Consider the following 288,358-nt stretch of genomic DNA (forward strand, 5'->3'; position numbering starts at 1 on the left):
CCGTGTTTAATTGCTATCTCGTAATTACCTCGCCACTATGGCCTTATATATATATATATATATACACTTATTTTTTTCAACTGTATTATTGACTGTATGTTTGTTTATTCCATTTATAACTCTGTGTTGTTGTATGTGTCGAACTACTTTGCTTTATCTTGGCCAGGTCGCAGTTGTAAATGAGAACTTGTTCTCAACTAGCCTACCTGGTTAAATAGGTGATATAAAATAAAAATGGGACATAAAAAAATGTAATATCTTATGTTTCACCGAGTCGTGGCTGAATGACGACACGGATAATATATAGCTGGCGGGATTTTACATGTATACTATATGCATTTTAGTGACAGTCTATTTTACAAAAGTTATATTTTGTTTGTTTTTACTCCTGTCCTTCCTCTACCCTCAACCTATCCCATCTATTTCTGATGTCCATCCACTTTGATGACTATTTTCCATATCTGTGAAACTGTGCTCTTTCACAAAAGTTCTTAACCTATATAAGTTTAATGGTTAATGGTATGTTTTACATTAGTTGTCTTGTTGTTTTTGTCTCAACCTTCAGCTCCATTCAACCCCTCCCATCTATCTCATAACACCATCCATATTGAATTTCTATTTGCCATGTATTTTTCAAATGTGCTGTGCTTTTCACAAAAGTTCTGAACCTTTCTGTTCTCATTGCTTTTCAGATTGTAAATTGAAAATGTATTTTTTTGTTAAAAGTATTATCATACTATTGATCAATTGACTATGACTTTTCAGATCACCCAGTATTGCTATCTGCAGGGTTAGCTCCAGGTAAATATGGCAATTCTACAGCCTTTCCTGGAACTGTGACCAACAACACACTACATATGGACAGTACCAAAACAAATGATCTTGTGATTCTGTCTCTTTGCAGCAAAATCTGCAGAACTGGGACAGTTGTATCCCCATATAAAAAACATTCTATTGGCTGCAAGAATTTTGTAAAATCATTTAAATTGAACAATTCTATGTTTTGAATCCTGCACAGTTTTGTGTATCAGTTCATAAACCATGTGCCATGGAATCGGTACATCAAGAATCTCTTCCCAATTATTCAGGCATACTGTCTTGTGTGTTTCAATATGTAGACACATAGGATTGGTGTTGAAGATGGAAATTATTTCATGATAGTCCAAAGGCACTGAGTTCCCTTTCAAGTTTAAAGTTTTATTAGTATGCTTGGCATACAGTGCATTCGGAAAGTATTCAGACCCCTTGCCTTTTTCCACATTTTGTTACGTTACAGCCTTATTCTAAAATTGATTAAATATTTTTTGTTTATTAAATATGGATCGCAATCTACACGCTGCATTTTGGTCCGACTCTCCTTCACACCTAGAAAACCGTTACAGAATCACCCACCAACCAAGGACCAAGCGGCGTGGTAAACAGAGGAGGCAGCAACAGCAGCAGCAGGAGAAGCGACAGGTGCAGCAGGAGCAACAGCAGCAGCAGCAAAGGCAGCAGCAGGAGAAGCAACAGAGGCAGCAGCAGCAGCAGCAGTGGGAGAGGCTGCACTATTTGGATAAATGGTCTTGGGAGGAGATCCTTGACAGGAAAGGACCCTGGGCAGAGCCAGGGGAATATTGCCGCCCCAAAGCCGAGCTGGAGGCAGCGAAAGCAGAGAGGCGACATTATGAGGAGCTAGCACGGCAGAGCGGCTGGAAGCCCGAGAGGCACCCCAAAAAAATTATTGGGGGGGGGGGCACAGGGAGAGTGTGGCAGAGTCAGGAGTCAGACCTGACCCAACTCCCCCTGTTTACCGTAAGGAGCCATGGATGGAATTGGAGCTGTCGGCGAAGCTGAGTGCTGAGTCTGAGAGTGTTGAGGATGTATTGGACAGAGTAGAGAGAAAGCTGTTGGTTTGGCATAGTATGCACGGCATTCGCCCTGAGGAGCGTGTTAGCTGTCCGATGTCACCCGTGTCAGTTCCTCGTACTCAGCCTGAAACGTGTGTTGGAGTTCCGGGGGATTTGATGCCGGCTATACACACCAGGTCTCCAGTACACCTTCACAACCCGGTGTGTCCTGTTCCTTGCACTCACCCGGAGGTGCGTGGCCCGGTACCACTAGTGCCAGCTCTCCGCACCAGGCTTCCTGTGCGTGTCCTCGGCCCAGTACCACCAGTGCCAGCACCACGCATCAGGCCTACAGTGCGTCCCGCCTGTTCAGCGCTGCCAGAGCCTTCCTCTTCAGCGTTGCCGGAGCTTCCCGTCTGCCCAGCGCCGTCAGTCTGCCCAGCGCCATCAGAGTCGCCAGTCTGCCCAGCGCAGCAAATGCTGCCAGTCTGCCCAGCGCCGCCAGTCTGCCCAGCGCCGCCAGTCTGCCCAGCGCAGCCAGTCTGCCCAGCGCCGCCAGTGCCGCCAGTCTGCCCAGCGCCGCCAGTCTGCCCAGCGCCGCAAATGCAGCCAGTCTGCCCAGCGCCGCCAGTGCCGCCAGTCGGCCCAGCGCCGCCAGTCTGCCCAGTGCCGCAAATGCCGCCAGTCTGCCCAGCGCCGCCAGTGCCGCCAGTCTGCCCAGCGCAGCCAGTGCCGCCAGTCTGCCCAGCGCCGCCAGTCTGCCCAGCGCCGCCAGTCTGCCCAGCGCCGCAAGTGCCGCCAGTCTGCCCAGCGCCGCCAGTCTGCCCAGCGCCGCCAGTGCCACCAGTCTGCCCAGCGCAGCCAGTCTGCCCAGCCCTGCCAGAGCCTTTCGCCTCTCCAGCGCTGCCGGAGTCTCCCGCCTATCTAGCACTGCCAGAGCCTTCCTCATCTCCAGCGCTGTCGGAGTCTCCTGCTTGTTCAGCGCTGCAGGAGCCTTTCTCCTCTCCTGCGCTGCTGGAGTCTCCCGCCTGTTCAGCGCTGCCAGAGCCTTCCTCCTCTACAGCGCTGCTGGAGTCTCCTGCCTGCCTATATGAAGCAGCCAGAGCTGCCAGCCTGCATGGAGCAGCCAGAGCTCTCAGTCTGCATGGAGCAGCCAGAGCTGTCAGTCTGCATGGAGCAGCCAGAGCTGTCAGTCTGCATGAAGCAGCCAGAGCTGTCAGTCTGCATGGAGCAGCCAGAGCTGTCAGTCTACAAGGAGCTGCCAGTCTGCAAGGAGCTGCCAGTCTGCAAGGAGCTGCCAGTCTGCAAGGAGCTGCCAGTCTGTAAGAAGCCGCCAGAGCTGTCAGCCTATATGGAGCAGCCAGAGCTGTCAGTCTGCATGAAGCAGCCAGAGCTGTCAGTCTGCATGGAGCAGCCAGAGCTGTCAGTCTACAAGGAGCTGCCAGTCTGCAAGGAGCTGCCAGTCTGCAAGGAGCTGCCAGTCTGCAAGGAGCTGCCAGTCTGTAAGAAGCCGCCAGAGCTGTCAGCCTATATGGAGCAGCCAGAGCCGCCAGTCAGCGTGGAGCAGCCAGAGCCGCCAGTCAGCATGGAGCAGCCAGATCCGTCAGGCTGCCAGGATCCGCCAGTCAGCCAGACTCTTCCAGATCTGCCAGTCAGCCAGACTCTTCCAGATCGGCCAGTCAACCAGACTCTTCCAGATCTGCTAGTCAACCAGACTCTTCCAGATCTGCCAGTCAACCAGACTCTTCCAGATCTGCCAGTCAACCAGACTCTTCCAGATCCGCCAGTCAACCAGACTCTTCCAGATCCGCCAGTCAACCAGACTCTTCCAGATCCGCCAGTCAACCAGACTCTTCCAGATCCGCCAGTCAACCAGACTCTTCCAGATCCGCCAGTCGGCCAGGATCTGCCAGTCGGCCAGGATCTGCCAGTCGGCCAGGATCCGCCAGTCAGCCAGGATCTGCCAGATCCGCCAGTCAGCCAGGATCCGCCAGTCAGCCAGGATCCGCCAGTCAGCCAGGATCTGCCAGTCAGCCGGGATCTGCCAGAACTGCCAGTCGGCCAGGATCCGCCAGTCAACCAGGATCCGCCAGTCAGCCAGGATCCGCCAGTCTGCCAGGATCTGCCAGTCAGCCAGGATCTGCCGAAACCACCAGCCAGCCAGGATCTGGTAGATCCATCAACCTGCCTGAGCTTCCTCTCACTCCTGAGCTTCCTCTCACTCCTGAGCTTCCTCTCACTCCTGAGCTTCCCCTCAGTCCCGAGCTGCCTCAGTCCCGAGCTGCCCCTCAGTCCCGATCTGCTCCTCAGTCCAGTGGGGTTCTGGGTGAGGACTACTAGGCCATGGTCGGCGGCGAGGGTGGACTATCCAGGGACGCGAGGAGAGGGGACAAAGACATTGACTGAGTGGGGTCCACGTCCCGCGCCGGAGCCGCCACCATGGACAGACGCCCACCCGGACCCTCCCTGTTGTTTTGAGGTGTGTTCGGGAGTCCGCACCTTAGGGGGGGGTTCTGTCACGCCCTGGTCGAAGTATTTTGTGTTTATCTTCATGTTTGGGTCAGGCCAGGGTGTGGCATGGGGTTTTTGTATTGTGGTGTGTTTTGTCTTGGGGTTTTGGTATGTATTGGGATTGTAGCTAGTGGGGTGATCTAGCAAAGTCTATGGCTGTCTGGAGTGGTTCTCAATCAGAGGCAGGTGTTTATTGTTGTCTCTGATTGGGAACCATATTTAGGCAGCCATATTCTTTGAGTGTTTTGTGGTTGATTGTCCTTAGTGTCCTTGTTCCTGTCTATGTGTTAGTTTACACAAGTATAGGCTGTTTCGGTTTTCGTTACGTTTATTGTTTTGTAGTGTTTGTATTTAGATTCGTGTTACGTTTGTTTATTAAATATGGATCGCAATCTACACGCTGCATTTAGGTCCCACTCTCCTTCACACCTAGAAAACCGTTACAGTCAGGGACAAATTTGTGGAGAAGTACAGCTCAGGGTTGGGTTTTTAAAAAAGATCAGAAACTTTGAACACTCCACGGAGCAACATTAAATCCATTATTAAAAAATTTAAAGAATATGGCACCACAACAAACCTGCCAAGAGAGGGCCAGCTACCAAAACTCACGGACCAGGCAAGGAGGGCATTAATCAGAGAAGCAACAAAGAGACCAAAGATAACCCTGAAGGTGCTGCAAAGCTCCACAGCGGAGATTGGAGTATCTGTCCATTGGACCACTTTAAGCCGTACACTCCACAGAGCTGGGCTTTACGGAAGAGGGGCCAGAAAAAAGCCATTGCTTGAAGAAAAAAATAAGCAAACATGTTTGATGTTCGACAAAACGCATGTGAGAGACTCCTCATACATATGGAAGAAGGTACTCCGATCAAATGAGACTAAAATGTAGCTTTTTGGCCATCAAGGAAATGTCTGGCACAAACTATGTCTGGCACAAACCCAACACCTCTCATCACCCCGAGAAAATCATCCCCATAGTGAAACATGGTGGTGGCAGCATCATGCTGTGGGGATATTTTCCATTGGCAGGGACTGGGAAACTGGTCAGAATTGAAGGAATGATGGATGGAGCTAATTACAGGGAAATTCTTGAGGGAAACCTGTTTCAGTCTTCCAGAGATTTGAGACTGGGATGGAGGTTCAACTTCCAGCAGGACAATGATCCTAAGCATACTGCTAAAGCATCACTCGAGTGGTTTAAGGGGAAACATTTAAATGTCTTGGATTGCCCTAGTCAAAGCCCATACCTCAATCCAATTGAGAATTTGTGGTATGACTTAAAGATTGCTGTACACAAGCAGGAACCCATCCAACTTGAAGGAGCAGGAGCGGTGTTGCCTTGAAGAATGGGCAAAAATATCACTGGCTATATGTGCCAAGCTTATAGAGACATATCCCAAGAGACTTGCAGCTGTAATTACTGCAAAAGGTGGCCCTATAAAGTGTTAACTTTGGGGGGTTGAATAGTTATGCACACTTTTTTTGTATTATTTCTTGTTTGTTTCACAAGAAAAAATATTTTTCATTTTCAAAGTGGTAGGCATGTTGTGAAAATCAAATGATACAAACCCATCAAAACTCTATTTTAATTCCAGATTAGGAAAAGGAAAAATGCCAAGTGGGGTGAATACCTTCGCAAGGCACTGCACATAGGGCTATATATCAATCTAGAACAGGATTATCTGTTTTGGGTGCAATTTTTTAATGGAGTTGATGGAGAGAGAAAAAGACTGAAAGAGAGTTCTTGCTCGTGCATTGATTTAAAGGAACGATATTCGAGTTATAGGCTGTTTTAAAACTCTGCAGCTGCAATTTAAAAAAGTATTACCTTTACAATTAAAAAACAAGATGACTCCCCAAAAACTGTTTTAACCTAGCTTGGAGTCCCTCTTTCCTTCCTCTCTTTCATTGCAGGCGTAGCCTTAGGTCATCAAAGGACAACAGGGCTAAATTGTTGAGACGTGCGGTCAGCATGCAAGATCTGATCGATTTTATTTTATGGCCTGTACTGGAGAAGAGTGTCTGAACAGTACATGAAGTCATAGGAAGGGTGACAATGGCCGTTAGTAGTCTATTGTTGTTAGGGAAAATGTCAGGGCTGCAGCTGTCCAAATCATCAATAAGGGATGGGAATTCTTTATTTTGCACTGTTGGTTACGGGCTTGGAAGTAAGCATTTCATGGTAATGTCCTCACTTGTTGTATTCGGCGCATGTGACAAATACAATATGATTTGATTTGATTTCAATTAACAGGTGTGCCCTTTTAAAAGATAATTTGTTGAATTTCTTTCCTTCTTAATGCGTTTGAGCCAATCAGCTGTGTTGTGTCAAGGTAGGGGTAGTATACAGAAGATAGACCTATTTAGTAAAAGACCTTGTCCATATTATGGCAAGAACAGCTCAAATAAACAAAGAGAAACGACGGTCCATCATTACTTTAAGAAATGAAGGTCAGTCAATACGGAAAATTTCAAGAACTTTGAAAGTTTCTTCAAGTGCAGTAGCAAAATCCATCAAGCGCTATGATGAAACTGTCTCTCATGAGGACTGCCACAGGAATGAAAGACCCAGAGTTACCTCTGCGACTATCCTCAGAAATTGCAGCCCAAATAAATGCTTCACAGAGTTCAAATAACAGACACATCTAAAAATGAACTGTTCAGAGGAGACTGTGTGAATCATGCCTTCATGGTCGAATTGCTGCAAAGAAACCACTACTAAAGGACACAAATAATAATAAGAGGACAAGAAGAAGAGACTTGCTTGGGCCAAGAAACATGAGCAATGGACATTAGACTGGTGTAAATCTGTCCTTTGGTCTCATGAGTCCAAATGTGAGGTTTCTGGTTCCAACCGCCATCTCTTGGTGAGACGCAGAGTAGGTGAACGGATCTCTGCATGTGTGGTTCCCACCATGAAGCATGGAGGAGTAGGTGTGATCATGTGTGGGTGCTCTCCTGGTGACACTGTCAGTGATTTATTTATAATTCAAGGCACACTTAACCATCATGGCTACCACAGCAGTCTGCAGCGATATGCCATCCCATATGGTTTGTGCTTAGTGGGACTATCATTTGTTTTTCAACAAGACAATGACACAACACACCTCCAGGCTGTGTAAGGGCTATTTGACCAAGACGGAGAGTGATGAAGTGCTGCATCAGATGACCTGGCCTCCACAATCACCCGACCTCGAACCAATTGAGATGGTTTGGGATGAGTTGGACTCCAGAGTGAAGGAAAAGTGCTCAGCATATGTGGGAAATCCTTCAAGACTGTTGGAAAAGCATTCCAGGTGAAGGTGGTTGAGAGAATGCCAAGAGTGTGCAAAGCTGTACTCAAGGCAAAGGGTGATTATTTGAAGAATCTGTTTAAAACACTTTTTTGGTTACAACATGATTCCACATGTGTTATTTAATAGTTTGATGTCTTCACTATTATTCTACAATGTAGAACAGAGTAAAAATGAAGAAAAATCCTTAGATGTGTGTCCAAATGTCTGACTGGTAGTGTATATGTATACAGTATATATATATATATATATATATATAGTTAAAGTTGGAAAAGGGATGTCCTCCTCTTCTTCCGAAGAGGAGAGGCGAAAAGGATCAGAGGACCAATATGCGGCGTGGTAAGTGTCCATGGTTCTTTTAATATGTAAATGTACACATGAACACTACAACACAATAAACATGGAAAACCTAAACAGTCCTATCTGGTGCAAAGACAGAGACAGGAACAATCACCCACAAACACAGTGAAACCCAGGCTACCTAAGTATGATTCTCAATCAGAGACAACTAATGACACCTGCCTCTGATTGAGAACCATACTAGGCCGAAACATAGAAATACCCCAAAACATAGAAAAACAAACATAGACTGCCCACCCAACTCACGCCCTGACCATACTGAATAATGACAAAACAAAGGAAATAAAGGTCAGAACGTGACACTCTCCACAAATTTCTTGTTAACAAACTATAGTTTTGGTAAGTCGGTTAGGACATCGACATTGTGCATGACACAAGTAATTTTTCCAACAATTGTTTACAGACAGATGATTTCACTTGTAATTCACTGTATCACAATTCCAGTGGGTCAGAAGTTTACATACACTAAGTTGACAGTCATGGCATTAGAAGCTTCTTATTGGCTAATTGACATCGTTTGGGTCAATCCGAGAACAACAACAAAGGACCTTGTGAAGATGCTGGAGGAAACAGGTACAAAAGTATCTATATTCACAGTAAAAAGAGTCCCATTAACATAACCTGAAAGGCAGCTCAGCAAAGAAGACGCCACTGCTCCAAAATCACCATAAAAAGCCAGACTACAGTTTGCAGCTGCACATGGGGACAAAGATCATACTTTTTGGAGAAATGTCCTCTCGTCTGATGAAACAAAAATATAACTGTTTGGCCATAATGACCATTGTTATGTTTGGAGGAAAAGCGGGAGTCTTGCAAGCTGAAGAACGTCATCCCCAACGTGGAGCATCATGTTGTGGAGGTTCTTTGATACAGGAGGGACTGGTGCACTTCACAAAATAGATGTTATCATGAGGGAGGAAAATGATGTGGATATATTGAAGCAACATCTCAAGACATCAGTCAGGAAGTTAAAGCTTAGTCACAAATGGTCTTCCAAATGGACAATGACCCCAAGCATACTTCCAAAGTTGTAGCAAAATGGCTTAAGGACAACAATGTCAAGGTATTGAAGTGTCCATCACAAAGACCTGAACACAATCCTATAGAAAATCTGTGGGCAGACCTGAAAAAGCGAGTGCAAGCAAGGAGGCCTGCAATCCTGACTTAGTTACAACAGCTCTGTCAGGAGGAATAGGCCATAATTCACCCAATTTATTGTGGGAAGCTTGTGGAAGGCTACCTGAAACGTTTGACCCAAGTTAAACAATTGAAAGGTTAATGCTACCAAATACTAATTGAGTGTATGTAAACTTCTGACCCACTGGGAATGTGATGAAATAAATAAAAGCTGAAACAAATCACTCTCTCCTATTATTCTGACATTTCACATTCTTAAAATAAAGTGGTGATCCTAATCCTAACTGATCTAAAACAGGGAATTTTTACAAGGATTAAATGTCAGGTATTGTGAAAAACTGAGTTTAAATGTATTTGGTTATGGTGTATGTCAAATCAAATCAAATTTATTTATATAGCCCTTCGTACATCAGCTGATATCTCAAAGTGCTGTACAGAAACCCAGCCTAAAACCCCAAACAGCAAGCAATGCAGGTGGAGAAGCACGGTGGCTAGGAAAAACTCCCTAGAAAGGCCAATACCTAGGAAGAAACCTAGAGAGGAACCAGGCTATGTGGGGTGGCCAGTCCTCTTCTGGCTGTGCCGGGTGGAGATTATAACAGAACATGGTCAAGATGTTCAATGTTCATAAATGACCAGCATGGTCGAATAATAATAAGGCAGAACAGTTGAAACTAGAGCAGCAGCACAGTCAGGTGGAAGTTGAAACTGGAGCAGCAGCATGGCCAGGTAGACTGGGGACAGCAAGGAGTCATCATGTCAGGTAGTCCTGGGGCATGGTCCTAGGGCTCAGGTCAGTTGAAACTGGAACAGCAGCATGGCCAGGTGGACTGGGGACAGCAAGGAGTCATCATGTCAGGTAGTCCTGGGGCATGGTCCTAGGGCTCAGGTCCTCCGAGAGAGAGAAAGAAAGAGAGAAGGAGAGAATTAGAGAACGCACACTTAGATTCACACAGGACACCGAATAGGACAGGAGAAGTACTCCAGATATAACAAACTGACCCCAGCCCCCCGACACATAAACTACTGCAGCATAAATACTGGAGGCTGAGACAGGAGGGGTCAGGAGACACTGTGGCCCCATCCGAGGACACCCCCGGACAGGGCCAAACAGGAAGGATATAACCCCACCCACTTTGCCAAAGCACAGCCCCCACACCACTAGAGGGATATCTTCAATCTATGTAAACTTCCAACTTCAACTGTGTGTGTATATATATATATATATGCCATCTTGATTGGGTGGGCCCTGCCATGGCTTCGCATCTGCAACTGTGTAAATCAACTGCAAAAATGACTGTATTCTGATTTTAAGCCATATTCTCAATTTCTAGCTCTCAGCAGTTAGCAACCCATTTCACATAGAGCAAGTACACTCTTACAATATGTTATCCCTTTGTTCGAAGAGACATTACACAAAGCGTGTAATCATGAAAATCACCATTATTTAGTGAAGTTTACACTTTACCCCCTTCCTTTGGCTATATAAAACAGACTTCACACGAACATGAGAGATTTTGCTGGCTTATGATTATGAATGAGGTTTTGAATGTTCAATAATGTTGTTCCTAGGGGATAAATGTATTCCAATAAAGCAATCTCCACTAATCGTTTTAATAATCACCTTGGCTGAAGCACACTTCAGGAGCGCTAGCTACTCCTACGTATTGTACTCAGGCTTCATGTTGAGAGGAGCACTTGTACAAACACCACAGGGACTCAGTATAGTTGAGAAAAGACAGCAGTCACTAGATTCTATGATAGGTATTTCTCTCTTATATACCAACCTGAGTCATTACACAATAGCTTGAAGAGTCATTTTCTCTGGCAATATCTTACCAGTAAATTTGGATATTTTCCATTCTGTTTGGATTCAAATCATGCACTTTTAAGAGTCTACTAGGAATTTTAGAACAGTTTGCCTTATTATGACAATTTAATATAGTCAGCTCACCCCAACATGATTGGTTAGTTGATTGATTGACCCATTGGAAGGTCTCATCTACTGTCTACGGTCCTTTCCCTCTATCCTGGGTAGGAACTGTTATGTTAGCTGATGAATGACTGCAAGGACGCTTGCGATTCCATTAGAGTATTGACTATAGCTACTGGATCAATATAATCCACAAGTGGACATTAGATGCAATTGCATGTTGATTGGGTTGATCCGCATTGATGGACACCCATTCACCCAACCATGGTTCATCCACCCTGACCACATGACCAATCCCTCTGTTTATCAATCAATTAGTGACCAGTTGAAACTAGTATTTCTCACATATACATTACCAGGTGTACAACCCTTCTAATTTATGTGAAGTTAACATGCTTGGATATTTCAGTTACCTATGTAGCTACAGTGCCTTCAGAAAGTATTCACATCCCTTGGCTTTTTCTACATTCTGTTGTGTTACAAAGTGGGATTCAAACCACTATTCAAATCAAATCTAAGTTTATTTGTCACATGCGCAGAATACAAAGGTGTAGACCTTACAGTGAAAGGCTTACATACAGGCTCTAACCAATAGTGCAAAAAAGGTATTAGGTGAACAATAAGTAGGTAAAGAAATTAAACAACAGTTAAAAGACAGGCTATATACAGTAGCGAGGCTATAAAAGTAGCGAGGCTACATACAGACACCGGTTAGTCAGGCTGGTTAATGTAGTATGTACATGTAGTATGTATATGCCTATGCATATATGAACAGAGAGTAGCAGTAGCGGCAAAGAGGGGTTGGCGGGTGGTGGGTGGGACACAATGCAGATAGCCCGGGTAGCCAATGTGTGGTTGGTCAGGCCAATTGAGGTAGTATGTGCATGAATGTATAGTTAAAGTGACTATGCATATATGATAAACAGAGAGTAGCAGCAGCGTAAAATGATTGGATTGTGGGGACACACACACACACACACAATGCAAACAGTCCAGGTAGCCATTTGATTACCTGTTCAGGAGTCTTATGGCTTGGGGGTAAAAACTGTTGAGAAGCCTTTTTGTCCTTGACTTGGCACTCCGGTACCGCTTGCCATGCGGTAGTGGAGAGAACAGTCTATGACTGGGGTGGCTGGAGTCTTTGACAATTTTTAGGGCCTTCCTCTGACACCACCTGGCGTAGAGTTCCTGGATGGCAGGCAGCTTAGCCCCCGTGATGTACTGGGCCGTATGCACTACCCTCTGAAGTGCCTTGCGGTCAGAGGCTGAGCAATTTCCTTACCAGGCAGTGATGCAACCAGTCAGAATGCTCTCGATGTTGCAGCTGTAGAAGCTTTTGAGGATCTCAGGCCAAATCTTTTTGCCAAATCTTTTTAGTTTCCTGAGGGGGAATAGGCTTTGTCGTGTCCTCTTCACGACTGTCTTGGTGTGTTTGGACCATTCTAGTTTGTTGTTGATGTGGATACCAAGGAACTTGAAGCTCTCAACCTGCTCCACTACAGCCCTGTCGATGAGAATGGGGGCATGCTCGGTCCTCCTTTTCCTGTAGTCCACAATAATCTCCTTAGTCTTGGTTACGTTGAGGGATAGGGTGTTATTCTGACACCCCATGGCCAGGTCTCTGACTTCCTCCCTATAGGCTGTCTCGTCGCTGTCGGTGTTGTGCCGTCTGCAAACTTAATGATGGTGTTGGAGTCATGCCTGGCCATGCAGTCGTGGGAGAACAGGGAGTACAGGAGGGGACTGGGCACGCACCCCTGGGGAACGCCAGTGTTGAGGATTAGCGTGGCAGATGTGTTGCTACCTACCCTCACCACCTTGGGCCGGCCCGTCAGGAAGTCCAGGATCAAGTTGCAGAGGGAGGTGTTTAGTCCCAGGATCCCTAGCTTATTGAGTGAGCTTTGAGGGTACTATGGTGTTGAACGCTGAGCTGTAGTCAATGAATAACATTCTCACATAAGTGTTCCTTTTGTCCAGGTGGGCAAGGGCAGTGTTGAGTGCAATAGAGATTGCATCATCTGTGGATCTGTTTGGGTGGTATGCAAATTGGAGTGGGTCTTTGGTCCATGCAATTTATTATGTGACTTGTTAAGCAAATGTTTACTCATAAACTCATTTAGTCTTGCCATAACAAAGGGCTTGAATACTTATTGACTCAAGATCTTTTCATTTTTTATGAATTTGAAAAATAATTGAAAAACATCATGGGGTATTGTGTGACAAAAAAATCTAAAAGTAATTCATTTTAAATTCAGGCTGTAACACAACAAACTGTGTTAAAAGACAAGGGCTGTGAAGACTTTCTGAAGGCACTTGATAAAACAACATGTTTGGAGAAATCGCCATTAAATCGGGACATTATCACCAGCATTTGATCTGCGGCCAATTTGTGAATCAGCAAAAAAAAGTGTTGGGTGTGGGGAGGGAAAAACCAATCGGCCCCCTGCCCGCCATGATATTCACTCGTTTATGAATCCTCGGAGGTTGTAAAGGTTAAGAACTGTCATCAGATTAGCCATTGATTTCAATTAGTGCTGCCTGCTACTGAACAACCTTTGTCTGTCTGCGATCACTGCTCAGGTATTGATTCGCCAGGCTTGTTCCATTACGTTTGATTGCTGCCGGGGCACTGTCAGTTCTGAGAACCTGATTACCGTCTTTTCTCGCTCCCCCACATTTCAAACCACCCCTTTTTAGATAGATCCATGAATAAAGGTTTATAAAGGTTGCTAATAAGGTTAGCCCACGCACTGCTTTCATATAGGTATTCCGAAAGGTCAAACAGAGATATTATGGCTGTGGTAAAGGGAACAAAAAGGCTAGGAATGGCTCATTATGGACCGGGTACAGAGAGGCCTGGGTAACTGCCAACAGCACAGTCAGGTCAGTCAATACACTATATACACTGGCTGAATAAGAATAAGGACACAATACAAATAGTCTTACAGCAGTGTTATAATAGGACAGTAGCTTGTTGAAATACATAGTTGTAAAAGTGATAACCCAGTCTCTGGTTTCAATTTTCTTTCTCTGATAATTCTGATTTCATATAAAGATTTTGTTATATTATTGAAGAGCAAGGGTAAAACATTTTATCATTTCTCCAACGAGAGAAAATATACTGATTTCTTTTCCCACACAAACTGAAGTTAATTAATTGCCCCCCCCCCCCCCCCCCCCCCCCCACACACACACACTGATCTACAGTACGTCAATATTTTAGCCTATTCCACCATAGCCTATACTCAGTGGCAGCCATGCTAGTACAGGGCATTCCAATTGGAACTGAGCTTTGTCTCAAAATAGCTGCATCTCTACAAATGTCATCACCCCTCTGCTTGGTTAAATTAAACGCATTTCAGGCAATTAATGTCGTATAAATTCTGAGGCTTGGAAGTTATGGAGTTTCTTGAAACTTTGAAATGAGTGTATTGATCCTCTTTGTTCGACCTATAAACCCTTTCTCTCGTCGAAATGAGTGTTTTCTTGAAAATGTTGTGTGTGTTTTTCCACTTTGTTTTGCAGCAGAAATTGGTTAATTGAATAACAATGTAATTATTATTTACTTGTCTAAGTCAACGATCGTTTTAATACATCTGTATAAGTGTACATTAAATCATTCGTTTTTACTCTGTGATCTGTACCACGGTGTTACATACACCAAGTGAATCACTAATTAAGGCTTTAAAACTTCCAGAATTTTTTTACATTGTCAGAACACTTTAGCTGAAGAGGAATGCTTTTGTCAGACCACACCCCCACAAACTCCCCCAAAATGGAAGCATGACTGTCACTTACAAGTGTTCAAGCCTTCACCCACTTTCCAGCTGCCCAAAATCAATACTCGAACGTCGCTAATTGGCCAGTCATTTTTTGAAATTCCAGGTGGATTTTCAGAGGAGAAAATGCATGTTTGTAACTGTACAGAATCAATCCAAAAATAATATTCTATAAAAATATACCAATTTTCCTTTATTCGTCATTATTAAGGACCCATGAGTTCCAAATAAAAAGGAATACTTCATACAAAATATTCCATCTGCCTACCAGGCTGTTCACTGGGCTCTCATTTGAACTAATTATTAGCTCAAGAGAAGTCGGGGTAAGGCATGAAGAATACGAATCAATGGCGATATTTTTTTCAGCTTTCGCTCTTGTTAAAGAACAAGAAACGACTAATGAGCTAGTCTGGAATCCCTGGAATCCCTGGGAATCCATGGTGGGTCAGTATCTTTTCTCTTCTGAGGTCTGGCATAACACAAAGATACAGTTCAAAGCTCCTCCATAGCTCAAAACCATTTAGTAGCCACCAGTCCCTTGCACAGATAAAGAGGACGGTAAATCGAGAGGGATAATCAGGGATAATCAGGGATAATCAGGGATAATCAGGATTTTTGACATGTATCTTTTTCATTTGATTCTCTACAGGCCATAGAGGACAGAGGACATTCCAGTACAGCTATACACAGGAGGAATTATGTAACCCTAGAAATGTCATCATCTTAATCACCCTTACCCAAGCCCCAAAAATGGAAAACAGCATTGTTACACAGTACAGCAGTAGCCTACAATCCAGATATAGTCCAAGTCTTACACATCCAATGAATAAGGTTCTGCTTTGAAAAGCCTCCATGACAGAGGAGGACGCCACAGACTTGTTACACCAGAGGACTGTCTCTCTCAGTGTGAACGTCCATTCAGGTCACCCGCTGGGGAAAAAAATATGACTGTTTTTCTCATCCATATTAAAAGTCCTCTCTGTAACTCTCTTTGGGGGAGTGCTTCACCCCTTCAACTCTGCGGCGGGAGAGTGGTTAGTATTCCGATTGATAGATTACAAGGCTATAATCTCGCCTCTTGAAAGGCACACAGTGTTGTTGGGATGGGATGCCACAGTGGGAGATAAAAGGATCTAGAGCATTGGGCTGATTTAAATATAAGCAATGCTAAAACACAAAGTAGAATAGAGACGAGTTGAAGAATATATACATTTTCAAATATGGGCAAAGTATAGCCTATCCCATTGTGACCAGTTTCGGCCCAGTTTGGGAAACACGTTTTTTAAATATCTGAATAAGTCTAGGTTGGCTCTGTCTTGTTGTTAGGTAATGCATTAATACTAAGTATAGTTAATTACAATAAATTGAGTCCAATAAATTGAGTCAATAAATTGAGTCCATGTTTTTTTAAGGGTAAACAGAAGAGCAGATTATACAGTATATTAAAAATAAATCTAAGTATAGTAGTTTTTTTTAATCAAAATCTTATTGTTAGATCTTGTAAATCATATTAATATGATTGAAGATTAAACTAACATTATTAATGATTTTAAAATGAAAACAGCTCTCTATATTGTCTTAACTGTTGAATGAACAATAGCAGTATCAAAGGCAGTGAAGATAGCTTCATAAATCATATTTCAGGGCTGAAATATTTGAGTCCAAATTTGATACATCCCATTGAATTGTTTGTTTCATAGGTACCTACCTACCTACCTATAGGCCAATATGAAGTCATGAGTTTTAACCAGAAATCCATTTGAGTTCTCTCCTTTCGATCCCACCCCCGTTTACTGACAAGGGAAGTCTAGGACATGTGTCCGTGTCTATAATAAGCTTGTGATTTTACAAATTGCACAAGTAAGGATGTTTGATTTGCAACTCCAAAGTCTATCAAGAGACATTTACGCCTAGTTGATTTAATACATCTGTAGTGCTGTAGCAGCTATAGAGTTGCTTCCCAAATGGCATCCTATTCCCTATATAGTGCAAGGGCCTAATGGGCCCTGGTCAAAACTAGTGTACTAAATAGGGGAAATGATGCCATTTGGGATGCAGGTGAGGATTTCTAGGAGTAGGAGATAAAAGAGGCCAGATTTAATGGCATAAATTTGCCAGTTCCAATGTTCAGCCCTTTTCAGTAGATCTGAAGGATTAGCCGACAGCTAACGCATCTGCTCAGACATAACTACATCTATGACTACATCTGTATGGAATCAATATCTCATACTTTTGTGAAATTGACTTTGGGAGCGAGTATGGAAGAGATGCTGAGATGGCCAGTTATTGGAGAACTTAGAGAATGTGATTTCACCCACAAAGGGGTTGGAAGAATTAAGATTCTTGTTTCTTGTCATTGTTTCTGTCTCCTTTTTATGAAAACATGCTTAGCATTTTTTAACTCGATAATCGCCTTCATAAGAGTCAAGCATGCTAAACAGGTATTTATTGTTGATACACGATTCCATATATTCCCATGCTGTTCTTGACTAGGTATAGGTACAGTATAGGCACTACATTTTGGGGGGATTATTCAAATACAATTCATGCAACAGTACAATACAATAACACCAACATGTCTCAACCCTCCTACTTACTGTACACCTTACCGTTATCTGTTCAAGTTTCATCATAACAAACTTCATACTGAATACTGATAGACCCGTTTACCAACACACATACTGTAACATCCATTCCATTTCATGTCTGAAACAAAGTATGAAAACACATGCATTCGTTACTGCAAGTCGCTCTGGATAAGAGCGTCTACTAAATTACAAAACAAAATGGGGGCACTGCAGATAAACCGGCTCTGAATGATCTGCACTTTCTTTTCCCAGTAGGACAAAAATGACACGAGAATCCTCTCAGACTTCTAATCAGCGCCGTGGTTTTGGTCTCTGCATGGAAAACACATGGGGCAGAGAGATCTACACTTAAGAAGGATGGATTGTTAGATCATAGTTACACATACAGTATGCTGTCTAAAATGGATCACTCTCTCTGTTGTCGCAGAGAATTCTAAAAGCAAACGTGTAATGTATTCCATGTTTAAAAAAAGGCTTCTAGAGTTTGTCATTTAAAATTCCAGATTTGCCCTAAAGAAAAAATTTATCAACACCTTCAAACATTATAATTCACCACACAATGAAAATGTCCTGTTCTTGCAGTTATTTTCCTGCTGTGAGAAACTGATGAAATTAAGACATACTACGTCTGTGATATAGTCCTAAGCAATACAATTATCAGCAAACTCGGAAGCATTGTCGCTATACAGTCTGTTATTGTTGATCCAGGTAAAGCCCCCTCCCATATGTTACAAAACCAGCCAGCCAGCCTGTGAATACATCTACTCTTGCCATGTCTTAGGGTCCTAGGCCTGCCTAGCTATGCCTTAAAGCAGTGTTTCCCAAACCTGGTCCCCGAGTACCCCCCCAACAGTACACATTTTTATTGTAACACTGGACAAGCACACCTGATTCAACTAGTCAGCTAATCATCAAGCCCTCAATGAGTTGAATGAAGTGTGTTTGTCAAGGGCTACAACAAAACTATACACTGCTGGGGGTACTCAAGGACCACGGTTGGGAAACATTGCCTTAACCTGTCTGTATGTGTGCATTTGTATTTATTTAATCATACATAATTTCCTTATCCATTCAACTCTTTTAGGATTTTCTGAATACCGGTATGCATTAGGGCAACAGGGCTAAACATTTTGTTCAACAAGTGACTTAGTTTGACAACATTTGCCCTTGTAAATACATCTATAATGTATTCACATTGCACAGAAAATGTCATTGCACAACCCTCCCCTCCCTCTAAGTGCTCGCCAACTGCTGATTTGTAATTCTAATACAAGGCGGAAAAAAGCGGTGTGGTTTTCCTGTGCGATGTCTAGCTGGAGCAACTGTGATTTAGTCTCCTCCGATACCCATCTCATTATAATGGCAGCAGCTCTTGCAAAACAACAGGGAATAACTGTCACCTAACTATTAACTCCAATTAGTCATTTCATGCAGACTTCTCACGCCTCTAACAGCCATGTTCATATCAGAGCGTCTGGATCCGTCAACATACGATTACAGTATGTTACACATGTAAGACATGATAACACAATGCTCTTGCCTTGCTGCTTCGGTCCCCGCTTGTCACAGGAACGATTATCTCTCACACTAACAGCATAAACAGTAGGGTTTCCCGTTTCATTTGCTCAATGACAGAGGACAGTAGAGCCTTATTCAATTTTCCAGCATGTTGTACAGTACATTAAGGCTGCGGGAAGAGCTTCAGCCCCTTTATCAATGTTCTTGGATGTTAAGAAGGTCCACATGTGTAGTGTTAATGTCTTTATGATAAACTCTACCACCCTGTAAACCTTCAGCCTTGTAAAATAAATCCAACATGTATCTGCATTCATCAATTCGATCTAGTTCTTCTGATGAACAATTTTTGATTGCTGGATTACTATGTAACAACATATTACTGGAGTGGTCACACAGTTATTGCACAGGTATATGATCAACTTCATGTAAAATATCAAATCAACTTCATGTAAAGGTAGAAGAAAAGGTAGAATAGAAACTTAATGTAAAGGTACGAGAGAAACGTAAAGTATAAGAGAAACTTAATGTAAAATGTTCCCCAATAGCATCATAGTTTTGACATGTTTTCATATGCTAATTAGGAACCATGGCCTTCTCCACTTACAATCTTACTGGCAAGAAGCCTACATAGCTCTCAAGGCTTTTCACACGGATGAATAAATGACAACAATTCTGCCGTTCCTTTCAAAATCCCCTGCAATATCTTAATTCACCCCCTTCTCCTGGGATTTGTGTGAGCAGCAAAGGGCTCATGACTGGCTTCCTTCTTGTCTTATTAAAGGGGAACGCGCCAGGTAGGCTCCCCGAAGCCTTTCACCTGGCCTTTATTAGAATCTTGTGCAAACACAAGCCACACAGAGATGGATAAATGGTTGTATTCACAGCCCTTACCTGCAATCAAATGACCTAGTGGCCTCATGGGTGGAAGGTTATTCCTATTTTTCATAACTTCGTAATTAATAAACATAAAAAAAGACATGAAATAAACACCAACATTTCTGGTGTTTCTATGTCAAACAGTTCAGCATTCTGTACAGTATGTAGAAAGTGTAATGTTGGGAGGCAAACCCAAAACTGAATGCATTTCAACTCTATATCTCACATGGTACAGGTGTCTTCTTTTTTTGTAAACCATGTGTGTGAGGTGTATACTTTAGTTTCAAAGTTGATTTGTTTAGGACTACCAAGAAACACTCTTGTGTGACCATGATTTAGCCCACTGCAGTAAAAGGTTAGGTGTTTTTAACTCTCTCTGTTGTTCATTAAGGGTATATACTACTGATGCATTATACGACAAGCCTTAGAAGATGTTAATAGGACTCGTTATGTGAAATGTTTAATGAATTATCACAGTAAATTGACTGAAATAACAACAAACGTACAAACACGGTATTCCTTTCAGTTATATTATGCACATTGTCATTGATTCAATCATCAACTTGATTTTTGGGATGATAAATGCAATTACAATTTGTAATTTGTTTCAGCCACATGATCTGTCAATGTTAACTCAAACGCCATATCATGTCTTGGGCTAGTTGCTCCATCTATCCTTCACATTAACATCTTGGGCCCCAACATGAAATCTAACTGTCATCCAAAATACTCAGCTCACGTTTCATATCAAGATTCGGAACTGGGAACTCGTTCCTATCCAAAAGCATTTTCCTTCCACTTTCTCCTTCTGTTCTCTTGATCTGTCTTGAGGCTTCTTAATGCAGCAGTGATTTGTGAGGTCCACAGACGAAGACAGGGTTGATGGACTCACAGCAGCCACCCTTCTATAACACCCTTCTGGTTCAGTAAAGCGTGTTGGTTTAACAAGTTCAGGACAGCCAATGTTCACGAATTCAATCCCTCCGGGGAGGCAACAGAAATATCAAAACTTTTCCCTGTAGCCTCGGTTGTGTGTATCTTACCTCACACGCACTCATGCACGCACACAGAGACGAGCGCATGCACGCACACAGAGACGAGCGCATGCACGCACGCACGCACACCCACACACCACGGCACTTCTAGGATAACAGTAGAGAGGCAGTACATACAGTAAGCAATCTTAACTGACGCCCCCCCCCCCCCATTAACGCTCTTGGCTGCGCTGGCAGATTTCTTCTTCATGGGCCCTATTTAAAATAACGCTGACGTGCTAACAAATCTAACAATTAGCTATTTTTCTGTTTTAGTAACTCCACTGCAGTTCATATTTCCTTCTACTCCACCACACGCCGAGGAGGAGGGTGGGGACCTGAAGGAGAAGACGGCCCCGGAGAAGAGTTAATATAGACGTCTCGTGCGCAGTCATCTCGGCTCCGCCCTGCGACAGGCGTTTTTTTTAAACGGTGGTTATTCAAAACTACCAGTGTGAAAAATCACTATCCATAGCACGTGCCTCCGACCACACTATTAGCAGTGCAAAGCAAGACCTTTCTACAGTGTCAGTGTGTATCATCAGTGGGCGTCGTTAACAATGTTTATTTGACACTTTTGTAATTGAGCAGACAATCTTATCCAGAGCGACGTACAGTAGTAGTAAGTGCAAACTTTTTCATACAGGTCCCCCATGGGAATCGAACCCACAATCCTTGCATAGCAAGCGCCATGCTTCACCAACTGAAAGAGCAAGGGATGTTGTGTTAACATGCCCTCAGCCTGGCCTACTGTGGAGGTATATTCTGTTGATGTACTGGCTAGAGCCTACTCATCCTTCCTTACATTCATTTTGACTCCCTGTGCTATAGTAAATGTGTGTTTGCATTATCGTCTGGGATCTGGACGTCCGCGAGGGATGGCAGACAAAGGCATTCAATTATCTTGACGAGTGAATATTTAGTGTTCATTGCAGGCCCAGCTGAATGGACCGGGTCCTTTTGAAGAGAAATCCTTCACAAACGGTGCTACTGTCTCTATGCCTCCGTTTGGTATTTCTTTTCACCAAAATGATGTTTCTGACACTCCGAATATAAGCAATAATTGAAAACCATCTTTGAGGAGGTTTCTTGCAACGTTGTGCAAAAAAAATGACAATGATGTATAGGCCTACAGTGTCACTCTAACAAAAGGGCATTGTGCTAATGCATCTAAGCTACAAAAGGCACATTATAATATTTATGATTTTATCTAATTAGTTGGGCAGAGGCATGCCATTGGCTCTTGGTAACGGTTGCTGTGCTTCTGTCTTACTGGAACATGCTAATTTCTGTAATTGTGTGAGCGGAACAAGACCATTAATGGGCGTTCATTTTTAAAAACAAATTAAAATAGTTGTTACGTGGTACCTTCTCAACGAGATACATTCATTTGTTAAGGGTCAAACGTTCATTTCAGTTTATGTGACTGGGACAAGCCTTAGCCTAGCATATTCCACGTTGTATTAAGGTGTCCCACGCCTGTGTAGTTACACTGTAATTAGTCTAGTAATAACATGTTAATAGCTGTGACTTTGACATGAGGTTCCGCTCACATCATGTGCATAACGTGGTAAACTATTGGTGAATATTTGATTTGCCACACCACCTCCACATCTACAAAGGCAACTCTCCCATATGTAGTCAGGATGGTAACCATTCACAAGATACCAAGATACCGAAGAGTATTAAATTAATACAATATAAGAGCTCTGATGATACATCCGGGAGAGTACTTTTTCCAAGGACGACATAAAACACATTTCATTTATGTGGTTTTTAAAGATAGTGGATATTAAAAAGGTATTAACTAATCCAATCAGAACAGGCTGACAAAGAGCTTGATGTTTCACTAAACGTCAAAGCCTCAAAGAGCCTGCGTTCGGTTTTGATGCTGAAAATAAACGTTTTTTCAAGATACTGACTATGTAATTTCTGAATAATATGCCAGTGGAACCTTGATGTGTTGGCCACATAGATTGTTTCAAAGAGGGCTTTGAGCTAAAGCTCTGTTTTTTCTTCCTGAAGGCAATTTCGTTGTTAAGAATCTCCTCGTCGACAAGATAATAGTCAACAGTGTCAGGGTAGTTGTCGGGCTTGAGATACAAGGAAGAGGACATGTAACTTGTCACTGGTGATGACCAGAATAACTTGGTCTCTGATAACCATACTAGGTCATGTAAGGGTCTTAAAGGGAAGTTCAGTGTTTTATAACATAATGTTTGGATGGTTCCTCACATTAACAGCAATCTATTGGCCTGGAGAAACATTCAACCATGGTTTGGTTTTCTTCAAACAGCCACTGCCATGTCAACCACCAGGTCATGTAAGGTGCTTAATTCAGTTGTATGCCAGCATTGCCTGCAATGTGTTACCCAAAAGTGGGTTACCCAAAAGCCTATACAAAACAAGTGTGACCAAAATGTGTTTTTCATCAATGGATTCTCAACTTATGTCACTTAAAACCATTTAAATGCCTTCAATCTTAATCAGCAAAGTGGTCCGTCAAGGAGCAGGAAATACGTGCCAAATTCTATCTTTCACACACGAGCAGTAAAGCATGTCGACTAGTCTAGTGGCTGTCTTAATATTGGCAGACGAAGGTGAAAGCGCTTTTGAGACTAAAGAAAAAAAAACGTCTCTCGAGAGTGTTATTGTCTGTGACAACTAATCTCCATGCATCTCTATGCATTATTAAGAGACTAAACCAGAGAGTGATTGAGAGGAAAGAGAGAGAGAGGAAGGAGAGAGAGAGAAAGAGGAAGGAGAGAGAGAGAGAGGAAGGAGAGGAGAGAGAGAGAGAGAGAGAGGAGAGAGAGGAAGGAGGGAGAGAGAGGAATGAGAGAGAGAGGAATGAGAGAGAGAGAGACAGACTGGAGAGAGAGAGGAAGGAGAGAGAAAGAGAGAGAGAGAGAGAGAGAGAGAGAGAGAAAGGAGAGGGAGAGAGAAAGGAGAGAGAGCGGAAGGAGAGAGAGAGCGGAAGGAGGGAGAGAGAGCAGAAGGAGAAAGAGGAAGGAGAGAGAGAGGAGAGAGAGGAAGGAGAGAGAAAGGAGAGAGAGAGGAATGAGAGAGAGGGAGAGACAGACTGGAGAGATAGAGAGGAAGGAGAGAGAGAGAGAGAAAGGAGAGAGCGTGGAAGGAGAGAGAGAGGAGAGAGAAAGGAGAGAGAGAGGAGAGAGAGGAGGGAGAGAGAGATAGGAGAGAGAGAGAGAGAGAGAGAGAGAGAGAGAGAGAGGGAGAGAGAGGAAGGAGAGAGAGAGAAGGAGAGAGAGGGAGAGAAAGGAGAGAGAGGGGGGAGAGAAAGGAGAGAGGGAGAGAGAAAGGAGAGAGAGGGAGAGAGAGGAAGGAGAGAAAGGAGAGAGAGAGAAGGGAGCGAGAGGAAAGAGAGAGGGGGAGAGAGGGAGGGAGGAGAGAGAGGGAGATAGAGAGGGAGCGAGGAAGGAGAGAGAGGAAGGGAGAGGGAGAGAGTGAGGAAGGAGAGAGGAAGGAGAGAGAAAGGGGAGAGAGAGGGAGAGAGAGAGAGAGAGAGAGAGAGAGAGAGGAAGGAGAGAAAGAGAAAGAGAGAGAGAGAGAGCGCGAGAGAGCGAGAGAGAGAGAGACAGGAAGGAAGGAAGATATGCAAGCCATGGCCCCAGATTTTGATCTGGAGGACTTGTGTCAAAAACGGTGACATAAACGATGTATCTCGCAGGGCCCATCAATAACTCCCAAAGAGCTCCTAATGGAGGTATAAAACTGGACAGATAAGAAGTTTGGCCAGGAGCATCCATAAATCACCACCTCAGAATGACCTATATAAAAGTGAATGGCCGTGACAGGCGCACATAAATTACAAATGGATACTGTATTATAAGAAGTATTACTATTATTATAATTATCAAGGAGCCATGGACACCTTAAGTACATATAATATATTAAATATTCGGGGTAAGTGCTGCAGGTTACAGCACATTGAGGCCTATGCTATAGTGATTGATTGATTTGTCCTATTAATATCAACACTACAATTGTCATTTTTGGTGTTAGATATCTGTTTTTGCATGACCATTATCTCTGGGCAATTTCCTCGAACAACTATATGTCTGGTTTACCAAATACCAAATATCCTTTGTACAAGGATTTATAACTAACCAACTAACTAACTAACTAACTAACTAACTAATCCCTGTTGTTTACATGTGGCTGTATTTGTTTGATTAATCAGCCAATAAGGTTTGATGCGTGAGGATCAGGAACATTTCGATCATGACCTTGAAAAGATAATGACTTTGCGGTTTAGAGTTGAATCCCTGGGGGATACTCCATTTTGAGGCTCCAACCTATTTGACATATGAGGTATATTATCACCTACCTCTTCAATCTAACAAGAACATGACCTTTCAACATAACATAGAGTTGGAGATGAGAATGAGAACCATGTACACTGCCTTCGCACATCAAACTTCACATCTTGCCTCAAGCCACCACTCCAAACCCCAGACAAAATGATGTCTGAATCTTCACTGTGGAGCCAAACATGGAACGAATGCCATTTGTGATGAAATTCTACATGATCGGTTTGATCTCACAGTGCATTACTTCCCTGTTCTTTGAATCTTTCATCAGCATCAACCCCTTGAAAAGCTCCAACTGTACTGTCCCAATCACTATTAACGTAATGAAGAATGCTCCAGCCGGCCTATTTATGACTAGAGCCTACATCAGCAGTATGGAACTGAGTCAGACAGTAGTTGTAGTGAAGCCTAGGCTTTAATGCTTCCTACTCCAGAGCCTACATCAGCAGTATGGAACTGAGTCAGACAGTAGTTGTAGTGAAGCCTAGGCTTTAATGCTTCCTACTCCAGAGCCTACATCAGCAGTATGGAACTGAGTCAGACAGTAGTTGTAGTGAAGCCTAGGCTTTAATGCTTCCTACTCCAGAGCCTACATCAGCAGTATGGAACTGAGTCAGACAGTAGTTGTAGTGAAGCCTAGGCTTTAATGCTTCCTACTCCAGAGCCTACATCAGCAGTATGGAACTGAGTCAGACAGTAGTTGTAGTGAAGCCTAGGCTTTAATGCTTCCTACTCCAGAGCCTACATCAGCAGTATGGAACTGAGTCAGACAGTAGTTGTAGTGAAGCCTAGGCTTTAATGCTTCCTACTCCAGAGCCTACATCAGCAGTATGGAACTGAGTCAGACAGTAGTTGTAGTGAAGCCTAGGCTTTAATGCTTCCTACTCCAGAGCCTACATCAGCAGTATGGAACTGAGTCAGACAGTAGTTGTAGTGAAGCCTAGGCTTTAATGCTTCCTACTCCAGAGCCTACATCAGCAGTATGGAACTGAGTCAGACAGTAGTTGCAGTGAAGCCTAGGCTTTAATGCTTCCTACTCCAGAGCCTACATCAGCAGTATGGAACTGAGTCAGACAGTAGTTGTAGTGAAGCCTAGGCTTTAATGCTTCCTACTCCAGAGCCTACATCAGCAGTATGGAACTGAGTCAGACAGTAGTTGTAGTGAAGCCTAGGCTTTAATGCTTCCTACTCCAGAGCCTACATCAGCAGTATGGAACTGAGTCAGACAGTAGTTGCAGTGAAGCCTAGGCTTTAATGCTTCCTACTCCAGAGCCTACATCAGCAGTATGGAACTGAGTCAGACAGTAGTTGTAGTGAAGCCTAGGCTTTAATGCTTCCTACTCCAGAGCCTACATCAGCAGTATGGAACTGAGTCAGACAGTAGTTGTAGTGAAGCCTAGGCTTTAATGCTTCCTACTCCAGAGCCTACATCAGCAGTATGGAACTGAGTCAGACAGTAGTTGCAGTGAAGCCTAGGCTTTAATGCTTCCTACTCCAGAGCCTACATCTGCAGTATGGAACGGAGTCAGACAGTAGTTGTAGTGAAGCCTAGGCTTTAATGCTTTATACTCCAGAGCCTACATCAGCAGTATGGAACTGAGTCAGACAGTAGTTGCAGTGAAGCCTTGGCTTTAATGCTTCCTACTCCAGAATAAATGTCTGTTTTTTAGTCAGAAAGGCTCATTTCCCAAAGACGACAGGTTAAAACCTTTTGGATGTGCCAAAACTCCTATCAAACCCTTCTTCCCCATTCAACCCATGATAAGATGTCTGGGATTTGCAGGAAATTCAGCTGAACTGCAAACTTGCATCATTTTCCCCATCCTCTAGCATAGGCCCGGCAATCACGTGGAACTGGTTGAGACAGCTTTTCCACCTTGCATTGCTAACAGAGCTGAATGAAAGAGTTCTGGCTGCTGACTGGTGGGTGAAGTAGTTTGTCCCGTTCTGTAACAAGTTCTGTCCAATGCTTGAGCAATGGGAAAGGCAGCTGCCTTTCGCCACAGAGAACGAGAAAGGGAGTGAGAGATGGAGAGACCGAATGAGTGAGAGAGCAAGAATGAGGAGAGAAGGAATGACAAAGAGAGAGAACAAGACAGAACACCAGAGAGCGAGAGAGTTAAAGAGAGAACAAGAAAAATGGAGAGAGAGAGAGAGAGAGAGAGAGAGAGAGAGCTGAAAATCATTTAAAGCTAAATGGCAACTAAGAATAGACTTTGAATCAATCAAGCACAGCTGTCTGGTGGCAGAATTAATATGTCCCTTAGAAAGCAACGCCTTCCCCCAAAGTCTGCAGCCTATGCCAGACATGCATTTTCTCAGCACATCGTTGAAATATTAGCACGGTCAAAAGACCAACATTTTTCTACTTCTAGAGCTTCACTTTTGTGAACCATGTAAAATGAAATAACAAATAAGACATTTCTGAGGAAGATGATTACTTTCGAAACTATGAAATGGTCGATAAACAGATCATCTCTAAAATATTAGCAGTCAAAGCACTTAAAAAACAACAACTTATTCTGCTTCACTTCTGTGTCTAGTATCAAACATGTAAAACACAATATCCTACACAAATTGTGATTAAGTATCATTAAAGAAGAGTATGACTTGGTCGATAAAAGACGAGAACATTGTGTTTTGTTGATTCCTGTTGCCTTTTAGCATGCCTTCAAGCACATTTTCACCAGATACAAATACCTTGATGAAAATAACTTTCTAACACATTCTATTTTTGACCACTTATAAAGAACATGAAATCCATCATACTGCAACTGCATTGAAAATGTCCCTCCAAACAGCTCCCCTGCCTTTGTACCAGTATGTCAGTTACTGGTCTTGTGTTCTTGCTTTGACTTAACAACCCAGAGCTGCCAGCTACCTATCTCCTGAGAGTTAGAGTGACCTGTCTTGAAGGACCACTGTGATTCCAAGCCTGTGTGATGGACTCACTGTATCCCTTCTCTCCAGCAAAAAAAGGTCCCTTTAAACCTTACAAGCTAGTTGGAGCCCTGCAGCTTTGCACATTTCTCAGATGTATGTTGTGGAATACGGGTCTAGTTTCTCAGCACTTACAGCTATTGAGAAAGAAGCCACAAGAAGTCCTGGAGTCTAGACACAGTGATCTGGTGTGACATCTCTGTTACGTGTCAAATAATGAGAAATTCACATGTGCAGAGGTTAACGCCATTAGTTCATTGCATGCATAAAGCCATGAACATTAAAGACAACACAGTCTGGTCCTTAACTTGTAGAAAGACACTTTTTGCATGTAGCTCTTAGAGAGCTACATTGAGTTTTTCAAAGAATACCTAAGCCTCCTCCCACTTGTGCTTGTGTAAAGCTCATCACTGCCAACAATGATGTAATGGATGTCAGGTGAAACTTGCCACGTCCCCATTTATCACTCTAAATCATTTCCTGCAGATTTCTCAAGACTACATTTATTGAGTGCATCTATCTTTCTCTTGCTGGAGCTGCAGACAGAAATGGATGGTCAAGGAGCCTGGGGATTAAAGGACTACCCTAGCCCTACAGAGCAAGGTTGACCGTTCCTAATTATTCTAAATGCTAACCACTGTTTATATCAGGCACACATTTTGCCAGCACACTCACACACAGACACATATGACTTGAGAGATAAAAGTGAAATGGCTGTATATTCAACTCTGTTGACTGGAGTGCTTGAGATCAACAATGCTTGTTTTTAGTGTTGTGAAGTGCTTCGAACAAATCAAAGGCATGTCCTGTAGCCTACTGTAGTAGCACAGCTGCAAATTGCAGCTCATCAAACATGGACTACATTCTGCTAACTTTAGGTTACCATGAATAGCTGTGACAGGTTGACACCAGTACAGAAACAACATGTGTGATGCTATGCTTTGTAATTTAAAGTCAGCTTTAAGATAGTGCTTAACACAGCACTGTGCCTGGAGTCTCAAGCTCAACCACTAAATGGGTTAAAGAGTTTTTGCACAATTGAAGATATTGACCGCAAGCGTTAACTGTTCTGTTCCCCCCCCCCACGTAGAAATCGTTTCCTGCTTTTGCATGTGACCAGCCAAGAGGTCGCAACCCTCATTAAAAGATGGAGCCGGAGAAGCGGTGAGGGACCTTTTTTTTTTTAGATTGCTGAATAGACTGCAGCCGAATTAGAATAAAGCTTTGAAAAAGGTTTGTATGTTGAGCTGGCTGCTGAGAAAATGTTTCCTGTTTCGCCCGCAGTACCATTTCTATACGTAATCACCTAGCTCATGAAAATTGCAAAGGGAGCGGTGAATTATTTAAAATGCCTAGCGTTGAAAATTATGTGATGCACAGAGTCATAACTATCTATGGTGGTCCAGAGTAGACGTGGGAGTCAAAGAAGCGAGGGGAGTAGATAAAAAGAAATCTTCGTAACTGATTTTTCTTTCTCATTCATTTATGGTGCTTACATTTGGTATTCCTCTGTTCTCAATATTTCTTTATCGGTACTCAAGGGGCTTTCTTAAACCGAGCAAGGATACTGTAGGACTCGAGAAGAGATGGGACAAGGAGAGGGAATGGAATAAGAAGCCGGAATAAAAACATATATGCATATTCAACATTGCTAGAAAGGGGTATTATATACTTATATGTTTCCTAAAGGTTTTTCGTGTCCAAGATTGTTTACCATCGATAAAAAACAACATATTTGTAGTGTATCTCATTATAACATATTCATTAACAGTCTAAGTTTCTTGTTTTCTTTCCGCTGACCAAAGAGGAGGCACAGTCATTAGGAGAGAAAATATTGAAAATGGTTTGGTGTTTTACACCAGGGGAGTTCTGGGCTGATATGAGATGATTAACTGCAATCTTAATGTAATCCTTCAGGTTTCTGACCTCTTCCTTGTTATACAACCTTTTGCAGTAAGAATATAAATAGGTAGGAGTCAAGCTAGGAGTAAATTAAAACTATGTTTCATATTGTGTTAGTGCAGATATATAGGTTATTAACTATGAGAGTAATGATGCAATGTTTTATGATATAAGGTCATGGCTATATTGTGTAATCGCAACAGCTATCAAACCAAGCCAGGCGTGCATTAACTATGGGTTGATTCAAACAATATTTATTTGTAATGAGCTCATAAAGCATTATTGGTCATAAAACTGTGCATATCTGACCCAGTGGTTCTTGTGCTTGTTGAGTCATGCTTAGGTCCTCATAATTCTGGTGGCTTATGAGGTTGGTCCCTTATAATGCTGGTGGTTGATGAGGTACTTATAAATACATATTCATCACTGAAATATGAATCACTTTCTGTCTGCGACGACAGGGCAGAGGATGGAATGGGAATCTGGCATTTTAATGAAGGTACACTACAGGCTAAAATTCATGACCACTGCAGCAGAGGGGAAGTACCTTAGGTCTTGGATTTGGTTCCCCTAGCAACCTTTTCCTGTTTTTTCAATGCAACTAACGACTCACAACCAAACAAGTCAATTAAGACCTAGTTCATTCACAATGATGTCTTTAAATACAGTTATGTGGTTTGGCCAGGAGAATAAGTGTGATGACATTATATTTCAACACAGATATGTAATTAGGAAATGACCTTTTTATGCTGTCTGGTGATTTTATCTGTTGTTTTCTTCCGGCGAAAAGATATTCTAGTCAACTCACTGCAGCTACGGTGATTTGCTTTCCCCTCAGATCTAGTCACTCAGCCCAGGGTAGCAACTGGCCTCGCATAATCACTGACTCATGGGCATAGCCTTCACAGCATTTATATGCAGATTGCTTGTTAAACATTTGAAGACCGAACACTACCAGTGCCTTGGCAATTTCACAACCCCCCTAATGTCAAATGCAGTGCGCGTTTTAAACGGAGCCTTCACCAATTCCAGAGTATCTATTTTTTCTTACAGAAATATTTAATGAACTTTCCATAATTACCTAATAAAATGGACAAACTTTGTCAACTTCTGCCACCTTTTCCCCTGCTTCATTAGTGAAAAAAAAAGTGTCACTTTTTTTCTCCACTGCCCAAATGCACATTTGCATGCTTTAATTAATTAGGCTTTTTATGATAATAAGACACCTGAAATATTATCGGTGACATAATCCATTTAAACAATGACCCTATGGTGACGCATGTCTCATTCCGAAGTCTTTGTGATGAGCCATTTTCCATGCAATATACGATCTGAGAGTGTGTGTGTTTGTGCGTTATGAATAACCATCCATCTCACTCCCATTTAAAAAGCCAGTTCCCCAGCTGTATTCTCAAATATATTTTAATACTGCAATGGATGAATAAGAGGTATAAATTGTGCATAATGGCTCATATTTCATGGCAACCCTGCAAAATATTAATGGCTGTATACTGAGGTGTTGCCATGCCATGCACATCAATAGTGGAATCAACAAGCAAGCAATCATTTTTCTTGAAGATGTATAAACAGTAGTTTCTGTGACAGGCCTACTGGAATGCCTGTTTTGCATTGTTTTCCCTAAGGTTTAATTTTGGCTACTACATGACGGTTAAGTTTTGCAGAATGATGATTGTTCAAAACAAATATTTTGTTTCCCCATTTGCTTTTAAATGTAGGTCGTGCCTCCCGAGTGGAGCAGCGGTCTAAGACACTGCATCGTAGTGCTCGAGGCATCCCTACAGACCCAGGTTCGATCCCGGGCTGTGTCACAACCGGCTGTGATCGGGAGTCCCATAGGGCGGCGCACAATTGGCCCAGTGTCATCCGGGTTAGTGGGGGCTTTACTTGGCTCATCACGCTCTAGTGACTCCTTGTGGTGGGCTGGGCGCCTGCAGGCTGATGTCGTCTTCAGTTGAACGGTGTTTCCTCAAACAAATTGGTGCAGCTGGCATCCGGGTTGAAGTGAATGGTTTGGTGGGTCATGTTTCGGAAAACGCATGAATCGACCTTGACTGTTAGGGAGTTGCAGCAATGAAACAAGATCGAAATTGGGATTTTAAAAAAGGGAGCAAAATACAAAAATGAAATGAAAATTACAAAATTGAAATTTAGGTCGTAAACCATTATCCTCTGAATGTCTAAAAGTAGGATGTTTTAGGTACTCAATGGCATATAGTGAATGACTTGGAAACACTAAGTCATAACGGACTTTTCTGTGATGCAGATCCTTCTGGTCTTAAACAGTTGATCAACTCAAACCTCTACTAGTTGTTGCAACATGTTGGCAGCAGCACCATGTAGCACACTGCAGATTCTAAGAATACTAAAATAACGGAATAGATCTTTTGCTCCATTCCAAGTTCTCTCAAATTCAAGTCTGTCGACACCTGTGTTTAGTCAAGGTGTCAAACCCACAGAACGCTGCATTTTCTACCTCCTCATTACCCATCATCCTTTGCTCCCTTAGCTCCTTCTCAACCCACACATTACAAAACAAAACAACAACCAAAACAACAACCTCGATCTGACAAAACCCTATTTAGGCTGCCACAGTGAAATACGCACTGACACAGATTTGGCACCTTGCCCTTCCAACCAATTTGATTAAATATAATCTCATTGTCCAGGCCGGGCTAATGAATGAGTCACCTTTGTCCAATAAACAGTACAGCCGGCTAGAGGAACATGATCTCTTGAAAATGCATCCAATCTGATGATATATCAGCCAAACAGAATGATTGATTAACTGTTTTGCTCACCAAAGCCCTTTTATAAAGCCATAGATTGCCAAGCCGCCGTTTTAGCAGCCTTACCCAAAACAACGATCCCCGCTGATAAATCGTCCAATGCCGACCGACAGGGCGACTATTTAGTCATAAATATGCATAGTGGACTTAATCACTCAGCATGTCATATATACACCACAGCCCTGGCCAACAATCTAAGCCTCTACGTTAACAAATGTGTTATTTATTTAGGTTCATGTGTGGGTGTGAAGACGTTTGTAGTGTGAAATGTTATGATCAGCTGTTTTCAGGTGATTTGTTTTTCTACTGTGTGTATTTTGGGCCATGTTAATATGGCAAGTGTGTACAAGCTATTTCCAGGATTGAAACTGTTCTAGTTATGGCCCTACTGGAAATAGAACACTTAGTTGTTTCTCTTTAAGGAACTAGATTCCTTCCACCATGTACACACAGCAGTATGTGTATCTAGCGTGTTGGGTTTTCAGACGATTTGGTAGTAAAACTAAAACCAAAATGCATTTAATATGTACAGAGCTCCGTCTGCTTTAGGGAATAAACACATTATCAACACATTGAAAATTCCGAACCACAAACTCTCTGAGTGAATTCATTAGGAGGAGCATGGCCATGAAGATGCCCAGGAGACCCAGTACTACTGCCCCTTGATGAAACCAAAGGAAACCCCAAGTGAGTGGATCTATGTGTATTGGTAACAGCCTGACTCTGGGTCTGAGCTAGATAGCTTACGGTCACAGAGCTGTGGAGCCGGGTGCTGCGATGCAAAACAAATCATGAGATCTCTCTACAGGCTACTAGCATTTTCACCTCTTAATTACAAGACGCATTAAACCTAAATGTTACATGTTGACAATCTTGCATAGTAAACAGGTGGGGTAGTTGGCATCATTAACACTCTGGAAATTCCTCCCTTAGACATTAATATTGATACATCCACTTGTTCTATTAATTGAGTTAATGTGAAATTACACAGTCCAAAACATTGAGGGATAATATTGTGATAGTTTCTCACATTGGTGGTCAAAGAGGGACTAAAGGTGAGAATGCTGTGACGGCAACAATAATATTCGACTCGCTTCTCTGTGCAATTATTCACCAACGCACCACAACAAGGGATCACTGCTAACAGTTTGTGAGAAGTAAGACACATCTCTTATTAAATGTTTTTCTCAGACTGGCACAACAAGAACACCAACCGTGTTGCAATTAAATTCTGGCCCATGCCTCATATTAGTGCTTAATTAAACTTTTCACAATTATATCATTTGCAAACTCTTCCCCGGGTCAAAGTTGTCAGGGTGGCAAGGGGGTAGAAAGTTAAAGACATCATTATCTCGGTTCCACTAATAATTATTCTCTCAGGCTGGTGACTCTGTTCAGATGTGAGGTCAATCACAAATATACTGCATAGAGGTGCGTGCAGTAGAGGATGCATATTCAACCTGACGAATGACGACATTGCTACCCTGCTGCATAAATTCCTTCATTGAACACGTTTGGTACATGGTAATAGGAGGTGGTGTGTGTATGGACCAACTTGGCATATTAGCTCAGTTTTGTTTTTAGTCAATACATTTAACATTTCTGTTTAAAAGGCTTTTTTGAAAACGAGTTTTCAATCGCCTCGCTGTAAATATGGACTCCTGCACAATCGTCACTTGCTGTAAATAAACTTCCAGGCCCTGGTATTTCAAGGATCTGTCGCGTGCAGGGTCTTCCTATCAGATTACCTACCAGCGTTGGATATCCTCACTCCATTCACATGCAGGTTGACGCTCTTGGATCGTGATCCATCGATCTGCTGGTTTAAGAACAGCCAGTGGTCGTGAAAAATAAAGACATCACTCTTTCAGCTCCAACAGGGCACTGAAACACTGTCACAGTGTGTAGGATTAGCAGACCCAGAGTAGCCCGATGGAGGTGATAGGCGGGAATGAGGAGGACCCGTGGTTGCAGAAAAAAATTGATATATACGATATATTGCACATTTGGGATTTTCAGGAAGCATGGCTTGGCTTGAAAAACGGTTGGCCATAGCAACTTTCAGGATACAAGAAACTCACAAGAATGACAGATGATGGCGAGTCTAAAGCTCAGCCTCTCAATTAGCTATAAAAAATATTGCCTAGTCAGACCATCATTAATCTGTTCAAAACAAATCAAATTGTATTTGTCACATGCACCGAATACAACAGGTAGACCTTACTGTGAAATGCTTACTTACAAGCCCTTAACCAACAATGCAGTTCAAGAAATAGAGTTAAGAAAATATATACTAAATAAACTAAAGTAAAAAAATAACACAATAAAATAATGAGGCTATATCCAGGGACTACCGATATCGAGTCAATGTGCAGGATTACAGGTTAGTCGAGGTAATCTGTACATGTAGGTAGGGGTAAGGTGACTATGCATAGACAATAAACAGGTGTCCTGGCTGATAGGCCTTATTATGGACATACTGTTAAGAGTAGCACAGAGAATTTTCGACCAACCTTTAAATTGGCAATACTTCCTTAATTCCCAACTTCGAATACATGTCATTCTAAACTTCCATGGCTAGTTAAGGAGTTTGTTTGAATTTACAAAATAATATGTTATTTATTTTTGCTCCATGAAGTACAATGCATTTGAAAAGTATTCAGACCCCTTCACTTGTTTCACATTTTGTTACGTTAACAGCCTTATTCTAAAATGAATTAAATATATAGTTTTTCCCCATCAATCTACACACATTGCCCCATACTTACAAAGCAAAAACTGTTTTTTAGAAATGTTTGCAAATTTAAAAAATTGAAATATCTAATTTACATAAGTATTCAGACTCATTCAGTACTTCGGTGAAGCACCGTTGGCAGTGATTACAGCCTTGAGTGTTCTTGGGTATGATGCTACAAGCTTGGCACAAGTATTTGGGGAGTTTCTCCCATTCTTCTCTGCAGATCCTCTCAAGTGCTGTCAGATTGGATGGGGAGCGTTGCTGCACAGCTACAGTATTTTCAAGTCTCTCCAGAGATGTTTGATCAGATTCAAGTCCGGGCTCTGGCTGGGACACTCGAGGACATTCAGAGACTTGTTGTCCTGTTGGAAGGTGAACCGTCGCCCCAGTCTGAGGACCTGAGCACTCTGGAGCAGGTTTTCATCAAGGATCAATCTGTACTTTGTTACGTTCATCTTTCCCTCAATACTTATTAGCCTCCCAGTCCCTGCCGCTGAAAAACATCCCCACAGCATGGTGCTGCTACCACCATGCTTCACCGTTGGGATGGTGCCAGGATTCCTGCAATGTGTCACTTGGCATTCAGGCTAAAGAGTTCAATCTCGGTTTCATCAGACTGGAGAATCTTGTTTCTCATGGTCCGAGAGTCTTTAGGTGGCTTTTGGCAAACTCCAAGCGGGTTGTCATGTGCCTTTTACAGATTAGTGGCTTCCGTCTGACCACTCTATCATAAAGGCTTGATTGGGGGAGTGCTGCAGAGATGATTGTCCTTCTGGAAGGTTCTCCCATCTCCACAGAGGAACTCTGGAGCTCTGTCAGAGTGACCATCGGGTTCTTGGTCACCTACCTGACCAAGGCCATTCTCTCCTGATTGCTCAGTTTGGCCAGGCGGCCAGCTCTAGGAAGTCTTGGTGGTTCCAAACTTCTTCCATTTAAGAATGATGGGGGCTACTATGTTCTTGGGGAACGTCAATGCTTCAGACAATTGTTGGTACACTTCCCTAGATCAGTGCCTTGACACAATCCTGTCTCAGAGGTCTACGGACAATTCCTTCAACCTGACTTGGTTTTGATCTGACGTGCATTGTCAACTGTGGGACCTTATATAGACAGGTGTGTGCTTTTCCAAGTCGTGTCCAATCAATTGAATTTACCACAGGTGGATTCCAATCAAGTTGTAGAAACATCTCAAGGATGATCAATGGAAACTGGATGCACCTGAGCTCAATTTCAAGTGTCATGCGAAAGGGTCTGAATACTTACGTCAATACGTTTTTTCTGTTTTTGATTTTTAATAAATTTGCAAACATTTCTTAAAACCTGTTTTTGCTTTGTCATTATGGGGTATTGTGTGTAGATTGATAAGGATTTTTTTTATTTAATATATTTTAGAATAAGGCTGTAACGTAACAACATTTGGTAAAAGTCTGAATACTTATACGAATGCACTGTAATCCAACAATGTGTATGCCACCATCTTATCTATTTCAAATCTTCTCGTATTGATCAACAGAGGCGAGTGTCATGACATGCAATGCTTTCAGGCACCCCCCCCCCACTGCAATCAATGAGAGAAGATTGGACATAGACAAGATGGTGTCGTACACATTGTTGGACTATATCATGGAGCCAAACATTTATTTTATTTAATAACGGGGCAATTTCTCAATTCTACTTCCCTGCAATTTGACAACATCACCTACCTAATAATGCCTTCCAACTAGCTGAAACAGTAATAATCGTCTGACTAGGCAATATTTAATAGCTCCCACTCAATAGGGTTCCTACTGCAGTGAAGACTAGGCCTAAACACTAAACAGCATAACTAGGAATTACCACTTTTCCAGCTCTAAAAAGAGCCTACTGTAACTCTGACCTTTACTCGGACTAAAGAGTCAATCAGGACAGCTAAGGTCAACATGGAGACAACCCTGAGCTGAGAGAAAAGGACAGCATTTCTATCTTTGCTCCTAAAGCTCAACACAACGATTAACAAATGAGAATGTACATTTAATTAGCTGAACTTTACATTGTTAATTAGACAAGGCAATACTGTAAAAAACTTGATTTAAGTTTATTGCATTCATTACTTTAAATTACCATACTTAGTCAAGTACACTTTGTACATAGACATAGAGCTGCATAAAATAGAACGATTAGAGCTACTACTTAGGTACACTGAAAGCAAGGCTGAGCAGCACACTAATTATCTAAATCACCACACCTGTGAAATCAACTTGGTAGCAAACAATAATGTAAATAAACCCTGGATTACAGATGGAAAGTATTGGCCAATGAGAGGCTTAGAAGCCACCAGTCGACCATATTGGCACTCCCAAGAAGAAACAGTCCTCCATAGGAATTTCATGTGTTTAAGTCGTTTTTTGTTGTAGTGGGGACAGTAACATTAGAACTTTCAAAAAACGACACTAAGGAAAAATCTTGTTTTATATTTATATGTTTAGCTCACATAATATGATTTAAAAGTATGCATTAAGGTGTCTGTAACAAAACAAACGTGGCAAAAACAAATGCATACAGGAATATATGCATTTCTTAAGCTTCCAAAATATTTTTAATTATGGTGAGCAAGTGCCAAGATGGAGGCACATTGCCTTCAAAACAGAGCCACCAGTTAGCAATCTAGTGTAAATATAAATCATTGGTAGCAAACAATAAAAAAAAAAGGTCTATAGCCAGCAATCTGTATATAATGATGAGGTGCTCATGTCTCCACTCTAACAAGGGGAGTCGTTGTCCCAAATGTACGAAGGCAGAACGTCACTAGTTACCACAGCCACAAAGTCATAAACCCTGCCCAGTTCTACAATCTTTGAAAGGACATCCCAGCATCAGTGCAACAGAGCGAGAGACTGATGCGCCTATTGAAATAAAAGCCAGGCATCTGTCCTATCATTTTTAAAAGACACTTGATTCGTGAAAAAGTCATCAGAGGAGCAGGGTTGAGGTAAACAATTCCAAAAAAGTCACAACTGCAAGATCTGAAACTGTGATCCCATAACAGATTGTTCTGTTCTAGTCTGGTGAGTCCAAATTTGAGGCTATGCTTTCCGCTTTCAGTACAGTGGGCTTCTGAAGTAAGAGTCATTAATAATTATCATTGCTTCACTCCGAAGACTCCCGGTAATGTTCAGTCTGCAGCAAAATATTAATATTTCAGCCCCGGTAGTGAAAGCTTTTAAAGTAGTCGCTCATCTAATCCCTCAAATGGATTAAGAGTGATATTTTTCCCTCTCTTACCTGGGCTCCTCCAAAAAAACTTTTCAGTAGCAGATGATGTTGATGAGTGCTAGGAAGTTTAGTCTAGAGCTGTGTTGACAGACTGCTTTTTTTTCTGATGGTGGATGGCTCATCTTCAGTCCCTTTGTTCTTTCTTGTTAGCAGGGCACTTCGGAACTGAATTAAGTTGAACTAAATCAAACTGAAATGTAATAAGTTGAACTAAATGAACAACCCTTTACAATGGCAGCTCTATAGTCCAATTAAGCACCCTGAAAGAAAACATACATTTGGAAGCTTAAGTTGATTAAGGAGAGTACAATAAGGGCTTGATCATGTACAGGTGGGTTGCTCCTGAACTGCACAGTGTGGCAAAACGAACCTTCTTCAAGATCACCCAAATGTGAAAAATGTCATAAAAAAAAAAAGTATCTTTCCACAAGGTAATACTTTTTTTATTTTTTAGATCTGCTATTCTAACACCATTCAGTGTGTTGAACAAGAAAGTCTCTCTGATATATTCTATTGGCTGGCTTCAGTGGGTCCTTGTTGTAAAAGCTACGGTACATATATAATTTTTATGACTGAGGCTTTGGGTTTTAGCTGGATGACATCATTGCTAAGCTCTGGCTTGGTTCATTAGGGGAGATCTCTCATTGCCATAAAACCTGGGTCTCTCAGTTCTGTTTAAATGGATAATCCAATTATCCATGTCCCAATGTCTCACTGTATTCACCAGACATTGGGGTCGATTCAATTCAAACTGAGCCAATTTAGAAGAAAGGAATTGAAATTTGAATCATGAATTGGAACGGGGGGTGTTAACTTAACCACCCACGGTCAAGCCTACTTTCGTGACTTTTCATTCATAGCAATTGGGCTTCTGATTCTCCCAAAGTCTGACTTTGGGTTTGAAACCTCATATTGTTATGGATGGACGGTCGGGCAATTAATCTTTCCAAGAAACAAACATCCCAAAACAGTGGAAATTGAAAGTGTTGAACTCTGCTGTTGAACTCTTCTCAATGAGTCACTGCCAACTGATTGCTCCTGACCTGATTATTGAACCCGGCAGAGCCCCACAGAGGGTGAATACCAAATAAAGGCTATAATACGGGAAACATCTCCATTCAATAGAACTCTCTGTTTGAGACTCCACAAAGTGGAAAGAAAAGAACCATTCACTTGATCTCCTGTCTTTTCTAGCTTTTCCTGGAGCTGGAGACTTTAGATTTTTTTCCCAAGACTTCAGTTCTTCCTTTTCCCTTAATTCTAGTCACCACTCCCCTTACCCCTTTAGAAAGAGATCCATCTGGCTGTGTTTAGACAGGCAGCCCAATTCTGATCTTTAAAAAATGTTTTTTTAACTAATTGTTTTTTTAACCAAAATATCTATTGTGTAAGGATCTCATGTGATTGGTCAAAAGACCAATAAGTGGAAAGAATATCGAAATTAGGCTGCCTGTCTAAACACAGCCTATATGTAAATCATGTATTGGACAACTTCCTTTTTCAAGAGCTACTTTTATGAAGGGAATGTTTTGGCAGATACTGTAACTATATAAAAAGCCATGGCTTTTCTAGATTGTGTCTGGCGATTTCAATTACTTGTTTGTGTTGGTGTTGCAGGCCTGTTTAATAGAGCCTAGGGTTTTTATGATAGGCTATCTGTGGCTGTGGTGTTGAAATGTGGCCCTGGGAGCTTCACTAGGGAAATGCAGGGATGCAGTAAAACGAATTGAATCCCTAATGTATGAGTAAAAGTTGTATCTATGTAGCATGGAGGCCCAGTTGATCATCTGTCACAGAAACTTCTAACCAGAAATAACAATTATAGCCTAAAAATGGGGTTCTGTGACTAAGTTACATTTCAAGGAACAATTTGGATTAGACATACATTTGCTTGTTTTTGAAAGAGTCCTTCAGTGAAGTTTCTATGTCCTTCATAAATCTTACTCAACATATTCAAAGGGTAGTCTGAATCACCCACACTTGACACACCTCTACAGTCACCTTCAGTCAGATGGCATCTTATCCTTAACCACCCTCCTTATGCGTCATGATACTGTACCTCCTCTCTCCCAGTCCCTCTTTCTGCGTGACTCAATGACCTTGTCGTGCATTCATAGTCCAAGTGCATACTAGTACACTACAACTGGGTACAAATCAGACAAGGTAGGGTCTGAATATCATATTCCGCAACATCCTCCAAATCAATTTCTGCTATTGACAGGGCATTGATTCTATGTGAATGGATGGCGTGTCCAGACTTGGATGTGAGATGATGGGGTGTGAGATTATACCACACACACGCACGAAACACATATCTACGCACTTGCACGCATGAAACACATGCCCACGCACGCATGTACGCACACACACACTCTCAGCCAGGCAGCAATCTCCTCAATCACTCCCAACATCATGTCTATTGCTGTCTGCCTCAGTGTGTGTGTGTGTGTATGTGTGTGTGTGTATTTGTGCCTGTGTGCACACTGGGGGAAGAATGGTGTGATAAGTGTCTTCCAGCCACGTGGGGCCTGCCCATCGCAAGACCATTAATCCAATCCAAAATGTCTGCTTAATGCAGTGTTCCACAGAGAGAGGCAATACTTAATATATTTTAGGTCTATGGTAGGACGTCAGGGGATTTAACCCTTTAGGCCATCAAGAGAGGAGAAACATCCCAGTACAATGGGAATTCTATACCAATGACGAGAATGAAAAGTTAAAAATACACACTGGGAATTGGATAGCCTACCACTGATCTAAAACCTTAACAAATACCATTAGATCTGTTTTTAATCTGAGGCCAATGTTATAGGCTATTTGGATGAAAGCCAAGAAAATCCATATTTTTATATCTCTATTTATTGTATCAACAATTCCATGTTCTGAATATTAAGAAAAAAACAACTATCAAAGTGATTTGTGTTAATTTGTATTTCCCTCTATGCATTTAAATGCTCATCAGCGCAACAATTGTCGCATACATAATACATAGCGTATCACGTCATTAAAAGGCAGAGAAAAACAAACAGCTACATTTCTGGAGTGTTTGTGTTCCCCCCCCAAGTTACTGACATTGTATCATGTAGGCTAGTGAACGACCTCACATTGTTTATGATGTTCTCACATCGCATGTAGAGAGATAAACTAAAGCAGTGGTTTCAAACTCATTCCACAGAGGGCCGCGTGTATGCGTTTTTTTTGGGGGGGGTTGTTCCTTTCAACTAAGACCTAGACAACCAGGTGAGGGGAGTTCATTACTAATTTGTGACCTTAATCAGTCAAGTACAAGGGTGGAGCGAAAACCCGTAGACCCTCGGCCCTATGGAATGAGTTTAATACATGTGATCTAAAGTATTGTAGCAACCCGCACAGACAGCTGTGTGTTATGTGTTAGGCTAGTAGGTGGTTGTGTTGTACTTACCAGTACCCAGTGTTCGCTGGGTCCGACATGCCAATCAACCTGCTATCTGCCAATCACGGGAATGCCTGGAATGTTCTGATGCCGGGCATCCTGACAGTTGGCGGATTGGCGTGGAGGGGGGTTGGGCAGGGGGATGGAGCATTGGAAGTTAAGACCAGGTTTAGCCTTTGTTTTCTCTCTTACATCTGCCCTTCACAAGAGAAGGTCACAGTTGGCATCTTTCGTTTATTTGGCGTGGGCTATGGCCAAACAGTAGCCTGTGTAAAGTTGGGTTAATAAACCGTCAATTCGTAAACTCAACCCTCTGTCTGGACAATTGTTCCTTTATGATCTAGTCAGGTCATTACATTGGTGTCAGAAGTAAAAACGTTGATAAAAGTTAGCCAGCTAGCTAGCTGACTTCTGTGGCTAGCTACCATAGGTGAGAACGGGGGCTGACAATGCTTCGAGGGAATCCGAAAGTGAAGGGGGAGGTAGGGGACGATTATGGCCAAGGAGGTGTGTGCATGGACGTCGGAGGATCTGACTGAGGAGACTGCCAGGGCGTCAGAGCCCAGAGGCAGCTTGAGGGAGGGCGTTAGAGTGATGGCGGCTGAAGTGGGCATGAGTCCTTCGTCGACTGTGTTTCGTTGAGGATTCTGGTGGGCGGACCGAAGGGTGACGTCGACGCGGCGGGACGAGGAATCTGGGGCTCAGGATGTAAACAAACATGGCGGCGCCCAGTTCCTGGCTGCGTCGGTATCTGTTAGTTTGAACTGTTAGCTCATTTTAGGGGGCGGTCGGATGAAGAAAGGGCACTGCAGTTGGCTTTATGCCTCAGGGATGATGCTCTGGCCTGTTTGATATGGATTAGCCCCGAGGACAGACATGATTATGGTGCTTTAGTGGGAGCACTGAGGAGGCGCTATGGACAGTGTGTACAGCCCGGGCTGCTGCGCTCCGAACTGAGTAATAGACGCAGGCAGCCTGGAGAGCCTCTACGGGTGCTAGCTAATGACATTGAGAGCTTCTCTCTGCGGGCATATGCTCACATACCCCCCTCTGTGCAGAGCGAGCTAGCATGGGACCAGTTCATACGTGCGCTCTCTCCTACGGAACTGCGCATACAGACCCAGCTGGCTTATCCCGAGTCATTGCAGATAGCCTTGGAGATGGCTTTGGAGAGGGAGCTGGTGTGGGCTGGGGCTTCAGCTGGGGCTTTTGTGGGGGTGCAGGCAGATAGACCCTCTGTGCGAGCTGGGGGACAGAGCAGTCCGGAGCCGGAAAAGCCTGCATGGGTGGCTGAAATGACAGAACTAATTTGTGCTGTGTCGCTACAGGCTGCACAAAACACATGCCCTGGTCCCAGGGTCTGCTGGGGTGGGGTTGTGGCCAGCCAGGCCATCTGCGCTGAGATTGCCCCATGTCCCCCAGAGCTCAGGGAAACGGCTCGGGGTCCGCATAGATCGGGTAGTGCGGACCCCTGGCTTTCTATCCCAACCACCATCTTCTTCAGGAGGAGCCCACCGGCACAGAGGGGAAGCAAGGCTCCACTTCCCCCAGAAGCAGACGAGGGCAAGCGGATGGAGCCTGTTGTTGTGGTGGGCCGGACCTGTGTTGGGGACTTTTGTCATGTCCCTGTCACTGTGGAGGGGGTGCCCTGCTCTGCCCTGGTGGACACTGGGTCCACAGTAACCCTGGTGAGGCCAGATATTGTGCCAGGTTGGACTCAGTGTGAGCCCACAACTGTGCAGCTCCGCACAGTCACAGGTGAGCTGGCACCCATGAAAGGGAAGGGAATAATGACTGACAGTAGGGGGCAGGTCTGTGCGTCATCCTGTGTGGTTGGTGGCTGTGCAGGACCCTTGTATACTGGGGTTGGACCTTCTTAGGAGCACAGGCTGCCAGTTAGACCTAAATGGGGGCACACTGAGCTTCCAGGGAGGGCCGGCAGTCACCATGGCCCACCCTAATGTCACATTCACACAACCCAACAAACCCTTTACTCCAACAGTTAAAGCAGCAGAGACTCATGGCTGCCCCTCCTCCCCCACATCATTGTATGACTTTTCCCCAGCCCCCCTGTCACTTACGGCTATGTGTTACATTCCCCCAGCTACCTCCACGACACAGCCCTCTGTGAGCCCGGGCCGCACCCCCCCAGCCCAGTTAACCCAGATGGGAGAGGAGAGGACACTGTCTGCAATGAGTGAGATATGGGGAGGAACGGTGTTGGTCTTGACCCCGAGCAGCAGGAGCGGTTGTGGCAGTTGCTGTTTGAATTCAGAGGCAGCTTTGCGCTGAGTGAGGAAGAGGTGGGTCAGACTCATCTGGTGCAGCATGAGATCGACACAGGTGATGCTCGACCCATCAAGATGCGTCCCCGCCGTATCCCGCTGGCACGTCAGGAGGCGGCGGCAGACAAGGCTTTGTTGGAGATGCAGCGGTCAGACTTCATCGAGCCCTCAGACAGCAGCTGGGCGGCGCCAGTCGTCATGGTTCCGAAGAAGGGGGGAAAGCTGAGGTTCTGTGCGGACTACATGCAGCTGAATGAGGTAACCAGGAAGGTTCCAGACCACGTATCGATGAGTCGCTGGACCTGGTTAGGGGGTCCTCCTGGTTCTCCTCACTAGACCTCCGCAGTGGCTACTGGCAGGTACCCCTCTCCCCAGAGGCCAGAGCCAAAACTGCATTCTCCACTAACAGAGGACACTGGCAGTTGAAGGTCCTGTGCTTCGGCCTGTGCAACGCTCCAGCTACTTTGAGCGTTTGATGGACAGAGTGCTGGATGGCAGCCCCCGACAGCAGTGTCTGGTATACCTCGACGAAATCCTGGCCCATGGCAGCTCCTTCCAGTCAGCCCTGGGGGCACTAGGGTGTGTGCTGGAGAGGGTGGCTGCCGCAGGCCTGAAGCTCCACCCCGAGAAGTGCCACTTCATGAGGAGAGAGGTGTCCTTCTTGGGCCACCAAGTGGGGAAGGAGGGGATCAGCAACATGGAGGACAAGGTGGGGGCTGTCAGAGACTGGCCCACCCCCACCGACCAGAGTCAGCTGAAGAGCTTCCTGGTCCTGACCTCGTACTACAGGAGGGTCGCTGCTCCCCTGAACCGCCTGCTGCCGAAGGGCAAGGCTTTCACTTGGACAGTGGAGTGTGAGGAGGCGTTCAACACCCTCAAACGTGCACTGATCGAGGCCCCCGTGCTCGCCCCCTCTGACCTCACCTTGCCCTTTATCCTGGACACAGACGTGAGCAATGTGGGCATGGGTAGGGTGCTGACTTTTGTCGCCGCTGTGACAACTGCACAGCGAGAAAGGACCCCCCAGGCCGCTCTCATGCTCAGCTCCAACAGTTCCCAGTGGGGGCTCCGATGGAGAGGGTGGGAGTGGATGTAGTTGGGCTGTTCCCCACCACAGACAGTGGAAACCGCTGGGTGCTCACGGTCATGAACTATTTCACAAAATGGCCCGAGGCCTATGCTCTGTCTGACCAGGAGGCAGAGACCATCGTCGACGCCCTGACAGCGGGGATGTTCAGCAGGTTTGGAGCTGCAGAGTTCGTCGACGCCCTGACAGCGGGGATGTTCAGCAGGTTTGGAGCTGCAGAGTTCACCAAGGCAGAAACTTTGAGTCCCGTGTTTTCGCCACCATGTGTGAAAGGCTGGGTATGCACAAGACCTGCACTACCCCTCTCCATCCTCAAAGTGATGGCCTTGTGGAGCGCTTCAACAAAACGCTTGGGCAGCAGCTGGCCATCGTCTCTTCCAAACACCAGCGTGACTGGGACAAGCACCTGCCTATGGTACTCATGGCATGCCGCTCCGCTGTCCAAGACTCCACCTCCTGCATGCCTGCCCTCCTCATTCTGGGGAGAGAGATCCGCACCCCTGCGGAGATGGCGTTTGGTCGGAGTATGGATAGCCCTCATGTTCCCCTGGGGCCGGAGTATGCCCGGAGACTCCAGGACCACCTGGAGACAGCCCACACCTTCGCCAGAGAGCAGCTGGTGAATGCAGGTGTGAGGCAGAAGAGGAACTATGACGTGCACACCCGGGGAAGGCACTTTGTGGCTGGGGAGCTGGTCTGGGTCTACAGCCCCCTAAGGAAAAAATGCAGATGCCCCAAGTTGGACAGACACTGGGTGGGACCCTGCAGTGTCCTGGAGAGGGTAGGGGAGGTTGTTTACCGGGTGCAGCTTCCTCCCAGGGGGAGAAAGGTGACACTGCACCGGGACAGGTTAGACCCATACAGAGGGTCCTCTTCTCCCCAAACCCCAGGGACCCCCACAATTCCCCTCTCTGGCAATGACATTCTCCAGGCACCCACCCCCAGGTGCCGCAGACAAGGCTCCAGACAGCCCACTCCCCCTGTCTCCCCCTTGTGTCACCGTGTGGTTCCCCAGAGCCACGGACTGTATTACCTGTTCCTGCTTCCTTGTCCCCCATATCCCTGCCTTCATCCCCTGGTTCCCAGAGGGGCACTCTGCGACCATCACGGCCACGCAGGCAAAGGAGACCTCCGGGTCGCTTCAGAGACTTTGTTTGTTCCCTCGGGGACGAGGGAATTTGTGGTGGGGGGGGGGGGGGGGGGATGTGTAGCGACCCGCACAGACAGCTGTGTGTTATGTGTTAGGCTAGAAGGTGGTTGTGTTGTACTTACCCGTACCCAGTGTTTGCGGGGTCCGACATGCCAATCCACCTGCAATCTGCCAATCACGGGAATGCCTGGAATGTTCTGATGTCGGGCATCCTGGCGGTTGGCGGAGTGGCGTGGAGCGGGGTTGGGCAGGGGGATGGAGCATTGGATGTTAAGACCAGGTTTATCCTTTGTTCTCTCTCATATGTCTGGCCTTCACAAGAGAAGGTCACGGTTGGCATCTTTCGTTTATGGGGTATCTTTCGTTTATTTGGCGTGGGCTACGGCCAAACAGTACCCTGTGGAAAGTTGGGTTAATAAACCGTCAATTCGTAAACTCAACCCTCTGTCTGGACAATTGTTCCTTTATGATCTAGTCAGGTCATTACAGTATATATTCTACAATAATTGTCATGCCCATATAGAGGGTATTTAAATCTTAATGATTGCTTATACATCATACCTCTGTGATCCGTGACATTATGCATAATTGGAGTTTAATATGTTCTAATTTCAGAACACCCCCCCCAAGAGCAATATCACGACTATAACTTTAAAGCAATTAGACAGATTCATAATGACTATAACCATTATCTTTCATCTTCTGAGAAATGTGATTGAGCAGTTGACTCTTATGCACCTAGGCCTACTGGTAGATACAATCTACAGCTGTTAGGGATATTGTTAACAAGACCATAGTAATAGCCAACAACATTGACAAAGGAATCATATAAGCAATTGCATTTAAAGAGAGAGCGACTAAGATTACATACGTACGATAAATGCTTACAAATTATTTAATGCGAAATTATTAATGCGTCGTTCTTGGTGAGGGGAAAAACACAGACGCAAGAAGAAATGTCGCCTATTTTTTTCCCTGGATTCTGCCAGCTCCTCCCCCGCGCGCGCAAGGCTTCATTCGATCAAATCCTTCATCTGGGACCACTCGCCGAGTCGTACTTTTTAACACTGCAGAACAATTGAACGAGCCACAATTTGCGAGGAGTTCTGTTGCTTAACATCAATTACAGTCACAAAGGAAAGAGTTTAAAAAAGTATTGTATCCAGACTGAGCATCTTTCTTTGCCACCAGCTATGGAGAGGGTTGTCAGATTATGCCCTATTTGGCACAATAACGTTTTTTGGTTTATGTTTTTGATAATAATATATTTCTTTCTAGCCGCTAAATCAGAGCTAACTTGCAGATCATGTCAGCCGGGAGATAAGGGGCGTATTAAGGAATTACTGCTTAAAACGGACACACGAGAATTCGCAACAGGGTACGGAGAGGAAGTTATTGGAAATGGAGACTGGGCAACTGCTTCACGGAGTTTAAATTCTGCAAGTGCCGAAACTCAACAGCTTGATTGCGCAGCTGGGTCCGATGCATGCATCCAGGGGAAATATATCTACTCAAGGCGAAAACGGAATACTGACATGCTGTTCCGTTCCAAGAACGCACTACTCGATGGAGGAATGCACTACGGTGGTGGTAAACAGAGAAAATTCACCCCGCGCGGTGAGTACAAAGTTTCCAACCTGAAAATGAACCTTCATGCAGGAAATACAGATGTCGGGAAGGCTCGCGCAGATTTAATTCCCGGCATCACACACAAGCACCGAGTTCGTAGGAACAGCCCGAGAGCTAATATTGGGGACGATAAAGTGAAGTCCTCCGGCTCACCCAAGAGAAGGGAGACGCTGCCTCTAAGTTACTCTCGAGAGGGCATCACCTCACCGGCTGGGCGCAGCAGAGTGACACGGTCCGAATTGCGATGGAGCAACGAGGACAGGAGAGCGGCCAGTTCGAGGCAGGACGAACTCAAACTCACCAGTTCAACCTTCGCTTTGACCGGAGATTCCGCGCACAACCAAGCCATGGTGCACTGGTCTGGGCAAAACAGCAGTGTAAGTGAATACTGGTACAGTTGTCTTTAAAATAATATTTGGTGTATGTGCGCATTCACGCAGCGCATCAATGGAGAGAAAATGTAGCCACCAGTTTGACTTAAGTGAAATTGCCAATAAATTAGGCCTACGAAAGGTGTGTGTGCGTGCATAGTGATATCATCAAATGACTGAACAATCATCTGAACAAATCATGGCAGAGACACTCAAGACATAACACAATCACCTCAGCTTATGAGACAGTCTCCCCATGCTTTTCAGAGAATCTCTGACCCTTCTCCCCATTCCTCATTACCCACATATAGTCCTGTCTGTAACGAAGCTGATTTAATTTCAACACATCACCAGCTCTCAGGCCCCCAGGGCTTGAACAACCAACTTCCAAAGTGTGACCTTATGCATTTGAGGTGGGGGGATATCAAATACACCAACAGTATGACTTATTTCTTCTGAAGCAGTAGTTAAATGGTCATCCGTCTCTTGTCAAGGGTTTCCTAATACATAGTGGTGCACATTTTTTGTTTTTACCCAGCGCTAACACACTGTACTGAACTGTACACTGAACTGTAGTGTACTGAACTCTACTCTATACTGTAGTGTAATTAACTGTTCTGTGCTGTACTCTACTGTGCTGAACTTTGATGTCCAAACTTATGAAACTTAGACATCTATGGTTGGGTCAGATTTTGTCGAGTCTGGAGCAACCAAATTTGGTCTTATTTGGGGCCAGAGCTCATAAAAATAATAGCCAGTGTGTGGAGTTATACCCAGGGACCCATGACCCATGAATGTAGTATGCTTAGTGGTCATAGTATGGATAGAGTTAGTATGCCAAAAGTTCCCAGATGTCATACTACATTTATCAAAATATGACGTATACACACAGTGGACACTTTTTCTGTACTTTTAGGGCCCTTTTAGGGCCCTATTTTTCAGGAAGTGGGCATGGCTTTACAACTATTTTCAGATTTGAAGAAAATGGTGGAAAATATGCAGCTGAAGTCCCAACGAGAGCAGATAAAAATGAATTGCTTTAACTAATTATGACAAATGTTGGTTGAGCAATGTAATAAAGTAATGACTTCAAGTAAGCTACACGTTATGTTGGCTGACAATGTGTTGGCTACCCTATCCTTTCGAACCACATTACACCAGTAGGTATTAGAGGTCGACCAATTAATCGGAATGGCCGATTAATTAGGGCCGATTTCAAGTTTTCATAATCTGTATTTTTGGACACTGATTTGGCCTATTTTTTTTATTTTTTTTATTTATTTTTTTAATATATTTTTTACACCTTTTTATTTAACTAGGCAAGTCAGTTAAGAACACATTTGTATTTTCAATGACGGCCTAGGAACGGTGGGTTAAGTGCCTTGCTCGGGGGCAGAATGACAGATTTTTTTATCTTGTCAGCTCTGGGATTCAATCTTGCAACCTTACAGTTAACTTGTCCAACGCTCTAACCACCTGATTACATTGCACTCCACAAGAAGACTGCCTGTTACGTGAATGCAGCAAGAAGCCAAGGTAAGTTGCTAGCTAGCATTAAACTTATCTTATAAAAATCAATCAATCATAATCACTAGTTAACTACACATGGTTGATGATATGACTAGTTTATCTAGCGTGTCCTGCGTTGCATATAATCGATGCAGTGCGTATTTGGAAAAAAAGGACTGTCGTTGCTCTAATGTGTACCTAACCATAAACATTAATGCCTTTCTTAAAATCAATACACAGAAGTATATATTTTAAACCTGCATATTTAGCTAAAAGAAATTCAGGTTAGCAGGCAATATTAACCAGGTGAAATTGTCACTTCTCTTGCATTCATTGCACGCAGTCAGTATATATGCAACAGTTTGGGCTGCCTAATTTGCCAGAATTTTACGTAATTATGACATAACATTGACGGTTGTGCAATGTAACAGGAATATTTAGACTGATGGATGCCACCCGTTAGATAAAACACAGAACGGTTTGGTATTTCACTGAAAGAATAAACGTCTTGTTTTCGAAATTATAGTTTCCAGATTCCACCATATTAATGACCTAAGGCTCGTATTTCTGTGTGTTATGTTATAATTAAGTCTATGATTTGATAGCGCAGTCTGAGCGGTGGTAGGCACCAGCAGGCTCGTAAGCATTCATTCAAACAGCACTTTCGTGCGTTTTGCCAGCAGCTCTTCGCTGTGCTTCAAGCATTGAGCTGTTTATGACTTCTAGCCTATCAACTCCCGGGATTAGGCTGGTGTAACCGATGTGAAATGGCTAGCTAGTTAGCGGGGTGTGCGCTAATAGCCTTTCAAACGTCACTCCCTCTGAGACTTGGAGTGGTTGTTCCCCTTGCTCTGCATGGGTAACGCTGCTTCGAGGGAGGCTGTTGTCGATGTGTTACTGGTTTGAGCCCAGGTAAGGGCGAGGAGAGGGACGGAAGCTATACTGTTACACTAGCAATACTAAAGTGCCTATAAGAACATCCAATAGTCAAAGAGAGAAATAGTCCTATAACAACTACAACCTAAAACTTCTTACCTATTTTGAAAACTCGTGTTAAAAGGAACCACCAGCTTTCATGTGTTCTCATATTCTGAGCAAGGAACTTAAACATTAGCTTTCTTACATGGCACATATTGCACTTTTACTTCTCCAACACTTTGTTTTTGCATTATTTAAACCAAATTGAACATGTTTCTGTCATATGAATCGGACCAAGACGCAGCATGGTATGCGTACATTCTTTATTATAATAAGACTGAACAAAATAACAAAACGACACGAGTGCTGACAGGCAACTACACATAGACAAGTACCCACAAACACCAAAGGGAAATGGCTACCAAAATATGATCCCCAATTAGAGACAACCATAAACAGCTGCATCTGATTGGGAACAATATCTGGCCACCATAAACATACATACGAGATATCTCAGGTCAGGGTGTGACAGTTTCATTATTTATTTGAGGCTAAATTGATTTTATTTATGTATTATATTAAGTTAAAATAAGTGTTCATTCAGTATTGTTGTAATTGTCATTTATCACAAATACATTTTTCAAAAACATCGGCCGATTTAATCGGTATCTGTTAGGTTTTTTGTCCTCCAATAATCGGTATCGGCGTTAAAATCATAATCGTTTGACCTCTAGTAGGTACTACTGGTATGTTGGATGGCTACCTCATTAATGGGCTACTAATACATTGAACTTGCCAGTATATGAACTATATGCTAGCTAACTAACTACCCAACGTTTATTGACTTGCTTATTCACGTCATTCTTAGCTATATGGTAGAGTCGTTGTGAGTTCTCAGTGGACATAAATTCACTCTGGCTATCTTCTCCGATTTCAGAGCACTCTCATCTGAGTGTACCAGAGCGAGATTAACTGATGAATTTATGACCGCTCAACACCTGTTGAATATGGCCAGTGTCAATAAACATCAGCAAAAAGCTATATTAAGTTGTTGCCAGCAGGACAGTTAGTCACCAACGCTCTGGATAACATGACAACAGCCCAACCAGCTCTGCTGTGGCGAGGAGTAAAATGGTCAGAGTGAGGTGTTCTCATGTGTCTCTGGAAGTAGCTAGCCAGTTAGCTTGTGTGCTTGACTGCAGTGCCGTTGTGATGGTCAGAATACTTGGATCAACCCTACCCCTTGGCCAGTGTGCGCTCTGAACGCTCAGAGAGGGGAAACAGAATTTACGAATGGACAAAAATGTCTAGCTAGTAATTTATGCCAACAAGCTAGCAAGAGGTTGCGTAGCAACATAATCAACTTCCGGTAGACAGGCTTAATCTAGTATGCTCAACTGAAAAGATTCCTTTAGTTTACAGTATACTAAAAGGAACTAATAGTATGTAGTGTGTATGTTGGTATGGGTATTCGAACACAGCCAATGTGTCATGTCATAGCTGACACCCCATTCTTTCTGCAGACGTCGTTGAATCTTAATTCGGAGCAGATATTTACGATTTTTGGGGAAAATGTGGACCCATTAAAAAATGAAAGGAGATTTGACATTATGTTATCAAACTTTGCATCTGCACAGTTATTTCAGTAAATGTGTTGGTTTGTTAAACGTTGAAATCAATGTTTTTTTGTTTGACATACATTTGAATAGAACGATTTGAGGCTCAGGATAATTCTGTTACCATGGAATTGCCCAGCAGCATCACCACCATATAGCCATATGGAACTTGTGCTCTTTTGTGATATGAATAGATTGGGTTCTAATTGTGTGCAACTGTGAAACAATTCCCCCCTCTCTTCTCACTTGTGACGCAAGTAACTTTGTAATGAGCAAGAATAGATCTCCTGCATTAAATATGTAGAGTTGTTGCTGTATGCAGAAATAGAGACTCTTAGATTTTTCCCATCTGAGCACTAGTGCAAATAAACAGATGAGTTGACAATGCTTTGTGGAGCAGAAATGGAAGTGTCTGTGTCTGTCTTTTTATGGGATGTGTGCTGCTGCTGTATGTCTAATCTATTGGGCATTTACATAGTTAAGGGTATTAATGATCCCATATGCTGTCTGTGTGTTTGTACCAGATTGAAATATGCCTTCTCATAATTGCCCAGGAGACAGTGGTGTATTAAGTGATGGAGGGATGGAGTCATGCAGTAGAGGAGATGAAGAGGTGTGTGTGTGTTAAATACTGTATGATTTTACATGTAGATGATGGATGATTCAAATGTTTGCCTCAAAAAGGAGCTGAGATAATTTGTACATTCTGATCATTGTTTGGAGAGACTTTGGGACAGGCTTGGGATTTTAAATCTCACGGAAAGGTTACAGCAAACACGCCACAGTCCCAACGGGGGATATGTGGCACTGGCATATTCCTTGCATGCACATAAGTATGCCAGGAGACTGCATATTTACATTATTGAAATGTCAGGGCATTAAATACTTTGCTTGTCACTCAAGATAACAAGATGCAGCCTGACACAGTCAATTCATGTAACAAGTTTACTCCGCATCTTTGGACTGCCTCGGAAGATATAGAATGTCCCCACATGCATCATGGGTATTAATATGGATTGAGTGGTATGGAAGTCAACGGCCCAATGCCGAATCGACCCCTAAGCCCTTCACCTTAAGCACTTGTGGAGATCTGATAGGTTAGGTAGAAGTTCAAACTACATTGCTTACACCAATCAAATTCTCTCGGATCTCCACAAGTGTGTAGGGCTTAGGGGTCCGTTTGAGATTGGGCCAACATAGCTTTGAAGCTTCATCCTTCAATTCATGTTGCCACACTATTCCTCAGTATCGGTATTGCTCAAACTTCTTCGCTTTAGTCAGGGCAGATCTGGGTTTAAATAGTATTTGTTTTCTGTGTGTGCTTGCCTGGTGCAATGGAACCAATGGAATAGTCCCAAAAGTGTCAACCCCGCCCTTCTGGGATTCCATGAACCCATGTCTGAGTCATATAATCAGAATTAATGAACCAGAACCAAAGCCAGACTTGAACCAAGCTAGGAGCCATACTCTGATTGCATTTTCCCAGTTGAACTTCCCAGCAGTTCTTTCTTAAGACAAAACCCAAACTGAAAATGAAATGAGTTTTTAGCCATACAATGATCAAACGTACTTCGAAACAAAAGCATTTGTCAGAGAAGTTTCTTTTTGAGCCGAACAGAAGAAAATCAAACGTTTTAGTAGCCAATTAGTGAGTGAGTTGATCACGAAGTTGGTGGAGAAGTGTGTTGTGAGAAACCAGCTCACACCAGCTGTCTCGGTTTGACGATGGTCTCACTCTGGCTGTTCCTATGTGTTGAGGGTATCTATTCATGGTTCTATACAGCAGTTGTCTTATACAGCAGTGAAGGCACATTTACAGCAAAAAAAGAAGAAAGTACTCTTTCAAACTAAGATCTCTGTTTTTCTACCACATGAAATGTTCTGTAATTTGCTCGTTTTCCAACAATTTGATGGTGTCAACGCGTTCCGCTTGCAGTAGTGGCCACGGCGTAGCCAGTTGTGTTTATCCAAGCACATTTACAACCTGTTATCCAAGATGTCTGAAAATCAGACAATTTAAATGTGCCGTATGCTAAACTGACAGACACACACAATCAGGGCCACAGCAGTTAAACAAGAGAACACAACCATTGAAATGTACTATTACATATTCATTGGCCCTGGCAGAAATGGCCAGAGAGTAGTTTGTGTTTTCTATTGCTATTTCTTTCCAGTCATTTGGCACTTTATTATCCTGCACCACCAACTGTGCTGTTCCTGTATTCCCACTCCTCACACCCCAACTCCCATGTACAAAACGGTGAGTCACGGAGTGATATCACTTGAATACGAACAACAATAACAGCAGCCTAACAAAGGCGCAGTGCAATCCACTCTTTCAATTATCCACCATCTCCAAAAGGAAGTATTGATAGAAACTAGAGGTCGACCGACTCTGATTTGTCAACGCCGATACCGATTTAATTGGAGGACCAAAAAAGCCGATACCGATTTAATTGGCAGAGTTAAATAATAATAAATACATTTGTAATAATGACAATTACAACAATACTGAATGAACACTTATTTTAACTTAATATAATACATCAATAAAATCCATTTAGCCTCAAATAAATAATGAAACATGTTCAATTTGGTTTAAATAATGCAAAAACAAAGTGTTGGAGAAGAAAGTAAAAGTGCAATATGTGCCATGTAAGAAAGCTAACGTTTAAGTTCATTGCTCAGAACATATGAAAGCTGGTGGTTCCTTTTAACACGAGTCTTCAATATTCCCAGGTAAGAAGTTTTAGGTTATAGGACTATTTCCCTCTATACCATTTGTATTTCATTAACCTTTGACTATTGGCTGTTCTTATAGGCACTTTAGTATTGCCAGTGTAACAGTATAGCTTCCGTCCCTCTCCTCGCTCCTCCCTGGGCTCGAACCAGCAACACAACGACAACAGCCACCATCGAAGCAGCGTTACCCATGCAGAGCAAGGGGAACAACTACTAGAAGGCTCAGAGCGAGTGACGTTTGAAACCCTATTAGCCCGCGCTAACTAGCTAACCATTTCACTTCGGTTACACCAGCCTCATCTCGGGAATTGATAGGCTTGAAGTCATAAACAGCGCAATGCTTGACGCACAATGAAGAGCTGCTGGCAAAACACATGAAAGTGCTGTTTGAATGAATGTTTATGCGCCTGCTTCTGCCTACCACAGCTCAGTCAGATACTTAGATACTTGTATGCTTGTATGCTCAGTCAGGTTATATGCAACGCAGTGCACGCTAGATAATATCTAGTAATATCAACAACCATGTGTAGTTATGATTGATTTGTTTTTTATAAGTTTAATGCTAGCTAGCAACTTACCTTGGCTTACTGCATTCGCGTAACAGGCAGTCTCCTTGTGGAGTGTAACGAGAGAGAGGCAGGTCGTTATTGCGTTGGACTAGTTAACTGTAAGGTTGCAAGATTGGATCCCCCGAGCTGACAAGATAAGAATCTGTTATTCTGCCCCTGAACAAGGCTGTTAACCCACCGTTCCTAGGCCGTCATTGAAAATAAGAATGTGTTCTTGACTGACTTGCCTAGTTAAATAAAGGTATAAAAAAAAAATGGAAATCGGGCCTAATAAATCGGTCATTCCGATTAATCGGTCGACCTGTAATAGAAACACATTGACTTGCATTGCAATGGGATTCCCTCTGATCTACAGTGGCAAAGGGGCTAATGATACTACTGAGCAACTGGTAAATATCTGGTCATATTCTATAATAGATACAAATATTTGTCATAATGTGCTACATTCAACAGTTGGTTGGTGGTTATGGTACTGTACACACGTATGTCTGTCTATACAAATAAAATCTTGTGATAACTACTGTATCAATACCATATGATTGGCTTATCTTACTGGAGAGCATTTCACAACCTCTGTTCCCCCCCCTCCACCACCCCCCACTGGCAGGATAGTTAACTCTGGTGTCTGTGTCTGTCTGGGATAATTGAGCCGCAGGGTATGTGCTGGGTCAGGCACTGATCAGGCGGCGGGCCCGCGGATGCCGTCACGGTCCACTAGCCAGCGTTTATTTACCGGTCTGGCTAACACAGCCCTCCCTCGTTTGCCTGTAAACAAAACCCACCAGGCCCAGGTTTGCTCTTCGCTTCTCACTTTTCTTTCTCAGACAACTCCCAGAGGATTATTCACAAATAATAAAGATGGCCTGAGTTGGAAAACCTTAACAAAATCTAGTAGCGATATTGAAAGAGTCAGCTTTCCTTGTTGTTATAGAGCCCCAGACTCTGCATGCATGGACAAATAATAAAACCGAGTTTATAAGTAATGTACCTGGGCAGCACTCTAATCCCACCCTAGGAGGCCTCAGGAGTGCACACTTCATTTCAGTAAGTGCCCTTTTCCCCTGCCTTCCACCCTCCTCCACTCACTGTTGGATCCTGTCGCAGTCATATTTTGATGATTTCATCATCTTTCATGTTTGCTTGCCCTGGACAATATTCCAGGTCCCTATAGTGTTAAGTGAAGTAGATTAGTTATTTACCAATCGAGATTGAATCAAGTAAAAGCCAACTGGTAGATGATGCTTGCTGAGAGCTTGGGGGTAAATAGATTGCAGGGCTGGTAGTTCAATTTCAAGGTTTATCAGTGTAATGCTATGTTCTTTCCAGGGGATTGTAGGTGAAATAATTGTTTTACATGCATGGTTTGGTGTCAAGATGTTGGACAGCAGGGATGGGAAGCCATTGGAGCACATTACTGCTAATAAATATACGTACCTATCTTATCTGTCATCAGCTATACAACTTATTTAATTCAAACCCATTCATTTTGAATATGTTTACAGATTTGAGAGTTTTCTCCAGCCAATTCCGCTGAAATGAACAACATTTGTCATATTCCTTTTTGAAAGTACCCCTAGTTTACCTTTTTGACAAATGCCGGTTCATTCAGATAACGAACTCGCACTCAAATAACAGTCAGTGGTGCAGTCATACAAGTGCTAGTTCTCCCTCTCATAACATCACAAATAACAGACAGTGGTGCAGTCATACAAGTGCTAGTTCTCCCTCTCATAACATCACAAATAACAGACAGTGGTGCAGTCATACAAGTGCTAGTTCTCCCTCTCATAACATCACAAATAACAGACAGTGGTGCAGTCATACAAGTGCTAGTTCTCCCTCTCAGCACATCACACATCTGGATGGATTTCCTCTTCATAATATCCAGTGACATGTCATATACCAGGCAGGTGGCGGTGGCATATTATCCTCTCTAGTTCACCTCTCCTGCTCAGTGGTGGCATTTATTTAAAGCCATCTCACATACACACTGAGGCAGACGGCGATGGACATGATAATGGGAGTGATGGTGATTGAGGAGCTGGCTGTTTGTGTGTGTGTGTGTGTGTGTGTGGGAGAGATGAGAGGTGTGCTTAGCAGGGCCATGCCATTAGAGGTGCATTGAAGCGCTGTGCAAAGGCCTGGCTTCAAGGTGGTACACGATCAGGCTCTGAGAATTCATCACTGTTCGGATATCGGCCTATGATTTATGTATGTACTGAAGAGTAGGGAGACATCTGAGGATGACTAAAATATGTAAGGGGTTAATCAGAAGGACTGAATTATGAGTCAGGTTTTTCCTTCTGAATGTGTTTCAGGAAAATACTAAATTACTTGTCAATGAGTGGGAAATAGTAATATGTATATTTTGTTGTGATGGGTGTAATGGTTGGTGTCATGCATCAGGTTAGACAAAAACCCTATTGACTTCTGGTTGAAAAGTTGTGTTCACTATAATGTGGATACTGTTGTCCACGCCTGTTTCAAAACTGCAAAAAGGCACGGAAAATATGAATCATTGTTCATCATTCACTTAATATTCTTACAATTACTTGAGCAGGGAAAGAGAATGCATTTTGTATATCTCAAGTGTTATATTTCCTTGATTGCCATGTTATTGAGTTGATTATCTTCAGTGTGCTTACTTCTCTGCTCTCCATATGGAATAGACCGGGGCCCAGTGCAGAGTTTTCATATTAGATTTGTTTCGTCAGATGTATTTACTTCTCATTTCAGATTTGATTGTAAATGTTGAGTTTCACATTCAAGGCCGAGCCACTTTGGCGGTGAGTTGAACCACTCATGTTCATAGCTCCAGTAAGTGGAGTTTGTCCTTTTAACCAGAACTGGACAGAAATAGTAGAGGTCCCAACCTCCCAGTAGGAGGATGGTTGAGTATCTGGACCGTACATATACTCACACATCGTGGTAATCCCATTTGACATTTTGGACATTTGATACAGCATGAGGAACATTTTGATACAGCATGAGGAACATTTTGATACATCAAGCCACTTTTCCACGTCCATCTTGCTAATCACATCGAGAAATTGAACGTTTTATACGTCCATCCAGCAACATTTCCCCCAGTCGCGAGATAAGGTGTTTGAACGACAGCTTTGTAAAGCAATCCACGGGAACAGCTGCATGATTCCAGATCTGATGATTATGTCCCTTCAGTAAATAGCTACAGAAAGATCGAGACGGATGGAGAAGAAACAAGATGAACGTTTATGGAATGGGTTGTGTTGCAACACACAGAGATGCAACACACTCCTCCAGACACATACAGTAGGCCCTAGATCAAGATGCCAGAATGGGTTCAGCTTTCAGCTAGTCGTCTTCTCTTTCCTCTTAATCTCAGGCAAATGGGAAGGAATTGGGATGAATCGCCGTGCACAGTGTGTGTACACATTAGTAGTTTCCTCGGAGCTCGTAGCAGCTCGTGTCCCCTTTCGCCATTCAGATTGACAAGGATGATTGTTGGCAGCTATTGAAAGACAGTCGGATGTCCTCTTTAGGCAGCCAGACAGTCTCATCTAGGCCCATCTCCGCACTGATCAGGTGCAGAATTGTATGTGGCACAAATTGAATGCCAGGCAATCTGTGACCCCGAGGAGTATGGCTGAAAGCGAAGATGAAAATGATTTTTTTTTCAATGAAGAAACGATGGGGAGGCAGATGGGTGGGATGAGATGACTAGCTCCAGTTAATTGACCAGGTCCAGATAAAGCAAGGAGACCGAGAATGGTAACCCACCCCCCCAAAAATATAGAATGGCATTTGCTCTCCTTAGGAACCATCAGCTGACATGTTTCTCCTTTCAATAAGCGGCTGTTTATGTCTGGCGCCGTCTATGGGCACTGCGACAAAATCAAACTAGAGATGAACCTTGTTTTTGCCCCACTTACGCTCTGGAAAACCGAAATCTCACAGTAGAAGGGACTTTTAGATTCAAAACCAAAACACGAGCGGCAAAGTTCTCTCCTTTTCTACCACACCCACTGGAGGTAGTTTTAATAGATGCCAACGACTCTTTCTATGAGGACAGATAGGATTACTGTGCATTAATATCTATACATTCCCCTCTGTACGTGACTTGGCTCTGTATCAGCTTCTGCTCAGAGCTTTTTAATTGTGGGCTGAGAAATGACAATTCTATTATCTAGAACATATAAACTGTTTTTATTTATGTCACCCATTTAAACGGAAAAAACTTCTTTTTTTTTTATATCGCACCTGTTAATTAAGTCCACACACTATTTCACCAGCTGCACGGGAGAGAGAGAGACAAATCAATCTTACATGTGTAATTGAAAACATGCAGCTCGCTTTTGCCCAGAACAAACGGAGAATTCTAGTTGCCCGTTTCCGCCACTACCCACTGACAACATTAAACAACTGGGGGATAAAGGTTTACCACAGTGGTGTGGTTGCACACAAAAAGGCGTGAGTACCTGTTATTGGTTACAGTACAATACTGGATTGTGTCAGCGAAATAAAGCCTGATTGAAACAAGGAAGAGGAAATGGACTTGTTAATTTAGATCTCAGCTGTTAAAGTGAAGAAGAGAGGATGAATATGCATAGGTAAAATCATGTTAGAGTCAACAAACTATCTGTAGAAGTAACCTTTTTTAGTGAACAAATTCAGCTCAATCTTTTATGGTATGTAAATTACATCCTATCTGATGTTAGATGAAAAAGCACATCGGCTGTACCTGGCACACATCATATTCCCTTGGCAACATAGATATTGGACTAACTCTACTTACAATTTCAGTATACAATATTCCCTTGAGAATATTGCAGATTGGACTGTGAAGAAGTAACACTTTCAGCTGTCCTTTTGTGAACCTGTAAGGACTCAATTCTTCCCTCGGTAGCTTTAGATATTCTAGTCAGGTGAGTGGTGGCCCTATTAGCAGATTGAATAGAGGTATTAATATTAAATGAGGATTTATGGAAGAAAAAAACCTTCCCTAGAATGCAACATCAAACAGCTGTGAATGTGGAGAGGAAGGGCCCCCTGTCTTGATAAGGTGAGAGACATATCAAAGGCAGGTGTGAATTAATATGTTAAATAAATCATGCCCAGAAAATGTTAATTCCTTTTGAATCTCTAAGCTGGTACGTGCATATGAAAATATACATAACTTTGAGGCGCAAAAACAAACTAATATCTAATCTCATTGTTTACACAGTAAGATAATGTTTGTTAAGTAAATTAGTTTAGCATGTTTTTTTTGGTGTGAGAAATCTGAGACATACTGGGCTGGTAAAGCTTTTTTAGGGTTCTGAAATGTGCCTTGGACCGGTTCCCACTGGATTTGGTAGATCTGGAAACCGGGTGGCAATTTTGGTTCTGTCTTTTGGTTTGGATGCAACTGGCAGAGATAAGCCTGGTGCTTTTGGCAGCTCCCATCTGTGTGAAACCTCATTGAAAGACACGTCGGAGACTGATGAAGACATCTGAAGATACTACCTGCCACATCTGCCTGCCACAACCACCTGCATCCAAATGTGTTTACCTCAACAGCCCTCATCACTGCCGAATTACCATGTAGCCTTCAGATGACGCTTTGATCGGGCCGCTCTCCATGTCGCAGCTCCCGGAGCCAACCGTCAACCATCAGTCTCCATTAGCTGTCACCAAAGTTCCGGTTTTGACACCACACATAGGATTCCTCTACTGTAGCCTAGCCTGACTGGACTTCGGCTTTAATCTCTCTTCTCATACACTAGAGACCGGATGTAGATGTCCGTTTCTCCTGTTGTTTTTCCTGGTAGTTGTCCCCATGTGTGTAATTGAACCGTAGGTGTTCAGTGGCTTTGAATCCCATCACCATGGGCTAATCACCATCATTCACCAACCTCCCGGTCATCTCCATCTCACCAATCTGATTTCCTGCATATAAATGTTACATACTGAATGTGCCTAGAATATAGTTGCATTAAAAGGGATGCTTTTTGGTTTCAATGTAGAGTTGTAGAGTGGGACAGTGGGAGTGCAGGTGGTGGTTGATTGATAGTGTCTGACTACAGCGGGGCTTAGCTCATTAGTATTTCTGGGCATTCGATTGGTGCACCAGGAAACAGGGGCTTAATTAGTTCATCCACTCAGCAGCGATATGCTCCTGGGGTTCACCGAGCCTAAATAAAGGCTTCTACCATTCAGACAGAGATGAATTCTCAGCCCTCTTCGTTGACGTGGAGTTCAAAAGAAATCACCCAAGACTAGCTACAACGTCTGGCGGTCTTGGTCAATTTAGTTCTGTCTCTGTGTATTACCCGTTTCATACTTCTTTGTAATGCCAAGATGCTCCAGATAGATGGGAGAGACGGGATAGGGTTATCTACCTAAACTCTTTCCCAAAGACCTTCATGGAGGAAGCTTGAGTGAGTCCTCTTGCGAGATTAGGCGATACTGTATTAGATTATTTTAGCATGAGTTGCGATAGAGAAGGCACATAATTCAACCTGCCAGAAGGGGACTCATGGGAGCCCTGGTGGTGCGACACTGTATTACCTCCCAACTGCCTCCAACGCAGAGGTGGAGGATCGTAAGGAGTTTATTTGTACATTCCATTATTCATGAATCAGTCATTTATTCATTATACATAGGTGGTGTTTTTCTAAAGCAGGTGGGCCTTTTGATGTTTAAATTATGTTTGTTTTTTTATGGGATCCGGCCTTTATTTTGATTGGTCAAGCACGTTATGTTGTTTTTCCTCAAACATCTGGAGTGTTTCTTTGTTTGGTACTCTGGGTGAGTGCTTCAATGACTATCTTTTCTAGGGATGTTTTAAGAGTCAAAACCAGACCAATATTTTCAGTCATTTTAACAATATACATCACCAAGTCTGTTTCATGCCCTTTCTTACTTATCTGAAGATTTGATCAATTTACACAACCACTGTATTATAAAACCTTATTGCTATTCACCATTGTAATATAATTATGCTAATTTCAAGTAATTTTGTAATTTTAACAGTTAAAGAAGATTATGTCCATTTTCATTTAATTCTATAAAAGCAGACTTACTGAACCATAATCGCACGTAATTTTGTCATTTTCAATTTGACAACTGGTTAAGATGTTAATTAGCAGCGTGTGAAAAACATCTACTTTTTAATTAAGTAATTATCTAATTAAGGGAACTTTTGAATCTAAGTTAAAAGCCTTTGCTAGCAGACATTAAACCATAATGATTACTTCTAACACACAATATGATTATAACTTAGGTCTTTGGAAATGAAATCACTCCTACACAGACAGTGGGGCAAAAAATTATTTAGTCAGCCACCAATTGTGCAAGTTCTCCCACTTAAAAATATGAGGCCTGTAATTTTAATCATAGGTACACTTAAACTATGACAGACAAAACGAGAAAAAAAATCCAGAAAATAGCATTGTAGGATTTTTTATGAATTAATTTGCAAATTATGGTGGAATAAACTTTTGTTATTGACCAAATACTTATATCTCAATACTTTGTTATATACCCTTTGTTGGCAATGACAGAGGTCAAATGTTTTCTGTAAGTCTTCACAAGGTTTTCACACACTGTTGCTGGTATTTTGGCCCATTCCTCCATGCAGATCTCTAGAGCAGTGATGTTTTGGGGCTGTTGCTGGGCAACACGGACTTTCAACTCTCTCCAAAGATTTTCTATGGGGTTGAGATCTGGAGACTGGCTAGGCCACTCCAGGACCTTGAAATGCTTCTTACGAAGCCACTCCTTCGTTGCCCGGGCGGTGTGTTTGGGATCATTGTCATGCTGAAAGATCCAGCCACGTTTCATCTTCGACCATCCAAATGCTCTCTAGCAAACTTCAGATGGGCCTGGACATATACTGGCTTAAGCAGGGGGACACTTCTGGCACTGCAGAATTTGAGTCCCTGGCAGCGTAGTGTGTTACTTATGGTAGGCTTTGTTACTTTGGTCCCAGCTCTCTGCAGGTCATTCACTAGGTCCCCCCCGTGTGGTTCTGGGATTTTTGCTCACCATTCTTGTGATCATTTTGACCCCACGGGGTGAGATCTTGCGTGGAGCCCCAGATCGAGGGAGATTATCAGTGGTCTTGTATGTCTTCCATTTCCTAATAATTGCTCCGACAGTTGATTTCTTCAAACCAAGCTGCTTACCTATTGCAGATTCAGTCTTACCAGCCTGGTGCAGGTCTACAATTTTGTTTCTGGTGTCCTTTGACAGCTCTTTGGTCTTGGCCATAGTGGAGTTTGGAGTGTGACTGTTTGAGGTTGTGGACAGGTGTCTTTTATACTGAGAACAAGTTCAAACAGGTGCCATTAATACAGGTAACGAGTGGAGGACAGAGGAGCCTCTCAAAGAAGTTGTTACAGGTCTGTGAGAGCCAGAAATCTTGCTTGTTTGTAGGTGACCAAATACTTATTTTCAACCATAATTTGCAAATAAATTCATAAGAAATCCTACAACGTGATTTTCTGGATTTTTTTTCTCTGTCATAGTTGAAGTGTACCTATGATGAACATTACAGGCCTCATCTTTTTAAGTGGGAGAACTTGCACAATTGGTGGCAAACTAAATAATTTTTTTGCCCCACTGTACAATGGTCCATTCAATGCTTACAAATCCAACTTTTATGTGATATTCCCCTTTTAACAGAGAAATACAGAGGCATATGTACACCGGCAACCAGTAGGAAGTCACCTTTGACCTTTCCTCTCTACTTGGTACCCCTCCAGTCAGATGGTGCCATACTGGGATGTGCCATCCAAATCAAGTGGACTCTTTCCTCCTCTGGCGCCCTGCCAGATCCTACTATGCCAGGTTTGCCAGGTGCTCATGGCCCCGATGCAAGGACCCAAGGCAGGTAGCCCTCCCCATGCCAGATGGCCAAACCCTGGGGCTACGTCACTGAGACCTCCCCCTGGGGCCGTCTGCCACTGTCCGCAGGTCATCACCACCAGGGGTGCCAAGAAAACCCATAACCATCCCATTTTAAATCAGAGAGATCAAAGAATCAAGAAACTGAGCTTTTAGTGAACTTAGGTAACTGATGGTGCCTCAGAGTAGTCACTTTCCCAGCACTGCGCTTTCTATGTCTTATACCCTGCCCTTTGTGATTTAGCTCACAGAAGGGGCAATCAATGCAGGTTTCATCTCGAAATGACTTTGCTATTAACCTTAAAGCTTATCAATGTAGGATAGCAAGGCAGAGGACTCTAGGCTTTAAACATACTGTACCAGCAGTGCTTTGATTGTCCGTGGCTTGATTTACTTGCAATCAAATGGAAAAAATACAATAGTATGCAGAGGATGGCGAGAGGAGCTCAAAGCAAAACTGTCCAGTCTTTCCACAACGCACACATACCTCCAGCCTTGTCCAAGGTCGGCCGGCAGAACTGACTGCAAGCATATCTATTCACTTCATATCTGTAAAAACCTCGACTGGTTGTCTCATGCGAAATTACCCAAGGTCTGCAGAGCTGTTGCCTACAGTGGCATCTCTTTGGATGAAGAGATTGTGGAAGCAGAAAACAAGTTTTAAAATAATGTTTATACAAATGCGGATAATTCCCCGAGACGATATGGGTTGTGTTTAAACAATCCCACAAACACCACACTTTTTGAATGTTGAATGTGATTCGGAATAATTGTTTGACTACCAAACCGTTTGCACAAAGACAAAAGATTCAATTGAATTTAATCAATTATGCTGACATACAAACATACTGAATAAAAATATAAACGCAACTTGCAATAATTTAAATTTTCCTTTCTAAAGGGCTTTATTACAGCTGTCCGGGTGGCTGGTCTCAGACAATCTCACAGAGAAGAAGCCCGATGTGGAGGTCCTGGGCTGGCTTACACATGGTCTGCGGTTTTTAGTCCGGTTGGATGTACTGCCAAATTCTCTAAAACGACGTTGGAGAAATGTACATTCAAGTTCTCTGGCAACAGCTCTGGTGGACATTCCTTCAGTTACAGCATGCCAATTGCACACTCCCTCAACTTGAGACATCTGTTGTCATTGTGTTGTGTGACAAAATTGCACATTTTAGAGTGGCCTTTTATTGTCCCCAGCACAAGGTGCACCTGTGTAATGATCATGCTGTATAATCAGCTGCTTGATATGCCACACCTGTCAGGTGGATGGATTATCTTGGCACGGGTGAAATGCTCACTAACAAGGATGTAAACAAATTTGTGCACAACATTTGAGAGAAATAAGCTCGTATGGAATGTTTCATGAAACATAGGACCAACACATTACATGTTGCTTTTTATATTTTTGGTCAGTGTAGTTTGTAGGATATTGTTTGCACTTTTCCATTTTGTCATTTCATTTTTTTATTTTGCTTGATAAGCTATGTACAGAGGTGGATGGCATCTTACCAGGGTGTAGTACCATCAACTCAAAGGCGTTGTCTATGGGGATTAACGGTAATATTAGAGACCAGTAAAGGTACTACTACAATATAATAAGTAAAGGTACTACTATGTATATCCAAAAAATGTTTCCAAAAGGGTTCTTCGGCTTTCCCCAGAGGGTTCTACATGGAACCAAATAGGGTGTACCTGGAACCAAAAAGGGTTCTCCTATGGGGACCGCCGAAGAACCCTTTTAGGTTCTAGATAACGCCTTTTTCCCCCTAAGATTGTATGGTAGCTCTTGTATTCCTCTGTTGATCGGCGAATGAACAATATTTGCTTTGTGTGTTTCCACCTCAATGCCAGATCTCTCTCTCTCGCGCTGTCCTTTCTCTCTCTCTCTCCCCTGTCAGATTTTGACTGAATTGGGTTAGACATGTGAGGCACAAAAACAGAAGCATCACTGATGAAAATGACAATGCATCTGTCGTGTTGTTATATTGAGATGTAAAAAAAAAAGAAAAAAAAACTACCTTTCAAGCAACAGCAACTTATGTAACCCTGGCTAACTACAAACTTCTGGGACAGTTGTGTTGCTTACATGCATACAAATAATACTGAATATACATTATGAAGAAAGTTGAGATCGCTTATAATATTAAAATATGGAATGGCTATGATAAACTATTTGGCACTAAAAGGGAAAATCCACAAACTATCTAGAAAATGAAATGCATAACAGTTTGGGACTGTATCAGACTAATTAACAAAAACAAAATTCAATATATGTATATTTTTACTAAACCCTATGGATAACAATGCCTGATAGTGTGCTGCAGACTAATATATTCAAAGTATATTCTGTTTGGAGTGGTATTGTGGCATCTGTATTCAGTGTTCAAATTCCATGGATCGTGGTGTCGTGCACAGGGACCTGTCTTGTCTGTCTCCTTGTGTGTGCTGGTGAGTAGACAGGGCCTGAATCCTCCTCCATGTTGTCTCTTGTTTCCCTGCCTACTCCTTCTCCTCCTTCCTGGTTTATCTTTGCCACATGCTTTCCCACCTCCCAGAATATATGTGACAGCTAGAAACGACATTGTGCCAATGTGTAAGATGCCTAAGATATACTGCTGAACATGTTCAACTGTTAAACACTGATGTTGTTAACATCTGAAACACACCGATGCTCTGAATCCTCTGACAGAAAGGTAGATGTGAGGAAATACAAATAAATGGTGCATTTGTTTCAATTTTGAGCTAATATGCTTCAGACGTCTGGGCTCCATCTTGAATTTGTGTTTTATGACTCATGCCATTATGACTGATTAGATTGCATCATAATACAGTCTGCTGTACAGCGTAGTTTACTGACTTAGCAAATTTCACCATCCAGATATTTGTTTGTAAACAGGCAATACATTCAGCCGGCATTTTCATGTGAGACTAAGTTATTGCATCGGATTTACTTCTCACTACTGGAGATAATATTTAAATTTATGTTAGATGTCTCCAACAAGGGTGTGTGTGTGTGGGTGTGTTTTTTTTGGTGTGTTGGTGGGATATCTTCCCTTTGCGATCCTTGAGCATTCACAAAGTCTAGACTTGTTTGAAGTGATCTAATTTGTTTGTGCCTCGTATGCAAGCGCTTCCTCCACCTGGGACTCTTAAATATTGCTGGTTTGAGCATTTTTACTTTTTAACAAGCAAATTTGCAGTTGCTGCAGCTTTTTTTATGCCTCTTTTTCCACTGCTGCTGAGGTCTTAAGAAGCACTCGTTCCCTTGCGCTGAGTGTCTTAGGTTTCCCTCTCCTCTCGCTACAACTCTTCATCTGAATAACTCCTTAAAACCTGAGTACTTCAGCTTCCCCCAACACCTATGGCAGGGCCCTGTAGATAGAGAACAGGTATGCTACCTAATGAGATTTCCTCTATCTTTTCCCCCTTGCCCGGGGGTCTACGAAACGAAAGTCTGCTTAGTTCAAACGGGTAGCTACCTTATTAGCGTATTCCTCAGTCGAAGGACTCCTTCAGATTCACACCTCAAGGAAATTCCCATCGTGTTTGATCCGTCAGCCCCGGCTGAATTGATCTGAGGTAAATCAAAGGTGCTGTACTCCAGCAGCATGAAAGGGAGGAGACACGCTGCGCACCACAGGTCTTCTACTTTGGCTTTCCAAGCTTTTTAAAATTAATTAGAAAAAAAAAATCTATAGATTAACGGTTACGTTTTGGTCAGATCTAACGAAGACGTTGGCTCGTTAGACAGTAGTCCATATGACGTTATGTCATTTTTGGGGGCATCAAGTCCCTTTTATGTAGAGTAATTACAGTAGAATAGTTTGATACTTTTTCATCACAAGCTAAAAAGTCTACATACATTGCTGGCATTGGGACTGATTGATAAACTGACACCTTCAAGATAATAAGAAGTTATGGTTGGATTGAGTTAGGTCAGTTTTCCATCCATTAATATCATGGAATTCTTCAATTGAGCACTTCTAATAGGCACCTATCAAATGGTGAGGTCTTTGCCATTGGATAGCACCTGTCGGATCTTTTGTACTGTACAATACTTTGACATAGACTTCAACACTTCAACCCCAATGCTCAAAGGATGGATTTTCTGCTGAAGGTTTGGATTCTTTTTCCCATCCAGAGGAAATCGGGGAAGTCAGGATTGCCAAACAGATGACTTAACATATTGGGGAATTCTCTGATAAGTCTTTGGCATTCCTTAGTTATTCATGATGTTGTTATGGCAGTAGTATTAGAGACAATGTTAGGATTCATAGGAGAGAGTGAAGTCTCTGCTAATGGAATCTGCTAATGAATAGAGTGAGGGCAGTCTTTTCATGACCATCAATCATTTAATTGTTAATTTCAATGATTAATGTTGGCTTCAGTTTCATCCAACAGAGTTGCCTGTCTGTTGCTGCACATATTCTGTTCGTAGGATGATTTCAAAGCCTGTGTAACTTGGAAGGGATCCACAGATCACACTCCAATGCAGTGCTATGTGTTTGGTGGTACAGGACATGGAGTTACACAGTGGTGGAATGAATATGAACTTATGACCAATGTCGACTAAAGAGGGAATACATTTTTCCATGTACTAAAAGTTAAGTTTAACTGGATTTAGTAAACATGAGATTGAAAACTCGTGAATTTATTGATGCAGCTACAAGACAAGAACCAACTTAGTAATAACGCTATATATACAAGTATGTGGAAACCACTTCAAATTAGTGGATTTGGCTTTCAGCCACACCCGTTGCTGACAGTCTAGCACACAGCCAGGCAATCTCCATAGACAAACATTGGCTGTAGAATGGCCTCACTGAAGAGCTCAGTGACTTTCAATGTGACAGTGTCATAGGATGCCACCTTTCCAACAAGTCACCTTGTACATTTATTGCCCTGCTAAATCTGCCCCGGTCAACTATAAGCGCTGTAATTGTGAAGTGAAAACATCTAGGAGCAACAATGGCTCAGCCGCGAAGTGCTATGCCTCACAAACACACAGAACGGGACCACAGAGTGCTGAAGCGACACTTACTACCGAGTTCAAAACTGCCACTGGAAGCAACATCTGCACAATAACTGTTCGTCGGGAGCTTCATGATATGGGTTTGTATGACCAAGCAGCCGCACACAAGCCTAAGATCACCATATGCCATACCAAGCGTCGGCAGAAGTGGTGTAAAGCTCGCAGCCATTGGACTCTGGAGCAGTGGAAATGCGTTCTCTGGAGTGACGAATCACGCTTCACCATTTGGCAGTCCTACAGACGAATATGGGTTTGGAGGATGCTAGCCAGGAGAACGCTACGTGCCCGACTGCATTGTGCCAACTGTAAAGTTTGGATGAGGAATAATGGTCTGGGGCTGTTTTTCATGGTTCAGGCCCCTTAGTGCCAGTGAGGGGAAACCTTAACGCTACAGCACACAGTGCCTTGCAAAAGTATTCACCCCTTGGCATTTTTCCTATTTGTTGCCTTACAACCTGGAATTAAAATGTATGTTTTTGGGGGGTTTGTATAATTTGATTTACACAACATGCCTACTACCTTTGAAGATGCACAATATTTTGTGAAACAAACAAGAAATAAGACACACTTCAATTGAGCATGCATAACTAGCCACCAACGAGCCACCTTTAGCAGCAATTATAGCTGCAAGTCCCTTGCGGTACATCTCTAAAAGCTTGGCACATCTAGCCACTGGGATATATTTGCCCATTCTTCAAGGCAAAACTGCTCCAGCTCCTTCAAGTTGGATGGGTTCCTGCTGGTGTACAGTAATCCTTAAGTCATAACACAGATTGTCAATTGGATTGAGGTCTGGGCTTTGACTAGGCCAAACCAAGACATTTGAAATATTTCCCCTTAAACCACGTGTTGCTTTAGCAGTATGCTTAGGGTCATTGTCCTGCTGGAAGTTGAACCTCCATCCCAGTCTCAAATCTCTGAAAGACTGAAACCGGTTTCCCTCAAGAATTTCCCTGTATTTAGCGCCATCCACCATTCCTTCAATTCTGACCAGTTTCCCAGTCCCTGCCGACGATCAACATCCCCACAGCATGATGTTGCCACCACCATGCTTCACTGTGGGGATGGTGTTCTTGGGGTGATGAGAGGTGTTGGGTTTGTGCCAGACATTTTCCTTGATGGGCAAAAAGCTACCTTTTAGTTGTATCTATCCAGAGTACCTTCTTCCATATTTTTTTCTTTAAGCAATTGCTTTTTTTCTGGCCACTCTTCCTTAAAGCCCAACTCCGTGGAGTGTACGGCTTAAAGTGTTCCAATGGACAGATAATCCAATCTCTGCTGTGGCGCTTTGTAGCTCCTCCAGGGTTATCTTGGGTGTCTTTGTTGCCTCTGATTAATGCCCTCCTTGCCTGGTCTGTGAGTGATGGTGGGCGGCCCTCTCTTGGCAGGTTTGTTGTGGTGCCATTTTTTAAATAATTTATTTACTGGTGCTCTGTGGGATGTTCAAATTTTGGATTTTTTTTTTATAACCCAACCCTGATCTGTTCTTCTCCACAACTTTGTCCCTGACCTGTTTGGAGAGCTCCTTGGTATTCATGATGCCATTTGCTTGGTGGTGCCCATTTCCCATTTGCTTGGTGTTGCAGACTCTGGGGCCTTTCAGAATTGGTGTGTAATTTGTAACACTATATCTTATTTAGGGGTTTCATAGCAAAGGGGGTGAATACATATGCATACTCTTCCATTTTTATTTTTTTTAAGTAATTTTTTTCACTTCACCAATTTGTACTATTTTGTGTATGTCCATTACATGAAATCCAAATAAAAATCTATTTAAATTACAGGTTGTAATGCAACAAAATAGGAAAAATACCAAGGGGGTGAATACTTTTGCAAGGCACTGTAAATTGACATTCTAGATAATCCTGTGCTTCCAACTTTGTGGCAACAGTTTGCGGAAGGCCTTTTTCCGTTTCAGGATAACAATGTCCGCGTTCACAAAACGAGGTCCATACAGAAATGGTTTGCCGAGATCAGTGTGGAAGAACTTGACTGGCCTGCACAAATCCCTGACCCTCAGCTCCATCAAACACCTTTGGGATGAATTGGAATGCAGACTACGAGCCAGGCCTAATCACCAAACATCAGTGCCTGACCTCACTAATGTTCTTGTGGCTGAATGATGCGGGGACTTGCTCCCAATGTTCCAACATTTGGTGGAAAGCCTTCCCAGAAGTGTCCACATACTTTTGGTAATATAGTTTTCTTTTTCGTTTGAACTATAAATAGGACACACGCTCTTATCTAACAAGTGTCTTGAAAGATGTTATAGCTTCTTTCACTGTCACTTGCAAAGCTCATCAGGTGTGCAAATTGACCTACTCTAATTTGACATACAGTAAACCATGTCAAATGTGTGAAAGGAGTGGAAAGGCCAACTCGTATGGAATGATTTACTCACTGAATTATACTTAGGAACACTCTACCCGAACCCCCAGTCAAACAGCCCACGTTATTAAAGTACTATTAATTGTCACAAGATAGTGATGACAACTGTCTGTTTATTTCATATTGTCTAACATCACCATTTCCAACTATGTTTATGTTGTTGGTGGTAAAACGTGAACATTATATGAAAACATTGAACGATGTATAAATGAGTATTCATTATGGGGGCGGCAGGTTAGCGCATTAGGCCAGTAACCGAAAGGTTGGTGGGTCAATCCCTGACCTGACAAGGTTAAAAAAAACTGTAGTTTTGCCCCTGAACAAGGCAGTTGACCCACTGTTCCTAGGTCGTCATTGTAAATAAGAATTTGTTCTTTTAACTGACTTGCCTAGTTAAATAAAGGATATATAAGAATGATTGTACATAAAGCAAGTGGTGGTAAAACCAGTAGCAACAACACATTTGTTTCTTTACTGTATGACTAAGTTTTGTTAGGCATGACACATCCAAAGATGGTGGGGAAATTGAGTGAATGAATCGCAATCAAACGCCAATTAGCCACAAATTGGATGGACATCTGCTCCCCTCGCCTGATTGTTGAAACATTCCTGTTGATTTACCCATTTCTCTAAGTAGATGTGATCGTCAAGCTCAATATTGTCATTTGGCAAGTGTTTTTGGACAATGATTTGAATAGTGTAGGCTTGTTGAGTGTTTTCTATGGTCTTTTCCCCCACAGGGCCTTAACTCTCTTTAATGTCGGTGTCGTCTTTTATTTTGACTCCGACCTGTCAGCAGCCAAGGAAGACGAGGCTGTTTATCACCATAAGTCACTGTGTGTAGGGTGTTATTACACCTAGCTCCAGCATCAAGCAGGTAGGGGGTTCCTATCGCTTTGATATACGCTATGTTCTATGCACATTTTACATCGGAAAGCTTTGCTTGTATCAAATTTGATTGGTCACATACACATGGTTAGCAGATGTTATTGCGAGTATGGCGAAATGCTTGTTCTTCTAGTTCTGACAGTGCAGCAATATCTAACCGGTAATATCTAACAAATACCTAATACACACAAATCTAAGTAAGGAATGGAATAAGAATATATAAATATACGGTTGAGCAATGTCAGCAATGGACTTTTAACCGGGAACTTTATTGTAGTTTCCGGTTACACTTAACATTAGTGTTCTTATTTGGTGTCGTTATTCACAGGTTCTTGCAATCAGAGGACTAGTACAGACTATATTAGTTTAGGATAAGTTGATCTTTTAATTTAAAAAAACAACTTAACCTTAGCCAAATACATTTAAACTCAATTTTTCACAATTCCTAACATTTAATCAGAGTAAAAATTCCTTATTTTAGTTAGGATCACCACTTTATTTTAAGAATGTGAAATGTCAGAATAATAGAGAATTTATTTATTTCAGCTTGTATTTCTTTCATCACATTTCCAGTGGGTCAGAAGTTTACATGCATGCATGCATGCATGCATGCATGCATGCATGCATACTACAAATTAAGTGGGAAACTGTCACCAAATCACGGTCGGCCATTTAGTTTTCACGGTCGGCCGTTTTGTGATTTTTTTTTTTTTTTTGTTCACAAGGTCTCATTTGCAACTTCGACCTGGCCAAGATAAAGCATAGCAGTGTGAACAGACAACACAGTTACACATGGAGTAAACAATTAACAAGTCAATAACACAGTAGAAGAAAAGAGAGTCTATACATTGTGTGTAAAAGGCATGAGGAGGTAGGCGAATAATTAAAATTTTGCAGATTAACACTGGAGTGATAAATGATCAGATGGTCATGTACAGGTAGAGATATTGGTGTGCAAAAGAGCAGAAAAGTAAATAAATAAAAACAGTATGGGGATGCGGTAGGTAAAATTGGGTGGGCTATTTACCGATAGACCGTACAGCTGCAGCGACGGTTAGCTGCTCAGATAGCAGATGTTTGAAGTTGGCGAGGGAGATAAGTCTCCAACTTCAGCGATTCGTTCCAGTCAATTCGGCGGCCAAATGAGGTGTTGGCTTTAGGGATGATCAGTGAGATACACCTGCTGGAGCGCGTGCTACAGGTGGGTGTTGCCATCGTGACCAGTGAACTGAGATAAGGCGGAGCTTTACCTAGCATGGACTTGTAGATGACCTGGAGCCAGTGGGTCTGGCGACGAAAATGTAGCGAGGGCCAGCCGTCTAGAGCATACAGGTCGCAGTGGTGGGTGGTATAAGGTGCTTTAGTGACAAAACGGATGGCACTGTGATAGACTGCATCCAGTTTACTGAGTAGAGTATTGGAAGCTATTTTGTAGATGACATCGCCGAAGTCGATGATCGGTAGGATAGTCAGTTTTACTAGGGTAAGTTTGGCGGCGTGAGTGAAGGAGGCTTTGTTGCGGAATAGAAATCTGACTCTAGATTTGATTTTAGATTGGAGATGTTTAATATGAGTCTGGAAGGAGAGTTTACAGTCTAGCCAGACATCTAGGTTCTTATAGATGTCCACATATTCTAGGTCGGAACCGTCCAGGGTGGTGATGCTAGTCGGGCGTGCGGGTGCAGGCAGCGAACAGTTGAAAAGCATGCATTTGGTTTTACTAGCGTTTTAAGATGATTTCTTTCCAGAGAGACAAAGCCTGTTACATACTTTGTTTCATGGAAACATGGCTCTCTCACGATACTCTGTCGGATTCGGAAAAGGCAGCAGGATTCACAGTACATCGCGCAGACAGGAATAAATATCTCTCTGGGAAGCAGAAGGGCAGAGGGGTGTGTTTCATGATTAACGACTCACGGTGTAAATCTAGGAACATACAGGAACTCAAGTCCTTTGTTTCACCTGACCTAGAATACCTCAATTAAATGCCGACTGTATTATCTCCCAAGAGAATTCTCCTCCATCGCCACGGCCGTTTACATCCCACCTTAAGCCGAAACCTTGACGGCCCTCAAAGAACTTGACTGGACTTAATGCAAACTGGAATCACACATCCTGAGGCTGCATTTATTATAGCTGGGGATTTTAACAAAGCAAATATGAGAACTAGGCATTACCGGGGGCAAGGTTAGGGCTAGGGTTAGTAGATAGTTAGTTGAAATGTTACTGATAGTCTGTAGAGCATCTTCAGATGGACTGTCCAAATAAAGTGTTCTTGAATTATGGGTCATTACTATGCCTAATTGATGGTGTGTTTCATGCAGACCTGGGTTCAAATACTATTTTTGAATAGTTTGTTTGATTGAACTAGACAGATGGTTAGAGTTAGCAATTTTAGGTCAATTCCGTTGTCAGCCAAACTCAGTTTAGCACAGTTAACTATTTTAAAAGATTCTAAATACTATTTGAACCCAGGTCTGGTTTCAAGATGATATTTAGCCAAATAATAAGCAATGTGTACTGATTTCAAATATGCGAAGACTCAGATTATCCAGAGCCGACCATGACAATATCATAGCACGGCAGAGAGCGGTTGCTAGGAGGAGCGAGTTAGGTTTCATTCCATGACAGGTTGTTCTGCCCCTCAGACACTGTTCTTGGATTTTCTTCACTGAATAGGGATTTTGGTGAAAATCCACATAAATCATGTGCGGTATGTTCTGGAATGCCCTGAATTGAGTAGTGTCTATTCTCGAAGCCAACTTACTATAGACATCAAATTTAGCTCCGGCCTATAGCTCTGGATCTCTAGAGGCACCAAGTGACAGATTTAAGACTGGCAGCGAAAGCTAGTGTTATTTAGGGTTTAATTTACTTGGCTCAGGGCTTGGTGGGAATAATGTAGCTAAGGTAACCAATTTCTATTATTCAAAGGGGATCTGGATTGTATCATACTCCAATTGAAGTGATTCACATTCATCTAACCTTGCCAATAATGTGCTTCTGTTTGCTCAGAACTTTAAAAACAATATTTGCCAAGATATAAATCCCTATTTATATTGCATTAAGCAGACATTTTTATTTAATTTATTTTAAATCCATTGCAGAATGATGACCTTTGCAATGTTGTCAGACATTTCAGAACAACCCCAATGCAATACGAGAAAGAAAATGCTACAGACAGAAGCTTGTACTTAACCCACCGATGAGACTCATAAGTCATTTATAGACATACATAATAAACTGTTCCTTTTTAAATAAGATGGCAGCCCACACCATGTAGTGTATGTGTTGGCAGAAATCACTGTGGTGTCATAAACCTACAGTCATAATTTTATAACATGTGTTCCCAGAAAAAGGCATTCTTTACGTAGGTCTTTCATTTTGAATTCCATGATCTGTGCCAAAGAACAGGGAGGGGGAAAAAAAGAATAAAAGCATTGATCAATAAATGCATAGAGGTTGTTAGATCCCTTAGGTTATTTTATACCACAATGCAATGTAACCTACAGTTGCAACTCAAGAAAACAAGCATTGACTTTCAAGATTTAAAGTTAGGGCTGTGACCGTTAATTAATGTTGGATGATGGTAATTGGCCCTCCAAGTATCCGTTCAAATAGCATTATATTACTGTGGCATATGCTGCCATTGTCACGACTTCCGCCGAAGTTGGTTCCTCTCCTTGTTCGGTCGGCGTCGCCGGTCTTCTAGCCATCATTGATCCACTTTTCATTTTCCATTTGTTTTGTCTTCCCACACACACCAGGTTTCAATTTCATCATTACATGTTGTGTATTTTACCCTCTGTTCCCCCCATGTCCTTGTCCGGAATTGTTTGTTGTAAGTGCTTGTGCACGTTTATGTCTTGTGTGCGACGGGTTTTTTACCCATTGTATTTATTGTTTTGTTTAGTGATTTTTATTATTAAACTGCGCCGTTGTAACAGTTTTTGCTCTCCTGCGCCTGTCTTCTCTGCCACCAGTACACACTCCTTACAGCCATAGTAATAGAATGAGTAGAACTCCGTCATTCAATTCAGTGATGGCATAATGGGTGCAAGTTGACCCATAAGAGCAAAGCAGGAAGTAAAAGCAAGAGGTGCACCCATCAATATTTGCTAATTCAACTCACAAAAAGAACATTCCATTACATGAGCCACATTTGAATTAACATTCTACATTACCATGAAAATTGTCATCACAATACAAGTCAGCCATAGTCCGAGTCGATTTTCACGTAATAATAAGGAAATCCCCTCAACCACGCACACAAATTGGGGAAAACAAACATTCTCTCCCATTGACACCCAGTGGAAAAGAGCCAACTTCGTCCATTAGTGGTGCGTGGGTAAAATCGCTAGGGAAAGTCAAGCCAGGGGGAAAAAAGTCAGATTTCAACCTGTGTTGTGATATTAGCGTTGTTAGCTCTATAACCTGTTAGTTCATATGCCTTGACATCGTGATATGTAGGCCTAAGGACGAGACCATAAGAAGCCAGTGGCAAAATAAATTCATCCCAATACCAGAGTAACATCTGTCCGGTGAAGTCCACAAAACATTTCATTACATGACCGACAGCATTGTTATGGCTGTTCAATGAAGTGCACCGAGGTGCAGCATGGTGAGCGTACGTGTTCTCTTTATTAGAAAAAAACGCAGAACAAAACAAACACTCTTTGCCTCTTTGCTTGACATCATGGGAAAATCAAAAGAAATCAACCAAGACCTCAGAAAAAGAATTGTAGACCTCCACAAGTCTGGTTCATCCTTTGGAGCAATTTCCAAATGCCTGAATGTACCACGTTCTTCTGTACAAACAATAGTACGCAAGTATAAAAACCATGGGACCACACAGCCATCATACCGCTTAGGAAGGAGACGCGTTCTGTCTCCTAGAGATGAACGTACTTCGGTCCGCAAATCAATCTCAGAACAACAGCCAAAGACCTTGTGAAGATGCTGGAGGAAACGATTACAAAAGTATCTGTATCCATAGTAAAACGAGTCCTATATCAACATAACCTGAAAGGCTGCTCCAAAACCACCATAAAAAAGCTGGACTACGGTTTGCAACTGCACATGGGGACGAAATCGTACTTTTTGGAGAAATGTCCTCTGGTCTGAGGAAACATAAATATAACTGTTTGACCATAATGACCATCGTTATGTTTGGAGGAAAAATGGGAAGGCTTGCAAGCCGAAGATCACCATCCCAACCGTGAAGCACGGGGGTGGCAGCATCATGTTGTGTGTGTGCTTTGCTGCAGGAGGGACTGGTGCACTTCACAAAATATATCGTATCATAACGAAATAAAAAAAATTGATATATTGAAGCAAGATCTCAAGACATCAGTTGAAGCTTGGTCGCAAATGGGTCTTCCAAATGGACAATGACCCCAAGCATACTTCCACAGTTGTGGCAAAATGGCTTAAGGACAACAAAGTCAAGGTATTGGAGTGGCCATCAGAAAGCCCTGACCTCAACCCTATAGAATATTTGTGGGCAGAACTGAAAATGTGTGTGTGAGCAAGGAGGCCTGCACACCTGACTCCGTTACATGAGCTCTGTCAGGAGGAATGGGCCAAAATTCACCAAACTTATTGTGGGAAGCTTGTGGAAGGCTACTCGAAATGTTAGACCCAAGTTAAAGGCAATGCTACCAAATAATTATTGAGTGTGTTAACTTCTGACCCACTGGGAATGTGATGAAAGAAATAAAAGCTGAAATAAATCATTCTCTCTATTATTCTGACATTTCAGTCTTAAAATAAAGTGGTGATCCTAACTGACCTAAGACCATGAGTTTTTACTAGGATAAAATATCAGAAATTGTGAAACTGAGTTTCAATGTATTTGGCTTAGGTGTATCTAAACTTCCGACTTCAACTGTACATTTGGACGAGCGATGTAAGAGTGGAATGGACTAAGGTATTATAGAATACAGTGCCTTGCAAAAGTATTCACCCCCCGTGGCATTTTTCCTATTTTGTTGCATTTCAACCTGTAATTTAAATATACCTTTATTTGTATTTCATGTAATGGACATGTCCAAATTGAAGTGATGTTGTGTCACTTTTTTTTTACGGAAAAGTCGTGCGTGCATATGTATTCATCCCCTAAAATAAAATGAGGCGTGACCAATTACCTTCAGAAGTCACATAATTAATTTGATTCCACACAGGTGGACTTTATTTAAGGGTCACATGATCTCGGTATATATATACACCTGTTCTGAAAGGCCCCAGAGTCTGCAACACCGCTAAGTAATGGGCACCACCAAGTAAGTGGCACCATGTAGACCAAGGAGCTCTCCAAACAGGTCAGGGACAAAGTTGTGGAGAAGTACAGATCAGGTTTGGGTTATAGAAAAATATCAGTAACCATTAAATCCATTATTAATGAATATGGCACCACAACAAACCTGCCAAGAGAGGGCCGCCCACCAAAACTCACGGACCAGACAAGGAGAGCATTAATCAGAGAGGCATCAAAGAAACCAAAGATAACCCTGAAGGAGCTGCAAAGCTCCACAGCGGAGATTTGGAGTATCTGTCCATAGGACCACTTGAAGCCGTACACTCCAGAGTTGGGCTTTACGGAAGAGTGGCCAGAAAAAAAGCCATTGCTTAAAGAAAAAAATAAGTTAACCCGTTTGGTGTTTGACGAACGGCATGTGGGAGACTCCCAAACATATGGAAAATGTATGCTGGTTAGATGAGACTAAAATGTAGCTTTTTTGGCCATCAAGGAAAATGCTATGTCTGGTGTTGGCAGCATCATGCTGTGGGGATGCTTTTCATCGGCAGGGACTGGGAAACTGGTCAGAATTGAAGGAATGATGGATGGCGCTAAATACAGGGAAATTCGTGAGGGAAACCTGTTTCGGTCTTCCAGAGATTTGAGACTGGGATGGAGGTTCACCTTCCAGCAGGACAATGACCCTAAGCATACTGCTAAACAACACGAGTGGTTTAAGGGGAAACATGTAAATGTCTTGGAATAGCCTAGTCATAGCCCAGACCTCAATCCAATGGAGAATCTGTAGTATGACTTAAAGATTGCTGTACTCCAGCAGGAACCCATCCAACTTGAAGGAGCTGGAGCAGTTTTTCCTTGAAGAATTGGCAAAAATCTCAGTGGCTAGATGTGCCAAGCTTTTAGAGAAGTATCCCATGAGACTTGCAGCTGTAATTTCTGCAAAACGTGGCTCTACAAAGTATTGACTTTGTGTACTGAATAGCTATGCACGTTCAAATGGTCTTTGTCTTATTTCTAGTTTGTTTCACAATAAAAAAATATAAAAAATGTAATCTTCCAAGTGGTAGGCATGTTGTGTCACTCAAATGATATGAACACCCCCCAAAAAATATTTTAATTCCAATTTGTAAGGCAACAAAATAGGAAAAATGCCAAGGGGGGTTGAATACTTTCGCAAACCACTGTATACATATGAGATGAGTAATGCCAGATATGTAAACATTATTAAAGTGACTAGTGTTCCAATCCTTAGTGGCCAGTCATTTCTAGTCTTTGCCTATAGGCAGCAGCTTCTAATGTTCTAGTGATGGCTGTTTAATAGTCTGATGGCCTTGAGATGGAAGCTGTTTTTCAGTCTCTCGGTCCCAGCTTTGATGCACCTATACTGACCTTGCCTTCTGGATGATAGCGGGGTGAACAGTCAGTGGCTCGGGTTGTTGATGACCTTGATGATTCTTTTTGTTGGCCTTCCTGTGACATCGGGTGCTGTAGGTGTCCTATTGGGCAGGTAGGTTGCCCCCGGTAATGCGTTGGGCAGACCGCGCCACCCTCTGGAGAGTCTTGTGTTTGCAGGTTGGTGCAGTTGGCATACCAGGCTGTGATACAGCCCGACAGGATGCTTTCAATTGTGCATCTGTAAAATTTTGTGAGATTTTTAGGTGACAAGCCACATTTATTTTACCTCCTGAGGTTGAAGAGGCTCTGTTACGCCTTCTTCACCTCACTGTCTGTGTGGGTGGTTAATTTCATTTTGTCAATGCTGTGTACGCCAAGTAACTTGAAGCTTTCCACCTTCTCTACTGTGGTCCCGTCGATGTAGATCGGAGTCTACAATCATCTCCTTTGTTTTGTTGACGTTGTTTTCCAGGTACCACACACTCAGAGCCCTCCCCGTCTCGTCATCGTTGGTAATCAAGCGTACTACTGTAGTTGTCTGCAAACTTGGTGATTGAGTTGGAGGCGTGCTTGTCCACCCGGTCATGGGTGAACAGGGAGTACAGAAGGGGGCTGAGCACGCATCCTTGTGGGGCCCCAGTGTTGAGTCTCTCAGTGGAGTGAAGGTGATGTTTCCTACCTTCACCACCTGGGGGTTGCCCGTCTGGAAGTCCAGGACCCAGTTGCACAGGGCGGGGTTCAGACCCAGGGCCTCGAGGTTGGAGGGTACCATGTTGTTAAATGCTGAGCTATCATCAATAAACAGCATTCTTACATAGGTATTCCTCTTGTTCAGATGTGATAGGGCAGAGTGATGGCGATTGCATTGTCTGTGGATCTATTGGTGCGGTAAGCAAATTGAAGTGGGCCTTGGGTGGCAGGTAAGGTAGAGGTGTTATGATCCTTGACTAGTCTATAAAAGCACTTGCTACCTGGTGATAGTCATTAAGTTGTTACTTTTGTTCTGTACCCAAGAAGGCAATGGTGGCCATCTTGAAGCATGTGGGGACAGCAGACTGGGATAGGGAGAGATTGAAAATGCCCGTAAACACCCCAGCCAGCTGGTCTGCGCGTGCTCTGAGGACACGGCTAGGGATGCCGTCTGGGCCGGCCTGGGCCAGCCTGGTCCTCAGATTTTCCTCAGATTTTAATAGTGGATTTTACTCACGTCGGCAACAGAGAAGAAGAAGCCCACAGTCCTTGGTAGCGGGCTGCATTGGTGGCACTGTAATCCTCAAACTGTGCGAAGAAAGAATGTGTTTAGCCTGTCCTTTTTTTTTCCTTTTGTAGTCCGTGATTGTCGGTAGTCTCTGCCACATGCAGATGCAGTGTCTGACACGCAGTGTCTGAGCCGTTGAATTGCGACACCACCTTCTCGATACTGACGTTTACCATGTTCGATTGCCTTGCGGAGTGAATAACCTCACTGTTTATTTTCTGCCAGTCACCTTGCCATGGTTAAATGTGTTGGTTTGCGCTTTCAGTTTCCTGCGAATGCTACCATATATCTTATATGCTTTCAGGTTATGGTATGTTTTTTTGTAGTCTACCTCTCCTATACACTTCCTTATAAAAACTCAGTCACCGTATCCGTGCATGCATCTAGATTATTTTCACAAACTATCCGGAACATATCCCAGTCCACGTGATCAAAACAATCCTGAAGCGTGGATTCCGAACAGACCAGCGTTGAATAGTACGAAGCACGGGCACTTACTGTTTGAGTTTCTGCCTATAGGACGGGAGGAGCAAGATGGAGTCGTGGTCAGATTTGCGGGTGGTGGAGGACCTTGTAAGCAATCCAGAAGATTGAATGGCAATGGTCGAGAGTCTTAGCAGCGCGAGTAGTACAGTCGATATGTTGATTGAACTTCGGCAGCCTGGTCCTCAGATTTTCTTTGTTAAAATACCCAGCTACAATAAATGCTGCCTCAGGATAGGTGGTTTCCAGTTTGCATGAAGTCCAGTGTCCAAGTTCTTTGAGGGTCGTCTATGTTGCGGCTTGAGGTGGGATGTAAAACAGCCATGGGGATGACTGAGAAGAATTCTCTTGGGAGACAATATGGTCGGCATTTTAATTGTGAGGTATTCTAGGTTGGGTGAAAAAAATAATTTGAGATCCTGTATGTTCCTAGAATTACACCATGAGTCGTTAATCATAAAACGCACCCCTCTGCCCTTCTGCTTCCCAGAGAGAGATTTATTCCTGTCTGTGCGATGTACTGCGAATCCTGCTGGCTTTACCGACTTCAACAGAGTATCCTGAGAGAACCATGTTTCCGTGAAACAAAGTATGTTACAGGCTCCTTAGTTTGTTGATCATATGCCCATCTATAGAGCATCTACAGATAGGCTATCAGAACTCTCCAAATAAAATAAAATGTGACCCACAATCCTTCTCAATGCTTGCGAAACCAGACTTTTCTCAGATGAGTTAGCAGCGTTCCCTAGACACCTAGCCTTTGTCAGTGGCTAACGACCAGCGTCCCTCCCATCCGATCGGGTGTTTTTTTTATCTATAATAGTGGATTGATTTATGACTCCCAGGCAAACTGTCTGGGAGTGAGCGAGTCGAAAGTTGGCATTGAACTCATTAAAGTTTATATTATCCAGTGTTTAGCACGCTGATTATGGAAAGAGGAGCCATCTGCTTGAGGGACCAGTGCTCCCCTAACAGCTCTGTGTAATTCAACCAAACAAAGTTTGCCTCTCCATCCAAGATGGCCGCCCTGAGGGGAATAACCAATGCTTCTGTTGCTCTGCGCGCTACAGGAGCAGGTGTATCTTGTGATTGAATCAACAGTAGTATGTGGCTGTTCCTTTGATGTCTTCCCTTCCCAACGCTTTTGTAGCTATCCTATCGGCCAAACATTTATTAATGAAGTCTCTCTCATTAATCAGTTCCACACAATTGGATTGGCTTATTTAAATTGAGTCACGGTGCCTCATCAGGGGGTAATATCTCAGGGTGTCCCCCCCATTCTAGACACACTGACACCATTTAACTTTGGTTCCTATTCACAGGCTTTGACTGCTGTTTGGCAGCTGTGGATGACACAATGCTGTTGAGATAGGGTGATATTTAGGATAATGATCATTTTCGCCTAAATTTATGTGTTATGCTTGCTTTTGCTGGAATTGATAGCAGGGGAGTTGATGCACTGTTGATTATAGATGATGGTAACCTTTAACAGAGTAAATAAGATAATCATAACAATGAATCATTAGCAAGACTAAGAGTGCAACCACTAGATGAAGAAAGCTGGAGGTCTACTTTTACCGTGTCTCTTAAAACGTTTATGAAAACTAGGTACCTTTTGTACTTTTGACAGAAGAGGTGGGAGTGAATTGATTTGATGTGGCGGATTTCTCTGCTATTTCTTGGATAACTGCTAAAACATTCAACAGACACGATGGAGAACACACACTTTTGTTGATTGCTGTTATTGCATCAACAGAGATTAATTATGAATTAGAAAACTATTATTAAAGTGACACGCCCCATTCTTATCCCGCAGATGGGCTTTCATCACTCATGTATTTGAGAAGAGTTTGAGGAAGTTTCAACAAATCATGGTTGGTTGAGCGTCTGCCCAGTCCACAGCTGTTCATTTGTTCACTGCAAAGCCTGACCAATAACGGTCCGGCTGATATGTTTACGGGTATCTAATTTATTTAGTAGTCAATTTGAGTGTCTTATTTAAGTGCTCACTCCATTTCTCACTGCTAATAAAGCTGGAAATCTTGTCAGGGGATAAGAAATGTTCATTACCTTTTCAAAGTTCAATGGGTTTTTATATTTTCTGTTAAGAGGGTTTTAAGCGCCTTGTTAAGTTGCCCATTAATTCAGTCCATATTGATCTCTCATCGTATGCTGGAAAGCTGGCCAACTATCATATTTCCCCCAAACTACCTCTTGATAAAATGCTTACATACTAATTATTTTTGAAAAGTTGAACCATTTAGTGATCAATGTCGTAAGTGGTAATTATTTGTGCTAGTGTTGCAATTAGGTACTGATGTGAAGCGGCTGCTCTATAATCGGGTATTGATGTACATGTTTAACTTATGGCACAGAAGGGAGAATTTGACCAGAAAGTCAGAATGAATCATTAGCACTTGTTAGCTTCCTTTTTTCCTCTCACTCTCATGGGTCATCACTTCATATTTCTTCAATAGTCTGCCATATTGATCATATGTCATGCAAACGTCTTCTGTGTTTCCATTTACTCTATCCAGTCACTATTCCTTATTACCAACAGCACAAATGAGCAGTACAGTAACACTCCTGTCATTCCCGAACCAATCAACTTTTCTCACCAGCCACCTAAACTCCCAAGTTCACATCAGAAAGCAAAGTCGGGCACCGTTGTCATAAACATTCCTAACTTTTCTTTCGGATTCCCTCCAAACCCATCCTTCTCTATCCTCCCATCCCTCCCCTGCTGGGAGATGTAGTCAATTATAGCTGTAGACCCTTCCCGGCCCTGCCAGGCTCTAGGTGATTGATCCTGGTTCCCCAGCGAGGCTCGGCCCCAGCCATGGCTTCGGCCCAAGGCACCGCCATACGGCCACCTCTCAGCCTCCCTTCAGGGGGAGACTTTTTGTTCTCATCACCTCTGAGAACGATGACCTGTCTGAATTGATTGAGCTCTCCAGCACGTGAAATGTCGGTGGAGGAACACATTTCGTACCTAGGAAGGAGGGGGTGGGATGGGGAACTGTACGTCAGGGGGGTGGCACAGACGAAGGTCACGGGCAAGGCAGGTAGGCAGACAGGCATCACTCAGAATATATGACTGCTGGTTTGACACTTGTTCGAGGGTTGTAACGGTAATGGAAGTAGTACGTGAACTTAGTGATTCAATGGTGCTTTTCTAGTGTGTTAGTAAGAGTCATTTTTTTGATTGGTAATTTATTTTCATCTAGAAATTCTAAATGATCCCAAAATAGTTCCAACAGATGTTGACTACTTGAAGTACTTCACTTTGTCATACAGGTTTATATGGTCATCTTTTGGATATGATCATCTTTTGTGTCCTTCATAGTTAGTAAGAGACCTGTAGCAGCCCAACATGATGGCTTTGTTCCAATATAAACTCTAGCATGCCACTTAGTATGAAGCAATGTACCGAGATAGTGGTATGCTACAGCAGTATAGACATTTGAACGTGGCCGATGTTTTGGTTTACAGCTGTGGATAGATACCACTTCATATGATGTGGTTCAACGTCAGCGGAAGGACACTTGACACACATTCTGTCAGAACCAAAAACAGGAAAAAACACAATTATTGATTTCTATGGTGCATTGTCAGTTATGCAGAAACTACCTTGAGTTGGCACGTCCTTAGCATACTCTGTGTTGATCCTTTGCTGTGCTTTGTGCTGTTTACTGTTAACATATACTTGAGAGAAGTTGGCTGAGTTTATAACCAAGATACATCAGTCTTTCTAGAGCTGATCAATAGTATATACATGTTTGAAAGGCTGTTGTAAGTGTATACAACATACGTCAATCCAGTTGCATTATTGAGGGGGAACTGATCATCTAGCTTACACTCTACTCATTGTTTACACTGAGTGTACAAAACATTAAGAAACCTGCTCTTTCCATGAGTGACCAGGTGAATCCAAGTGAAATCTATGATCCCTTATTGATGCCACTTGTTAAATACACTTAAATCGGTGTAGATGAAGGGGAGGAGACATGTTAAAGATTATATATATGTTTTAAGTCGTGAGACAATTGAGACATAGATTGTGCATGTGTGCCATTCAGAGGGTGAATGGGCAAGACAAAAGATTGAAGTACCTTTTTGAATGGGGTGTGGTCGGTGCCAGGCGCACCAGTTTGTGTCAAGAACGGCAACGCTGCTGGGTTTTTCACGCTCAAACGTTTCCTGGGTATATCAAGAATGGTCCACGATCCAAAGGACATCCCCCCCCCCCCCCCCCCCCCAACTTGACACAACTGTGGGAAGCGTTGGAGGTAACATGAGCCAGCATCCCTGTGGAACGCTTTCGACACCTTGTAGAGTCAGTGCCCCAACGAATTGAGGCTGTTCTGAGGGCAAAATGGGGGTGCAATTCAATATTAGGAAGGTGTCTTTTATTGTCTTGTACACAGTGTATATTTCCATTATAAAATGACTAAGTGGTATACAGGGACACATAGTGTATCAATGCGTTAGTAAAAGTTCAGTCACACCCATAATGACAAGCGATTTATATAGAAAACAATTTCCAAAAATGCTCATATGCAACTTTAGAAACGAAAGCTCCAAAAACCGACCTTTAATTCATACAGGTTCTAAATATGATGCAGCTGCTCCCGGCTTCTCCAAACCTGGTTTAGAGGGGGAAAATATGGCACTGATGCATGATCATTTGCTGGTGGAAATGATTGATACCAGCCATTGGATGGACTAAATTGCCACCATTTGTTTAGATCTCTCTGCAGAGAATATCTGAGCATTAATAAATCATTATCAGTCATTAGTATGGAACTGAGAGGGATCGTGTGAGCCTCGGCGCAAATTTGCCTCCTCTGTTTCTTTGGGAGACATGCCACCCGGCAGACCTAAACATATACGTCTTGTCACTTACGGTCCACCCATGCCTGAACATTTTAAACAAGCCAAAATGGTTGCTGCTGTTATGTATGAGGATTGTTGTGCTTATCGTATCGAAGTGAGGATTAATGGGAACGTGACTTACTTTGTGGAATGGCTGGCTGTCCTATCTTCTGTCACTGTTCATTTTGGTATTGTCACTCAATGCACATAAGATAAATCCTATCTCTTTAGAATATTATTAGATGAATATTGACTCATGTCTGTGAACCTGTTATGATGCATATCCGGAGGCACGTTATATTACGTGAACCTATCATTTTATGTGTATGATAGGGCAATGCTAATGATACAGAACAAACAACCTGCCAGCATGATTTCATGACACGTCAACCTATTGTCGAATCATTCTAAATATGAATAACCTGAGGTGTAAGCAGCTAACCAAGATCCTGTGAGAGAGAAATATGTGGAAAAAGAACTAAGAACAAAAAAAAACATCTCTGCAGAATCCATTTTCTACCCAATCTTATGTTAAATATAGAGGACAGTGTCAAGGAACGGAGAAGGCTTCAGAAAAATAATTAGTCTCCATAGAGGGAGAGAAGAGTCATTTCTTTCCATCCCTTGGCCTTTTTTTTTTTGTACAGGACTTTCTTTTCCATCAATCCCCAAGAACAGAGTTACCGTTCTGTTCTTCCTACCTGTGATGTTTGCCTCTATTTGCTCAGACGTGAGCATCTGAGGTAATTAAACAATAAACACAGACAGGCAGGAAAACTGGGGAGGAAATAATTTTTGCCGCCGTCTCTCCTTCGAGAGCTAATTGGGCTGATAATGATACCGCTGTTGATTTTGTTGCTGTTCCTCTAAATGACACCTGAAAAACAGAGTAGTGCAGAATAACAGACTGGCCTCGGCATGGGACGCCATTTATCGACCAATGATTATTAGATACATAATGCTTTGTGGAGGAGCTTGTAAGTGAAAATTATAACTTTGCAGAGGTTCCTCCTGCGTTGATTAAGCTATCTCATTTTTCTATGAACAACAGCCCCAAACTGAAAATGTCTAATATGATCTAATAGGGCCATCACTTATAATCACAACCAAGAACAAAAAAAAAAAAAGCCCAACTGTCGAACGGCAATTCCCTGTAGTTTATTTCCTGGGTCTAGTATAATAGAAGGATCTAGGCGATACTTTCCTCTCCTGATTTAGCGACCGATATCGACACTGCTGGCGTCTATGCAATTTGGCAGTCGACAATGGTCCAAATGCAAATTGAGGAGACAGCATGACATTTAAGTAAGCACCATGCCTTCTCCTTTGACTTCAGCCTCTAACCCCTGTCTCATCTTGAAAGCTGATGCAAGCGGTGCGAAGGCTTTGGTATTGGATTCCCTGAAGGAGGGATGGGGAGAGACTCGGTGTCAGTCTTTTATTCGGAAGGCACTGTGCTAAAGGAACAGGCAATCCGGAACAGTATGAGAGATGCATTGTCCATTGCCTGGCTTTTGTAGTGGGAATGGCAAAGATGGGTTTTGAGAAAATCATGTTAGACTCCATGTAGAGTTCATTGTAGAAGACTTACTCTGGGCGGACTGTGGTTAAGACCAATCTATGGTTACCACTTGTGGCTGAGTGAACCATGTTCACAAAGGTGAAAAGCCCCCAGATATTACAGGAGATATTCATGAACCTCAATGGACAACAGTAGGGGGTCAGCCTCACATGGGTAGCCTAAAAGCAGTAGATATCAAAGATGTTGCATAAATGAAGATGGTTCACTGAGGCTGTTTACCATTGAAATTGAAGTTATGGTCTACTTAATTGGGTGTGTCTCCCAATTAAGAGCAATGATGTTGCTCTTGCTGCGGGCGATTCCCTGATCCACCTCTACGCAGACGACACCATTCTATATACCTTCGGCCCGTCTTTGGACACTGTGCTATCTAACCTCCAAACAAGCTTCAATGCCATACAACACTCCTTCCGTGGCCTCCAACTGCTCTTAAACGCTAGAAAAACCAAATGCATGCTTTTCAACCGGTCGCTGCCTGCACCCGCATGCCCGACTAGCATCACCACCCTGGATGGTTCCGACCTAGAATATGTGGACGTCTATAAGTACCTAGGTGTCTGGCTAGACTGCAAACTCTCCTTCCAGACTCATATCAAACATCTCCAATCGAAAATCAAATCAAGAGTCGGCTTTCTATTCCGCAACAAAGCCTCCTTCACTCACGCCGCCAAGCTTACCCTAGTAAAACTGACTATCCTACCGATCCTCGACTTCGGCGATGTCATCTACAAAATGGCTTCCAACACTCTACTCAGCAAACTGGATGCAGTCTATCACAGTGCCATCCGTTTCGTCACTAAAACACCTTATACCACCCACCACTGCGACTTGTATGTTCTAGTCGGCTGGCCCTCGCTACATATTCGTCGCCAGACCCACTGACTCCAGGTCATCTACAAGTCCATGCTAGGTAAAGCTCCGCCTTATCTCAGCTCACTGGTCACGATGGCAACACCCATCCGTAGCACGCGCTCCAGCAGGTGTATCTCACTGATCATCCCTAAAGCCAACACCTCATTTGGCCGCCTTTCGTTCCAGTACTCTGCTGCCTGTGACTGGAACGAATTGCAAAAATCGCTGAAGTTGGAGACTTTTATCTCCCTCACCAACTTCAAACATCAGCTATCTGAGCGGCTAACCGATCGCTGCAGCTGTACATAGTCTATTGGTAAATAGCCCTCCCTTTCTCACCTACCTCATCCCCATACTGTTTTTATTTATTTACTTTTCTGCTCTTTTGCACACCAATATCTCTACCTGTACATGACCATCTGATCATTCATCACTCCAGTGTTAATCTGCAAAATTGTAATTATTTGCCTACCTCCTTATGCCTTTTGCACACATTGTATATAGACTCCCCCTTTGGTTTCTACTGTGTTATTGACTTGTTAATTGTTTACTCCATGTGTAACTCTTTGTTGTCTGCTCACACTGCTATGCTTTATCTTGGCCAGGTCGCAGTTGCAAATGAGAACTTGTTCTCAACTAGCCTACCTGGTTAAATAAAGGTGAAATGGCAGCTGGATCTGGTCTACATACTTCATTGACTTTCATTGAACCAGAAATTAAACTGTGAGTGGGGTGTCTCACTTCCTCTTCCATCTCTGGTAGATATCTTCCCAACACTTCCCAGTCTGGTTTTCAGTACTTACACCTTAGCATGAAGAGTTTCTACAAATCTGATGAATCTCCACCAGACTGGTCGCTTGAATAGCCTCTTAGCTTTCTCGTGTACCTGTAATAAACTCTTTTAAACTCCAGTGCTACCCCTTTTAAAGAGTATGAGGTGTGGGCTGTAGGTGTGTGGTTCACTGGCCTCGATGCAACAGGGCAGAGGAGAGGTAGAGAGTTAACTGAACTACCCACTACCCATCAACCCCGCTGAGGCCTTTTCATTGGACCCCAGCGGACAGCTCCTACACTGTTCCCCAAGAGCCTCCACTTCCAGGTATTTAAAATAAGGTCCAAGAGGAAAGGCTGGCAGAGGGAGGATAGAAAGCGAGGGAGCTAAAGTGAGAGCGAGAGAGGGAGAGTAGAAAGGAAGGGAGATGGACAGAACGAAAGAGTGAGAGGTAGACGGGTATTCAGAGAGTGAGAGGGGTAGTCACAGAAAAGTAGGGAGGGAGAGCGAGAAAAGGAAAGAGCTAGACGAGGGAGTATGAGAATTTAATTTTGTTATCAACCGTGCTGGCAGCTGCATGGGATTTCCCATGGGACTGAGTGCAAACAGACTGTATGCGGAGTTGAGTGCTCTCCTAACTTCTCCACCTGCTTCTCCGTAAACCATTGGGGCTTAACGTTCGGGAATTTAGTAGAAAAACTTTAATGAAGCAAATCCAGCTGAGTGTGGGTTTTGGGCAAAATTTAGTCAACACATTTTGGGTGCCTTCTTTACTTACATCTCCCCAGATTTGAATTGCCACTGTACATGTTAACACCCTCCCTCCCAAATGATAACCTCCCTTTTGAAATCAAAGAATCTGGACAAAGTTGTCCCAGAATGTGAGTAGTAATACAATGCAGCGTGGATGACTTGGCCCTATGTAGCCACAGAAGCCAGCATTAGGGTTGAGATTTAGTTGATGGCATATTGGGTCTAAAGTCACAGTCGGTTAACACACCGTTAGCACTAAATTATTATTATTATTCTATATATATTTGATATAAAAAAATAAAAAAATATGCTACATTGTGATTTTCTGGAATTTGTTTCTCATTTGTCTGTCATAGTTGACGTGTACCTATGATGAAAATGACAGGCCTCTCATCTTTTTACGTGGGAGAACTTGCACAATTGGTGGCTGACTAAATACTTTTTTGCCCCACTGTATAACCCTTATGATGGATCATATGACACAGAGACTGAAAAAATCTCCAGGCCACCAGGCTGTTAAATTGTCACCACTAGCCGGCCTCCGCCCAGTACCTTGTCTGAACCTCAGTCACTGTTACTAGCCGGCTACCACCCTGTACTCAAACCTGCATCTTAGAGACTGCGGCCCTATGTACATAGTCATTGAACGCTGGTCACTTTTTTTATTAATAATGTTTACATACTCTTTTACCCACTTCATATTTATTTTTTATTTCACCTTTTACTTAACCAGGTAGGCTAGTTGAGAACAAGTTCTCATTTGCAACTGCGACCTGGCCAAGATAAAACGTAGCAATTCGACACATACAACAACAGAGTTACACATGGAATAAACAAAACATACAGTCAATAATACAGTAGAACAAAAGAAAACAAAGTCTATATACAGTGAGTGCAAATGAGGTAAGTTAAGGAAATAAATAGGCCATGGTGGCGAAGTAATTACAATATAGCAATTAAACACTGGAATGGTAGATCGGCAGAAGATGAATGTGCAGGTAGAGATACTGGGGTGCAAAGGAACAAAATAAAGAAATACCAGTATGGGGATGAGGTAGGTAGATAGATGGGCTGTTTACAGATGGGCTATGTACAGGTGCAGTGATCTGTAAACTGCTCTGACAACTGGTGCTTAAAGCTAGTGAGGGAGATGTGAGTCTCCAGCTTCAGAGATTTTTGGGCAGCAGAGAACTGGAAGGAAAGACGACCAAAGGAGGAATTGGCTTTGTGGGTGACCAGTGAGATATACCTGCTGTAGCGCGTGCTACGAGTGGGTGCTGCTCTGGTGACCAGTGAGCTGAGATAAGGTGGGGCTTTACCTAGCAGAGACTTGTAGATAACCTGAAGCCAGTGGGTTTGGCGACGAGTATGAAGCGAGGGCCGACCAACGAGAGCGTACACGTCGCAATGGTGGGTAGTGTATGGGGCTTTGGTGACAAAACGGATAGCACTGTGATAGACTGCATCCAGTTTGTTGAGTAGTGTTGGAGGCTATTTTATAGATGACATCACAAAGTCGAGGATCGGTAGGATGGTCAGTTTTACGAGGGTATGTTTGGCATCATGAGTGAAGGATGCTTTGTTGCGATATAGGAAGCCGATTCTAGATTTAATTTTGGATTGGAGATGCTTAATGTGAGTCTGGAAGGAGAGTTTACAGTCTAACCAGACACCCAGGTATTTGTAGATGTCCACATATTCTAAGTCAGAGCCGTCCAGAGTAGTGATGCTGGACGGGCGAGCAGGTGCGGGCAGTGAACGATTGAAAAGCATGCATTCAACAGGCTGGCAAAAAAAGACAAGTTCCTTTTTTCAGGACCCTGTCTTTCAAAGATGATTTGTAAAAATCCAAATAACTTCACAGATCTTCATTGTAAAGGGTTTAAACACTGTTTCCCATGCTTATTCAATGACCCATAAACAATTAATGAACATACACCTGTGGAACGGTTGTTAAGACACTAACAGCTTACAGACGGTAGGCAATTAAGGTCACAGTAATGAAAACTTAGGACACTAAAGAGGCCTTTCTACTGACTCTGAAAAACACCAAAAGAAAGATGCCCAGGGTCCCTGCTAATCTAAACCGAGACCTGTACTCTGGAGCGGGATTGGTTTGGAGGTCCGTCATGGTCTGGGGCGGTGTGTCACAGCATCATTGGACTGAGCTTCTTGTCATTGCAGGCAATCTCAACGCTGTGCGTTACAGGGAAGACATCCTCCTCCCTCGTGGTACCCTTCCTGCAGGCTCATCCTGACATGACCCTCCAGCATGACAATGCCACCAGCCATACTGCTCATTCTGTGCGTGATTTCCTCCAAGACAGAAATGTCACCAAGGCCTTGGTGGAAGAGTGGGGTAATATCTCACAGCAAGACCTGGCAAATCTGGTGCAGTCCGTGAGGAGAAAATGCCCTGCAGAACTTCTAATGGCTGCAGGGGCAGTATTGAGTATTTTGGATGAAAAGCGTGCCCAGAGTAAACTGCCTGCTCCTCAGTCCCAGTTGCTAATATATGCTATATATATATATTATTATTATTATTATTATTATTATTATTATTATTATTATTATTATTATTATTATTAGCATTGGATAGGAAACACTCTGAAGTTTCAAACTGTTTGCAGGCAAAAACCTGAGAAAAAATCCAACCAGGAAGTGGAAAATCTGAGGTTGGTCGATTTTCAACTCAGCCCCTATTGAAGTTACAGTGGGTAATTGGTCGTCTTGCTCTTCCTAAGGCTTCCACTAGATGTCAACCGTCTTTATAAACTTGTTTGAGGCTTCTACTGTGAAGTGGGGCCGAATGAGTATGGATTGAGTCCGAGGTCTGCCGTCAGTCACGCGCTGGTCACGCGCATTTCACATGAGAGGTATCTCCCATTCCTTTTCTTTTCTGAAGACAAAGGAATTCTCAGGTTGGAACATTATTGAAGATTTATGTTAAAAACATCCTAAAGATTGATTCCATACATCGTTTGACAAGTTTCTACGGTCTGTAACGGAACTTTTTGACATTTTGTCTGCAACTAGTGAACGCGCTTCGTGAGTTTTGATTTGTTCACCAAACACGTTAACAAAAGTAGCTATTTGGACATAAATTATGGACATTATCGAACAAATCAAACATTTATTGTGGACCTGGGATTCCTGGGAGTGCATTCTGATGAAGATCATCAAAGGTAAGTGAATATTTATAATGTTATTTCTGACTTCTGTTGACTCCAACATGGCGGATATATGTATTTGTTCTCTGAGCGCTGTTCTCAGATTATAGCAGGTTTTGCTTTTTCAGTAAAGCTTTTTTAAATCTCACACAGCGGTTGCATTAAGGAGAAGTATATCTTTAATTCCATGTACAACACTTGTGTTTTCATCAACATTTATGATGAGTATTTCTGTAAATTGTTGTGGCTCTCTGCAAATTCACCGGATGTTTTTGGAACTACTGAACAACGCGCCCAATGTATACTAAGATTTTTTGATATAAATATGAACTTTAATGAAAAAAAAACATACATGTTTTGTGTAACATGAAGTCCTGTGAGTGTCATCTGGTGAAGATCATCAAAGGTTAGTGATGAATTTTATCTCTATTTGTGCTTTTTGTGACTCCTCTCTTTGGCTGGAAAAATGGCTGTGTTTTTCTGTGGCTTGGCTCTGACCTAACGTAATCGTTTGTGGTGCTTTCGCTGTAATGGCTATTTGAAATCGGACACTGGTGGGATTAACAACAAGATTACCTTTTAAAATGGTACAAGACACTTGCTTGAGGAATTTTTATTATGAGATTTCGGTTGTTTTGAATTTGGCGCCCTGCACTTTCACTGGCTGTTGTCATATCGATCCCTAAGAATATTGCAGCCCTAAGAAGTTGCAGATGGTGGCCACCAGATACTGACTGTTACTTTTGATTTTGACCCTCCCCCCTTTGTTCAGGGGCACATTATTCCATTTCTGTTAGTCACATGCCTGTGGAACTTGTTCAGTTTGTCTGTTGTTGAATCTTATGTTAATACAAATATTTACACGTTAGGTTTGCTGAAAATAAACGCAATTGACAGTGAGAGGACGTTCATTTTGTTGGTGTGTGTAATATAGATATATATTATAAATCAAATACAGTACCAGTCAAAGGTTTGGATACACCTACTCATTCAAGGGGTTTTCTTTATTTGTACTATTTTCTACATTGTAGAATAATAGTGAAGACAAAATATGAAATAACATACATGGAATCATGTATTAACCAAAAAACTTAATTTAATCAAAATATATTTGAGATTCTTCAAAGTAGCCACCCTTTGCCTTTGACAGCTTTGCACACTCTTGGCATTCACTCAACTAGCTTAAAAAATAACTTTTATCAGTTGTGTTGTGGTATACAGAATATAGCCCTATTTGGTAAAAGACCAAGTCTCTATTATGTAACTTTGTTTTCAGGTTTGAATGAGACAATGTCGTCCCCTAACCTTATTCTTTCAATAAAGGTCTTGTTTTATTAACAAGTATATGAATAGTGTGTCTTTCCTTATCATATCTAAGACTCTATACGTTTTGTAAAATGTCTTGGTGCAGACATCTCTTTAATTTACTATCAGGATAAGAAAGTGTCTGATCATGAAAGATTTCCATCGAATCCGACACAAACACAGAATCCGACACAAACACAGAATCCGACACAAACACAGAATCCGACACAAACACAGAATCCGACACAAACACAGAATCCGACACAAACACAGAATCCGACACAAACACAGAATCCGACACAAACACAGAATCCGACACAAAGAAAGGTCTGCCTTATTTTGTCAGGATCAGAATAGAGATACTTTTTTACTGTGAGTTTAACCTTTCTTGAGTTGTAGAACAAGAACTTGAAAATATACTTAAATGCCACAATTTTGACTTTCGTTACAACCTTGTTTTTACCATCTGTTTACTATGTTATCCAAATAACTAACGAGGAATTACTACTTTCAACAGCAGAAAACATTCCGAAATGTCTAATTCAAGAATGTTTACTCAATTGAAACATTTTGAAACAATTTATAATCTCCAGTATCATCACAAGTCTATTTTGCAAAATTATGAATTAGACTTTGATACTGCAGATTATATCATGGGAAGTAGTACTTAGTGTGTCAGGCCTCTGAGACGCGGTGACCTATAGGCTGCCCTGTAGATAATCATGGCATTCTGCAGTTAATAGATGGCAGACAGAGTATAGGCCAGGATGGTCCACCATGTAAACAGGCTGTTTTAGTCCTGCATCTTCTGGTGAGCTTCTGGTTTCCCAAACTCGGCCCTGCCCCCCCCAAACCATTTGTTAAGCTTACTCTGGAAGGGAGGATCTTTTTTAGTCCTGGTTGTGTTCTGCTCTCAAGGGGAAGAATAAACATATTCGGTTTTTCAGGTTGTCAGCCCTCAAAGGAAAAGTGGTGAGCAGACGTAGAAGAGGAATGATTGATGTGTGACCTATGAGATGTCTTGATGAAAAAATAATGTAATTCGATAGTCTATTTACTTTCAGAGAAAATCTTTATACGAAAAGTCACTTCTGAGATTGCGGATTTCACTTGGCACCAGAGAAGAGTGTGACATTGGCGTCTAAAGCAAAGTCCCCAACCCCCTAGTGGGACGAGGACCCAATTTACATAAGTAACATCTTCATTTGCTGTAACACGAAATTAGTGCCTCTGTTATGTTCAATTAACTCTGCGGTTCTTGTTGTAATTAAAAACTCCCGGTCCCCTACTGTTCAATAAGAAGCCCTCGCCAGGACAGAAGGAAAGGAAGAAAAAATAAAAGTGTTGAAAGATAAACTGCTGGTTCATCAGGTTTTCATCAGATCCGACCTTGGCAATCACAATGGAGCCGGGTTCAAGATATCTTTGGAGGAGAGCCACACTATCCATAAGTTGAAAGTTAATGGGGAAGCATCAGCTGTGGCCAGTCCCCTGACTCCCTGTTATGGAAGCCCTTGCCAGCTGTTACATGGAGGAAGTGGCGGTTGGCTTACTTGTAACCCCTTACTACACATTTCTCTTTAAATTGATTACATTGGGGAGGGATTATGTTCTGCTGTATTATGCTAAGTAGTTTAGCTTTTTTGAGGTTAACAATTTTCCAAATTCCCACTCGAGCCTCTGGAGCTTCCTTTGCTCATTGGTAATTGCCGTAATGCCGTAGTTAAGAGCAAGTGGGATGGACCCTCCGTGTTCCGTTTCGCATTATGTTTTTATCTTACAATCCCACTGGATGTGTTAGGAGGGAGAATCAATGAACTTCTGCTGACTAATCACTTGTTTGATTAGTGTTTTGATTGTCCACAGTCCACGTGAGGGGGTGTTTCAGGGTCCCCAGCAATACTCCATAGTGTCTCTCGCTTTTGTAACGGTGCCTCATTGTCAACGATATACTGCAGAGTAGGGAACCCATGCTGTCATTGTAATATGTGGCTATTCTACAACACACTATTTAGCTCCCATGCTTTTATTTTATGCGAGCCATTACTCTTTATTTTACACGGAAGCTGAAGACTTGCAAAAAAGTAAAATGCCCATGTGCTTCTCTCTCTCTCTCTCTCCCTGTAACAGTATGCATCTAAAGTGGTTGTTTTATGGGATCAGTTGCAGAACTATAAGCCATAATCCCAAATGTTTTAAAATTGCTTTCAAATACTTTTTATGTTTAATTCATGAAGTGGTAATATGCAGGTAATAAATCTGGGAGTGAGAAAAGCCAACCCAAACCATATTCATTAGGCATCTGCACCAGTTACACTGCGTTGTCTTACAGTATAGGTGGTACCACTCGTTGCTTCACTTACTTTTATGTAAAAGGCTTTGCTGTATCTACAGTTTCTTTCAGTGGATGAATATAGGCCTGTTGAATGCCCTAGCTAGCTGGATGGATATAGGCCTGTTGAATGCCCTAGCTAGCTGGTTGAATATAGGCCTGTTGAATGCCCTAGCTAGCTGGATGAATATAGGCCTGTTGAATGCCCTAGCTAGCTGGATGGATATAGGCCTGTTGAATGCCCTAGCTAGCTGGTTGAATATAGGCCTGTTGAATGCCCTAGCTAGCTGGATGAATATAGGCCTGTTGAATGCCCTAGCTAGCTGGATGAATATAGGCCTGTTGAATGCCCTAGCTAGCTGGATGAATATAGGCCTGTTGAATGCCCTAGCTAGCTGGATGAATATAGGCCTTTTAAATGCCCTAGCTAGCTGGATGAATATAGGCCTTTTAAATGCCCTAGCTAGCTGGATGAATATAGGCCTTTTAAATGCCCTAGCTAGCTGGATGAATATAGGCCTGTTGAATGCCCTAGCTAGCTGGATGAATATAGGCCTTTTAAATGCCCTAGCTAGCTGGATGAATATAGGCCTGTTGAATGCCCTAGCTAGCTGGATGAATATAGGCCTTTTAAATGCCCTAGCTAGCTGGATGAATATAGGCCTTTTAAATGCCCTAGCTAGCTGTCAATCCTCCTTATGTCTATCAATGTTTGGTGCCAGGAGTTCTTCCAGCTCACACATGTACATAGAAGTTGGGGCTAGGAGTTATTTTCTTGACATTTAATGTTTGACATTTTAGTAATTTAGCAGTATTCAAAGTGACCTTGGTGCATTCATCTTAAGATGGCTTGGTGAGACAACCACATATTACAGTCGTAGTATGGCCTGTCCCAGAAAGCTTCACGATGAATTAAGTTAACATAAATAAGTGAATATTTTGGTTTCAATGTGACTATAGCAGTTAAAAAATAATGTAAAAAAGGTTGTCCCAAATAGCCAGATTATTGACTTTACCGCGTCCCAAGCCCCAGACATATTAGAGTTCCACGGCACCCCAGTTACCTTGAAACCATGTTTTATTCATCCCAGCAGAAAATGTGGCCTTGAATTTTTCCATGTATTTATATTTCAAAAAAAGGTATGCTCATTAGGCTTGAGGTACGGTTATTTAAGTTTGCGTCCAATTTTGGGACCTTGAACATTAGAATAATCTAAGTGCTCATTAACATGTTGGTAAAGACCAGCTTGGCATGTTTGCATCCAAGTTGGCAGAGCTGCTTACACCTGCAATTTCCAATACAAAGCCCAACAGGCCCAGCTTACTCTAAAATGATCTGCATAAATTACTTCTATATTAAATTCTGCATCCTTGCTGCTGTACTCAGGAAATGCAGTCTCTCCGTGGGGATACCAATTCACTCTATTTATACATAGTGGAGTCATAATAGACTAATCTGAGACTATACTGCTAGTCCACTTTCAGAGATAATGAATATTTCCTGTCATGAATCCAGATTTGGCCAATTAGCTATATTGACATTAACGGCATGCAACATGACTGCAGTTTCCCCTGTATACTTATACAACCAAGTAGTTATAGATTACTAGGTAGTGTGTTGACTTAAAAAGATCTGAAATCAAAGTTGAATGGTCGCGCAAACAGATTTACAGGTGTGATAGTTGGTGCAGTGAAATGCATATGTTTATTAGCACAAATACAAAATGCAAATGAATGAAAAATCAAAACAAGAAATCAAGAAATGACAGAACGAGTCCAATGTAACTATCCAGGGGTAGATATATTAGAGTGAGTGTGTCAGAATCCATAACAGAACATCACATTTACACACAACCTTACACACGACCTAAGGAATACCACAGCTATGTATTATAGAACAATTAGGATGACATCATTCTCAAAACTATAAAGACGCCTCCCAGGTCAGGTGACTGTTTTAAAAGAAAGGAAAAACCACCTGTCTATTTTTGGCCCAAGGTATACTGTAAGTGCGTCTTCAGAATCAAGCATCATGCTGTGGAACACTGCTCGTGGATATTATAGATTGCTGACAACAATCTGGCAGGGACCGGGAGGCGAAATGCACGTTAGTCTAATGGAGCAGGCTACCCGTGGCAGGAAGACAGGCATGCGTGCAGTGCCTCTGTGAAAGAGTAATTTATCACCAAAAAAAGTTAAGTCCCAATCAATGAAAATGTAAAGCAAGGCCCCCTTTTATTCTATTTGTGCTGATACCAGCTCAAAGCACCATTTATTGAAGGGGCTCAGAATCCATTTGCAAGCCCCTGGCACAACTCCTAGTCATGTTCCGAGCCGAGTAGCCGACACACATACTGTTAAAAAGGCTCCCTTTATATTGAGGAGCTGGGAGATGGAGACAACAAGGGCAGATGAAAGCAGTAGAAGAAGTGGAATCAATGGGAACAGGGGCACGTGCACCAATTATGGCCGTGATTTAAAATGTAATCTCATAACAGGTATTACAATACTTTTCCTGTTGAATTCATTTTACATTGCCCAGGTGACTATTCCCAAGTCTGGAAGCCAAATAGTGTGACAAGTTCTTTTTGTAGCTGGAGTGTTAGCGGTACCCTCTTAGCATCGAATACATAATGAATGTAATTTCAAAAGCTGCTGTTTCGGTATAACAAATTCTTCCTTTCCCCCTTTTTTTGTCTCCTGATCGGGTTATGTATGTTTTCATACTCCGACACAGTTTATTTCGCTGACGCCAGTGTTTTTTTCCCACTTAGTCGTCAAAATGCACGGCGCGGCTTGCTAGGGGTAAGCTAGTGTGTCAGCCACTGATAAGGGAAACTTGAGATATAATTCACCCTTGAATCTTTATGGTTCGCGCTAGGCGCTAGCGTTTGAAAGTTCCAAAGGAAGTCTTGATCAAAGTGAATAAGGCTGTGCAATAATGACAGACATTAATCTTTGCATTATGTATTCTACTAATAATATACAGAACTTTTCAATGAACAACAGTACATACCCTGAATACAACAATGCTGAACATCTCCAAGACAAAACTTCAGCCAGTGTCCCTCCAACAATTGACTATTCCTCCTTGTTTATTTAGCAGTTTTTATGGTCCTCAAGCTCCGCTCGACAAAGACATAAAGACCTCTTTGTTGGATACTGAGGAAAACACACTCTGTGTTTGAATGGCCACTTATAGTAAACGAAGACATACAAAATGATGATGCCATCCAATATAAAAGTTGCTATATAATATCCAACTGTTATGGAGTAGTGGATGGGTTCACAGTCAATAGAACTCTGATGACATAAGGTGGAACTATCGTCGACTCGCCCTGATTTAAAGCTAGAATTCTTAGTTGCTACATCCATTTCTGGACTTATAGATTATTTCTATGTACCTATTGGTTCTTGAAGAATATAACTTATGAGCTTAGTTCTGTTGCACCCCTTCTGAACCCAAAATACAAGCTTGTTTTACTCCATTGTTTGTAAACAATGTAAATGTTACCAAGCACTGTATAGCCTCAAAACATGCTTAAAACTATAATTGTTATCGTGTCCTTGCATCCAAATCCCTGTGTATGATTTTGAGTGGTTACATTCCTCCAGGCCCATCCCTCAGTTTTTTTTATTTTGATCACACAAATTCTGAGTATAACAACTTTCAAAGCAGAGTTACTTTACCATTGTTTCTCAAATGCAGTGTATGAAATACAATTTTGTAGCTCTGAGTCTCTACTTTTGTATAATGTAGAAAATACCATTTCAAAACTTGCTACATAAGACCGAATCCAAGTGGTGAGTCACATATGAAACTGACTGCTGAAAACTTAGACTGATATTGTCCTTCTAATAACCAAAAACTTTAGGCCTTTTACTGTAGTTTATGTGATGATATGGCATCAGCGGATACTTGAGTGTCAGCTGCATTTTGACACTTCTAACCCATAAATCATCTATGCAATACCTTCCAGAGTGGTTCCTGGGTAAAGCCAAGACTCCCTGTACAACTCTACCATGGTAATCAGGTTTACCACCTGTTCGTATAGCTGTAGGTACGCTGTTTCACCTCCCAGAAATTGAATTATGCATCATTTGATGCCATTTTCACAGCGACGTAATGCAGTTATCCCAAAGGTCTCCAAGCTTAGCCGCTGCACATTTTTGCTTTATACCTCCGTTGGTGTTTTACCGAGAAACTGTTGTCTTTGAGGGTTGTTATTTTTGTGAAGGTTGAGATTTTTTTGAAAGTGTCTTCTCTTTAAACTCTCCAGATTTGTTGGTCTGGTAAGGAGGGATTCGGAATGCATTTAAAGCAATCATGTTTTAAAAAATAAATAAAATTTAAGCCACTACGCAACAGTTGCAGTATTCTCCAGAGATGTCCGCACAAACCAAGCCATCTGTTCAGAATCATTTATGCACAAATTGCCCTAGCACTTCACTATGTGACGTAAGACATTTCATTTTACCCCCATTACGTTCATATTCTCTTCAGGGTTTATTGCTACAACTAAGGTTATGTCGTTGTAAGGCTACTGACCAAATAATCTAATTTTACATTTCCTCTTCAGATATTGTGCTGGAGTTACCTTCCATATACATTTACACATGTCATTTAGATGTCAATGTAAAGATTTTATGCTAACACGTAGGCCTACTTATAGTCCAAATAGATTATACCACGGATGTCATTTGTATGTGAAAAGTAGATGTTGACCCGCATTCTAAAGGCTGTCATGCATTCACATGTCGACAATGGAATAAGTTAAGGATGACATTTTTAGTGTTCAGGTGAAGCACAGGAGGGATCAGGCTTTAGAGAAGGGAATCGGTCAGAACATGGACGGATGAAATTGCAGACAGATTAGATATCAATAGGCTTCATGTTCACGGTGGGAAGGTAATCGGAGAAGATGTGATTCCATCTCAATGGACTCATAAGCTCCTTGACCGGCGGTGAGGATTCGCTGAACCCCGACCTTCTGTTTTTAAAGGCTAAGGATTTTTAAGTCAAGAGATACATGCTATGATACAGCTTCTACCCCCAAGCCATAGGAATTCTAAACAAGACTGATAAATGGCTACCTAGACTACCTGCATTGACCCTTTTTGCACTAACTCTTTTGCACTGACTCAATGCACACACACTGGACTCTAGCCACACATACTGACACTGACATCCCAACACACACACACTTACACACACACTTACTCACACACACTTTCTCACCCCATACACTGCTGCTACTGTCTTATCTATCCTGTTGCCTAGTCCCTTTACCCCTACCCAGAGTATATGTACATAGCTACCTCAATTACCACATACCCTTGCACATAGACTTGGTACTGGTACTCCCTGTATACAACCCAGATATTTTCTACTCTCTCTCTATATATATATATATATATATATATATATATATATATATATATATATAGCAAGTTATTTTTACTCTATTTTTTTTCACTGTGTATATATTCCTCGGTCACAAATTATTTAAAAAAAACTTTAACTCTGCGTTGTTTGAAAAGGACCCCTAAGTAAGCATTTCACTGTTAGTCTACACTTGTTGTTTACGAAGCATGTGACAAATACCATTTGATTTGATCCTGATGAAATGGCTATATCGCAGACTAATACAGACAGACGCTAGGCTCCACCATAAGGTGCGATTCTAAGAACGTCACATTAATTTCCCCAAATGTAGAAATGCGCCATGCCAGCGACGACGCTAAGGTTCCAGGGCAGAAGAGGGGAAAATTCACATTTTGTCGGCAGGAAATAGACGGTCCAACCAGGTATGATGGCTTCAGAGATGGGGATCAGATGGATTTGCCATGATATTTAATGTGGAAAGCTTTCTCCCCTCCGTTGCAAATTACCCCTTATTGGAAAAAATCTGCTGGTTTAACAAATCCATGAGATTAGATTCTGATACATTATGGACAGTGAGGGAACAATATAAACACAACACTTAGTTCTGCTGAAGAGACAACTGTGTTTGTGCTCTCCCCCAGAATGCTGAATGTGGCTTTAACCCTCTCAGCACAACCGGTCTATAGGTCGTTATCAATACAACGTCACAATAAGGTGCAGAGTGTTAAATTTTCCTGCAGGGGTGCAAGGATCCCCAGTTAAAGGGACTGTTAATTATTTTGATGTAATATCATCACCTCTTTAAGAGCATACACTCTTAGAAAAAAGGATTCCAGAAGGGCTCTTTGGATGTCTCCATGGGAGAACCCCATTTGGATCCATGTAGAGCCCTCTGTGGAAATGGTTCTATATTGAACTCAGAGGTTCTACCTGGAACCCAAAAGGGTTCTTCTATGGGGACAGCCGAAGAACCCTTTTAGGTTATTGATAGAAAAAAAGGTTCTACGAGTGTAGGCAGAACATCAAATTTCCCATTTATTCCATGCAAAACAATTGCACACATTTAGCTCTATCATCAGTTATACAGCAAGTAACTTTGTTTTTCATAATCAGTAAACATCAATTGATCAGGTAATTTCAGATACGGAGGGTAGCCTCACGAAATCTCTCAGTATTTGCTAACATAAATTGTATATTTGAGTGTTACAAAATAAGGGTGAGCCATACCAGACGAGTATGAGTGGTTTAGTTTAATTTCCCATCCTTTGTGGGCTCTGCCTGTCAAGCAGCAGAAGGGCACATTTGCTGATGTCCTGTTAATTGATCATGTTTACTTTGCAAACTACCAGTAGAAACTGTGCAGATGGATAAACATACAATATAGTGGTAAGTAGATCTAATGTGTTTTTTTTTCTCCATCTAATGTAGGCCTACTGAGCGAAGTTGGCTAACAGCCCATTTTCAAATTGTTTTTCAGTGCGTTTAATCACAATTGCTGCTGATTGACATGATAGGCTACATTTGATGGATTGATGGACCAGGTCTAATTGGCTAGCAGCCAAATCGAACACTCTGTAACATATTGTCAAGTTTTATTGATAAGGACCTATCGTTTCCCACACTCATTTAGGAACCTAAATGGACAAGTAAACACACACACACACACACACACACACGAATGACATCGATAAAGTGATGAAACCACATCCTTTTTGGTAAAGGTGCTAAAATACAGATAGTCAGCGAATAAATTGAGATGTCTCATAGAATCTCACTATCCCTTAATGTACCCACGTTCCACTATATCTCAAAGATATTAACTAAACTACTTAAGCCTTAGCTCATTAATGTATCAACAGCCTTTCCAATGAACTGTTCATGTTAGCATCCTTGTTTTCTAAGACATCATCTATAGCATCTCAAGGTACAATAACAAGGTCAGAAAGTGAACGGGGCGATGCTTCACAAGTCTCCTCTAATCCTCCAACCATCCCATTAGACCATCTCTCCTCTTTCCCTTTCCAGGCAGTACCTAATTGGTCCCTACATGTTATTTCAGCTTATAAATGATCTGATAGTTAAAAAGAGGCAGTCTTTTTCATAGCAGCGTGGAAAGATGTGAAAGCTCATTAATAAAATCCTGCTGTCTCTGTCATCCAAATTAAGGGGAATCTTTCTTTTTTTTTGTTCAAACTCTTCAAGAAGGTCAGACAGCTCAATATGGGGAATTACACTCGCACACACAGTATCAAAAAACGCTGCCAGCGGTAGCCTTTATTCCATTCATCTAATTAGACTAAAAATCAAGACCATGCATCCTGTTAATTGGTCTAATTTATATAATTTTTTCTTTTCAACTGAATGTGGGAGTTTTAGCTGGTTGGAGGCATATTTTAGTGTCAGATCTGCTTGACATTAACACGCAGTTTAATGTGATGTGGGTGGTGTGTCTGCATGACTTTGTGTGTGTGTGTGAGAGAGAGTGTGTATCTGTTTAAAAAGTCATGCTGTCTGTCCTTTAGCACTCATCACCAGCCCTGGTGTCAGATCCTATGATGTCGCATGCCGACGCTACTCTGTCAAATAACTTCTTTCTCCATCACCATTGAAAGTCTGATTCTCACTGTAAATTCCCCATCGCTCTGAATTCCCCATCGCTCTGAATTCCCCATCGCTCTCCTACAAAGGAGTACCCTCAGTTAATGCATTTACATGTATATTACCATATAACAGGTCAATAAGTGTCAATTCCATTTAGAGGGTTACTCAAATCATCATTTGTTTTGCTCTTAAAGTTCAGTGAGATATATTGACTGTATTACTGGGCAGTAATAAGGCATCAATTGTATTATCTCAGGGGAATATTTGCAAAGGGGATTAGACCAGATGTCGAGGGAAGTAATTTGATGTAATTTACTAATGTTTGTGTAAATATCCCGAACATCTACCTGTATGACAGACTGTGTGACGACAGAGGAAATGTTTCATGTTAGCCAACTGTAACACGCCCACTGTTTTAAACTTCCAATCAGTTTGTGGTGAGACAGGACATCCTCGTCTTACCATTGATTATGCCGCCGTCTGCATAGATATATGATCTTGTGTTTGTTTATACTCAACACACATCTGGCAGCTTTGGCAAACGTCGACTGGAAACTGTAACGGCAGCAGCAGAATGCCTAGGATGTTAAACACTTCAAGTTCTGGCTCAAAAGAGCTCGGATTGATCTGCGTTACTTAAGTATTACCCCCTCTTTTTAACACATTGCTACAACTAACACTAAAATAGTTATACACTGACTTATTTACTTGCCTTATTCATTTTAGCTCCCAGTGGAGCAAAGAGCCTCAACAGTGTTTCTCCACTTAACCCTGTCTGCAGTGATACACTAAAGATATACAGATCTAAGATCTTAATTTGATCACTCTTTTGTTTCTGACAATTTTCCTGTGCCCGCGCTAACACGTGGTTGTATTATTAACAGTATTGCACTTTTCACGTAGCCTACTTTTGGCCAGCTAATAGCTTAACCACTGATCAAGCAACAAAAATGTACTAGAAGTTCAAACTCTGTTGTTGCAGGATTATTTTCCTGTCACATTATAGGTCAAATTAAGATCCTACATCTGTATCAAAATATACTGTAAGGGGATAATTTGTGAGTGGAAAAATGACAGCATCAACAACTATCCAGAATCTACCCAAAGACACAAACATTGCTCACTGCAGAACTCAAATCCACCATCAACCCAGATTCACTCATTCGATGAACACCAGGTTTTTCATGCCGTTTTAGCCTCGTCACATGTTAGCCGCCACCACATAATCTAGTGCCTAGCGCTAAAATGGCGGATGGGATCCTTATAGCAATCATCCCATAGCATGCTGATGGGCCCTGACGTCTGCTTGCTCCAGTTAGCTCCCTGCCTCTAGCCTAGCCGCAGAAATCTGTCTCGTCTGTCTATTTCTGCACATCAATATGAAAAAAAAGAGCTGTGCCTGCCATCACCATTGAATGCCGGTACAAAGAGATGGAAATGATTGGATTGTGGAATGGAAGTAGGGGATGAGAGGAAGGCTGGAAAGCTTGTTTGGGTATGCACAGAGACTGGATGTATACTGTATTTATATATAAAGTCAGCCGGGGAACAAACTAGCTGTGGTTCTGATGAGTCCTCCTTTTTGTGTAAGTACTGTATCTGCACTCGTACAAAATAATAGTGTTGAATAGTTTCAGTAACATTTATACAGAATCATTACAACTATTCCCGAGGAACCCAAATAATGATAGATGGCAAACCACTGTGGACATTTGCCAAACACTTGAGAAAAATAAAAAAATATTTATTATTTCAGACAATATTCTCATTTGCCATTCATCTCACTTGAAACCAAGAGAAGTGGCTAGTTTGTAGTACAGTGGATTCCGTCTCATACATGGGTAACAATGACCTTCTGTGACCTCGCCAAGTCATTACATCCAGTAATTACATCTGGTAAATACGGTGGACAGTACGATTGGTAAGCTAAGTGCTGAATTGGCAGAATTTGGAATGCTGGAAATGAATTGCAATGAGTGGATCAGGCTTTTTTTTCTTCATTTCAGGTATTCTCTTACACTCCTTTGCTAATAATAACCATATCCCCAGGATACACTAAATTAATTACATTTAACTGAACTTTGCGTAGTTGTATAGTACATATTGTACAATAAAGCCACTCTCTACATTTCTGTAATCATAAAACACTTTTCAAATAAGAATTCCCTCCACGTGTTTTTCAGATTTATAATGAATTTCTTTTGGGGCTCACAAATCAAATTAGCCGGCGACCTTTTTACAGTTAGCATAGATTTGAGATTGAAGATTTAATCATCAAGTAACAACTGTCTAGGGAGTTTAATTTCACAGTCCGTGTCAAAAAGGACAACTTCATGAAGGTTTTGTTTCAAGTTTTGGGATTTAAATGCATCCATTTTTAGAATGGTATTCGTACATACTGAACAACAGTATGTTTTTAGAGTTTATTAATTAGTATGCTCAATCTCTTCCACTGTCTCCACAGACTGGGCTGAACTTTTGTCCCTGAAAAGTAAGCAGAATGTCCCTATCCGCCAACTTGTACACTGTATTCTGCAGAGCAGCTTATTTTAGCCTTGCCTTTCAAACCGGACTTTTCTCCCCTGCATTACAAGAACATGTGGAACGATCTGCAACAAAAAGGTCAGCTTCCCTTGGCTTTCTATGGATCCTGCCTGAGTCTTTGTCGATGAGTCAATAGATAAAACTTTAAACAAGTTATGCGTCTCTCATTTGTTAATTCCCCTTTCCATAATCTCCCTGCTATCCCTAAGGACTCATTCGCTCTCCTCCATTTTAGCTGACCAAGGAGAATCCCATTCCCTTTTTCCTTTTCTCGGGCCTATAGAGGTGAGTGGATCTGTGTGTGCTGCCGTTTGTATATGTGAAGTCACAATCAACAATAAATAGACAAGAGGATAAGGGGAGTGGAGGTTGATGTCCTACCAATAACCTCCAGGGTTTATTGCTTTCAAATGACTCGTCACTGAGGAGTTCCTTGTATACAGTAGCCTCCTCTTTCCATGAGAGATTGAACAACTCCCCTCCCAGTGGCCTGGCCTATTAATTTATGCATTAACTTGGACGCAATCCAGTCTCACATTTCCAAAATGCAGCCAGTCATCAGCTCTCCCAAGCCCAAATAATTATTCTAAGTAATTGGATATAGTGTCAAGAACGCCATTAAAAACAGTAAAGGGGGCCGGCGGACGCGGGTCAACCAACCAATCAATCACTCCCAAACCACTAACCAATAGGGACCTCCCGCCTGTCCGCTACACAACAACTCATTATTGTTGAGATTTTAAATAGCCGTATGGTTCCGCCTGGACTTGCCCAGGCATGTCCCTCTGTAGTAAACAAATACACCACAGCTCACTAACCCCACTATTTACATGATTTACTGGGACATCTATGCAAAGGTCAACGCTAAAGGTGTCGGGGCAATTCCCAGTTTAGAGTACTACTGTTTGTGGCGTGGAATGTGCCCCCATATGATGATATACCATAAGTAATCAAGGAGGTGATAGAGGCCTATAAATTGTACTTGAATGGAGTTTACATTACAGGCTATTTATTTAGCGCTTATTTAGCGCTGTGTTGAAAGGAGAGGCCTTGGGGAGACGGACATTGATCGTGTTCGCATCATGTCCCCTGTATTAACCCCTAGTTAATGACACTGTTCAGATCAATGAATCTGATTGCACCCCCTGTAAATGGATTCGGTGGATGGTAGCCAATGAGATCGTCTCCAGATGACACTTTAGAAATGGGTGCCATTGACTCGACAACCGGTTGCGTTTTCCCCCTTGCTGGCTACAGTGTTGGTCTCGTCTGGTCCTATCAATCTTTTGGTGTTTCTGGCCCGAGCATGGCGGCTTCCCTTCTGTCCTTGTTTGTGTGTGTGTGTGTGTGTGTGTGTGGCCTCCTCAGCCAAGGCTGGTGCTAACGGCCTGGCCTTGAATGATTCCCTGTGTAGACTGGGTTGAAGTCTTGGTCAGATCTGACGTCATGGGGAGATTGATCAAACTCCATTGGACTGTGATTGAAACAAGAGTTCTGTCTTCTCCTTCCTCTTGTTTTTATTTGTTTTGTTTTATACAGGAAATATAGAATATTCTGAATACGGCCATATCTCTAACATTGACGACATTGTTGACTATGCTGAATACTGCTATATCTCTGACATTGATTACATTTTTTACTTCTGAATGCCATACATTTTCTTACTGTAGCTTATACAATGCTCTCTTGTGCTGAAATTGAGTGTGCCTATTGGTGTGCAGCGCGTGTCTCCTATTCTATTACCAGAGTATGAAGCTCAGCAGCAATTGCTCCCGTATTGATACAGCTTTCTGTGTACACGCTAGAATACGGCTTGTTCCAACCCCCCGGGGATCCGTTTTATCATCTCATTACAGTGACGTGCGAGACAAGGTTAAGACCCCCGTTGATTGCAATTCTCATTCCTCGGTGTTCTCGTTGCTAACGGCTATGTCTTTAGCCACCGTGTCAAACTCAAGCACACTTGAAAAGCTTGTTTCTCATTTGTATCGTTTTTATCCCTCAACATATTTGGCTTGTCTTTTTCCCCAACATGTTTCTTTGACGCAAATTAAGCACGTGAATGATGTTGATATTGAGGTGCCTCACACAATGGTTACACAACAGAGCCGAACAACAACAAAAAGGTGGTCTGTCATGGCGGTGGTGATTGCAACGCCAGCAGTAGGTGGGTGGGCCGTGATGATTCCAAGGGAGGGAAGTGTTGGTTTAGACTGTGGAGCTGTACTGCTAATCACCTTTAATCACATGCAAATGCTGGGAATCAGGAGTCTTTGATTCTGAATAATGGGAACAAAGCGAGAGATTGACAGAGAAGAGCTTGTTAGCTACTACCACCATCTCTCTCCCCCCTCTCTCTCTCTTGCTATCTTCCTCCTTCGCTCTCTCTCCCTCTTCCCCCTTCTGTCTATACCTTCTCTCTCCCTCTTCCTACATCTCGCTCTCTCGCTCTGGCAGCAATGCCTGGAGGGACTGTTCATCTGCCTTCGGCTCCTACTACGCAAACTACCCGGCCCCAAACTGGAGGCAAATCAAGTGATCTCAATGAAACAAAAAGTGGACCGATTATTTTGCCTCAGAGGGAGAAGAGTGCCTTTGCCAGATGGATGGTGTTAGTAAATGGATGGATAGATAGATGTAGCTTTGTAAATACCTTTTATTATCCCATTTGTGAGCTGATGCTACTTCTGAGGATGACCATCTGAATAATTAATCTGCAATGAGCGAGATTCTTCTTTAGCTTCATCACGCTCCATCTGTCTAGTAGTGTAGCGACTGTAGTTAATAATCTCACGTAGGTTGTGTTGTTAACACACAGGGGGAAATAGCCGCTAGACTAGCCTCTTGGGCCTCTGTAGTCTAGTACCAAAATCCAAGTCAGCCACAGCATTTTACTCATAGACTCGGTTTCGCATCCAGTCTCAACGTTGAGTATGTCTGTGTTGTGTAGTGCTTCCATATCCGCACCTTTCTGTCACCGCTAACATAAAACTTGATATTCAACTCGCCGAGAATCATATACCCACAGACGTGTCATTCCTATTCAATACCACTAGAAACTTTGAGAGTGTCTTGAGTTTCATAGTGCTTTCATATCCACACCTTTCTGTCACCGCTAACATAAAACTCGATTTTCCACGTTGACAGTTCAATGTTTTATGGGTTATTGCAATATCCCCCGGGGATATGTGAGCGGGTTCATTGGATTAACATTCATATATTCAGTTTTATTTGTCAAATGATCAGGAGTGAACAACCATATTCCTCTCTTGTGGCACGGAAGTGATGTACTATATTTAACCAGTGGGTGGATTGTAACCTACTTTGGAAGTTAAAACTCAATTGTTGGAGCTCTTGCTTTTCATTCTACACAGGCAGGAACCTTACCTACTTGGGATAATGTGAATAGTCCCGTTATCTTTTGTCTGGAGCGAGAGTGTCCATGAATTCAATTTCAATAATTGTGTCAAGTGTTATCTTCCCCTTATGGCAAAGTACTGAACAGTGATTTATTACCTGAATCAACATTGCTTACAGACACATCGTTCATTTGAAGACCCACGTGCGCACATTCAATGTGCAGACACGCACGCACGCGCACACACACACCAAAAACAATAGATTGTTCACAATCTCTGCAGTCTATATGCATAATTCATGGCTGTATACAGTACCAGTCAAAAGTTTGGACACCTACTCATTCAAGGGTTTTTCTTTATTTGTACTTTTTTCAACATTGTAGAGTCATAGTGAAGACATCAAAACTATGAAATAATGTAGTAACCAAAAAAGTGTCAAACAAATCACAATATATTTAAGATTTTTCAAATAGCCACCCTTTGCCTTGATGACAGCTTTGCACACTCTTGGCACTCTCTCTACCAACTTCATGAGGTAGTCACCTGGAATGCTTTTCCAACAGACTTGAAGGAGTTCCCACATATGCTGAGCACTTGTTCACTGCTTTTCCTTCACTCTGCGGTCCAACTCATCCCAAACCATCTCAGTTGGGTGATTGTGGAGGCCAGGTCATCTGAAGCAGCACTTCATCACTCTCCTTCTTGGTCAAATAGCCCTTTCACAGCTTGGAGGTGTGTTTTGGGTCATTGTCCTGTTGAAAAACAAATGATAGTCCCACTAAGCACAACATATATACACACACATACACACACACACACACACACACACACACACACACACACACACACACACACACACACACACACACACACACACACACACACACACACACACACACACACAGTAGCTCCATGTCTTCCCCTGCAACAGTGATCATGCTGTGAAGAAAGTGAATCCTGCCATCTAATCAGGTCATTAGCATTGTCGGTGGCAGTCAAACTACGGCAATGAAATCTGCCTTTTCACTTTGGATGTGTATTAGTAACTTTAGTCTTCTTCCCACCATGGTGTGTCTTTGTTTCTGTTCTTCTGCTGATGGAGCTAAACACAAACAAGCATGGCAGATAACTACTAAGTACATCAGTACAATATAACTTCTTATTAACATAGTATCCAACCTGGTATATATATATCAACATACGATATCCAGCCATGCATTTTGACTAAAACCCTGGGGGTATGTCAACAAGTGGGTTTACAACACTGAATATGTTGGTCTTCAAGTATACAGAGAACGATATCACTGTGGTTTCTGGATAATATTGTCAGGAAAAAAAACAAAAAATTATTTTAACACAAGACTAGCTAATTAGGCCCCAGAAATAGGCATCCCAAAACCCAGAACATTACTATAAATGTTTGGTATTGATACTAACATTTCCTACCCTGGGACATTGCTCTCAAATGACACATTTTGATCCTCAATGGAGACAGATTTTTGGTGGGATATCCAAGAATTTGACAGATGACTTGAAAATCAAGGTTTCGCAGCTACATTTTACTTTCATATCGGGGATAGGCATGGATTGTGAAATATTTCCAAAATATGAGATGACAACGGCTAATCCTACAGAGAGAAGGCATGTTGTCACGATGATCCCTCCGGAGTTTGACAGATTCAGGTTTTTGAACATCTAGGAAGATGAATCATGGTAAGATATGATATTTATATATTTGACTTGTTTTTTTATTCTCAAGAACATAATAGATATGTAGTGTGCAGAGGTGTAATGCATTCCTTATAGATGAAAAACACAGAAGTATTGAGTGCGTGCGGTGTTCACCACATGGTTACGAAATTGCATCTTGAACACTCGAGACTCTAGAGTGCATCCACCTACTACAGTATCTGAATATCTGAGACGATACCTGAAAGATTAACGAGAGTGTGGAATTCGGGATTGTACTTTAGCGTGCAGTCAGAAAGAAACACGACAACTCTCTCTGGTGATTACAATTTCGTGAAAGACATACAGAAGAAAAAGGGGATTTCAGAAAACTTTTTTTTTTTATGTGAATGCCCTGAAGTGTGTGCTTAACAGGTCTCATGTCTGGGAGTTTCATAGTCAGACAAAGCTGTGGCTAGGATCCTTATGTTTTCTATTTGTTTACAGTTCTGGGCTCTCTCTTTTCTTTCTCCCCTTGTCAAGGACAATGGCCAGATAGCAGGAAACACAACGAGCCGTTTTCTGGCAACAGGCACCCAGTGTGTGTGCGTTTTTCTGTGTGTGTGTTTCTGTCTCTCTGTGTGTGTATTTGTGTGTGAAAGAGAAACTCTAAGCACTTAAGTCTTTGCAGAAACACAGCTGTTATTGATCCGCACCCTGAGCTCAAACCTCTCTTTGCATTTCTAATACCCCCTAAAATTCTGCCAACCAGAGACTTAGCATAACATTTGCAAACTCCCTCCAACTGGCCTCCAATGCACTTTGAAAGTTTTACTTATTCGAAAGGGGACACTTATCTTAATAGAAACCTCACCAGGCCTACCACCTCAAACATTTTCTGAAGCCCAGTGACTTACTTCAATGTGGGGTTTTCAGCATAATGCATCCCATAAACAGAGCTGTCGCCTCAACCTGCCACAGCCACGTAAACCCAAACACCTCCCAAGCTACTGAACATCACAGTCCTCCATCTTCTCTCCCTCAAACAACTCCTAACCGCTTCTGGTGGAATGACCTTCTTGTTCTTCTTCACTCCCTCACACAGCACTCTCCCCATCGTTAGTCCTTCTCAGATATCTTCATTTTTTAAAAAGTCTGTCTTTTCCTTCTATTGCTCGGCAAGGTAATATTTACAGTAGGAGTCTACCCACGGGCCTAATTGGCAAGCTCGGTAATGTAGCATATGCACTTTCCAGCGGGGAGACCATCTGACACGGACGCACGCTGATGGCCACCCACATTAGGCTCCATATGTGGCAGACAGAAGGGTCCGCATGCACACTGTCCTTCAGCTAATGATGCCAGCTACACAGCCAGCCCCGCCTGGCCTGCTCCGCTTTTACAGCTCTGCTTACTTTGCTTTTAAAGGACTTTATCTGCCCAGGTTATTGGTTGTTTGGGTGAGGTGATAGAGAACCTGGCTCTAGTACACAGAAACAGGCAGAGGTGGAGGCATAGGCATGGAGTACAGAGATACATTGGTACAAGGGCACCTGCTCTGTCAAACAGACATAGAACAACTGAATTTAGAGGTTTGGTAGAATTTAGGAGATAGCGAGGAGGGACGGAGAGAGAGAGAGAAGCCTTGTGGAGGTGGTTGTGTGTGGGTGGGTGTGTGCGCTCCTTTGTGCGTGTGGGTACGCGCCTGTGTGCGAATTCCCCCTCCAGCTGGCCAGCGAAATGGACTGGGTCATTAGCATGCATTGGTCTCATCTGCACATGTAAGGTTATTCATCCCCTGGGGTAGTTCTCTCCTCACTGGAGTATCTACCACTCAGACGCTTAGAGGAGACACCGGGCTACATTGTGAACAAACTCTTAATTTATAGGAGTTTTTTGTTGATGGGTTCTTCTCGCTAACCTAAACTCCTCCACAGGTCGACCCAAAGCAGCCGTCTGTGTGTGTGTGTGTGTGTGTGTGTGTGGGGGGCGGTATTGGTTTGGTACGTTCCGAGGCCGCAGATGTTGCCTCATACATAATGCAGGGTGATCAAAGGGGCCTCACAATGTAATTCCCCGCTGCAGAGGTGCATCTGTTCTGGCATTGTAACTCACTCGTGGGGCCCCCACGCTGGCGGAACACACTTCACAAAGTCACACAACTCCCACAGTGACTCCTCCTCCGCCACGCCTGCCTCCCCAACATGCAGCGGGAGGTCGACTCAAAGGTATCCGAGGGACAGGGAAACAGTTGGATGTTGCCATGACGCAGCGTGCAGCCAAGGAACATTGTGTAGCCGGTCTTGGAGACGGCATGTACAAATTGTTTATAGGCTCCGGTTGTTTTGTTTTTGCTGTACACTATGGACATTTTTTCCCTGAATATGCATACAGTGCAGTTCCTCTTTGAAGTTTCAGCCCGCCTATGGGTGTTTGGAGGGAGGAAAATAAGCTATGTAGATTATGCTAAGGTCATCTGGATGACACGAGGCTGATAAAGATGGACATAAGACTGCTGAATCTGTTCGACTTGTCCATGTCGTTACTGCCCTCTGTTGTATGACATCTACAGCATTTTGAACAATCCCAAAACTGTCAAACCCATGACGTCATTCTCCAGGCGATTCCACACAGTTAGCAACATGCTAACAGACAGCAAACATTGCGTGAAATGTCAGGGGTCTATAGTACCATGTCAAAGTAGACTGGTAAACTACAGGTGTGCTTGGTGAATAGTTCCACCGCCACAAATTTCAATGAATTTGAAATATACCTCTAGTCATAAAGTAAATAGATTGCGAGTGCTTCTGTAGTTCCGTGCTTCTGTAGTTCCGTGCTTCTGTAGTTCCGTGCTTCTGTAGTTCCGTGCTTCTGTAGTTCCGTGCTTCTGTAGTTCCGTGCTTCTGTAGTTCCGTGCTTCTGTAGTTCCGTGCTTCTGTAGTTCCGTGCTTCTGTAGTTCCGTGCTTCTGTAGTTCTCATTCTGCTTCGGGCAGAATGTGATTTATCTGTCTTTTCATTTTCCCTGAAGACTTGGATCGACCCAGATTTTCCTTCTAAATCCCATGCACTTTAAGGGTGTTACAGTTATAAAGAATATTTACAGTGCCGCGTTTAGATTGAATAGGATATGGTTAAGTAATGAGCTCTTAATAATTAGTCGTCACACGCTGTTCGTCTGATGTATCTTTTAGTTCCTTTCGCTGACAGTTCAGCTGAGCTTGCTAGTCAGTAGTCAGATCCCCTGAACAAGCTAGGTGGAGGACACATTTATATAATGTATTCTCTATCAGGTAGACTGAGTTTCCCAAAGACGGAACTATGCCTTTTCATGTGTGGCTACAGAGGCTACATATCCAACGTTTAATATCTTTCTATCTGTCCTTTCTGTTTTCTATTTTGAAAGGATGTGATGGGTGATTTTAGAAAGTATGGAAGAAGCATCTTGTATTACACAAGTGATCATGAAATCAAGGGATACCACTTCAACATGGGAAAGGAAAGGGGGACACGTAGTCAGTTGTACAACTGAATGCATTCAACGGAAATATGTCTTGCACATTTAACCCAACCCATCTGAATCAGAGGCAGAATGACCAGATTTGTACCTTCTCAGGTTCGGGGATTTGATTCAGCAACCTTTTTGAGGATGTTAGAGGGCAAATTGTTGATGACCTGTGGCTTGTAACTCCAATAACGGATCATTTCCATGGATTTTGCGTACTGTAGAAGAAACACGATCTCCTTGACTGCTGACAAATGTAACTCAGGACGAATCATCGAATGTTTCGAAATAATATGTGAAATGTGATTACGCTTTATGTTTATGATGAATTGTGTGTTGAAACGTGCGTTTTGGTGTAGGCTCTGTATTAAAGTGTGTAAATAAGGATTTATCTTCATGTCTTGCAGGTGATTCTCATGCTGACCAAGCTGTTTGACTTCAACCTGAACAGTGTTACGGAGAGCTCGTTGTGGAGGTAAGCACCTCATGCTTTGTCATTGCAAGTCTTCTGTGTACATTTCTGTGTGAAGTCTTCAGTGTGACTGCCTGTTATACCGGATTTTTAGCAGCAACAAGGTTGTGTTTCATGTTCTGTCTCCTTTTGTATACCACATTCTAAATACATAAGTGCATCACCAATAAGAGGTTGACAAATCAAAGGCTTACACAAAATCACCTTGAATATTTAAACGGTGCAACTTGCCCTCTCCTCATTGAGGAGACTTTTCGCCAGAAAAACGTGCACCTGTCGCCAGAACCTTCCAGCCAACCAACCGACCAGATGTTTAATTCAGCCCAAAGCAAACAGGCATTAGTGTGAATATGAGTCACAGCTACTCAGACAGCCAATATGCTCTCCAGTGTAGTCCAAGTGCACTTACTTTGACTGGCCTTGAGTGCAGATCAAGCGAGTCTCGCTGCACTTTCAGCTCAAGGGGCTTCTCCGCATTACTGAAAACTGAATTCAAACATAATCCACTCCCTTGGCTATAGTTGTAATATCTTGTGTTTGTAGATCTACAGGTTGCGTTCTTGCTACCTTGAGATCCGGTGCCCGATTAGGTTATTTGTGACTCACAAGTACAGTGGGGCAAAAAAGTATTTAGTCAGCCACCAATTGTGCAAGTTCTCCCACTTAAAAAGACGAGAGAGGCCTGTAATTTTCATCATAGGTACACTTCAACTATGACAGACAAAATGAAGAAGAAAAAAATCCAGAATATCCCATTGTAGGATTTTTTTATGAATTTATTTGCAAATGATGGTGGAAAATAAACTTTTGTTATTGACCAAATACTTATCTCAATAATTTGTTATATACACTTTGTTGGCAATGACAGAGGTCAAACGTTTTCTGTAAGTCTTCACAAGGTTTTCACACACTGTTGCTGGTATTTTGGCCCATTCCTCCATGCAGATCTCTAGAGCAGTGATGTTTTGGGGCTGTTGCTGGGCAACACGAACTTTCAACTCCCTCCAAAGATTTTCTATGGTGTTGAGATCTGGAGACTGGCTATGCCACTCCAGGACCTTGAAATGCTTCTTATGAAGCCACTCCTTCCTTCGTTGCCCGGGCGGTATGTTTGGGATCATTGTCATGCTGAAAGATCCAGCCACGTTTCATCTTCAATGCCCTTGCTGATGGAAGGAGGTTTTCACTCAAAATCTCACGATACATGGCTCCATTCATTCTTTCCTTTACACGGATCAGTCGTCCTGGTCCCTTTGCAGAAAAACAGCCCCAAAGCATGATGTTTCCACCCCCATGCTTCACAGTAGGTATGATTAATCGGGCACCGGATGCAACTCAACATTCTTTGTCCTCCAAACACGACGAGTTGAGTTTTTACCAAAAAGTTATATTTTAGTTTCATCTGACCATATGACATTCTCCCAATCTTCTTCTGGATCATCCAAATGCTCTCTAGCAAACTTCAGACGGGCCTGGACATGTACTGGCTTAAGCAGGGGGACACGTCTGGCACTGGAGGATTTGAGTCCCTGGCGGCGTAGTGTGTTACTTATGGTAGGCTTTGTTACTTTGGTCCCAGCTCTCTGCAGGTCATTCACTAGGTCCCCCCGTTTTGTTCTGGCATTTTTGCTCACCGTTCTTGTGATCATTTTGACCCCACGGGGTGAGATCTTGCGTGGAGCCCCAGATCGAGGGAGATTATCAGTGGTCTTGTGTCTTCCATTTCCTAATAATTGCTCCCACAGTTGATTTCTTCAAACCAAGCTGCTTCCCTATTGCAGATTCAGTCTTCCCAGCCTGGTGCAGTTCTACAATTTTGTTTCTGGTGTCCTATGACAGCTCTTTGGTCTTGGCCATAGTGGAGTTTGGAGTGTGACTGTTTGAGGTTGTGGACAGGTGTCTTTTATACTGAGAACAAGTTCAAACAGGTGCCATTAATACAGGTAACGAGTGGAGGACAGAGGAGCCTCTTAAAGAAGAAGTTACAGGTCTGTGAGAGCCAGAAATCTTGCTTGTTTGTAGGTGACCAAATACTTATTTTCCACCATAATTTGCAAATAAATTCATAAAAAATCCTACACTGTGATTTTCTGGAATTTTTTTCTCATTTTGTCTGGCATAGTTGAAGTCTACCTATGATGAAAATTACAGGCCTCATCTTTTTAAGTGGGAGAACTTGCACAATTGGTGGCTGACTAAATACTTTTTTGCCCCACTGTATGTTTGAGATTTGGCTGAAAATAGAAAGTGTTTGACTGTCCATTGTAAACTCCGCAGTTAGAGGACTTGAGTTGTTCTTCTATCGACTCCTTTCCACCGGAACACGTCTTATGACGTCTCGCCTTATTTTACCCCCGGGCTTTCGCTAAAAGAGGGACAAATTTAAATGCTCTTACATGTGTTCCACTTGGCGTTCATTAAAGTTGATAGAATGCGGTTTGGGCATTTAAGAGACTTTGTAACAGTAGGCCTGTCAAATCTGTACAAGTCCCAACGGTGCGGGTCTGCTGGAACATTGCGGCCCTCATATGAGAAAGAGGAAAACAGAAAATGGACCTCGGGACATTCCAGTGATTTCAGCGGCCTTGTCCACAACCGATCCGTGGGTCCACCCCAAGGCCTATCTCCCAACCACAGCAGTGGGAAATGTAGCGTTATATGGCTGTCTCCACTGAAGTCCTAACCACTAGCCTTTAGTGGCTTAAGTTGTGGATGGCTCAAACGTGAACGGGCGTGACACCTCATTACCCTGTTAATGGTGCGTCTAACATTGACTGTTCCCTCACTTCATGAGGGGGAGAGACTGAGACGCTGGTAGTTTTGAGAATGGAAGACAGCCATCAAACCAGGGACATAAATGGGAGGGGGGTACAAGCCCAACCTGCTGCTCTCAAAGCAGAGTGGTGAGAGAGAAATGCTATCGGAGTGCGCCAAGGCATTCATGAATTAATTTGGAATACTCAGCAAAGCTGCCATCCGTTGGACGGTTCAAGCTGTTTATTGTTTACTTTGCACCCCGCTAATGCGATTAGCGACCTCTAGCTAACCATCTCCAGATGATTAATCAAACTCCAATAGGGAAGACAACAGGGCTTTGGGCTGCTGCTGTCATAGTACAGTAGATATATGGGGGAAATCTAATTGGGCATGTACTGGGGGTGCTCTAAGTCTCCTCCCAAAATAAAGTTGTTGTTGTCCTTGAAAAGAACCCAACAAGGCAGTATCACGTTAGTCCGGTAGGAATAGAAGAGCTTGAAATTGAACCCTCAACTAAAACAACTAGGTATATGATGTGAGGAGTAGCTAGGTTTATGATGTGAGGGGGAGTGGCCGATTTGTATTAGTTTCATTGGTTCATGTCGAGAGTTGCTGCACCACTAAAAGTATGTCATTGGGCCTTAAATCACAGCAGCCGTATGATGGGGGTTCTATGAAGAGCAGATCAATAGCCAGATGATGTCATTGTCCTGTGGTCCAAAGTGTCGATGGATCCACCCGTTGATAGATGCTACTGCCGGTATTCAGGAGTTCGCCCTCATTTAATCGACATGGAAACCATCCCATAATAAATCTGAAAAAGGGAAGATGAAAGTCACGGGGCTGGGCTATTTGTGTTTATGTTTGTTCTTTGTCAACTTCACTACAACAACAAAAAAATGACTTCAAAGTTGTAACGCTTCCATTCAAATTGAGTTTCCAAAATCAGGATTTAACATTTCTATAAGCACAGGATGAATGAAAACCCTCTATCGAAGTCAGTGATTGCATTGTTTGTAGTAGTAACAAGCGTTGAAGGGTGATGCATGCATGGTGTATTTTTTTAAAGCTTTGCATGTCTGTGTGTGTTTTTAGCTGAACATGAAATAGCTCCTTGATTGAGCCTCGCTTCTCTATGAATTAAATGAACCTGGCAGGGGAGATAAGTTGTTCAAACTTGGAGACGTTCTGGAATGTCACATCCCAGACAGAACACAAATTTCACATTAGCACTCTGACCATCGCTTAAATATTTCAGCACAATCCCCTTTCATCCACTGTTAGCTTTGACTCAACTGTTGGGATCCATATTGGGTTAGTAGTTTTATGCTGACAGATATGGTGATACTTTGAAACAACAGAGTTGTGCTACCTAGACATGACCTCCAAAAAACTTCACACATTATTTTGCCTTTTCAGTATTCTTTTCAAAATCCACTCAAACATTGCTGTTACTTCCTTTTAAAACAGGAAGCTTTGTGTGAATGACAATGCAGGAGGCCACGTGAAAACTTTGCATAAAGCTAGTCTAACTCATGGTTCAATGGCTTCATCTTTGACCAGCTATATAACAGTCCACTTCAGACTATGCAGCCAGTCTTTCAGCTTTACGTGAAGTTTTGCACTTTGTTGTGCCTTTTTCTCCTAACAGTTTGGACTGAAGGAGTGAATGACATGATTTGTCTTCAAATATTTTCCTGGACCATAACAGAGAAACTATTCCAGAAAAATTGCTATTGTTCCTGGTGATGCTGTTTTTGAATTCTGTGCTGTTCTTTAAAAGAAGAGCTGGACATTGGTCAGATAGTTGGAGACATACACCCTGGCTAGGTTATGGTTGTTTATTTATCTGAGTGTGTTGTCGTAGAACAGCGAACCACAAGGAGGTGGGACATAATTGTGCATGCTTTAAAAAAAAATCTGACTAAACATTCTCCAGGGGATTTTTAATTACAATAAGAGATTCATCAAGTCTTCATCAAACACTGATTAAATTCCAGGTCAACCGACTACGGAACCACTTACCAGAAGCTCAATGAGAAAGTGGGGGCGAAAACAATCCTCAGCTACTTGTACGTCAGTCCCAACAACAAGAGAAAGGTAAGGTGCATTTATGTGTGTTAAGTTGTGTTGTTATTTTGTCTTATCTCATCGTTAACATTCTAGTTTTCCATCTGCTTTGTAAATGCCTCTCTGTGTGGGGTGTTTCTTACACTGTAAATGCTGACAAATGTGCTAACTCCTATAAAACAGCCCACTTGACTCAAATTCGAACTATCTATTAGTATTAATTGTAAGTAATTTTGTAGTAGAAAAAGTTGATCTACTCATTGCAGTGCAGTTGGATACACTTACGAAGGCACGGCAATGGACTTGCAATGCTGATGTCAACTGCCAATATAAAACGAACATACATTTTTGAAGTTAGTACTGCCATGTCTGTTTGGTGCCTCTGTCATCTTCAACAATATCTGCCACATCCATTGAGCCATGCTAATCTCCACCCAGAGAGTTAGCAGTGATCTTCTAAGAAAAATACTTCCAATCGTTAATATTTATACCGACCCTATAAATTCTCTCTTTCCGGAACTAATGAATTATAGACCAGACCAAAAAAAAGGAAGGAAGAAGAAGGATTTAATCAATTCCAGTGTTTTGTTCAAAGGATAGACACGCTCTTCATATTTGCGACCGTTAGCTCACCCCCCCCCCCCTCCAACCCATGCACCCCCAACCCCATCCAACCCCTTCTCCCACAACCCTCAAGAGGAGCCATCTTGACAATTCGCATCATTACTTCCATCTCCCTTCATCCTTCCGTTCTCACATTCCTCCCTTTTAACAAGACTCTAATCGGAACAGGTCATTTTCTCCTGGTCAATTCTTGTCTAATAATGAAGATGAAATGCGCCCCCTAACCTCCACCTCTCCTCACCCCCGTGTACAGTCCAATGAGAAAGCTTCGGTCATAGACCAGGAAAGAGGTGTCACGCTAATGGTGAGAGGACAGGAAAAACAGCAGTGAGCTTTATCATTTCTGTGGACTGTCATGTGGAAGGCTAGCCTGTTTTGTTTGGAACATGAACACTTTGTATTAACAAGAGGAAGCCTAGATAATCGTGCAAAATAAAAAAACATCAAAGACCAGGAAAAACTTGTTAAGATGTAACAGATGTTGATAGTGAGACATACAGGGAATACAGAATAGTGAGCATTACCATTTCCTTTTAAATATAGTGTGGACTGTTAGCCTGTGGAATAGTGTGGACTGTTAGCCTGTGGAATAGTGTGGACTGTTAGCCTGTGGAATAGTGTGGACTGTTAGCCTGTGGAATAGTGTGGACTGTTAGCCTGTGGAATAGTGTGGACTGTTAGCCTGTGGAATAGTGTGGACTGTTAGCCTGTGGAATAGTGTGGACTGTTAGCCTGTGGAATAGTGTGGACTGTTAGCCTGTGGAATAGTGTGGACTGTTAGCCTGTGGAATAGTGTGGACTGTTAGCCTGTGGAATAGTGTGGAATGTTAGCCTGTGGAATAGTGTGGACTGTTAGCCTGTGGAATAGTGTGGACTGCTAGCCTGTGGAACGTTAGCCTGTGGAATAGTGTGGACTGTTAGCCTGTGGAATAGTGTGGACTGCTAGCCTGTGGAACGTTAGCCTGTGGAAAAGTGTGGACTGTTAACCTGTGGAATAGTGTGGACTGTTAACCTGTGGAATAGTGTGGACTGTTAACCTGTGGAATAGTGTGGACTGTTAACCTGTGGAATAGTGTGGACTGTTAACCTGTGGAATAGTGTGGACTGTTAACCTGTGGAATAGTGTGGACTGTTAACCTGTGGAATAGTGTGGACTGTTAGCCTGTGGAATAGTGTGGACTGTTAGCCTGTGGAATAGTGTGGACTGCTAGCCTGTAAAACGTTAGCCTGTGGAATAGTGTGGACTGTTAGCCTGTGGAACATTAGCCTGCGCTGTTTTGAAAAGTTTTACTGACAAGAAGTGGAAGGTATAGGCCTTGATGTTGCTACAAAATAAAAACGAACAAACTACGAAGGGTCAAAAAGCCTGTTATCTTACAAAGACCTTACTGGGCCATACCTAGTAATTCAACGCGTCTCTGCAGCAAACCGTCTAGCTTGTACACTGACTGTACAAAACAGTAGGAAGACCTTTTGTAATATTGGTTTGCCCTCAAGACAGACTCAATTCGTTGGGGCAATGGACTCTACAAGGTGTTGAAAGTGTTCAAAAAGGATGTTCATAATGTTTTGTACACTCAGTGTATGTCGCTCTAAACAAAACACAGCTAGTGGGTTTCTAAAATGGCAACAGCATAGTACTGCAGAGCCACCCCTTTAACACAGAACTCCGGTGATATGACGTGTTAAAATGAGTAACTGGGTGCTAATGACACACACACAGACACACAGAGAGAGAGAGCCTGTTGGACCCAGGTTACCTTTGTTGTCATCACTCTGGCTAGCTGTCATCCACACTGTTGGGGTAAGTCAACCTTCTGTTGCTGCAGGGAATGGAGGAGTGGAAGAGGGATGCATTGGGTCACTGGTGTACAAGGACCAGTGGAGACCAGTCAGAAACAATGGACCATTATTTTATCACTGAGATCAGAACACTGCATGCATTCTGACTCATTCTGAGTATGAGAACGCTTATAAGGGAAACCCTTGCGAATAACGGTGCTATCAGTAGTTTATAGTTTTATTACTTGTATGTATGGGATACGCATGGTATACCATCGGCCAACAAACCACTTACTGGCAGGTTCCTTCTGGACAGTGCGACCACAATAAAACATAATAGAAACAAAGTTAATGGTTCGGTAGAATATAATAAACATTTTAGCATAAGTATAATACAGGAAGGCACAATTTATAGTCCAATATTAACACATGTTTTTGGGGGGGCAGTGTATAAATTGAGCTGTATAAATAGTCTTGTAGCAGCCGTTGTGATGTGTATATGTCTGTGTGGGTGAGTGCATGTGTGCTAAGGTGCAGAGAATCAGAGCAATCCAGTTGAAGAGTAACCACAAGCAAATAGTGGATGAACAGGTTTTAATACAGAGAAATGTGTAAGAAATAACACGTAATGACGCTAAATATCGAGAACCCATCTGACATACTTGCAGATCATTATCTTGTATAAATGTTTGGTAGGGCGGCTAATGCTTCCAGATAATGAAAGGAATTTGAGGGGAGGTTGGCTGAGCGACGGACAGATTCAGACAAACAATCTCCGGTTCTTTCTCGGAAGCAGATTTTTTTGCTGCTGTTGTTGGAAGTAATAGCTGTGTTTTCTGGTTTTCTGTGAAAATTGCAGAACAAGCTCCATTTTGGTGGCCTCCGGTACATTCTAATATAGAATAGTTGAATGACTTCTCCTCGCATTTTTGTAAAATGTGTTGTTGTTGAAAGATATTTCTTTACAGTAATATGACTGAAAATGATTGAAATGTGGTGTTAGTCGTTTTGGACATTGTCTAGGCCTAGTCCTGATCACAACTATTTTCTAAGTAAGAAAACCTTTTTAACATTAAACCAATCTTGAGATTCAGGTCACATTTACAGTCTTACTTTAACAGGTATGAATGAAGCAGGTGTTAAACATGGCTTTGCTAAACAGAAAGCAGCAATTGTCTATTAACTTGAATTAAATCAGTAGGCCTATATCAATATCTTTAATACTAGTATCAATATCTTTAATACTAGCGTATAAGTATCATGTACATGAACTTTTGTAACCTTCAATCTGTATCATATTTTGGACCAGAATGAGGTGCTCTCTCCACTTCTTCTTATTGTTCCGGTAGTGAGAATTCGACATCTTCATCGAATGTTTTCATAATTTATCTGCATATAATCGACTAAAAAGCAGGAGTAGCCTACCAGTATGCAAATTAGGGAGCCAAAACACGTCTCTTACCGATGAGATTCGGTTCCGAGCCACTTTACGGTCACTGGCAAGTTTTTTTTTCACGGGCTTCGAATCCTAGGAAAAAAACAAACAAGATCTTTTGGTTTACATGTCCCGATGCAATACCATGGACATAACTACATTGTATGATTTATGAATAGCAAACGAACATAGGAGATTGACTTTATTCAGTCATTTCGACACCTTTTGTAAACTAGTCAACGCTTACTGTTCAGTAATCAATCAAAGCACAGTAAATAGCCTATGCGCCCTGACTCCGTGGCCGTGTAGGCCGGTAAAACATGCGAAAGACTGACAGGCGTCTGTCCTATCGATAGATGACTAGAAGATAGATATCATTCCTTTTAGTGGCAGAAGGCTATATGGACTTTTCTGACTCCTTAATTGAAACTTTGAAATGAAAAAATGGCTTGGTAATTTATGAAGTGGAAAAAGTAGCCGGCTTACAATGAGTGTTATCGGCTATTTAGCCGACGGCCGGCGTTTACGGAAAATACTGAAGAATGCTTTTTCTCATGAACATATTGACTAAAGCAGCAGTCATCGGCACAAATGTTTCAGGCGAAGGCCTTAATTATTTCTGTGTGTGTGTATGTTGTGCTCCAAAACAATGACAGCCTCTGTCCAGATCAGACAGCATCAACAGGCAGGTGGGTGGAATATGAATTTGCTTCAATGAGATCTCTCCCACTACAGAGTTCAAATACTTCCATTCATTGCCACTCTTTTTGGAACAAGCACACATTTATAAGTGCAAATTCATATTTAATGTCCTCGAACTGTCCTCAAAGTAGTAAAGGAAAACTCTTTAGAAATGTTCCCATCACTTCCCAAAGAAGTGCAAATGAGGGTACGTACAGATATAGGATCTTCATTTGATCACTCATTTGTTGCTGAGAATTTTCCTGCACGGCAGGAAATGCAAACTTCTAGTGTATTCCATGTTTAAAAAGGCTTCTAAAATTTGTAATTTCCACTTTAAAATGCCAGACTTGATTTGCCCTAACAAAAAATGTATCAACCCCCACAAAAAATGCCCATTAATTATAATCCACATAATCCACATTTCATGTTGATGCAGGATTATTTTCCTGCTGTAGCACACTGGTTCAAATCTTTAAGTGTCTATTGACGTACCAATGCGTCAATCTAAGTAACATATTAATAAAAAAATCCCCATTAAAATCTGTCAACTGGAGATATTGGCTGCGTCTCAATCCACCATATCCGCTTATGTCGGCCTTCTGCATCTGCGGTGGAAGGTGACCGAGCTACAGCGGTATTTGTCAGACCACGAAACATCCCGAAAATCGGTCTTCTCAGGAAAACGTCTGTTGCATCCGATCAGTTTGGCCAAAAACCACTGGAAAGGGGAGAATCTCACAAACACGATGGTGTTCTTTGTTTTTCTCTACAACCCCCACAAGTGTCACAGGACTCATCTGAAGGTAACCCATGTAATTGAGTGGAGGTAGCTTTGTGCCAAAAAAACACAAGGTGTATGTGTCCAAAAAAACTCAAATATTTCCTGAGCTTTCTTATATTACCTAGATATAGGACAGACACTTTGAAGCCTTTTTCCTTATAATTTATTTTTTTACTATGTTTTTTAGGACATTTATATATGTTTTTCTATGGGCTATAGTAGTAAACACAATTCAATATTTTAACCCCAAAAAATGTTCAATCAAATAGCTAAATGGTCCATCATATGAGCATCTTTAAACAATTCCATTTGTCAGTTTAGTACAGTTTAGCATGCTAGTTTAGCATGTTTAGCATGCTAGCACGGTGCAATTTACTTGTTCCTCACCATCCTTCCTTCAGCTGGTGGAGGTAAACACTAGTACGGGAGTGGTTCCTCATCTCACTGTTCTTTATGGGAGACAATACAGGCGTGTTTCTGAGTCGAGGCGAGTTACCCATGCTCTGGATGAAGGGAGTATCTGTGCATGTGGTGGTAAACGTGATGGAAGCGAACAACCTAACATTGGAAAAAAATATATAGAACATCTGTCAGCCCTAAGGCACAATCTACAAATGAGAGCGAGGCAAGAACACTAAGGCCCATGAGCAGGCTGAGAGAGGCGGTGAAAGAAAGAGGGAGGGAGGGAGAAGCCAATGGAGAGAGAGCGAGAGAGAACCCCTTGGAGTGCTTCCACAATCTCAAACAGATCGCATGACGCCACGTGTGATTATTCTTACATTCCCTTCTGATTTAATTAATGTTCCACGTATCGTGATTGTTTGTGACAAAGCAAAATCAAGGGTGTGGCAAAATGGCATGCTTCCTTGCCCTTCAAGTAGACCTACCTCAAACTTTGTTGCGTGCCTTTCCTTGTATGACCTCATTATGTGATGCAGTGTAGAGGGTCTGCACTCCAAAAAATATCATTTACATATTTTTTTTTATTCTAGAGGCAACGCAAACAGTATTATCATTAATATGCTTAATATTATGCATCAATCCCCGATTAGATGTGCTTGTTGTACACAACACTCCACCAAGTCTTCCAATTTGTTTTTGTGTGTGTGTGTTGGGTGGTAGGGGCTAGGATGGGAGTCATAAAGCCCCAATTACCGTCAGTGTGAAGATGCAATGTTAGTGTTGGTGAGGTCTGGGCTGGAGTGCAGTGGAAATGTCAAGGAGATAGTCAATTAGTCTAGACTTCAAATGCCTGGGCTCAAGAGACAGTACTTGTGTTTAATAAGGAGAGTTCAAAGTGTTGCAGCTCCTGGTTGGTTGGTGGACTCCATCAGGGGAGGGAAAGAAAGAGAAGACCTCATTATGTAGTCCAGAATAGAGTGCTGTAATAGTGCATGCAAAAGACAAGACAAAGTTTTAAGGGAGTGATCAAATACGGGTGAAATGAAGAGGTGAACTAATGACGAGGTAATAATGATACGGTCTCTCTGTCTGAATAGATATCCAAAAAGATGATCCATGCACCATTTGCCGCAGTGTGTTCTCACTTGTTCAATGTCCCTCTTTCTCTTCCTCCCGCTTGGCCCCTATTTCACATTGAGACCTTTGCCCGAGCATCCCAAGTCTCCCGGCTGACATTTTTATTACCCTCTTATGAAGACTTCACTTCTTTTCCCATGCCAGACCTTGTCCCGGCTTGATTGCCCTTCTTGCCCGTAGGCTCAATTAGGCATCTACTCGGTCTCCCATCCAAAGCAAGACCTGGATTGTGTTCAAATGGACAAAAGCGGACTGAAACCGAGGAAGAGACTACCTGGACCTGTCCACTAAGAAATGCTCATTTTAGTTTTCCTTTGTAAAACATTTTAAAATCTGCCCTAAATGAACATAGCCCTGTAGTTAAACCCATTCAATCGCTTTCTATTGCTGACATGTTCTCCATAAGTAGGTTATGCCCTGGGTTCAAAGCAGCAACCGCTAAATAGCGCCTTAGGTAGATCTTTAGTAAGCGCAAGTACAGTACGTTGTATTAGCAGATGAAGATGAGTGAAGTCCATTAGGCAGAAATGATCTCTCCAAGGCATTGCAGGGCTTTTCATTAACAATGTATTATCTTTCCTAGGTCTTAGTGAGTGTGTTAGACTGAGATTTCCTACAAAGGAAAGAGGAGGCCATTTTTATTAATCCCAGATAGGCATACAAAGGAAATTAAGCAATTCTGTCAGTAATTAAAATGCACTGTGGACAATTAACTCAGTTGTAATAGCATTATTAAGATACATTCTCAAGACATTAATATAGAATGTCCATGTGAATATTTGAACATTTCACTCACAGTAGATAGATGTACATTCTGATTTACTGTAGTTCAAGAGCAGTATGTCTTATAAGATTTACGCAATATGATCTTGCTGCCTTTTCTCCTGCCAAGGTGGATGGTTTCAATTCATGATTTTCCCCATAGAAAAACCCGTAAACTTCCTATCCATCAAACTCTAACTTATTTGCTGGGGAGGTTTCTTCTGTTTTTGGACACATTTTGGAATCGCCCTAACAAAAATATAAATTGGACTATCTGACCAGCTGATGCAGAACTCTGTCCAATGGCCAAATTGTTAAGTTTAAAACAGAGGTAGTTGTTATTTTAAAACTCTGGGGGGTCTGTGGAGGTACTGCAAGGGGTCTTTGAAAAATAGATGTTTTTTATTTTATGAATATCGCTAGCAACAACAGAATAAACACATTTAAAATGACATAATGATCTCAACTTTATTTCTCAACTCCTCATATTGAGCAAGTTACACTCATTGGAGCTAATTACACTCACTGGAGTATCTGACATAGGCTTTGAAAAAGCCAGTGCACCAAGTGCCACTGGCTGCTGGTAAGCTTTCTTAACTCAGACATACAGTTTTGCCAACACATGGCTAACCTTTATTTAACCAGCTGAACAGCTGCTCTTAGCCACTGGTGTAGCGGAAACCCACGCTGGGGGGCACAAGCTCTGGGGGCTGATGAGCTCGTCAACTCACACCTACGTCTAAATTTAATGTTTTTAATAAATCATTTTGACAGTAACCCTCTTTTTTTTTCACATCTAGCAAGCAAAGTGTTTGTCTAATCTACACGGCAGTAGGTTAGTCAGACAATATAGTTGTCATGTGTCTAATTAGCGTATTTCTCAGCAGCACTGGCGGCAGCCCGCCTCGGGCTCCTCACCTAATTGGCTATCAATAGTTCAAAAAAGTTAGGTGAATCAGGTCGGACTCGGATGGAGAGTGAGTGCATTGTTCAAGATGGATGAACAAAAGGCAAGACTAAGTGGTGCACAAAAACGCAGCGAAACGAAACACCAGGTGGAAGCTAGTATGTTATATAGCAGCCTGCCAGTCCAGACTGAGACCTCACTGCCCGGGCCCTGCTATGAGAGTGGCCTTGCTACCCCACTTCTTGCGAATAGTGACCATTCCTCTAGTGAAAGTATCGAGCCTCCTCCTCTCCCAGGAAACCAACCTGACAGATACTGCCAGAGACCCCCCCCTCCCCCCCTTCTGTGAACATTGGTAAGCCTGCGAGTGATGAGACAGATAGCCCACAGCGTGGAGTCCGAGTTCCAGTGTGTAATATAAATAGGCTACCATGCAAAATAATGTATATAGCTATAGATAGGCTAGTAGGTCAGACTGCATTGTCTGCATAATGAAACAATCCCTAGTAAGCTATTGTTTTGATCATTGGCATTAATAGACTGGTTTTACGCAGCACGAACGTGTTCTACCCAAGCTGCGCGAGAGCGTGTGGACGGCCAAGGTAGGCTATAGGTCTACAGTGCAGTTGTATCCTATTAAAAACATAAATTGGTTACTGATTAGTATGTTGTTGCATAGAACATGCATTTTACAAACTGCAATGTTTGAATGTCCTACTTTAATTACTGAGCAAGTAAATGCATAATTGCAACCAGTCAGCATTCTAAATAGCAGCATTGCAACACTGTAGGTCTATAGCTTAGTGAAACATAAATATTAGGCTTAACATGAGAAAAGGACAACCCCCCCCAAAAAAACATGTATCCGGTAAAGCAAAGCTATAGGCTACTACAAGCACTAGCACCAATCTGATAGCCTATCGATAGGCAGACACACAGACGTTGCAATTTCAGAACCACCGACAGTGATTGGAAGTCTATACTGAGGGGCTGACGCAGTAGACTTTGCTGGGGACCAGAGAAACTGCGCAACACCGGTGCTCTTAGCCAAAATGTGTTTGGAGTTAAACTTCCTCTTCCAAGTATAATGTGGGGAAGTCAAAATATAGAAAAACTATACCAAATATATGAATTCTAAAATGTTAGTTTGCTTCTCCTTGCCATTATCATTCACCTGATAAGACGAGACATGTGAAAGAAAAACGTTTCTGCTAACGTATGATGGTGGTCGCTGGTTTGCCTGGGAGGGAGGAGGGTCCCTTGGCAAGAAAAGGTTGAAGTCCCTTGGTCTAGTTAGGTTGGCTGTTCTGTAATTTTGACTTGGGCCACTAGATGGTGGCTGATTCATGGGTTCTACACTACTCTGCTGCTCTTCAGATGTCTCTACTAGGCTAAAAAGACAGTCAAGACTGACCTTTTTGCCTGAGGAGTTCACTTACTGGTCACCGACAGTCCATGGGATGACATGAGCGAACAAGCAACTCCTATTGTTTTCCATTCAACAACAAACGCACCTGCTGCTGGTTTACAGGAAGTAACGTCTGCCAGGTTGCCCATTCAAACTCTCATAATCATGTCTGGGTAGTCAAACTAGTAGCAACATGTCAGCCTAAAAGTGGGGGTCTGTTGTTAGGAGCTACACTGTTAGTGAATTCTACTTTCCCTCTACTCCTCCATGAATTTCCTTGAAATCTTGCCATTTAAACTTCCTATAGTGCAGACAGAGTATATTTGTCGCTTGGGCACCAACTGTGTTACGCTTGGATTTAGAGAGGCTTCACAATCCAATTACTGTGACTGGGGTGAAATGGAAAATATGGGCATAATTTCATTAATATTCTATCACTGAGTATTTACTGCTGCACGGCTATTAACTCACTGTGTTATTCATCGCACACTTCTTAAATGTCTTGCAGTTGGTGGCTGCTTCATTATCCTTTGGTCATTTTGAACCTCTTTGGCCTCATAAACTAAATGCATGCACACACACATACGTATACACACACTGGAGCGTGCACACACACACACACACACAATGGTAGCAATTCCAGGCATGCCCTCTCTTTTCCCCGTGCTCCATCAGGGGAAAGTGTGAAGTGTAGAAATGAACAAAATGCCAGCGTTTTGTGTGGATTACAGAGCATGGAACTCTGGAGAAAGTTTCAGAGTCAGCATGATTCCTTTAGTTTTTCTCCTTTTATTTATTAAACTCCTGTAAAGCTAAAAGTGTAGGACTTCATTTGGCGGCGTAACATTACGCAACATCTGGATATGCATTCTCAGAGTTGTTTTGACCAGTGTGAGATGCTTTCTTGAAATTACCCTTGGAAACGTTGATTGAGTCAACATGTTCCGTCTGTCATTTCCTGTCTAAACATGACACCGTAATGTCATGTTGTGTGATGAGGATGTTGACCTTTCCATGCAGTTTTCAATATGAATCTGTTAAATTACAAGGTGAAGCTTCGAGATAGCGTATCTAAAGATACATCTATGTCTAAACAAACAGTCATGTAATGTTGCATGATGAGGATGTTGTTGACATTTTTATACAGTTTTTATAGAAATGTGTCAAATGACAAGGTGAAGCTCTTTCATAACATAAGTCTAAAGGCTTGAAGCTAAGCGTATATTATCCGTATATTATCCATGTTAAGTGAAGATGAGTTTTTAGGTAAAAGTGTAACAGCTGAATGCTTGGCAACGGTCATTGCCAATATAGTATTCAACACAACTCCTACAGGATTCATTCCCTCGCTGCCACATCTGTCCAACTCGTCCCCTCATTTCTCTCTCATCTGAAGGTTATAAGTGGAACTAATCGGATACACGACCACATCCCCGAGAAGCTCACCAGAATCTTCCTAACCCATTTCCACGTCGCACTAGGATATATCGATTTCCATATTCTAGCAACAAATGATTGAAATAAGTCGTCATGTGAGTGTTCCCGAATTCATGAAACAGCTTAATATCCCCCCTTCACAATAGCAGCATTAGCCTACATAAGCTAGGCTAGAATAGGCTGTATCGCAATAGGGTGTTGTTTCGATATTTATAGGATCAGACAAAGTTTAATAGTGCCCAGAGTTAAAACACTGTCTCTTACAAAGTGTTAATTGTGTATGGAATGTAAAAATAAACTGTGTTGGGTGCTGCATTTTGATATTTGACTGGATTGGTCAGCATGTGGATCACGTATGGTGCTACGCTAGCTCACTGTGATTGATGAACTTGTGTTTGGGGTCGGCCCACTATAGCTACCATTACCATGCATAGTTTGACAAATGACTTAGAGTCTCGGCCGCGCCTGCTCAAGCTTGCTAGGTTATATAGCCAATGGTGCCTGCTGGAAGTGTGTTAGACGTTTTACCTCATGCCCCATTCCCAAATCCACCCCTATTGATGGTAATCAGGGAAACTTAGGATATTTGTCAAATGGGGAAACCTGTTCAAATCACCTTGGGTTGTTCGTTGAAGGTTGTGTCTCCCTACTCTGTTAGAAAAAAGGCTATCCTCTATAACCCAGTCAGCATGGTTCCATAGCGGTGTGATCCCTGCACAACTGATGTCATTAATGACAATTTGCTAGCGTAATGTGAACAGTGGTTTTGCTGGGGTTGGTGAACTATAGAAATATGGTGGTGTGAGGAGACTCCTAGACTCCTAGACTCCCAGACTTCGAAGGTTTGACGGTTCCACAAGGTCTCGACACTGAAACTGTGGAGGTTTATAGAGTCGTTGTCTGACATTGAAATTGTGGGCACTACTGGGATGGATGTTGGGATAATAAGTGCCAATCAGTTCACGGTTTTATTAACATAGTGACTCGAAACACACTCGCACGCGCACACACACACACACACACACACACACACACACACACACACACACACACACACACACACACACACACACACACACACACACACACACACACACACACTCTACTTCCTTCCCACTGTGCTACTGATAAGGTGTTATGTAAGCGTTCAGGATGACTGATTCAATTACATTTGCTGCTGATTATATCTTTTGATATGTGTTTTTTTCTCACTTGGCACAATCACAGGAGAAAAAAATTGTGAACCTCCAAGAAAAGAACAAAGCTTGTGGGAAATTAGAGCTTTCAAAGCCTGACTGAACAGACAGCAGGAGAGAAATCTGAATGCGTTACCCATACACACTCGCTACAAGATAGGCAAAGGGTGTGTTAAAAGACTGTCTGTACAACAATAATTAGGATCTAGCAAAGCGGAACACAGGTTTACAAATGAGATATCTAACAAGCAGGCGATGACAGTGTGTCTAAAGACGCCAATTTAGAACCACAAATTACTGACATTTATATCTGTTATTAAATGTAGACTTTATAATCCAATCATATAATCTAATAATAAGATCTATTTTTTTTCAGTCTACTTCAAACTCTCAAGCTGCCCATCACATGGATTCAGTGGCGGTTGGTGACGTTTAAGATGAGGGAGGATGAGCATGGCCTTATTTCTGTTACCAGCTCAATGTAGGTTTAGGTTACTAAATGATACTAGAATTTTCCCTATTCCCGTCACGAGGTTGCTACAATCTAACCTATGAAAAGTTTACAACTTGGTTGCAAAGGTCGAGAGAGACATTTGAGTAATCAAGGTGATAGACAGTGACACATTCAATACTTTGCACACTCTTGGCTGTATCGAGCTGATCTAGGGTGTAATCATTAGTCCAACAGTTTCAAACAAGAGTTTTTATTTGACATATTCAGGTATGTTTATCCCGGTTTCATTAGATTTGCTTCTGTTTAAGACATGTTTTTCAACATAATTGGCGGAATGAATACACCCTAATCCCACGCAAACACAGTTCACTTTCATAGCAGCCACATACAAACAGCATGATTATTTTGCTCAATGTATAATTCCTTCTCACATCTACACGCTCTCCTCTGCTCACATTTTCCCATCACTTGTGGACTTCAGTACACAACACATCAGCTGTCTGTGACCAGGCGAAAAAAAACTTTCCAAGCCAAACCTTCATATCATCATAACCGCTAACCGCAACACACAGCCTACATCATTGTCACCATATTAGCTAAGGTCATAGTCAACATGGTTACTAGAACTAACACGTTAGTAAACCTGCTACAATCATGCAGTACAGGCAGCAAGCAGTTTAGCAGTTACACTGATGGGTCCTGGTAGCAATACATTTGTCACGTTCTGACCATAGTTCTTTTGTGTTTCTTTGTCTTAGTGTTGGTCAGGACGTGAGCTGAGTGGGCATTCTATGTTGTGTGTCTAGTTTTCCCATTTCTATGTTTGGCCTGATATGGTTCTCAATCAGAGGCAGGTGTTAGTCATTGTCTCTGATTGGGAACCATATTTAGGTAGCCTGTTTTGTGTTGGGTTTTGTGGGTTGTTGTCTTTGTGTCTATGCACCAGATAGGACTGTTTGGGTTTTCCACATGTGTTGGTTTGGTATTTCGAAGTGTTCACGTTTATGGTCTTTATTAAACATGTTGAACTCTAACCACGCTGCGCTTTGGACCGCTCCTTCGTCCACAGAAGAAAACCGTTAGAGAACCACCCACCACAAAAGGACCAAGCGGTGTGGTAATCTGCAGCAGCAGCGATGTCAGGATTTCTGGACATGGGAGCAAGATCTGGACTGTGTCACTACTTGGGAGGAGATAGACAGGTGGGCGGTCGACCCAGGGAGAGTGCCGGAGCCCGCCTGGGATTCTCTGGAGCAGTGTGAGGAGGGATACCGGCGAATGGGATCAGCACGGCGGCGCGGTAGTAAGCCCGAGAGGCAGCCCCAAAAATGTATTGGGGGGGGCACACAGGGAGTGTGGCGAAGCCAGGTAGGAGACCTGCGCCAACTTCCTGTGCTTACCGGAGAGTGAGAGAGACCGGGCAGACACCGTGTTATGCTGTGGAGCGCACGGTCTCCCCGGTGCGGGTGCATAGCCCGGTGCGGTACATTCCAGCAGCTCGTATCGGCCGGGCTAGAGTGGGCATCGAGCCAGGTGTCATGAAACCGGCTCTACGCATCTGGTCTCCAGTGCGTCTCCTTGGGCCGGCGTACATGGCACAAGCCTTACGCATGGTGTCCCCGGTTCGCCAGCACAGCCCAGTGCGGCCTATTCCACCTCGACGCACTAGTCGGGCTACGGGGAGCATTCAACCAGGTAAGGTTGGTTAGGCTCAGTGCTCAAGAGCTCCATTGCGCCTGCACGGTCCGGTCTATCCAGTGCCACCCACACGCACCAGCCCTCCGATGGCAGCCCCCCGCACCAGGCTTCCTGTGCGTGTCCAGAGCCCAGTACTCCCTGTTCCTCCTCCCCGCACTCGCCCTGAGGTGCGTGTCCTCGGCCCAGTACCAGGCCTACAGTGCACCTCGTCTGTCCAGCTACCAGAGTCTCCCTCCTCTCCAGAGCGGCTAGAGTCTCCCTCCTCTCCAGAGCGGCTAGAGTCTCCCTCCTCTCCAGAGCGGCTAGAGTCTCCCTCCTCTCCAGAGCGGCTAGAGTCTCCCTCCTCTCCAGAGCGGCTAGAGTCTCCCTCCTCTCCAGAGCGGCTAGAGTCTCCCTCCTCTCCAGAGCGGCTAGAGTCTCCCTCCTCTCCAGAGCGGCTAGAGTCTCCCTCCTCTCCAGAGCGGCTAGAGTCTCCCTCCTCTCCAGAGCGGCTAGAGTCTCCCTCCTCTCCAGAGCGGCTAGAGTCTCCCTCCTCTCCAGAGCGGCTAGAGTCTCCCTCCTCTCCAGAGCGGCTAGAGTCTCCCTCCTCTCCAGAGCGGCTAGAGTCTCCCTCCTCTCCAGAGCGGCTAGAGTCTCCCTCCTCTCCAGAGCGGCTAGAGTCTCCCTCCTCTCCAGAGCGGCTAGAGTCTCCCTCCTCTCCAGAGCGGCTAGAGTCTCCCTCCTCTCCAGAGCGGCTAGAGTCTCCCTCCTCTCCAGAGCGGCTAGAGTCTCCCTCCTGTCTGCCAGGAGCCGCCAGTCTGCCAGGATCCGCCAGTCTGCCAGGATCCGCCAGAGCCGCCAGTCTGCCAGGATCCGCCAGAGCCGCCAGTCTGCCAGGATCCGCCAGAGCCGCCAGGATCCGCCAGAGCCGCCGTTCAGCCAGGATCCGCCAGAGCCGCCGTTCAGCCAGGATCCGCCAGAGCCGCCGTTCAGCCAGGATCCGCCAGAGCCGCCGTTCATCCAGGATCCGCCAGAGCCGCCGTTCATCCAGGATCCGCCAGAGCCGCCGTTCATCCAGGATCCGCCAGAGCCGCCGTTCATCCAGGATCCGCCAGAGCCGCCGTTCATCCAGGATCCGCCAGAGCCGCCATTCAGCCAGGATTCGCCAGACGCCAGTCAGCCTGAGCTGCCCCTCGGTCCGGAGCTGCGCCTCGGTCCGGAGGAGTTTGTTTAGTCCAGTGGGGCCCTTTAGTAGGGTGTTCCTAGGAGGAGACTAAAGCGGACAAAGACTAAAGTGGAGTGGGGTCCACATCTTGCGCCAGAGTCGCCACCATGGACAGATGCCCACCCAGACCCTCCACTATAGGTTCAGGTTTTGCCGTCGGAGTCCGCACCTTGGGGGGGGGGGGGGGGGGGGTTGGTACTGTCACGTTCTGACCATAGTTCTTTCGTGTTTTCTTTGTTTTAGTGTTGGTCAGGACGTGAGCTGAGTGGGCATTCTATGTTGTGTGTCTAGTTTTCCCTTTTCTATGTTTGGCTTGATATGGTTCTCAATCAGAGGCAGGTGTTAGTCATTGTCTCTGATTGGGAACCATATTTAGGTAGCCTGTTTTGTGTTGGGTTTTGTGGGTTGTTGTCTTCTGTCTTTGTGTCTATGCACCAGATAGGACTGTTTCGTTTTTTCACATTTGTTTTGGTATTTCGTAGTGTTCACGTTTATGGTCTTTATTAAACATGTTGAACTCTAACCACGGTGCGCTTTGGTCCGATCCTTCGTCCACAGAAGAAAACGTTACAACATTAATAAAATCAAAGCTTACCTTGACTTGGAAGAGTGCCAGTGTTGGATAGCTAACATACTATCCCTCTCTGTTTGAGCCAGGTGTTTTAGCAGACTAAACTAAACTCAACAAAAAAAGAAACGTCCACTCACTGTCAACTGCGTTTATTTTCAGTAAACTTAACGTGGAAATATTTGTATGAACAACACAAGATTCAACAACAGAGACATATAAACTGAACAAGTTCCACAGACATGTGACTAACAGAAATGGAATGTGTCCCTGAACAAAGTGGGGGTCAAAATCAAAAGTAACAGTCCGTATCTGGTGTGGCCACCAGCTGCATTAAGTACTGCAGTGCATCTCCTCTTCATGGACTGCACCAGATTTGGCAGTTCTTGCTGTGAGATGTTACCCCACTCTACCACCAAGGCACCTGCAAGTTTCTGGACATTTCTGTGGGGAATGGCCCTTGCCCTCACCCTCTCATCCAACAGGTCCCAGACATGCTCAATGGGATTGAGATCCGGGCTCTTCGCTGGCCATGGCAGAACACTGACATTCCTGTCTTGCAGGAAATCACGCACAGAACAAGCAGTATGGCTGGTGGCATTGTCATGCTGGAGGGTCATGTCAGGATGAGCCTGTGGGAAGGGTAACACATGAGGGAGGAGGATGTCTTCTCTGTAACGCACAGTGTTGAGATTGCCTGCAATGACCACAAGCTCAGTCTGATGATGCTGTGACACACCGCCCCAGACCATGACAAACCCTCCACCTCCAAATCGATCCCGCTCCAGAGTACAGGCCTCGGTGTAACACTTTCTTTTTTTGCTGAGTTGAGCTAGCTGCATTCGCTAGCTAAGTGAAAGTGAAAAAAAATACTACAAAATGTAGCTCTCTCTCTCTTGCTGCTTCATTTTTAAAGAAATTAATTTGTTCAACTGTTCAACTATTGTCCTTTTCTTTGAGTCAACTACCCACCACATTTTATGCACTGCAGTGCTAGCTGTAGCTTATGCTTTCAATTCTAGATTCATTCTCTGATCTTTTGATTGATTGGGTGGACACCATGTCGGTTCATGCTGCAAGAGCTCTGATAGGTTGGCGGACATCCTCCGGAAGTTGTCATAGTTAACGTGTAAGTCTATGGAAGTCGTTGTACCCAGAGGAGGACGGAAACTAGCTGTCCACAGAGTCCATCATGGTGCTACCCTACAGAGGGTTGCAGTTGAGGCTGCTGTAGACCTTCATTGCAAAACAGTATTTTAATAAATGTTTTAATAAATTATTTGTTGACGTGAATATATTTGATATATTTTTTTCTAATAAGGATAACTGTTTTAATGTTTCACTATTTTAAATAATATTTACTGAGTAAGATGGTCCTCCCCTTCCTCCTCTGAGGAGCCTTCACAGCATGGATTACCAAAATATATACCATTTTAAATAAGTTATCTTTATCCAACACTGATTCAAACTAAGCCTCACTCCCAAGCCAACAATAATATTTCCCAGTCTTCCAGGACCAGCTCCCTCCCATGGCTAGCTCTGATTATATTTCTGTCTGCTCTCATTCAGATCATGCTTCTGACTGACCCGGAGGTGGAAAGCAGCCTGCTGATCAGCTCCGATGAGGGAGCCACCTATCAGAAGTACCGCCTCAGCTTCTACATCCTCAGCCTTCTCTTCCACCCCGAGCAGGAGGACTGGATCCTTGCCTACAGCCATGACCAGAAGGTAAGATGAGAGGGAGGAGAGAGAACTGACTGACACACACGCACACACAGAGACCACTTAACTACTGTATCTGGTAGCTAGCTATAGTCTCTTTTTGTCATCAGAGGCTTTCTGTCTTTCGTCTGTTTTGCCCCTCTGTCAGACATCAAAACAAGACGAGCTGTTATAATTTTTTTCCCCTGTTTTTCTTCGTGTCAAATCGACAATTGACAAACAGACATTATAATAATTCACTATGGTAATTAAATGACCATTCTTCTGAGTCAGGCGGTGGGGTGATTGATGTGGTGTCATCATTTAGGGACTATTTACTCTGCAGTTGAGTGAGGTGCGTTACCGTGAGGGAGGAGACGTGATTAGCATATCCAGTGGATTTAAACTTATGATAGCCCTCAATTTAGAAACTGAGTTGGTTTTTAGGTTGATCGTCTAAACTCCAATATATTAAATCGTGTTCAACAATTTGCTTTTTTTAAATAAATTCAGTTTCTGTGGCTGAGACTAGAGCCATATACTCCATACATACAGTTGAAGTCAGAAGTTTACATACCTTAAGGGAAGATTTCGGCAGGTGCCGTATGGTTAGTGAGAAAGTCCATATTGGAAATGTACGGTCCCTTACTAGACGTCCGAAATCGTTTGTAAAATTCGCGGACGGCGTCGGGCCGAGCGGCAGGGCCGGACCTACCGGGAAGTCATCAAATGAACCTTGTCGGACATTCGGTTTCCGTTTTACAAAAATAATAAGATTTTGGTCATTTTGCCGCTGTCCCGGAAATTCCCACAAGAGGGCATAAGCAATCATATTGCTATTGGACAAAACATCACGATTCACGACGGGGCCTTGTCTCAAAAACTGAAAATATTTCGAAGCCGAAACTCGGTGAGCGTAGGTTTGGCATAACGGGCAGTTGGCCCCGAACAAGATGGCGTCTAGGCCTCAACGGTTTTTGAGTTATGGCCATTTATCTGGGATTAAAGGTCCAAAATGAAAATTGAGAAATTATTTTTCCACTTCACGTCAAAGTCAAGGAGCCTCCGGTGTCAATTTAAAAAAAAAACAGCCATTTATCTATCGTCATTTAAGAGAAATCGTACAACGACAGATTGGTGATGTTCACGGATAGGTTTTTTTTTTTTTTCAACGGTTACAGATCCAGTTGCAGGGTGTTCTTACGAATCTTTTTAAAGTGTGCTGCGGAGCTCTGTGAGATTTCTGTGATTATTTTATGATTTTCTGAAATAACACACACTCACTAAACCCTCCGTAAATAACTCAGTTCTTAACGTAAAGACTTAAAACTCAGGATTATGTAAAGGCATACCTCAATCAGGATATGAGTTTATTTATAGCTTCCTGTGCCAACCGGAAGTGCCTTAAATGGTGTCACAGTGGCAGTTTCCAAGGGTTAAAAAGGTCAGATCTTTTCAAAACTTCATATGTGTGATTAGGCAACCCCCATAAACTGTAAGTCAGTCATTTCTCCCAACAGATGTCAAAGAAAAGCTCTCTCTCACACACACACACACAGAAACACACACACAGCAAGGATGGAGTGACAAAGTGCGGTGCTTAAAGACACACAAAGCCTACCATGGCATTTCCATATTCTCTAGGCCGTGCCGAGTTCAACAAGATGCCCCGCTTGACCGTAGCTCGCTCGGTCTAAGCACAGCGACCATTAGAAAAGTAGGCTGGCCCTCAATGTCATTTGCTTTTGGGTGACAGTGAGAGAACCGTTAAGTTGAGAAGCACAATTCGACCTCAGGAACGTACCTGAGGTCCTCCCGATCCGTGCAAGCGTAACGTTGACCGTGTGGCATTAACCCTTAATAGTTAAAAGAAGGTGTTTACTTCAAAGAGTTTGCATTGACTTCTCTCCCCATAGGAATACATTGCCTGCACCCCTAAATTCAACCTGAAGCCTATGTGGGTTATGAATGCCTTATGAACCTGTCTTCTATGACAGTCCATCAGACCACTATGAGGGCTACCTGTGCCAATTCTAAGCTTCCTGAAGCAAACGGAAGTGGTTAAATTAACCCAAAAGGTGTTTTGATGTACATAACCTTCAAAGGTGAAAATGACTACATTCAACCCTGTGTAGATCGTAGATCAGTCAATTCTTAACTTAAAGACTTAGAAACTTACAGAATCCTGAGTTTTATGTCAATCAACACATGTGTTGACTTATAGCTTCCTGTGCCAACCGGAAGTGCCTTTAATTGGGTCACACTGTCTGTTTTGAAGGGTTAGAAAAGTCACATCTCTCCAAAACTTCATATGTGTGACTAGGTAACCCTCATGAACTGTAAATCAGTCATTTCTCCCAACAGATGTCAAAGAAAAGCTTTCACATACACACACAGCAAGGATGGAGTGATAAAGTGCGGTGCTCAAAGACACAGAGAGCAGGCAATGGCATAAACATAATCTCTAGGCCGTGCCGAGTTCAACGAGATATCGCGCTTGACCGTAGCTCGCTCGGTCTAGGCGCAGCGACCATTAGAAAAGTAGGCCCAAAATGAAGCCTCCACCACAACATCATTTGCTTTTGGGTGACAGCGGCGGAACCGTTATGTTTAGAAGGACAATTCAACCACAGGAATGTTCCTAAGGTCCTCCCGATCCGTGCAAGCCTAACCTTGACCGTGTGGCATTAACCCTTAACAGTAAAACAGTTTTTTTTTGATCTCACAGATTACAATGACTTCTCTCCCCATAGGAATACATTGCCTGCACACCTAAATTCAACCTGAAGCCTATATGGGTTATGAATGCCGTATGAACCTGTCTTCGGTAACAGTCCATCAAGCCACTATGAGGTCTACCTGTGTCGATTCTAAGCTTCCTGGAGCAACCGGAAGTGGTTAAAATCACCCTAAAAGTGTATACCCATACCCTGCCTGCAGTTTGATAGACACAGTGCATTCAACCCTGTGTAAATCAGTCAGTTCTTAACATAAGGACTTAAATCTCAGGATTCTGTAAGAGCATACCCCAACGAGGATATGTGTTGATTTATAGCTTCCTGTGCCAACCGGAAGTGCCATAATTGGTGTCTCTTGGGCTGTTTCGAGGGGTTAAAAAAGTCAGATCTTTCCAAAACTTCATATATGTGATTAGGCAACCCCCATGAACTGTAAATCAGTCATTTTTCCCATAAAATTTCAAAGGAAAAATAAATCACACTAAAACACAACTTGGATGGAGGGACGTATTGGGGTGCGTAGAGACAGACAGTGACTGCAATAGTTAGCTTTGTTCGAGCTAAAAAAGAACCGTCAGACCTAGAGTTCCGAAACTTTAGAATCCTGTTCTAGACCTCCGGTCGATAGTGCGTGGTGAGTTAGGTGGCTCTAGAAGGTTCTCGGACCGAGAAACAGCCTCGTACATTTGCAATGATTTCAATTCATTTTGACCATTACAAAAATGACGACATTTAGAAAGGTCTCAGAGACGCAAGGCTAGGTGCATTGAAACCGGCTCGGCCCATAGAGACAGATCCCAACGTTTCTGTCCGATAGCTCATTCAAGGACCCCGTAGCAAGTCATGGAAAAAAGTGGATTTTCAGCACCAATTAGGGTTTTGCTCGGACACCAAATGACCGATCGAGCCGAAACTTGGGATTCGGGGTCGCCTCAGCTAGGCCTACACATGACATAAGAACTGGACCCGCAGCTAGAACGTAACTACGTGTTTTATGTTTTTTTTATGGTTTGAACCGAAGGCGTTGTGAATTTTGGGCCAGCTCTGAAGTATGTGATAGTTGGCTACTAAACGAGTTGGAAAAAGTGGGTTTGGTGTCAGTTTGTATCAGTTTGGTGTCAGAATGATATCTAATTGACTGACGGACGGTGACTTGCTGGTGACTCTTGTCCATTTGCAATATGTTTAAACAGTGAGGTACCATCACCAAAGTGACATTCTGAAATCAACCCTAACGAGCGACTGAGATTAACCAGAATCACTGCCCAGCCATCCCGAGTTCATCTGGCCAGTCAATTTTGCATTTCTGCAGGATTTTTGAGCATGTCAAATTTCTTATGGTAAATGCCCATTGAACCATATTGCAAATGCCCGTACACTTGCAATATGATTCAACAGTGAAAAAACATCACAAAATGGACATGATGAAGTCAACACAATGAGCGATGGAAAGGAGCAACTATCACTGCCAGGCCATCCTGTGTTCATCAGGCCAGTCAATTTCACATTCCTGCAGGATTTTTATAGCATGACAAATTCGTGATGGTACCTGCCCATTGAACCATATTGCAAATGCCCAGTGACTTTGCAAAAGTAAGAAAACATAAACAAATGGACATAATGAAATCACCATATTTTTTTGGGGGGGTTACCAGTTGCACAACAATGCATGTACACTTGCAATATGATTCAACAGTGAAAAAACATCACAAAATGGACATGATGAAGTCAACACAATGAGCGATGGAAAGGAGCAACTATCACTGCCAGGCCATCCCGAGTTCATCTGGCCAGTCAATTTTGCATTTCTGCAGGATTTTTGAGCATGTCAAATTTCTTATGGTATTTGGCCCTAAAAAAAGTGACTTTTGACTTTGACTTTTGACTTCCTATGAAATCATATTGCAAATGGACAAAACATATTTCTTATGCGCATGTAAAAAAAAAAATTGGGCTAATAAAATTGGACAAAAGTATGTTGATACAGTTCTTATACATGTGTAATTGACACAAAAATGGAAAGAATTTTGAAAAACGGTCCAGAAAGCACTTTTTTAAGGGTGTGTGAAGTTTTTTACAACATTTTACATTTTTGACTTTTGGCTTTTGACTTCCTATGAAATCACATTGTAAATGGACAAAACATATTTCTTATGCGCATGTAAAAAAAAATTGGGCTAATAAAATTGGACAAAAGTATGTTGATACAGTTCTTATACATGTGTAATTGACACAAAAATGGAAAGAATTTTGAAAAACGGTCCAGAAAGCACTTTTTTCATTTTTTGGATGTTGACTTGAGGTCCATTTCCAATATGAAAAACCACGGTGGAGCGCACTCACCCCCTGTTGGATTTTTGAAGTGTTACAACTGGCAATAGCCATATGACATTTGCCATCAACTTTGCATGAATAAACGTCCAATTGGGTGGTATTGACCAATGTGTATATGGTTTGTCCGGTGCCAATGACTTGCCATTCATTTTTGTCCATTTCAGGGGGGACTTCCCTTACATACACTTAGGTTGGATTCATTAAAACTCGTTTTTCAACCATTCCACAAATTTCTTGTTAACAAACTATAGTTTTAACAAGTTGGTTAGGCATCTACTTTGTGCATGACACAAGTACTTTTCCCAACAATTGTTTACATACAGATTATTTCACTTATAATTCACTGTATCACAATTCCAGTGGGTCAGAAGTTTACATACACTAAGTTGACTGTGCCTTTAAACAGCTTGGACATTTCAAGGAAATTATGTCATAGCTTTAGAAGCTTCTGATAGGCTAATTGACATCATTTTATGTCAGTATCACCTGTGGATGTATTTCAAGGCCTACCTTCAAACTCAGTGCCTCCTTGCTTGACATCATGGGAAAATCAAAAGAAATCAGCCTAGACCTCAGAAAATAAATTGTAGACCTCCATAAATCTGGTTCATCCTTGGGAGCAATTTCCAAATGCCTGAAGGTACCACGTTCATCTGTACAAACAATAGTATGTAAGTATAAACACCATGGGACCACGCAGCCGCCATACCTCTCAGGAAGGAGACACGTTCTGTCTCCCAAGAGATGAACGTACTTTGGTGCAAAAAGTGCATATCAATCCCAGAACAACAGCAAAGGACCTGGTAAAGATGCTGGAGGAAACTGGTACAGAAATATCTATATCCACAGTAAAAACTAGTCCTATATCGACATGACCTGAAAGGCCCCTCAGCAAGGAAGAAGCCACTGTTCCAAAACCACCAGACTATGGTTTGCAACTGCACATGGGGACAAAAATCATACTTTTTGGAGAAATGTCCTCTGGTCTGATGAAACAAAAATAGAACTGTTTTGCCATAATGACCATCGCTATGTTTGGAGGAAGAAGGGAGATGCCTGTAAGTGGAAGAAACCATCCCAACCGTGAAGCACCGGGGTGGCAGTATCATGTTGTGGGGGTGCTTTGCTGCAGGAGGGACTGGTGCACTTCACAAAAAATAGATGGCAAAAATAGATGGCATCATGAGGAGGATAAGAATGTGGATATATTGAAGCAACATCTCAAGACATCAGTCTGGAAGTTAAAGCTTGGTCGCAAATGGGTCTTCCAAATGGACAATGACTCCAATTATACTTCCAAAGTTGTGGCAAAGGGGAATTTTTACTCGGATGAAATGTCAGGAATTGTGAGAAACTCAGTTTAAATGTATTTGGCTAAGGTGTATGTAAACTTCCGACTTCAACTGTAGGGCCATATTCTCAATCTACTACATATTGCTGTGTATGGAGCCATACTCCAAATATAGTGCCATAACGTACACTCAATATTCCCCATATATAGTACCATACACTCAATATACTCCACATTCTTTATAGAGTCCTACTGTATATGTGGCTCAGGTGGCCCTACATGAGGATTTTCCGGTGCAGTTTGGGGACTTTAGAGGACGAATCCCTAAGTCCCTTAAGCTCCTCATCTGTTAAATGTAGGCCCGGCATCCTTCCAATAACTTTAGGGGAAAGCAAAACCAACAGAGGTGAACCCCGATAAACAGTCATAAGCACCTTAACAAAGGTTAAACGTGTATTAGATACCCTTAGACGAGGGTTTGACTAATTCCTTTTCTCCATGACTCAGGGATTTGATATCCCCCTACAGTATTTTCGGGCAAGGCATCAAAGGTATAAAAAAAAAGATGTGGCGATTAATCATCAACATTCTAGTCCAAGGGAATGAAGTGCATACGTTTTAAGAATACATTAAAAAAACGTCTAATATATGAGACGCTGTCTGATGATGGTAATTACCGATGAACTACTGAGGCGAGAGATGGTAATAGGTAAAGGATATATATTTATAGCAATTTTGAGAATGACCAAAACCATTAATGAAATGCCTTGCTTGCAGCCAGAGCAATTTGGGCCTGATGTTTTACATCTGATAAATAATGAGTGTTTCTCTTCTTTTTCCTGAGGAGGTACTTAGTGTACCTTGGGAGGTGTTTGGCTGTAGTTATAAGATGCACCTGGCCATGCATATACACTGAGTGTACAAAACATTAAGAACATCTTCCTAATATTGAGTTGAAGCAAACCCCTGCCCCCTCCCACTTTGGTCCTCAGAACAGCCTCAATTTGTCAGGGCATGAACTCTACAAGGTGTCAGAATCATTCTACAGGGATGCCGGCCCATGTTGACGCCAATGTTTCCCACGGTTTTCAAGTTTTCTGGATGTCCTTTGAGTGATGGACCATTCTTGCTACACACAGGAAACTGTTGAGCATGAAAAACCCAGCAGCATTGCCGTTCTTGACACAAACCGGTGCGCCTGGCAGCTATGACCAAACCCCATTCAAGGGGTGTCAGGGTAGCCTAGTGGTTAGAGCGTTAGACTAGTAACCGGAGGGTTGCAAGTTCAAATCCCTGAGCTGACAAGGTACAAATCTGTCGTTCTGCACCTGAACAGGCAGTTAACCACTGTTCCTAGGCCATCATTGAAAATAAGAATTTGTTCTTAACTGACTTGCCTAGTTAAATAAAGGTTAAAAAAAGAGCACAACTCTTTTGTCTTGCCCATTCACCCTCTGAATGGCACATATACAAGATCCATGTCTCAATTGTCTCATAGCTTAAAATATTTTTTTTACCTGTCTCCTCTGCTTCATCTACTCTGATTGAAGTGGATTTAACAAGTGACATCAATAAGGGATCATAGCTTTCACCTGGTCAGTCTGTCATGGAAAGAGCAGGTGTTCAAAATGTTTTGTACACTGTGTATACAGCATACAGGTTTAATATATGTGCGCCCTCTCGTTCTCTCTCAATCTTTCCCTCTTCCTTTCTTTTAAACTCAATCGCTCACTCTCTCCTTACCTACCGCCCCCCCTCTCTACTTACCTGATTACCCAGACTCCTTGCTCCAGATAAATGCTACGCCACGCCCACGAGCGTTAGTTCATTCTCCGTTCATTCTTATTAGTCTGAACACGAGCCCCTCCCCGACAATTTCTTGAATGCAAACGAATACTAACCATTTTGATTGGTCCCAGAAACCTATGGGTTGGGCCAGAGCCAGAACACACGTGGGTAAAGCAGTGGGTTTGAATACTGGCTTTGATAACCTGATTGGTTAGAAAAGATCCAATCACTGATGACATTGTTATGTACAACACCCCTCATTTTGACATCACTGCAAATGGCTTCAACGATGGCAGTCTTAGACGAGCAGCGGAATAATTCTGTTTGAGTCGTCAGGCAACCTCTCTACTGCCCTCCATTCCTTCCTCACTCCCTCTCCCCTACTCCTGTCTTTCCCCTTTCCTTCATTTCTCTTGCAGTGGGCCCTTAGAGCTATTTCTCCTCATTATTTGCATGTCCTAGATTGAGGGACTTCTAGAACACACACACACACAGAGAGCGAGAGATCACTTAACTACTGTATTTGGCAGCTAGTTACTTTCTCTTTTGTCATCAGAGGCTTTCCTGTCTTCTGTCGGTTTTGCCCTCTGTCAGACATCAAAACAAGGTGAGCTGTTATGAGTCAGGGGGAGGGTGAGAGTGAGGGGTGAGGCAGCATCAGTTGGACTATTTCCTCTGCCGGTGATTGAGTGGCGTAACCATGGCGAGAGGCTATTGTCTGACTCATTACTCATATTCAGATATTACAAAGAGAGAGAGAGATTAGACGAGTTAAGAGACTTGACTGGTGTCTATGGATGTAAGCTAAAAGTAGGCCTGAATGTAGCCCTGAACTTTCCTGAAAGCGAGTAGCATTCACACGAAGTGGGTTGATTGTTGACATAATGACACTAGACTGTGTAATATGTTTAAGTTCAACTGAGTGGCGAAGTCAATTAGTCATAACTTGCTCAAACTGATTTGCTCATACTTGAATAAATGCAGTTATTGTGGCTGAGACCAAAGCCGTATATAGAGCCATGTACTCCATATACAGCGCATTCAAAATGTATTCAGGCTCCTTGACTATTTCCACATTTTTTTACGTTACAGCCTTGTTCTAAAATTGATTAAATAGTTTTTTTCAGCTTTGTCAATATGGGGTATTGTGTGTAGATTGATTGAGGGGGAATTTTTTTTGTATCCATTTTAGAATAACGTTGTAACATGACAAAATGTGGAAAAGGGGAAAGGGTCTGAATACTTTCCAAATGCACTGTATAGTGCCATGCACTCAACATACTTTTGAGGACCAATACCGAATTCCCTTAAAAGGAAACTTCACAATTTTTAAACTTCAAATTCATCATCTCCAGCACCACCCGCAACATCAACATGTTTGACAAATGTTTTGTAGTAAAAAAATATATATAAAAGGGAAGATGTGCATCGTGTGACCAATTGTGAGAAGGCATTGCCAACTAATTGCCTACTAATGATCTACTAATTGGTTGATGTCCTTGGAAAGACTAATCTTTCTCTATTGTTTTTACTACAACAGATAGGAACGTGCCATTTTCACATATGTTAATGTTGGGGTGGTGCTGGAGATGATGAATAGGAAGTAGATTTCCCTTTAAACTCCTTGTCTGTTAAATGTAGGCACGGCATTCCTTCCAATAACTTGCTGAGAAAGCAAAACCAACAGCGGCGAACCCCGATAAACAGTCATAAGCACCTTTACAAAGGTTAAACGTGCATTGTGTACCCTTATACCAATGGTTTGACTAATACCTTTTCTCCACGACTCAGGGATTTGATATCCCCATTTAAGCCTGATGAATCAGACAAACATATAAACATTGCTTATAATTGATCGATATTAATTGAGTCTAAGGGAATGAAGTGCATATTTTTATCGAATGAATAATAATCTAATATATGAGACACGTGTCTTGTGATGGTAACTGTCGGTGAACTACTGGGACAAGAGAGAAGGTAAAAGATATATTCCAGACCTGCGATATATAGCCATTTTGAGAATGACCATTAACATGAATAAAATGCCTTGCTTGCAGCCAGAGCCATTTGGGCCTAATATTTCCCATCTGATAAATAATAAGAATACTGTTTCCAGGGGAGATGCTTATTGTACTTCGGGAGGTTTTTTGCTGCTGTTATAGGATGCACCTGGTAGTGTATGTATGTGTGTGTATGTATGTATGTGTGTGTGTGTATATATATATATATATATATATATATATATATATATATGCTAGGCTCTATACACCCTCACCCTCCACTTTCTTGACTTTTCTCTTTATCTCTGCCTTTCTCTCTCTGTCTATTTTAATCTCACTCTCTCTCCTTCTCACCCTTTAAATCTCAATCTCTCACACTCTCCCTCCCTCCCTTTCTCTCCTGCTCCCGTCTTTCCCCTTCTCTTTATTTACTCTCTACGGTGCCTTGGAGCTATTCCTCCTTGGCATTTCCTAGATTGAGGAACTGGCTCTCTAGCCAGTCCGTATTTCAATGTACAAATCCCTCTCACTCTCCCTCCTCTCCGACTTGCCTGACTAAGTGCTAACACACTCGTGTCTCAAATGGCACCCTATTCCCTATATGATGCACTACGTTTGACCAGATCCATATGGGCCCTGGTTAAAATGATTGCACTAACTAGGGAATAGGGTGCAATTTGAGAGACAACCTCACTGTGGGGGTTAGCTAATTAGCCAGAGTGATTTCCTGCCTCTCTACCCCTTCTTCTTGCATCTGTTTAATTCAACTCTGTTCCTTATGAAAGTCGTAGCTCAGTTCAAATAGCACTATTCACATTTTCCACTGCCATGTATTGACATAGAAATATATTGACCATGTTCTGTGGCCAGAATAGGCAGATATTTGATATGGCACATATGGTATGGAAGGAACAGACTGTATAGTACATGCAGTACAGTACAAGCATAGTAACGTGTTCTACGTGATCTAATGTTATGGAATGGTTAATGATGTTACAAATGGTGTTAGTATGTGTTGTGGACTGAAGACCGTAGTGGTTGGCCTTCACTGGTGTTCTTTGAAGACCAATTGTGTAAAGACCTTGTTACAAACCTTAAGTAATGGAACATCATTTCAGTACAGTTCAAATGCCTGCAATTCACCTTGGCTTTAATAGTGGTTCGGATTAGTTTAATTAAATATGATTATCAATTGAATAACAATAATTGTCAAGGGGATTATTTGAATGAAAATGTGCTGATATTGAGGTCTGTTAACTGAGGCCTTCACCCTTCAGGAAAGAGTAAATAACTACAATTTAAAAAAATTAACAAATATAAACAAACAGTATCACCATTCAGTCGGCCGTTAATAAATTACTGTTTGCATGTTATGCTTGATCGCTCACATTTAAAATGGAAATAGTCCACAAACTAAAACAATTAAATAAAGTCTTACGCCTCGTTGACTTCTCCGCTGTAATCAGTAAACTAATACATAATTTGGCTTCGCTGTCGCAGCTGTTTTTGTAAAAAAAAAAAAAATACCACATCCAAACTTTCACAACTTGACCATTCTCACAAGGTTTGCGCCTCATTGGCTGGACAGCAGTAAACAAATTAAGCTAAAAAAAAACAACAAACAAAACACAGCCCGATATTGACATTATTCATGTAATTACCTTGGATAGTTCACAGTAACCAGTTAGTAAGAAAAAAAATACTGATAGTGAAAAAAGAAGCAAACAAAAGGCATTTATTCTATGCTTATTCAGGATATTCAATTGTACCATGCTTCCTTCCCCAAATAAGCTCTCCTGTTTCTTGAAAGAATCCCCCCTCAGCTCATACCATCTACCGATAGAGACTGTGGTGCGTGTGTGCGTGTGTGTGTGTGTGTGTGTGTGAGAACCATCTCTGTGTAGCAGCTCTCAGTAGTGATTGGGATATCTCAGCAACCTACCGAAGTGCTGACTAGCGAAACAAAGCTCACATTGAGACCACCGGCTGTGCCACGGCTCCCCTGCTAGGCTCCCCACCACACACAAATCCATCAGCCCCCCCCCGCTGATCTCTAGCCTTGTTAGGAGTATGTAGCCATATCTCCAGCACGATGACACCCTCACCATACCACAATCCATTTTACAGCTTCATATTTAACCTGGGAATGTGTGTGGGGTTTTCACATGGAAGGAATGTGTGGAGAATTGACAGATCGTGTCCTCAGCTTCAGCCCTGTTCTGGTGATTCTTCTGAGGCACATTTTTGTTGCCCCCTTGTGGTGTTAGTATGTGTTGTGGACTGAAGACCGTAGTGGTTGGCCTTCACTGGTGTTCTTTGAAGACTATTTGAAGACCATTGTGTAAAGACCTTGTTACAAACCTTAAGTAATGGTAGGTAACATAGCTTCTCAAGAATGTAAATGAACTCGAGAGCAATTTTTCCTACGGAGGTGTAAGTGAACATTATTTGTGAAGTGAACAGGACAAATTATATAACGAGTTATGCTCATATTGTATCACATTGACTGTAATGGGAAAATGCTAAACTATTTGAATTAAAGTCAACTACCTGGACTTTTAGGGTTTGTGCTGAATGTTTATTTTACAGTATTCATTTCATCTGTCTTGTATGACTCAATACAGTATGTAAGTCCCACCGGCTTTCTCCCCACAGCTGTACAGCTCGGTGGAGTTTGGAAGGAGGTGGCAACTTGTCCATGAGAGGGTGGCCCCCAATCGATTCTACTGGTAAGCACAGCAACCTATAACCTTCTTCCCAACTTTCCTAATGTCCAGACTAACTATACATTGAAATCCTTTTTTTGGTCTTTCCACGTTCTAAATGGAAGGAGATATGCCAGAGTGAATCCTCTTCTTTGCATTACAATTATTGATGTGTCTGCGCCTGTTCTCTCTCAACATGAGATAGTAAGGTACTAACAATCCAAAGAGGTTCAGACTTCTAACGAATGCAGCGGCCCATTAGGGCTTGTTAGTGAACTCACTGTGCTGAATGGTTCAGCATTTGGTATGCGGCTAACGACGTGGTCTTCGTTTGGTCGAGCGTGGCTAGTGAACAAGGGGATGTGAACAGACCGAGTAGTCAACACACGAGTTGGATTTTGGATGGAGTTTTGTGATTTCAGTCAGACCTGTTGGAGCTCTGGAGGGTCCTGTTCAATGTTATTCCTAAAGCAAGGTTATATCCAAGGTTTTGGAGTTACATTTGGAATGTTAATTTGGATTTGGATATGCATGAATTACTTTGTACAATTTAATGCTGCAAAAATATATTCATTATTCTTTTTTATGAACTTCTCCGTCATGGGATACAGCAGTCCTTGATAATACTTGATAAAAAGAGCATTGTAGTTTGATTTAGATCTTCTGTTTGAACCATATAGCCCTAAGTCTTTCGAAAGCATGACCTTACTTAACCGTGTCAGTCAAATCCACCCCATGAGAATGCTCTCGTCTTCTATCTGTATTCTGCCGGGATTTGATCTTCCTTCTACTGTTTCGTTTCTTGTTCTCCTCCTCTGTTCTCCATCTGTTCTACTTCGTAGCTGGTCCCACGTCTGCCAGACACGAACTGTCAAATCCAGTCATTTTTAACACAACTGGCTTAAGTCGGATGTATATAAAAAAATCTTTTGTTGAGCGAAACTGTCGGGGGTAACAAGCTCAGCAGTTCTGGGAGGAGGATGCCTAGAGGGTTTGCTTCTGCACTCCTTGAGTGAGTGAGATGTATTTTTAGAACTGTGTGAACCCTGTTAATAAGGTTTTGGGAAACTTCCTTTCTGAATCAGACCATTGTAGTTAAAAAGAAAAGGCACAGTCGTGAGCAGGTTAACATTTTTCGACATGAATCTTGTTCTAGAGGCAGCTTTGTAGATTGTCCGCTAGCACAGCCACACTGCTAACCCTGATGCCTAACCCTAACATTAAATTAGACCAAAGAGCTAATGCATTTTTACAATATAGCCAATTTTGACGTTGCAGCTGACCCATCAAGTGGAAATCGCTAATTTCTGACTCGAGGACAGGACTCTTCCCAAAAAACGTCAACCTGCCAGTTGTGTGCAGATTTTCATCTAGAATCTGGATCACATGTATAGATCACATCCTCTGAGTTTTTTTTATGTGAGGCAAGAGCTCCATCTCATGACAATCCTTCTAATTTTTACCACTAGTCTCAAGGGAGACAACATCACAGCTAATGAAACGTAAAATCATTATTACTGCCCCCTTACATCTTCTCACATTGTAGATGCTGAAGGTTCAAAATCACCCTCTAGTACAGTCTGAGACTTGAAATAGGTGAGCTTAAAGAATGGTTGTTCATCCTTAGTTTTTAAACTGAAGAGTGAGTGAGGGAGAGGGAGAACTAGAGATGATGCGTTTTATTGCCAATACCGATAAACTGCCATAATTAAGATCGGGGAGTGGGCTCTGTGTGTGATATCCTTTCTCTTTGTGTGCTGTCTCCTTTGCTCTATGACGATATCCCTCTGATTTCCTTTTAGTAAATATTTAAGGCTTGTAATGATTTTGTGTAGCTGCATCGTGTCTGCAGGCGTTCTGAGCAAGCAAATCAATTACATTCCCTCTTACTAATGATGTCAGGATGTGTTCCCCATCAGTCTGTCAGGAAAGTAAGGGCAGTTTCGTAAGGTTTTGCCTTGAACACGGAAACATCACACACAACACCTGAGGTAGTTTTTCCTTTTTACCTCAATGTACAACCTTTTGAGGTGTTCCACAGGGGTATAGCCTGGGGCCCTTGAAGTTTCTGGCAATTGTCATTTTCCCTAAGTGTTCTGAATTTATCTGACAAGCAATGTCCGGTTATAAGAAGGTAAGTATAGGCTTGGTAGCATCAGTGATATCCTTCTGTCTAAAGAATAGTGATGTACCTGAAAGAAATGTGTCTTTTCCCTCGCAGGTCAAAAACGGGTTTAGACAAAGAACCGGGCTTAATTCACCTGGAAACCATCATCTCTGAAGGACGTGAGTAATTCAATTTTCAGAGTTCCTGCTCTGTTCCTCAGTTTTCTGGTGTCTCTACTGTACCATGGGCCTTGAACTAAAGTGAAAGGGATTGAGAGGATATGATGGGCAATGGGCCACACAATTTAAAGGCGTGGGGGACACACAATGACAATTGAGAAAAGTAATGCATATATTAGAATGCCTTTAAAACCAGATTGATCCCGATGTTCAACATTCTGAATGTCAATGGAATCGATGGAAACCCAATGGCCACCTGTCCATGGTTTGGCAGAACAGAATTCATTTGAATGGATCTACCTGATACAGTGACTCAATATGCATGATACAATACCAATTCACAGTTGATGTTTTTCTACTCTCGTGAACATGTTATAGTTACAATGTATCCCAACGTCAAAAGCTTGAGACCGATATGGAGGACATGACATACACAGCTCCTAGTTAATCTACGCCATTGTACTGGGGATACATCTCTCAAAACTCAAGGGGTATTCTCCCCGGTCCTCAACTAACTCAATAGACAAAAATAGAAACTCCCCTCTTAATCCCTGACAGAAAGCAAAAAAAAACCCATCCTTTTGGCTGGAGTGGCAGAATCACCCCCAGTTAGCAGCTGCCGCAGATACAGACACCCTTGTGACAGCGCAAGCCTTGCCCCTGTATGGCCATCACCATTGATCACGCGGCTCACTGTGTAAACCAGACAACATAGTTAGCTGAAGCCTAACACACAGGGACAGACAGTCCCACACCTCGCTCCCCACCTCACACCGCTGTTGAGGGGAAAGAAAGCAATTGGCCTCTCTGGTCCACCATCCACTTTCCCCTCGCTTTTTGCTCGCCACTTTATTGATGCAATTAATGTGAGACACCTGATGGAAGACGAGCTCGCGGTGAAGGCTGCCTGTCCCCCATTGGCTAATATGATCATTGGTTCAATGGCTGCGGTTTCTTCTCTCCGTGTGTGCAGAGGCGCTGTACGTCACCTGCAAGCTGCAGAACTGCACCGAGGCCAATAAGGGCAAGCCGTTCCCTGGCTACATTGACCCCAATTCCCTTGTGGTGCAAGACGAGTATGTGTTTGTCCAGGTAGGTAATTGCCCATATCTGACCTGAACCAGAACAGAGGTGTGTGTGTGTAAGAGAACGTGTAGTAGGATTATCAGAAATGTTGAAGATCATATTACTCTTAAGTGTTTATTTTAAGGCTATTATGTATTTTTGGGATTGGGCGTTTTACTGATGAATGTGTTTTATTGATGTAATTCAAAGGTGTGTGTAAGAGAAGAGTAATACATTTATTGGAAATGTATTATAACATTATATTAATCAGGGCTTCAGTATGTAGTATGCTTGATGGGTCGTATATCTTGAATGCATTTTTTTTTCATTCAATGGTTTCATGACCTGCAGGTGTCAACTGGTGGGCGTCCAATCTACTACGTGTCAGCCATGCGGGAAGTCTTCACACCCATGAAGCTACCCAAATACACCTTGCCTAAGGTATAACCCACAGACACACATGGTCACGCAAAGGTCGATCAACATTCCAGGATAGAAGCAGGGAGACAGAGTAGAGGGAACAGAAGCAGGAAGACAGAGTAGGGAGAACAGAAGCAGGAAGACAGAGTAGAGGGTGCAGAAGTGTCTAGGGCTCATGCCGGGAACAAACCGGGATCCCTGCTGTAGGAGGAAGTATATGGTTCCGGAAGCGAGAGTGTTACCCACTCGACCAGACTCCGGTCCAGTGGATATATATCTATGATTCAACCTACCTTTGCATCAAAAGAATAACCTCTATGGGAATTCAAACCTAAGCCATCATGAGACCAATACTGGAAACAACACCGGTAGCTTTCTACCCAGCATCTCTTTGTTATTTATGAGTGAACTGAGGCCAAAACCAACTGCCATTGTTTCTGGCATTGTTATTCAATGCAGCTATATGCCTGTGGCCTCTCTTGTGGCCTTCCCGCCTCTCCGTTGACAATTAAACATGTTTTATTCAATCAAGCCATGGGCCATCCTAATCGCTCTCGCTCTCTCTCTCTCTTTCTCTCTCCACACTGAGGTGTTGCAGGCGTAGCCAGAGGTAGATGAAATTCACTAGCGAGAACAGCTTGTGTCCCTCTGTGTTAGTGCGGGCCGACAAGCACACAATTCAAGTTAATAAGTGTAATATCCTCCTCGCTGGAGTTATGTTTGTGAAAATGAGGTCTGATACTGATTTATTCTTATGATTATTAAACCCAGTGGGGGTGGGATGGTAAATTGGGTAGACGGAGGTTCTCGAAAGGCCACTGTAATACACTCGTTGACATATTACTATTAACAGGCGTTGATTGTGGGTACATGGAAATCAAAACCGATTCAAAGTGTCAATGTTTCAGGTTAATCAAGGGAGAGGTTAGATTCGATTATAATTTGTTATTTTCTTGTGATTATGTACTGGGTTTAATAGAATGCATTCTAAATGGGTAGATGCATGCAAAAGTTGTCAGGGTTGGATGATCATCTCCATGGGGGAGCTACAGTAGTTAGAGATGGTATCGGGTCACTTGCACTAATATATTTCTGAAGCAGTAGATTGTTTTTCTGTTACCTTACTGGTGAAAAGGAGGTGCAAGTTGTACATTTTGAGAGTTACAGACTGCATCACCTCTGTAATTTGATAATTATATTGGGGATTTTCAAATTGGACGTTTGAGTCTGTGTTGCTTGATACTCTCTTCATTAAGTTGTTCATTCCAGTGTAATTTCACTGTAATTACTATTGTGTAATTATTTTATTGTGTAACGGAAATTACAGTTGGCCTGCATGACATTAATTAAACCTGATTGTTTCACCAATGCAATCTAATTGAAATGTTACCAGCTAATTATTGAATTGTAATGAAACAAAATCGCTGTAAAAATGATTAATTTAAATGTTCATTTTACTCAGTGTACCAAACATTAAGAACACCTTCCTAATATTGAGTTGCTCAATTCACCATGGCATGGACTCCACAAGGTGTCGAAAGCATTTCCAAGGGATACTGGCCCATGTTGACGCCAATGATTCCCACCGTTGTGTCAAGTTGGCTGGATATCTTTTGGGCGGTGGGTGGACCATTCTTGATACACAAAGGAAACTGTTGAGCGTGGAAAAACTCTTGACGCAAACCGGTGCGGCTGGCATCTACTACCATACCCTGTTCAAAGGCACACATCTTTTCTATTTCCTATTCACCCTCAATATCACACATTCACAATCCTTGTCTCCATTTTCTCAATGCTTTTAAACCCTCTTTAACCTGTCTTCTCCCTTCATATACAATGATTTGAAGTGGATTTAACAAGTGACATCAATAAGGGATAAGTTTTCACCTGGTCAGTCTGTCATGGAAAGAGCAGGTGTTCCTAATGTTTTGTACACTCTATGTATATTAGTCTGTAATTAATGACATGATACAGTATATATGCAACTTAATGTCAAATGTAACCCGCTGACGTTCTTTCTCTGCTAGGATCTGCATGTGATCAGTACGGATGAGAACCGGGTGGTTGCGGCGGTGCAGGAGTGGAACCAGAACGACACCTACAACCTGTACGTGTCAGAGACTGGAGGGGTCTTCTACACCCTGGCCCTGGAGAACGTAGTCAGCAGCATGGGGCACGAGGGCAATGTCATGATAGACCTGTATGAGGTAAATATACAACGTCATGATAGACCTGTATGAGGTAAATATACAACGTCATGATAGACCTGTATGAGGTAAATATACAACGTCATGATAGACCTGTATGAGGTAAATATACAACGTCATGATAGACCTGTACGAGGTAAATATACAACGTCATGATAGACCTGTACGAGGTAAATATACAACGTCATGACCGACCTGTATGAGGTAAATATACAACGTCATGATAGACCTGTATGAGGTAAATTTACAACATCATAATTGACCTGCGTGAGGTAAATATACAACGTCATGATAGACCTCCTGTACATGTACACAGTAAATATACTGGAGATCAGGTAGATGTACCTGTTTGTGTGGGTAACACTGATGCCTGCAGCACCAATACGTCATCCTGGCTCCGCTGCTTCTCTGAATCTTCCTCCCTCTCTGTCTCCTCATCTCTACCGATCTCGGTCTCAATAAAATAAGAATACTGTGAATATGTATGTATGTATGTATGTATTAAAATAAAATATTTGTATATGTATACAGTGAATTTACTGTAAACAAGGCAGGAGTGTGGTGAAGGAGCTTAATGTCATGATTGATCTGTAAATACACTGGAGAAAAGGTTAATACACATGCAGGTCGACAGGGTGGCATGTAATGTTAGAAACGGGTGGTTTGCAAGAGAGTGTAGCCTTGAGATACCAATTGCCTTCATCGTCCCTGAGACCGGAAGTGAAATGTTGCCTCTGGAGCTATGCTCTGGAACACCTATACCACTAGAGTATGTATATACTATACACTAGTATACTCTAGTGGTACAGTATATAGGCCAGGCCTATAGTAGGCTTTGAAGTCTGGCGTCCCTGTGGGGCCATGATATCGAATGTTGGCAAGAAGTACAAACTACACAATTTCAAGGTGTTCGACCCCCAAGTACAAGGTGTATTGAATGATTTCCAATCACACAGTTGACAGATGGAATGAATATATCACTGATAATAACCATCAAACAGCCTCGTTTCAATGCAATCTTCCCAAATAGACCTATTCTATTCTCTCTATTACCTACTCCAGTAATATTAGATTATATTGACTAGCAACCAATGTGGGAGAGTTTAAGAACCAGGAGGTGTAGAGAATCAAGTAATCTCCTGTCACTTTTGGAAGTAAACCGAGTTGCTGTTCCATTTTCAAAGGCGCTTTGGAATGAACACAGAAGCAGTTTCAAACTGCTGACGTGCACATTCTTTTCTTTGATGAGTAACTGCAGACATTAGCTTACATACCTGATACAAACGAGGGGCCCGCTGTACACCAGATTGCCAGGGAAGAAAATAGCAGCTCTGAATGGATATCAGCTCCATGGAAAATCCAATAATTAGGCTGTTGATGATATACCAGCCGTGTCTAAACCCCTCATTTGGCCTTGCGATCGGCGATAGAATCAAATCCAGTCCCTTGATTGGGGTCGGGGACCCGAAACACAGCATATGCTAAAATCTGAGCTCCAGGCGAGATTGAAGTATCTGTCAATTATTGACGAGAAGGGAGTGCTTGGCAGATGCACATGTGGACTTCAACTCAATTTCATATTCAGAGTTATTTCCCAAGCCCCCAAGTCAGATTAACGTAGGACACCCATATCTTACTACAGTCTCTAGAGTCTAGACGATAAATGGCTTTTAGCGAGATGTTATCACGCTTTTATGGCTATAGGATGTTTGTGTGCAACGCCAGAGGGGATCTACTGTAATGTGCATCATAATATATTGTGCTCTGCTTAATAAGGGAGATATGATTGTGTTACAGATGTCGGATCTTAATTTGATCTCTCTCTTGTTGCTGAGAATATTCCTGCACTGCAGAAAATGCAGATGAGCTTTGTGATTGACATAAATGAACTGAAAACCAGGACTAACACAGGTTTATGTAGCTTACTTTTCGCCAGCCAACAGCCTAACCACCGATCAAGCAACATCATGGACTAAACATTCAAATCCTCTTCCTGCTGGGTTATTTTGCTGCGACATTATAGGTCTAATTAAGATCCGACATCTGTATCACAATAATATCTCCTGCATTAAGCAGAGCACATTACAGTAGATCCCCTCTGGCGTTGCACACAAACATCATACAACCATTAAAAAGCGTGATAACATCTCGCTAAACACCATATAATATATGTTTGTATTACAAGATAAGCAATGCGTAATATTAGTCAGGTATTTTTAACCCTCATCCATTATCTTGGTGAGACAGACTGGTCTCGTATTTTGTTCATAACAAACTTACATTTGGCACTTTTTATGTTAAGAAAAGCCAAAAAAAGTACCATAAGACCACTTTCAGTTGAGAACAATGTGTCTGACCATTTCCCTAGAAATAGGTCCAGAACCTTCCTTGAAGTAACCGCTCATTTTTAGATGAGCTACAATTTGGCGCCGATAGCAGGATCTGTCCCCAGTCCACCTGGCCATGCTGCTGCTCCAGTTTCAACTTCCACCTGACTGTGCTGCTGCTCTAGTTTCAACTGTTCTGCCTTATTATTATTCGACCATGCTGGTCATTTATGAACATTTGAACATCTTGGCCATGTTCTGTTATAATCTCCACCCGGCACAGCCAGAAGAGGACTGGCCACCCCACATAGCCTGGTTCCTCTCTAGGTTTCTTCCTAGGTATTGGCCTTTCTAGGGAGTTTTTCCTAGCCACCGTGCTTCTACACCTGCATTGCTTGCTGTTTGGGGTTTTAGGCTGGGTTTCTGTACAGCACTTTGAGATATCAGCTGATGTACGAAGGGCTATATAAATAAATTTGATTTGATTTAATAGAAAAATTACCTCTTCCAGACATGTTTTCCCTGACCTCTATCTCCTAGGTGGCGGGAATAAAAGGGATGTTCCTCGCCAACAAGAAGACGGACAACGTGGTGAAGACTTACATCACCTACAACAGAGGGAGAGACTGGAGGCTCCTGCAGGCTCCCACTGCTGACCTGAGGGGCAACAGCATCCGCTGTGAACTAGTGAGGACACACACACACACACCACACAAACAGATGCACGCACGTACCAAACACACATGGATACACACACACGTCATAACACTGTTGGACTTGTCAACGGGGCCTTGTCAGAAGTTGACTGAGCCGGGCCGTTGCCGCGGTGTTAAAGGAGGGGGATAGAGCTCTGAAAGAGCACTGCTCGTCAAAGCTGAGCGCTCCGGAGGTTGTGCAGCGGGGGAAGCTAGCGGAGCTGAAAGGTCAGCCATTTTGGTTTTGATCCAGTCCAATAAACTGATCTCACGTTTAGAGCTGGAGATGTCAGAAAGAGAGAGAGGGATAAAGAGAGAGACAGACTATGCTCTTCTTTTCTTTGTTTCTCCACAGACTTGGGTGTTGATTGTTCCTGCTAGCTAGTAGCTACTTTCAGTGGCCAAAGTTGAGACCTTTGCTGTGTTTGTGGATATCAACTCTATTCGGGGTCTTTCTAATAGTTAAGTGTGCTGGCCGTCTAAAAGTAACACAGATGTGCTCTAATGGTCAGCTTTATTACAGTGTATATTATAGATACAGGTCCCAGTCAGCCAAGGGGTAGAGCATAGCCCCTTTTTAGCTTCCTTAATACACCCCAAAATAATTACCCTTTGATAAAGTAATTAGTGATTCAATAGCGCACCTCGCCTTCACCCAGTATGATGCAGTCATTTGTCAGAAAATGTCAGCCTTTTAATAAACCTCTAAACACACACAACACACGCTCGCACTACTGGCATTTGCAGTGTCCTAATGAGAATTGTGTAGCTAAAGGTTATTCCAATCAAAACTAATGGTGGAAGGAGCCAATGGGGAGTAGTGTTTGTGTGAGGATTTATGATGGGGGGGGTGTTTGTGTGTTCTTGTGTCAATAAATCCCACCTCGATTTGCTTGGGGGTCTTCTCTAATGAGTGTTTGTGTTGACACACAGTTAAGTCTATTCTGGTGACAGATCTTCCCCCTCGTTTTTTAATGAGTCAGGCTTACTGTTCTGTTTGTCCTTCCTCCCCAGCCATACTGTTCCCTACACCTCCATCTGCATGTGTCGGCCAACCCCTACACGTCGGGGAATATCGAGAGCAAGGACTCTGCCCCGGGGATCATTGTGGCCTCAGGTAGGTGAACATGGGATTTTCTTTAAAATGACAGTGTGGGTTTTTAAAGTTAAAATCTTGTGAAGCTCAGATACTTGAGGTGTTTCTTTTGACTTTGAGTTGAGTTTAGACAATTTACATACCTTATCGTTCCGGGAAGAACACATAGGCCTGTGTTAAAGTGTTCAAACCCTGACAGTTATACAACTCAGGGACTTCATTCACGTTGCAAATATATCTGGATTTCAATGATGTACTCAGCCCAAAGCACTTCCTGAAAAGTTTCTGATCCAGCGTGCTTTAGGACGGCCATGCATAATATTTGTTGTTGGCCCATACTGACGTCCCCGCTCTGTCACCACTGTGCGTTGTGTACCGATAGATGTACTAGCTAAGTGCTACACTTGGGAATTCTGGGGTGGGACAGAATCTTCAGAGTGCCTGCTGTTCCTCTTAAGTGCCCTTTTCCTATTCTCCTCCAGTCACTGCCTGACTAGCGCCCTTCTATTGTCTTTTATATTGTGCTGTATGGAACTGTTGACTCTTAGTGACACACTGCTCATCACTGGCTTTACATGGCCCTTGCAGTCAGATATGACATTCTCCCATTCTTGCACATGAACAGAGACTAAAATATATGGTTTCGCAATGTTAAAATATCACCTTTGCCACCCAACTGAACATGTTTCTATTTAGGTGGTAATGCGGAGAAGCCGATGTTTGGAGGATATTTTGGCACGGGGGTTGTTAGGCCCGAGATGAAGTCAATCACTTCAAATTGAAGCTGGAAAGACTGTACTTTGTTTCGTTTTACCTTTTTTTTTCAATTGACATTTCTTTGTGTACATCAATAAAAATTATGCCAGCTGATGATTTTAAACTGGCTGAGAAACGTTGCCTATCTGTCTCGTCCCGATTCCCGACACGTTCGTTACTATGGGACAGCTGGAGATTGAATCAATGAGAGACAGACAGCAAGGTTTATAAAAATCTCTGCTGTTGAAAACTAAATATCAGTCTAAAAGAAATGTGAGATCATGTCTAGATGCTTTTTATGGTGGAGATGAAGTTTATAAAGTGCCTGGGCTGATGACACGGTGGATTGTGCAGTCAGATGGAACAGAGTAAATAGGTAGTGTAACGTCTAGCTTTTGCCGGTGGTAACTTGTGGAACAGACACCGGCTGGAAAGCGCTTTTAACCAATCAGCACTCGGGATTAGACCCACCTGTTGTATAAAAAGGTACACGTTGTTTTCTTCCGTAAAACAAAACACCCAGCCCTTCCATCCACAGTGAGTTTTTCTCTCCCACGGGAACCTAGATGACAGCATGTCTGTGTCAGCTCAAATTTGTTACCAAACACAGGAAACCATATTACAGAAACCCACAGTGGTGCCCAAAACTATACCCATCACGGTTTAGCCCTTTGTGGCCTCCGACTGGGCATCCAGGCACAGGAGTGCATATCCGCTCGATGCACTCATCATCTCCCCACCGTTAGTGGAGTAAAACAAACATCACAGGAGGGTCAGCGACTATGTTGTGTCCCAAATATCACCCTGTTCCCAATATAGTGCACTACTTTTGACCAGAGCCGATGCACTAAATAGGGAATCGGGTGCCATTTCTGGACTCACTATCAGCATCAGTCTCAGAATGGCTTCCCATTTTAGCTGTAGGGCTTTTAATTCCTGCTGGGCTAGACTAGTCTATGACATGTCTCCACACGCCTTAGGAGTCAGGAGTGGGTCTAGTCTACTACTAGACCGCGCCATGGGGTCTCTGGAGAACTCTGGAGGACTTCACGGGGGAGTATAACTGGCATGGTATGACAGAAGGTCTATCGCTAGTACAAGTAGAACTGTTATTACAGAACATCTCTGTATCCATTATATAGAATATTCTATCCGTAATGTAACTGACTGACTGTGTTTAGCTGAGTCATGGCTCTGGGACAACAGCTGTGGGACCAGTCATTCACATACAAACACACCAATAGTGTTTTCACATCTCCTGTATCCATTCAAAGTAGGCTACTGCAACCGACAGTGTTTTGCTGGGCGATTAGATTTCTAAAGCAACAGCTATAGGGAAGTTGAGCAGAGCACTGTTTCACCTCGACACTGGATAAAAAGCCCTTAATCCTACGGTACAAATCCAATTAAATCACGTTTCATTTGTCACATGCGCCGAATGCAACAGGTGTGGACTTTACCGTGAAATGCTTACTTTACGAGCCCTTCCCAACAATGCAGAGTTTAAGAAATTCGAATAAAAAGGAAAATAGTAACACGAGGAATATAATATACAAGAATGTAGCGGTATCCGATCAATGTGCAGTAGTACGAGGTATCTGAGGTAGATATGTACATGAAGGGGAGAGAGAGGGAGACGACTTCTCTAGCCTCATGTTTTAAACCACCTGACTCTAATTAGCCACTAAATGGGGAATAATTATAGAAGACTCAACAGCCTCACTCTGATAGCAGAGGTCTTTATGATAGAGGAGTCTGGATGGTTCATACAGCTGACTTTGTCTCTGGTGTACAATCTGCATCCTTCAGGGAGAAATGACTTAAATCACTTCTGTAATTTGTACAGTACAGTACATCAGGTAGATGTGGAAGTTTGGATTGTATTTAAATCAGTCCCACACCCTCAAGGATATCAATAGTTTAGCACTTAGCTAAAGTTATACGGGACTCTCTCATCCCGAACACTTCACCCAACCTCCCCCCCACTCCTCTCCTCAGGCTCCATCGGAGCGGAGTTGACCACCAGCAACGTGAGCATGTTCATCACCTCGGACGCCGGCAACACGTGGAGACAGGTGAGAGGGAGGGAGGGATCCCCAGGATGGTGTTTAATCCACCACCTTGCCACCCGCCGCTGTGATTTAGTGCAGATAATCAAATGAGATCCCAAGACTAATGTTATTCGGTAGCCCCCCTGCCTTTGCCCGTACAACGATGCCTGTGGGTGGGTGTCTGTGCCACCTCTCCTCTACCTCCCTTATTTGACGGCTGCGATTTAAATGTAAGGGGCCTCGTGTCTAATTAAAAGCCCAAGATGATGAATAGAGAGGCGTGTAGGCAGAGGCGGGGGGAGAGGGGTGGAGGGGTGAAGAGGGTGGAGGGAGAGGGGTGAAGAGGGAGCGGGAGAGGGGTGAAGAGGGAGCGAGTTGAAGATGGGGGGAGGGGTAGGGAGAGGGGTGAAGATGGAGGTAGGGAGGGAGAGGGTGGTGTGAAGAGGGAGGGAGAGGAGTGGTGAGGGAGGGAGGGAGGGAGGGAGAGGGGTGGAAGGAGGGGTAGTGAGGGAGGGAGGGAGAGGGAAGGAGGAGAGTGAGGGGTGGAGGGAGGGGTAGTGAGGGAGGGAGAGGGGTGGAGGGAGGGAGAGGGAAGGAGGAGAGTGAGGGAAGGAGAGGGGTGAAGATGGAGGGAGGGAGAGGGGTGAAGATGGAGGGAGGGAGGGAGAGGGGTGAAGATGGAGGGAGGGGGGTGAAGATGGAGGGAGGGAGGGAGGGAGAGGGGTGAAGATGGAGGGAGGGAGAGGGGTGAAGATGGAGGGAGGGAGGGAGAAGGGTGAAGATGGAGAGGGGTGAAGATGGAAGGAGGAAGGGAGTATGTGAATGAAGATGGAGGGAGGGAGAGGGGTGAAGAGGGAGGGAGAGGGGTGGGGGGAGAGTGAAGTGGAGGTAGAGGGTTGAAGATGGAGGTAGGGAGGGAGAGTGTGGTGGTGAGGTGGAGGGAGTGGGAGGGGGTGGGGAGGGGTGGGTAGAGAGATGGGATGGGTGGGGGGATTTTTTTTTTTACTAGCTACATTGTATTTACTTCGCCACTATGGCCTTTTTTTGCCTTTGGGAGAGAGGGTTGGAGGGAGAGGGGTGGAGGAATGGAAAGAGGGAGAGAGGGACAGAGATGAGGAGGGAGGGTTGGTGGGGGAGAGGGAGGGTTGGAGAGAGAGAGATGGAGGGGGACAGAGAGGGGTGGAGGGAGAGAGAGCTGGAGGGGTGGAGGGAGTGAGGTGGAGGGAGTGAGCGGGAGGGGCGGAGGGAGAGAGTGAGGGGTGGAAGGAGATGGGTGGAGAGAGGGGGAGAAGGTGGGAGAGGGAGGGATGGGAGAGGGGTGGAGGGAGTGCAGGTAGGGGAGAGGGAAAGAGGGACGGGGGGTGGAGGGAGAGGGAGAGGGTGGATTAATAGGGGTAGAGGGGGACAGAGATGGGTTGAGGGAGGGAGAGTTGGACAGAGAGGGACTGAGTTAGAGGGGTGGAGTGAGGGAGATGGGTGGAGTTAGATGGAGAGGGGTAGTGAGAGGGAGGGAGAGAGGGGTGGAGGGAGAGAGGGTGGAGGTAGAGGGGAGAGTGAAGGGAGAGTGAAGGGAGAGAGGGGTGGAGGGAGGGAGAGGGGTGTAGGGTGGGAGGGGTGGAGGCAGGGAGGGAAAGGGACATGGAGAGAGGGGGAGAAGGTGGGGGAGGGAGGGGGGTGAGTGGAGGGGTGTAGGGAGGAAGGGAGAGAGGGGTGTAGGGTGGGAGGGGTGGATGGATGTGGAGAAGGTGGGAGGGGGGCGGTGAGGGGTGGGTGAGAGGGACAGAGATGAAGAGCGGTGGAGGGAGAGCGAGGTGGAGGGGGGTAGAGGGGTGGGGTGGAGGGTGTGGGGTGAGGGACAGAGATGAAGAGGGAGGTAGAGGGGTGGAGGAAGGTGGGAGAGGTAGAGGGAGGGGTGGAGAGGGAGGGAGAGAGGGAGGGGTGGAGGGAGTACGGGTAGGAGAGGGACAGAGGGGGAGGGGGGTGGAGGGACAGATGGTGGATTGTGAGGGGGAGAGGGTGGGGGGTAGGGGAGAGAGAGGGGGACAGAGAGGGGTGGAGGGAGGGAGAGGTGAACAGAGGGACTGAGTGAGAGGGGTGGGGGGGGGACAGGGGTGACTAGAGGGAGAGAGGAGTGAAGGGAGGGAGAGGGGTGAATGTAGAGAGGGAGAGAGCGAGAGGGGTTGGTGGAGGGAGGGAGAGTGGGTGAGAGGGGGAGTGGTGTCTGATGTATTATCATCATGCTGATTTGAGCCATAACTCATTTCAGGTTTGTGTGTGTATGTGTGTGCATGCCTATGTGTGTGTACATTCATTCATTAGGTTGCTCTTTCATCAACATTAAAGTCCACTACTAAAACAAAAATGTCTTGGTAATCAATAACGCTAGTAATTTAATGAGTTTATACTTTATACCTTTTGTCTTTCAGATCTTTGATGAGGAGTACAGTGTTCTCTACCTGGACCAAGGAGGGGCCCTGGTGGCTATAAGACACACTCCACTCCCCATCCGACACCTATGGTGAATCTCTATTAGAGAAATAGAATTTGGCATGGTTTGCATCGGCTCGCTCCCTCTCTCTTGCTCTCTTTCATTTCTGTCTCCCTCTCTCCTCTTTCAATCTCTTTTCCCCTCTCTCTTTTCCTCTCTTTTCCTCTCTCGCTCTCTCTCTCTCAGGAAGACTCAATCCTCACGTTCCCACAAGCCTGATAGTGTAATGAGTATGTCTAAGAACATAGGAAGTCATTAGTGTAATTCCAAACCAGTAGGCCGCGAGATATTCTCCTCCTTTGACGATTGCCATTCAATTTCACCTTTCCCTGTTCGTTACGTGATGTAAGCCTTGCCTTTCAGTGCCTTTAGAATGCAGTGCTCATATCCTGTGTCATGGTGGAATAATTTAAATGCAGTTTTTATTAGTTTGATGAGACACTGGAGAAGATTTGTGTTTTCTTCCATAGAGATGCATATAATACTGTAATATTATACACTGTAATATGTTCTAAATGTGTCCATCAGTTATGGTATGTGTTATTATATTGCTATGGTTTCTACCAGAAAGATACAGCAGAAAATACTATAATACTGTTAAATATACTAATGGAGTGCTCATTCTATTGCTATGGTCTCTCCCATAGAGATACAGAACAAAATACTATAATACTGTTAAATATACTAATGGAGTGCTCATTCTATTGCTATGGTCTCTCCCATAGAGATACAGAACAAAATACTATAATACTGTTAAATATACTAATGGAGTGCTCATTCTATTGCTATGGTCTCTCCCATAGAGATACAGAACAAAATACTATAAATACTACAAAATACTATTTCTATGTCTATGGTTCCTCACACAGGATGAGTTTCGATGAGGGGAGACAGTGGAATAAATACAGTTTCACCATGTCTCCTCTGTTTGTGGACGGGTTGCTAGGGGAGCCGGGGGAGGAGACTCTCATCATGACGTAAGTCGACTTTGTTTACCCAATTTTGAATGAGAGGGAGACCGATAAGGGGAACCTCCGAGCCGAAAGGGGGTGGATGCGGAATTCAGACGTTGGCCCAGAAGTGTCCTGTATATTGTCCGTATAGACTGCCGCGCTGCCACGACACCATCTGATTGCAGATAAACAGCATGTTTGATATGTTAACATAGTGAATTGAGATTGAATGAACCGTAACCATGTTAGATGTGTTAACATTATGTGCGAGGTTTTTTTAGAGTTTTTGCTCGTATCCAAACCCCTGGTAGTAACGGCAGCGCTGACCGCCCATTTTCCCTAACTTGAAGGGAATAGATCCCTCTCAAAGGATTAGGCTCACATCAAAACCATCTGTCTCGGGATTGTGATCACAGAGACATCAGTGGGTGTTGGGAGCCCGGCGACAGCAGAGCACTCCGTTTTGAAGAACACGAGGAACATCATCAAAAATAAAAAATAGACTCTGTCTGAAGGACCGAGGAAAGTACGACTCTACAACTTCTTTCTGCATTATGGAGCAACATTGACTCAATAGTTTTAAGAAACACGGCGCGGGAAGTTTTCCGTCTTTTCGACAACTTCTTTTTCGTTCTAGAATGACCCACTTAGCTGTACTACGTGAGATGATACGGCTCTCATTGCACTTTTTTTGGTGTGAAAACTTTGACGGCTGCTGCATAAGTTCTTCCCGTAGCCCTTAATATCAGTTTTTTTCCCCCCGTACACCTGTCATCACCGTAACTGAGTGACGGACAGACAGTTGACTTTGTAGTCGGCACGACAACAGAAGGATAGGCCACAGCTGCTGAGACTGGGAGAGGGAAGGACCGAAGTGGGGCGAGAGAGAGATGAGGGGAGAGACAGGCAGATGATGGGAGGGAGGGAAATAGAGAGCGGGGAAGATGGAAGGAAAAGATAGGATAAGTGACTTGCTCCCTGTAGGCTCAGAGTGCTATACACTTCTCTGAACCAGCTGAGACAGACAGGACTGTGGGATATGATACTGTTAGGAGATTGTTGACAGCCTACTACAGCTGTTCTGCATCTCTGCGTATGGACACCTCATTATTTATCATTTTCTTATCAATTAATAATGATTTTACAGTTAGTGAGAGTTATGGACCAGCGCCTCAGTCCATTAGTTGATGGATTGATTGATAAATGTGTTGTTTGGTTAGCAGAGAGAGGAAGTCAATTCCAGTTAAACTCCCACCCAATTTTGAGAAGGAATGTCTTTTGAGACTTGTGAATGTTGTGGTGTTATAACCTTGAATTTCGGTTTACATTTTTGTTGAATCTGGGGGAAATACACACCCTGTAAGGCATACCTCGTCTTGTAAAGTGATTCATTTAGATTTCATAGTACACATTCCATTCGTTGCCAAATGCCACTTCTCTGAAGCTTTCAGTAACAACTGTCCTGTTCGTCAAAGAAAGAAAATAAGTCGACTCCACACTTTTACATTCCTCTAGCCAACTACTCCTAAGAATATTCTCTTCAGCTCAGAAGTGTCCTGTCTTGACTGACGCCTCGGTCTGACAACTGAGGGACTTCCTAATATGGGTGCCGTACCTGACACTCCTTAGTTTGACTAGTGTGTTTCCCTCTGCCACCTTCTGTCCTTATAACCAGACTGCTGTGTTTCAGTGTAGTGCACCTATCAGTGTTCACAGCTGCTGTGGCTTTGCTAACTGACAACCAGATACCAGTGTGCCTTGTCTGCTGCAAGCTGTAAGGTTCCTTGCTGTTTGCAGGATCTTTGGCCACGTCAGTCACCGCTCCGAGTGGCAGCTGGTCAAGATTGACTTCAGGTCCATCTTCAACCGGAGATGTACAGAGGGGGATTACCAGACATGGCACCTACACAACCGGGTAATGGCACCTACATAACTCTGTCTGCACAGGCCGACCTCAGCCTGGACATTTCAGCCCTGGATAGCTCCTGACATGTAGAACAACCCAACTCTGTGCTTTATGACCAAACAACTTCCATTGCAAGAAGTTGTGAGCACTTTATATCTTGTGCTTTTCTCTATTTTTAAGTGTCACCCAACCTTTTTAAGATGGGGATAAAACGTGTAACTTAGTCTGACTTCTTCAAAACGTCAGGAAAATGTTAGCAAGTTAGAGCTGCAATGTGTAACTTTTTGGGCGACCCACCCAAATTCAGTTATTGATCTGTCATTTTCATTGAAAGCAAGTCTAAGAAGTGGTAGATCTGTTCTTTGTGTCCTACTTCTATGCTTCCTGTTCATAAGTTTTGTTTTTGAGTCTCACTTACAATTTTGTACACCAGCTTCAAACGTAGTTTTGGTTTTACGGAAAATACATTTCAGTCGTTTAGATATTACAATGATTCTCTACACTATACTTGTCACAAACTGAAATTAGGCAAACTATTTTAATTTTAGCAACCAGGAAACAGCGGAGTGATTTCTGCATAATGCATCTTTAACCTGCTACATGACAATTTGTGTCACTTAGCAGACTCTTATCCTGGTAGATTTTTTTTCACCTAGTCGTCTCGGGGATTCGAACCAGCGACCTCTCGGTTACTGGCTCAGCGCTCTTAACCGCTAGGCTACATGCTGCCCCTACTGCTACTATGTGTGTTCTGGGGCCATTCCCACAAACCTCCATCTCTTATCATTTACTTGACAGAGAGGTCTAGATAGCCCGAAACCCTTGATAGAATGAAAAACAGTTTTGGCATGCAGTGTACTTGTTTGATCACTCCCTTACCTCCACCCTCTGCTTTGCGTTGAGCTCTTGAGTGTGCGCTGGACAGCTGCCGGGCGTTCTTCTCCCTCAGGCCCAAAAGCACTTAGGCATAGTCCCTCTAATTCTTGCTGATGTATGTGTGTCTCTACAACTCTCCTTATAAAACACTGCATAGGTTTGAGCCAGAGCGAATGCTCTACTTCAAGCCTAGACAGACCCAGAGCCAAACATAAGGATGAGACGGAGAGTGCTTCTTTATTCTGACCGAGCTACCGTAATTGACTCAGACAGCAATATGATTGGGCTGGCCCTAACGATCAAAACATATAGCCATGGAAGTGGACAACAGTCCAATTCAATTATAGAGGTAAACACTGAAGAACAGATTGGGAACTGTTTTTTTTTTAAAGCAACAGTCTGTGGCAGGGTAAGGTGTTGAAATAGCAGATTGGGTCTTAAAGCCACAATCAGGCCATTTGTGTTATCACGTTGAGAGAGAACTAACTCTGCCTCTGAGGGGTATACTCCTCTAGCCTCCTGTTAAACCACCTGACTCCACATTCAGTGTATTTGCTGTCATAGTCCAAATTCATATGTATGTAATCTACGTAGGTATCCCTATTTGAAACGAGAGAGAAAGAGAGACACCAACTCTGCTTCTGAAGGGTACACTCCTCTAGCCTCCTGTTAAACCACCTGACTCTACGAGAGACAATGGCAGAACTACTGTTTTACCCTTAAAAAAACTACATTTTGATTCATCCAGCACAGCCCTACATACCAAAACGAAAAATCTACATGTTTTTCCGAAACTAAGTCAAGCGAGCTGTAACAGCTTGGGTCTAGGATACATGAGAGAGAGAAGTGTTTTAAGTTTAGCATCGCTTACCGCTAGCACACCACACAACATGAGCCTCAGTGGGCAGCGATGCAAAATAAGCCCATCTAAAGGAAAAACCAACGGCATGCCTTTTCACACACAATATGATACAGGCGTGGTTCACCGCACTGCAGTAAATTATGTATGGCGATGGGGTGAAATGTAAGAAAAGCAACCCCTTTTCTCCAAAATAAATTTTAAATTCGGAAAATATATCCACAGGGCGAGCCGTGCATCATGGGAGTGAAAAGAATCTACAGGAAGTTGAAGCCCATAGCCAGGTGCGTTATGGGTAAGACATACTCGGTCACGATGACCTCGGCGCCCTGCGACTGCACAGAGGCTGACTTTGAGTGGTGAGTAGACCGATGGGTCTCGCTTCACATGAATTATCCCTAAATTACACATAAGTAGGTACAGTGTAAATACAATGTAAGTAAACTGGCACACAATACACGTAGGAAACATCACACAAGTTAACGGTTTACTTGAATGGAATTGTACTGCAATAGATCAACTAACTGGAACTGGCTGATGGTACTTGAGGAGAGACTGCAACACACTACTCGACCACAAACACGTCTAGCGTTACAACTTCTGCCTAAGCCGCCCTATCAATATACCACTGGCATATTGAATGGAGGAGGGAAAAAAAGAAGCCTGGAAGTGAAGGATGAAAAGATAAGGGATCACCGTCATGGTGAAGCTCACTCCAGATTAGAATTGCAGAGGAAACATAGCTTCTGGATTCTCTTGGAGGCTGCTCCGGCTAAGTGGAATGCAGTCAACTGCACCACTCCAAGCTGTGTGTGTGTCGAAGAATGAAGGAAAAAGCGCAGAGAGAGAGAGAGAGAGAGAGGAGGGTTGACAGGATCCAAGTTTGCATGGGGGGAGTGGGATAGGGAAGTGTGTGTGTGTGTGTGTTTCTCCTTGAATGTCACCATGTGTTTAAGAAACCAACTCTGTCACTGCTTTTGTGGTTTTCAGCTTTTGCCAGTGACTCTGTTCATCAACGACGCATTTCCAAAGCATTATTTGCTACAAACTTCACAATCCATTTCTTTTAATTATCTATCAGTATTATTAATGTTGCTTTTGTTAATTCCCAAATCCGTGGGCCCCTTGAGTGAGGCGGTGAACTTGGAATGAGTTTTAGTAAGAGACAATTAATCATCAGGCTTAATAGTGTTCATTAACTATCACAACACTTCTGCATCTCTGTGCATGTCGGCCTAATTGGGCCAATTTGTTCCTATCATTTTGAGGACGCGCGTGCTGGCAACGTTGCCTTTTAATGATAGGACAAACGAACTAGAGATGTTTTTAAAAATAAAATATGGTTTTTGTCAAATTAGTTTGTTTCAGATGTGTTTTCAGGCCCCAGTGCAGAGTCCCACCCCAAAGCCTCAAAGACAATTCCTCTACGTCACATAAATCAAATGTATCAAAACAAACTTTGTAGAATTTCACTTGACTGTGTTAATGCTATTATTGTAGCATAAACAACTTTGGCTGGGTTTGAAAAACTAAAAATACAATAATATTATTACAGAATATCTGTAAAATCAATAAGTGCCTGTGAAATTCTTCAATTATTTTCACTCCAGGGTCACCAGTATGAGTCAGGAATTGAATCACTTATAAAGGTTACTGTGTATCATTTCACTTGACTGTTGTTTATTTTGGTATGATCCAAACATTACAGTGACTATGGCTACGAGAGGCGGAGTGACGGCAAGTGCACCCCCGCCTTTTGGTTCCTCCCATCGTCCATGTCTAGAAGTTGTACCACAGGGACTACTTTCATCAACAGCACTGGGTAAGCAGATTTTCCCCAGGACTCTCATTAGCCTCTTACAGATGTTGGATCTTAATTTGATCACCCTGTTGAAGGAGAACTTTCCTGTAATGCAGGAAATGTAAAATTTGTAGTGTATTTGAGGTTTAAAAAGGCTTCTGAAGTGTGTAATTTTCCCTTACAAAAAATGTAGCAATCCTTACAAAAATGTTCAGTAGCCCTTTCCTGCCATCAATGACCAAAATAGCTGTTTTTGGTGGAATGTTATTAATATTTTTCATAAAAACACCTCAAATCCGGTGTTTCTATGTTAAACAGTTTTGGTATAGTTCAGTCTCCTGTGATGTGTATATAAAGAGTAATTTTGGGATGCAAACTAAAAATGGAATACATTTCAACTCTATATCTGACATGGTACATGTCTTCTTTTTTTTAAGCCCATAACCATGTGTGTGTTGTTTACTCTTTTTTTTAAAAGTAGATTTGTTTAAGACTACCAAGAATCACACTGTGTGACCCTGATTTAGCCCACTGCAGTAAAAGGTTATTTTCTGGCTCAAATTAAGTTCCTACATCTGTATGTACACTCATTCACTATTTAATTAAAACTGACTGCAAAGGTACACTTGGAATAAGGGTATTTCAAATGACAGAACATTTTTGTAAGAGAATGTATTCTCAATAGCCAACCTGATAACCTGCTAAGGTCGTCCTTCTCGATGCTCATGTATCCATCAGTAAAGCTTCTAACCGCGGTTGTGACCTGTGTGCATTCAGCTACAGGAAGGTGGTGTCCAATAACTGCACAGCGGGAGTCATAGCAGAGTACACGGCCAGGAGGCAGCACTGTCCTACCCAGGCCCCCAAAGGCCTGCACCTCGTCACCAGTGAAGGAAAGCTGACAGCTACGCTGGGCACCAATGTCACCTTCCTGGTGTTTCTTGAAGAGGTGAGTGGTTTTTTTTCCCCCTAAGGAGCAATACAGTAACTGGCTCCCTGTTCATTCAGACCGGGCGCTGACTTTAACTCAGTATTGTAAAATGTATGTCAACTCTCCACTTCTGTAATAGCAACACTATACTAGCAATACTCTCTATTATATTACTATGCCATTACATCTTAAAGTGTTAGCAAATGACATGTTAATGGAAATGTTATTTCAAACATACCTACAGTAGCTACTGTAAGAATACCGTTTTCTTTCTTCAATCTGATGACTGTTACCTCCTGTATAGGGTGACGGAGCCAGGACGAGCATCATGGTGGACTTCGGGGACGGTCACGCTCTGACCTACTCCAACGTGAGCTCCATAGAGGATGGGGTCAAGCACGTCTACAAGGCTGTGGGGATCTACCGTGTGTCCGCTACAGGAGAGAACAGGCTGGGGTCGGAGAGCGTGGTGCTGTACCTCCACGTCACATGTGAGTCTGTCTCTCTCACTGTGGGTTCACCAAGTCATGGTCTTCAACCGCCATACTTCATGTTTGGTCTTTGACCTTTAACATGTGAGTGTAGTTTTTCTCTTACCGTATCTTACCTTATGTCAATGTAGTCCGTAATGTACAGACATATGAGTGAGGTAGTTATACAATTCGGACACACAAAATTGTTCCTTTGCAGACTTTTACTTGCGTAGAACAGGATTTCCCAGCCCTGGTCCTCGAGTACCCCGCCAACAGTACACATTTGTGGAGATGAAGGGAGCCTAAATCCATTACAATTCCAGTCAAGCCAAAGCCATTTTCTCTATATGATAGCCCTTCAGGGTACCCCCACTCTAACTCTAACATGCAAGTCATTCCCATCTTCTCTGTGATGATGGGGCTGACCACCACTGGTGGTTTCGTGGGTGACAGATGTAACGTAGTTTGACGTATTGATCAGGGAGCTGTGGGACCTTGCAGTCTGTCCGTCTTGATGTGCCAGCCGTTGCAAATGGGACCGACCAGGCCTCAGGAGTGCCAGGGATGAAAAATAACACACAGATGGCGTCCACAACGTCCCAGAATGGACCAGATTTTCTGAATGCAGCTCACTTTTTGTTGTTGTTGTTGTTATGTGTCTTCAGTTCACAAGGGGCCCATAGACGGATACTCTGAAGTTTTCTGCTTACCTTCGTTTAATTAGAGGCCACAAAACTTTAAGGAGTCAATTGGTTCACTGTAATATGTCATTTTTGTGCCTTCATTTCATATCATAAGGGGCTACAAACTTACTTTGTGGATTCAGTCAGTTCACTGGTATGCATTTTTAGGGCAGATCTTTTCATCCATTTCATAAGAGGCCCCAAAACGTTGTGGAGTCAGTCTCAGTGGGTTCACTGTCGTGTATTTTTTGTGACTGAGTAGGTCAGCTGGAGTATATCCATCTCTCCGCTCCCTTTGTGGCAGTGAAGAGTAAGGAAGTCAACCTCACCGCTGTGCTGTGGCCTAGCCAAGTGGGAACAGTCACCTACATCTGGTGGTTCGGAAATAACACTGAGGTAAGATGAGATACTTCAATACTGCTGGGACTTGTAGTTTTAGTGTGTGCTCATCCTTCACACTGTAAGATAAAGTGACGTGAAGAAAGATTTGTGCCAGATTTACAAATTAGAGCAGTATTTGTCTGACTTAATTCAGAATTTGTTTTGTTTGGTTGTGCAATGAGTTTAGCTACTAATGCAGCTGCTAGCTATTCTAGTACATGAGGAAATGATCCAGAATTAGCATGTCAGAGCCATTTCAAGAACAAATGGAGATCCAAGTAACGACAGAGAGAACTGCTGGTGTCTCATGGAACTCTCCCCGGACAGTTCTATGTAGCACAGCTGCGATCATGGTTCCTTGGGGGGCGATGTGGGTTGTGTTTATGTCTGTGGCTGCCTGCCTGCCTCCTGGCTGACACCTCTGTAGTGTAAATAGTGCCTGTGTGAGATGTTAACAAGGTTGATAAGGGCCTCCCATGGGAACTCCCTTGCTCTCTCGCTCTTCTTTCCCTCTCTTCCCTTTTCTCGCTCGCTCTCTTTCTCGCTCTCTTTCTCTCTCTCTTTCTCTCTCTCTTTCTCTCTCTCTTTCTCTCTCTCTTTCTCTCTCTCTTTCTCTTTGCAGCCGATAATCACCCTGGAAGGGAGCGTGGCGTGCACGTTCTCCCGGGAAGGCGTCAACACTGTCACCGTGCAGGTGTCCGCTGGGAATGCCATCCTGCAGGACCGGAAAACCATCGCTGTCCACGGTGAGCAATGAGCTGTTTTTTTGTTGTTAGTTTTGTATTGTAAACAGCCAGACAGTCATGTATACTTCCAGAGGTTGGTTTCTAGTTGACTTTGTAGATTTTAATGTACTGGAGGTTGGCTAGTAAATATGATTTTAAAGTAGCTAAAAGAAGTAGTTAAAAGTAATTGTTTACTACTCATGAATTCAGACAGTAGGACAGAAATAGAAAAGCATCGCCATCAGCTGATCATCGTAGTTGTTTCTCTGTGCAGAATATTTCAGGTCACATCTACTAGCCTTCTCATCTAACCTGGATGACCACAACCCCGATGTGGCCGAATGGAGACTGGACGTCAGCAGAGTCATCAAGAACTCCATGGTCAAAGTGAGTGGTCCTTGTATCTAACTGTATATTACATGTGTATACACACACACACACACACACACACACACACACACACACACACACAGAGAGTATATACCGAGCAGAAATATAAATGCAACAATTTCAATGATTTTACTGAGTTACAGTTCATATAAGGTTATCAGTCAATTTAAATAAATTCATCACACCCTATTCTAAGGATTTCACACGACTGGGCAGCGGCACAGCCAATGGTGGGGCTGGGAGGGCATAGGCCCACCCACTAAGGAGCCAGGCCCAGCCAGCCCCCCCCCCCCCCCCCCCCCCTCAAACGATCCCGCAGGTAAAGAAGCCAGATGTGGAGGTCCTGGGCTGGAGTGGTTACATGCGGTCTACGTGAGGCCAGTTGGACGTACTGCCAAAATCTCTAATGGAGGCAGCTTGTGGTAGAGATATGAAAATGATCTGGCAACAGCTCTGGTGGACTTTCCTGCAGTCAGCATGCCAATTGCACACCTGTCAGGTGGATGGGTTATTGTGGCAAGGAGCACTGATGGGGATGTAAACAAATTTGTGCACAACATTTGAGAGAAATAAGCTTTTTGTGCATATGGAAAATATATATATATTTTTTTCAGCTCATGAAACGCTTTGTTTATCAACACTTTGGCATTTATATTTTGGTTCAGTGTATTTAGTCTGTGGCCCACTTTACAATACATTCCCTGTGACCTCAGGTTGTGACTGAGATGAATCCACGTTTTATGATAACTGGCAAGGGGAAATTACTTCAAGTACGTTCTAAATTGCTGTCACACTGCCTTCCCTGTCACATTGAACTATGGAATTGCTGGTCACCTGTGAGTTCAGGGTCGTGTTTGTGGAGGCCACACATATACAAATAAATCTTGTAGGAAAGGTGGGATCCTATGACGGTGCCACGTTGAAATTCACTCTTCTTCAGAAAGGCCCTTCTACTGCCGTTGCTTGTTTATGGAGATTGCATGGCTGTGTGGGGCGGCAGGGTAGCCTAGTGGTTAGAGCGTTGGACTAGTAACCGGAAGGTTGCAAGTTCAAACCCCTGAGCTGACAAGGTACAAATCTGTCGTTCTGCCCCTGAACAGGCAGTTAACCCACTGTTCCTAGGCCGTCATTGAAAATAAGAATTTGTTCTTAACTGACTTGCCTAGTTAAATAAAGGTAGAATCAAATAAAAATGGCTGTGTGCTTAATTTTATACACCTGTCAGCAACAAGTGTGGCTGAAATAGCCTAATCCAGGGGTGTCCACATACTTTTGTATATACAGTTGAAGTGGGAAGTTTACATACACCTTAGCCACTCAGTTTTTCACAATTACTGACATTTAATCATAGTAAAAATTCCCTGTCTTATGTCAGTCAGGATCACCATTTGATTTTAAGAATGTGAATTATAAGTGAAATTATCTGTCTGTAAACAATTGTTGGAGAAATTACTTGTCATGCACAAAGTAGATGTCCTAACTGACTTGCCAAAATGATAGTTTGTTAACAAGAAATGTGTGGAGTGGTTGAAAAATGAGTTTTAATGACTCCAACCTAAGTGTATGTAAACTTCCGACTTCAACTGTATAATGTACTTCAAATCCACATATGACATGTTGGATAGACATTGTCGTATTCACAAAATGTATTGAATTGCTCATACTATTCAGTATATTTGAGAATGGAAATCATACCATATTTGATAAACAGCTCAGGACCTGAGTAGTATGATCATTTCAGATCTAAGTCTCATTGATGTTAGTAATAATGCATCACAGTGAGTATCAGTCACACTAATTATGATCATACAGACAATTCCTATTTTTCGATACCACTGCTTTCCACTTTGATGTGCTTAGTGACATGAAAAGCAATCCATTCTGGTCCTCTTTGTTCTTTTTCCCTTTCCTCCTCTCCATCTTCCTCTTCATCTTCCTCCTCTCCATCTCCCTCTTCTTCCTCCTCTCCATCTCCCTCTTCTTCCTCCTCTCCATCTCCCTCTTCTCCATCTCCTTCCTCCCTCTTCATCTTCCTGCTCTCCATCTCCTTCTTCCATCTTCCTCGTCTCCCTCTCCATCTCCCGCTTCCTCTTTCCCCCTTCCTCTCCCAACTCCTCATCCTACCCCTTCTCACCTCTCTCTTCTTTCTCTCCCTCCTCCTCATCTTTCTCTAGGCCACAGGGGTGAGCCCGGAGCTGCTCCTTGTCACCGTCCTACCAGGGTTGCCCACGGCTGCAGAGTTTTTCCTCCTGCCAGACAAAGAGTTAACAGAGGGCAAGCCAGAGAAGAACTCAGCTCATTTAGACCAGGTACAATTGATTAAATAACAGGCATTTTGTGTGAGTTGAAACATAGACATAACATATTATAGGCCTTAGCCTTATTCATAATGCATGATATAAAGGTTTATTCAATGCTTGTGACAGGTTCAAAAAGCATATCGGTCAGTGTTGCCTGTCAGTTAACTATTAGCAAAATGGGTATCTGACAACTACCATAAAAGTAAATCATAAAATTGAATACATTACGTTCCTATATTGATTCATGCCAGATGTTTGAGTGGGAGTAGTAGCATACTTTTTATGCGTTAATTTGAAAAATACTTATCACTGAATGGCATTTGGAGCTATATTTTAGGGGGATATTACTCTGCTTGTTGGATGTTTGGGTTTGACAGCTAAGCACTTGTTTTCTTGCACCAACATGTTCGCCATCTGTTGATTTCCTTGTTATTCCATTTGGCATAATTTAGAGGTCTCCACTGAACTAAACATGAGTAGGCTTAGAAATATTCATTTTTCTAACATTCTTCACTAATACATAGCTGTGTTGGTCTATACTGCTACATGGTCTGAAAACAGAATTGCAACGTATTTGTATGGCTTTTAAGGCTTCATATTTTCTCCAGTAGATGCCAATATTGTCCACATGGGCTTACACACACACACACACACACACACACACACACACACACACACACACACACACACACACACACACACACACACACACTGCAGAAATCAACTAGCCTCATCAATAAGTGTGACAAGCTTTTAAAAGCCATCTCTGCGCACAACTTTACTGTAGAATTCCCCGAGTCATCTCTATGTGAGAGGGCGGGGGGTGGCAGTCTTTCACAGGAATAATTCCTGACAAAGATGGTGTCTCTGCTGATTCTGAATCAGCAGCAGGTATCAAGATGGACTGAATTAGCTCCATGGCCCGTATAATAGATCATGGATGATCATTAAAAAGATGTGAGTAGAATAGAACCACTCAGGCCCCAGCAATACATCTTTATTCAAGGTTTGCATCTTGAAAGTGTAATGTGCGGTTGTGCTTATTAGATTGTATAATAGATTTAGTGAGCCCGATACACAGTGAGGAAAAAGTAATTATTCATAGCTGGAGTCTAATTTTAAACTTGGTAGGAAATATAAAAGCTGGAAGCAATGTGAAGGACTACTCGTATCACAATTCATTTGGTAAATGAGGCAGATCAAATTAATGAAGCCTAGCAAAGAAATAAGATGGATTCCGCAGGGAAAGGGGAATTTGTTTGGCCAGGGTCGTTCTATGCATGACCTGCGTACAGATTCTCTGTTTTTAGTCTTTGGCCTGAATGCAACGTGAAAAGGATACAACTTTGGTAAATGACATATCTGAGGGGGGGGGGGGGGGGGGGGGGGGGGGAATAGGGGGGGGGGGGGGGGAATAGTATCAGCGAGTCATTGGTTGTGGGTATCAGTAAGTATGTGGTGGAAAGATCTGCCTCAGCATGGTATGCATGAGAAGAAACTCATTCTGAAACTAACCAATAATATGACTAGAGTAGGCATACTATTTAATGATGTCTTATATTCTGTCTCTTTTATACTGTACGGTGAAGTGTATTGAGATGATTTTATGCAGTTTAGATACAGTTGGATTTGATTTAGTGTTGATCTATAGACTAGCAGTCAAGAGCGTTGGGACAGTAACCGAATGGTTGCTGGTTTGAATCCCCGATCCGACTAAGTGAACATCTGTTAACCAGTCATGTGCGCCGAATACAAAAAGTGTAGACCTTACCGTGAAATCCTTACTTACAAGCCCTTAACCAACAGTGAATGTAGTTCAAGAAAGAGTTAAGAAAGTATTTACCAAATAAACTAAAGTAAAAAATACTAAAAGTAACACAAAATAACAATAATGAGGCTAATAATGATACAGTGGGTTAGTCTAAGGTAATTTGTACATGTAGGTGGAGTAACTATGCATAGATAATAAACAGCGAGTAAAAACAAATTGAGGGGGGGACAATGTAGGTAGTCTGGGTGGCCATTTGATTAATTGTTCAGCGGCCTTATGGCTTGGGGGTGGAAGCTGTTAAAGAGCCTTTTGGTCTTACACGGAACCCAAACCGTGCATAGATCTATTTTGTCCCCCTACACCAAATGCAACCACGACACGCAGGTTAAAATATCGAAACAAACTCTGAACCAATGACATTAATTTGGGGACAGGTCGAAAAGCATTAAACATGTATGGCAATTTAGCTAGTTAGCTTGCACTTGCTAGCTAATTTGTCCTATTTAGCTAGCTTGCTGTTGCTAGCTAATTTGTCCTGGGATATTAACATTGAGTTGTTATTTTACCTGAAATGCACAAGGTCCTCTACTGCGACAATTAATCCACACATAAAACGTTCAACCGAATTGTTTCTTGTCATCTCTCCTCCTTCCAGGCTTTTTCATCTTTGAACTTATATGGTGATCAGCATCTAAACTTTCATAGTATTACCACGACTACCGGCAAAACAGTTTGTCTTTCAATCACCCACGTGGGTATAACCAATGAGAAGATGGCACGTGGGTACCTGCTTCTACAAACCAATGAGGAGATGGGAGAGGAAGGACTTTCAGCGCGATCTGCGTCAGAAATAGAAAGGAGTTCTATTTTAGCCCTTGGCGTCGCAGATGCTCATTGGCGCACACGAGCAGTGTGGGTGCAATAATTGAATAACATTGATTTCTAAATTTATTTTGCGAGGCTTGCGCACGTGACATGTCCGGTCTGGTCAGCATGTTAGACTTGGTGCTCTGGTTCCGCTAGCCATGTGGTAGCAGAGAAAACAGTCTTTGACTTGGGTGACTGGAATCTCTGACAATCTTTTGGGCTTTTCTCTGACACACCTAGTATATAGGTCCTGGATGGCAGGAAGCTTGGCCCCAGTGATGTACTGGGCCGTACACACGACCCTCTGTAGCGCCTTACGGTCAGATGCCTAGCAGTTGTCATACCAGGAGGTGATACAATGTGTCAGGATGCTCTCGATGGTGCAGCTATAGAACTTTTTGAGGATCTTTTCAGTGTCCTGAGGGGGAAAAGGTTTTGTCGTGCCCTGTCTTGGTGTGTTTGGACCATGATAGTTCGTTGGTGATGTGGACACCAAGGAACTTGAAACTCTCGACCTGCTCCACTACAGCCCCGTCGATGTTAACGGGGGCCTGTTCGGCCCACCTTTTCCTGTTGTCCATGATCAGCTCCTTTGTCTTGCTCACAAATATATGAGCAATATATTTCCCTCACTAACTTTAAACATCAGCTATCTGAGCAGCTAACCGATCGCTGCAGCTGTACATAGCCCATCTGTAAATAGGCCATCCAATCTACCTACCTCATCCCCATATTGTTTTAATTACTTTTCTGCTCTTTTGCACCGCAGTATTTCTACTTGCACATTCATCATCTGCACATCTGTCACTCCAGTGTTAATCTGCTAAATTGTAATTACTTCGCTACTATGGCTTATTTATTGCCTTACCTCCGCATGCCATTTGCACACACTGTATATAGACTTTCTTTTTTTCTATTGTGTTATTGACTGTACGCTTGTTTCATGTGTAACTCTGTGTTGTAAGTGTCGCACTACTTTGCTTTATCTTGGCCAGGTCGCAGTTGTAAATGAGAACTTGTTCTCAACTAGCCTACCTGGTTAAATAAACCATTTTTAAAACATTGAGGGATTGGTAGTTGTCCTGGCACCCGACTGCCAGGTCTCTGACCTCCTCCCTATAGGCTGTCTCATCGTTGTCGGTGACAGGACCCGTGAGCAAGGCAATTAACCCTAATTGCTCCTGTAAATCGTTCTGGATATGACGCTAAATGTACATTTACTCTCACGGATCTCTGATATAAAAAGCTCCAATAAGTTGATTTAGAAATCTTAATAATCTAATTATTATGTAAATCGCTGCGCCATATACTTTAAAGGATTTTTTGTTTTGTTTGTCTCTCCCTCTCTAGCTCTCTGAAATCTTGCTTAGCGCCCTCAACCAAAACATGGTCCAGTTCACCCTTCGGCCTGGGGTCCAGGTCACAGTATACGCTGCACATTTGTCAGCAGGTAAGTGTCTGCATCTCTTCGAATACAAATACCTACATTTTGTTTGTGTTTGCTCGTGTATTGTGGATAACTGGGTCTTTTTAATGAGTATATAGATGGATAGAGATAGTTCTAGATAGAAATAGAGAGCCAGGGCCCCGTATTCAAAAAGCGTCTCAGAGTAGAACTTCTGATCTAGGATCCGTTTTGCATTTTAGATCATAACAAATAAGATTATATGGAAAGGAAGGACCTGATCCTAGATCAGCACTCCTACACTAAGACGCTTTGTGAATACAGGCCCAGGAGGTCTATTTCCTGCCCAGCGACTAACACCACCCCAACCCTGTTGTCTGATTGGCTCCCATCATGTAGCTACACAGAGACATTCAGAGAGTGAGCATCGTTACAAGTATGTGTGCCTCTTCCTTTTGGGGATGCTGCTACTGTCCTAGGGGCTTATAAGATAAAGAGTAAGAGAAGTCAATAAATACTTACCGTATCAAAAACATAATCACAATAGAATTGTATATTTTTTTAGTAAATTATTTTATTGTTATGTTTTGTATTTTATTCATTAGTAGGTGTCACTTTTCATGTTGACTTCTTCTCTATGGAAACTGTTTGGAATTCAATGTATACTGTACTGTGTGACTCTTGTCTCCCACCTCTACAGCGCCCCTAGTGGACACGAGTGAGAACCACAGCGGCTCGGCCATGCTGATGCTGCTGTCGGTTGTGGTTCTGGGTTTGGCGATATTTGTCGTCTACAAATTCAAAAGGTACAGTGCTCATGATATACTGTAGAGATGATCTCTATAACCCATATCTGGTTGTAAGTTGCTAGGACGTTGGGAGAATGTTACTAACCAAGTGGGAAAGTTCCTGAGTGATGACGAAACATTTTGAATTGGCTAGGACACTTATGGAGTGATTTCTGATCTCATTGTTCGACTAGGGTGTAATCCCACTTATGACCCCAATTGTGAGCTACAGTATATTTATGGTTATACATCAGATAGGAAATTGGGGAAAATTACTAACCAAATGGGAGTTACTGAGTGTCTAGACATTTTGGCATTTAACAAAAATACTGTCTATCAAACGTCTGTGTGAAAACTTTCAGTTTCAAGGGAGAAATGGCTTATCTCTTTCAACTTTCTTAGAATCCTTTTGTCGAGGCATTTTCTCTGTCCGCAAATGAAATGCCAGTCAGCCTTCAGGCATTATCAATATTTAGCCCTTTGAGCTTTGCTAGTTGACCTTTCTGAAATGTTAAATTATTTCCGTCCACCATGGTACAGTTCTGTGTGAAAGGGCAGTAGGGGTCAATGAGACGAGATCTATAGAGGGAAACAGAAGAGGGAGAGAAAGAGCGAAAGCGAAACACATAGGTCTTAGAACATAAATGTGTTTATACAGTAGAATATCTAATTGCCTTTTTTTATAATATTGTATTTTTGTGTTCCCTTTTTTTTGCATCAAATACAAACATACACATACGAACAGCAACTTACAGACACACAAACAACGACTACAACTCCTCTGCCTTCCACAAGCATACAGTATAATCCTATTTTACATACAAATATATACAAAATTAGACATAAGCCCGGAAGGCATCGAAACAAAGCATTTAAGTCAACTGGGTATATCTCCTGGGTACGGCTACACATTATTGGGTTGTAAAAGAGGAACATCAGAATTATTTCGTCCCCGAGGCAGGCAATCCCTCTCCCATGTTATTAGTCTGGCAAATTTCTTTATCCCCCGTCTCATTGTAAATCTTTCCTCAAGGAAGATCCCAGGCCTCAACGTCTATGCGCAGATGCAGAACGAAAAAGAACAAGAAATGATCCCGAGTCCAGTAAGTCCGACGGAAAGCACCCTGGTGTCCCCGAACACTCCGATGGAGCTGGTGACTTCTCCGGAGCTTATGGACACAGAGTTGAACACAAGGCCCATCGGTAAATGAATATGCCACTTTTATAAAAATTAAAAAAACATGTACAGTGGGGCAAAAAAGTATTTAGTCAGCCACCAATTGTGCAAGTTCTCCCACTTAAAAAGTTGAGAGAGGCCTGTAATTTTCATCATAGGTACACTTCAACTATGACAGACAAAATGAGAAAAAAAATCCAGAAAATTATGGTGGAAAATAAGTAAGCAAGAGCCTCATTCATTGTGGAGAAATGTGACTTAACTCATACTGACTGGAATGTCTTCTGACGTCTCTCCTCGTGTCTCTGTCTCCCATCATCTTCTCATTTAAAGGATGCATCAAACCTCACGCACATGTCAAGTTCTCAACGGAACTCCCCACGTACATCAACATTTAAAAACTCTGGACAACTCCGAAAACAGCAACGCCATTCTGTGTCATGGACTTTTTGAATCATTTGAGCGGACACAATGGTTTTGAGCTTTATACCGGTGCATGTTGGACTTTACTGACTTTGCTGACACTTACTGTGCTCTGTGAAAACCAGAAGAAACTGTATACAGGTTGTTGTTGTTTTTTATATGTAATATAAGTCTATCCAATAAATAATAATTTTTGATGAAATGTATTTATACAAAGTCAAGTACATAACTACAAATGGAAAGCCAGCATGATCTAAAGAAAAAAAAAGCCTAAAAAACAACTATTTCGGTTAGCTTACTGTAAGTGTCTTACATCCTTTTTCGCTACTGCGTGTTGCTAACAGAGTTGGTACACTATTTATTCATAAGAATATCCTTTAAAGTATATCACATTTATTTTGTAAATCATGAATGTCTGTGATATATGTGTATTTTAATAACAAATTGCAAACTGAAAAACGATATCAATTATTAATACAACCATTTTGTTTCCGTTCTGTTCACTGTCTCACGAAAAGCTGATTATGGCACAATACTCTTTTGTACTAAAATGTTTTGTTTTTGCTTACAATGTAATAATTCGAAGACAGATACAGGGTTTGGTAGTCACTCTTGATTTGGTGATTTTATTGAACTTTGCTGTTAATCTCTACACTTACGAGCTATATTTAACGAGAAACACTAGTTGTAGGACACTTTGTTTTTTTTTCCCAATGTAATAGCTTGGCCTGAGAACCGTGGCGCTAGCCTGCTACCATGATAGGGACTTCAAGAGAAGCCAATGTAGATGCATTATGTTTTCAGCTCCCTCTGACACCATGCATTAGTTACACCTGATTTCATAGAGGAGAACTGGGCAAAGGGCAGTTATTTGGGGGGCATCAAAATCGGTCAATATCCTCTCAAAGTAACTCTTTTTCCCGAAGTTAACTGACGTCCCAATTTGGAGGTTGCGAAAGTTAAAATGAAAAACAGCTGCTTTAAGATGAAATATCAAGTGGAGCATTCAGAGCGAAAAAAAGAGTGGACTGCCTTTTAGGGCAAGACACACCAGGGCATTGAAATAGGAAGAACAGAACTGCAAGTCTAGTCAGGAATTTAGTTAATGCAGCCAGTCAAGCTCAATGCTAGTTAAGGTTGGTGACACATTTAGGCTAATGTCCCCCAGTCTCGGCCCCGTGTTCTCCATCTCTGTAGCGTATTATACCCACTTTCAAGAACCAAAGGAAGTAGAGCGCAGATGGTAGGGTACATGGATGGTTAACTTGTTTTGAGAAGCAGGGTTAGACGCAGTCAAACCCCGTAACCCCGAAGTGTTGTTCTGACAGACGTGATTGTTTGGTTGATGGTTATGGCATTTCAGAAGACCCTTATTGTCCTTGTCATTCCATAAAGAAAATTATGGAGGGGAAATTGTTATATTTCTGGAATCTTCACATAACCATTATTCTACTGTAGCTGGACAGTGATGCTAAAATATTCCAAGTGACTTGAACTATGTTGCATACATATTGTATACACACACACGAACACCCACCCACCAACACACAACCTAGAATGTACAGTACCAGTCAAGTTTGGACACACCTACTCATTCAAGGGTTTTTCTTAATTTTTTACTATTTTCTACATAGTATTAATGTCTTCAATATTATTATACAATGAAATAACACATGGAATCATGTAGTAACCAAAAAGGTGAATCAAAATGTATTTTATAATTGAGATTCTTCAAAGTAGCCATCCTCTGCCTTGATGACAGCTTTGTACTCTCTTGGCATTCTCTCAACCAGCTTCACCTGGAATGCTTTTCCTTCACTCTGCGGTCCAAGTCATTCCAAACCATCTCAATTGGGTTGAGGTTGAGTGATTATGGAGGCCAGGTCATCTGATGAGGCACTCCATCACTCTCTTTCTTGGTCAAATAGCCCTTACACAGCCTGGAGGTGTGTTTTGGGTCATTGTCCTGTTGAAAAACAAATTATAGTCCTACTAAGCGCAAACCAGATTGGATGGTGTATCGCTGCAGAATGCTGTGGTAGCCATGTTGGTTAAGTATGCCTTGAATTCTAAATAAATCACAGACAGTGTTACCAGCAAAGCACCATCACACCACCTCCTCCATGCTTCACGGTGGGAACCACACATGCGGAGATCATCCGTTCACCTACTCTGCGTCTCAGAAAGACATGGCGGTTGGAACAAAACATCTCAAATTTTTATTAATCAGACCAAAGAACTGATTTCCACCAGTCTAATGTCCATTGCTCATATCTCTTCGCTCAAGCAAGTCTCTTCTTATTATTGGTGTTCTTTAGCAGTGGTTTCTCTGCAGCAATTCAACCATGAAGGCCTGATTCACACAGTCTCCTCTGAACAGTCGATGTTGAGATGTGTCTGCTACTTGAACTCTGAAGCATTTATTTGGGCTGCAATTTCTGAGACTTGTAACTCTAACAAACGTATCCTCTGCAGCAGAAGTAACTCTGGGTCTTCCTTTCCTGTGGCGGTCCTCATGAGAGCCAGTTTCATCATAATGCTTGATGGTTTTTGCGACTGCACTTGAAGAAACTTTCAAAGTTATGGAACTGTTCCGCATTGACTGACTTTCATGTCTTACAGAAATAATGGACTGTTGTTTCTCTCTGCTTATTTGAGTTGTTCTTGCCATAATATGGACTTTGTCTTTTACCAAATAGGCTATCTTCTGTATACCACCCCTACCTTGTCACAACACAACTGATTATCTCAAACTCAGAAAATAAAAAAGGAAATCAAATTCTACAAATAAACTTTTAACAAAGTTAATTGAAATTAATTCCAGGTGACTACCTCATGAATCTGGTTGAGAGAATGCCAAGAGTGTTCAAAGCAGTCATCAAGGCAAAGGGTGGCTACTTTGAAGAATCTCAAATATATCATATATTTAGAGTTTAACACTTTTTTTGGTTACCACATGATTCCATGTGTTATTTCATAGTTTTGATGTCTACACTATTATTCTACAATGTAGAAAATAGTAAAAAATAAAGAAAAACCCTTGAATGTGTAGGGGGTGTCCAAACTTTTGACTGGTAGTGTAAATCGAGAAAGAAACAGGACAATGTTCATGTCTTTGACCTTAAATAAGAGGTCTTTTCACATAGTCCATATCTACCTTCCAATAGTGTTTCATAGCAAAGCTTCTGAGATATTTCATTCTGAAAAAGTGCCCATCCTCCAGTTTAAACATGTATATTTGAGGCTGCATGCTAGTACTTTTTAAAATAACAAACCTAATTTCATCTTCTGTTTTTATTTTGTTTTATTTTTTACTTTCAAATCGACAAGAACATAGGTATTTCCTCTCAAAGAATACTATAAAGTTGCTATTTTATGTATATCAAAAACTATGACATTGTAACAGCTTTTGGCTAATGTTTTAACAAATGACTGGTTGAACTACAGAATATAGAACTCCATCAGAGCAGCAGGAAACTCTAGCAATATGACCCTATATTTACTCCTGATTATCACATTAAAGGATTTCAGAGACTTTTCTGAGTGAATGGTCTCTTTAACATAAGTCTTCGAATAACAAGCTTTCTTGCTCCATATAAGTATTTTGACCAACAGAACAATGGCGGAGCTCTCAGAACCACCCCTTAGGCAATATTCAGCTGAGAACGAATCCACCGGCCCACACTGGCTCAAGTTAAGCACCTTCTGCCTTCGAATCCTTCAGGTTCACAAATGGAGGTGGACAGGTGGAACTTCCTGGAAGCTCTGCTGGCAAGTGATAGGGAAACTCTGGGCCGGGATGTTCAGACATTTTGTGATGTTATAACATACTATGATGTCACAGGACAGGAACCCAAGGTGTGGGCTGGGCTGTATACGAATGACAGACTAGCTAGAGTAAGAAACGGGCATGTCCAGTTCTCAAAAGCCTGAATGTCTTGTTTCTAAAGCAGTTCTAATATGGACACCGTAAAACCTTGTTTAACATCTCAAGCAAGGTCTGATTTCATACCAGTGAAACCAGCAGTATGGTGTCCATTTTAGGACATTATCCAGCTGTGTGAAGGCATTAAAAGGAAACCAGCAGAGACACTTCACGAGGACTTGATTTTGTTCAACCCTAAGCTATAATTTCGCTTTCTTCCCCCATAGATTTAGTGAGATTATTTTTGTAGACAGAGTTTTATTACTGTAAAGCTTTTATATAAAAATACAAAAGTTTAGGTGTACAATATTTTTTGCTTTGACCTTTAAATGTGCTGTGTGTAATTGTTTTATGCATTTACAATCATATTTATTAAATTAAAAAGTTGATGTTAACAGTGTTTTCATTTTCTTACAATATTTGTAAAAAAAAAATACTATGTATTTGAGGAAGTTATATTCAACCTATAAAGAAAATTGAATCAAACGTGTTGGTATATTCTTATCCAGGCATACATGACAAATACATTGACAAATGTTGCATTTACCTTTACATCCATACTTGGTAAATACAATGACAAATGTATTTTCTCATATGCATACTTCGACATACAGGATGTGACTTAGCGTCTCATAAGTGATTCCAGTAATGGTATACTTGATAATATGTCAACTTTAAGTAATAGCGCAAACCTTACCATGCATAAAGCACTCAATATAGCCTATTATTTTATCACACTGACTTCACTATAAAATCCTCATCACGCTTCCTGTCCTGTGAGGGTATCTGAGGCAACATAACGCAAGAGTGGTGATAATTCTGACAGTAATACAGAACCCTGTGTCCCCAACAAAGGGTTAATGGGAGAGAGATGGAGAAAGAGAGTGAGTGATGGAGAGGGTGAAAGAGCGAGGGAGTGAAAGAAGCAGAAAGGAGATGATTGAGCATTAGAAGAGACCGATGGAGAAGAGACGGGGATAGAGATATGGAGGGAGGGAGAGAGAGAGAGCGATGTAGGTGAGAGAAAGACCGAGAGCAGAATGGAGAAAAGGAGAAAGAACAATGGAAAGAGAGACGGAGACCAACGTCCGGGGCCATTAGTGATGCATGGTAATGCTGCATCAGACTGACTTGAGGGACTCTTTAATCGTTCAATGTCAGACCAGGGCCGGTGCCCTGGGAGACAGAGGGGAGATTAACCAAAGATCAATGCCAACAGGGGGCCAAGCCCAGCGCTCCCTACTGCTGCTCCTGACAACTCAAGGAAATGGACTGCAGTGTCCCCAGAGATCCAGCAGCTAGAGCACACAACACAGCACAGTGTAGCCCTACTGCCTATATAGGGCTGGTATTATTAGAATAAAGCAGAGACACACAGACACAGAGAAAGGCGTTTAACACTGTTGAAGAAAAACATGCGATGATGACGTTCAACTTGCAATGCCAATATTAGCCAGCGAGAGAGAGAATGGCATCAAAAACTTTTAAGTTAATCATGTGATTGCATTTCTAGTGTGCTTTGACTTCAATGGTTCTTCACCCAAGGAACATGATACCTACAGTGCCTTGTGAAAGTATTCACCCCTTTGGCATTTTTCCTATTTTGTTGCCTTTACAACCTGGAATTAAAATAGATTTTCTGGGGGTTTGTATCATTTGATTTACACAACATGCCTACAACTTTTATTGTGAAATAAGACCAAAAAACAGAAAACTTGAGTGTGCATAACTATTCATCCCACCCAAAGTCAATACGTTGTAGGGCCACATTTTGCAGCAATTACAACTGCAAGTCTCTTGGGATATGTCTCTATAAGCTTGGCACATCTAGCCACTGGGATTTTTGCCCATTCTTCAAGGCAAAACTGCTCCAGCTCCTTCAAGTTGGATGGGTTCCTGCTGGTGTACAGAAATCTTTAGGTTAAACCACAAATTCTCAATTGGATTGAGGTCTTGCCTTTGACTAGGCCATTCCAAGACATTTAAATGTTTCCCCTTAAACCACTCAAGTGTTGCTTTAGCAGTATGCTTAGGGTCATTGTCCTGCTGGAAGGTGAACCTCTATCCCAGTCTCAAATCTCTCTCTGTTGCCTCTCTGATTAATGTCCTCCTAGCCTGGTCCGTGAGTTTTGGTGGGCGGCTCTCTCTTGGCAGGTTTGCTGGTGTGCCGTATTCTTTAACCTCTTGAAGCTAGGGGGCACTAGTTTTATGTTTGGAAAAATAACGTCCCAAAGTAAACGGCCTATTTCTCAGGACCAGATGCTAGAATTTGCATATAATTGACAGATTAACATAGAAAACACTCTAAAGTCTCCAGAACTGTCAAAATATTGTCTGTGAGTATAACAGAACTGATATTGCAGGCGAAACCCTGAGAAAAATTAAACCAGGAAGTGGCTTCTATTTTGAAAACTCCATGTTCCCTAGCCTCCCATTGCTCCATTTAAAGTGATATCAACCAGATTCATTTTCCTATCGCTTCCTCAAGGTGTCAACAGTCTTCAGACACAGTTTCAGGCTTTTATTTTGAAAAATGAGCCAGAAGGATAACATCGCGTCAAGTGGTCGCCTGAGTTTTGCTCACGCAACAGAATTTGGACAGCTATTGTTTTTCCCTCTCCTACTGTGAAAGACTTTTGCGGTTGATATATTATCGATTATATTGTAAAAACAACCTGAGGATTGAATATAAAAATGTTGACATGTTTCTGTGGACATTAAAGATACTATTTGGAATTTTCATCTGCGTTGTCGTGACCGCTCTTTCCTGTGGAATTCTGAACATAACGTGCCAAACAAATGGAGGTATTTTGGATATAAAAATAATCTTTATGGAACAAAAGGAACATTTGTTGTGTAACTGGGAGTCTTGTGAGTGAAAACATCTGAAGATCATCAAAGGTAAACGATTAATTGGTGGTGCCCCTTGCTTAGTGGTGTAGCAGACTTTGGGGCCGTGCAGAACAGGTGTATATAAACTCATGTGACACGTAGATTGCACACAGGTGGACTTTATTTAATTAATTATGTAACTTCTGAAGGTAATTGGTTGCACCGGATCTTATTTAGTGGCTTCATAGCAAGGGGGGTTAATACATATATGCACTTTATTTTAATTTGTAATTTTTAAAAAACATTTTGAAAGAGGTTATTTTTTCATTTCACTTCACAAATTTGGACTATTTTGTGTATGTCCATTACATGAAATCCAAATAAAAATACATTTCAATTTCAGGTTGTAATGCAACAAAATAGGAAAAACGCCAAGGTGGGTGAATACTTTTGCAAGGCACTGTACACATAGCGTTTGATCATTAATGATCAGTAATACATCGGTTTTAGCAATGACTGTAATCCTGGCCCCTTATAGAGTTAGCACCACCCCTGATAATGTCAACTTCAATAGTCCATGATGTCATGTTGAGTTAAAGCCCAAACTTAAAGTCAGGTAGACTAGCGCTGAAGAAAAGAAGACGTAATTGCTTGAAGAGAGAGGGGGTTTAAAAGGAAGGACAGGAGGAGGACAGGAGAGTGTGTGTGTTTCTGGTGGAACAGCGCCCTGGGTAATTAAAGCCCCTTCTTAGCCTTTACATCAATCAAAGACAAGGAACAGCATAGTTATAAAACAGTCCAGGAGCACACCCCCATTCTCATCGACAGGTCTGCAGTGGAGCAGGTTGAGAGCTTCAAGTTCCTCGGTATCCACATCACTGACAAACTAACTTGGTCCAAGCACACCAATACAGTCGAGAAGAGGGCACGACAAAACCTATCACCTCTCAGGAGACTGAAAATATTTGGCATGGGTCCTCAGATGCTCAAAAGGTTTTACAGCTGCACCATCGAGAGCATCCTGACTGGTTGTATCACTGCCTGGTATGGCAACTGCTCGGCCTCCGACCACAAGGCACTACAGAGGGTAGTGCGAACGGCCCAGTACATCACTGGGGCCAAGCTTCCTGCCATCCAGGACCTCTATACCAAGCGGTGTCAGAGGAAGGCCCTAAAAATTGTCAAAGACTCCAGCCACCCTAGTTATAGACTGTTCTCTCTGCTACCACATGGCGAGCGGTACTGGAGCGCCAAGTCTAGGTCCTAGAGGCTTCTAAACAGCTTCTACCCCCAAGCCATAAGACCTCTGAACACCTAATAAAATGGCTATCCAGACTGTTTGCAACCCCCCCCCCCCCCATTTTACACTGCTGCTACTCTCTGTTGTTATCATCTATGCATAGTCACTTTAATAACTCCTGTCACTTTATACCCCCCTGAATGTAGTCTCGCTATTGTTGTTTTACTGCTGCTCTTTAATTACTTGTTACTTTTATTTCTTATTCGTATCCTTATTTTTTTTTAAGTGCATTGTTGGTTAGGGGCTCGTAAGTAAACATTTCACTGTAAGGTCTACACCTGTTGTATTCGGCGCATGTGACTAATACAATTTGATTTGATTTGATATTCCTCTGAAGGCAACTCGAGAAGTAGCCCTTTCCTGCAGTCAAATTACCTAGTGGTCCCATGGATGGAATGTTATTCATGTCTTTCAGAATTTCACAAAACTCGCCAAAAATCTGGTGTTTCTATGTCAAACAGTTTTGTTATATTTCAGTCTTCAGTGATTTATATAAAGTGTAATATTGGGATGCAAACTATTTTTATTTTATTTTACCAGGTAAGTAGACCGAGAACATATTCTAATTTACAGCAACGACCTGGGGAATAGTTACAGGGGTTCAATGAGACAATTGGAAGCTGGGAATGATTAGGTAGCCATGATGGTCATATTGGGAATTTAGCCAGGGCACAGTGCCATGTGATCTTTAGTGACCACAGAGAGTCAGGATATCCGTTTAAAGACCCATCCAAAAGACAGCACTGTCATGACTTTGTCCTGTTGGGTGAGGGTCATACACCACCCCCCCTTCTCACTCCCCCCCCCCACCAGTTTATGAACCCCTCATAAATTCCGAAACTCTCTCTCTGCACTCTACAGAATGGACTTTTGGAAAGCCCTTTGTTACCTTTTGGAAAGCCCTTTGATTTGAAGACTCTACAGGACGGTAACATCTGAAAGTTGAACAATGAGACCATATTTCTGTAATGGAAGGGTCCGTTGGTACTTAAAGAATATGATGTCAGATCAGTCATTGTTTTGGTAGATTGTTACTGATGATAGGACGACATAATTGTATCTTTGAAAGTCTACACATTCTAGTTATCAGATTTACATCAAAATATTGCAAAACTATGTGATTAAACATTAAACTATTTGTGAGAAGATAAAATGTGATTTTAGCTTCTAAATGAGAGAATTGTTTCATAAGTAAACTTATGCTCAATCAGTAACCCCATCCATTGGAGCACAGACATTGGTTAGAAGTATGAAACACCTCCCTTCTCCTCCCCAGTACAAAAGCCTCCGTAACGATAATTAACATTTAGTTCCAGAAATGTGAGGACTGCCGCCCGAACATTAAAAAGGGAGAATTAGAATGCATTCGATTCTCCAATTACAGAAGCATAGCTTCTCAAGGTCCGATAGAGACCCAAATTCTTTGTCCCTCAGTCTTCCCGCTCTCTCCTTCAAACCCAACCCCCTTGTGTAACCAGCCATCATATTGGGTTAGTCCACTAGAGACTTCATGACATGATTAGTAATCAATGTATGATCTATCCTGTGTATATACATGTAATTCTGTGTGATTAGTAAATAAATAATTAAGCCAATTTGTGTATTGCTGATTCAACTTGTTAGCCAGGGCTTGTGCAGATAACCAAGTACTTTACGACAATCAGAATGAGACTGAATAAGGTGACGATTAATAATTGACTACTATTGATACAAAAGGTCTTCAGATCTTTAAGAGAGTTTATTTGGAAGACAGCAGCTCCATAAACACTATTCCATGGTGCCCCAGGTTATTAATAAGTTCATTGTTGCATGGTTTAATTCAATCACGTAATCAATTAAACGTCAGGTAATCGATTTGATAAAATATCCTGTCATCTCATTTAATCAGTCAGAGACACAGCTGCACCCTATACAGGGAAATGTCACCAGTCACTGCCCTGAGATATTTTATTTAATCCGAGGAAAGAGTGCCTCTACTGGCCCTCCAACACCACTTCCAGCAGCATCTGGTCTCCCATCAAGGGACCAAGCAGGACCAACCCAGCTTAACTTCAGAGGCAAGCCAGCAGGAGGATGCAGAGTGGTATGCTTCTGACATGGTACAGGTGTCCTCTTTGTTTTAAGCCCATGTGTCATGTTCTGACTATAGAAAACCTGTATTTTCTATGGTAGAGTAGGTCAGGGCGTGACTAGGGTTTTTTGTTCTAGTTTGTATTTTCTGTGTGGGGTTCTAGGTTTGATTTTCTATGTTGGTGATTTGTATGATTCCCAATTAGAGGCAGCTGGTTATCGTTGTCTCTAATTGGGGATCATACTTAAGTAGCATTTTTTGCACCTGTGGGTTATGGGATATTGTTTATGTGTGTGTTTGAGGACTACGTAGTCACGGTTCTTTGTAAGTTTTGATAGTTTGTTTTCAGTTTCACTTATTCATTAAAAGATGTGGAACTATACTTACGCTGCGCCTTGGTCCGACCATCATTCTTACGAACGACGTGACACCATGTGAGGCGGCGTATACTTTTGTTTCAAAGTTGGTTTGTTTAGGACTACCAAGAAACACTCTGTGTGACCCTGATTTAGCCCACTGCAGTAAAATGAATGACTTTACAGACAACAACCTGTATTCCTGGTAGTGGTTGTTCCACATCAGTAGACTTCTCAGAAGGCTTTTTCATCCTGTAACAACATTTACACCCGAAGATGCGTCTGATAAAAAGCAATAGTAGGACATGTCTTCTCTTCACTTTGAGCCGACACCTCAAAGTCTAGCAAACACACACAACGCAGGAACTGTAGAAGTACATCACACAGCGAACCATGGAGGTCAGAAACGGGAACTCTAATACAGGGACGCCAGCGTGCAGTGTAGCAGTAACAAACCAGCCGTCCTCTCTCAATTAACTCCACATGATGGAGACTGTGTCGTGTACTTTAGAGAGGGAGCTGGCTGTCCCTCGAGGAAGGAAGGAAGTAGGGAGGAGGAGGGAGAGTGAGTGAGGACACTGGTGAGGGAATGTCACTTTGGTCCCCTCCTCAGTGATTTTCATGCTCTAATATTAATTGCCATTGGAAATGCTTTATTTCAGTAAAGGGGGTTCCCTGAGGGGACAGGTCTACAGAGAGGCTTCAGAGCAGAGAGTTAGAGGGAGAAATGCCTTTGCTGGTAACCTTCTAAAGCAGCAGAGTGGAGAGGGACTGGTAAGAAGTGTGCAGACAGAAGCATGCACACATACATACACACAACCACATTCATTACAAACAAACACACACACACATTTACAACACAATGGCAATTTTCTTGGGAGGAGGGCTGTATATAAAAGGGAAACGTTCGCAGAAAGACAACACAAACACACCAACACATACAAGGAATTAATTTTATAGTTCTACTGATTACTCCTTCAATTCATTCTAGAGGTGTTCTGTGTATGCAATATTTTGAATGAAGACCAGGCTGCTACAATAGGCCTTTTGTTTTGAGGGTGTGTTTATCCATTGAGCTTGCAATTAATGTGATTTGACGATGATGTCCCTACAGGAGGCTCAAAAGGATTTGACAACACACACACACACACACACACACACACACACACACACACACACACACACACACACACACACACACACACACACACACACACGTGGAGGTGACGATCACCAAGCTGGAACGCACACACACAGATGCACACACACACACAGTAGGCCAGCTGTACGTAAACAGGCACACGGGCATGCATATGTGTACACCCTCCCATACACATGGCCGTGCACATACACACTCATACACACAGAGACACACAGACACACACTCCTCACCGCCTTCCCAAGATCACTAACATACAGTACCCGGGAGTTTAATGGTCTTACACGTTAATATTCTCTCCTTGGAAGGGGAGCTTACAGCCAGGTAGTTAAAACTGAGTTCAATGAGGTTGGACTCTTTAGTTATTGGCCCATGGTACTGAATACTGAATACTGAATACACAAACACACAACACACACACACACACTCACTTTCTTGCATAATGATTGGTGAACTCATAATAGCGTCAGACACTTTTACGATAAGTACAACGGTAAAAAGAAAAGACAATATTCAGAGAAATAAAGGCAGTAGTCATTATGAAGCCGTTTATTGTGCCACTGTTTGCTTTTGTTATTTAAACGTTACTAGCAACTCCAACAAATATGAACCCAAGATGCAGTGAGACTGACAGGTTTTCATTGGAATCCACTTGGGTGCCTCATATTCCTCGCTTATCTCTGTTTCTGTGATAGCTCTGTTTAAAACTAATTTGCATTGTGTTATGAATGATGTAGAGTAGAAGTCTTCCTTTAAGTTGAATAATGAAGTCAAATCTAGTTTTGTTTTGTAAAATGTCTTAATAATTGGTAATGAATAGATAATAAAGCACGTATTCTGATTAGAAAAAGGTGATCTAGCTGATCATCAACAGAATTCTTCCCAAAAAGCTTCTTATTAACTTCCTGTTCATTTTTTCTGTGATTCAATTGAAAGGAAATCGAAGAGATTAAAATGGATTCATAATTAATTGAGGAAAATGAAATTCTCATAAAACCTGAATCAAACTAATTGGCGCACAGACAGTCATATTATCTGATAATATCCCTGAGAGCCATATCTCTTGATGATTGCCAATTAAATGCATTACATTTTTCCTTTCCTTTGGCACTTGTGAGTGCAGAAACCAGGAGCTATCGTAAGCTTTTAGTCGAACTAAACGTTTTCATCATTCATGGGACTAAAATGCTATTTCTGTGAACTATACCAGCCCAGAGAATTCTTCCATTAGGCAGCCGGAATTGAAACAGAGCGTAAATGATCAGAAGTGCTCAACATGGCGCAACATGTTGGCAAAACATTTGTCTAATGTAGGGTTTTTTAAACTATGGTTCGGGACCCAAACTGCGCCCTGGGCATGTGAGAGGTGGGCCGCGAGTTATGAGAATACGTCTATAATTACCCACTATTTCATCATAATTTGGGTCATTGGATGACGATGTGGGTCCTGGGAGAACGGTCAATTTCTCTTTTGGGTCACGAGCTAAAAAGTTTAAGAACCCTTGGTAATGGGTACAGTACCTTGCTTGGACTTCAAAACCCTTTAGTAGAACATCATAGAGAGTTTATTGTGTATATTTGTTGAGCAACAGTCATTGGAGTACCATTATGTATCCAATACTCTGACGATATGAAAATGGTCATGTTTCAGTTTGATGGTGTAGGGCCTGGAGTTTTTCCTGTTCACATCCCTGTCACATGATCAGGAAAATCTCCTGGCCCTAGTTATGAGGGGTTTTAAAGTTAACAGTAACAGTGATTATGCTTGTGGATACTGTCTGCAGCAGTACGCTTTTCCCTCAACAGGGGGAGGTGTGGCTCTGTTAGGTTAAAGTACCTTACACTGAGTAGATCTGCAACATACTGAGAGAAAAGACCATAGTAAAGAGTACGGTCTGGTGTATCAAAACAGTGGCAGTTCACCTCCATAGAAAGGTTAGGTCTATACATTGGGCATATATTTATATTCATTATGGTACAAGTTCTTTAGAGATCACTGTACTATATGTTCCATGCAGGAACACGTCTGTGGTACAATATCAGTAGCTTATTGTTGTATGAAGGTTAATACGGAACAACAAAACATCAAAACAGAACCAGAGAGGAAACGGGTCGACACCCACTGCTGGGCGCCGGGTTAGTGTGTACCGCATCGTAGCACCGAGAGTGACGTCACTGATGGGCACAGCGACTAGAGCGCACACTGAGATCCCATGCCTGGGTTCAGAGACATCTTACATCTGCAGTAATTGCAGATTCTCCTGCTTTGTGCATATGCTTCTTCTGACGGGGGCCACATTTACCCCTGCAAGGATAGAGGGAATGAGTGGAGAAGAGAGCTGGATAGAGGGGGTAGAAGCAAGGGGAGTAGGGAGGGAGAGGGAGATGTGGGAAGAGAAGAGGCGAGGATAGAGGGAATGAGTGAATAAAGGAGGGAGGGAGAGTTATGAGAAGAGGAGCTGTTAGGTCATGTTGTAATGATCGTATTATTAGCCATCAGAAAAAAAATCTAGCAGGAGGCTGTCTGACTGAAAGATCACCGACTAGGAGGTGAATCCTCATCTTCTTCTCAAAACCACATGCCTCATAAAGGCTTTGGAAGAATGGGAGTTCAATTTAGACTTTATACACAGAATAGGAACAGCACACAACTGGGGTTATATCCAGGCGCGGCATGTGTCATACGATATTGGCGCATAGCTGAGTAAAAGACCGCATCTGTCATACAGGCTATTGATCTAAGGCTCCATGGAAGTTGGAGAGAAATTAAATAGACAAATCTGTTGTTATATCCAAGTATGCTGTACGTGACAAGATATTGGCACATAGATATAGGACAAGACGTATGTATATATCTGTATTATAATACACTAAGGATTTTAAGTTGAGGGAGGATCTCCTCCTACAATGTTGGGACGCTTTTCTTCCTTTTATTGTCACGCCCAGACCTTAGAGAGACATTTTATTTCTCTATTTGGTTAGGGTGTGATGTGGGGTGGGCATTCTATGTTTTGTTTTCTATGTTTCTTTAGTTCTATGTTTTGGCTGGGTATGGTTCTCAATCAGGGACAGCTGTCTATCGTTGTCTCTCATTGGGAATCATACTTAGGTAGCCCTTTTTCTCTCCTTTCAGTGTGGGTAGTTGACTTTTGTTAGAGGCATCATAGCCTTGTTAAGCTTCACGGTCGTTTTGTATTGTTTATTGTTTTTGTTGGCGACAATCTAATAAAAAGGAATATGTACGCTGACCACGCTGCGCTTTGGTCCGCTTCTCACGACACCCATGACATTTATACTCAAAAGAAGTGTGTCATCTTCCCACATGGTATTGTCCACTTTACACTGAGTATGCCAAACATTAGGAACCTTTTCTTAATATTGTGTTGTATTTTTGGGTCCCACTTTAAACAAAGTACAACTTATAAAGGTTTTATAAAGCATATAAAAGGCAAAAGGCTAAAAAGCATACATAAGTACTATATAAATGCTTCACAAATCATCTATAACCATGTGTCATACCAAAGGGTGAAATGTCAAATGTGACATAACGCACTACGTATGTTTATACACCATTTATAGAGTATGACATATGCTTATAGATGATTTGTGAAGTATTTATGTAGTGCTTTCAGGAAGGCAGTGAGTTGCTGCGCAAGAGCTTTTTCAATTTGTTTTGAGAGGAATGGGAGATTCCTGGGTCAAGGTTTGGCTTTTTCAAGAGAGGCTTTATAAATGCCACTTTTAGTGAGTTTGGTACACATCCGGTGGATAGAGAGACGTTTATTATGTTCAAAAAAGGAAGTCCAAGCACAGGAGGCAGCTCTTTCAGTAGTTTAGTTGGAATAGGGTCCAGGATGCAGCTTGAAGGTTTAGAGGCCATGATTATATACATCACTGTGTCAGGAGATGTACAGTGCCTTGCAAAAGTATTCAACCCCTTGGTATTTTTCCTATTTTGTTACCTTACAACCTGGAATGAAAATACATTTTCTGGGGGTTTGTATCGTTTGATTTACACAACATGCCTACCACTTTGAAGATGCAAAATATTTTTTGGGGTGAAACAAACAAGAAATAAGACAAAAAACAGAAAACTTGAGTGTGCATAACTATTCACTCCCCAAAGTCAATACTTTGTAGAGTCACCTTTGCTGCAATTACAGTTGCAAGTCTCTTGGGATATGTCTCTATAAGCTTGGCACATCTACCCACTGGGATTTCTGCCCATTTTTCAAGGAAAACTGCTCTAGGTCCTTGGATGAGTTCCTGCTGGTGTACATCTTTAAGTCATACCACAGATTCTCAGTTGGATTGATGTCTGGGCTATGACTAGGTCATTCCAATACATGTAAATGTTTCCCCTAAAACCACTTGAGTGTTGCTTTAGCAGTGTGTTTAGGGTACTTGTCCTGCTGGATGGTGAACCTCTGTCCCAGTCTCAAATCTCTGGAAGACTGAAACAGGTTTCCCTCAAGAATTTCCCTGTATTTAGCGCCATCCAAAATTCCTTCAGTTCTGACCAGTTTCCCAGTCCCTGCCAATGAAAAACATCCCCACAGCATGACGCTGCCAACACCATGCTTCAAAGTAGGGATAGTGTTCTCAGGGTGATGAGAAGGGTTGGCTTTGTGCCAAACACTTATTTTTTCTTATTTTTTTCTTTAAGCAATGGCTTATTTCTGGCCACTCTTCCGTAAAGCTCAGCTCTGTGGAGTGTACGGCTTAAAGTAGTCCTATGGTCAGATTCTCCAATCTCCTCTGTGGAGCTTTACAGCTCCTTCAGGGTTATCTTTGGTCTCTATGTTGTCTCTGATTAATGCCCTCCTTGCCTGGTCCATGACTTTTGGTGGACGGCCCTCTCTTGGCAGGTTTTTTGTGGTGCCATATTCTTTCAATTTTTTAATAATGGATTTAAAGGTGCTCCATGGAATGTTTTAAGTTTCGGATATTTTTCAATAACTCAATCATGATCTGTACCTCTCCACAACTGTCCCTGACCTGTTTGGAGAGCTCCTTGGTCTTCATGGTGCCCGCTTGCTTGGTGGTGCCCCTTGCTTAGTGGTGTTGTGGACTCTGAGGCCTTTCAGAACAGGTGTATATATACTGAGATCTTGTGACAGATCATGTGACACTTAGATTGCACACAGGTGGACTTTATTGAATTAATTATGTGACTTCTGAAGGTAATTGTTTGCACCAGATTTATTTAGGGGCTTCCTAGCCCCTAAATGGGGTGAATACAGGGGTGAATACATATGCACGCACCACTTTTCAGTTTTTCCGTTTTTAAATTTGCTATTGTAGATGTTAGCAACACCTCCACTTCTGCGGGATGCGCAGGGGATATGATCACTAGTGTAACCAGGAGGTGAGGCCTCATTTAACACAGTAAATTCATCAGGCTTAAGCCGTTTTAGTCAGGCCAATCACATCAAGATTATGATCAGAGATTAGTTCATTGACTATAACTGCCTTGGACGTGAGGGATCTAACATGAAGTAGCACTATTTGGAGATGTGAGATATCACAATCTCTTTCAATAATAACAGGAATGGAAGAGGTTTTTATTCCAGTGAGATTGCTTAGGCGAACACCGCATGTTTAGCTTGGCCCAACCTAGATCGAGGCACAGACACGGTCTCAATGGGAATAGCTGATCTGACTACACTGACTGTGTTAGTGGCAGACTCCACGAAGCTGGCAGGCTGGCCTGCACCCTATTTCATTGTAGAGCTTGGGGGGTTGGAGCCCTGTTTATGTTCATAGATAAGATGAGAGCACCCCTCCAGCTAGGATGGAGTCCATCACTCCTCAGCAGGCCAGGCTTAGTCCTGATTGTGGGCGAGTCCCAGAAAGAGGGCCAATTATCTACAAATTCTATCTTTTGGGAGGGGCAGAAAACAGTTTTCAACCAGCGATTGAGTTGTGAGACTCTGCTGTAGAGGTTATCACTCCCCCTAACTGGGAGGGGACTAGAGACAATTACTCGATGCCGACACATCTTTCTATCTGATTTACACGCTGAAGCTATGTTGCGCTTGGTGACCTCTGACTGTTTCATCCTAACATTGTTGGTGCCGATGTGGATAACAATATCCCTATGCTCACTACACTCGCCAGTTTTGGCCTTAGCCAGCACCATCTTCAGATTAGCCTTAACGTCGGTAGCCCTGCCCCGTGGTAAAAAGTGTATGATCGCTGGATGATTTGTTTTAAGTCTAATACTGCGGGTAATGAAGTCGGGTTAGGGTTTTGACTAGGGTTTTCAATTTGTCAGAGCTAATGATGGGAGCCTTCGGCATCTCAGACCCCGTAACGGGAGGGGGAGAGACCAGAGAAGGCTCGGCCTCTGACTCCGACCCATTGCTTAACTTCTTGGATATAGGGGGCGCTCTTTTAATTTATGGATAAAAAAACTTTCCCATTTTAAACAAGATATTTTGTCACGAAAAGATACTCGACTATGCATATAAAAAAATAGAAAACACTCTGACATTTCAAAAACTGCAAAGATATTATCTGTGAGTGCCACAGAACTGATGCTACAGGCGAAACTTCAAACAGGAAATGAGCTAAATTTTCGAGGCGCTGTTTTCCATTGTCTCCTTATATGGCTGTGAATGTGCCCTGAACGAGCCTACACGTTCTGCCGTTTCCCCAAGGTGTCTGCAGCATTGTGACGTGTTTGTAGGCATATCATTGGAAGATTGGCCATAAGAGACTACATTTACCAGGTGTCCGCCCGGTGTCCTTTGTCGAAATTGGTGCGTAAACTTCAGCTGCACGCATTCATCCATGTGATTCAGAGGAGAGAGGAGACTTCCACAAACTATATATCATCGAAGAGATATGTGAAAAAAACCTTGAGGATTGATTCTAAACAACGTTTACCATGTTTCAGTCGATATTATGGAGTTAATTTGGAAAAAAGTTTGGCGTTTTGATGACTGAATTTTCGTTTTTTTGGTAGCCAAACGTGACGTACAAAACGGAGCGATTTCTCCTACACAAAGAATCTTTCAGGAAAAACGGAACATTTGCTATCTAACTGAGAGTCTCCTCATTGAAAACATCCGAAGTTCTTCAACGGTAAATGATTTTATTTGAATGCTTTTCTTGTTTTTGTGAAAATGTTGCCCGCTGAATGCTAACGCTAAATGCTACGCTAGCTATCAATACTGTTACACAAATGCTTGTTTTGCTATGGTTGAAAAGCATATTTTGAAAATCTGAGATGACAGTGTTGTTAACAAAATGCTAAGCTTGAGAGCTAATATATTTATTTAATTTCATTTGCGATTTTCATGAATAGTTAACGTTGTGTTATGCTAATGAGCTTGCAGGATAATTACACTCCTGGATACAGGTTTTTTTCGTAGCTAAACGTGATGAACAAAACGGAGCGATTTGTCCTAAACAAATAATATTTTAGGAAAAACTGAACATTTGCCATCTAACTGAGAGTCTCCTCATTGAAAACATCTGAAGTTCTTCAAAGGTAAATTATTTTATTTGAATGCTTTTCTTGTTTTTGTGAAAATGTTGCCCGCTGAATGCTAACGCTAAATGCTACGCTAGCTATCAATACTGTTACACAAATGCTTGTTTTGCTATGGTTGAAAAGCATATTTTGAAAATCTGAGATGACAGTGTTGTTAACAAAAGGCTAAGCTTGAAAGCTAGCATATTTATTTCATTTCATTTGCGATTTTCATGAATAGTTAACGTTGCGTTATGCTAATGAGCTTGAGGCTGTATTCACAATCCCGGATCCGGGATGGCTAGAATCAAGAGGTTTTTAATGGGGAGAACCGGTTGAATGTTTCTGTTGGCTGAATGAGCAACACCGGTTGAACATTCCTACAGCATTTCCTTCCAGAAGCCACGAGAAAATTGTCAGGCTGCAGGGACTGTGCGAGGGGATTTTTACTACTATCTGTACTTATTGGTGGTACAGACGCTCTTTCATCCTATCCTACACTTAAATTACCCTTGCAGCACAGCTATCCTTGCCATAAGGAGATCGTTCTCCTGTATATTATGAGTACAGCGACTGCAATTAGAAGGCATAATGTTAATGTTACTACTTAGCTTCTGCTGGTGCAGGTCCTGACGAACCATGTCCAGATAAAGCATCCGGGGTGAAAAAGTTGAATGAAAAAAGTTGAGCGAGGGAAAAAATTAAAATATGAAATGTAAAGTTGGCAGTTAGCAAAGTAAGGCTAGCAACAAACCGCACAGCAGCACGTAAACAAGTCTACAAGCTGTGATTTGATATACAGTTAGCTACATATAGGCCTGGATTATTTTAGATTTCAATAGTCTAACTTCCAGGATCCTCTCCACTCCACACTCACTCATGGCTATGTTTGAATGTTGTTTTATGTTCACAGCTCAGACTTAAAATTGGTGCTTCATTGTCCTCAAAAACAAACTACATTAAACAGAATGAAATACTTTTCTCACCGTCAGTAAGGTATCCCATCAACTGCACTGCTGCACTTATAACATTTGGCCTAGGTCAACTAGGCCTACATACTTGAAGATTGAGTGATGCCTTGCTGTCCTGTTTTTCCCAAAGTCTTAAATTGGTAAATCCACTATTTTTTTGTGCATAAGACCACTGTTGATACAGACCCGGTGACACTTTGCTTCTTGAAACTCCAATATCTTGAAAATGTACAGTGACTTCAGAAAGTAGATAATACCCCTTGACTTATTGCACATTATGTTGTGTTACAGCCTGAATTCAAAATGTATTAAATATTTTTTTAAATGACACCCATCTACACACAATACCCCATATTGACAAAGTGAAAATATGTTTTTAGAAATATCTCATATACGTAAGTGTTCACACCCCTGAGTCAATACTTTGTAGAAGCACATTTGGCAGCAATTACAGCTGTGCGTCTTTCTGGGTCTGTCTTTAAGCGCTTTCCACACCTGAATTGTGCAACATTTGCCCGTTATAATTTTTTTAAATTCTTCAAACTCTGTCAAAGTGGTTGTTGATCATTGCTAAACAACCATTTTCAGGTCATGCCATATATTTTACAAGTAGATTTAAGTCAAAACTGTAACTTGGCCACTCAGGAACATTACCGTTTTCTTGGTAAGCAACTTAGATGTAGACTTGGCATTGTGTTTTAGGTTATTGTCATGCTGAAATGTACATTTATCTCCCAGTTTCTGGTGGAAAGCAGACTGAACCAGGTTTTCCTGTAGGATTTTGACTATGCTTAGTGCCATTCTATAGATTTTTTTATCCTGAAAAACTCTGCAGTCCTCAACGATTACAAGCATACCCATGACATGATGCATCCACCACTATGCTTGAAAATATGGAGAGTGGTACTAAGTAATATGTTGAATTGGATTTGCCAAAACCATAACACTTTGTATTCAGGACAAAAAATGAATTGCTTTGCCACTTTTTTTGCAGCATTATTTTAGTATTATTTTAGTGCCTTATTACAAGCAAGATGAATATTTTGGAATATTTGTATTCTTTAAAGACTTCCTTTTTTTCACTCTGTGAACTACACTGTTGTTGATTCATCCTTGGTTTCCCCTATCACAGCCTGTAACTGTTTAAAAGTCACCATTGGCCTCATGGTGAAATCCCTGAGTGGTTTCCTTTCTCTCTGGCAACAGAGTTAGGAAGGACCTCTGTATCTTTGTAGTGTCTGGGTACATTGATAGACCAACCAAAGTGTAATTAATAACTTCACCATGCTCAAAGGGATACTCAATGTCTGATTTATTTTTATCCAACTACCAATAGGTACCCTTCTTTGCGAGGCATTTGAAAACCTTCCTGGTCTTTGTGATTGAATCTGTATTTGAAATTCACTGCTTGACTGGGGGACCTTACAGATAATTGTATTTGTGGGGTGCAGTGATGAGGTAATCATTCAAAAATCTAAATTTCTTAAAACACTTTTATTGCAACTTTTAAGGCCATGCAACTTATTTGACTTAAGGTCATTTTCACTCCTGAACCTATTTAGGCTTGCCATTACAAAGTGGTGGAATACTTACTGACACAAGACATTTCAGCTAATCATTAAAAAAAAAAAAAAATTTGAAAACATAATTCCACTTTGACATTATGGGGTAGTTTGTGTAGGCCAGTGACACCAAATCTCAATTGAATCTATTTTAAATTCAAGCTGTAACAAAACAAAATGTGGAAGAAGTCAAGGGTGTGAATACTTTCTGAAGGCACTGTAAATATCAAAATATATGTTTCTGAGGGGACTTTCCCATCAAACTAACCCTAAATTCTTTCAAATAATGTTGTCAAATAAAGCCAGATACCTGAGTCAAATAAGCACTATGTCCAAAACAAATGTGAGCTGTTAGATCAGTAACCCCAGAAAGGTATAAATTACACTCCCTCTCCGAGCGTGGATGTACAGCATGCACAATTTGACATGCAGGACCAGACTGAGCTTACAATTCCATGACCATTTTGTCTCATTACTCCCATTTCGCTGTTGTGACAGTTGGAAAGAGGAGGGTCTCGGCTTTCTGTAGGTATGACATTTATTTCCCAATTCTCAATATTGACCATTTTAGCACCGATTTAACTTTGAACCGAATTATACTGCTATTGTTGTTATAATACCTCAACAGGGAAAGAAATGACATTGAACACTGCAGTCTCTGAGAAGCCAATGTGTATGCTAAGCCTTATGTCTGTTCTTTCCTTCATCCTCAGAGTATTTCCAAAATACTGAACACATTTGTACAGTACCTCTACTTGAGGTGTTTTTACCACATGTGGTAAATGTACAATTAAAAAAAATGAATTTGCAATCATACCCACCACCAAGACTGGCATATTCTCATACCCACCTATAGTACACGTAGTTACATTTCCCATATATTCCATCTATGCATTTTACTTGACTCCCATTAGGTGGCACTGTGCACACAGTCTTGAGCAGAAGTGTAATGAATAGTCGGATGACTTCTCCATCTTCAAAGTTGAACTAAAAGCCATTATTGACTTATCAGTGTGTCTGTATTCTCAATTCACATCAGTAAAATCACTTTATTATCCACTTAACATTTTATGGCCGCTGCAGTTATAATAATTTCATAATTACTGAAATAAACCCCCATCTTACCGAAGTAGCCCAGTCGACACTCTTACACAATGCAGACTTGAGTCAGCAAAAGAGAATTGGCTTATACCATGTTTAGTGACACACAGTGCATTAGATAGGGACCTCTCCATCACTTCAGGTGCTGAGTATTTTGCCTCTTTTTGTTTGAAGCCAAATACTACATCAGCTCATGCCAGACTGTCAACAGTTGGTGCAGTACTTGTATGCTAAAAGTGATTAGCTGGATGTGCACTGTCAATGTTTGGCACTAACTATATGACTGCTTTTTCTATCGTCCGATTGGATGCAACCGGTAGGTGTTCATCCAATAGGAATTGGGGCTCATTGTGGGCTTAGATATTCTTCTCGTGCATTTCTATGGTGCAGAATTGGTGGTGCCGTCTTGTCTCGAATGAGCCAAGGCATCTTATTGGCCCACATGTATGTCTTGGAATTCTCAAAAATGCCAACTCTCACTTATAGAATAATATAGTGTTGGTACATTAATTGGGGAGGATGGGCTCATGGTAATGACTGGAGCGGAATCAGTGGTATGGTATCAAATACATCAAAAATTCTCCGTTCTGGTCGTTATTATGAGCCATCCTCCCCTCAGCAGCCTCCTGTGAAAGTAATGTATATATATTTCTACGATTGGCACTGCAATTGGATTGAATGTCGCACAGTGGGTGTTTTTGAAAAAGATTGGCTGTTATAGCCCCTTGGCCACTGGCGATAGACAAAACTCTCATAAATAAACATGTGTGTTTGTTGGAAACTATGCAGGTCTTCTTGACATTCTGTAGCCCTTCCAGAATATAAAAAAAGATACATTTCAAAGGATTTGAAAACAGGTGGTGCAGGTTCAATGGATGCCACTGAAAGCTGCGACTGACTCGCGGTAAATACATCTTGTGATATTGCCCCTGATTTCATGTTTTCAAAATGAGTGTTCATCCGCAATACTGTATCACCATTCCCCATCTGGGTTATGCATGTATTCAACAGCCTAAGACTAGCTGGCAGCTCCAAAAAGAATCCCATTGAGTTCTTAATATTCAATTTGTCTACAGATGTAGGATCTTAATTTGATCACCCTGTTGCAGGATAACTTAACTATAATGCAGGAAATGTAAAATTGTAGTGTATTTGAGGTTTGAAATTTCAGACTTGATTTTTCCTTAAGACTTATCAAAAGCTCAGAGAACATATCAAATTCATTCTACACATAGACACAAAACTAAATGTTGACTCAGCAATAGCTACAATTTAGGGGTTTCCCCTAATTAGATAGCATTTTTAATGTGTACACCCACACATGAGTACACAAGATGGCGTAGCAGTCGGATGTGTCTTTGTCTTATCCCATGTCTTATCCCGTGTAAATAATCATTTTTTTCACCCAATGTGGTACGGATCTGCTGTTTTTATTCCTTATAACTGGAACTTCCATCAGGAGCTAGTCAGCTAACTAGCTACTAGCTATCAGTCTTTGTTAGACACGGCTAGCGGTCTTAACCTTTAGCTCGGACACCAGCCAGCTGTAGCTCGGACAATACCAGCCAGTCTGCACAGCGCGATATCAATCCAGAGCATATCAGACGGCTTCTCTCTACCACATAACCGGATTCCTGCCGCAGGCTCTGGACCATTACACCGATTCACTGCAGCTAGTTAGCTGCAATCAAGTGGCTACTGTTAGCTAAACACCTCTGTCCTGAAGCAAGCACCAGTTAGCCTTGAGCTAGCCTCGAGCTAGGCCCATATACCAGCTAACTTCTTGGGCTACAATACCGCTTTTGCCAATTGGCCTGGACCCTTTATTGTCGACACGGAGCCCCGCCAATCAATCACGACTGGTCTACCGACGTAATCGTCCAATGTGGTTTCAACAGGCTGTACCGTTGTGATGTCGTTGAAGACCCATCCGCTAGCCCCGTCCCGCTAGCTTTCTGAACGCTGTTGTCTCCCGCTCACCTAGCATAGTAGCAACTACCGAACAGCTCCTTGACTCACCTATTGCTGCTCTTTGGACCCTATGATCAATCGGCTCCACAGCTGATGCCTGCTGGACTGTTCACTAATGCGGTACCTCTTTTTTTTCTGTTGGCCCCAGCCTCGAACTCAGGTCATGTGCGTACCTAAATGACCGTCTCTGCCCATTCATCGCCATTTACCCGTTGTTGTCTTAGCTCTCCCGATCAACACCCGTAATTGCTTTACACCTCCCTCTAATGTCAATATGCCTTGTCTACTGCTGTCTTGGTTAGTACTTAGTGTTTTATTTCACTGTAGAGCCCCCAGTCCCGCTCAACATGCCTTAGACAGCTCTTTTGTCCCACCCCACACATGCGGAGACCTCAGCTGGCATAACTGGTACCTCCAGAGATACAATATCTCTCATCGTCACTCAATGCCTAGATTTACCTCCACTGTACTCACATCCTACCATACCCGTGTCTGGGATTTGTTCCGGATAACGTTGGACAACAACATTGATGCATACGCTGATTCGGTGAGTGAGTTTATTGGGTGATGTGAAGCCCATGTGGTACCCACGGTCACTATTAAATCCTTCCCCAATCAGAAACCGTGGATTGATGGCAGCATTCGTGCAAAACTGAAAGCACAAACCACTGCTTTTAATCATGGCAAGGCGACCCGAAACATGACCGAATACAAACAGTGTAGCTATTCCCTCCACAAGGCAATCAAACAAGCTAAGAGTCAGTATAGAGACAAAGTAGAGTCGCAATTCAATGGCTCAGACATGAGATGTATATGGCAGGGTCTACAGTCAATCACGGACTACAAAAAGAAAACCAGCCCAGTCACAGACACCGATGTCTTGCTCCCAGACAAACTAAACAACTTCTTTGCTCGCTTTGAGGACAATACAGTGCCACTGACACTGCCTGCTACCACAACCTGCGGGCTCTCCTTCACCGCAGCCAACGTGAGTAAAACATTCAAGGCTGCCGGCCCAGACTGCATCCCTAGCCGCTGCCCGCACCTGCCCGCCCGCCTACTGTATTTATTTATTTTGCTCCTTTGCACCCCATTATTTCTATTTCTACTTTGCACATTCTTCCACTGCAAATCTACCATTCCAGTGTTTTACTCCACCACCATGGCCTTTTTTTGCCTTTATCTCACCTCATTTGCTCACATTGTATATAGACATATTTTTCTATTGTGTTATTGACTGTATGTTTGTTTTACTCCATGTGTAACTCTGTGTTGTATGTGTCAAACTGCTTTGCTTCATCTTGGCCAGGTCGCAATTGTAAATGAGAACTTGCTTTCAACTTGCCTTCCTGGTTAAATAAAAGTTAAATAAATAAAGTCACCGGATCTGAATCCAGTTGAACATGCATTTTACATGCTGAAGAGGAGACTGAAGGCAATAAGTCCCCGAAACAAGCAGGAACTGAAGATGGCTGCAGTAGAGGCCTGGCAGAGCATCACCAGGGAAGTCACCCAGCATCTGGTGATGTCGATACATCGCTAACTTCAAGCAGTCATTGTATGCAAAGGATATGCGACCAAATATTAACAATGATTACTTTATTCTACATTATGTTAAACTGTCCAATGTTTTTTGATGCCCAAAAATGGAGGGGACTATGTATAAAAGCTTCTATAATTTATAAACGGTTCATCCACTATGTATGAAAATACCCTCAAATTAAAGCTGACAGTCAAACTATAGTTCTAGCTATTTGCTACTACTCAGATCCTGTTACCCTACTGAGCATGTTTCCCTGCCAGATGCTGTTTTGGTCTCCACTACAGTTCTACCAGCTCTGACTCTGGTCCCTGATTCCTGTCCCACATCTCGTCATCCTGCTACTCTGTCCTGGATTCCTCACTCCACTACTCCCCTGGGTTCCTCCCCAGATCTGCTTACTCTATCTCAACCCATCTTGCTCCAGCAACCCGCCGAGCTTCCCCTGGCCTGCACTCCATCTTCCCCGTGTTCCAATAAATACCTTGGTTACTTCATCCACGTCCCCTTGTTCAAGTCTGCCCTTGGGTTCACCTGTTCCTCTCCGCCTAACAATATGGGAGTTTATCAAAATTGGATTTGTTTTAGAATTCTTTGTCTGTGTAATCTGAGGAAAATATGTGCCTCTAATATGGTCATACATTTGGTAGGAGGTTAACAAGGAGGTTAGCAAGGGTGCATCTAGCCTGTCTTCCCTTGAGAGCCATGTCTGCCTAAGGCAGCCTCTCTCAGTATCAAGGCTATGCTCACTGAGTCTGTACATAGTCAAAGCTTTCCTTAATTTTGGGTTTGTCCCAGTGGTCAGGTATTCTGCCACTGTGTACTCTGTCTCTCTCTTGCTCTCTTTCTGTCCCTCTTGCTCTGTCCCCCTCTCTCTATCGCTCTCTTTCTGTCTGTCCCCCCCCTCTCTCTCTTTCTGCCCCCCCTCTCTCTCTCTGTCCCTTCACTCCCCGTCCCTTCCTTTACCCTCTATATTCATCACACACTTTCTGTCTCTTCCCCTCTCTCTCTCATACTTTCGATAGGTATTCTTCCTGTATCTTCTGAGATTGGACATTAGCTATTCACTCTAACTCCGAGAAGCTGTGATAACTTCAAACGTTTCCTGGCTTATTTGCATTAGCGAGGCTACGATGACAGAGAACAAAAGCGAGGTGAAACGCTGCCACCGGAGATGCGACTAACAGGCTATTTGCACATGTCCTTGCACCGTGTAGCCTAGAGTAATTATCTCTCTCTCCGGGAGTCAAACGCTGAGCACTATAATGGCAACATTCTGCTACAAATGTGACCATCTTTTAGATGTGTATGATTATTCTTCCCTTTTCCCTCATCTGTCTTTGAGGGTATTGGAAGTTGATGGTACAGGGTCCATCACAGACATCAGAGACTGAGCTAGATAAAGGCTTTGTACAGTTGAAGTCGGAAGTTTACATACGCTTAGGTTGGAGTCATTAAAACTCGTTTTACAACCACTCCACACATTTCTTGTTAACAAACTATAGTTTTGGCGAGTTGGTTAGGACATCTACTTTGTGGATGACACAAGCAATTATTCCAACAATTGTGTACAGATAGATTATTTCACTTATAATTCACTGTATCACAATTCCAGTGGGTCAGAAGTTTACATACACTAAGTTAACAGCTTGGAAAATTCCAGAAAATGATGTCATGGCTTTAGAAGCTTCTGATAGGCTAATTGACATCATTTAAGTCAATTGCAGGTGTATTTGTGAATGTATTTCAAGGCCTACCTTCAAACTCAGTGCCTCTGCTTGACATCATGGGAAAATCAAAATAAATCAGCCAAGACCTCAGCCAAGAGAAAACAAATTGTAGACCTCCACAAGTCTGGTTCATCCTTGGGAGCAATTTCCAAATGCCTAAAAGGACCACGTTCATCTGTACAAACAATTGTACGCAAGCATAAACACCATGGGACCATGCAGCCGTCATACCGCTCAGGAAGGAGACGCGTTCTGTCTGCTAGAGATGAATGTAATTTGGTGCGAAAAGTGCAAATCAATCCCAGAACAACAGCAAAGGACCTTGTGAAGATGCTGGAGGAAACAGGTGAAAAAGTATCTATATCCACAGAAAAAAACGTGTCCTATATCGACATAACTTGAACGACCGCTCAGCAAGGAAGAAGACACTAGTCTAAAACCACCATAAAAAAGCCAGACTACGGTTTTCAACTGCACATAGGGACAAAGATCGTACAAAGATCGTCCTCTGGTCTGATGAAACAAATAACTGTTTGGCCATAATGATCATTGTTATGTTTGGAGGAAAAAGAGAGAGGCTTGCAAGCTGAAGAACACCATCCCAACTGTGAAGGACGGGGGTGGCAGCATCATGTTGTGGCGGTGCATTGCTCCAGGAGGGACTGGTACACTTCGCAAAATAGATGGCTCATGAGGGAGGAAAATTATGTGGATATATTGAAGCAACATCTCAAGACATCAATCAGGAAGTTAAAGCTTGGTCTCAAATGGGTCTTCCAAATGGACAATGACCCCAAGCATACTTCAAAAGTTGTGTCAAAATGGCCCAAGGGCAACAATGTCAAGGTATTGAAGTGGCCATCACAAAGCCCTGACCTCAATCATATAGAAAATGTGTTGGCAGAACTGAAAAAGCGTGTGAGCAAGGAGGCCTACAAACCTGACTCAGTTGATACAGCTCTGTCAGGAGGAATGGGCCAAAATTCACCCAACTTATTGTGGGAAGCTTGTGGAAGGCTACCTGAAACATTTGACCCAAGTAAAACAATTTAAAGGCAATGCTACCAAATACTATTTGAGTGTATGTAAACTTCTTTAACGCTCGTCGTTGATTGATGAAGAGTGAACCAAAGCACAGTGTGGAAAGTGTTCATGATATTTAATTTCAAGAAACACTCAAACAAAAAATAACAAATTCAAAAGCGAACAGTTCCTGTCAGGCACAGACACTAAACAGAAAATAACACCCCACAAAAACGAAACAGAAAATTACAACTTATATATGATCCCCAATCAGAGACAACGATAGACAGCTGCCTCTGATTAGGAACCGAACTCGAAAAAATGAAAACATAGATTTTCCCACCCGAGTCACACCCTGACCTAACCAAACATAGAGAATAAATAAGGATCTCTAAGGTCAGGTCGTGACAACTTCTGACCCACTGGGAATGTGATGAAAGAAATAAAAGCTGGAATAAATCATTCTCTCTACTATTATTCTGACATTTCACATTCTTAAAATAAAGTGGTGATCGTACCTGACCTAAGACAGGGAATTTTTACAAGGATTAAATGTCTGGAATTGTGAAAAACTGAGTTTAAATGTATTTGGCCAAGGTGTAATTAAACTTCCGACTTCAACCATATGTGTTTTTCAGTTTCCTCCGTTGCTACCGTGGTGGCCACTAGCCTTCTCTACGTCTACATAGGCATCAGACAGAAGCATTATCGCCCTTTGTCTAACACTAGCAGATTATCATTATCAGTGTCTTCCAAACTCTGTAAAAGACCTAATTCATTTTGCTACAAAGATCACACTAGTTGTCATTGAACTAGAGCAGCTAGGCCCCAAAACGCTTAATTAGCTGCATCTCTTTGCATCAATGTCAGTATAGAAAACAAAAGAGATGAGCAAAGAAGAACAGCCCTGGAGTTTATGCCAAACGTGAATGACAGCGCATCAGTCAAGCATTTGAGTGAGTGACACTGAGCTGGTAGGGGGTCTTTTTGAACAGAATCCATCACTATGGTTATTCTATTCTCAGAGATTGGTCGCAGATGGCATTTGAAACTTAATTAGCATTTTATTGCATGACATAAGTATTTGATCACCTACCAACCAGTAAGATTTCCGGCTCTCACAGACCTGTTAGTTTTTCTGTAAGAATCCCTCCTGTTCTCCACTCATTACCTGTATTAACTGCACCTGTTTGAACTCGTTACCTGTATAAAAGACACCTGTCCACACACTCAATCAAACAGACTCCAACCTCTCCACAATGGCCGAGACGAGAGAGCTGTGTAAGGACATCAGGGGTAAAATTGTAGACCTGCACAAGGCTGGGATGGGCTAAAGGACAATAGGCAAGCAGCTTGGTGAGAAGGCAACAACTGTTGGCGCAATTATTAGAAAATGGAAGAAGTTCAAGATGACGGTCAATCACCCTCGGTCTGGGGCTCCATGCAAGATCTCACCTCGTGGGGCATCAATGATCATGAGGAAGGTGAGGGATCAGCCCAGAACTACACGGCAGGACCTGGTCAATGACCTTTAGAGAGCTGGGGCTACAGTCTCAAAGAAAACCATTAGTAACACACTACGCCGTCATGGATTAAAATCCTGCAGCGCACACAAGGTCCCCCTGCTCAAGCCAGCGCATGTCCAGGCCCATCTGAAGTTTGCCAATGACCATCTGGATGATCCAGAGGAGGAATGGGAGAAGGTCATGTGGTCTGATGAGACAAAAATAGAGCTTTTTGGTCTAAACTCCACTCGCTGTGTTTGGAGGAAGAAGAAGGATGAGTACAACAGCAAGAACACCATCCCAACCGTGAAGCATGGAGTTGGAAACATCATTCTTTGGGGATGCTTTTCTGCAAAGGGGACAGGACGTCTGCACCGTATTGAGGGGAGGATGGATGGGGCCATGTATCGCGAGATCTTGGCCAACAACCTCCTTCCCTCAGTAAGAGCATTGAAGATGGGTCGTGGCTGGGTCTTCCAGCATGACAACAACCCGAAACACACAGCCAGCGCAACTAAGGAGTGGCTCCGTAAGAAGCATCTCAAGGTCCTGGAGTGGCCTAGCCAGTCTCCAGACCTGAACCCAATAGAAAATCTTTGGAGGGAGCTGAAAGTCCGTATTGCCCAGCGACAGCCCCGAAACCTGAAGGATCTAGAGAAGGTCTGTATGGAGGAGTGAGCCAAAATCCCTGCTGCAGTGTGTGCAAACCTGGTCAAGAACTACAGGAAACGTATGATTTCTGTAATTGCAAACAAAGGTTTCTGTACCAAATATTAAGTTCTGCTTTTCTGATGTATCAAATACTTACGTCATGCAATAAAATGCAAATGAATTACTTAAAAATCATACAATGTGATTTTCTGGAATTTTGTTTTAGATCTCTCACAGTTGAAGTGTACCTATGATAAAGAATTACAGACCTCTACATGCTTTGTAAGTGGGAAAACCTGCAAAATCGGCAGTGTATCAAATACTTGTTCTCCCCACTGTACATTGCCAATGTAGGACAACAACAGTATGTTTACCAACAAGCTCGACTCAATCAAATCAACAAGAGCATCAACACGTTTTTTTGTGACTACCTCACAAAGCTGTGGCATATAAAAGAACATTTTAATATTTGGAGTCCCATCCTCCTACACTGCTGGTGATGAATGCGAGCAAGGCAGCTAAAGCTGAGGTCATCAATCATAGACTAGACTATTAAATAATGTTGTAGGAGGTAAGCCAGCAAAGACCTGTTCTACATCAGAAGAAAAAAAGAAAGCTATTCCAAACCAAACCTTAGCTATTTTAGCTTTCGCAGGAACAACACAGAGGATTAAATGCAGTTCTTACACACAAATGCAGGTCTAATGGATACACACACAAGCACATGTAGAGACACAAATACATGCGTGGACTCACATAAGCACACACACACACAGACAGACACTCACACACCCAACAGCCCTCCCACCACACACAACACACACACACACACACTCTTGTATTACGCCTGTCAATTTGAAATTGAGCTAAGAGCTAAGACAATCCAGCTTGTACTGTAATAGCCCTGGCCATAAACCTCAGCATTATCAGGCTTGGGATGTGACTCACAGTATTCATTACGCTACTATGTGATTCATGCCAGTGGTCGTTCACAGCCAGTGCTTGACAGCTCTAAAGAGACGCTCAACCAATATGCAAAAACGCAACAGCAGAGGTGATCGACACTGTAAAAGAGAAGAGGCATAATCAACTGCTCCCTATCACTTAAGTTCAAATAAACACTTATTATATAAACACACACACTCTAGGTCGAGACAATGTGAGAGAACGTAAGAGTAAGATACAGTGTATTAGTCTGTGTTAGTCTTTTTTTAAACGAGGCACATGGAACTGCTCCATCATTTTGCAGAAACATACACTACCAGTCAAAAGTTTTAGAACACCTACTCATTCAAGGGTTCTCTTTATTTTTACTATTTTCTACATTGTAGAAGAATAGTGAAGACATCACAATTATGAAATAACATATATGGAATCATGTACAGTGAGGGGAAAAAAGTATTTGATCCCCTGCTGATTTTGTACGTTTGCCCACTGACAAAGAAATCATCAGTCTATAATTTTAATGGTAGGTTTATTTGAACAGCGAGAGACAGAATAACAACAACAACAATCCAGAGAAACACATGTCAAAAAATGTATAAATTGATTTACATTTTAATGAGGGAAAAAGGTATCTGACCCCTCTGCAAAACATGACTTAGTACTTGGTGGCAAAACTCTTAATGGCAATCACAGAGGTCAGACGTTTCTTGTATTCATTTTATTTTTTACCACAATATTTGTTGTATTATTTGTTCTGTCTTTTCAGGTGGATTAAACTGAAATTGCAACCAACTTTCTAAGGCTTGTTTAAAAAATAAAGATATGTTGGAGATTATTTCCTTTTCAAACAATCGAAAGTGGGCCGGTGTAATCTGAATAAAGGGAAAAAGGCCCTTCTTGAACATAGGATGAGACATTTGGACCAATTTACTAGAGAACCAGTTTGGATTTAAGTATAACTTTTGTTTGACTGATGCCTTTAGTGAGAGGTCTAATGATTTCATATTTAATTATTTAATCATTTCTGCCTTCCGAATTCATATTAGTCATGTAAATAGGCCCTTTTAATTTTATCTGGCCTGCCGTTCCAAATAAAATTGGATATTTTATGTTCAGATAATTTAAAAAGCAGGTCACTAGGTGTAGGCAAAACCATAAGCAAATAGGTAAACTGTGATATGACTAAAGAGTTAATCAGGGAGATTTTTCCACAAATAGACAGATATTTTCCTTTCCATGGTAGCAAGATCTTATCTATTTTTGCAAACTTTCTATAAATATTTATTGGAGTGGTATCATTTCTTTCTTTTGGGATTTGTATACCGAGTATGTCCACATCTCCATCAGACCATTTTATTGGTAAACTACATGGTAATGTCAAATTTGCATTTTTTTTGTGATCCAATACGTAATATTACGTATATTACTTATTATAATTTGGTTTTAATCCAGAGAGGATAGCAAAAGTATCTAGATCCTCTATGAGGCCGTGGAGAGACTCTAATTGTGGTTTTAAAAGAAAACATGAATCATCAGCGTACAATGACACCTTAGTTTTTAAGCCACAGATTTTTCATCCCCTATTATTATTCTTTAATCTAATTTTACCAGCTAACATTTCGATGGCAATAATAAATAGATATGCCGATAGTGGACAACCTTGTTTTACTCCTCTTGAGAGTTTAAAACATTCTGAGATGTAGCCAGTATTTACTATTTTACACCTAGAATTACTGTACATAACTTTAACCCATTTTATAAGAGATTCCCCAAAATTGAAATATTCTAGGCATTTATATATAAACTACCAGTCGCTGTTCAAATAAACCTACCATGGGGGATTGTAGAGGCCAGGTCATCTGATGCAGCACTCCATCACTCTCCTTCTTTGTCAAATAACCCTTACACAGCCTGGAGGTGTGTTTGGTCATTGTCCTGTTGAAAAACAAATGATAGCCCAAACCATATGGGGTGGCGTATCGTTGCAGAATGCTGTGGTAGGCATGCTGGTTAAATGTGCCTTAAATTCTAAATAAATCACAAACAGTGTTACCAGCAAAGCACCCCCACACCATAACACCTCCTCCTCCATGCTTTACGGTGGGAAATACATATGCGGACATCCTCCATTCACCCACACCACGTCTTACAAAGACATGGCGGTTGGAACTAAAAATCTCCAATTTGGACTCCAGACCAAAAGACAAATCTCCACCGGTCTAATGTCCATTGCTCTTGTTTCTTGGCCCAAGTAAGTCTCTTCTTATTATTGGTGTCCTTTAGTAGTGGATTCTTTGCAGCAATTCAACCATGAAGGCCTGATTCACACAGTCTCCTCTGAACAGTGGTGTTGAAATGTGTTTGTTACTTGAACTCTGTGAAGCATTTATTTTGGCTGCAATTTCTGAGACTGGTAACTCTCATGAATTTATCCTCTGCAGCAGAGGAAACTCTGGGTCTTCAATTCCTGTTGCGGTCCTCATGAGAGCCAGTTCCATCATAGCACTTGATGTTTTTGTGACTGCACTTGAAGAAACTTTCAAAGTTCTTGAAAATGTCCTTTTTCACTGACCTTCATGACTTAAAGTAATGATGGACTGTAATTTCTCTTTGCTTATTTGAGCTGTTCTTGCCATAATATGGACTTGGTCTTTTACCAAAGAGGGCTATCTTCTGTCTTCTTCCCCCCCCCCCAACTTTGTCACAACACAACTGATTGGCTCAGTTGGAAGGAAAGTAAAGAAGGAAAGAAATTCCACAAATTAACTTTAAAAAATACGCATTACAGGTGCAGTACAGGTGCATTACAAGTGACTCCCTCATGAAGCTGGTTGAGAGAATGCCAAGAGTGTGCAAAGCTGTTATCAAGGCAAAGTGTGGCTATTTTAAGAATCTCAAATATAAAATGTGTTTAACACTTTTTAGGTTACTACATGATTCCAGTACAATACTGGGTGTCTGCCATCATTGTCATATAGTAACTACATAGTGACTTCACAATTTGTTTCACTATACATTAATGTGCTTGTTCCTGTATAGACATTGTAGTTACTATGCTTTTCTTTTGAACAACATTGTAATAACTGACATTTTGATATATTCTGTGAAATGTGTAATTGCATTGAAGTCACATTGTAATTACACTTATAGGCGCTGTAACAACAGTTATTGTAAATTGAAGTGTATTTTCCCTAGATTGTAATAAAATAGTTTACCCTACTGTTTTTCACTTAACTTGAAGCTGCTTGCTCATGAGGACCTACAGTGCCTTGCAAAAGTATTCACGTTTTCCCTATTTTGTTGCATTACAATCTGTAATTTACATGGACTTTTATTTGGATCACATCAGATCTTTTCACATCAGATCTTTTTTAGAACAGATCTGATTAGTCAAAATATCAATTAGTGGAAGCAAGATCAGAATTGGTCTGCCTGTGTAAATGCAGCCTAAGAGACCTGTAATACATTGTGATGGCGTCCCAAGGTGAAAGGGAGAGACAGGCCCTGAAGAAGTCAAGACAAATGGCCCTTGTTTATGCCAGGCTTTGCCGTCCAGCAGTATCCATTTCATGTCCAAGTCGGACCATCTGCCAAATATGCCTGAAAACTGCAAAAGTGAAATAAACTGTAATCGAAGGAGAGCGTTTATTCATATATAAGTGACAGAGTACTTTTATAGTTTGGTTTTCCAGATGACAATGCTGCCATCTTTCTTGACAAAGGGTATTTTATCAAGTGCAAATATTCTGCCTCCAATCAATTCTTCAGCGCTTCTTCAGCTCTTACCGTCTACAGGCGCTTAGAGGATAATGAACAAAAACAACGTGGCCACTTAGACAACGCTCATTGTTGATGTTCGAGTGGTAGTGGGTGTCACACGGCGCAGATGTCAAATTAGAGACGATTTAGCTGTCAGTGTGCAAAGAATGGTGAGGGAATAGATCAGAAGGGGAGGTGGCATCCCATGATACCGTGAAGTCATCCTGTCGCCATGGTGATAATTAAATCAGTGCCTCATGGGAATAACTCTTACTTGTTTGGGTTCAGGAAGGAGACACACAGCGACTTTGCACCCATTCAGGAAGTGGAGAAAATATTCCAAAGGAATATAATTTCTCGAAAATATCAAGATACAGTATAGTATCTACAATCATGAGATACAGTATAGTATCTACAGTAACAAGTGTCGTGTCTTTGGCTATGCCGGATTAAGTGATATGACATGCTATTCTATAAAATAATATCTCCATAATTAACATTACTTGATTGAGCTAATCATGTAAATGTAATTAACTAGAGAGTCGGGCACCACGAAATAATATTTATAGAGCTGTTATCTTCTGAATAAACTCTTAAAGACCTAGTAATATTTTACATCAATAGCAGTCAATATTAATCATCATCTTAATTCAGTCTCATCTGAAAGTTTTAAATTCTTGGTTATCTGCACGAACCCTGGCTAACAATTTGAATCAGCAATACAAAATTGGGTTTAATCATTTATTTACTAAATACCTAACTAATCACATAGAATTACACATACACATAATTAAATCATAACTTGATTACAAATTACGTCATAAAGGAAAAAGTCCCTAGCGGTCGGAACAGATATGACAGCTTGTTACAGAAAAGAAAAGGGGCTGAGTTTGAGTGAAGGAGCGGAAAGACTGAGGAACAAAGGGCGAAGCTGTGCTATCGTAAATACAGTATCTTATGCATTCTAAATTACCGCCCATTTGGAAAAGGAAAATGCTATAAATATTTACTCTGAGCTGCGCTTCGGTAGGTTGGTGGTAGATGGAAGGCCTTGTTGCCCAACCAAGTCCTTTGAAGAATGTCTCTGGTTGTCAATTGGGCTGCCTGTGTAAACACAGCCTTAGAACCCCAAGCACATACTCTAACCCTTGGTGAGGGTTCCTGATAGACCCGTGTGATGGGTAATATAAGCTTGGAGCTAGGCTGGAATGTATTTACACATCGTTTACATCTGAGCTGGGCTACCACACATAGTATAACACTGAAATTTGGTTAGGATGATGGTGCAGTGAAGAGCTGGTTTGATAAGGATGTACATTTTGTCAAAACCGTACAGGGCTCGAGAATGTGTTTTTTGGTGTTTAAGGTTGTGAGTAATCATAATGAAAATGCTAATTTCACCAGCTAGTGTTTTCTGTCATAAATTATTTTATGATAGTTCCATGTCTCCCACATTTGGTTTATCACAAAATGTGAACAAAAAATGACTGGCGTTTCAGTGTAATCACTCAAATATTGACTTTTGGGAGGCAGGTAGCCTAGTGGTTAGAGCATTGGGCCAGTAAGTGAAAGGTTGCTGGATCGAATCCCTGAGCTGACAAGGTAAAACTCTGTCATTCTGCACCTGAGTAGGCAGTTAACCCACTGTTCCCCGGGCACCGTGGATATTGATTAAGGCAGCCCGCCACACCTCTCTGATTCAGAGGGGTTGAGTTAAATGCGGAAGGCACATTTCAGTTGAAGGCATTCAGTTGTACAACTGAGTAGGTAACCCCCTTTATCAAAATACTTATTACTGTAGGTCCACTATGGTATTGCACAAACAGTGATAACATGTGATGTCAAGTGAGGTGGTCTTGCTTGAAAACTGCACGATCATAATCTTGTGTCTCCCATTGAGTTTCACATAGAGATGACAAAAATATGTTTTTGAGGAAAACAACCTTCATAAGCATCTGTAATTGTCTCTGACTTGGAGTTATTTTCCTCTACTAACAGCAGCCAGGCCAGAGGACAGCTTTCCATTGTCTTACATCCCACAGGGACCGGAAGAGGACAGGAACCCATGCATATTGTAATAATAATCTTAATTTTATTAAGTCTACCACTCAATAACATTCACAAAGAAGCCGATTACATAAACGGAGGAACATAGAAAAGCCCTTCTAGTCACTCAAGAGTTCAGCAAACACTTATCCTGAAGAGAGGGGATAGACATCAACCTTTGTTGACTATCATAAGATAATCGGTTTGATATCAAATCCCCTTAAATGAGCTCAGCAACTTTTTGACTCTGCAAGTGGGAGTAATCTTATACATTTAACATAAAAAAGTGAAGTGAGTGCCAGACTATAACAACAATATATTTAGTATTCCTTCTGGGGTCCTACTACAGACTGAAGTATCTGAGGAGATGTGCTGCTGTCCACAATATTTGAACAATATCTCTCCCAGTTCAGCATACTGTAAATCAATTCTCAAAATAACATTAAATCAGTTATATTGTCTCGCTTTTAAAAACAAGGGAATATTTATTCATGATTTCATACGCTCAGCAGATTATATTGTAAATATGAATGATCTACTTCTCGTCAAAATGGAGCTTTCAGATATCCAGTAAATTTTTATCAGTTAGCACAACAACACCGAAGGTTATTTGTCGTAATTCAAAGACTGAATATGTATCATTGTACCCATTCATTGTACCCAGGTAACAAACCTGTCATCATCCGTTCTGGTGAGGACTTTTGTTACCCAAGGGGATACGTTTGGGAAACCACTGCAGTCACTTGTTGACATCTTTCCTGTGTTGTGTGTTGATTTGTATAACTTAGATACAAAATACAGTTGTCAATCACACTGTCAATCAAATTAAAACTCCCATTTTATCTTAATCACAATAACTCTACACATCATTCAGGCATGTTTCTTCTTGGTCTTATCTAAAGCATGACTTCTCCTGTGTTGTAACAGCAATCCATTGGCCAGAACAAAAAAATTATTGAATACTAGAACTGAATCATGGTATGATGTATGAAAAATTATCTGCACGTTTGGACATGGGCTCCAACTAAATAAAAAGGAAATACATTTTCTTCTAATTTAACTTCAATTTGAAGGTAAGATAATTGGCTAATGTATAATTGGCTAATATAATTGGCTAATGTAACGATTGTTGTCGGGAGAAGGAGAAGAGGACCAGGGTGCAGCGTAGTAAGTATTCATAATACTTTTAATAAAAATGAATACTTGAACAAAAAAACAACAACACGACAAACGAACAGTCCTGCAAGGTGCAATACACATAAAACAGAAAATAACTACCCACAACCCATAGTGGGAAAACAGGCTGCCTAAGTATGGTTCTCCATCAGAGACAATGATTGACAGCAGCCTCTGATTGGGAACCATACCAGGCCAAACACATAGAAATCTAACACACAGAACAAAACATAGAACACCCACCCCAACTCACGCCCTGACCAAACTAAAATAGAGACATAAAAAAGGAACTAAGGTCAGGATGTGACAGCTAAGCCTGATATCAACTCTACAGGTTCATGGAGGAGCATGGGTGAGCAGAAGGTCCAGCTTCACTGCAGAGATGTAGAAAATAGATAAATAAGGGAGATACGGAGGATCCGTTAGTTAGATAATGAGCTTACTGTCAATATCAATATATTGATCGTAATGTAGATATTTAGATTAGTAATATCCATTAAATGATAAGTGTATGTAAATAAGTACTGTATATTGAGGCATATGCAAAATTTTATCATTTAAGCATATAAGGAAACGGAGGTAAACTTGTTAAATTTGTAATATTCTGTAATGTATGTCTTTGAGTGAGAGAGACCCTACCAACTAGCTCAGAGGGCCCTCGGTTGTCACGTGTTGCTGACGAAACTCCGAGGGTGACTTCCATGAGATGGGATCAATAAACCCATCAACTTCAGGACACACTCCTCCTGACTTGAACGACGCAATTCATGTTACACTTTTAAATAATAGAACGAGCATGAAATTCAAATGGATAAATCCCCCTGTTGTGTTTCAAGATATGACCTCAGTAACCTCACTTAAACATTTCATTTGGGAGGTATTTCATCTGTTACATGTCAAGTCTCGAAATCAGACATAAACAAATGCATGTGACATAACGTGACATAATTAGGCACACCTCTCCACTATTTTGTATTTTGTATGACATTGTGCAAACCCCAAACATATCACAGGGTGTTGGGATAGCACATTGCTCTGAAGCCTACAGACTTGCTGGCTCATCTGAAGTGGCTATCTGAGGGTCTATTTATCCCCTACACCCTCTACACCTTCCCTCAGCTTTGGGACACTTCTGCAAATTGCAGATGCGCACGTGAATACGCAAATGGAGGTCCGAGTGGGATGCAGTCAGAGAGAACATGGTGCTTTAACAGTATATGGAATCGCTGCTTTTCATTATTGGGCCAACTAGATAGTTGGTTCATCGCTAGTTCACAGACAAATCACTATACATTTGTGTGAAAGAACCAGCACACACTAATGCTGCACATTACACTGTCTAACATTGGTCTGTGGAGACAAGATAACATAACCTATTTTCAATTGCTTTCCCTCAATGATAAGATTCAACTCATCTTAGAGAGAAAATGTAACTGATACCTTATGTAATTGGGGTTGTCATCCCGCCACTGCACTGAGAAACATACACTCAATGGTATTGGAATTTCATGACACTTTTAAAAACTCTTTGATGAAGTGTGATCCCCAAACATATTAAGACAGCATCTGTGCTTTCGTTTTCAATTTCTCAGTCTCCGAAGGACCATGGGGAATGTGTCCAAAGCTATTGTGTCTAAAGCTATTGTGTCTGAAGCTATTGTGTATTCAGATCATCCAGCTCCTTACACAATGCTGCAAAGTTTCACCTCTGAGTTTTAGCACGTCATCAAGGCAAAGGGTGCTTACTGTACAAGGAAGATCCTGAAATATAAATATATTTTGCTTTATTTCACTTCTCTAGGGTAGGGATTCGGAATTTTGGATGAAAAGCATGCCCAAATTAAACGGTCTGCTACTCGGGCCCAGAAGATATGATATGCATATAACTGGTAGATGTGGATGGGAAACACTCTAAAGTTTCCAAAACTGTTAAAATAGTGTCTGTGAGTATAACATATCTGATTTGGCAGGCGAAGACCTGAGAAAAACCCATTCAGGATTTTTTTGGTGGGTTTTGTAGTTTTCTATTCAATGCCATTACAGTATCCATTGACTTAGGACTCAAATTGCAGTTCCTATGCCTTCCACTAGATGTCAACCATATTTAGAAATTGTTTCAGGATTGTATTCTGATAAATGAGGGAGTAAGACCAGTCTGAATGAGTGGACCCTGACGTGTCACATAGCTTTTTCATCCGCAATCCCGAGAGAGTGCATTTCTTGTTTACCTTTTATATTGACAAAGTTATTGTCCGGTTGAAATATTATAGATCATTTAGGCTAAAAACAACCTGAGGATTGAATATAAACATCATTTGACATGTTTCTATGAACTTTACGGATACAATTTAGATTTTTTTGGTCTGCCTGTTTTGACTGCGTTTGAGCCTTTGGATTACTGAAGAAAACGCGCAAACAAAACTGAGGTTTTTGGATATAAAGAGACTTTATCGAACAAATGAAAGTCTTCTGAGTGCAACCATATGAAGATCAAAGGTAAGGGATTCATTTTCTCTCTATTTCTGAGTTTTGTAACTCTTCTGCTTGGCTGGTTACTGGTTGTAATGATTTGTCTACTGTGCTATGTTCTCAAATAATTGTAATGTATGCTTTCGCCATAAAGCATTTTTAAAATCTGACACCGTGGTTGGATTCACAAGAAGTTCATCTTTAAACCTATGTAAAATATGTTTTGTTTTCTGAATCTTTATAATGAGTATTTATTTTTGTATTTATGTATTTGAATTTGGCGCTCTGCAATCTCACTGGATGTTGGACAGGTGGGACGCTAGCATACCCTAGTGAGGTTAACACTTTTTTGGTTACTACATGATTCCATATGTGTTATTTCATTGTTTTGATGCCTACAATGTAGAAAATAGTAAAAATAAAGAAAAACCCTTGAATGAGTAGGTGTGTCCAAACTTTTGACTGGTACTGTATATCAAAGGCTCTAAAAAGTGTTGCACACAGAAATTGTTTTGTAATTTCAAACCCAAAATGGAATGCAATGTGCATCTGCCTGCCGTTGTACTCAGTCAATGGAAAAAGAAAGCTGTCATGGGCGTCGTTGGAAGTAGACCAAAGTGCAGCGTGGTGAGCGTACATTTTCTTTTATTTATATAGTGTCGCCAACAAAACAACAAACGAAAGAAACAACCGTGAAGCTTACAGGGCTAAGTGCCACAAACAAAGTTAAATACCCACACTGAAAGGAGGGAAAAAGGGTTTCCTAAGTATGATTCCCAATCAGAGACAATGATAGACAGCTGGTCCCTGATTGAGAACCATACCAGGCCAAAACATAGAAATAAAGAAACCTAGAAAACAAAAAATAGAATGCACACATCACACCCTGACCTAACCAAATAGAGAAATAAAATGTCTCTCTAAGGTCAGGGCGTGACAGTACCCCCACCCCAAAGGTGCGGACTACGGCCGCAAAACCTTAACCTATAGGGGAGGCTCTGGGTGGGCATCTATCAGCAGTGGCGGCTCTGGTGCAGGACGTAGACCCCGCTCCACCTCTGGCTCACCCCGATTTGGTGGTGCCTCTGGTGTGGGGACCCTCGCCGCCGACCCCGGACTGGGGACCCTCTCTGTGGGCCCCGGACTGGGCACCCTCGCTGCGGGCCCCAGACTGGGCACCCTCGCTGCGGGCCCCAGACTGGGCACCCTCGCTGCGGGCCCCGGACTTGGCACGCTCGTTGCGGGCCCCCGACTTGGCACCCTCGTTGCGGGCCCCGGACTTGGCACCTTCATTGCGGGCCCTGGACTGGGCACCCTCGCTGGGGGCTCTGGACTGGAGGCCATAGTTGGGGGTTCCGGACTGGAGGCCATCGCTGGAGGCTCCGGACTGGAGGCCGTCATTGGAGGCTTCGTGCCATGGATCATTACTGGAGGCTTCTTGCCATGGATCATTACTGGAGGCTTCTTGCCATGGATCATTACTGGAGGCTTCATGCCATGAATCATCACTGGAGGCTTCGTGCCATGGATCATCACTGGAGGCTTCTTGCCATGGATCATCACTGGAGGCTTCATGCCATGGATCATTACTGGAGGCTTCATGCCATGGATCATTACTGGAGGCTTCATGCCATGGATCATCACTGGAGGCTCCGTGCCATGGATCATCACTGGAAGCTTTGTGCCATGGATCATCACTGGAGGCTTCGTTCTGGGCGCAGGCACAGGACTCACCAGGCTGGAGAGACACACAGGAGGCCTGGTGCATGGGGCGGGCATCGGATGCACTGGGCCGTGAAGGCGCACTGGCGGTCTCGAGCACAGAGCTGGCACAACCCGTTCTGGCTGGATGCCCACTTCCACCCGGCAAATGCGGGACACTGGCACAGAGCAAACCGGCCTGTGAATGCTCACTCAAGACACCGTGCGCATCTGCCAATCTCCCCGTGTGCTCCCCAAAACATTTTTTTGGAGCTGCCTCTCAGGCTTCCGTGACCAAGTCTTGTCCCCTGCCATTCTCTCCTCCCCAGTCGAGCTCGTCCTCCAGGTTGGCGCACGCTGTTTGGTCTTTTGGTGGTGGGTAGTTCTGTCACGGGTGTTGTTGGAAGTAGACCAAAGTGCAGCGTCGTGAGAATAACAAACGAAAGAAACAACCGTGAAGCTTACAGGGCTAAGTGCCACAAACAAAGTTAACTACCCACACTGAAAGGAGGGAAAAAGGGCTACCTAAGTATGATTCCCAATCAGAGACAACGATAGACAGCTGTCCCTGATTGAGAACCATACCCTGCTAAAACATAGAAATAAAGAAACCTAGAAAACAATAAATAGAATGCCCACATCACACAGAATGCCCACATAAAACGTCTCTCTAAGGTCAGGGCGTGACAAAAGCCAATTCTTCACATTCACATCTCAGCTGTGAATTGTATCCAACTCCAGATGATTGGGCCAACGTTACATTAACGTTATACAGCATCTTTCCCCTCATGATTTCAGCAATTGCTGGAAGATTCTGAAATATTCTAGTCATTTTTCAAAGCCTATTTTTATGATTTTTGATAAATCGATTCCCATAAAAACAAACAGTGCAACCTGAGTGGAGTGCAAATGCCGAGCGCTAAGTCCTAATGAAGCATCTGGAATGATCAAATAAGATGACAAACTGGTGTATTCCTTCCTTCCCTCCCTCCCTCTCTGGTGGAATGGATGCTTGTCCTGGATTCTTAGCGCCTTGTAAAAGAACAACAACAAAAAAAACAAGGTGGATGCCGTGGGAGTTACCAATATGGGTAAGGGGGTTGGAAAACTCATAATTTTCTATGAGTTTGTCTGAAACATTTCTTACATTTTTTATTTTTTATTTTACCTTTATTTAACCAGGTAGGCAAGTTGAGAACAAGTTCTCATTTACAATTGCGACCTGGCCAAGATAAAGCAAAGTTTGACACATACAACAACACAGAGTTAACATACAGAGTTAAACATACAGTCAATAATACAGTAGAAAAATAAGTCTTTAAACGATGTGAGCAAATGAGGTGAGATAAGCAAAAAAGGCCATGGTGGCGAAGTAAATACAATATAGCAAGTAAAACACTCGAATGGAAGATTTGCAGTGAAAGAATGTGCAAAGTAGAAATAGAAATAATGGGATGCAAAGGAGCAAAATAAATAAATACAGTAGGGGAAGCGGTAGTTGTTTGGGCTAAATTATAGATGGGCTATGTACAGGTGCAGTAATCTGTGAGCTGCTCTGACAGCTGGTGCTTAAAGCTAGTGAGGGAGATAAGTGTTTCCAGTTTCAGTGATTTTTGTAGTTCGTTCCAGTCATTGGCAGCAGAGAACTGGAAGGGGAGGCGACCAAAGGAAGAAGTAGTTTTGGGGGTGACCAGAGAGATATACCTGCTGGAGCGCGTGCTACAGGTGGGTGCTGCTATGGTGACCAGCAAGCTGAGATAAGGGGGGACTTTACCTACCTTGTAGATGACCTGGAGCCAGTGGGTTTGGCGACGAGTTTGAAGCGAGGGCCATCCAACGAGAGTGTACAGGTCGCAGTGGTGGGTAGTATATGGGGCTTTGGTGACAAAACGGATGGCACTGTGATAGACTGCATCCAATTTACTGAGTAGGGTATTGGAGGCTATTTTGTAAATGACACCGCCAAAGTCGAGGATCGGTAGGATGGTCCGTTTTACGAGGGTATGTTTGGCAGCAGTGAAGGATGCTTTGTTGCGAAATAGGAAGCCAATTCTAGATTTTACTTTGGATTGGAGATGTTTGATGTGAGTCTGGAAGGAGAGTTTACAGTATAACCAGACACCTAGGTATTTGTAGTTGTCTGGTCAACTGTGTGACAGGGGTCTTTCGGTTACTTTGCTGCTTAAAGTCGTTCCAGTTATCTAGTCATCCCTGTTATTAAAAACAGTCTAAGAGCACTCCCTTTGTGTATAGCTGTGAGTGAACATTTTAAGCACTTTTTGACAGGACCAAGGAGCATCATGGGTTCTGGTATAAAACGCTGATGTGAGCCAGATTCAAATGTCAGATACCAGGGAATGCGTTACATGTTTTACAGAAGGATAGGACAAGAGCTACATATTTCATTAGCCACAGTCTCACAGTTCCATTTTCAGAGTTTCTGTGGAAGTGCTTGAACATGAATAGCCTGAATTACCAACCTCCTGGCTCAGAAGAACTACATTCATGATATCGGATAAAATCAAAGTGTGTGTCACGGATCCCCCCGGAACTGTCATTACGCACACCTGGTCCCTATTCCCATTTGATTAGTATTTGTATATATGTGCCCTTTGTTCACCATGGTGCGGTCGATTTATTGCTACTATGTCTGTTGGTGGTATGTGTACCTGTGCTGTGCGTTTTGGCTTTCGACCATTGTGGATTGCGCAGATGATTACGGGTCTCGTCCTGTGTGTTAATCATTGTGCGCGTGTGTTATTTCTAAGAGGTACTCCTCACTCTTTTGTTTGGGTTTCAACCCTGTGTTTTGTTACGTATTTGTTGGTCTTAGTCCCCATGCCTTTACACGGCACACCGTAATTTGAGGTTAATAAAAAAAACTATTACGCATTCCTGCGCCTGTCTCCTGAATCATTTATACCAGCGGGACAGCCTGTTCTGTTCCATATTGTTTGTTTAGTCGCTACAGTATTGTAGGGCCCTCCATTGTTTACAATCACATGAATAGCTATAAGAAAAACATTGTCAGGCTCAATCAGAATCTCTGGAATGGATACGCCACAAACCATTTTAATTTCTCTATCAAGTCTCTCTTAGCTCGACGAGAGGAGCTATTTCCGATACGGCAACTGTCAAATCTGAGAAAAAATAATGAGTCCCCCTCACCGCCACTTCACCCTCACCTACCTTGACACACAATCCTCCAATGAGAAGTATTTAATAGTTAGCATTAGCCTTTGTCTGTGTACTAATACTACCTCTTGTATCCTCCAAGTCCAGAGTTCTCCATGCAACAGCAGGGACAGCGGCCCTCGTTCACAGCTCATTTGCTTCTGCTTGTCTTCTGTGTATGAATAATAACTCCGCCGAGAAGTACTGTTTTTTTCCTAGTACATTTATGTGCCATCGTTATCCCGTCAGGTATTTATGTCAATCGATTTGTGAAAAGAACACAGTAACTTGTGCACAGTTGGGCATATTTGTGGACATTTGAGAGTTTATTGACCACTATCAATTTAGTGAAGTCACTACTGATTTTGTTGAACCACTATCAAACAAATGTTTGCCCTATTGTGTTATTAACATCATGTTTTGTTGAATTACTAAACCAATGTATTCAGTGAATACAGTGCATTCAGAAAGTATTCACACCCCTTGACTTTTTCCACATTTTGTTACGTTACAGCCTGAATTTAAATGAATTAAATGTAGAATTTTTTGTCACTGGCCTACACAAAATACCCCATGATGTCAAAATTGCCACGCCTGCTCCCGCTTCCCCTCTCTGGCACTCGAGGGCACCAGGCTGCCGTTCATTACGCACACCTGTCACCATCATTATGCGCCACTGCACAATATTGGACTCATCTGGACTCCATTACTTTGTTGTTATTCCCTGCATATTTTTCCCCTGTCCAGACGCTGTGCCTGTCCTGTTTCATGTCCCTTGATCATTAAATGTTCTCCCTGTACCTGCTTCCTGTCTCCAGCATCGATCATTACAAAAATTGAATCATGTTTTTCAAATTATTTACAAAAAGGTATTCAGCCTCTTTGCTATGGCAAGCCTAAATCAGTTAAGCAGTACAAATTAGCTTAACAAGTCACTTAAAAGTTGCATGGAATAGTAGGGTTTAACATTATTTTTGAATGACTACAGTACCTTATCTCTGTACCCCACATACAGTGGGGAGAACAAGTATTTGGTACACTGCCGATTTTGCAGGTTTTCCTACTTACAAAGCATGTCGAGGTCTGTCATTTTTATCATAGGTACACTTCAACTGTGAGAGACGGAACCTAAAACAAAAATCCAGAAAATCACATCATTTTAAAGTAATTAATTTGCATTTTATTGCATGACATAAGGATTTGATCACCTACCAACCAGTAAGAATTCTGACTCTCTCTGTTAGTTTTTCTTTAAGAAGCCCTCCTGTTCTCCACTCATTACCTGTATTAACTGCACCTGTTTGAACTCGTTACCTGTATAAAAGACACCTGTCCACACACTCAATCAAACAGACTCCAACCTCTCCACAATGGCCAAGACCAAAGAGCTGTGTAAGGACATCAGGGGTAAAATTGTAGACCTGCACAAGGCTGGGATGGGCTACAGGACAATAGGCAAGCAGCTTGGTGAGAAGGCAACAACTGTTGGCGCAATTATTAGAAAATGGAAGAAGTTCAAGATGACGATCAATCACCCTCGGTCTGGGGCTCCATGCAAGATCTCACCTTGTGGGGCATCAATGATCATGAGGAAGGTGAGGGATCAGCCCAGAACTACACGGCAGGACCTGGTCAATGACCTTTAGAGAGCTGGGACTACAGTCTCAAAGAAAACCATTAGTAACACACTACACTGTCATGGACTAAAATCCTGCAGCGCACGCAAGGTCTCCCTGCTCAAGCCAGCACATGTCCAGGCCCGTCTGAAGTTTGCCAATGACCATCTGGATGATCCAGAGGAATGGGAGAAGGTCATGTGGTCTGATGATACAAAAATAGAGCTTTTTGGTCTAAACTCCACTCGCTGTGTTTGGAGGAAGAAGAAGGATGAGTACAACCCCAAGAACACCATCCCAACCGTGAAGCATGGAGGTGGAAACATCATTTTATGGGAATGCTTTTCTGCAAAGGGGACAGGATGACTGCACCGTATTGAGGGGAGGATGGATGGGGCCATGTATCGCGAGATCTTGGCCAACAACCTCCTTCCCTCAGTAAGAGCATTGAAGATGGGTCGTGGTTGGATATTCCAGCATGACAACGACCTGAAACACACAGCCAGGGCAACTAAGGAGTGGCTCCGTAAGAAGCATCTCAAGGTCCTGGAGTGGACTTGCCAGTCTCCAGACCTGAACCCAATAGAAAATCTTTGGAGGGAGCTGAAAGTCCGTATTGCCCAGCGACAGCCCCGAAACCTGAAGGATCTGGAGAAGGATTGTATGGAGGAGTGGGCCAAAATCCCTGCTGCAGTGTGTGCAAACCTGGTCAAGAACTACAGGAAACGTATGATCTCTGTAATTGCAAACAAAGGTTTCTGTACCAAAAGTTCTGCTTTTCTGATGTATCAAATACTTATGTCATGCAATAAAATGCAAATGAATTACTTTAAAATCATACAATGTGATTTTCTGGATTTTTGTTTTCGATTCCGTATCTCACAGTTGAAGTGTACCTATGATTAAAATTACAGACCTCTACATGCTTTGTAAGTAGGAAAACCTGTAAAATCGGCAGTGTATCAAATACTTGTTCTCGAGCAGTGCATTTCAAATACAGATTCAACCACAAAGACTGGGAAGGTTTTTAAATGCCTCGCAAAGAAGGGCACCTATTGGTAGAAAAAAAGCAGACATTGAATATTCATTTGAGCAAGTATAGTCTATCAATACACCCAGTCACTACATAGATACAGGCGTCCTTCCTAACTCATTTGCGAGAGGAAGAAAACAATGAAGCCAATGGTGACTTTAAAACAGTTACAGAGTATAATGGCTGTGATAGGAGAAAATTGAGGATGGATGAACAACATTGTAGTTACTCCACTATACTAACCTAATTGAGATAGTGATTTAAAAAAGGAAGCCTGTTCAAAGCAAAAATATTCAAAAAAATGTATCCTGTTTGCAACAAGGCACTAAAGTAGTAGTGCAAATAATGTGGCAAAGCAATTAACTTTTTGTCCTGAATACAAAGTGTCTGACCATAGAGAGCCCTTGGTTCTCTATGGTGTAGTAGGTCAGGGCGTGACTAGGGGGTGTTCTAGTTCAATATTTCTATGTTGGTGTTTTGTATTGTTCCCACGTAGAGGCAGCTGGTTGCCTCTAATTGTGGATCCTATTTAGGTAGCCATTTTCCCACCTGTGTTTGTGGGATGTTGTTTTGTGTTTGTGCATGTGCACCACTACTTTCACGTTTCGTTGTTGGTTTATTGTTTTGAAGTTTCACCGAAATAAAGATGTGGAACTCTACACACGCTGCGCCTTGGCCCGTCTCTCAGAACGATCGTGAAAAATACAGTACTCTCCATATTTTCAAGCATGGTGGTGGCTGTTATCGGTATGCTTGTAATTGTTAAGGACTGGGAAGTTTTTCAGGATAAAAATAAACATAAAGGAGCTAAGCACAGGCAAAATCCTAAAGGAAAACCGAGTTCATTATGTTTTCCAACCGACTCTGGGAGATGAATTCACATTTCAGCAGGACAATAACCTAAAACACAAGGCCACATCTACACTGGAGTTGCTTACCAAGAAGATAGTGAATGTCCTTGAGTGGCTTAGTTACTGTTTTTTCTATGGCAATACCTGAAAAGTGTTGTCTTGTAATGATCAACAACCAATTTGATAGAGTTTTGAAAAGAATAATTGGAAAATGTTGCACAATCCAGATGTGGAAAGTTCTTATAGACTCCCCAAAAAGACTCACAGATATAATTGCTCCCAAAGGTGATTCTAACATGTATTGACTCAGAGGGTTGAGTTCTTATCTAATCAAGATATATTAGTGTTGGTTTTTTAAAATTTATTTTTAGATTTTACAAATGTTAGAATTTGTATTCCACTTTGACACTACAGAGTACCTTGTGTAGATCGTTGACAAAAAAGGACACTTAAATCCATTTTAATCACACTTTGTGACACAACAAAATGTTGAATAAGAGAAGGGGTGTGAATACTTTCTGAAGGCACTGTATCTATACTTTTCATCTAAAATATAAAACATCCCACTGCTACGTGATGTCTTGATAAATATATTTATCCTAGAAATATATTTTACTTTTGAAGGTGTTTCATAATTTAGATGCATGGTGTTATAACTCCGTCCATTAAAAGTTGTAAAGCATTTCACCATCTACTTCGCAACACATTGTTGTGAAGATTAAGTTGTTAACTTTTGTCAGTGATAATTCCATGTGATTAATTTAAGGATTGGCGTTTCGGCAACTGGACAGTTGTAAATCATGCAGCACATCATGTCAAAATCGCAGATTTTAGAGAAACAACAACTGTCAGTACATATAAGTGTCTTATATTGGCTGAAAGCTTAAATTCTTGTTAATATAACTCCACTGTCCAATTTACAGTAGCTATTACTGCGAACAAATGCCATGCTATTGTTTGAGGAGAGCTACTAACAACAAAACACTTTTTCACCGTGATAGGTTTGATAAATTCACCTCTGAAGGTGAAATGTGTACTTACAATCTGAAATCTTGCTGTGATTTATCATCCAAAGGGTCCCAAAGATAACATGAAGTGTCGTTTTGTTAGATAATATCCTAAAAAGGTCCATATAGCATGCACAATCTATTGTGTATTTCCACTCGTTCAATATGCAAGAAAGGAATCTGTGAAAATCTCACCCTAAACGTTGTTTCAACAAGTCAAATCACATTCATATCTATTCCTCAGAGATCCTAGAAGGTAACAAGACTTCACTATTTCATTAGGGGTGTAGAATATCCTATAGGACACCATATTTGGTGAGAGAGCGACGCCTTCAAGGCACGCCCATGACGCCGGTGGCAATCACTTGAACGATTGTATCTTTGTCAAATAAGCACCAATCGGGGTCAAACAAAGCTAACTCGATAGCCAATGAGATGGGCTTTACGGGAGTATCAGGAAACTATGTATATGCCTTAAAATGTAGCAACTAACCTTGTAAGACTGCATGCCTTTTCATTTTGGACAAAAATTATAAGGATATTCGGAGTTACGAAGTTATGAAAACTGGTTGTTTTGCAAATGTTGAACTTATAATATGGCTACTAATACTTGGAATGCTAAATCAAAGTCCAAGTATACAGATTTGACAATATTCTTGCAGAAAAATGGAATATGAATGCGAATGTCTCTTTCACGATTTGCCCAAATGTACCTGTGGACTTCACACTAAAAGTATTTTTGTTCAGTCATATTTCAAGTTATCCATCTTTGTTTTCCAACTTTGCACATACACTGCTGCCAGTTTGTGGACACTATCAGAATTACAACCAGAATGATGGCTAGAACTATGACCTTTCTCTTGCATTTCAAAGATGGTGATAGAAAAAGACAAGTTGTTTTTTTCTTTGTATTTTCTCCTACCAGATCGATTGTGTTATATTCTCCTACATTCAATTCACATTTCCACAAACTGCAAAGTGTTTCCTTTCAAATGGTACTAATAATATGCATATCCTTGCTTCAGGGCCTGAGCTACAGGCAATTAGATTTGGGTGTGTCATTTAGGCGAAAATTTAAAAAAGACGGCTATACTATTATTAAAATGTATTAGTCCTTTGAGTTATCGTTGAGGAAAGACTGATAAGGGAGACATGGGGGCTCAAATTGATAATGAGTGATGCTTGCTGGGTCAGCATTCCCATTTCCATTTCGTCAATAGTGTGCTTCCCAAATTTTACAAGGTGGTGCATTCATTAAGTTGGAGAAAGAGAGACCGGGCCTTCTAAAAGTAAGTACCTACTTCAAAAGAAGACAGAATACTTGTATTAAGATGAAGGGGAGATTAACATACACTTCTTCTTTGGATGTTTTATTTGTGTGTGAGGGAAAATGAGGCAACATGTTTGCAGTGAGTGGTAGGGTCTTCTCACTGGTGCTCTGAGAGGTTTGTCAGATAGTACTACATAACATGTGTTTGGTATGTATGTATGCAACCTATAACATTTGTGGGAACGGGGAATAGCATTAAATGGTATGCTACTTACCATAACACAGGGGTGGTCTACCCTCCTCCTGGATAACTGGGGATGTACAGTAGGAATTTGCGCCACACCCTTGTACGTACTTGTCAGACAAATTGTCAGCGACTTTGTCTACATTGTCCAACATCAAAAGCACATTATTTCTATATGTTTGCTACATTCACAAATCTTGAAACTCTCGTCTTGCCCTCTGCTCTCCTCTACTGACTGACTAATGGGTTATTGAGTAATTAATCAACTTCTAACGAGTCGGCCACAGAATTCAAAATGGGGGCAAAAATGAGTCTGAACGGCACACTTAAACATGCACTATGACTCGATGTTTGGGACACTGCAATTAAAAATGCACTATCTAGTCTTCTCCTCCAATGATTCTCTTGGTGGAGGTAGATGACTGGCTTTTTTCCTTGTGAAGAGGAAAAACACTTGACTTTATTTGTCAAAAGTGAATGTTTACAAGCCTTAGTTTTAAGATTAAAGTTTTAATGTCATATGCACAATTACAGTGAAAAGCCTTTCTTGCAAGCTCAAAAACCCAATAATGCAGTAATCCATGTCAATGTAATATTAAAATAACATAAGGTAGAACAAAAAAAACTAGAAATAAAAAAAGAGAAGTAAGCAATACACAGGGTCAGTTCCAGTGCCATATTAACATTGTCCAGGGATACTGGAGTGATATAGGTAGATATGTATAAGGGTAAGGTGACTAGGCATCAGGATGGATATATGATAAACAGAGTAGCAGCAGCGTGATTGTACTTGAGTTTGATTGTATGATGATCATACTTGAGTTTGAGTGTTTAGAGTCATTATAAATATGTCTGTGAAAGCAAATGAAGTGTGTGTGTATTTATTAATTTAGCCTGGACAACTCCTGCCAGTCTGCACAGAGCTTACAGGACTCTTTTCCCCCACTTCTCTGGATTCCTACCTACCGCAAGCTCTGAACCTTTCACCTGGATCATCGCAGCTAGCTAGCTGCTATCCGAGTGGCTACTCCTGGCTAACGTCTCTGTCCCGAAGCAAGCACCAATTAGCCTGGAGCTAGCCAATGCTAGGCCCATCTCCCGGCTAGCTGAGGCGGTCCATCAGCCACTCCTTGGGCTACAATACCTATTTTGTCAATTGGCCTGGACCCTTTTTACTGTCGATACGGAGCCCCACCGATCCGCCCGAGGGGGTTCTCAACAGGCTCCTCCATCGCTACGTCCCCTGAATACCCATCTGCTAGCCTGCTAGCCGCAGCCCGCTAGCTGTCTAGAGCATATCGGACTGTTTGCTGAAGAGGTCAATCAGCCAATTGGCCTGGACCCTTTTACTACACAGAGCCCCGCCGATCCATCACGACTAGTCTGTCTGCCCACGTAACCGCCTGAGGGGGCTACAACTGACTTCTGACTTCTGCTAGCCTGCTAAGCCTGGCCCGTTAATGATTATTGTTTTATTTCACTATAGAGCCTCCAGCCCTGCTCAATATGCCCTTTTGTTCCACTTCCCATACATGCGGTGACCTCACCTGGTTTAAATGGTGTCTCTAGAGGAAATACCTCTCTCATCGTCACTCAATGCGTAGGTTTACCTCCACTGTTTTCACATCCTACCATACCTTTGTCTGTACATTATGCCTTGAATCTATTCTTCCGTGCCCAGAAACCTGCTACTTTTACTCTCTGTTTCAAAGGCACTAAACGACTAGTTCTTATAGCCTTTAACCGTACCATTATCCTACTCCTCCTCTGTTCCTCTGATGATGTAGAGGTTAATCCAGGCCCTGCAGTGCCTAGCTCCACTCCCATTCCCCAGGCGCTCTCATTTGTTGACTTCTGTAACCGTAAAAGCCTTGGTTTCATGCATGTTAACATTAGAAGCCTTCTCCCTTATTTTTTTTAATTTTTATTTTATTTAACTAGGCAAGTCAGTTAAGAAGAAATTCTTATTTTCAATGACAGCCTAGGAACAGTGGGTTAACTGCCTTGTTCAGGGGCAGAACAATATATATTTTTACCACTAGGCTACCTGTCGCCCCAGGTAGCACACTCTACCAACCCGGATGTCCTAGCCGTGTCAGAATCCTGTCTTAGGAAGGCCACCAAAAACCCTGAAATTTCCATCCCTAACTATAACATTTTTCGACAAGATAAAACTGCCAAAGGGGTCAGAGTTGTAATCTACTGCAGAGATAGCCTGCAGAGTTCTGTCATACTATCCAGGTCTGTGCCCAAACAATTTGAGCATCTACTTTTAAAAATCCACCTTTCCAGAAACAAGTCTCTCACTGTTGCCGCTTGCTATAGACCACCTTCTGCCCCAAGCTGTGTCCTGTACACCATATGTGAATTGATTGCCCCCCAACTATCGTCAGAGCTCGTACTGTTAGGTGACCTAAACTGGGACATGCTTAACACCCCGGCCGTCCTACAATCTAAGCTAGATGCCCTCAATCTCACACAAAGGATCAATTAACCTAGCAGGTACAACCCCAAATACGTAAACACGGGCAACCTCATAGATATCATCCTAACCAACCTGCCCTCCAAATACACCTCTGCTGTCTTCAACCAGGATCTCAGCAACCACGGCCTCATTGCCTGCGTCCGTAATGGATCTGCAGTCAAACGACCACCCCTCATTACTGTCAAACGCTCCCTAAAACACTTCAGCTAGCAGGCCTTTCTAATCGACCTGGCCCTGGTATCCTGGAAGGATATTGACCTCATTCCGCCAGTAGAAGATACCTGGTTATTCTTTAAAAGTGCTTTCCTCACCATCTTAAATAAGCATGCCCCATTCAATTTTTTTTAACCAGGAACAGATATAGCCCTTGGTTTACTCCAGACCTGACTGCTCTTGACCAGCACAAAAACATCCTGTGGCGTACTGCATTAGCATTGAATATCCCCCGCGATATGCACCTTATCAGGGAAGTTAGGAACCAATATACACAGGCAGTTAGGAAAGCAGAGCCTAGCTTTTTCAAACAGGAATTTGTATCCTGTAGCACAAACTCCAAAAAGTTCTGGGACACTGTAAAGTCCATGGAGAATAAGAACACCTCCTCCCAGCTGCCCACTGCACTTAGGCTTGGAAACACTGTCCACTGAAAAATCCATGGTAATGTTAAATTTTAATAAAATAAGCGTTTTTCAATGGCTGGCTACCCCGGTCAACAGCCCGGCACCCCCCACAGCAACTTGCCCAAGCCTCCCCCATTTCTCCTTCACCCAAATCCAGATAGTCGGACACCCAAATCTGGACCCCTACAAATCAGCTGGCTAGACAATCTGGACCCTCTCTTTCTAAAATGATCCGCCGCAATTGTTGCAACCCCTATTACTAGCCTGTTCAACATCTCTTTCGTATCTTCTGAGATCCCCAAAGATTGGAAAGCTGCTGCGGTCATTCCCCTCTTCAAAGGGGGAGACACTCTAGACCCAAACTGTTACAGACCATTATCTATCCTACCCTGCCTTTCTAAGGTCTTCAAAACAAACAACAAACAGATTACCGACCATTTCGAATCCCACCGTACCTTCTCCGCTATGCAATCTGGTTTCCGGTCTGGTCATGGGTGCACATCAGCCACGCTCAAGGTCCTAAATGATATCATAACCACCATTGGTAAGAGACAATACTGTGCAGCTGTATTCATCGACCTGGCCAAGGCTTTCGACTCTGTCAATCACCACATTCTATTCAGCAGACTCAACAGCCTTGGTTTCGCAAATGACTGCCTCGCCTTGTTCACCAACTACTTCTCAGACAGAGTTCAGTGTGTCAAATCAGAGGGCCTGTTGTCCGGACCTCTGGCATTCTCTATGGGGGTGCCACAGTGTTCAATTCTCGGGCCATCTCTTTTCTCTGTATACATCAATGGTGTCGCTCTTGCTGCTGGTGAATCTCTGATTAACCTCTATGCAGATGACACCATTCTGTATACTTCTGGCCCTTCTTTGGACACTGCGTTAACTAACCTCCAGACGAGCCTCAATTCCATACATCTCTCCTTCCGTGGCCTCCAACTGCTATTAAATGCTAGTAAAACTAAATGCATGCTCTTCAACCGATCGCTGCACGCACTCGTCCTCACGTCCAGCATCACTACTCTGGACAGTTCTGACTTAGAATATGTGGACAACTACAAATACCTAGGTGTCTGGTTAGATTGTAAACTCTCCTTCCAGACTCACATTAAGCATCTCCAATCCAAAATTAAATCTAGAATCGGTTTCCTATTTCGCAAAAAAAGCATCCTTCACTCATGCTGCCAAACATACCCTCGTAAAACTGACTATCCTACCGATCCTTGACTTCGGCGATGTAATTTACAAAATAGTCTCCAACACTCTACTCAGCAAATTGAATGCAGTCTATCACAGTGCCGTCCGTTTTGTCACCAAAACTAGCCACCACTGCAACCTGTATGCTCTCGTTGGCTGGCCCTCGCTTCACATTCGTCGCCAAACCCACTGGCTCCAGGTCATCTAAGTCTTTGCTAGGTAAAGCCCCGCCTTATCTCAGCTCACTGGTCACCGTAGCAGCACCCACCCGTAGCACGTGCCCCAGCAGGTATATCTCACTGGTCACCTCCAAAGCCAATTCCGCCTTTCCTTCCAGTTCTCTGCTGCCAATGACTGGAACGAATTGTAAAAATCACTGAAGCTGGAGACTCATTTCTCCCTATCTAACTTTAAGCACCAGTTGTCAGAGAAGCTCACAGATCACTGCACCTGTACATAGCCCATCTGTACATAGCCCATCCAACCACCTCATCCCCATACTATTTTTTTTTCTCCTTTGCTCCTTTGCACATTCATCTTTTGCACATCTATCACTGTGTTTAATTGCTAAATTGTAATTATTTCACCACTATGGCCTATTTATTGCCCTACCTCCCTTATCTTACCTCATTTGCACACACTGTATATAGACTTTTCTATTGTATTATTTACTGTATGTTTGTTCATTCCATGTGTAATTCTGTGTTGTTTGTGTCGCACTGCTTTGCTTTATCTTGGCCAGGTCGCAGTTGTAAATGAGAACTTGTTCTCAACTGGCCTACCTGGTTAAATAAAGGTGAAGTAAAAAAATAAAAAAGTGTCAGTGTGCGTGAGTGTGTAGAGTCCTGTGAGCATGCATATCGAAACATTTCAATAAAATACAAGGATCCACTCAGATAGTTAGTGTAGCCATTTTGTTGGCTATTTAGCAGTGTGCTTTGGTATTGGGTTTCTAATGGGTGGGAACTAACACCAATTCAAAATATTAATAGCTGCGCCATACAGGTTGCCATATAGTTGGGAGGAGATTTTCGATTTAAATTATTATACAAAATTCTTCCAACCAATAGAATGTTATATGTATGGGGGATACAACCATCCCAGCTCTGCAGATTTTGCTGTGAGGAGACAGAATCATAAGATCACTTGTTTTGGTACTGCCCATACGTAGCTTGTTTTTGGTTGCAGGTTCAGGAATGTCTGGAAAAAAAACCTTTACTTGGCGCTAACTCTGCAAATAGCACTGCTGTGTGATATGAAAAGTCAAAGTCAGTCAATCAATAATACTCTTAGCATAGGTCTGTAACTTTAATTGACAATTTGTAGAAACTTTGAGAATAGAAAGGTTCAGAACTTTTGTGAAACATCCCAGCAGTGTAGAACATTTATGGCAGCTAGAAATCAAAAGTGGATGGTGTTCGGAGATAGATGGGAGGGGTTGAGGGTTGCAGAATGTTGCGACTAAAAACAAACAAAATATAACTAATGTACAATATACTGTCCGTGAAATATATGTAGTATGTATGAGCCTGAAGTGGAAGCCTAAGTATCGTTGTCCATTGATTTACTCCAATTAGGGGAGGGGTGGCAAGGTTAGTGGAAAATACAAATATATTTACAAAAATATATATGGGTGATTGGAAGTGATGGAGACCATTACACTGATAGAAGCAATAATCTAGCTGCATAGTTAAAGCTGATCTACCCGCTAAAAAAGTAAAAAAACATTTAAATGTCTCAGTGATTTCATGTAACTCTGGTTACTCATACATGATGACGCATTGGTGTTTTGGGATATAAAGCAATAAAAGGATCTGTGACTGCAGGTCAAAATGCATCTCGTCTTTCCTCTTATTAACAAAAAAAACATTCATGCAACTATGATTGTAATGAATACTCAGGGAGAAAAGGGTGTAGATTCACACACAGAGCGCGGCAGATGTTTATTAAGCCTTCGCAGAAGGAAGGGTGGTCGCAGGCAGGCAATGGTTAAACACATGTAGGCATTCAAAACAAACAATACCTCACAACCATACAAACAGAAAGAACTGCATTAAATAGGGAGCTGGTGAGACCAGGTGAGAAACAAACACAGGTGAAATCAATGAACAAAAATGAAAGACAGGCTACGTTCCAGAACACAAAGAAAAGGTTGACGAAGAAAAGAAAAGCAGAACCTTACAATGATGACATAGCTAATCTTTTTCCTTTGGGTAATGTTACATAAAATGTATTTCTATGGGTCAAGAAACCCATTAGACCTAATACCAACAAAAGACCAATAAAATACATTGAATTACAAAATCCCTCGGTCCTGTTGTTCTAGGTTCTGCACTAGCCATGCATAATTAGAGATCAAGTCACCAAACCACAACTTTTTCTCCAAATGTCTTGCATTACCAAAACTTCCTCTAGTGTATGCTCTGCATCAATTGGAGAGAAAAACATAATTAGCTGAGAGAAAAGGGCACAGAAGACCTGCTGAGAAATGCTGTGTTTGTTGAGTTTCAACCACTGGTTATCCACATCTGAACATAGAAATATAATTACTGGCATGGGACAACTAAATATGGCCGCCGGCCTATCCATCACAGAACATTGACTTGTAGTTTTGGTAATCATATTTCTATGAATGTGATTTCACAAGCTGGGCTAGACATGGCCACCCCCCCTGTAGGGCTTCAACACTGCACACGCTGTGGAGCGTGACAGTTGGCAGTGTTACCCGAACGCACGATTCCCGCTTGGAAGCCATTTGATTGGAGAAACAACTGATGCTCTTGTTATTGGGTTTTCACTGCTACCACTCCAGTTTGTAATATTCTGTCATTTATGTCATTGAGAGTGAGAGAGAGCGAGAGAACCTATCAACTCGCTCGGAGGGCCCTCCGTTGTAACGTGTTCCTAGCGAAACTCTGAGGGTGACTTTCAGTGTCACGCCCTGACCTTAATTGTCTTTGTTTTCTTTATTATTTTGGTTAGGTCAGGGTGTGACAAAGGTGGTTTGTTTAGTTTTTGTATTGTCTAGGGGGTTTTGTATGTCCGGAGTTTACCTAGCCTAGGTGTTTATATGGCTATGGTTTCCTAAATTGGTTCTCAATCAGAGGCAGCTGTTTATCGTTGTCTCTGATTGGGGACCATATTTAGGTAGCCATATCCTTGGGTATTTTGTGGGTTGTTATTCTATGTTTAGTTGCCTGTCTGCACTAGCCATACTAGCTTCACGGTTTGTATAGTTTGTTCAGTGTTTATTCTTCATTAAAAGAAGTATGTATTCATATCTTCCTCCATACAACGACCGTGACATCTAGAGAGTGGTGACTGGATCAATAAACCCAACAACTTCGGGACATACTCCTGACATGATGATGCAATTCGTGTTCTACTTTTAAATAATAAAACAAGCGAAATTCCAATGAACAAATCCCCCTGTCATTAAATTTAACCTGTTACATGTCAAGACATATAATTAGGCACATCTCTCCACTATTTACTATGACATTGTAAGCTCCAAACATATGACAGTGCAGGATAGCACTTAGTTCTGAAGCCTTGCTGGTTCTGTCACAGTGGCTATCTGAGGGTCTAAGTATTACCTTTATTTAACTAGGCAAGTCAGTTAAGAACAAATTCTTATTTTCAATGACGGCCTAGGAACGGTGGGTTCCTGCCTGTTCAGGGACAGAACAACAGATTTGCACCTTGTCAGCTCAGGGATTTGAACTTGCAACCTTTCAGTTACTAGTCCAATGCTCTAACCACTTGGCTACCCTGCCGCCCCAGAATACACCCTCTATAATTTTCACTCCCTGAGCTTTGGGACACTTGTACAAATGGCGAAGGCGCACGTGAATGTGCAAATGGAGATAATGATGCTTTAACCGTATTTGGAATAGCTGCTTTTCATTATTGGGCCAACTAGATAGTTCAATATTCAAGGACAAATCCCTGTACATTTGTGTGAAAGAACCAGCACACACTAATGCTGCACATTACACTGTCTAACATTGGTGTGTGGAGACAAGATAATATAACCTGTTTTCTATTGCTTTCCCTCAATGATGTGAATTGACTCACCTTAGAGAGAAAACATAACTGATACCTTTTGTAAGTGGGGTTGTCATCCCGCCACTGCACTGAGCAGCATACACCATGGGGAATGTGTCTGAAGCTATTGTGTCTGAAGCTATTGTGTCTGAAGCTATTGTGTATTCAGATCATCCAGCTCCTTACACAATGCGGCAAGGTTTCACCTGCATTTTAGCATGGCACCTTCTCAGTGTGCCAGACACAACCCAATTCAGTGAGGCTCATAAATACAAATGAATATCACTTCAGCTTTTGTTTATGTTTTGTATCTGTGAGTCTCAGGGGTGGAGGCAATTTTAGTGGAGGATAATACAGGTAACTGACAAAATAAGGAAACACCAACATGGAGTGTCTTAATAGGGTGTTGGGTCACCACGAACTAGAACAGGTTCAATGCACCTTGGCATAGATCCTACAAGTGTCTGAAACTCTATTGGAGGGATGTGACACCATTCTTTCACAATAAATTTCATAATTTGTTATTTCTGGGGGTAGAAAACGCTATCTCAGGAGCCGTTCCAGAATCTATCACAGGTGTTCAATTGGGTTGAGATCTGGTGACTGAGATGGCCATGGCATATGTTAACATAGTTTTTGTGATCCTCAACCATTCAGTGACCCCTCGTGTCCTATAAATGGGGGCAATGCCATCCTTTGGGGACATAGCCTAGGTAGCCAAAATAATGGCCTGCCCAGCAAAATTGCTTAATTAAGTCAAGCACCTATTTTCAATGTACTTTGTATCCATCATCTACTCATGTGTTTCCATTATTTTGGCAGTTACCTGTATGTGAAATACATTATAAACCAATCCACCTACGCCGCTGAAGATATACTCTTAAAAGGCTCTATTGGATCCGTAGTGCTGAAGATACTCTTTAAAGCACGATTGACAATTAAGGCCGATTTTCCCATGTTCGCGGAGACTACATTCACGGTAGGCTTAAACGCAGCATATGTCCTTCACACACACTTTTAGTGGAGGAATATATATATGAAATACACTATAATCCCATCCACCTGTACTGTTGAAGATAGACAACCAAAGACTTGTCTTAAAGTTTAGTTGCCAACAAAGTTTAAGCTTAGCTGTGTCAACACCAGTGAAGTGAGAGAAAAAAATGGAGCCTAGTTTTTGTTTTCATGAACAGGATATCTACATTGCCAAAAGTAATACCGTAGAGATCCATAAAACTGAGTGGGTATTCTGATCCTCACTGATGCATATTGATATGACACTGTTTTGATATAAGATTCCCTGACAGGGTTGTGCTTTGCATATGGTTAGCTACACATTCATGATGCTTTGTATGTCAGAATGTGTATGAAGAGTGGTACAAACACATTTAGTAAGAAAGGAGCCTTGTAGAATGGGAAAAGTCATGTTGGCATAGCAATGAGTGGGGCTTTTTTAGGTGTCACTTCCTGAGTCCCTGAGCATTTTAAGTCATCTGTCAAGCACAGTTCACCTGTGTACTTGGGAGGCTGAGTAGAGTTTCTCAACTGAACATCACTTGGTCTCAAGATGTTGTCATCGTGACGTGGCTTTGATCTCTATGAACAAACCAGCTTTTATTTGTATTACTTTTATAAGTGGTGGAAAAAGTTCTCAATTGTCATACTTGAGTAAAAGTAAAGATACCTTAATAGAAAATGACTCAAGTAAAAGGGAAAGTCACCCAGTAAAATACTACTTGAGTAAAAGTTTAAAAGTATTTGGTTATAAATATACTTACAGTGCCTTGCAAAATAATTCACTCCCCTTGGAATTTTTCCTATATTGTTGGCTTACAGCCTGGAATTAAAATACATTTTGGGGGGTTTCTATCATTTGATTTACACAACATGCCTACTACTTTGAAGATGCTAAATATTTTTTGGGGTGAACCAAACAAGAAATAAGACAAAAAGCAGAATTTGAACATGCATAACTATTCATCCCCCCCCCAAATCAATACTTTGTAGAGCCACCTTTTGCAGTAATTATAGCTGCATGTCTCTTGGGATATGTCTTGGCACATCTAGCCACTGGGATGTTTGCCAATTCTTCAAGGATAAACTGCTCCAGCTCCTTCAAGTTGGATGGGTGTAGAGCAATCTTTAAGTTATACCACAGATTCTCAATTGGATTGAGGTCTGGGCTTTGACTAGGCCATTCCAAGACACTTAAATGTTTCCCCTTAAACCACTCGAGTGTTGCTTTAGCAGTATTTTTAGGGTAATTGTCCTGCTGGAAGGTGAACCTCCACCCCAGTCTCAAATCCCTGGAAGACTGAAAGCTCAATTTTATTCTCATCTGACCAGAGTACCTTCTTCCATATGTTTGAGAAGTCTTCCACATGCCTTTTGGTGAACACCAAATGTGTTTTTGTTTCTTTAAGCAATGGCTTTTTTTCTGGTCTCTCTTCCGTAAAGCCCAGCTCTGTGGAGTGTACAGCTTAAAGTGGTCCTATGGACAGATACTCCAATATGCGCTATTTGCAGCTCTTTCAGGGTTATCTCTGGTCTCTGATTACTGCCCTTCCTGCCTGGTCCATGAGTTTTGGTGGGCGGCCCTCTCTTGGCAGGTTTGTTGTGGTGTCATATTCTTAAACATTTTTAATAATAGATTTAATGGTGCTCTGTGGAATGTTCAAAGTTTCAGATATTTTTCTATAACACAACCCTGATCTGTACTTCTCCACAACTTTGTCCCTGACCTGTTTGGAGATCTCCTTGGTCTCCATGGTGCCGCTTGCTTAGTGGTGTTGCAGACTCTGGGGCCTTTCAGAACAGGTGTATATATACTGAGATCATCTGACAGATCATGTGACACTTAGATTGCATACAGGTGGACTTTATTTAACTAATTATGTGACTTCTGAAGGTAATTGGTTCCACCAGATCTTATTTAGGGGCTTCATAGCAAAGGGGGTGAACACACATGCATGTACCCCTTTTCTGTTTGTAGACTTTTTTGAAACAGTTTTTTTTTTTCATTTTACTTCACAAATTTGGACCATTTTGTGTATGTCTATTAAATGAAATCCAAATAAAAATACATTTAAATTACAGGTTGTAATGCAACAAAATAGGAAAAATGCCAAGGGGGGTGAATACTTTTGCAAGGCACTGTATGTTTACTTTTCATCTGTAATATAAAATATCTCCCTTCTGCATGATGTCTTGATAAATATATTCATCCTATAAATATGTTCATCTTTTGAAGGTATTTCATAATTTAGATGCATGGTGTTGTAATTCAGTCCATTAAAATGGTAAAGCATTTCAGCATCTACTTCGCCCAATATTGTTTTGAAGATTCAGTTATTTTCCACCCACAACCACTTCTCCAATACTATTCACTGGTGAGAAAGAAAGAAAGAAAAAAACTGTTGTCAGTAATTGAGAGTCAAAATAAAAGTTATTTCATGAAAATGAATTTGTTCTTTGAGTTATCGTCGAGGAAAGACTGATAAGGGGGACATGGGGGCTCAAATTGATAATGAGTGATGCTTGCTGGGTCAGCATTTCCATTTCGTCAATAGTGTGCCTCCCATATTTTACATGGTAATCCCTTCATTAAGCTGGGGAATGAGCGGGGCCTTCTAAAGATAAGTACCTACTTCAAAAGGTGACGTGAGACTTGTATTAATATGCAGGGGAGATAAACATAATACTTCTTCTTTGGATGTTTCATTTGTGTGAGAGGGAAAATGAGAGGCAACATGTTTGCAGTGAGTGGTAGGGTCTTCTCACTGGTACTCTGAGAGGTTTGTCAGATAGTACTACATAACATGTGTTTGGTATGTATGTATGCAACCTGTAACATTTGTGGGAACGGGGAATAGCATTCAATAGTATGCTACTTACCATAACACAGGGGTGGTCTACCCTCCTCCTGGATAACTGGGGATGTAGGATTTTGTACAAAATAACATTATTTCCATATATTTGCAACATTCACAAATCTCAATACTCTTGTCTTGCCCTCTGCTCTCCTCTGCTGACTGACTAATGGGTTATTGAGTAATTAATCAACTTCTAACGAGTCGACAGCAGATTTCAAAATGGGGTCTGAAATTAGTCTGAATGGCACACTTAAACATGCACTGTGACTCGATGTTCGGGACACTGCAATTAAAAATGCACTATCTGGTCCTCTCCTCCAATGATTCTCTTGGTGGAGGTGAATGACTCAGGGTTGTTTCCTTGCGAAGAGGAAAAACATTATCTGTCAAAGTGAGCACTTGCACGCCTTAGTTTTAAGATTGAAGTTTTAATGTCATGTGCTCAAGTACAGTGTAATGCCTTTCTTGCAAGCTTTAAATCCAACAATCATTGATAAATATCAATGTAGTACTAAAAATAATATAAGGTAGAACAGAAAGATGACAAATAGAAATATGAGAATTATGAGAAGCTCTATCCAGGTTCAATTCCAGTAGCATATTTACAATGTGCAGGGATTCTGGAGTGATAGATGTAGATATTTATAGGGGTAAGGTGACTAGGCACCAGGGTATTAGATTAACAGAGAACCAGCAGTGTATATAGGATTATTGTACGTGAGTTTGAGTGTGTAGAGTCAGTAAAAGTGTGTGTATACGCGCGTGTGTGTGTGTTGGAGTGTCAGTGTGTGTGAGTGTGTAGAGTCCTGTGAGCGTGCATAGAGAAACATTTAAATAAAATACAAGGATCCATTCAGATAGTTAGTGTAGCCATTTTGTTGGCTATTCAGTAGTATAATTTGGTATTGGGTTTGTAATGGGTGGGAACTAACACCATTTTCACCAATTCTGAAAATGTAATGCTGCGCCATACAGGTTGGACAATAGCTGGGAGGAGATTTTTGATGTAATGATTCCATGGCACATGGTTTATGTACCGATATACAAAATGTCACCGGATTCAAAATGTAGAGTTTTTCAATGTACATTTTGATAGAAAATTCTTGCAACCAATAGAATGTTATAAACTCAGCAAAAAAAAGAAACGTCCCTTTTTCAGGACCCTGTCTTTCAAAGATAATTCGTAAAAATCCAAATAACTTCACAGATCTTCATTGTAAAGGGTCTAAACACTGTTTCCCATCCTTGTTCAATGAACTAAACAATTAATGAACATGCACCTGAACGGTCATTAAGACACTAACAGCTTACAGACGGTAGGCAATTAAGGTCACAGTAATGAAAACTTAGGACACTAAAGAGGCCTTTCTACTGACTCTGAAAAACACCAAAAGAAAGATGCCCAGGGTCCCTGCTCGTCTGCGTGAACGTGCCTTAGGCATGCTGCAAGGAGGCATGAGGACTGTAGATGTAGCCAGGGCAATAAATTGCTATGTCCGTACTGTGAGAGGCCTAAGACATCGCTACAGAGAGACAGGACGGACAGCTGATCGTCCTCGCAGTGGCAGACCACGTGTAACAACACCTGCACAGGATCGGTACATCCGAACATCACACCTGCGGGACAGGTACAGGATGGCAACCACAACTGCCCGAGCTACACCAGGAACGCACAATCCCTCCATCCGTGCTCAGACTGTTCGCAATAGGCCTGTTGTAAGGCAGGTCCTCACCAGACATCACCAGCAACAACGTCGCCTATAGACACAAACCCACCGTCACTGGAGCAGACAGGACTGGGAAAGAGTGCTGTTGTCTCACAACAGGCGATGATCGGATTTGCGTTTATCATCGAAGGAATGAGCGTTACACTGAGGCCTGTACTCTGGAGTGAGATCGAGGTGGAGGGTCCGCCATGGTTTGCTGCGGTGTGTCACAGCATCATCAGACTGAGCTTGTTGTCATTGCAGGCAATCTCAACGCTGTGCGTTACAAGGAAAACATCCTCCTCCCTCATGTGGTACCCTCCCTGCAGGCTCTTCCTGACATGACCCTCCAGCATGACAATGCCACCAGCCATACCGCTTGTTCTGTGCGTGATTTCCTGCAAGACAGGAATGTCAGTGTTCTACCATGGCCAGCGAAGAGCCCGGATCTTAATCCCATTGAGCACGTCTGGAACCTGTTGGATTGGAGGGTGAGTGCTAGGGCCATTCCCCCCAGAAATGTCTGGGAACTTGCAGGTGCCTTGGTGGAAGAGTGGGGTAACATCTCACAGCAAGAACTGGCAAATCTGGTGCAGTCCAAGAGGAGGAGATACACTGCAGTACTTAACGCAGCTGGTGGCCACACCAGATTCTGACTGTTACTTTTGATTTTGACCTCCCCTTTGTTCAGGGAAGCATTATTCCATTTATGTTAGTCACATGTCTGTGGAACTTGTTCAGTTTATGTCTCAGTTGTTGAATCTTGTTATGTTCATAGAAATATTTACACATGTTAGTTTTGCTGAAAATAAACGCAGTTGACAGTTAGAGGACGTTTCTTTTTTTAATGAGTTTATATATGGGGGATACAACCATCCCAGCTCTGCAGATTTTGTTGCGAGGAGACAGAATCATTCGATCACTTGTTTTGCTACTGCCCATATGTAGCTTGTTTTTGGTCGCAATTTCAGGAACGGATGAAAAATGTCAACATTTAATTGGAACTAACTCTGTAAATAGCACTGGTGGGTGATTTGAAAAATAAATAAATATGAACAACATGATAATGCTCTCAGAAAATGTGTTTATCTTTCATTTCCAGTCTGCAGAAACTATGAGAAAAGAAGGATTCAAAACGTTTGTTAAACATCACAGCAAAGTAGAACATTTATGGCAGCTAGAAATCAAAAGTGGATGGTGTTTGAGATAGATGGGAGGGGTTGTGAGTAGCTGGTTGTTGACATGGGATGTTCTGACATAAGAGGTAGAGCACAGTGTGCGTTCACAGACATTGGCATCCCATACGTATGGTACTCAGGCTGAACTACCTGGTGACAAAGTACCATAAAGGTATTAAACCCTTACTTTACCAGGTAAGTTGAAATACAAGCAAAGCTGGAGGTACAAGTCAGAATTTGAATTCTAAGATTTTACTTATTCAAGTCAGCTTCCCATCCATATAGATAAACCAGTTGGTCAGGACTCATTCCTGTTAGGATGCACTTAATAAGAGATCAAGCTGTAACCCACAATATATGTGGCAGCACACTCACCCATAGTGTTTTTTCTCTGTCTGTAACCTCCATGTCTCTGAGTCATCTCACCACTCGTTCCGACGCTGCCCCAGTCCTCTTCCCTGTTCACACCTTCTGGGCACCGGGTGTGAAACTAAACCCAAACTAAAAGGTGAGAGTGGAAAATGTTATTTTGTACTGGCAGCAGACTACGCATTTTCCTTTCTATTCTCTTTCTTTTAAGATTTGTTTTAATACCTTGGACAAAGCTGTTTTTTTTACTGAAAATAAACAATTGAATTGACATTAAATGATCTTTAAATGCAAATCCTCTAACTAAAGTTAAATTAGGGTGTAGCAGCAACTATAACAAAAGAAAAACTAAAACATTTAAATACATATTTACCACCGGCACCCATATCACCCATATCGCCTATATCGCCGACAGAGATGGCCGCCTCGCTTCGCGTTCCTAGGAAACTATGCAGTTTCTTTTTTTTTTTTACGTGTTATTTCTTACATTAGTACCCCAGGTCATCTTAGGTTTCATTACATACAGTCGAGAAAAACTACTGAATATAAGATCAGCGTCAACTCACCATCAGTACGACCAAGAATACGTTTTTCGCGACGCGGATCCTGTGTTCTGCCTTACAAACAGTACAACGGAGCAGATCCTATGCAGCGACCCAAAAAAACGACTCCGAAAGAGAGGGAAACGAGGCGGTCTTCTGGTCAGACTCCGGAGACGGGCACACCGTGCACCACTCCCTAGCATTCTTCTTGCCAATGTCCAGTCTCTTGACAACAAGGTTGATGAAATCCGAGCAAGGGTAGCATTCCAGAGGGACATCAGAGACTGTAACGTTCTCTGCTTCACGGAAACATGGCTCACCGGAGAGACGCTATCCGAAGTGGTGCAGCCAACGGGTTTCTCCACGCATCGCGCCGACAGAAACAAACATCTTTCTGGTAAGAAGAGGGGTGGGGGCGTATGCCTTATGGCCAACGTGACATGGTGTGATGAAAGAAACATACAGGAACTCAAATCCTTCTGTTCACCTGATTTAGAATTCCTCACAATCAAATGTAGACCGCATTATCTGCCAAGAGAATTCTCTTCGATTATAATCACAGCCGTATATATCCCCCCCCAAGCAGACACATCGATGGCTCTGAACGAACTTTATTTAACTCTCTGCAAACTGGAAACAATTTATCCGGAGGCTGCATTCATTGTAGCTGGGCATTTTAACAAGGCTAATCTGAAAACAAGACGCCCTAAATTTTATCAGCATATCGATTGCACAACCAGGGGTGGAAAGACCTTGGATCATTGTTACTCTAACTTCCGCGACGCATATAAGGCCCTGCCCCGCCCCCCTTTCGTAAAAGCTGACCACGACTCCATTTTGTTGATCCCTGCCTACAGACAGAAACTAAAACAAGAAGCTCCCACGCTGAGGTCTGTCCAACGCTGGTCCGACCAAGCTGACTCCACACTCCAAGACTGCTTCCATCACGTGGACTGGGAGATGTTTCGTATTGCGTCAGATAACAACATTGACGAATACGCTGATTCGGTGTGCGAGTTCATTAGAACGTGCGTTGAAGATGTCGTTCCCATAGCAACGATTAAAACATTCCCTAACCAGAAACCGTGGATTGATGGCAGCATTCGTGTGAAACTGAAAGCGCGAACCACTGCTTTTAATCAGGGCAAGGTGTCTGGTAACATGACCGAATACAAACAGTGCAGCTATTCCCTCCGCAAGGCTATCAAACAAGCTAAGTGCCAGTACAGAGACAAAGTAGAATCTCAATTCAACGGCTCAGACACAAGAGGCATGTGGCAGGGTCTACAGTCAATCACGGACTACAGGAAGAAATCCAGCCCAGTCACGGACCAGGATGTCTTGCTCCCAGGCAGACTAAATAACTTTTTTGCCCGCTTTGAGGACAATACTGTGCCACTGACACGGCCTGCAACGAAAACATGCGGTCTCTCCTTCACTGCAGCCGAGGTGAGCAAGACATTTAAACGTGTTAACCCTCGCAAGGCTGCAGGCCCAGACGGCATCCCCAGCCGCGCCCTCAGAGCATGTGCAGACCAGCTGGCCGGTGTGTTTATGGACATATTCAATCAATCCCTATACCAGTCTGCTGTTCCCACATGCTTCAAGAGGGCCACCATTGTTCCTGTTCCCAAGAAAGCTAAGGTAACTGAGCTAAACGACTACCGCCCCGTAGCACTCACATCCGTCATCATGAAGTGCTTTGAGAGACTAGTCAAGGACCATATCACCTCCACCCTACCTGACACCCTAGACCCACTCCAATTTGCTTACCGCCCAAATAGGTCCACAGACGATGCAATCTCAACCACACTGCACACTGCCCTAACCCATCTGGACAAGAGGAATACCTATGTGAGAATGCTGTTCATCGACTACAGCTCGGCATTCAACACCATAGTACCCTCCAAGCTCGTCATCAAGCTCGAGACCCTGGGTCTCGACCCCGCCCTGTGCAACTGGGTACTGGACTTCCTGATGGGCCGCCCCCAGGTGGTGAGGGTAGGCAACAACATCTCCTCCCCGCTGATCCTCAACACTGGGGCCACACAAGGGTGCGTTCTGAGCCCTCTCCTGTACTCCCTGTTTACCCATGACTGCGTGGCCACGCACGCCTCCAACTCAATCATCAAGTTTGCGGACGACACAACAGTGGTAGGCTTGATTACCAACAACGACGAGACGGCCTACAGGGAGGAGGTGAGGGCCCTCGGAGTGTGGTGTCAGGAAAATAACCTCACACTCAACGTCAACAAAACTAAGGAGATGATTGTGGACTTCAGGAAACAGCAGAGGGAACACCCCCCTATCCACATCGATGGAACAGTAGTGGAGAGGGTAGCAAGTTTTAAGTTCCTTGGCATACACATCACAAACTGAATTGGTCCACTCACACAGACAGCATCGTGAAGAAGGCGCAGCAGCGCCTCTTCAACCTCAGGAGGCTGAAGAAATTCGGCTTGTCACCAAAAGCACTCACAAACTTCTACAGATGCACAATCGAGAGCATCCTGGCGGGCTGTATCACCGCCTGGTATGGCAACTGCACCGCCCTCAACCGTAAGGCTCTCCAGAGGGTAGTGAGGTCTGCACAACGCATCACCGGGGGCAAACTACCTGCCCTCCAGGACACCTACACCACCCGATGCTACAGGAAGGCCATAAAGATCATCAAGGACATCAACCACCCGAGCCACTGCCTGTTCACCCCACTGTCATCCAGAAGGCGAGGTCAGTACAGGTGCATCAAAGCTGGGACCGAGAGACTGAAAAACAGCTTCTATCTCAAGGCCATCAGACTGTTAAACAGCCACCACTAACATTGAGTGGCTGCTGCCAACACACTGTCAATGACACTGACTCAACTCCAGCCACTTTAATAATGGGAATTGATGGGAAATGATGTAAATATATCACTAGCCACTTTAAACAATGCTACCTTATATAATGTTACTTACCCTACATTATTCATCTCATATGCATACGTATATACTGGACTCATCGACTGCATCCTTATGTAATACATGTATCACTAGCCACTTTAACTATGCCACTTTGTTTACATACTCATCTCATATGTTATACTGTACTCGATATCATCTACTGTATCTTGCCTATGCTGCTCTGTACCATCACTCATTCCTATATCCTTATGTACATATTCCTTATCCCCTTACACTGTGTATAAGACAGTCGTTTTTTGGGGGGGGGGAATTGTTAGTTAGATTACTTGTTCGTTATTACTGCATTGTCGGAACTAGAAGCACAAGCATTTCGCTACACTCGCATTAACATCTGCTAACCATGTGTATGTGACAAATAAAATTTGATTTGATTTGATTTTTGATTTGATTTTAGGTACTACTGGATATGTCAGATTAGCTCAATTGCCAATTTCTAAGCCTCTGGGTATCACAAAAACACAACACTTTGAATGAGTAGCAGGCAAATCTTGTGATCGTGTTTAGTATTTACATCTAAATGGCATTAAATCCCACAAATGACATGATGTGTTACTTAACACAAATAATCTCATTTAAAGAGAAAAGAGCATGGTGAGACATCTAAGAGCGACATGTCATGCAGTATCTATCCTGTAATTAGACTGAGGGTTCCAACAAGGTATTTTAGTTCTTTCTAATGAGCTCCGTTTCACTTTATGGATGTTGACGCTGAAAATATACAGTAAATATACAGTCTTTAAAATAGACAGCTCGGATGCAATGTAAATTACTATGAGAAGTCACAACTCGTTCGTGGTGACAATAATTCATCTTCTCCCACCGCGCTCCAGCTGTTAATGTTTACAAACACATCCACATTTCTTGTTTCAATGTATAGAACATCTTATGCGAATTTGTGGATTTCATTTTTTCTCTGCCTCTCCATACATCAACAACCTAATTACTTTGGCTTTCAAATTCAAACAATTTATTCAATTTATTTTCAATTCATTTTATTCAAACAGTTTTTTTTTTTTTTAATTAAGACACTGAATCCATGATTTCCCCTGGGTTGGGCCACGGACTCTGATCACTGAGCTCAAGGTGAAGGAAAAAATGAAGAAAAACAAAAGGCCTTATGAAAATCCCCTTATAGCTTGATACTATTGTTTTCTGTTCAAGTCTGTGAAATCTAACAAATGATGAATGGTAATTATGTGGTAATACAACATAAAAGGGAGTCTGGGGTGTGCTGTTATTGTGAGAATGGCTTTACCTTGAGATGACCTTGTTGAGTTCTCTCTTTGATTCTCAACCCCTTGCTGCATATGGGAGAGTATGGCTATTAGCTACACAGCAAATATTGGGAGTAATTTAATTATTTACAAGGTTAATAGTTGGTCTCATAATGCAAATGAAACGGTGTTGTAACAAAGTGAAAACCAGTCATCACAAGTAGTCATACAGGTCACACAACAACCATCTTTTATTATATAAGTGCTATTGTAAACAACCTACACAACTTTCACACAAAGACAACCCTGGCAGTCACACATATGGCACATTTGGTTTTGTACGGTACCAATCAAAACAGAAAGTCGTGAGCGCCAAGGGAAGTGGCCTGGAGTGGAGTAGAACTCTGCCCCCTCCATTTGGAAGGTCCGGAGCATTTCAAAGGAGATGAATAACAATGGACGGTTATAAATGTCCCGAGGAGGACCCATAAGGCCGTTTCAGCAACAGTCTATTTGCTCAGTGTCAGCCGGAAATATTACATTTAGGAGATAAATCCCTCAGCTGTCAGGTCCTACTGATGATCCAGTTAGGACTAAGACAACAACCATATACTGGGATTACTTCAACATTTAAGATTATTAGAACTGTAAAAAAAAATGGTGTGTTGAAGCTTTTGGTATGCAGATGAATAATTTCAAAATGATTTAGTGATCATCTTTGGACTTTGACTTTGACCTTAGTCACCCTAAGGTATCTCAATGAATTTGACAGCATATCATCTACAGTGTAAGAGAAGTAGCACTGAATGCCACACTAATACATCTTCTTATAGCAACAGAAATGCACTTTCATGTCTCTTGTGAAAATACATCCACTTTGATTGAGGAGAGTGTCCAGATGCACTCTCTCAACTGTCGTGGTTGCCGGGTCCAAGACTAATGATCCAGGATTGGTCAGGTCTGGGTAATCTGTCCAATCGGGAAATATTGTTTTTAGAGCGATTCCAATGTACTACTAGTGGTAATCAAATCAAATCAAAGTTTATTTGTCACGTGCGCCGAATACAACAGGTGTAGACCTTACAGTGAAATGCTTACTTACAGGCTCTAACCAATATTGGAAAAAAAGGTATTAGGTGAACAATAGGTAGGTAAAGAGATCGGCTATAATAGTAGCGAGGCTACATACAGACACCGGTTAGTCAGGTTGATTGAGGTAGTATGAACATGTAGATATGGCTAAAGTTACTATGCATACATGAACAGAGAGTAGCAGTAGCATAAGAGGGGTTGGCGGGTGGTGGGTGGGACACAATGCAGATAGCCCGGTTAGCCAATGTGCAGGAGCACTGGTTGGTCGGCCCAATTGAGGTAGTATGTACATGAATGTATAGTTAAAGTGACTATGCATATATGATAAACAGAGAGTAGCAGCAGTGTAAAAAGAGGGGTTGGGGGGCCACACAATGCAAATAGTCCGGGTAACAATTTGATGGTCTTATGGCTTGGGGGTAAAAACTGTTGAGAAGCCGTTTTGTCCTAGACTTGGCACTCCGGTACCGCTTGCCATGCGGTAGTAGAGTCTATGACTGGGGTGGCTGGGGTCTTTGACAATTTTTAGGGCCATCCTCTGACACTGCCTGGTGTAGAGGTCCTGGATGGCAGGCAGCTTAACCCCAGTAATGTACTGGGCCATACGCAATACCCTCTGTAGTGCCTTGTGGTCAGAGGCCGAGCAAATGCCGAACCAGGCGGTGATGCAACCAGTGCTCTCGATGTTGCAGATGTAGAACCTTTTGAAGATCTCAGGACCCATACCAAATCTTTTTCGTTTCCTGAGGGGGAATAGGCTTTGTCGTGCCCTCTTCCACACTGTCTTGGTGTGTTTGGACAATTCTAGTTTGTTGTTGATGTGGAAACCAAGGAACTTGAAGCTCTCAAACTGCTCCACTACAGCCCCGTCAATGAGAATGGGGGCATGCTTGGTCCTCCTTTTCCTGTTGTCCACAATCATAGTATTGGTTAAGTTGAGGGATAGGTTGTTATTCTGGTACCACCCGGCCAGGTCTCTGACCTCCTCCCTATAGGCTGTCTCATCGTTGTCGGTGATCAGGCCTACCACTGTTGTGTCGTTTGCAAGCTTAATGATGGTGTTAGAGTTGTGCCTGGCCATGGAGTTGTGGGTGAACAGGGAGGACAGGAGGGGACTGAGCACGTACCTCTGGGGAGCTCCAGCATTGAGGATGAGCGTGGCAGATGTGTTGCTACATGCCCTCACCACTTGGGGGTGGCCCGTCAGGAAGTCTAGGATCCAGTTGAGAGGGAGGTGTTTAGTCCCAGGATCCTTAGCTTAGTGATGAGCTTTGAGGGTACTGTGGTGTTGAACGCTGAGCTGTAGTCAATGAATAGCATTCTTACATAAGTTTTCCATTTGTCCAGGTGGGAAAAGGGCAGTGTGTACTGCAATAGAGATTGCATCATCTGTGGATCTGTTTGGGCAGTTTGAAAATTGAGTTTCTAGGGTTTCTGGTATAATGGTGTTGATGTGAGCCATTACCAACCTTTCAAAACACTTCATGGCTACGGATGTGAGTGCTACAGGCCGGTAGTCATTTAAGCAGGTTGCCTTTGTGTTCTTGGGCACAGGGACTATGGTGGTCTGCTTGATGCATGTTGGTATTACAGACTCAATCAGGGACATTGAACATTTCAGTGAAGTCCCCTGTACATGTCCGGTGTACATGTCCGGAGCACACGTCCTGGAAAAACCGTCTGGCAGCCTTGTGTATGTTGACCTGTTTAAAGGTCTTACTCACGTCGGCTACGGAGAGTGTGATCACACAGTCATCCAGAACAGCTGATCCCCCCTGCATGCCTCAGTGTTGCTTTCCTCGAAGCGAGCATAGAAGTGATTTAGCTCCTCTGGTAGGCTCGTGTCACTGGGCAGCTCGCGGTTGTGCTTCCCTTTGTAGTCTGTAATACTTTGCAAGCTCTGTCACATAAGACTTGCGTCAGAGCCGGTGTAGTATGATTCAATCTTAGCCCAGTTTTGACACTTTGCCTGTTTGATGGTTCGTCGCAGGGCATAGCAGGATTTCTTGTAAGCTTCCGGGTTAGAGTCCCACACCTTGAAAGTGGCGGCTATACCCTTTAGCTCAGTGCGAATGTTGCCATTAATCCATGGCTTCTGGTTGTGGTATGTACGTACAGTCACTGTGGGGACGACGTCATCGATGCACTTATTGATAAAGCCAGTGACTGATGTGGTGTCCTCCTCAATGCCATCGGAAGAATCCCAGAACATGTTCCAGTCCTGTGGATTTACCAAATGGAGGGCGAGGGAGAGTTTTGTACGTTTCTCTGTGTGTGGAGTACAGGTGTTCTAGATTTTTTTTCTCTCTGGTTGCACATTTAATAACATGTTGATAGAAATTTGGTAGAACTTATTTAAGTTTCACTGCATTAAAGTCTCCAGCCACTAGGAGTGCCGCCTCTGGGTGAGTGGTTTCCTGTTTGCTTATTTCCTTATACAGCTGACTGAGTGTGGTCTTAGTGCCAGCATCTGTCTGTGGTGGTAAATAAACAGCCACGAAATAATATAGCTGAAAACTCTCTAGGCATGTAGTGTGGCCTGCAATTTATCACAATATTCTCTACTTCAGGCGAGCAAAATCTAGAGACTTCCTTAGATTTCGTGCACCAGCTGTTGTTTACAAATATGCACAGACCGCCCCCCCCCCATCTTACCGGAGAGTGCTTTTTATATCTTGCAGGTGCAGCATATATCCCGCTAGCTGAATATCCATGTCGTCATTCAGCCACGATTCCGTAAAAACTAGGATATTACAGTTTTTGATGTCCCGTTGGTAGGATATTCTTGATCGTACCTCGTCTGGTTTATTGTTCAATGATTGCATGTTGGCGAATAGTATTGACGGTAACGGCAGCTTTCCCACTTGCCTTTTCCGGGTCCTGACCAGGCATCCGGCTCTTTGTCCTCTGTACCTGCGTCACTTCCTCTTGCAAATAATGGGGATGTTGGCCCTGTCGGGTGTTTGGAGAATGTCCTGTGCGTCTTGCTTGTTGAAGAAAAAAATCTATCTAATCTGAGGTTAGTGATCCCTGTCCTGATATCCAGAAGCTCTTTCTTTGCCGTAAGATACGGTTGCAGAAACATTATGTACAAAAATAACGGGAAAAACCCCCACATAAAAGCACATTTGGTTGGGCGCCCGTAAAACTCCTGAATGTTTCAGAGGCACCTCGTAAACTGGTTAAGGACATTAACCAAAGAATTATGAAATAGGAAATACCCCAAAAATTTGCAGATTGCAAGAGCTAGCTTTTATCAATATGAGAAGTAGAGGCATGGCAAGCTGAGAACCCTGTCACTGTCAGTGTCTATTGTACAATCCTCACATCTGCCTTACTCCACTAATGTGGGTAGTGAAGTTCAACTTGCATATTCTTAATTGCAAGAGATATATTTGTACTCACAACCTTATGTAAAAATAGCACATGAAGAAGGTAATTGTGGATGACGTGTTGCCTTAACCTTGGAATCCTCTAACTTTGGATCACTCATTAATCTATCTTCCAATCCCATCAAATTTAACTATCGATGAGATGGGTAGCAACTCTGTGGCAGTATATACAGCTCAGTAATTGGTGCACCGTTTTGTCACCTCATGCATAAAACATGCGTTTTTACATCTTTAAGTTCCTCGTCTTGTACCTCGTCATAAATGGTCCAAGGAGAGATTTATCATTTCGCCTCCTGTCAGATAAGGAATATATTAGAAGTGGAGCCTCCGTGGAGGATCAACTTCACAATAAATGCCATATTTATAATGCCCAGGGAAAGATGGTGACGGATGATAATTTGCTCTCAATAGCTGACCTAATGCTAACTCGTGGTTGGGGCAAGTGATGGATGTTTACAAAATCCATCAGGGGAAGTGTAGTGATTGTCGATGAGCAATTTGTAAAATACTACAGAGGCGAGTGGATTTATTGTTTATGTGCTGTAGTCTTCTCCTGACAGGGGGCTTACAGTGACTAAAGAGAAGGGCCAGAAAGTCGCAGAGCCATCGAGGGTTACTTCATTTCATGGTTCAGGGGACCCAGGAGTATGTACTTTCATTCTTGCTCAGAACTGACACCTAATGTAGTTCAACTAATAGGCAAGTCAGTTAAGAACAAATTCTTATTTACAATGACTGCCTACGCTAGACGACGCTGGAACAATTGTGCGCCGTCCAATGGCACTCCCAATCACAGCCGGTTTTGATACAGCCTGGAATCAAACCAGGGTCTGTAGTGACACATCTAGCACTGAGATGCAGTGCCTTAGATTGGTACGCCACTTGGGAGCCCATAATTTGAATCTAAATTAATGAACATGTCTATTTACTATATATGCATATTTTGGGGATTTTTAACCATTTACTTGTGTTACAAAATGTAAAAAACATTTTTTTTGAATGCTACTGTCTCTTAGGGGTAAAACAAAATACCCCCGTTGGTGCCTTTAAGCTAAAAAAATATGTTGTCACTTTTAGGGTTAACTTTAACTTGCCGTGTCTCCTGAAGAAGGTGCCACCATTTTATTATTGATGCTAGACTGATCGGAAACACCGTAGCAGTTTTTAACCTTTACTATGTGCTAGATCAATCTACTTTATTAGACTTTCTGTCACAACACCGGCAGTACACATCATTGAACCCTATGTTCTTGGCAAGCAGGTCAGTTGCCCTTTAAATCTGACTGTAAATGCAGATCTTAAAGAAACCAATCTGTTAGAGGATACATTTTCCCATTGTTGTTCATCATATCAAAATGGTGGGCTGTTTTATGCCCTCTTCAAATTATTTTAATTTGTTTTATTTACTTGACACCAAATTCTCTTTTGACATTCAAAACTTTCTATGAAGAAAAATCATTTAAAGTAAACGGAATGCTGAGGAGTTTTTTTTATCTGGCATAAGGGCTCCATGAATAGGATGCGAACATGGTAACCTTGTTCCTCCATTTCCTCCATTCTGAGTATTTTAAGCCCAAGGCTGTGGCATTAAACTTTAAGTTACATTTCCTTTAAACCTTTGGACTGAATAACCCCACAAAATAAATACTAAACAGCCTAATAGTAGTCCCATGGGCTCTGTGTATAGTAAACTTACTATTTGGCATTCATTTTCTATGGTGTGGCATTCTCTTTGACTGGACATAGGTCTATCCCAGCAGCGGCGGCGCTGCCATTGTGAAGGGGAAATCACATTGCGGTGACAATAATGGCACACTTTTTATTTCCAGGAGATGGGGGGATGATTTACAATAGCATAATAAATTACCAGTGGCATGAATCACATAGTAGCGTAATGAATACTGTGAGTCACATCCCAAGCCTGATAATGCTGAGGTTTATGGCCAGTGCTATTACAGTACAAGCTGGATTGTCTTAGCTCTTAGCTCAATTCCAAATTGACAGGCGTAATACACGGTTGTGTGGTGGGAGGGTAGGGGAGCAGTGTAGGGTGTGTGTGTGTGTGTGTGTGTTTATATGAGTCCACACATGTGTTTCTGGCAGTGTGTGTGTGTGTGCCTGCATGTGTGTGTATCCATTAGACGTGCATTTGTTTCCACTTCTAAGAACTGCATGTAATCCTCTGTGCTGTTACTGCGATAGCTAAAATAAGGTTGTGTTTGGAATAGCTTTCCTTTTTTCTGCTGATGTGGAACAGGTCTTTGCTGGCTTACCTCCTACGACATTAATTAATAGTATAATCTATGATTGATGACCTCAGCTTTATCTACCTCGCTCGCATTCATCACAAGAAGAGCAGGAGGATGGGACTCAAAATCTTTACTTTCTTTTTTTCACTCTCCGTTTTCCTCTGTGACATGAATGGAGTCGGTGTGGCGTTATGTGCCAGAGCTTTGTGAGGTAGTCACAAAAACGCTTGTTCACTTGATCGAGTCAGGCTTGTTGGTAAACATACAGATTATACAAATAAACAAAACAAATGTAACCCTTTTTCTTCCCAGTTGATAGTTACAATCTTGTCCGATCGCTGCAACTCCCATACAGATTCAGGAGAGGCGAAGGTCGAGAGCCATGCGTCCACCAAAACATGGCCCTGCCAAGCCACACTGCTTGCTTAACCCGGAAGCCAGCTGCACCAATTAATCAGAGGAAACACCGTACAACTGGCGACCGTGTCAGCATGCATGCGCCTAGCCCGCCACAGGAGTCACTAGAGCGCAATGGGACAAGGACATCCCAGGCAGCCAAACCCTCCCATAATCCGGATGATGCTGAGCCAATTGTCAAATCAAATCAAATTGTATTACTAACATGTGCTGAATACAACAGGTGTAGACATTACAGTGAAATGCATACTTATGAGCCCCTAACCAACAGTGCAGTTTCAAAACATACGGATAAGAATAAGAGATAAAAGTAACAAGTAATGTTGTGGTAATTTCCTGTATTACAAAGTGAAAGGATAGTTTAAAAACCACACAAGTCAGAGTTATATTTTAAACTTAATCTTTTAATAACATATGAGCTTCACCATAGCCCTGTGACTCTCAGATCAATTCAGTGTCTATAAATGAATTCTCTGAGAGTGTCAACATAATGGCAACTGAGATCTTTTATAGCAAAGATCCACCCCCTAGTCGACATGACAAAACCACAGATCTTAGGAACTGTTCACAAAGAAATACTTTTACTTGAGAGAGGAGTATCCCATAGCCAGACAGCATTAGCTATAAATTATCATTCAGTTTGCTCTCTAAGACAAGGTTCTACTTCTCGTTCTTGGTACTTCCTATTACCAAAACATTACCTCATCCAATGGCATATATAAATTGTAAATTCTAGATACTCCCATCTCAAATACAACCCACCCCTGGACAAGCTCCCTGAGAGGAGTGAGCCTCTATGTCATATACTATGAAAGATAAGTTTCAACATCAGAGGGGACATACAATGGTTCCAGACACTGCCATACTCCTCCCCCCAATGGGAAAAGGAGGGAGTGACTGGAGTACAAACATAGTGATGTAGTATGTACTACATGTATGTAGAGTTAATTCAAGTGACTATGCATAGATGACAACAGAGAGTTGCAGTGGTGTGGAGAGGGGGGAGATGCAAACACTTGCTAGTTGGTCAGCGCATGCTCGCAGTACACGTTCTGGTAACCCGTCTGGCCCTGCTTCCTTGTGAATGTTGACCTGTCTTACTCACATTGGCTGTGGAGAGCGTGATTACACAGTTTTCCGGTACAGCTGGTGCTCTCATGCATGTTTCAGTGTTATTTGCCTCGAAGCGAGCATAGAAGTAGTTTAGCTCGTCTGGTAGGCTCGTGTCACTGGGCAGCTCTCAGCTATTCTTCCCTTTGTAGTCTGTAATGGTTTGCAATCCCTGCCACATCTGACGAGCTTCAGAGCCGGTGTAGTACGACTCAATCTTAGTCCTGTATTGACGCTTTGCCTGTTTGATGGTTCGTCGAAGAGATTAGCGGGATTTCTTATAAGGCTCCGGGTTAGAGTCCCGCTCCTTGAAAGCGGCAGCTCTAGCCTTTAGCTCAGTGCAGATGCTGCCTGTAATGCATTGCTTCTGGTTGGGGTATGTGCATACGGTCACTGTGGGGATGACATCATCGATGCGCTTACTGATGAAGCTAATGACAGATGTTGTGTACTCTTGAAAGCCATTGTAGGAATCCCGGAACATATTCCAGTCTGTGCTAGAAAAACAGTCATGTAGCTTAGCATCTGCTTCATCTGACCACTTTTTTATTGATCTAGTCACGGGTGCTTCCTGCTTTAATTTTAGCTTGTAAGCAGGAATCAGGAGGCTGGAATTATGGTCAGATTTGTCAAATGGAGGGCGAGGGAGAGCTTTGTATACGTCTTCATGTGGAGTGTAGGTGGTCCAGAGTTCTTTTCCCTCTGGTTGCACATTTAACATGCTGATAGAAATTTGGTAAAACTGATTTATGTTTCCCTGCATTGAAGTTCCTGGCTCCTAGGAGCGCCGTCTCTGGGTGAGTGTTTTCTTGTATGCTTATGGCGGAATACAACTCATTCAATGCTATCTTAGTGCCTGACTCTGACTGTGGTGGTATGTAAACAGCTACAACTTCCTTAGATGCCGTGCACCAGCTGTTGTTTACAAAAATACATAGATCGCCGCCCCTTGTCTATAAGATATTACAGTTTTTAATGCCCCGTTGGTAGTTTAATATTAAGCGTAACTTGTCAATTTTATTGTCCAAAGATTTCACATTTGCTAGCAGAATTGAGGAAAGTGGGGGTTTATTCGATCACCTTCGACTTCTTCGACTTCTCGTTCTCCAGCCTTTCTTTCTCCACCTCCTCTTCACACAGATCACAGGGCTCGGGGCCTGTTCCCGAGGGAGCCGTATATCCTCTGCCTCAGGCTCGTCAGAGTCGTGAAAGAAGAAAGTCTGTGGTGAGTAATCGCATTCCTGATGTCTAGAAGTTATTTTTGGTCATAAGAGACGGTAGCGGCAATATTATGTACAAAATTAGTAAAAAAATAATTGACAAACAACTCAGATAAACAAACAAAAAAACACAATCGGTTGGGGGCATGTAAAATGCATGCCTCTGCTCTGGCACCAATTCAATTGGGTACCGCTTCATGGGTCTCCCAGTCATGGCTGGCTGCAACAGCCCAGGATTAAACCCAGGTCTGTAGTGACCCTTCAGGCACTGTGATGCAGTGCCTTAAACCGTAGCACCACTTGGGAGGCCCAACATATTGTGTTGGTCCAACAGAGGTAATGTATATATTGCCGCCAATGAATCATGTGCTATCATATTGTTTCTGGTATGAATAATGTAGAATTAATGTATCTGCTTTAGTTTTGGCTGACAGAGGATTGCAGGGATGCATTTATCACATTATACATATATTGTAATAAGTATAATACAAGTTTTTACTGGTGATTAATAATAGCTACAGAATCAAATCATACAAACTAGTGATATTACAATAATTATAAAATTGTGTGTATTGGCAGTTCAGTATATACCAACCTGGACTCGGGTATAACATACTATAGTAAAAGTACATTTGTCTCCCTCCATTTTGTTTGACAGGTTTAAATTTGTATGGTATGTATTAATTTGTGGATGTCCATCATCCATTTTGTATGATATTTTACGAATTTGCAGTACGCATGATATGTTATGAATTCCAATTTGTTGTGGCTAACTTTAAGCTATTCTAGGGGTTAAGGTTACGGTTAGGAGTTAAAGGGTTAAGAGAGAGAGATGCAGCTATTTAAGAGTGACTGTCCAATGGGGTTCAAGGTGAATTTAAAACATTCTTTACCCCCTGATTCCTGTCCCACAGATCTGTCCACTTAGGAAAAGCTAAACAGGGAAATGCAAAGAGATGCAGCTATTGAAGTGCATTGGGGCGTAGCTGCTCTAGTTCAATGACAACTAGTTTGACCTCTATAGCAAAATTAAGCTTGACCTTTTAATTACAGCGTTTGGATGACCCTGATAATGATAATCTGTTAGCGCTGCCAATGTGATATAGATTGAGTTAACCCCAGAGACACAGGGTGATAATGCATCTGTCTGATGACTGTGTAGACGTGGAGAGGGCTAGCGGCCACCTCGGTAGCAACGGGGGGAACAGAAAAACACATACAACTGATATGATTAACATGCAAAGACCTATGTCACTGCAGACAATCTTGACTTGGCTTCTGTAGATGTCGGTTGTTGATGTGAACAAAACTAGAAGAAATTGAATGATATGAAAATGTTGGTATTGTTTGAAATTAGTAAATCATTTAAAATATACTCCAAGACATGACAAGTGACTTCATTGTGTGGTTCTTGTCACTTTACAGTGACAATAAACCTAATTAAACTAGAATATCGTAGCGAACAGGGAAGTGAAACTGGGTGGCTAGCGTGAAAGGCAACCACAATACACATCACCCCAATAGTATTAACTCACTTTGTGGGAATTGTAATGTGGCTCATATAGCAAGGATGACTACTCAGCTCCCTCACACTTCCAGGCTGTGCAGGTAGTCTCACAGCCGCCATCCCACTTTTGACACCAACTTATCGACTGGCGGGGCAGGGAAGCAAATCTGGGTCGCTGACGTGAATGGCAAACATCCTACTCATCTCACCAATAGGGTTAAGTCACTTGGTGTGAATTCTAACTTGGCTCATATAGCAAGTATCAATACAATACGTTAGATGAAAGGTATTTGTTTTATTATTTGCATTAAATTAAACCTGTTATATGATGATATTGACAGAGGCACGTTTGTTATTCGAGCTGTGCAAACCAAGACCTGTTGACTCTAGCCATCTTCAGTTTGACTTCTTCTGCAAAATATTGATCTGACATTCCTTCTCTGGGTGTCAAAACAAGATTAATAACTTTTCTCTAACCTTTTCTCTCTGGCAGCTCATCCCACACGTATAAAATAATACTGCTAAAAGACCGAACGTATTTTATCTTTGAGATGTGACCTGTCTTGACTCTGCTCTATTTTGTAGGTCAACTATTTTTCACTCAAGTGTTGCCAATTTCCCCAAGATAAGATAAATCCTTGCTAGATCAGCCTTTTCTATTGGTGAAATTACAGATATTGAGCTTGTATATTAGAGCCACTTGACTTCACTCTATGTATGGGTGTATGCTCAAAGTAAAGCTTTTTATTATTTATTTAACCAGGAAAGTCAGTTAAGAACAAAATGTTATTTAGATTGACGGCCTACCGGGGAACAGTGAGTTAACTGCCTTGTTCAGGGGCAGGATGACATATTTTTAGCTTCTCGGCTCGGGGATTCGATCCAGCAACCTTTCGGTTACTGGCCCAACCCTCTAACCACTAGGCTACCTGCCACATAAGTAAAACCTATGATGGGGCTTATTAATTGATAGTAATTACCTAATCCAAAGCACTGCAAACTGTTTGGGCAATTTGCTCTACTGCTGCACCAATTAGGATTTCCTCTTAATGAATGAGAAAGCTATAACGACAGCAGATTAGCTGTCCGTCTCTCTTTGTACCTTCCACTGCCAAATTAATTAGTAAGGTTCCCGACAGTAGCTATAACAATTCCTTTATAGAGTGTAAGAAAATGTGTACCTTTCTAAAGGCCTTTGCTAGCTAGCTACAACAATTCTTTAGACTCAGAACATGTGTACTATTCAAAATGAGACTCTGCCAAAATCATGTGTAAAAGGTGGCTAACTAACTATAACAATTACTTTATAGCATGTAAAGGAAACACTGAGTAGATGGTAGCTAGCAGGAATTCCTTCCTTTAGTCTTAGAAAATGTGTACCATTTAAAAGGGGACATTAAGTCACAATCGTGGTTTCCTTGTTGCAAAGGGAGTTCAAGGAAAGTGGATAGCTAGCTACACTCATTACTTCCCTCCTTTAGTCTTAGACAATGTGTACCATTCAAAAGGAGGAAACACGGTATCCCACTCGTGGTCAGTTTCCATGTTCAAAGGGAAAGTCCATGCAGCTAAAAGATCATGAGGCGGTGAGACTTTAATGGTGGTACAGAGGTGGATAATACAACCTATCTTAGCCCGCGCTTTCATTTGACATGTATATGTAATAATGTGGGGTTTTAGCCAGAACGAAAGACTCCCCACCAAAGTGAGTTTGATGTGCGACTTGATAGGCTACACGGGAACCTCAGCCAATTAGGCTCCCTCGTTCTCCTCTCTGTCCTTCCGTCTTCAGTGTCAATTAACATATCTCCATCTGCCTTACTGGGGCCTTAATTGGGACTTGGCTATAGGAGAAATTGACTGGCCGATTATTTCTATGCATGCTGGAAGTAGAGATGACACCTCGATTTCACATCTTTCATCAGATTAGATGTCAATCATGTACAGTAGTTTGTCAGCAGATATTTGGGGTGTATAGTATGTTATAATGATCTTGTGCCAGCTACTTGGACTATATGTTCAGGTTAATGCTAGACATGGTTCTGTATTCTGAATGTGAGGGTGTACATTGAGGACCTTGTAGCTGAGGACTGTAACTGTTTTCATAAAAAGTGTGTTTTGTGTTGATTGCTGTTTTGTTTTACATTGTGTTGTCTTGTTGTGACCAGGGCACCCTTGGGAATGAGACCATGGTCTCAATGGTTTTTCCCTGAATAAATTAAGAATCATTCAAATCAATGTCTATCAATGGTTTTAATGTAAATCATTATATTTTTCAGTACTGCTGCCTGTGACACAAAAGACATTGAAACTAATGGTTACATGCTGAAGTCATAATGACATGCTTTGGTGCCGGGTGGTAAAGACGTACAAAGCCTTTATTTAGCTCAGTCTCTGATGTCTGTGATGGACCCTGTACCATCAGCCATCAATAACCTTAAAGACAGATGAGGGAAAAGGGAAGAATAATCATACACATCTAAAAGATGGTCACATTTGTAGCAGAATGTTGCCATTATAGTGCTCAGCGTTTGACTCCCGGAGAGAGAGATAATTACTCTAGACTGCACGGTGCAAGGACATGTGCAAATAGCCTGTTAGTCGCCTTTCCCGTGTCAGCGTTTCACCTCGCTTTTGTTCACTGTCACTCTAGACTAGCTAATACCAATAAGCCAGGAGACGTTTGAAGTTATCACAGCTTCTCAGAGTTAGAGCGAATAGCTAATGTCCAATCACAGAAGACACCAGAAGAATACATTTAGAAAGTGAAAGAGAGAGAGAGAGAGAGAGAGAGAGAGGGAAAGAGACAAAGTCTGTGATGATAAAGAGGGCAAAGGAAGAGAGGGGGAAGAGTGGGAACAGAGAGAGAGGGGGACAGAAAGAGAGGGAGAGAAGAGATGGAGACAGAAAGAGAGGGAGAGGGAGAGAAGGGACAGAAAGAGGGGGAGGGGGGCAGAAAGAGAGAAAGAGGAGATGGGGGGCCAGAAAGAGAGAAAGAGAAAGGGGTGGGCAGAGAGCCCAGAGAACTCCTGGTATATCGAATCAAATCAAAGTTTATTTGTCACGTACGCCGAATACAACAGGTGTAGACCTTAGAGTGAAATGCTAACTTATAAGCTCTAGCCAATGGTGCGAAAAAAAGGTATGTGTGTGTGTGTAGGTAGGTAAAGAAATGAAACAACAGTAAAAATACATTTGAAGAAAGAGTAGCAAGGCTATATACAGACATCTGTTAGTCAGGCTTATTGAGGTAGTATGTACATGTAGGTATCGTTAAAGTGACTATGCATATATGATGAACAGAGAGTAGCAGAAGCGTAAAAAGAGGGGTTGGCTGGTGGTGGGACACAATGCAGATAGCCCGGATAGCCAATGTGCGGGAGCACTGGTTGGTCGGGCCAATTTAGGTAGTATGTACATGAATGTATAGTTAAAGTGACTATGTATTTAAGATAAACAGAGAGTAGCAGCAGTGTAAAAAGAGGGGTTGGGGGGCCACACAATGCAAATAGTCCGGGTAGCAATTTGATGGTCTTATGGCTTGGGGGTAAAAACTGTTGAGTAGCCGTTTTGTCCTAGACTTGGCACTCCGGTACCGCTTGCCATGCGGTAGTAGAGAGAACATTCTATGACTGGGGTGACTGGGGTCTTTGACAATTTTTAGGGCCTTCCTCTGACACCGCCTGGTGTAGAGGTCCTGGATGGCAGTCAGCTTTGCCCCAGTGATGTACTGGGCCATACGCATTACCCTCTGTAGTGCCTTGCGGTCGGAGGCAGTTCAAATGCCGTACCAGGCAGTGATGCAACCGGTCAGGATGCTCTCGATGTTGCAGCTGTGGAACCTTTTGAGGATCTCAGGACCCATACCAAATCTTTTTAGTTTCCTGAGGGGGAAGAGGCTTTGTCGTGCCCTCTTCACGACTGTCTTGGTGTGTTTGGACCAATCTAGTTTGTTCTTGATGTGGACACCAAGGAATTTGAAGCTCTCAACCTGCTCCACTACAGCTCCATCGATGAGAATGGGGAAGTGCTCTGTGCTCCTTTCATGTAGTCCACAATCATCTCCTTAGTCTTGGTTACGTTGAGGGATAGCTTGTTATTCTGGCACCACCCGGCCAGGTCTCTGACCTCCTCCCTATAAGCTGTCTCGTCGTTGTCGGTGATCAGGCCTACCACTGTTGTGTCGTCAGCAAACGTAATGATGGTGTTGGAGTCGTGCCTGGCCATGCAGTCGTGGGTGAAGAGGGAGTGCAGGAGGGGACTGAGCACGCACCCCTAGGGAGCTCCAGTGTTGAGGATCAGCGTGGCAGATGTGTTGCTACCTACCCTCACCAACTGGGGGCGGCCTGTCAGGTTGTCCAGAATCCAGTTGCAGAGGGAGGTGTTTAGTCCCAGGTTCCTAAGCAGGGTGTTGAGCTTTGAGGGTACTATGGTGTTGAATGCTGAGCTGTAGTCAATGAACAGTATTCTCACATAGGTGTTCCGTTTGTCCAGGATGGAAAGGGCAGTGTGGAGTGCAATAGAGATTGCATCATCTGTGGATCTGTTTGGGCGGTATGCAAATTGGAGTGGGTCTAGGGTTTCTGGGATAATGGTGTTGATGTGAGCCATTACCAGCCTTTCAAAGCACTTCATGGCTATGGACGTGAGTGCTACGGGTCTGTAGTCATTTAGGCAGGTTGCCTTTGTGTTCTTGGGCACAGGGACTATGGTGGTCTGCTTGATGCATGTTGGTATTACAGACTCAATCAGAGACATGTTGAAAATGTCAGTGAAGACACCTGCCAGTTGGTCAGCACATGCCCGGAGCACACGTGCTGGTAATCCGCCTTGGCCCTGCAGCCTTATGTATGTTGACCTGTTTAAAGGTCTTACTCACGTCGGCTACGGAGAGCGTGATCACACAGTTTTCCGGAACACCTGATGCTCTCATGCACGCCTCAGTGTGGCTTTCCTCGAAGCGAGCAGAGAAGTGATTTAGCTCCTCTGGTAGACTCGTGTCACTGGGCAGCTCGCTGCTGTGCTTCCCTTTGTAGTCTGTAATAGTTTGCAAGCCCTGCCACATCCGACGAGCGTCAGAGCCGGTGTAGTATGATTCAATCTTAGCCCTGTATTGACGCTTTGCCTGTTTGATGATTCGTCGCAGGGCATAGCGGGAATTCTTGTAAGCTTCTGGGTTAGCATCCCGCACCTTGAAAGCGGCAGCTGTACCCTTTAGCTCAGTGCGAATGTTGCCTGTAATCCATGGCTTCTGGTTGGGGTATCAAATCAAATCAAATTTATTTATATAGCCCTTCGTACATCAGCTGATATCTCAAAGTGCTGTACAGAAACCCAGCCTAAAACCCCAAACAGCAAGCAATGCAGGTGTAGAAGCACGTATGTACGTATGTACAGTCACTGTTGGGATGACATCCTCAATGCACTTATTGATAAAGCCAGTGACTGATGTGGTGTACTCCTCAATTTCATCGAACATGTTCCAGGCTGTGATAACAAAACAGTCCTGTAGTTTAGCATCTGCTTCATCTGATAATTTTTTTTATAGACTGAGTCACTGGTGCTTCCTCCTTTTATTTTTGCTCATACGCAGGAATCAGGAGGATAGAGTTGTGGTCAGATTTACCAAATGAAGGGCGAGGGAGCTTTGTACGCGTCTTTGTGTTTGGAGTACAAGTGATCTAGATTTCTTTCTCCCTCTGGTTGCACATTTAACATGTTGATAGAGATTTGGTAGAACTGATTTAAGTTTCCCTGCATTAAAGTCTCCGGCCACTAGGTGCGCCGCCTCTGGGTGAGTGGTTTCCTGTTTGCTTATTTCCTTATACAGCTGACTGAGTGCGGTCTTAGTGCCAGAATCTGTCTGTGGTGGTAAATAAACAGCCACAAAAAGTATAGCTTAGAACTCTCTAGGCAATTAGTGTGGCCTGCAGTTTATCACAATATACTCGTGCACCAGCTGTTGTTACAAATTTGAACAGACCGCCCCCCTTCGTCTTACCGGAGTGTGCTGTTCTATCCTGCCGGTGCACTACAACGTAAAACACCCTAAATAAATGTTGACAATGTATTAATAAACTGTTCATTGTTGGCATTAACCCAATGAGTCTCACCGTAACGCCGGCACTCTTTGGACTTCTAACCCCTTTTAAATAATGTGTGTTTGAGCTACAGACTTATGGGATGGACCATTGGATTAATCTCTTGATTACCGAGTGCTGAGCTAGAACAATGTTTTTGAGACAACGGCGGATACCGAAGGAGCCCGGGGCTGGGTCTTTTTACAAAAAAATCTGTAGAGTCTGAATGGTTTAAGCTACAAACTATAGCAGTAAAAGCTATCTATGAAAAGCTGACTCTCATGAACATAAACATGTAACATGTTTTGCTCTGATGCTCACAAGGTACACAAGAGTTGTTAGAAGGTAAGGGTGTCTTCTACATAGAAGATCACTGGGAATCCCATGATGTAGTGTCTATAATACTGTAATAAGCTCACATAATTGCTGTCACAAACTACAAACACCACACGGTTGTCCCTGACTAATTGGATATTAACATATCATATCTAAACAGAAGAAAAAAAATGAAAAGTGGTCCATGCATATGTATTCACCCCCTTTGCTATGAAGCACCTAAATAAGATCTGGTGCAATCAGTTACCTTCAGATGTCACATAATTCTTATAATAAAGTCCACCTATGTGCAATCTAAGTGTCACATGAACTGTCACATGATCTCAGTATATATACACCTGTTCTGAAAGGCCCCAGAGTCTGCAACACCACTAAGCAAGGGGCACCACCAAGAAAGTGGCACCAAGAAGACCAAGGAGCTCTCCAAACAGGTCGGGACAAAGTTGGGAGAAGTACAGATCAGGGTTGAGTTATAAAAAAATATCAGAAACTTTGAACATCACACAGAGCACCATTAAATCCATTATAAAAAAATTGAAAGAATATGGCACCACAACAAACCTGCCAAGAGTGGGCCACCCACCAAAACTCACAGACCAGGCAAGAAGGGCATTAATCAGAGAGGCAACAAAGAGACCAAAGATAACCCTGAAGGAGTTGCAGAGCTCCACAGCGGAGATTGGAGTATCTGCCCATAGGACCACTTTCAGCCGTACCCTCCACAGAACTGGGATTTGTGGAAGAGTGGGCCAGAAAAAAGCCATTGCTTAACTTCTTCGATATAGGGGGCGCTCTTTTAATTTTTGGATAAAAAAACGTTCCAGTTTTAAACAAGATATTTTGTCACGAAATGATGCTTGACTATGCATATAATTGACAGCTTTGGAAAGAAAACACCCTGACGTTTCCAAAACTGCAAAGATATTATCTGTGAGTGCCACAGAACTGATGCTACAGGCGAAACCAAGATGAAATTTCAAACAGGAAATGCCCCAGATTTTGAAGGCGCTGTGTTCCAATGTCTCCTTATATGGCTGTGAATGCGCCAGGAATGAGCTTACACTTTCTGTCGTTTCCCCAAGGTGTCTGCAGCATTGTGACGTATTTGTAGGGGCATATCATTGGAAGATTGACCATAAGAGACTACATTTACCAGGTGCTCGCTTGGTGTCCTCCGTCGAAATTATTGCGTAATCTCCAGCTGCGTGTATTTTTCCATTTGGTTCAGAGGAGAAACCAAACTGCCACGAATGATTTATCATCGAATAGATATGTGAAAAACACCTTGAGGATTGATTCTAAACAACGTTTGCCATGTTTCTGTCGATATTATGGAGTTAATTTGGAAAAAAGTTCGACGTTGTAATGACTGAATTTTCGGGTTTTTTTCTTAGCCAAACGTGATGAACAAAACGGAGCGATTTCTTCTACACAAATCATCTTTTTGGAAAAACTGAACATTTGCTATCTAACTGAGTCTCCTCATTGAAAACATCTGAAGTTCTTCAAAGGTAAATGATTTGATTTGAATGCTTTTCTTGTTTTTGTGAAAATGTTGCCTGCTGAATGTTAGGCTTAATGCTATGCTAGCTATCAATACTCTTACACAAATGCTTGTGTAGCTATGGTTGAAAAGCATATTTTGAAAATCTGAGATGACAGTGTTGTTAACAAAAGGCTAAGCTTGTGCTTCCCAACAGTGAAGCATGGTGGTGGCAGCATCATGCTCTGGGGATGTTTTTAATTGGCCGGGACTGGGAAACTGGTCAGAATTGAAGGAATGATGGATGGCGCTAAATACAAAGAAATTCTTGAGGGAAACCTGTTTCAGTCTTCCAGAGATTTGAGACTGGGACGAAGGTTCACCTTCCAGCAGGACAATGACCCTAAGCACACTGTTAAAGCAACACTCGATTGGTTTAAGGGGAAACATTTAAATGTCTTGGAATTGCCTCGTCAAAGCCCAGACCTCAATCCAATTGAGAATCTGTGGTATGACTTAAAGATTGCTGAACACCAGCAGGAAACCATCCAATTTCAATTAGCTGGAGCAGTTTTGCATTGAAGAATGGGCAAAAATCCCAGTGGCTAGATGTGCCAAGCTTCTAGAGACATACCTTAAGAGACATTCAGCTGTAATTGCTGCGAAAGTTGGCTCTACAAAGTATTGACTTTGTGGGGTGAATAGTTATGCACGTTCAAGTTTTCTGTATTTCTGTCTTATTTCTTGTTTGTTTCACCTCAACAAATATTTTGCATCTTCAAAGTGGTATGTTGTGAAAATCAAATGAACCAAACCATCCCCAAAACATGTATTTTATTTCCAGGTTGTAAGGCAACAAAATGGGAAACGTACCAAGGGGGTGAATACTTTCAAAGGCACTGTACTCATGTGTGGATGTAGACATTAATAAAAATGCTATCTAATTGGGACAGGGAAACCCCTGAGTTTAAGCTATTGCTGAGTCAACATTATGTTTTGTTTCTATGTCTGGAATGATTTTGATATGTTCTCTGAACTTTATCAGAGTCATACTTTATCTGATTGCCCCAGTTTGGTTGGCATTTGATTTTCTACCATGCTGTCTATTGCAGGCTACTGTGTATGGGTTAGACCCATTGATTGAACTTGTCTGGTGCAGTGGAACTACTAGAGTAATTTCAAAAGAGTAAACCCCGCCCATCTTGCACTCCTGGCAGGCTAAGGCAAACAATAATGATCTGAACAAATTATACTGTCCATGTTGACATTTGTCCTTGATATTCAAGCTTATGGAGTCAACCTAACTAATCATGGATGTTGAGCTAAAATTTGCATTTTTTTCACTGCTACCAGACTACTATGTAACTTCATTGGGGTTGTCATGATCCAAGACAAATTAACTGTTAAGAACTCGATGGGATGATTTATGGAGGTGCCAGCTCATCTGAAAGTATGAGAATGTTGAATGCATTCATAACCCAGATGGGGAATGGTGATTCAGTATTGTGGATGAATGCTCATTTTGAGCATATAAAATTTGGGGCGACATTACAGATGTCTTTACTGCGTATCAGTCACAGCTTTTGTTATACAGAAGGGGGCAATAATTCAAAGGCATCCATTGAACCTGAACCACCTTTTTTAAATCATTTGGAATGTGTATTAGTTCTATTCTGGAAGGGCTACAGAATGAAAAAAACCTGCTTAGCTAGATCAACACATATAGTCAGGTCCATAATTATTGGCACCCTTGATAAAGATTAGCAAAAAAAGAATATATAAAATAAATAATACAAATACTAAGCTATGTTCTATGCTAAAATACAATTGGGAAATTATATTATTTTATACTAATACAATTGCTAAAAAAATAAATTAATAGAATCTCACACTCTACATACAAGCTCCCAGTAATTTATTGGGTAAACTACCAACATTTGCGTTCTTCAGGGTAATGTCATAAATGCTTGAACCAGGTTAGGTTGACAAACAGTGCAATAGTGCAACCAATGACAATAGTGACGGGTGTGTTATAGTAATTAGGGTGATGAGAATTTAAAACAAAATAATGTTAAAAAGACAATAGTTTACAGCAAGTTGAATGTATTAGGCTTTTGTTATCATTTTGCAACATCATTAGATATTGTAATTGTGTCACTATTTTTTACATTTCATATACATATTTAATTGTTTCCATTTAATTTAATCTTAGTTACATGTTTGGTTAAACCGCAATGCATAATCAACAAAGGGAATTTCTTTGACGCACGCTGATGCGCTGTAGAAAGAATGTTCATTTAGCAGACTTGTTCATAAAATGTGCCTGAGGTCAAAGTCAGTGGTCAGACCACTAGGGGTCAGTGTTTTTAGATAGGAGATCCAGTAGGCCTCCCTCTGTAGTAGCAGGATCTCAATGTAACCTCTCCCCCTGGTAGAGTAACATAATAGATACCTGTATAAACCAAATAAATAACTAGGAGCTTTTATATAGAGTGCAACTCTATTAATTTATTTTTATAGCATACAGTTTACTCGCCATTAGTCAGCACCTCTACCAACCTTTTTTAGGGCGTGTGCCAGCTCATGCCTTTAATCCTACTAATACAATACTCAGAGAAAGAGATTGTTTAACAAGTAATAAAACAAATCTCAAAAAGATAGGGGTCAAAATGATTGGTACCCTTGTTTTCGATACTCTAGCACACTACCCGTGCGAAAAAAGTTGGGTGGGATCTTAGATCGTTCCTCCATACAGAATCTTTCCAGATCCTTAGCACTTGGATTGGAACCGGTGCTATGGTCAGATGACATGAAAATAGAGGTCTTTGGCCACGGATACCAGTAGTGGGCTTGACATTGAAAAACAGAAGCATATGGAGAAAAGTACCTCATTCCTACAGTATAATATGGGGTTGGATCTTTGATGTTATGGGGCTATTTTGCTTCCCATGGTCTTGGGGCCCTTGTTAAGGTCAACCAGTGGTGTCAGTTCAGATTTTTTGGGAAGTTAAGGTAACAGCGCTCACCATTGCCCATAGTGGCCAGTTTCCACATTATCTCCCGAAGTTCACGGACATGGATGGATGTCTAATACTGACATGTATTATGGATGACCTGGCTGGACATCCATAGGCATCTCATGAGTTTTAAGTTTAGGGAAGCTATTTTTTCACCATCAAATTGCACCTTTATAATAAAGGATTGCATGCATCTATCACCATATTTGCAGACTAATGTAAAATAGGAAGATAGACTACTATTCCTAATGTGGAGTAGATTATAGTCATAATTTAGTTTAATAATTGTTAGCAAAACAGACCGTTCTGAACAATGCATGCCTGAGCATGTAGTGACAAAAAGGCCTAATGAGAGACATTTCTTCTCCTTTCTTTGCACAGGAAAAATGTAGCCTTTCAGAAACCCATTTCATGTAATTCTACTACACTTTATATGGCAGTATACATAACCAGTATGTTGTTTTAATAAGGCACAAATTAGTAGCCTACTATGCTGATACTGACAAACAGATCAGTAAAAAACGACATTGTCTTGAATGCAACCATCTAATCTAGGCTTCGAAAAGGGGAGACACAAATTGTACAATATGATCACCATTTAGACAGGAAGAGGAAATTATTGTCCCCCAAAAAGCTTTCCAGTGGTACTGATCAAATGATAAAGACAGTGATTATGCGTGCACTCACCAGGGATATGGCCTGCGGGCACTCACCGGGGATATGGCCTGCGGGCACTCACCAGCCCGGGGATATGGCCGATGTCCTCCGCTGGTGCCAATAAAATAGTCTACTGTTCGCTCAATTGGGAGTTTATAATTTAGATAACTAGAAACAGATTAGAGTATTTTCTAAACTATGTTTTTCCTACGCTTGTATTTTGAAATATTGTGATAGTCCTATGGATATTTAACTGCTTTTCACTGAGAGCTGTTACTCAACAATCAACTATTTGGTAGGCTATTTGTCAGGGATGCTGCCCAAATTGCACGCTTAAAACAACCCACAGTACTTTTAAAAAAAAACTAATGATCCTCTGTGGAGAAATCATGCTCGTATTTTTAATTATTTAATTTATTTCTGTAAAGGCACCAGTAATTAAATAGCATTTGATAAATTCGATTTATTTCAGGGGAAGCTCCCCCTAGTGTATTGGACGCACAGTCTATGCCGACATCAACAACACAACATGACATCAACATGAAAGTAACCAGTGCATAAAACAGCTGGCTGCGAGGCTTATGAGGAAGTGTTCAAATGCCGACATCAAAGGAATAGGCGCCTTGCCTGAACGACTGACTGGCTAAGCAAACTCTCTGGCACTGTCTCTGCTCTCTGAAAGAAAGGCGCGCAGGCATGTCGCTTCTCTCAGAGAAATGATCTGCATGGTCCTAAAGCCAGTTTTTCGTGTATAAAAGGTAGTGGCATTTTAATAGGGATTGGAATTAAAGTAAATTATTACTTTTTTGTAGCCTACTTTTACATTTTTGGTCTTGATCTAAGATTGGCATGCCCAGCTGACGCCCCTGCTTGCACTTAACTCTGTGTAGCTGGTTTCTGATCTCCGCTCATACCCAGCTGAATGCCAAGGCGGGGATAATTTGCTCATTGTGCCCGTCGCCGGTCCAAATACACCTGTAGGAATTACAGCTGGATACCGGTACGCGCGCGGCTGCTGGTCGGAGCCAGGCGGCCAAAGCTTTGGAACAGGTCTGGCTGGAGTACTGACCAATTACTTGAGTAATAAGCAACACCCAACAGGTAGGTGTTTCTGAGGATGAGCCGAGGTTCACTGATGATGGAGTTACCGCAAAAGTCGCTCTGGAAGATTCAACCGGGTGTAGTGAAATTGAGTGAGCGAAGCGGTCCCGAAACCCCCATGTTTAGCGAGAGCCTGAGGACCGGTGGCCCAGGTTTGGAAGGAGATACCTCGGATGAGAGGAGTCCAGGTCCGTGACAGAAAGACTGGGCCGATTCGAATTAAAGTGTAACACGGACGAGAGGAGAGGGACTTCCAGAGGAGATAATCCCAAACTAATCAGCACTACTTTCGCCTTGGCCGGTTACTCCCCGCACAACCATGCAATGGTTTACTGTTCGGGACAAAACCGCAGCGTAAGTGATAATTATTCACCAAGTGCGTGTGATTTTTATAAATAAAGCCTTGTGTATTATGAATAAGGCATTACGTTTCGTCATGCAGTGTAATTGTTGATCATACCATGCTGTTGCCAACGGAAAACTGGCCTGTTTCAGCGAGCTCTTTATCCACTGTAACAGGAGCATTGGTTCAGTTTGGCACAGCACACATACCCCAAATACTGGGTTTCAGCACCTCCAGAAGGTTGCATTCGGGGACAGGTTGGACTGGCATTGCTATTGCGCACCAAGAGATGTTCTTGCTGCAGACGCAGTGCCCGGGCCATACAGGCTAGAGCCTAGGCTATAGGTTACTCTGACAGGTGAATTCCACAATCAGTTGTAGTTTATTTATATGTAATGAAAACGAGTGAAATAAATCCTAATCCTTAACTTGTCTTGTGTTTTGCAATAGATATGCTCGGTAATAGGCTATCATCACTACTTCGCTTCAGATCCGAGATCATTCATAGAATTTAATTGACTGGGCAGAGTTGTAAATACTTTTGACGGGGCTATAAATTCTTCGATATCTTTACTTGTAATGCCATTTCCTTGAAAAGGAAAGCCTATGTTTTCATCTGAATTGCTGACTTGTTCATGCTACTTCTACCGTCACAATGCCTTTAGAAAAGCTATTGATTAAGGCCTAGTTTAATTATTTGATTCTATGCCTATGTAGTATGTGGACTTTGTATGAGGGTATCATTAGGCTTCCTTAAAGCAGCGTCTGCAGTGGTTTATTATTGTAGAGATACAGAGCCAATGTCATCATCTAGTGGAGGATCTACTCTTAACTTTCTTAGCAAAACATCCACAACACTTATAACACTGTTCTAAACATGCCTTCTTAGGCCTATATTATCTATATCTGATGGTCAAGAGTGCACTTACATTGATTGCCAGGCTATGAGCCCATACTAGCAGGCTTACACATTCACGCAGAACAATTGTTATGGCATATTGGATTTTGGTCCATAACTGTTTCATGTTGTTCTGCCACAAAAATCTGTCAGTCTACATAAGGGCAGTGACGATTTTAACATGTCAATCTTGTGGGATGCATGCCAGCAAATCCACATCTACTACACAACACAACACAAAACAATACATTAATTGCACTTTAACGGTGACAAACAGCACCGACAAACTGTTAGGGCCTACAGAAAGCTGTCCCAACAGCAGAGTCCCAACAGCAGTCCCAACATCCGACCACTGCTACACCTGGATATCAGCAGAGCCTTGTCTGGCAGTGAAACAGTTCATTCAGCCTCATTTACTGCCTTAAAAACATAGCTGATATGTCTGGCTTGCTTAAACAAATGTGGTTTTTACTGACAATTGAGATGTATAAACTATGGCATAAGGGGATGACAAGCAGATAAGGGGAAATCCATAATTTCGATTAAGACATTAATGAGCAAGCTAGGACCGACGTAGTGAATCTAACTAATTGTTCAGCACTTTTGAAATGTACAGCGACAGATTTCAGACATGAGCCGTTCTTACAGTGTTCTCTCTGTACACCAAGTCAGAACAGTAGGATAAATAAAGGGGGCATATAAGCAGACAATGAAAACTCCTACAATATTCAATGATAACATTTCTCAAAAATAGGTTATAGGCTACATGTGTACCACCAAGTCAGAACAGTAGCTGAAATGAAGAGGTCAAAATAGACACAATTATTAGGGCGAGGTACATGGGGCTACTAACAGCTTACTACACAACATGCATTTAGTATTACTTTGCTAGCTAGAGTATACATATCTCCCTGGCATATTACATAATTTATGCAGCAGAATACAATACATTTTTGGACTCACCTTGTTGTGCTGTGTTCACATGAACAGGAAGGTGGCTCGACGGTCCTTTGTGGCCAAATTTAGTGATTAAACTTTGTCATCAAAGTCTGGCATTCTCTAGATTTATGGTGCTTTCAAGACAACTGGGAACTCTGAAAAAAGGTTTAATCATGATGATGTCAGTGATCTTCAGGTCGGAGCTCTAGAAAGAGGCCAGAGTTCCCTATTTACAATTCCGAGTTGGATTAAAGTTCAAAACGTATTTTCCCAGTCTTGAACTCACTAAAGTCAGATTTTGCAGTTCCGAGTTAACAGTTGTTTTGAACGAGCCACAAATCACGCTTCATGGACAGCATGGCCAATGTTGAATGTTTTTTTAAATTTTGAACTAGGAAAAGAGACCCTTAATCTTAGACTTGGGACCACACAGCCATATCAGTCTTACATGTTTAATTTGTTGTTGTGGCTGCTGCTTTTTGTTTGATTTCATTCGGATGAAGGAGGAACAAATCCTACAGTTTCAGTCCTCTTGTCTGAAATGATGATGACATGCTGCATGAACTTGTTTTTTAACCCCTTTGGGGGAAGTGTGTGTGTGTCTGTCTCTATGTGTGTGTGTGCCCTTGCGTGCCTGTAAGACAGGGTTGCTGGGTGCACTGTCTACCTCAGCGTTCCTCCCTGCCTCCATTTCCCCTTAACTGTAAATCTTTAATAAATATCTTGAAGACAGAAACTGGCATCCATTTTGAGATATTCTCTTATTGCCAGGTGAGGGGGACTGACTGCCCACTCAAGCATGTTTTCTCCAGCTCTCAGACACTAGTACTAGGCTACTTTTTCTTAATTGGGCTTTAGATCCTGATTGTATGGGTGGTGAAATAAGCCCTCAAGGATGGCCTGATGGAGCCTGAAGTGCTCTAACTATAACTTAACCAGAGCAGGTGGGGTTGGTGTGTGTGTGTGGCAGGGGTGGGTGGGTGGCTGAACGGGGGACTGAGTCTACTCTGGCCTCACCCATTCATTCACTCACTTGCTGTTGTGTCACCATTTTCCCTTCTTTTCTCTTTTATTCCCGACCTCTCCCAGAATTCCCTGCTCTGCTGCTTTATGAATATAATGGCAGGGTTCAACTATAATTATTTATTTCATCCAGCAACTTGCTTTTTAAGTTGATGCCTCCAGTAAAGCACTTTGCTGGTAGTAAATATCTACATATATGTCAATATTGCAGAAAAGCTGCCAGCCTTGGCGTGATCAATGGCAATGATTTTTTTCTTGATGTTATGGATTTTGCATAAGATGCAGAGTGGGACTCTGTGTGCTGGTCAGCGAGAGTTCATTATATATCTGGCAGGTTATCAACGTAGTGAGCTGGTCTTTTGAAATGCCTCCAACCTCTTTCAGAGAGCTAATAGGCTAACACATGAATATATACACACACACACACACACACACACACACACACACACACACACACACACACACACACACACACACACACACACACACACACACACACACACACACACAGGCTCATTTTGTAAGGCATTTTGTAATGTACTGTACACATGGAAGTCTTTCATGCATAATTAGTAACTGCCCACTGTAATATTTAGGTTGTAAGGCATACTGTATAGACCATAATTGGAGACATTTTATTTCTTCAATAATTTCAGTACATTTAGTAGACTCATGCACCTGGCTCCTCATCATGAACAAAGCAATATGCTGGTACACATGGATTCTTCCATTTTAAATAAACTGAACTCAACTTAAATGAATTGAACTGAACTGAACTGAACTGAACTGAACTTCCTTATTCAACAACATCCGCTCATCTTGAAGAATATCATTGTTCGCCAACCACCTTACTGTACCCACCAACAGTGAGGAGAGGGTGGCATAGTTGGTTGGCATAGCTGAACACAGCTTTGGCATCCATGCAGTGGCCAGGAACATGATTTAGGATGTACACAGGGGGCTTGTTCCTAGCCCTGTCTGTGTCTCGTCTCACCCCTTGG

At 42.4% G+C, this 288,358-nt stretch overlaps 1 protein-coding gene across 3 annotated transcripts; it reads left to right on the forward strand.

Moving 5' to 3' along the window:
• Positions 1-47,760: 47,760 nt before the first annotated feature.
• On the forward strand, positions 47,761-188,032 carry LOC109888412 (VPS10 domain-containing receptor SorCS1). 3 transcript variants are annotated; one of them, XR_004210938.1, is made up of 27 exons: positions 47,762-48,767; positions 117,799-117,866; positions 122,621-122,720; positions 140,739-140,897; positions 153,677-153,750; positions 155,948-156,012; positions 156,986-157,104; positions 157,429-157,518; positions 159,525-159,704; positions 162,572-162,718; positions 163,741-163,843; positions 166,577-166,653; positions 169,056-169,147; positions 169,987-170,094; positions 171,868-171,985; positions 173,937-174,070; positions 175,420-175,533; positions 176,290-176,461; positions 176,748-176,934; positions 177,862-177,995; positions 178,603-178,726; positions 178,980-179,092; positions 181,270-181,404; positions 185,384-185,483; positions 186,139-186,244; positions 187,264-187,429; positions 187,737-188,032. XR_004210938.1 is itself a non-coding variant. In XM_031831337.1 (27 exons), the coding sequence occupies exons 1-27, from the start codon at positions 47,955-47,957 to the stop codon at positions 187,799-187,801; spliced, it is 3,867 nt and encodes a 1,288-aa protein (XP_031687197.1). In that variant the 5' UTR covers positions 47,763-47,954; the 3' UTR covers positions 187,802-188,032. The 3 variants fall into 3 exon arrangements, 2 of the variants coding, with proteins under 2 accessions (XP_031687200.1, XP_031687197.1); XM_031831337.1 differs by having other exon boundaries at positions 47,763-48,767; positions 187,260-187,429; XM_031831340.1 differs by lacking the exons at positions 186,139-186,244; positions 187,264-187,429; positions 187,737-188,032 and adding an exon at positions 185,838-185,939 and having other exon boundaries at positions 47,761-48,767.
• The last annotated feature ends 100,326 nt before the right edge of the window (positions 188,033-288,358 follow it).

The sequence above is a fragment of the Oncorhynchus kisutch genome, linkage group LG1 (genome assembly GCF_002021735.2).
Source record: "Oncorhynchus kisutch isolate 150728-3 linkage group LG1, Okis_V2, whole genome shotgun sequence".
NCBI lineage: Eukaryota > Metazoa > Chordata > Actinopteri > Salmoniformes > Salmonidae > Oncorhynchus > Oncorhynchus kisutch.

Coding starts and splice junctions, on each gene's coding strand:
- LOC109888412 (XM_031831337.1), top strand. CDS start 47,955: ATGGAGAGGGTTGTCAGATTATGCCCTATTTGGCACAATAACGTTTTT. Junction 170,095..171,867: donor GAGGAGACTCTCATCATGAC/GTAAGTCGACTT, acceptor TGCTGTTTGCAG/GATCTTTGGCCACGTCAGTC. Junction 176,935..177,861: donor GCTGTACCTCCACGTCACAT/GTGAGTCTGTCT, acceptor GTGACTGAGTAG/GTCAGCTGGAGTATATCCAT.